The sequence below is a fragment of the Amia ocellicauda genome, chromosome 10, assembly GCF_036373705.1.
Source record: "Amia ocellicauda isolate fAmiCal2 chromosome 10, fAmiCal2.hap1, whole genome shotgun sequence".
Classification (NCBI taxonomy): Eukaryota; Metazoa; Chordata; class Actinopteri; order Amiiformes; family Amiidae; genus Amia; species Amia ocellicauda.
Window position 1 is genome coordinate 23,322,424 of NC_089859.1, and position 288,358 is coordinate 23,610,781.

Sequence of the window (288,358 nt, forward strand, 5' to 3'; positions counted from 1 at the left end):
AATTTACTGTTCATCACTTTGGTTCAGTTTTGTTAGATTTAACAACAGCTTTACATTTATATTTTGTTTCCCCGTGGGATTACGCATACGTCTTTAAGTTTTTCAGTCCTTGTCTAACCAATTTACGTCATTTTTATAGCTTTTACTGTGCACATACGTGACTAGTTGAACAAAACAACAACATACGAACAGGATTCATATGGTTTAGATCTAAATGCAGCAAAAAAACGTCCTCTCACTTTCAACTGCTTTTATTTTTCAGCAAACTTAACATGTGTAAATATTTGTATGAACATAAAAAGATTCAACAATTAAGACATAAACTGAACAAGTTTCACAGACATGTGACTAACAGAAATGGAATAATGTGTCCCTGAACAAAGAGGGGGTCAAAATCAAAAGTCACAGTCAGTATCTGGTGTGGCCACCAGCTGCATTAAGCACTGCAGTGCATCTCCTGCTCATGGACTGCACCAGATGTGCCAGTTCTTGCTGTGAGATGTTACCCCACTCTTCCACCAAGGCACTTGCAAGTTCCCGGACAATTCTGGGGGAATGGCCCTAGCCCTCACCCTCCAATCCAACAGGTCCCAGACGTGTTCAATGGGATTGAGATCCAGGCTCACTGACACTGTCTTGCAGGAAATCACGTCCAGCACAGGTGGGTTTGTGCCCATAGGCGACATTGTTGCCGGTGATGTCTGGTAAGGACCTGCCTTACAACAGGCCTACAAGCCCTCAGTCCAGCCTCTCTCAGCCTATTGCGGACAGTCTGAACACTGATGGTGGGATTGTGCGTTCCTGGTGTAACTCAGGCAGTTGTTGTTGCCATCCTGTACCCGTCTCGCAGGTGTGATATTCGGATGTACCGATCCTGTGCAGGTGTTGTTACACGTGGTCTGCCACTGCGAGGACGACCAGCTGTCCTTCCTGTCTCCCTGTAGCGCTGTCTTAGTCGTCTCACAGTACGGACATCTGCAGTCCTCATGCCTCCTTGCAGCATGCCTAAGGCATGTTCACACAGATGAGCAGGGATCCTGGGCATCTTTCTTTTGGTGTTTTCAGAGTCAGTAGAAAGGTCTCTTTAATATTTTAGTTTTTATAACTGTGACCTTAACAACTGTTCCACAGGTGCATGTTCATTAATTGTTTGTTTATAATTTATTGTTCTTTTTTACTGAGTATATATATTATACATCATTGGATTAAAATAAAGATAATTTTCTCATACAAACATTATTTTGCAGGTCTGATTCTGCACACTACCATAATTGTTACAAAATATCATAAAACTTTATTTTGTAATTATTGTGATTAGTATAATTCTCATTTACTGCTTTGATTGTTTTTTGATTGTTTAAAATGATGTCTATGTGATTCTCTGCTTAGATTTAAATCTGCTTCCTGGCCTTAAATTTGTTAAATTAATTGACATGCTCAGGTAGTGGTCATAGGTGGTCAGATATGTCTTGTATTACTAGGGATGTAGAAAGTGACTATATATTAATTAAAGACAATTCATGGAATGTAATCAAAATAGATTTATTGATCATGGATGAGTTCCATATTTCATGACAAGCACAACAGTACTGTAAAAAGCAGTGATTTTTAAATCATACAATATTAATTGGGATGTTGAAATAAACAAATTAAATATGACAAAGAAAATAGAAAGAATAAAACCTGTAACTATGCCAGAAAAAGTTACATTGTAATTGTTTCCTCAAGTACAGATTTCAAGTATAGTGAATCTTTAATGTTACATTTGGATGTTTTCTGTAACACACATCTGCGGGGAAACACCAGTATCAATGATATAGGTAGGAGTGTTCAGAAAGCATCGTTTGAAAAGTAAAACAAGTCACATTTCTAAAGACATTTCCAAGGAGAAACACAGTTCACACTTTGATTAAAAAAAAATAAAAAATGAAACTGATAAGTCTTAATTGTCTGCATACACACTGAGTGGACATTAAGAAACAATGATGGCAGGGACATGTTTTTCCGATCATCAAAACAAAACGTGTGTAACCCAGTGTACCAGAATGCTTTGCAGCCTTTTCAGAGAGGTCTACAATACACACAAACCAAAAAACACTCATCTACATCCCAGCACTCTTAAAATGTACAATATAGAGATAAGACAAGTCAAATAACCTACGGCACATTTCATGTATGGTTTGAACCCATCCCCACTATTTTCATTAAAAAGCTTGCAACTTCCTAGAAGCTACACGAAGGGTGGATTGTGACATTTCCTATTACATTTTACTCAGTCATTGGTGTGAGGAGCAGTGATATTGATCTTCACACAAGCTAAACCTGTGTGAACAGACGTGTAAAAGCACCAGCAAGGACATGTGCGATGACCCTTTTGTGCACTTGGCTTCAAACTGGAGGGGATTACTTCCTGCCAAAAAAAACGACTCTTTAGAGTCCTACTGCTATTGCACATTTCTACATATAAATACAAAATAACAGGTGCAAAAAGTTAGTGGGATTTGCATATGTCATCCTAAAATATTTTATCCTTCAGTCTAGTTCTGACCAACCCAAGCTTAAGGTTGTATTGGGTCACTAACCAATGACACTTTAAAACAACAGGACCTTGTTATACTGCCAATTTACTCATTCATAAATCCTTCGATGGCATTTGTATTATTAAAAAAACAACAAGAAAATATAATGTTTTTAAGGCTTATTTGTTCAGAAGTCAGTGATAGCTCCTGTCTTAATAAAAGGCGATAGGTTTAAAATAATTTTCATGACGTTTCCTTTTAAAGTAATTTTAAAATCTAAAATCTTAAAAGCAATATTTTTTGTCCAAAGCATTTTACACAAGAGATGTATAATATGTAGGCTATATCATGCATGAGAGAGATCAAGGATTGATTTTCCAGCTTGATGAATCTTACATTCTAGTCGATTTTATATATATATATATATATATATATATATATCTCATTGGTTAATCTAAGACAAATACATTTATTTAGTCTTCACATACAGTGCAAATAACATTCTTTGGGTTTTTTCTTGTATAATTTACTGTACATTGTAAATGTCAAAAGCTAGATCATATACTGTTTTAGTAAAATGTAGAAAATGCTTAATGCTGAAAGAACAATTTCATGACCAGTCAAGTAAAGCACTCAAGTAAAACAGATATGTACACATACATATATATTGATTAGTATATATATAAAGTTCTTATAACTCCATCCAAACAAATATTACATCTGCTTTTCTTCAGTTTGGTCATTTAAAAAAAAAAAAAAAAAAAACTACAACATAACATTTTAAATATAATTAGCTATATACATTGTTTAGAATAAAAAACTGAATCAAATGGTGAAAATTCTCTATGAAATGTTGCCCGACAACGAAAAAACATGATTAAAATACCTTTGAGAAGCTGCTAATGAGCAACAAGCACAGGCAATTCTACGATGCAATGTTTTCAGAATCAGCATTTTAAGACCCTTCTGTCCCCCACCTCCACGCGCTCTGCAAACTTGCTATCTCCCGTTTTCTGGTTTTTCTGGATGCTTGTTGGAGATGGCAGGTGGTGGGATGCCCCCGACACTGTTTGTGGCATTTGTCATGGAGCCATTCACTACAATATCCACTTTGCTCTCCAACTTCACCAGGCGCTGCAGAATGTCGTCCAGTAGGACTGCAATGGTCCGCTTGAGATCAGCTAGGAAATAACCAGAGAAACGCACAGTATTAGAGTAAATATTCTGCACTTCAGAATTAATGTAATCATTTTCCAAAAAGCACATTATCTTTTAAGAATCTACCGAGTAATTTGCCACTTTTGACATCTCGTTTAATTTTAGGCTTGTTAAAACAAATTCAAGGTGTCGGCAATTCTCAAACATTTGACCAGAAGTACCCGATTCATTCTGGCTAAACCTTTGCTGGAATAACAAATTGATTCATACCGTATCCAGCCATGGATGTGCCGTGTAACCCATCTGAGTTCTGATTCTCCTCGGTCAGCACCTTGACGTATTTCTTGCTAAGGTCAAGGATTTGCTCCCGCAGTTGAGCACTGCTTTGGTGTCTGGGCTGCTGAAAAGTGTATCGCATGAGCATCAAGCCCCAGATAAAGCCAAAGATCAGCAACAGTATACTTAGTTTCTGGGACATGTTTTTTCGAAGCAGAGGTCCAAGCATGATGTTCTACAAGTACAACCAAAGAACCCGTTTATTTCCTGGTATCCAACCATGAAGCCTGGTGTTCAAGTGCTTGTCAGAGGCGAGGATTGCGTTGCCATGCATAGGTCTCTGGTCAGTTGCCACAGGATGTTGCATTGGATTTCCACATTTCAAGAAATGTTACCCTGCAAAACAAAATGATGATTTTAATATTAATGCTCTCAGGTTTAAGTGAGAAAAGGTTACTTTCCTGGTTCCCGTGTCTCTGAATTTAAAAAGCAATTAGAGCTTTTCCTACATCAACTCCATGCATTTGAAAATGGTGGTAGTTTTAAATTTGTATGTACTTATGATCTGACATTTCACAGGATGTTTCTTGATGGATTTTAGAAAAACTATCTGTAAAACAGGAGAGTATGGGGGTCCAAAACTAGGCCTGTATTGTGATCTGATTGACAAAAAGTTTAACAAAAATGTTATGATCCCCTTTATACAAAACATAAGGTTCTTGGATGTAATTATTTATTTAAAGGGGGGGCACAGTGTGTCACATGATTATAAAGCACTACACATCTGGCTGCAGCAGCTGAATTTGTGAAAGCGAGCTGGTAGCTGGATATAGGATACCAATCCGGCTGCCCCCCGGGAGCCTCCACCTTCCTCAACCGGAGTAGCCAGGCTCATATCATGTCTCGCTCTCCATGCTTCACGTAGAGCCTGGCAGCACCAATCACATACAGCACAACCGGCTTTTTATAACCGTCTTCTGCCTGTTAAAAACACCACAGCACCTTCATTAACAAATATGTACCATTAATAAAGGAGTGAAAACTGCAAACTATTCCTTGTGAATTCACTCTGTAAGCTTTGCTTGCAGTTTTTATATCATTATCACTTTACCCCCAACTTCACTTACAGCTCAGATGCTGGAGATACAGATTGTGTATCTGAGTTTACTTGTCTAAATTGTACTGAAATACAGTGTAACTGATTAAATCAATCATGTCATTTTGCTGCTCAAAATTATACTGAGCTGAAAGCTGCTGATTAACAGTAAAGTAAGGATGTACAGCGATTACTGCAGGAGCTCCCGGCATCCACTAAATAGTTTACCTAGAAAATAAATGACATCTGATCTTGTGCCAAAATACCCTGGTGCAGCAGAACTTCAATATGCTTTGGCTCCAGCACTGCATGTCTGTCTGATATTTGCACGGCGAGCCTCACCCAGCAAATTCTCTCAGGAGATAAGAGTGATTATGCAGGTCACCTTGCCTTTACAGAACAAAGACATTTTGCATTCAATGTAAGCAAGTCAAATATTTATTCCCATGGTTTATTGTATCAAGCACCATTTCTGGCCAAACAAAAAACACTTCCAGAAGAGCAACACTGGAGAGTACAGTGAAAACATCATATATGACATGGTAAACAACTTGACAGAGAATGAAGGCAATTAACTATATGAATAATCAACTGCCTATTATGCAGTTTCAGATGCATTTATTTTGTGGCAGGCCTCGGTCATACTGTACTGGAAACAGTGGCCTGCATATATGAAGACCATCACTACCTCTGAATAGAATTCCCTACGCATATAAACACTGCTTTATTTTAGATAAAGCACATAAAACGTCTAAAAACTTATCAGGACCTTGATTTCCCCTCATTGTTCTGTGGCATTTGCAACATTTCCTGACACGATTTTACAATTATTGTGAAAATGTGTTGTACATTGCAGGCAGCTGGCATTCTGCACATTCTCCCAGCGAGGTCAACTGATATTAAACAGATGTCGGCACAAAGTGACAAGAGATAATGTATGGAACAGCATTAGGATCCACACTTGTAATCATGTATGTCAATAACTGCACGGTGCATTTTCCACACAGCAGCTACACTTCCACAATGGCTGCACACAGAATAATACAACAGTCCAAAACAGCCGTCTGGTTTATTTGGTCCCTCTGTACAAATACTTTTTTGTTTTACAGTCCCAAATGAATAGAAAGCCACTATATTTTATTACAAGTGTCTGGAATTTTAATTGACATAAAAGTAAGTACATACCACCCGGCAAGTGATCAAATACAGAATTGCTGGGGTTGGGCTCTTGTTGTGAATCACAATGTCTGGTTTTCCATTATAAGTGGCATATTCAACCTTTGAGTATTTCAATTTTCAATCCAGCACCACTAATCCCCCCCTCCACCCTACATTGTCACTTAATAATAAACAAAGTGGATCTGTATTGCCTGACCACAGCATGATTTTACTAAAACTATAGTAGAAAAACTGCTTCAGGATACTGACTAATACAAGGGAAAACTACTCAAAAAAACATCCCATCACTGATTCAAAATCATAATGAACTCCGCTCAGTGTCACTATTTCAATATGACATGCATCAAGCTGGATGCACATCTGTCGGTACCACACATGTGTTTGGTCTGTAATTAATTACTTTTTAGTAAAGTAACGGTTTGTCCTACAGCTGGCGTCTGCTCTCTGATCCGGATTAAAGGTCCCTCGACAGGTGGTCAGTTCCCTGAGCAGGTTGGGCTGCACATCGTTATTCAAATCCGCATCCGGACACGCAGCCCACAACGCGGCACACTTTGAAAGCATTTAAGCACACAACAGAGCTAAACTGATATCTAAACATGTGATCATGCATACCAGCATTTTTAAATACATGAACTAACAAAAATGTAAACAACGCGTGGAAAATAAGTACACACACATGCGCTATAAGACCCCTCCAGTGCCAACGCTTCAGTTCACTATTGAGCAAAAGAAAAGTTATATTGTAATTTGAGTTACTGCGCCTTTATTTATGCTATACATTTCCCCAATGTAGTAATAATAATAATAAAAACATGCGTGTCGTGAGCCAGGGCAATGCTGAATGCACTGGATACATTACAAGTCCACTTCATCCATACCTCTTCATGCACCGCATCTGGACTCACAGCCGCAGACGCGACGCCGGGGACGGGCATTCAGCGAGAGCCGCTCGCCTGCCCCTCCATGCCGCTTCACCGAGGACCGGGTGCCGTTTGCCTTCGCCTCTCGCTCCGATGACCGTGTTTCACCGTCTACACGTACGAGTCCGCGGATGTGTGCAGGGCTCGTCGATGCCTCCAGAGCTGCCGATATAACCCAGCCCTTTCCGTCCCGGCAGCCGCGCATCGACGCCGTAAACACAAACGCGGCGCAGAGGCTGACGGGAAACGTATTTTGGGTTGCTTTACGGTGTGAAAGCGTGGATCCTTTTTTAAAGTTATAATCAGGTTTTAGTGACACGTACTCACATAAACAGTGATGGCAATCTTTATAAATAAAACAGGCTAGTTTAGTTCATTACATTAAATAATAAACGATAATATGAGGATAAAGTTGGGCTGTTGAGATTTGCAGATTTCTATATAACGTAACTTGTATATATTCACCGTGCTGATCAGGTGATGTATTTGGTTTTTGGGTGAAGTGTTTGCACTTTTAAGTTCATCAAATAACCCTGCGGATGAAGAGCACGCCCTCCGTGTGATCCGGGTGCTGCGCGCACCTGACTCCCGACGCCCAGCGACAGTAACAGCGACGCTACACACGCACTACACACGCACTACACACACCCTGCGGTAACTGCACCACAGTTACACCTGGACACGGTAAACCGGCCTTCAGATACAGTCACATATACGAGAGCCAGTAGCTAGTGTGCAATGGAGAGGATACGCATCAATGCGGACGCGGCGGCGGCGGTTGAGAAGTACTTGGAGTACCGGAGGTTGGTGGCTTTATTGTTGAGCAAGCGCCCATGACTTGCGGTTACACAGAGCTGTGCAGACGGATCGCATCAAGCTGGGCAGCCTGGTGTCACAAAGGGAACAAGCCTTAGATACAGAATAGGAGGTGCCCCCCCGTTAATAATAATAATAATAATAATAATACACCTGCTGCATGGCGCTTGCAGAGAGAGATGGAAACATGCACGGAAGTCTGACTGTATACATACTCATATGTGTTATATCTGTATTATATTAGTTATATCTCACTTTAATAGCAACACGTTTCATTAGTGTGACCATGCACCCCAGGCATAAGTTAGTGAGTAGGATATGAAGATACATTATTCTAATTCCATAGCTGTTTGATTTAAACCTACTGTTTTAGCAGGTAAGCAAATAATGATTTGGATAGTATTTACATTCCACGTTTCTCTATATAAATGTGATAAAAATAATTTACCAAGGGATTTCTCAACACCTGGTGTTCGTTTACAAGATTAAAGCTCATGCTTTGGTAGACAAGACCATTTGTATTATATACAGGTCTGGAAAAAATTCAGAGACCTCTCCAAGTTCAGAAATTAGTGTTAAGTGGTCTCTTCTTTTTTCCAGAGCTGTATATGTAGTTTTTGTATTGTAAATAGAGACACCCCTGGATGATAGCATTAAAACCAATGATTGCATCCTAATGGAATTGCTTTTCAGTTTTGAACACATTCTGGAATGTAGTTTAATGACCAAAAAACACCACGACAAATCAATCAATGGGGTTTAACTTAACCTGACTGAACAGCAGTCTGCCCTCACACTGGAGTGTAAAGTGTTTGCCTCTGTTGCTTAGGATTGTGGGAGAAGACGACGGGGGGCAGCTCTTCACTCCAGAGGAATATGAGGAGTATAAGAACAAGGTGTTACCTCAGCGGATGCAGAACAGGTTGTACGTCAGCTGGGGTGTGCCTGGAGGTATTGACTGTAAACTCATCGGTCCTGAAACACCCTGCTTCTGTACGCACAGGTGAGGCTTCGCTAGCAGCCCCTCTGTGTGAATCTGTTTGTGTATAGGACATCTGAACGTTTCGTTGAATCAGGCAGTCATGGCAAAGCATTGCAGTGGTTGATAACGGCGCCGAAGTGAAATGAAACTATTGAGTGGATTTGATTTTCTTCTGGAAATTCCTCACTGTTTCTTAAAATTACAATATTTGCTGTTGAAGACCTGCCCAATCATTGAAAAAGTTGTACCTGTGCTCCAGAACGCACCAGAAGTATCCAAAAGCCCAGATACCTGCTGAGTTGAGTTTTAACTCCGAACTATGAGACAACAAAAGGGAGTGTAGACTTTATATAGGCACTGTACATACTGTTTACTTGTATTGTTTTTATTTTTAGTCAATGCAGTGTCTTTTCACTATAGGTACAAACAGCACAAAACTGACTTTAAGCAGATCCCAGAAGGACGGCCTCTTTTGCTGCCGTGTAAAGTGAAGGGGTGCAGGTGTGAGTCCTACCACTACGTCCCTCTGAACGGCTCCCAGCCCGTGCGTTGCAGGTGTAAGCACTTCCCAGACGAACACAGTGAAGCAGGGGGCTTCGTCTGCAAGAGGTGTAAGTTCTCCAGCTTTTTCCTACTGCACTTTCCAGGCATCATCTTCAGCAGAATCCATTGTTCGAAAACTTGGTAGTATTGTCTGTTTAAGGGTTATGCAGGGTCCTTCACCAGTCTTATATTGTGCGGGTTCTGCTTTCCCATGGTGTATAATTCCATAATGTGATTGCGTATCCACCGCTTTGTTTCCAGGTTCCACTTGCGTTGGATTTCATAGCCCTTACACTTGTGGTTGCCGGCAGCCTAGCTTCTCCCACGAGACGTTAGTGGAGACTAAGGAGGAGAGGCAGGCGCGGGGCAGGCCCGTGGGGAAGGATGTTCCCTACGCTGCGATGGGAGGCTTGACTGGGTTCAGCTCTCTGGCAGAGGGATATATGAGGCTGGATGACAGTGGGGTTGGTAAGTCACAGTGGGCATCAGTCAGCAATTCGATTTACAGAATATTGCAGGAATTCTTCTGTGAGTATTTGTTTTTTCTGCCTTAGTTTCCACAGCTATTTGACCTATGTTGTCTTTCATACAGTACACGCAGTTTCCTTTTCCTTCCTAAGTACAAAAATAGGAAGACTGATTTTCTTAAAATAGTTTTTTGCATGTTTCCATTGTTAGTTCCCTTTGCTGTTTGCCAGTAGTGGGAGCAGTTCTCACTGGAAAAGAAAGCCTTATGGGATTTTTTTCCCCTCACTTCATGTCTGGTTAAAAAACAACAAAACATAAACAGGGCCGCAAGTCACAGAGGTTGTTCATGATTATAGTCCCCCCCTTATATTGTTTCCTTGTGTTTTAAAGCCTTCATCAGGCCATATTGTCAACATTGAAGTATTTTATAAGTTTGAGAGCACATGCAGGGGTCGGCTTTTGCTCCCTGGGAAGAATAATCGTTTTTATTGTTTATTAACAGGTGCTCCACCTCGTGATGTGTTGGAATCCGCTGGGACAGCCATGGACCACACAGTCGTTAAAACATATGAAGGACGGCAGCTGCAGCCAGGTTTGAATCCCCTGCTCTTGCACACCTTCAATGAAGAACAGTCCTTTCTCTGAGATCTTAGTTTTTACCGGCTCCTGAATTAAGGGCAAGACCGAAATAATTTGCCACTTAGTGTTTTTATCATGTTTCCAAAAAATGAATGCTTTCCGTGTTAGACATGTTCTATCAGAGTATGCCATTGTGAACAACCCAGGGTCCGAATTCATTGAGTTAGCTTAGATTTAACGTTCTGGGCTCAAAATAAGTGTGGTAGGAAAAAATCCTAGATTGTTCTGTAATGAAAGGAAGACAGATGCTACTTGTTTTTAATTGTCTAGCTCTAAGCATTGTAGAGTGATATTTAATTGATGTTAAAATACCATGAAACCTGGCATCATGTAGCTTCCAACTGACTAATAGCTTCTGCCAGCAACAGCCGTCTTTGGGCATTAACAATGGATGTATAACTGTGGGCTTAATTTATTTACATAAAACAGGAACTTTAATGCACGCCCCCCCCCCCACACACACAAAACACACCTACAATTTGCATGGTACTTTACGCAAGTCGCAGTAATGTCTTATCTACCTTTATGGTGTCTACTGGGAAAACGCAACTAAAATCATTAAGAAAATGAATTAGCTTTATACTTTGATGTAAAAGCCTTTTTAATAAATACATAAGCTTTGAAGGGATAAATATAGAGTCTTTGATATTAGACATCCATCTTATTGTTTTCCATGGAGCCATTTAAGCCATTATTGCCTTAATTGCAATAAAAAACACAGAGGCTGGGAGGAACTTATTGAGCATTATCTGCCAGTTTCTTCCACCCCAGTTTTTTTTCCTCTATCTGCCAGTGGGCTGTTCTTTGCCAACATTAACAACAGAAAAAAAAAAAACTTTAATCACTAATGCCAAGCTGTCTGCACAACGACACTGTCATGATGAATACTTGCTCAGGCATTAATGTGCTATTGGGCCCGTGCTCCTGCCCTGTGGATTTACTTGACTTGAGTGTGTGCTGCTACTGATTACATGACAAAATGGATGTCAAGTCTTAAGGCTTGTTTGTTGGACAAGATGACAGTACACTGGGACTGTGCATTGTGGGAGTTTCAGTCAAGGAAGGTCTGTGCAGTTTTGTAAATGCTTTTATTTTCCAGTGTTGTCTCTGATCTGTGGCTGCTTGTGGTTATCCTAAATTGATATACAAATGACATTGGCAACACGTATTAAAGATGCAAATATTCATGCATATCTAGGAATTGTATAATCAAAGTTATTCATTTTTAACACATTCCTTTTTCTTTTAGGCTTCGATGTAAACTCTGTGGCAACGCAAATGTCACGTGTGAAAACCTCTGAAGAGGAGGACATGGCCTATTTTGAGAGGCGTTACCAGGAAAGAGTAAGTCTGAGTGGAGTGAGTCAATCCATTATTCTATTAAATGTAACACACCTGGCAAACACCCGCTCTCTGTCCTCACTGGTGCTCTAGGATAGCAGTGAGAAACAAAAAGATGGATAAAACACATTCAGATGACAATTGAAAACGGTACAATACCCTGAAGTTTTAGGGATTGCTGAATCATAAGAAACTGTATACAAGCAGGTATGTCGTGTTTTGTTATACTATTCATTGTGGTATTTGGAAGTGTATTCAGCAACTTGAATTTCTTACACAGTTGAAAAATGAGAAAATGGCAAAACATCAAAAGGGCGCCTCCTCATCCAGAGCCAAACCGCCCTCTGGGACGTCTCCCCAGACGCAGAAGTAACTTCATTCCCAAGACCTGTGGAGGAAGATCTTGCTTGGTTGGCTGTTGATGTGTGATTACATTAACCTAGTTTTCTTTATTCCCTGCCCTTGAAAAGGTGTAATTAATTCTTGATATTTTAGTATTATAGAATAAAACTTTAATGAATTGAATCTGTAAAATTGTTCTTTAATTAAAGGACTAGGCTGATATTGAATCGCTGCTCCTGTGATATAAATGCACAGAATTTATTACAGATTTCTTCATGTTACTTTAAAGGCACTGGACATTTGAAATGCTGTATTTATTAGTTCTGTTTGTAACATTTCTTCCAGCTGTTTACTATATTTATTTATTTTCTCAACAGAAGTCAAAATTAAGATTAATTCATTAAGGTACAAAGCACAAATTATACATATAACAAACTAATTCGCTGAGGGTTTGTTTTAGTATTTTTTTCCCCTCACAGATGTATGTATTAATTGTATTTAAATACAGAAAGTATTCTTTATATTCCTGAAGAGCATTATTGTTCATGATTTAATTTACAGTTGAATAAATGTATAAACAGCTGCACCTCATTTGATTTTATCTCTTGAAGTAAGCTACTTATATCTGTTTTTGTTTTTCATGTTTTCAAATTCAGACAAAAGCTTTTTTTAAACTCCATTGTCAATTTTTAGCCTGTTAATTTGATTTCATATTGTATGACGTGATAGCTGATCCAATCCAATCCATGAATTTACTGATTGGAAAAAAAATAGTACAAACAAAATAAATATGTATAAATATGTACATGGATAGTATATTTATAAAATGTGTCAATCTCAGTAGGCTGTAGAGGGCAGTGTTACACCATCCTTTATTAATGGGATGCTTTAACATGAGAACCTCACTCAGGGCAGGAAAGGATGAGAGGCTTCAATAATGAAATCTATATTCATGACTTACCTCAATTCGATTCTTTAAATCTCTCATTTATTTAAATTAATAAAGTTCCTGATCGAACAAAGACTGGTGTGTCATGAAACACTCAGACTAGTCTGTTTCCTTCCTCACCTTTTACCAGTGATTATGTTAAGAAAGTACAAATGAAATACTTACAATTGATACACTAATGAATAAATATCTATGCAATGTTTCCTTTAAAAATCACAGCTAAAACTGAGCTAGATTAAAGTACAGAGAGACAGCAAACTACACACACACAAATCAAATGCCAAAGGATATTCATGTAATTGTCCTTGTTGTGGATTTTGCAACTGTCGGCTGAAATTATATTGGCCACATCAATAAATGTAAATGTAGTCATAACAAACTTTTTTATTATCTTTGCAAATGCAAAGCAGTATATCCAAACTATTTCAGCCTCCAACTATTCTAAAGCATTAAGAACTGTTAATGTTTGTCTGTGTTTCTGTAATGTACTTTTTCATTTGTAACAGACCCCTGGCGCTTTTTGTTATTGCTACTCTTTATTGTTTTACATTGCATGAATAAAGAATACAAAACTGTCGGCTGAAATAGAAAGCGGAAGACCCTGCCATCATGGGAAGTAATCCACTGCTGTGGATGTGGAGTCAAATCGCAGGTGCCCGTCCAGCTCAATCCTGGCCATTAACCTCTGCGTCTTGTGTCCGGAGCCCGCCGCCACTTGTGTCTTTTCCAAGAAAGAAACTGAATAAGCCTATCTATAAACTATAATGTTTATTGAAAAATACTATACCTCTCAATACAGTATGTACTGTATTCCATGGTATAAGGGATGTACTATACATTACATAATATGGTGCCACGTTGAAGGCACACGCTTGGAATGTATCATAGATTACCACAGTATACTACAGTACAGTGTATATAACCGTGTAGCATGCTCTCCCCCCCAGTTTAACAGGCGTTTTAAAAACAAAACATTACAATAATAATACGTGATTTTAAAATGTTCGACATTGTATACAATAGTTTTCTCTGTCGTCTTTTTAAGATTTGAAATGTTTATTATTTGATTCATTCATTGAAGGGTCTAATTGAGCGCTCTGAGCTGACACTGCGCAAGTATAACTGTGTGTAAGTAACTATGTGTAAATGATGTAAAAATCAATTACTTAAAGTTTACTATAAGTAAACCTATATTATTATTATTTAATATCATCACTTTAAAATTAACAACCACTACGTTTATTTAATCGTGTATCTAAAATGGTTACAACTTTAACATTTAAATTAACAAGCATAACTTAAACACCACAGCATTTAAATGATTTATAAAATAATGTTGAGACAATGTCACTTGAGCACCACAATATCACAGTAAATGTCATTGTTTGCTTTTTTTTTTTACTGTAGTATAGAAAATATCAGTACCATACATTACTCACTAGTACAGCTACACGATGCATCATACTGTCAATACCATGGTGCACCACAGTACATGTACCATGGCAAACTTTCTCATGGGACTTCTGCAGGTCTGAATCAAATTATAAAAAGAAACGTGTGCGAACTCCGTGTAAAAGTAAAACAGGGACTGAAGTGGCGAAGGTCTAGACAATACCGGGATTTAACGCATTTTTTTTTAGATATTTAGATAATAATCTAAATTAACATAATAATAATAATAAATAATAATTAAACAGCACAGGTCGGAGTTATTGAATTAAAGTTATTTAGAGGCGGTATAGCCTACTACCGTGTCGGAAAAATACCAAAATCACGCTCAGCGCGCTTATTCAAAAAACACCGGGATCGTTTCTGGTCGTCCAGTGCGCTTGCGAAAGAGCCTCGCCGTACAAGAGGACTGCGGGTAAAGTCAGATTTAGATGTATATATGTCTCTGTAGGTATGTTAAGCGCAGATATGTAGTATGTTGTTCATGGTTTGCGAAACACACCGGTGACAAATGTTGTAAGTTGTTGTTTTTGTAGATTTAACAGGTAACATTGAAAATGCCCGCGTTTAGGGCCTAGGCTGTACACTTGCTCGTATAGCGTGGCTGCGCAACCTGTTGTTTTGTCTACATTCACATTGATTGGAAATGGCACTAACACAATGTACCGTGTCCATCCTCAACACTAACTGCAGAAACTAACACTAGACTGATATATAAGGTCATTAAAAGCATTTTTTGATTGTGCATGATGACATGATTGTAACGTGACCTGCCAATCAAGTTATTATCGCACGCTTTTATGTCTTCAGTGATTCGCACCATGGATGAATCGGAGACTGGGAAAAGTAAGACAGCTTTGTATTATATTTTGTATAACATCATTATCCGTTAATCAATTAACACATTCTTTGAGCCTGTACTAGTCTGCCTTGTGCTGCTTGCTGGTACTGTGTCTGGTAGTATTGTCATATTGATAAGTATGCAAACTAAAATCCTTTATCCCCCTGCAGTGGAACTGATTGGAGTTACTTATGTACTGGATGCTGTGACCTTCTGGGCTCAGGTAATGTTAAACTATACAAAATTGAGTTCTGGTAAATCGTATTCTGGGACTGAAATGAAGTAAAGCCAGTATAACTACACCCAGTAAATTGTCCATGGTTGTCTTTTCCCTGTTTCATGATCCTCACTGGCTTTCGCATTGATGACCAAGTTTTTCTTCCTTGCCCAGAATGTGAACGATGATAATGCTGTGAAGAAAATGTCAAGTCTTCTCTCTGAGACCTGCCCCACAGCCAGGAGAGTTTTGGGGAATCCTAGCCCACAAAAAGTACGTGTCTACGACCACATACATGACCACATAAGGCAATAGTTATATGATGGTTGGTATATTTAGTCACTTGTGTTTCCAGGTGATTTATAATCTTTTAGTAAGGGCAATAGTATTGGGAAGGCTCTTAAGGTAGGGATTATTTTTGTTTGGTGGTTACAGTAGTGCTTGCACTGAGAGAGTATTTCCATTGAGTGACAGTTGAGTGTGATGCTTCTGTTTACACTGCATTTGAAGTCCAGGCAATGCAATGCAGTGAATGTTTTTTCTCCAATACAGCTATACGGAGCTTTATTTTCAGAAGACAAGTGCTGGTATAGGTGCAAGGTACAGATGCATAAAGATGATCAGGTAAAACTCTGATTTGGTTGTTATTGGGGACTCCTTTATTTAAATGCAGAAACAGTCCTTTCTTCAGTTTGGGCTGTTTACTTTTGGTTGTTATGAATGTGTACATTAGTACCAGTTTTTACATTTTGTTTATATACATATTTATTTTCTCTTCTTTTTGCCAGTTCCATGTGACATACATTGACTATGGAAATTCTGAAGTGGTCAGTAGATCTGCTCTGGTTGAACTGCCTGAAGAGCTTCAGATGACAAGTTTTGCACAAAAATACAGATTTTGGGGTTTCCATGTAGTCAGCAATGAAGATTCACCTCACTTCCTGCAGGTAATTCATTCATATTTTTAATGGCATTAAAAAGATTCATATTTGTATAATGCAAAGTCTGCCTGACATTGCAGAGTATTTTAAGAAACAAAAACATTGTAAAAGACACAGAAACTAGCTAACTAGGTGCAATAAATACACTATGCTTAATAAGTACTTTAAAGGGGTTTGTGTTCTTAACTGTTTTGTAAACCATATTTCAGTTGTATTTATGTATGTATTTTTAAATTGTTTTTTCTAGGGCAAGACCTTTCTGAATAACTTAATTTTTGGGAAAAAGTTAAGAATCCAGAAGATGTCTGTGTGCAGGGACGGCACCGTGCTCGTGCAGGCCTTTCAGGGGAATCTCGACATCGGTGAGGAACTGGCCAAGATGAAGTTCATCACAGTCGACCTCCCAGGCGCCGATGACTGCCAGAAGGCGGGCCGGATTCTGCGGGAGGCCTGTACCCTGTGGACGAGCCGGGTCCCTGAGAGAGGCCAGCGTGGCGATGAGCTGCAGGGGTACATGCCGAAGTTACGCCCAGCTTTCCTTGATCAGAAACCTCAGCCTGTCAGGTGACCCCCACAAGCTAACGGAGTCCTATTTCTGCTGGGGCGGGACTTTGCCGTTGGGAATTTTCAGTCCTTTTCCAGTATTATTGTAGGTCTGTTAAATAGTATTAAATAGTGTTAAATATTAAATCATTCTGAAATTATAATAATGACTGATCTGCAATACATTTGGGAATAACGGACCGAAACGTTTTATTTTTGTTGGTAAATAAGCATAACAGATTCTTGACTGCATTGAAAATTCTAAAAGAATACAATTTGATTAATATTCATCAGGTAAACCTAGATCTTTGTCTCAGAATCATACCTCTGTTGTTCTTTAGGGAAAAAAGCACCATAACCACACTGCAGCCTGCCAATTCCCTGAAAAAGAAAATGGATAAGGAATTATTGGAAGAGAATGAAAAACTGAGAGCAGAGAAAAGTGCTCTGGAGCAGAATTTGGTGCTCACCGAAGCCCAGCTCCAAAACATGAAGACTGAGCTGCAGGTATGACTTGGATCAAGCTGCTGCTTTCATATATGTACATATTTAACCGTAAGAAGAAAGATGTGCCATGCCCTCTTGTGTTTTTGTTCTCCAATGGTCTTGCTTTTCTTCTCAGCAGAAGGTGAAGGAAAGATCCCAGAAGGACATTGAAGTCACTGAAAAGCTCTTGAAGACAGCAGTGGGGGACAAACTGAGAAGGGTGGCCCAGAAAGCGGAGGCTGTCCGCAGAGTCCGGTACGAGGGCATGTTCCTCCTTCGGTCCTTGGGGTTGAAGGCTCCCGTCAGGGGCTGTGCAGAACGTTTACTGGATTCACTTTATTTCACAGAGAGAACAGTAATACCAGCAGCCTGGGGGACAATCTTCTGGAAGCCATCAATGTGGTCACACTGGGCTGTATCTCGGCACCGGCCACCATGGATAAAGTGAATGCAGCGTGGCAGGAGTATCACCTGGCCCAAGAGAAGCTCAGAGCTTGTCGGGTGGAAGTCAGTCCTTAAATCTTTCAAACCACTGATTTGTGTCCACGTTATTTTTATTAGTTGGTTCAGTTGCGTTCCCTTGATGAGTGAATAGGAAAAAAGCTCACGTTGGCGCAGGTCAGCCGTGAAAACTGTCGATGCATGTTCCCTCAGAAAGACGAGCTGGAGGTCATGGTCGGCCGGCGCGATGAGGTGCGCAGTGCTCTCGCGGGGGCTGTGGAGGAGTATCTGGCCGAGGTGGACAAGCTGCCCATCGCAGAGCGCGGGGACAATCTGGAGGTCAGACCTTGTGCCAAATCAGATCTCTCTCCTAGTACAATAGTGGGCAGTAGTACCCTCTGTCTTCTGCAATCACCAAAACAAAATACTACTGTTGTGTTCTGCAGGCAATGCCAGTAAATTAGTTAGTGGAAGACACAAACTCTGTAAATCTTAAAAACATAGAAGTGCGTTCAGTTTTTCTTATGAATCGGGTCCATTAAACTGGATCTAATGATTATTTAAGGATGAAGCTTTCTCTCTCTCTACCACATGGGGGTGTAAGCAGTTCATAGTGGCTGCATCGACATTGCAGAGATTGCCTTTCTTGCCATTGAAAGCTTCTGTTTTTGTACAATTCTGAGAAGTTTTTATTTATGCCATATAATGCCTGAAACTCAGTGTCTCTTTGCAATGTAAATTAGGACAGAAGATATTACAGATCTAGGTTGAGTTCCTGTTTTATGGAAGAAGCTCAATTACTTCATGAGATGTACTGATGATTTCAATTTTGAGTTGCAGATTTACTTCGGTGTAACTGCCATATATGTTTGAAATGGATACAGATTAACAGTTGAAACCACTCGACTGTAGCATGTTAAAATGTGAAGGCTTGACCTATCTTAAAATGCTCTTGTGACAGTTGGTATTAATTTGCAAGGGCTCAGCCACTCAGTTTTGTTCTTGCCATGGGATTGGGTTTCTTCTAGGAACTGGGCTCTGCTCTCTCATCCGTTTTCGGATCCTTCTCGATGGAAGATGTCGGAGAGAATGCCTTTGATCAGTTTGCGGAGTGGAAGAGCAGGAAGCAGCAGGAGTTCAACAGTGTCAGGAATAAAACCGATGACGCCTTGAAGTCCCTGTGCCTCTGGTTTAGTGACATCAGCAAGGTAAGCTGCAGGCTCAGACTGGCGCAGAACACAGGGCGTTGTTTGGGAGATAAGGGGCTGTTTATTGCTGTATGCTGTTCCTGTGCTGTAAACGTTGTCAGCTCTATATTTTCCTCCAAGTTCAGTAAAATTGTGTTGACGAGTTCAGTTGTTTCGTTTTTTTTCCTGTTCTTGAACCTAAGGGATACATCAAAGCCCCTCGCAGAAATGTGCCTTTTTGTCGTGCGCAGATAAAATCAGTTTGAAATACAGTTTTATAAGACTGAGCTAAAACCATTCTTGGGTTTGTCAGTTTTATCAGAGATTGGTTTATTTTCACGAGGCAGGTGTCTATTTTATATTTCTGCCTCTCCTGTAGAAGAAATGGCAACAGTTTTAAGTGGTACATAATTGACTTTTTGTTGAAAATGCTTAATTTATTCTGTGGTTCAGTCCTCTCATTTTTCGATTGTATTCAAATCTCCAGTGGAAGTGTTGCTTCAGTTCAGTGTTTTTCTCTATTCAGTGAATGTTATTGTAATAACAGTTTGCATTAACACCATATCAGTGATAACTGTAGCTGAGTGGAGATAAAATGTGTTCAATTTGCCTTTCTTTCAGTTCTTTTATTTGAAGAGTGGCACATCTGTGACTCTGAGTGAAATAGCCGACAACATAGACCGCGTCTTGGAGAAAGTTGAATGTGACATTTGCAAAGAGCTGGAGGTTTCTCTCGCAGTGAGTGCAGATGCCCTTTCTGTTCACAGGGTTCATCTCATCCCCCCACCCCCATGTTTTTTGTGTATTTCAAGTGTCCTGACTCGTGTGTGTTTCTAATTTATTTACAGTCACAAAAGTCCAATTTCAGCTCTTTGTTATGAGTATTTACTCTCCTAAAGTGATGCATAAACCCTCCCAAAGCATAGTAGCTATACATTGCACATAACTCGTACAGTGGCCTTTGAATTGTGTGCTCCAAAGTTGTGCAGAAATCATATTTGTGGGAAGAATAGTGAGGATCATGACCTGCAACACAATGATCAACAATTTAAATATTTTTGCACCATTTATCCTCCGTTAAGTTACAGTTAAGCAAAGTTAGCAATAGTTAAGTAACTTATAAATATTAAAACATGTGCTGCATTGCTTTGAAACTGAGCTTTATTTAGGTGTTTGTTTTTTTATCTTTGTGACTTAGACGCGGAATGACCAAGACATCAAGGTCGTGACCAATGCTTATTACCGAGTGATGCAGAAGATACAGCAGGAGCAGAGTCTCCTCTTCACGGTCAGAGAAAAGTACATGACCAACACCGAGGTGAGCCAGGCACTGAGTAGGAGTGTAGCGCAGTGTGTAGTGTTTGGGGCGGTGCGGGGAGAGAGTGCTAGTGTTTGGTGTGTCCAAGGGGTCTTGAAAATAATGTGTTTGACAGAAAAGTAATTAAATGCCTATGAGTCAGATGCAAAATGCTAATGCGGCCCTTTTCTTCTGCTCCGCGCAGTTTAAAAAGGAGTTCCTTCAGTGGCAGGATGAGACTCCGAAGGCAGACGTGCTGTTCGCGATTAAGAAGGTGATAAAAGCCCTGAAATCGCAACTGCGTTGGAAACTGGCCGAGATGGGGAACCTGGAAGAAGTAAGATAATTACAACGGCCTTGTAATAAGAGAGGGTTTCTGAACAGGAGCTGAACTGCTACGAGCCTGTTTTTACTGAAATTGAAACAGTGGGGGTAAAGAAATAAAAGTAATAAAAATAACAAATCAAGAAAACCCAGCATTCCGCTTTTATTTGGTTTGTGGTGGCATCTCCATGCACACATCCCAGCAATGGCAGATATTCCCCACATTTTCATAATGAATAAACGAGTGAAATACATCTGTCTGTGATGATTGAAAACGTTTATTCACAGGCCGAGGAACCCGACGCGGGAGAGATTTTGAAGAAGAAAGAAGAAATAACCGAGATCAGAAACACGCTTTTCCAGGAGATTAACCGTGAGAGAGAGGAATATGTAAGCTTTTCTGCATCTTTATTTCTGCTACATTTTCTGTGCAGGCTCCGTGCATTACGGTTTATTGACGCGCTCCGGGTGAGTGTAATAAGACTGGTTATGTCTGGTTATGTTTAGGAATAACAATTGCTTAATTAAAAATAAAAACACATGACCTTTCCTATTTTTTTTTTTTCCTGTTACTATTCAGCGGAAACTCGCCCTCCTGACAAAAAAGCTCTTCCCTGAACTGCCTTTGCTGTATCCTTCACTGGACATACTCAGCTACATGGTAAGCCTTGGTGGCTGGCTAGTGATCAGTGCAGCAGTGTGCTTTAAAAATCATCTGAGTTTGTGCAAAGTAAATGTATTTTTGTTCATTAACTCTCTTAACACCTAAGCCTTTCTTTTGTCCGTGGTTTGCGTTGTGCTTTTCTTCCCCCCAGAACTCGAACGGCCTCGTTACGAAAAGCCTGGAACGTGATCTCTTCGACGCCGAGCCGATGAGGGAACTGAGTAGCAAACGGCCTCTTGTGTGCACCGAGTTCCAGGGGCAAAAGGTCATACTCAAGGTAATTTGTTTTGCTGTCTGCACACAGGGCTCTGCCACCGTCACTCGGCCGAGCTGTTCGAGTGGCAAAGGCCAGGAACGGTTTTGTTTTGCGTAGGAGTGTAATTTTTAACAATTGCGTAAGAACGAGCTTGAAACAAAGTGTGAATCCGAACCGGCATACTGTCTAAGACTAAAGACTTCCGTTTAAATTTGAGTTAAAGCGATTGCAGGGAGCGAAAGCAGTTTGTACACAGTAACAAACAAAAGCATAGTTCAGGAGATGTTTATCGCGGTGAGAACTGACATTTAGAGCTGCCAGCTGAAGGACACTGGAACTTTGCAATAAGCAGATGCATTTCCCGGACCCGTCTCCCTCCCTCCTCCGTCCCTTCCGTGCCGGTACATTCTTATCTTGACTAGAAACATCGGAGGCCCATTTGTTTTGCTTCAACAATACCAAGAAGGGTGCTAGTGAGAACGGGGGGTTGCTAGCAGATTTTTTTTAAATATTAAATTCAGACAAAGGTTTTCCATTTCTTAAAATACCCTTACAATTTTTTTCTTCAACAATTCAACTACTCTCAAAAGTAATCGAATACTAACATACTAATGTGTGTGTATATATATTTTTTTTACTCCACTGATGTTCCGCTTAGGGGTATTCTGTGGACGATGCGGCCGAAGCCAGAGTGTTGGAGCGGGCCGCCCAGTACCACCAAGCTTTCTGCAATGCCAGCAAGTATCCGGGGTTGCTGCCCCTGCTGTCCCTGTTCTTCGGCAAGGTATTTGTGATGCACGGTTTAGTACTCCTTAGTCTGTTGGAGTGTTTGTTTATTTCCATGCAGCTTGAGTTATTTAGACTATCTTGCAGGATTTGTGTGAAAAGTGATCTGTGCCTTTTTTATTTTCCAGTCTGATCCACTTGCTTACGTGATCATGCCGAACTACACGCGTGGGAGCTTACGGGTCATTCAGGGATCCAGTCCTCTGACCGGCTACGTGAGTTGACGTATTCATATTTGTTTCTCTCTTGCTCTGCTAAAGTACAGACACTAAGCATTTCTTGTTTTAACCAGGAAATCCCCAAAGTGATGAAAGGAGTGGCGGTCGGCCTGCAGACGCTGCACTGCTGCGGCATAACGCACGGCGCTCTGCACCCCAACAACGTGTTCGTCCTGAACCGCGAGTGCGGAGTCGTGGGAGATTTCGACTTCACCAAGACAGCCGTAAGTTTTCCCGCCCCCCCCCCCAGGCTTCTGCTCCCAACATTGATAAATTAAAGCCTTCGAAGGCCGTCAGCGCGTCCCTCCTGAGTCTTCTGCTTTTTGTTCCATCGCACATTGAACACTTGACCGAAGTTCAGTTGCCAGTTAAAAAGCTCCACTTAAGCAAGTGCAGGTTCAGCTGTAAACAAAGATCCGAGCAGTGGAGAGGGGGCTCCGGCAGGACTGGGGTCCGGGTCCACTGCTGTAGATGCATTCCTCATCTCTGTCCATCTCTGTCTGTCGGCTCATCTCAGGAGCAGCGCGCTCTCGTGAGCTGGATGGTCGCAGGTGACCTGAGCCTGGCTGCCCCCGAGGTGCGCACCGGCCGGCCCGCCTCCTCCGCCTGCGATATGTATGCGTTTGGGGGAGTCCTGCTCTGGGTAAGTGTGTTTCTACTACTGCACAACGGGCTTTCTGTAGCGGCTCAACCAGTACTCGTGCTACTGATCCGGGCATCAGAAAGACTGCAGACAAAGCACTTCTCGATATGGGCTGTACATTTTATACCGCTTCACCAGACTGAGAGAGATGGGGATAGAGAGCACGTGGTTCAGCTATGTCTCACACTTAATATTCCCATTGTAAACAGTGGATCAGGTATTTCCCTGTATTATTTTTAATGGGTGGACTTATTCGTTATTAAATTACATTTTGGCATCAATTTGAGGGTCAATTGGGTCAGTTTAATTGTAAAATGAATGCTATATTAAACGATTTTAAAAATAATAATAATTAAACCTCCTTTGATCATTCAGGTCTGTTGCTCTGACATTTTGGTACTTCGTGAAGTCCTCTTAAAAGGCCAGCTCTGTAGATGAATATTGACACGCGCTAATCCTACACACCACCATAGAGAATGTGTTGAGCTTTAATCTATTGCCATTAAAGGACTGATAAGAGGATCTGAATAGCTTGTTCTTCACTGATCGGGTCTTTTTTCCCCTTAAGATTTGACACATTTATGGTAAGGAGAGTTTTAGGCAGTAAATTTAAAGTCAAAGGATGGGATCTTACACAATGGAGCTCCTTGGCTGTGTATGAAGTCTAGTTAATACATGATTTAATTGCAGCTACACTTTCCAAACGGCACCTTTGTGACAAAGGCAGACGGCACGCCAGATACAAGAGGCCTGGATATGGTGAGTGACACTGAAGCCGGTTTCTGTGTGTGCCACCGGAATTAACCACATTCCTGCTTTCTAACCGTTTTGGAATACCTTCACATTATAACCCATCGTTCGTATCCGGACACGCACCCACATATCAGACCAACGTGCTTTATACATAATTGATTAATGTGATTAGATTTGTGTGTAAACTGTCAAAATAAAAGTAAACTGAGGTTTTATGCCCATTATAAAGCTGCATTTTTGTGGTTAAAGAACTTCAGCTTCAGAAAGCACCCCTATGTGGCTGTGGGTCATAAAAACATCTGTTTATGGTAAAAGAGCCTCACCTGACATATTACCTCATCTTTCATTTGACGGGGATCGACAACACCGGTACGTTTTATTTAAGTCCAGTTGTAGTGTCAAAAGGGGGACTTCGTAAAATTTGCATTAAAAACATAAAGGGGTTTGAAAACCTGGCTTATTCTACAGGACCCTAAGCTCCAGGCGCTGCTGGGCAAGCTGCTGACCTGCAGTGGGCGTCTCACAGCTCTGGAAGTCATGTCCGATGACTACTTCCTCGAGGCTGACGTTCCTGGACCCCAAAGACTGGAAGACATTACCCTGGAAGTAAAGCCCTAGAGGAACCCTAAAGATGCCTTCATTTCAGTGATGTTTCTTCGTTTAAGTTCATGTTAAAAATGAAGCCAAGAAAAATGTTTATTATAATTTTATTATAATTTTACAGTTAATTTATGACAAGTTATAACTGTTATTTTGGATGAGTACCTTTTTCTAGCTTGTATTGCTTAAGTTTGAGCTTTCGTTTGACAATTCAAGAATTAAAAAAAAGTGATGTATGTGTTTTATACATTCTGTATTATTGAGCTTCGTGTTGAATTTGTCTTAATAAACTGGTAGATTTTTTTTATTTTCTTCCCAAAATGGATTTACGAAAATGCATTTGAACAAGAGCTTGAGTTGGTAAGCATCGTTAAAACAGCTTTATATTGCATTGAAAAGCAGTTATGGGGCCTTGAAATGTAAGAGCAAACTGTTATAGCTAACTGTGTGCATTTGCAGATTTTATGTGGATAATATAGGGTTACATATTGAAAATCACCACTGTGGTTATTAATTCTCAAGCAGAGAAGTTTTGCTCTGGTTCTTTTGATGCTCTAATTGGATGGTTTTTGAGGGCCTGTGTTTTGATCCCCTACTGTCTCTCGCATCGTGATTCACAAAAATGGTCCATTTGACAAAGTGTAAATTGCAAGCTTCCGTTGCTTGTCACATCTGGTGAAATGCTGTCAAGAAAGATGTTGTTCAAAGTAAAATCATTACATAAGTGCTCTCTGAAGTTTGGGATTTGATTAAATGCCTGGTTATTTTCCTAGTGGAGTTTGTCATCGTCTGTAATTAAATATAATTGTCAGATTCTGTTAAAAATATTTTAAACATTTGGTTCCTTAACTTTTAAGCTATTTGTGTCTTTCATAAGGGTATATATCCCCTATGCTGCTCTGCCTTAGCATTAAGTGCTGACCCTTGAGATCTGTACCCTAGTGTTGCAATATTACTTGAATCTATCAAAGACAAATTAAGAGTGCAAACTTTGAAGGGTAAATTAGCTTAAATGCTTAAACAGTGGGAGTTGAAAAGCCTTTTTGAATTATCTGCATGTCTACAGGGATACATGTATTTTAATTCTGATCTATTAGGAAAAATCTTGCATCAAGCTACAAGTCAAATTTGATAAAACTATGAATATTTATATATGCGTTGTTACGGCAGACTAATTAGTGTCTCAGACTTGTTCAAGGCCTGGTTTCCGCTTTGGGCTCTAATGACAACGTTAAAGACAAAGCTCTCTAATAAGACTCGACGTGGCAGGATTACTGCACATTGGACCACTTGACTGTGGATTCACAATTGTTACTCATCTTCAAACTGAACAAATGGTTCTTTTAGGGACAGCGACCGATGTTCACATATAAGTTTTTTGCCTGAAATGTTCAGTTGGCCACCAGCATTATTTTAAAGTAGTGCTTAGTAAAGTATTACTGGAGGAATATTGTTATTTTGCAAAGGATCTGAGGGAAGGGTGGGAATGGATTGCTGTGTTTTTTTTTTTTGTAATTGAAAGTAGTTTTGTGGCATTGTGACAGTAAGGGTGAATCTCTGGGGGTTTATGTTGCAAAGAATCAGTTGTTCCCAATTAAATGCTTTTCTCAGAGTGGTTAACACAAATAAAAAGGCAATATTTGCAGAATATGATTTTCATTGTGTATGTGCTTTATTTTATTTTAAGTCTTGTAGGTTTCTAGCTCATTAAGAACATAACATAAAGCGTCCAAACGAGAGGAGGCCATTCACCCCATCGTGCTCGTTTGGTGTCCATTAATAACTAAGTGATCCAAGGATCTTATCCAGTCTGTTTTTAAATGTTCCCAAATTTTCAGCTTCAACCACATCGCTGGGGAGTTTGTTCAGATTGTGACAACTCTGTGTCTCCTGTTTTCTGTCTTGAATGCCTTGAAGCCCAATTTCCATTTGTGTCCCGGGTGCATGTGTCCCTGCTGATCTGGAAAAGCTCCTCTGGTTTGATGTGGTCGATGCCTTTCATGATTTTGAAGACTTGGATCAAGTCCCCACGTAGTCTCCTCTGTTCCAGGGTGAAAAGGTTCAGTTCCTCTGTCTCTTAGTAGGACATTCCCTTCAGACCTGGAATAAGTCTGGTTGCTCTTCTCTGAACTGCCTCTAGAGCAGCGATATCCTTCTTGAAGTGTGGAGCCCAGAACTGCACGAACGTAGAACGTAGACTCCTAGGTCTTTCTCATGCGTTACTTCATCTAGTTCTATTCCTCCCATAGTGTAATTATAGTGGACATTTTTGTTACCTGCATGTAATACCTTGCACTTGTCCACATTGAATTTCATCTGCCAGGTGTCAGCCCGCAACTGAATATTATCTCAAGTCCCTTTGAATTTGCTGAGCCACCTATTTTAGTATCATCTGCAAATTTGACAAGTTTGCTAACTATCCCAGAGTCCAGATCATTAATATAGATTAGAAAAAGCAAAGGCCCTAGTACTGATCCCTGTGGAACTCCACTAACATCCTCACTCCAGTTAGAAGCGACTCCTCTAATCGACACCCTCTGCTTCCAATACATCAACCAGTTCATAATCCATCTACTTACATTACCCTGAATGCCTACAGCTTCCAATTTGAGGATCAGTCTTTGGTGTGGATCCTTATCAAAAGCTTTTTGAAAATCTAAGCATATCATATCATATGCTTTCACCTGATCTACAGCTGCAGTTGCATGTTTAAAAAACGAATAGATTAGTAAGCCATGATCTGCCTCGTCTAAACCCATGTTGACTATCTCCAAGAATAATGGTTTTCATTAAGATGCTCCCCTATTTTCTGTCTTATCATTTTTTCCAACATTTTCCAAATGATGCAGGTGAGACTGATTGGTCTGTAATTTCCTGGCTCAGTTTTGTCCCCTTTCTTGTGGATTGGTATGACATTTGCTGTCTTCCAGTCATTTGGCACTTCCCCTGCTCTAAGTTTTGTTCATTATTATATTGCCTAAACTGTACCAATGTGGCAAAGTGTTTTGATCTCAAGATTATGTTGGTGTTTTTTGATTATTACTATCATGTAATTATTTCATCTCAGGATTTAATGCGTCTTGAGAAGCAGTTCACTGGAGTGAAGCGTTTATTCGTAGTTTGAAACTCCTCTGCATTTGTCAGTGTCCATGTTACAGATGCTTGGTGACAACCTGGATCAGACCTCTGTAAACGCTTTGTCACTGCTGTAGTGAAAGAAGAAAGGTGTGAATTACAAGTGCACGATAGGGTTTGAAATGACTACATATGACGTGAATGCACACGTTGATTCTAGAACTTTTACCATTCAGCGCACAGCACTTTCACAGCCTTCAGTGAGAACAGAGCTTGATTTTAAACTGCACGTTAACGAAGCATGTCCTCCAGTTGAAGCACGAAATCATAAAGTTCGGTGTAAATGTGTGTAATTCTATCTATTTAAGAATTAGTGAGATGTTTTTGACTTTTTTGTGCACGTGATGATTTAAACGGTAGAATAAGCAGGCAGAAGACTGTCATCTTTGATCAGTCATCAGTGATTCATCAAATCATCTGATTCAAAGAGGCTCCCTTGGCAGGTAATTATCATGTTCTGTAGTAGAGTCAGTTTTTCTATTAACTCTGTCAATTAAGTCAGTTGCCTTACACTTATTTCTGTTACTGTGATGCCTTGGCAGATATTCTGAAGAAAACGTAGGTCAAGATCCTTTTATATTTCTTATGTTATATAGTTTATAATATTACGTCAAGATATTAACAACCACATACATTCAGCCAGATTAATACACACCTAGCCCAAACCTGAGCATGACTCTCTGCTGCTTCCTCTTATCTTCTCTTTCAATGACAGCTCCATAAAACTTATATTAAAGCTACATTTTCTCCTGTTCCACATAACAAAACATCATAGATTTACTAAACGCAGGGCAATTATATTTTCTCATTGCAGCTTTGTTACAATTTGATCCGTCTTCTTAAAACATCTGCATGCCTTTCTTAAGTATTTCCATCGCACCGTTGGCATTAGTTAACTGAAGGTTATGAAAGAGAAACCTTATTTTAGATTTGCTAACGATATAAGGACTTTTGGTTTGTACACGTGTATCTAGTCTGGTATGATGTCGTTAGTTCAGGTTTCCTTTAACCATTTATCTGTTATTACAGCATTCAATTTGTGTGCTTCTCCAACAGTATCAGTAACTGGAACTTAAAGTATCTGAAGGTACTCTGGTGGCATGTGATAACTGGCGATAGAACTGGTCCAGGCATTAACAGTGGCCTGTGAGTCAATAATTTTGCATGATAATGGATACAAAAGCAACCCATTGTGTGTGAGGTAGATGCACTCTATATTTTCGTATGTCGAGTGCAAAAATTGGGGGGTAAATGATTGTCTGAATGGAATAATAATAATACAGATCCTTTCAGATCCTAATACAGATGTTTCAGACTGTTCAGCATCATTTCGGAATTGTAGATTTTTCAAGTTGTACTCGCTGTTACTTGGGAACCTCAGTATTGGTTCGTACTGTATCTAGTCATAGATTTCTTTAAAAGATCCAGCTTTTTAAGCTTTGTGTGTTTCCTCTTGCCTTAAACTGACACAGCAGAAATAATGGAAGTGTGCAGAAATTACAATTAAGTAAATCTAATTGCTTAGCCATGGCAACTGAGTCATTATGCCAAAGGTAGTTGCAGTGGACTAACATTTAGATTGTTTGCATCCAGGATGTTTTCTTTTATGCCCACATTGCCATAGAGTCCAGACTCTTAAAGTTGACATCTTTGGCTAATTTAAAAAAAGTTAATAACTTCGGAATTTAAATGTCCCATTACGTTAATCATACATTTACAACATGTTCATACTCACTTATTTATTATTCTTGGTAAAATAATAGGACAGTACTGTACACAATAGGAGCAAAAAAAACATAAGACTTTCTTTAATGCATTGATATAACATCTGGGACATTTATTTGAACTGTTAAAAATGTGTACAAATTGTACCAGTAGGAAAAACAATCATCAGTAATAAAGCACAATTCATGGTCAAGCAATGAGAGTGAACAATTGAGCACAGGCCTTTATACATATTAGACTTTTAACAACGTATATATTTTTTTATTCTGGTCTTTTAAGACCCAACCTTTTCTGGTTGTTTGATGACAGACACCGTGACGTGCCTTGACAGGTTCTGCTGGAAAAGTTGAAAAAGAAACGACACAAGGGTCCCCTGCCTGTGAGAAATGGAGAACCAGCTCTCGATGGGTCATAGCCATAATAAATTGAGATTGATTTTGCTCCTAGATCGATGCACAAGTCCAGATAAATCCCCCTTACATTTTCCATTCTGAAATGTAAAACATCTTAAGGCACTCCAGTTCAAATACACGTGTCAGCGCGATAAATTGCTGGATTAATTGCAATATAGATTTTAGTGTTTTTAAATTAATATTTAAGCTTATAAATTTAAGGAAAAAACTAGTTGGTGTGTCTAGGCCTCTGGCTCCATCATCGCCGCCCCCGTGGAGTTCGAACAGGTAAGCACTCGCTCTAGAGGCAGTTCAGAGGAGAGCAACCAGACTTATTCCAGGTCTGAAGGGAATGTCCTACTGAGAGACTGAGGAACTGAACCTTTTCACCCTGGAACAGAGGAGACTACGTGGGGACTTGATCCAAGTCTTCAAAATCATGAAAGGCATCGACCACATCAAACCAGAGGAGCTTTTCCAGATCAGCAGGGACACACGCATCCGGGGACACAAATGGAAATTGGGCTTCAAGGCATTCAAGACAGAAAACAGAAGACACTTCTTCACAGAGAGGCGTCACAATCTGGAACAAACTCCCCAGCGATGTGGTTGAAGAGACAATTTGGGAACATTTAAAAATAAATTGGATAGGATCCTTGGATCACTCAGTTATTAATGGACACCAAATGAGCATGATGGGTCAAATGGCCTCCTCTCGATTGTAAACTTTCTTTCTGTAAATGTTCTTATGTTCTTAATTGCATGCCATTAGCAAATACTTTCACTCCACTCCATGGGCAGCATTGTGGAAGTCAGGGCTCTGGACTTTCAATCCCAAGTGGATGACACTGCTGTTGTACCCTTGATCAAGGTACTTTACCTAGATTGCTCCAGTAAATGCCTGGATAAGCGTGTCTGCTGAGAAATTGAGTAATAATACAATTCCTCCACATTGCACGGTGGCATTTGTGCTTGTCAACATGGTCTCTCAATGGCTTACAGACATAAATGAAGTATATGTCTAGTAGTTTAATTTCCTTTTAATAAATTATTGGAATTACAAATTGCTTTTAAATAGTCTGAATGACAAACGGAGCACAAATGCTCCATCGGCATATTTAACAACAACATTTTGCATGCCTTACCTGAGGAATGTGTTGTGTTTTCTGGATAGAGGAGGTTGTGTTTGTTATAACTTCAGTTACATTCTTTCGAAATTTTGAAACCATTATGTCAGGAGTTGTGCCACTTGCCGATTCACCAGCAAGACTAAAGGTCAGCGCATATTAACTGCACTCAAGATATTAAACGGCTCAGTTGTGGAGAGGTTTTCCTGTTCTCTGCTGGCCTTCTGGTGATGTAAATGACGTACCTTCAAAAAACCTCACATTTTTGTTTGATAATAATAAATCTGCGTTGAAAGAAATGCGAGGAGACAAATCACTACAAAGCATAAATTCCGACAGTCTTGTTCAGTGTTTCACTTCAATGATGTTTAGTTGTTGTAATGGTATAATTGGCAACACTGAGATCTTCCTTACTCACCAGGGAAAATAATTAAGCGTAACCGGACAAGTGTGCTTTTATCTTGGACAGACAGACAGTTATTGACATCGTTATGCTGGAGAAAGTGGAAGGAAAGGGTAGAAGGTTCAATTTTTTTCTCTCCTTTGTATCCAGGGAAGTATTTCTCAGCTCCTGTTAAATCCAATGACAAAGGAAAATGAAACAGATGCTACCTTCTACAGCCGCTAATGAGCTGTACGTTTCCTGACCGCTCTGAGGTCCACACCCCCGCAGCGGCCGGGTAACAATGTCTCTGTGATGCAGCCATTGGCCCCCCAGACCCTGTCACCTCGCAGGGTTCGCAGCCCCCGTCTCTGTGGCCGTCCTGCTCACGTCACACCCCCACTCCCCACTCTGCTGTCCCTCCACCTCTGCAAGGAGAGCAGAAGAGTAGCAACACACAGCACGGAAATCGTGGGCTGCACCGCTCAAAGGTTTGGCCAGCCGAGTCAGTTAAATGGGCTCAAATAATTCCAACTTCCTGACCGTGGCTGTAATGTGAATCCTGCCACCATTTTTCCGACATGTTATCCCAAGCCCTGCTTTTCTGTAGGAGCAAACAATTGTATGCTCTTCATACTTCAAGAGGGATCTCTTAAACCAACAAAAACTGTCTTCTTTTGAGACTGAAATCCACCTTCACTCTTCATTCGCACACCATCCATCTACTCCAACCAAAATTCCAAGCTCCAATCAGCGGTTTGAACCTGTTGCCTGAAGTGTTTGGTGGGTCATGTTTGGATACATTGTCAGAAACCATTACCAACTTCACCTCCCAGCAATCTGTAGAGAGTGCCACGAGCTGGTCATGGAAACCACAAAGACAGGCCTGAAGATAAAGGCAGGGAACTGAAGCCTCCAGCAACAACACTACACTTTAGTTCTCTTCATACGAACATTGGCTTAGAATAGAAATATGCTTTCTATTAACTAAAATATATTTCTTATCTTGACCTTTAGCCAGTAGCTGAACATAAGTCAGACTATGATTTTGGAAAACTGCATGTAGGCCTCCAAATGACGTTGAAAAGCAGTTTCATTTCTCCACACAGCTCCTCCACCTTTTCAAAAATTCTTCAGTGGAGTCTCCCTGCCTGGTACTTAACCCACCTTAAAATTGTGATTCCTTCATCAAATGTCATGAAAGCAATATAACTGCCTGCTTTGCTCTAAATGTCATAACCAAGTAGCTTTTACATTTTTTATGAAGCTTATTATGTGCAATTTCGAGAAAGGTTTTTACCCTGGTGGGCTGGTGGCCTTTCAAGAAGAAATACTCAGTGTGTGGACCTGCACTACTGAGACACGCACTTCAAAATCTCTCTGCTCCAACTTGGCCTCTGGAAGGTCTTGCGTAGAGCACAATTGCATGGCTTAATTCAATATTGATTAAATACTCATTTAAATGCTTACAGATTGCTTTGATTTTCTCTCGCTCTCGCTCTCTTTGTTACCTAAAGTGGCTGTTAAATAATTGCTGCCTACTTTTAATTTGTTTAAGTAAGGATGTTGGATTTATTCCTGCAAATTAAACCCTTTTCGCCTATACGTTTTAAGACATAATTAAAGCTCGACTGTAAGTCTAATGCAATTGCAAAAGACTTGACACTAAATTTACGCACTTTACCTGTAATGCTGCATCCGGAATTGGACGGCACGCTCTTGTAGTTTCGGCACAAAGATTAAGGAGAGGAGAAACTATCATTTAAGAGGGCTTGCGTTTCCAAGAGAGGCAGATAACTGGGTGAGAAAAGCAAGAGGACAATATTCATATAGACAGGCTCATTACCGGACGGAAAAGGGGGGATTAAACCACTGTTGGTTCTCAGTTATCGCAGTGTGCATTGGCTGCTAAAATGTAAAGCTTTCTCCTCTTTGTGAATTCATGGATTCACATTAGCAGAAGCTTCACAGGGACCAAAATAATACAAAACAATTATTATAACAATTGTATAAATAGGACATGGCTTTATTCAGAAAATTAACATAGCAGGACACTTTATAGTCATTTCAAAAAGAGCAACAATTGCAATTAATTAATTGCTGTGTGACTGACATTTCATCACTATTCTCTACAATGGTTTCAAATGTGAGCACCTTAGGTTTCAGATTACAGCTTTTTCTAGACAAACATTTGGGGTTGTCTGTCATTTCTTAGTTTATTGCTGTAAATCTGTCGGCAGCAGGATCTCCAGCAGACCTGTATTGTTTGCATAGTGAAAGGTACAGATGGTCAGGTGGTGTGATGCTTTTCTGATGAAGACTCCAGCTGACTGGGGTCTGTAGACATGTCCTCAAAGGTTACTGTGCTGAGTTCATCTGTTGTGCTGCCCGAGTGCCCTGTCAATTTTATTTACACAATTTATGGACTTCACCGTGGAAGCTGCACGCATGTTTAGCTGCTAAATCATACATGGAATCGACACCTCATTGGAGAGGGACAGGCGGGAAATAATTATGAGATTTATGCCATAACAGCATGAAAAACATTCATTATGATTATGGTGTTGACTTCCTTCTCTGGAAAAAGCATCAAGCGAGATTAAGAGCAACAGGAAAAAGTCATTACTTTACTTCAAGACTCCCGGATTCACCGTTGAGAGTTTCTCAATTTGAGATCCTTAGATCCTTATTTTGATGTCGTTGTTTGGCACACATTCAACATGTAGGACTATTAGAGATAAGAAGCGAGAGATGATTATGAGACGCAGCTTGAATGCAACACCAGAACAGCACGGCAACCCACAGCTAACCTGAGTGACAAGACACGAGGCGTGGTGATGCAGGCCAAGTGTTGTCAAAGCTGAACAAACTCAAGTGCTACTATCACAGATGTAAATTATTTTTAACATTGTCAGCACATGTACCAATAACCTCCATATCCTAATCAATTGCTTTGCTCGTTTGTCCTCTGAGAAGCTGCAGTCTCGCTGACAGACACGTCTACAATGTGGTTTGCTTTCATGCTAATCTAATGAGTGCAGCTCGGTCAAACAATATTCAAAATGTCTTGAAAATGCAGGTGTTTTAGTTTAGTATACACTTTGTATAGATGGAGAGGTGTTGATAGTTATGATGACGACCTAACGACCTAACAGACAGGAAAAGTGAGTGTCTCTTTGATATATACAATTTTCATGAAAAATTTAGGTAATCTTGCTCTGATGTTACTTTATAGTAAGAATATATAGAGGTGCTTTAAAAGGACTTCCTCTGATAAAAAAAGGTTAATTTGGCCAGTGGCCTTCACTTTCAATCCTTAAACTTGAATTTGCTTTTAAAGTTGAAGCTATTATAGCTAATAACTGTCAGATCTGAAGCACTGGTTCTTCCAGACAGATGAACTTGGGTGTCCAATGAGGGAAAATTACTCAGTAATGGAACGGGCGGCCAGACAGACAGGTGCTCAATTTGCAGCGTTATGAAAGAACAAGGGAATGCTATTGAAGGATGAGTTGTAATTTCAAAATAGGCAAAAACACTTCCGAACCACATGGATCTTGTTTAAAAATAATCTGTAAAAATCAGAAGGAGATGACTAATGTTTAATGTGTCGAGTCATAACTATGAAAATGCTCAGAACGTACACATTAAAAGGTACATTCTTTTTTATATTACGAGAAATATATTATCACCAACATTTTTAATATACCTGCATTTCTACCACACTAAAAAGAGGAAAGCAAGAAAATACAACCTAAATGTGGTCAGAACATACACTTATTTTCTGTATCTGATTGTATAATCACCCTCTCTCTATCTACCTAAATATCTACCTCTCTCTCTCTCTCTCTCTCTCTCTCTCTCTCTCTCTCTCTATCTGTCTATATATATATAACTTGTCATGGGATGCTTGTGGACTCTTGTGGATTTTCCTTCATTTGTATGAAAAAAGACTCAGTTCCCAAGATGACACAAAACAGCTTTCAGGAAATACAGGGTCACAGGAGGCTCTGTCTTGTTGATATCATGTTAACCTCAGTGGAGTCCAACTATAAAGGTGTCACGGTTCATAAAATCTCTGGTGGTTTAAGTGCTTCACATCCAATGCCCTTACTTAAACAAAAACAAGAAACCCAAAGGCAGAAGCACAAACACACTTCATAGTGGCCGCCGTAATTCCTGGAATTTGTTTGACAACTATGTGAAGCAGCGGCACAATCTGCTCCTGTTAGCATCGGGACTGCGATGCGGGGGGCAGGAGCCAGGGCCAGGTGTCAGGATCAGTACCTGTCGACATCTGACTGATGGTCTCGGCAAAGGGCAACTGTCAGATCTGATCTTGATCTGCACTCTCTGTCGCCCTTGCCTGGAGACTGTATGGAGGAGCACGCTTCCAGACAGGGACTGAGATTAGAGTTGGGTCCGGAAAACATTCACTGTGTATGAACAGGGAATTGTGAACTGGATTACATGAACACAGTTGTTGTTAATAGCTGGACACTTTAATCTGTTTTGACAATGATATTGGTCTTCATAAAGTGTTTTGTTTAAAAGTATTTCTTTCAAAATGACACAGTGGAATAGACTTCCGATTTCATGAAATATAATACATTTCAAAATAATAAAATCACTCCAAAACTGATTCTGAAGCCAGATGCTTTATATGTGGGCTTATGTATGGCAAGCCAAGTTATCATTTAGAGATAGCTTCAAATGCACTTTAAAATAAGATATCTGCAATTCATTTAGAGATATTTTCAAATCATTTGGGGATCTGCAAATTCCTGTATGTAGCCCAGGATTATCACTTCCTGTTCACTTGTTCATTCATTTCTTTCTAACTGAATGAGTAAACAGGAAGTGATCATTTCTGTCAACACACAGGAAGTCACGTACAGATATCTTGAAATAGTTTGCAGATATCTCTAAATGAACAGGAAGTCATTTGCAGATATCCCCAGATGATTTATAGATATCTGTAAATGAACAGGAAGTCTTTTGCAGATATCTTGAATTAAATAATGATAAGCTTTAAATGTGTTATTATTATCCATTTGTATTTCATAATGCTCAGAAGTATGGCAGACCAAATTATATTTTTAGATATCTTCAATTGCATTTCAAGATATCTTTAAATTAATTTCAGATATCTGTAAATGGAGTTAAATGAGATGTCTCCAAGTCATTTAGAGATATCTGCAAAAGATTTAAAGATATCTTGAAATGCAATTGAAGATATCTAAAAATATAATTTGGTCTGCCATACTTCTGAGCATTATGAAATACAAATGGATAATATTTCACAGCACCACTGTAAAGCATTTTGCAAGATAGCAGAAGCTGACCAATGTGTCGATTTCATTGGCAAGAAACCCTGTAGATAACGGGCACCACACCTCTGTACTTCTCCTTCACAGTTAACGATTTACTCTTTGAACTGGTTTTCACAGTATGGTCACTCACTTCATGCTGCATTTTGTTGGCCAGGTTCCCTTAGATGTAACTGATGTGAATAGTGATACAGGATGAGTCAATGGTGCTGTAGCTCTAAGAGTTTATAGGAGCTCGATGCCAGAGCGTCGTGTCATATCTTTTCCATTGCACAATGTCTAAAGGAATCCTTACATGTGGCCGTCTTGGAAGTTGAAAAGCGGACTGATGAAAAAAGGTTAGTCCTGCAGTTTTCAACACAGATCACAGTGTGGATTTCTTTCTTCTAACCTCCCTGCAGCATTTTTCCACCAGTCCAAATGTCAGCCAAACGTGCTGATCATAGAAGTTTACAGTGCTGATCTAAAAAGAAAACAATTTAGATATTTGGGTGAACTTTTTCCAGTAGTTGTCTTTCGGATATTCTGGTTTATCTTCATTTGTATGGGTGTCCCAGCAATATTCAGTAACCTAAAGCTGATTGATTATGCTTCCTGAGCGTGATCAATACAAAACTGTTTTCCTGGGGAATAAGAATTATGTATTTTGATTTTGTTTTATTATTTGAGGATTTGGGGTTTCAGAGTTTCTGTTACAGCAGTTAATAGAGGGATAACAATTGACAGCTTAGCCAAGTGATGTTCAGAATCTTGATTCCATGTTGTGGAAATGTAATGACCATTAGGCTTTTCAGTAGATAATTGGACAGTTGTCAACTTTAATTTCTGTTCAGAAAAAAACTAACCCTTCTTTTTAATTTCTTTAGAGACAATTTAATCATGCTTTTTTAACAAAAGTATAATTTAACATCAGTTCTTTTGACACTGAAATTACAAGTCTTTATTTTTGTACAACATGTTCTGTTTTTACCTAAATTTAAACATCATTTTCACAGGTAATAAAAAAAGTATATTTCACTTTGACAGGTTATTTATTTGAATGTAGCACCCGGGACAGAGAAGCAATGAGGGGAGTGGCGTTGTGGGAGAGAACAACCAGATGGATGACATTTAAATTGGTTTATCATTGTCATTGTCAAAAGCAATTGAAATACAAATCATTAAAATTGGTAAAGTAGTGGTTCTCAACCCTGGTCCTGAAGGAGCCCCTACCCTGCTGGTTTTTATTTCAACTGAGCTCTCAGTTATTTAATTTAACCGTTTAACTGTATTTAGCTACATCCATTTTTCCTTCTACCCTGACAAGCTTCCCAGTCCCGGCTGATGCAAAGCATCCCCATATCATGATGCTTCACCACTGTGCTTCACAGTAGGAATAGTGTTACATGGGAGATGTGCTGTGTTGGGTTTGCACCAGACACAACACTTGGCATATTCTTGGACTACAGATGTTTTTGCAAATTCCAAATGGGAATTTATATGGGTGTTTTTCAGAAATGGCTTCACTTTTGCCACTTTTGCATACAGGCCAGATTTGTGGAGAACCTGAGCTTTCATTGACACATGGACAGTTTTAACTTAGCCATGTAATGCTGTAGGTCTTTCTGAATTGTCATTGGCCTCTTGATGGCTTCTCTGAGCAATGCCCTTATTACCCGGCTGCTCAGTTTGGGGGGACGTGCTGCTCAAAGCAGATTCTGGGTGGTGCTGTATACCTTACACTTAATGATCAACTTGACTGTACTCTAAGGGATATGCAATACCTTTGAAAGCTTTTTATACCCCTCCCCTGATCTGTGCCTTTCCACAACTTTATCTCAGAGTTGTATTGAAAGATCCTTGGTCTTCATGGTAGTGTTTTTGCTTTGAACACACTGCCCAACTGTGGGACCTTCCAGAGACAGGTGTATTTAATCTGAAATCATGTGAACCACTTTAATTGCACACAGATGGACTTCATTCAGTTTATTGCATGAATTCCGAAGGCAATTGTTGCTCTTGAACTCATTTTTCAGGTTTTTATTTATAAGTTATTCCCCCCCATTTCTTCCAAATAAAAGGGAAGATATTATATTCCAATACATCACAATTTCAGGTTGTAACAACAAAATGTGAAAAAGTCCAACAAGGATGAATACTTCCTATAGCCACTATATATACAGTGAGGGAAAAAAGTATTTGATCCCCTATCAATCAGCAAGATTTCTGGCTCCCAGGTGTCTTTTATACAGGTAACGAGCTGAGATTAGGAGCACTCTCTTAAAGGGAGTGCTCCTAATCTCAGCTCGTTACCTGTATAAAAGACATCTATCCACAGAAGCAATCAATCAATCAGATTCCAAACTCTCCACCATGGCCAAGACCAAAGAGCTGTCCAAGGATGTCAGGGACAAGACTGTAGACCTACACAAGGCTGGAATGGGCTACAAGACCATCGCCAAGCAGCTTGGTGAGAAGGTGACAACAGTTGGTGCGATTATTCGCAAATGGAAGAAACACAAAATAACTGTCAGTCTCTCTCGGTCTGGGGCTCCATGCAAGATCTCACCTCGTGGAGTTTCAATGATCATGAGAACGGTGAGGAATCTACACGGGAGGATCTTGTTAATGATCTCAAGGCAGCTGGGACCATAGTCACCAAGAAAACAATTGGTAACACACTACGCCGTGAAGGACTGAAATCCTGCAGCACCCGCAAGGTCCCCCTGCTCAAGAAAGCACATGTACAGGCCCGTCTGAAGTTTGCCAATGAACATCTGAATGATTCAGAGGAGAACTGGGTGAAAGTGTTGTGGTCAGATGAGACCAAAATCGAGCTCTTTGGCATCAACTCAACTCGCCGTGTTTGGAGGAGGAGGAATGACCCCAAGAACACCATCCCCACCGTCAAACATGGAGGTGGAAACATTATGCTTTGGGGGTGTTTTTCTGCTAAGGGGACAGGACAACTGCACCGCATCAAAGGGACGATGGACAGGGCTATGTACCGTCAAATCTTGGGTGAGAACCTCCTTCCCTCAGCCAGGGCATTGAAAATGGGTCGTGGATGGGTATTCCAGCATGACAATGACCCAAAACACACAGCCAAGGCAACAAAGGAGTGGCTCAAGAAGAAGCACATTAAGGTCCTGGAGTGGCCTAGCCAGTCTCCAGACCTTAATCCCATAGAAAATCTGTGGAGGGAGCTGAAGGTTTGAGTTGCCAAACGTCAGCCTCGAAACCTTAATGACTTGGAGAGGATCTGCAAAGAGGAGTGGGACAAAATCCCTCCTGAGATGTGTGCAAACCTGGTGGTTTTGCCACCAAGTACTAAGTCAAAGGGGTCAAATATTTATTTCACTCATTAACATGCAAATCAATTTATAACTTTTGAAATGCGTTTTTCTGGATTTTTTTGTTGTTATTCTGTCTCTCACTGTTAAAATACACCTACCATTAAAATTATAGACTGATCATTTCTTTGTCAGTGGGCAAACGTACAAAATCAGCAGGGGATCACATTTTTTCCCTCACTGTAAATATAAGTAAGGTATATGTATATGTATACACCGATCAGCCATAACATTATGACCACTGACAGGTGAAGTGAATAACGATGATAATCTCGTTATCATGGCACCTGTCAGTGGGTGGGATATATTAGGCAGCAAATTAACATTTTGTCCTCAAACTTGATGTGTTAGAAGCAGGAAAAATGGGCAAGCATAAGGATCTGAGCGACTTTGACAAGGGCCAAATTGTGATGGCTAGACAACTGGGTCAGGGAATCTCCAAAACTGCAGCTCTTGTGGGGTGTTCCTGGTCTGCAGTGGTCAGTACCTATCAAAAGTGGTCCAAGGAAGGAAAAGTGTTGAACTGGCGACAGGGTCATTGGTGGCCAAGGCTCACTGATGCACGTGGGGAGCGAAGGCTGGCCCGTGTGGTCCAATCCAACAGACGAGCTACTGTAGCTCAAATTGCTGAAAATGTTAATGCTGGTTCTCATAGAAAGGTGTCAGAACACGCAGTGCATCGCAGTTTGTTGCGTATGGGGCTGCGTAGCCGCAGACCAGTCAGGGTGCCCATGCTGACCCCTGTCCACTGCCGAAAGCGCCTATAATGGGCACGTGAGCATCAGAACTGGACCACGGAACAATGGAAGAAGGTGGCCTGGTCTGATGAATCACGAGTTCAAGGTGTTGACTTGGCCTCCAAATTCCCCAGATCTCAATCCAATCGAGCATCTGTGGGATGTGCTGGACAAACAAGTCCGATCCATGGAGGCCCCACCTCGCAACTTACAGGACTTAAAGGATCTGCTGCTAACGTCTTGGTGCCAGATACCACAGCACACCTTCAGAGGTCTAGTGGAGTCCATGCCTTGACGGGTCAGGGCTGTTTTGTTGGCAAAAGGGGGACCTACACAATATTAGGCAGGTGGTCATAATGTTATGGCTGATCGGTGTATATATAGGTGTTAAAAAATGCTGTAAAGTAAGAATGCTTTCAAAAATATACATGTTAATAGATTATATTTATCAATTAACAAAATGCAAAGTGGGTGAACAGAAGAAAAATCTAAATCAAATCCATATTTGGTGTGACTACCCTTTGCCTTCAAAACAGCATCAATTCTTCTAGGTACAGATTCAGGGATTTTGTAGGCATATAGTCAGGTGTATGACTAAACAATTATACCAAACAGGTGCTAATGATCATCAATTCAATATGTAGGTTGAAATACAGTCATTAACTGACACAGAAACTGCTGTGTAGGAGGAATAAAACTGGGTGAGGAACAGGCAAACTCAGCTAACAAGGTGAGGCTGCTGAAGACAGTTTACTGTCAAAAGTCATACATCATGGCAAGACTGAGCACAGCAACAAGACACAAGGTAGTTATACTGCATCAGCAAGTTCTCTCCCAGGTAGACATTTCAAGGCAGACAGGGGTTTCCAGATGTGCTGTCCAAGCTCTTTTGAGGGAGCATAAAGAAACAGGCAACGTTGAGGACCGTAGACGCAGTGGTCGGCCAAGGAAACTTACTGCAGCAGATGAGACACATCAGGGATTTGGTCAGAATTAATAGTCTCCTCAATGCTGAGAAGTACAGGCAGATACTTATCTATCATGCAATACCATCAGGGAGGCATCTGATTGGCCCCAAATGTATTCTGCAGCATGACAACAACCCCAAACATACAGCGACAGTCATTAAGAACTATTTTCAGTGTAAAGAAGAACAAGGAGACCTGGAAGTGATGGTTTGGCCCCCACAGAGCCCTGATCTCAACATCATCGAGTCTGTCTGGGATTCCATGAAGAGAGAGAAGCAACTGAGGCTCCTAAATCCACAGAAGAACTGTGGTTAGTTCTCCAAGATGTTTGGGCCAACCTACCTGCCGAGTTCCTTCAAAAACTGTGTGCAAGTGAACCTAGAAGAATTGATGCTGTTTTGAAGGCAAACGGTGGTCACACCAATTATGGATTTGATATAGATTTTCCGGTTCACTCACTTTGCATTTAGTTAATTGATAAATCTTATATATTAACATGTCTATTTTTGAAAGCATTCTTACTTTACAGTATTTTCCACACCTGCCTAAAATGTGCGTGTGTGTGTGTGCGCATCTTAAAATATAACCTGAATTAACACCAGACCAAATCACACTTATAATTAAATTTGGATAAGAATGAGCCAAGAAAAGAAACTTGCAGCCATTGCCAATTTAGAAGAGAGAAGAATAGGAATCCTGTATCTAGTCTCTGGTTTTGCTGCTGAATTTACAATCTTCTGCTATTTCAAGACTGCAGATCTACGGACTAATAAGCAGAGAAATATAGAGGTCAGTACAAGGATTCATAAAACCATGATGCTATCTTCTCATCAAGCGCAGCTCATTATGATTCTGCTCCTAATAGTTTTACAGGCAGCTGTGGTTCAAGTTTCATTTCCGGATCCAAGAGATCCCCATAGGTTTCTGATAACTATCTTCAAAGACTATATTACAATGTTGGTAAATATGTGGCATGGCATTAGAGCTACTTTCCTAACTCGTTTAAGGTGGTAATGGGTGGTTACAGTTGTAAATTGTTTTGATTGACATTTTCATACAAATGTATCCAAAATCAACGCAACAAAACCAGGCATGAAACAGAAAATCAGCACAACAAAGCAAAGTAGGAATGTTTAAATCAATACAGTGCTAACCAAACTGCTCTTGAAATATAATTTAGAAATACCATCTAAAAAAAGATCATGACACAATGTTCACTCTCCTGACCTTTGACCTGCATGTAAACAGACCTAAAGATAAATCAGACATGGAAATGGAAATGTAACAGAGTTTGATCAAAGAAGATGCTGCCCAACAATACAGTGGTCTGCATTATTTAATGAATGAATACCAATGCAGTTGAGGGAAGTGTTTATACTGAAGGGTTTGATAGGAGGGTGCGATTCTGTGGGAGAACCAAGCTGATTTTCTTTGTGTTTCGAAGTATCTGTCAGTTGTGTAGTGGCTTATCATTGTCCATTAGTGAAGCCTGGTGCAGAGAGACTTTCTGTATTCTGTACTAATTTACTAGGAACCAGAAAGGTGACGTTACCAAGGTTTCCTGCAAAGACTGCCAGTTTTGTCATTATATAAACTGCGCTGACCCTGCTCTAAAGCATTCCGCTACTGGACTTCATGTTGTCCCTGAAGAGAACAGCCTCCGTTCAACACCAGCAGAGAACCAGCTCAGTAATGGGCAATTTATCCAACAGATCATTAAAACACACACTTGCACACATGGACGTATACATAATGGCTTTGTCGAGGCTATTTAAAGAAGCATTGCCATATACACCTTCCCTTCTCTAGTAGTTCCCATTAAATGGATTTCATTTGAACACTGAAGGACTTCGGAAATTATTAACCTTCTTTTCAGTTTCTCTATCGACATGGGTTTAAATCGTGAAAAGGCTGAGAACTGTTTTAACTCTCTCATGTGGGGTTTTGCTTTTACACCAGTGTGAATCATTTAAACAAAGTCTAAACCTTTAATTGATGTAATATTAATATAAGAAAGTAAGAATATAAATATACATCAAAGGAGAAACATAATGGTGTGAGAAAAAGTAAATGGAGTATTTTGTGTGTCGGGCTGTTTGGGGAATTGTAGATCAATATCGGTTTGTTCAGTTCAGACTCTCGACACGTATCACTCTCACAGAACTTCAAGAGATCCAAGTGGAAAGCAATTAATTCCAGCCCATTTTCCTCTGTGGGAAATTATTATTTCTCTGCCCTTCAGCCTCTCAATTCCCCCAACTGATTGTCAATGTCTCTTTATGTTTAGATGATTATTTTTTTGATCACATATTAAATAAGAGCTTCTGAATAGGACACGTCACCCGACAATTCACTCGCTGAGATGCAATTTGTTTAATAAAGAAATCACAGTCCCTCCTCTGATGCCGCCGTCTTCTCTGGAGATGTTTTGATCCAGCAGTTTTTACTTCACTCGTAACCACAGATAACAAGATCATTACATTCATAATGTCTTATAAACTGCACCTGTCATTTGAGTCATTCTAATGCAAAATAAAATACCTCTGGTTAGAAAGGTAATTGGAAAGACTACTCAACTAATCAATGTGCCAAATTCTGTAATAAACAACCCCCTGCCCAAACTAAAACCCCAACAAAACAGTAGACAGGGAGGAACGCCATTTTGTTTGTGAAGCCCAATGCCCCATCAATGAGAAAAGTTTCTCCCAGCATATTAAGAACATAAGAACATAAGAACATAAGAGAGTGTCCAATCGAGAGGAGGCCATTCGCCCCATCATGCTCGTTTGGTGTCCATTAATAACTAAGTGATCCAAGGATCCTATCCAGTCTATTTTTAAATTGTCTCTTCAACCACATTGCTGGGGAGTGACTACTCTCTGTGTGAAGAAGTGTCTCCTGTTTTCTGTCTTGAATGCCTTGAAGCCCAATTTCCATTTGTGTCCCAGGTGCGTGTGTCCCTGCTGATCTGGAAAAGCTCCTCTGGTTTGATGTGGTCGATGCCTTTCATGATTTTGAAGACTTGGATCAAGTCCCCACGTAGTCTCCTCTGTTCCAGGGTGAAAAGGTTCAGTTCCTCAGTCTCTCAGTAGGACATTCCCTTCAGACCTGGAATAAGTCTGGTTGCTCTCCTCTGAACTGCCTCTAGAGCAGCGATATCTTTCTTGAAGTGTGGAGCCCAGAACTGTACACAGTATTCCACAAATATTCAAAGAGAGTGGTCAGAGTGGGCCAGCTCTAGGGTGGAAGACCATTCCCATCACTGTCAAATCCTCTTGGCATAATCACCACCATTCTCCTCTGAACCAATAAGGCCTGTCCTTCCACCGGCCACATTCACAGAGTTCACTGATAAGAACTTGCTGCCCTCCAACTGTGTATGACTCTATAAATGTGCTTCCTTTCCCCATAAAATGCTAGATGAGATCGGAAGTGGGGCCGAGCTTCGTTAAAGAACAGCAACCGAAGCTAAAGCTGTTGGACTGCGGTTGAAATTATCATTTTTCCCCCTGTTCTTCTTCTGCTTTATCTTTTTAATCCGCTTGCCAATTTACTCAAACCTTGAAGAACAAAAAAGGATTACATTTTAAAGGATTATAAACCCAGAAAGGGACTGTATATCATTTCTATAGCTAGACTGTTTCCCTTGGAAATGCGGTTTATTGAAATCACACATATATTCAGAAAACAGTTGTGGGACTGGTTGTGTGTGGACCAATGCATTATTGAATACAGTATTCTTTTAATCACTGCAAATACAAATCTTCTAAGAAAGTGAACACAGAGGGCAGGCATCATAGATAGTGAATGTCTTGTAATCCTCTGTCTCTTCTGGATTTTGTTCCAACCAAGCAGTAAATAATCCAATCTAGATAAACCAGAATCACTAAAAACTTTTCAAAGGACCACAGTGATTTATTTGTATGTTCTCAAGCTATGTGGGTGCTTACAAAAAAAATACACATTAATCTGATTAGGGGTTGTCAATTACTTGGGAGATTTTACCATAACAAGCACCAAGTCTTAATTAATTATAGTATGAGTCCCACAGGAATAACAAATCTCTCATGTATAAACCCCAAGCCTAGTCTTTAACCCTCTCCCGACCCGGCCCTCACCTATTTATACCTGTGATTAACAGCAGAACTCAGATGTAGTGCGCAAGGTATTCATGTGTTATTCCTCTGGGATTCATACATCAATCCATTAAGAATTGGTGCCTATTATTGGAAAGCGTGACCAATTACTTTATAACAGTACATGGAAGAGTGTATGCGTTGTCTAAATTAACAAGGGAGTGTTTATGTTGTGTGGGAACCGATCAGCTAGATTATCTGTCAAGAATGTCATTGCAATCAGAAATTCTTGTTGTGTACAGAACAGTATAATGTGCCTCTTGGACACATTTTTACTTTGTAAGAGAGAGAGAGAGAGGGAAAGGGAGGGAAAGAGAGGTAAGGAGGGAGGGAGGGAGAGAGAGAGAGAGAGAGAGAGAAGCTCTTTTTCCTTACTTCCGACTGAAAGCAATCACTTTTATCTAAAGTGTTGTTTTAATGGGCGATGACGGCTCACTCTCTGACGTGTATGCTCCTCTTGCAGAGGGGCGATAAGACAAGTGTGCTCAACGGAGCGTGGTTGGGGTAAGGTCACCTCCTCCTATTGCGAACGAAGAGCAGTGTATAAAACCCAAAGCATGGCAGCCTGTGATCAGAGAGCACATCACAGTGAGCCGGACTACTGTCACCTGCGCTGAGATCAACTCCTCCTACAGGTCTGAATGTGAGTACATTGACTTTCACTGCACTTTGAAGTTGTGTTGCTGTTACAAGTCACAATTTGCCAAATTGTACTTTGAAACTGCTTTTAAAAATTGCTCTGTGCTTTTTTCATTTGAATTGCACTTTCTGAAACATACAAATCTACTTGACATGATTTGTAACCCTTTAAGGGACAGTTTTGATCTTCATACGAGGGCTATATATTGTCTGAAAAAATAGGAAAAGCTTATAAATGTTTTCCAAATTCAGTAACTTGCAATGGTGACTGATTTCCTTGAGGTTTGGTTTGCTCTTGCTTTACAGAATACTGAGGCAACCAAGTAACTAAAACGAAGTAATCGAGAATAATATGAAAAAGGACACAAGTGACAATAATCAGGGAACTCACAATTGAGTTAATAATTAAATTACCTGTGTTTTTTTCTTCATCTGAAAGAGAATAAGAATGTAATCCTCAGAGTTTTCTATTTGTTTATCCTGTAGCCCAGTGGTTTTCAAACGGGTCCTGGAGTACCCCCTGCCCTGCTGGTTTTTGTTCCAACTGAGGTCTTAATTGCTTAATTGGATCCTTAATTGCTCTAACAAAGCAATGTACCATTCAATTAAGTAATTAAGACCTCAGTTGGAACAAAATCCAGTAGGCAGGGGGTACTCCAGGACCCGTTTGAAAACCCCTGCTATAGCCTTTTTGTTCCTATAGTTCAGTAGTTCTCAATCCTGGTCCTGGAGGTCCTCTATCCTGATGGTTTTTGTTCCTACCGAGCTCTCAATTACTTAATTGAACACTTAATTGAACTAATAATTTCTTAAATCAGAGCCTTTTAATTGTTGTAAATAGAAGAGGTTGTAATACTTGTATAAGGAGCTTATTAAGGAAACAAGTTTTTATCAGTTACACGATTTAAAACGTCAAATGTTAGCAAATGGTAACTTCAATTAAGGGTTCAATTAAGTAATTGAGCTGTCTATGTGCGGCAGATGCGTGCCGCTCTGGGGATGTGGATGGGGGTCCTGGCTCTGGCCGTCTGTAGTCTGATCTGCATCGGGACGCCGGCGGACGCGTATCCATCCAAACCCGACAACCCCGGGGAGGACGCGCCGGCCGAGGACCTGGCCAAGTACTACTCCGCGCTCAGGCACTACATCAACCTCATCACACGGCAGAGGTATGACTGCGCCAGGGCCACGGCCGGGGAAAGGGCCACAGGGCGCGTTTGTACAGCGCACATTTCCACAGCTCTGTGCGGGTCTGCATGGATTCTGCAAATCTGCGCAGAACTGCGGACATCTGCGCTACACGAACGCGACCATTTGAAAGTAGAGCATACTTGTACCATACAATACAATGCAACATATTTAACAACTTAAATAACATTGAAAATAACTATTTGCATGTATTTAAATTATAGGTTATTGTGTTTAACGGCATAATAATAATAATAATAATAATAATAATAAGAAGAAGAAGAAGAAGAAGAAGAAGAATACATGTATTCTTTTGTGCATATGTGTTGTCAAAAAGCGAAATAAAATACGAATGGCAGTTTATTATTATTATTATTATTATGGTGATGCTGATAATTATTGATATTGTATGTGTTAATAGCTCTTGCTTGGACAACTTGTAGTTTTACAATACTTATAATGACAGTTATCCAGGTAGCAAATTCAAGGTAATCATCATTTCTAATTTGATTTCGTGATTTTAACAATTAAACACGAATAATGTACCTTATTGAAACGATCCTTCATTTATTTGCGTTGAACTCTAAAAAGAAACAAAACCAAATCGAAAGCATAAATAAGTTCAGGTTTCTGATCATATTATGCAAGCGCGATTCATTATTAAATGCCATTAAAAGGACAAATGTTAACTAAAGTCAACGAAAATTAAAACAGAAAAACATACTCACATGTGTTTTATTCTTACAAGTTGTCATTTTCATTCACATCCAGAGCTGTCAGTGGGTTTGTATCACCATGCTTTGTATTATTGGTCTTTAGCAATTTGATCTAATCAACACACATGTTTTTATGAACACATTTTGTTGTGTTGTTGTTAATGTAACCTCGGACATGTTTTCTTGCTGTTGAAAAGCCAGCAAGTGTAATTATTTCTAGTGCACAGTTGAGTTATAAACTCTGTATTTATTACATTTTACAAACATGAATGTGAAATCAAAGGCAGTAACACCTTTTTAAACTTAATTTGTTTAGTGAACACAAACATTTAAACAGAGCTTTTGAATGCCTTTATTAAAAAGAGTGGGGTTCATTGAACACAATATAATAATTCAAGTGTGCATTAAAATAAGTCACATCAAATAATAATTACAAAACCTATTTTAACATTCTTTCAGCATTGAATTGGGGAATTTCTGATTTTTTTTGTGTGTGTCTGTGCTCTTAAAACACTTAAATACATGCTCCACAGTGCAGTAAATGATTTCAGTGCGTTCTAGCATGAAATTATGTTCAGTGCACTATTCTGTGGATTATTCTCTGGCATGATTACTTAACCCACAGGAACCGAGTTTGACATATATGTCACTTACAGAGGCCTGCTGAATTAGGATATAATATTTCTGTCAAACCTGTTCAATGGTTGAGCCATAAATGTCACATTGTGAGCCTAAGGGTTTGACAATCTTTGCACTGAACACGTTGCATATGTGAGATCAGACTCTTGCTTTTAACTGTCTAGAGTGTTGTTGAAAAGTAAGGGACTGCAAACTGAAACCTGAAATGGATGACATTCAAATTCAATTATACAGAACAGAACGCAAAGATAATTCAATATGCGGTAGCTGCATTATTGTCCTGGAAGCACTGTCACATTACCACAGCTCAAGCGCATGAGAAGGTGTCAAGAGATTTGTGTTTTTGTTGTCTATGTACAGGTATGGAAAGAGATCCAGTCCTGACACTTTGTTCTCAGATCTGCTATTGAGAGAAAGCACAGAGAGCATCCCCAGATCCAGGTATGACAGGATATGAACACTTAATCGATTAGTTGACCTTGGGTAACACTTCTTTTTCCAATTCATTTCTTATACCTCTTATTACAAACAAAATGATGGACAATTACCTTGCTATTTGCTATTTAAACATCCACATATTTGAGACAAAGAAAGATAAATCTCAGTACGGTGTTAATACTTTCTGTTGTTCACTTGACTTTATTTGTAAGCTGACCAAAGCGTGTTGTTTGTGGCCGTACAGATACAATTGTAACATGAAGAGCATTCCTCACCCGGACTGGCACCCTATGAGAACCATCAAGTTGTGTTAGTGTACATATGATGGCATACCCATGTCTCAGAGGAACACAAGGAGAAGCCAACATTTTTGGAGTTGCCTTTATAAACTGAACACTGACATCTGCCTGCGTCACCCTGATAAATGTAATTCACTGTTCCTATAGCATGTGGGAATCCCCTCGAAGGGGGTGGCTAGCAACGTTTTTACCCCCTGCCCACCACCCCGAACATCTGCACCTCCTGATAATGTTCCAGGCATCCTGTGGGGATTCAATCACAGGCCTTGCAGTTTCCCAGTTCACTTGCAGTTAGAACTGGTGATGCATGCGATATATTTCAGACAGGCAAAGGGATTGAGGGCTCAGAGGCATTCCCTACATTTTCTCTCGGAAGCATCTTAAATGACTACACTTGTATAAGCAGCTTGTTGAATGTCTTTGTAGAGCAGTTGTCAAATATGTTTATATGTTGTTGTTTTTGTTTATTAACGTATTTTTTTTATTTTTAAAGACCGTATTAAGTATTAAGCTGCTTTAAATCCAATTCTTTAACCCCGGCTTAGACACTGATCCGTTTTTCACTCACGTCTCTAAACAAGTTCAAACAGAGCTCCTCAGCGATTTGTTAAATCAGCCCTGAGCTTTTTAGGGAGAAAGGATTTCTGATGCTGGGAAACTAGTTGAGTTGCTTTAACCTGACATGCAGTTCAGTATGTTTGTCAGGATGCAAAAGGGACTGAATTAGAAGACGAGTGAACATTTTCCTGTGTGAGTCTGGATGTGATTATATACCATCCTTTGTATCCTGTGCATGTCAGCTGTTTCCATCCCGTGAAGATGCACAGAGCGCGTGAGGATCCAGTCTCAAACCCCAGTGGCCTCTCATGAGAACATGTTGTTTGTAGGCGTTCAGGAGAAGGAGCACTCGTCCACGGGGATATAATCCAACTCTACAATATAAATGTGCTGTATGTTTGAGTAACCATGACCGGAGCCTCGTAGTCACTTGCTTTCTCTTTGTATTCCCTGTAGATATGAAGACCCCTCTCTGTGGTGAGGGGACAGTGTCCTTCAGTGTCTGTCCTCTCACTTCACGTGCCATCGCCGCCACGCTGCCAACAAACTGATTCTACCAGATTTCCAAAGACAAATGCTTGTGTATTTGTGTAGAAAACAACTCTGACATCATCTTGTATATACATGTATGTAAGTAATTTATTTGTGTATTGCAATTATAAGTGACGAGAAGAATATTATTTGTATAGTAACAATTGTGCTATTAAAAACTCATTCTAAAAAGGGTGGTTTGTGACACATTTCAAGATTTTATTTTGCGTATTTTTATTTGATTTTGAATAAAGATAAGAAGAAACATGAGGATGTTTGCAATCGAGGAGGCCATTCGACCCATCATGCTGGTTTGGTGTCCATCAATAACTGAGTGATCCAAGGATCTTATACAGTCTGATTTTAAATGTTCCCAATTTTTTTGTTTTAAATGCTTTTATTTTGTGGAGAATCTTGAGATGATCACTTTCTGCAGATGGAAAGATTTAAAGAGAGTTTGGTGTAGGGAGCCTGTCTCTTGCTCGCAATATAATCAGCTTTTCAAGCAACAAACAATCTCATCTCAGCAGACAACCCCGTAAGACAAAGATTAGTGGAAAAACAATAGCCTTCATTCTTTCAGACAGGATACATTCTGCACAAAATATACTATACACTTTCTATTCATGACTCTAAAAAATAACTATTAAGACATATGCATAAATCCCATTGCTGAATTAGTGTAGGAACCAGTCATTCATGGATAAAGGCATGAGGTTATTTATTTAACTTTTCACTTTATTTGACCATTTTGGGAAGATATTTCACCTAACAAAGATTACTGTGGATCACAGGTTTCTTGTGCATCTCAGATCTGTTCCACCTTCATCAGGGCAAAACAACACTTGTGTATATATATGTTTAAGTACATTTTATAACCAATGCAAATAATTCCCGTCTACATACATAAAGCAAATAGTTCCTTGGAAATGAGTATGCATGCTGGTATGTGGTAATAATTAAACATACAAATACAGTTTGAAGGATATTATGGGGATCACAAGTAATTTAGTGTTAAAATTCAGACGTTTTATATTTCTGTCAATGACAATTTGTTCTGCAATGCATTGGGAATTTATTGTAAACTTTGTCTACAACATGTTCACTGAATTTGGCTTTGAAGCATAATTAACATTAACATCCCATTGTTTGCAATATGCAGAAGTATTATATATAAATTCTAGCAATCTCAAATGATGAGGCATGACGTTTTGGGAGACAAATATGATTCTGATTCGACATAACTTACCAGAGCTGGCACTAGCCTTCTAAAAAACGGATTATTTAAAATACATCATAACAAGGAAATGCTCTTAAAATTTTGTTTTATTTGATTGTGTTCTTGGTTATTGTACATTTCAGTTTAAATAAATGTCCTTTCCCCTGATCGAAGTCAGCTGCATTTTCTTCTTGCTGGCTGTGCTCTGCTCTGAGCTCAGAAGACCTTTAGTTATTACTTTAAATTTGTCTCATAATTTCTCAAACACACTCTTTAGTAATCAAGATCTCTCAGAAGACCCCAAACATTTTACTGAGTTACAATAATACACATTCCTTGTCTTCCTGGGGGAAATTAAAGTTGGTATAACTTAAAATAATCTTTACATATCAATGCATTCAAGCAACATTCAATTAAAATCTTTCAGAAATAGAAAGTCAAGTCCCTTCTCCTTCAGATTCACATGTTCACCTTTCATTGGCCCTTGATTTTATGGTTAGGATGGGCTGTAAATCCACCAGCTGATTCAGTTATCATGGCCGCAGTGGACAGTCATCAACGGTGAAGAAGAACTTCTTTCGCTGTACAACTTGCATTAAACTCCTGTGCAGAAAGGATCAGTGTAACTGAATTGAAAAAACACTTGTCCTGCTGTGTCGGGGAGTTGATGTTGAGAGTTTGGATCGTGGCAAGTCAAACATCTGCTGTGAAGACCCCTGACTGGAGAAGGATATAAGCCTGGGGGTCTTACTACACCACAGGGACCCGCTCAGACTGGTCCAGCACTCCTGAGACACAGGGTGAGGCTGAACAACAGTTTCAGGAGCCATGGTCTGTTTCAAGATTTTCCTGGGGAATACGGCCAAAGAGCAGTAATTCTCCTTTTAACAAGCGCTGCAGAGAGGGCTGTAGGGAGCCAGAGAAATGTGAGGACACTTCTCCCCTTCTGTGAAAGCAAGTGAAGTAAATGGCCTTGACAGGAGAGCGAGAGCAGTGTACGTTTACTCACAATATGTAAGAAAACAGGGAAGGTGGGTTTTGTGGGAAGAAAAGTGATTTGAACACGTGCAATGTACGCACCTCTGTAAGAGAGAATAATACAATATGTTTTGTGGAGAAACCAGGGAAGCACTTACTGGGCTGTGATGTATATTATATTGTTATAAACGTTTTGCATGGTCAGTCAGTCCATATCTTCTGTATTTCCACTACAAACTAGCGTTCACAGTGTTTCTGAAGTTCTCATTAGTATGCCAGGGTTGAATTGCTTGTGCACAGCGTCTCTGTTCGAAGTGATCATTTTGCTTATCTCTGAGACTCCCTGTGATGGGAAGTGGTTGCAATACACAGAGGCCTTGAATGATTTGCTGTATTATTACGCTCGGTTTGATTAGCTTCTATTATTAAGGCAGTATTACCTCCCTGTATCTCTATCAGTAAGAGTATTTAAACCACCTGACTATTAATACACTGTACTTTTCATGCAAGCAATTTGAATATATTGTGGTTTGTATGCTTGGGTCGCTTCTGTTAAGTAGTGCTTATCTGAAGCAGGTTTAACCGATGACAGAGACTTCAAAGGAGCTCATGAAACAATCTCCCGAAAAGGTGTGACTGTCCACACACGCCTGACCCCCACAAATTGAAAATCCTTGGGTCCTGGGGGCAACACTAATGGGAAACACTGGTCATTTAGACATTTATGTTGAAATGCAAATTAAATTCAGTTATAAGACGGTTGGACTAAAACAGTAATACTTTATATTTAATACTAAAATAAACAGTGAATATCAGTGAGGATACAGAAGTTATCCATCAGTATTGGCAACAGAAAAGATTACATTTGAAACATGTTTTGTTAGATTTTTCACATTTCTTTTGGTTACAAAATGTGAAATACTATGAACTGGGCACACACCAAACTTTACTTTAATAAACAAAATCAGAATAAATAGCATTATATAATTTTATTTATGTATTGTGTGTAGGTAACAACAGCCTTTGCGTTGCTATTTTCCATTCATGAACTACTGCAGAAGCTAATTTCTAATAAATAATTAGTAATAAAACTACAAACTACTTTTGACACTCAAGAAAAAACTCACTTTATTAATTTCAACTTCAATATTAATTTCAACTTATATAATAATACACTCACCTAAAGGATTATTAGGAACACCATACTAATACTGTGTTTGACCCCCTTTCGCCTTCAGAACTGCCTTAATTCTACGTGGCATTGATTCAACAAGGTGCTGAAAGCATTCTTTAGAAATGTTGGCCCATATTGATAGGATAGCATCTTGCAGTTGATGGAGATTCATGGGATGCACATCCAGGGCACGAAGCTCCCGTTCCACCACATCCCAAAGATGCTCTATTGGGTTGAGATCTGGTGACTGTGGGGGCCAGTTTAGTACAGTGAACTCATTGTCATGTTCAAGAAACCAGTTTGAAATGATTCGACCTTTGTGACATGGTGCATTATCCTGCTGGAAGTAGCCATCAGAGGATGGGTACATGGTGGTCATAAAGGGATGGACATGGTCATAAACAATGCTCAGGTAGGCCGTGGCATTTAAACGATGCCCAATTGGCACTAAGGGGCCTAAAGTGTGCCAAGAAAACATCCCCCACACCATTACACCACCACCACCAGCCTGCACAGTGGTAACAAGCCATGATGGATCCATGTTCTCATTCTGTTTACGCCAAATTCTGACTCTACCATCTGAATGTCTCAACAGAAATCGAGACTCATCAGACCAGGCAACATTTTTCCAGTCTTCAACTGTCCAATTTTGGTGAGCTTGTGCAAATTGTAGCCTCTTTTTCCTATTTGTAGTGGAGATGAGTGGTACCCGGTGGGGTCTTCTGCTGTTGTAGCCCATCCGCCTCAAGGTTGTACGTGTTGTGGCTTCACAAATGCTTTGCTGCATACCTCGGTTGTAACGAGTGGTTATTTCAGTCAAAGTTGCTCTTCTATCAGCTTGAATCAGTCGGCCCATTCTCCTCTGACCTCTAGCATCAACAAGGCATTTTCGCCCACAGGACTGCCGCATACTGGATGTTTTTCCCTTTTCACACCATTCTTTGTAAACCCTAGAAATGGTTGTGCGTGAAAATCCCAGTAACTGAGCAGATTGTGAAATACTCAGACCGGCCCGTCTGGCACCAACAACCATGCCACGCTCAAAATTGCTTAAATCACCTTTCTTTCCCATTCAGACATTCAGTTTGGAGTTCAGGAGATTGTCTTGACCAGGACCACACCCCTAAATGCATTGAAGCAACTGCCATGTGATTGGTTGGTTAGATAATTGCATTAATGAGAAATTGAACAGGTGTTCCTAATAATCCTTTAGGTGAGTGTATATTGCTTTACTGTCAGGAGATATATATTCACCAGTTTCCTAATTTCTCCATGTGTTTGGAGCCAGTAGAATTGCAAATTAAATATAAATATTATAAATGTAATATTCACATAGAAATCCCTATAGCTGTAAGCTAACACAATTTCAAATATTCTTTTATTATGGATAGTTTTAATTTTGTTTCTAGTTACAGACAAGAATAGAGAATCCTGTTCACAATATATGGTCTCTGGAAGGTTAGACTTTTTTGATATTTTATCAAAGCAAGTCATTTATTCTTCCCAGACGGGAAGTTCATAAGACATTAATAACTCATAAATCACTCTTCAAAACATTCACCCTCCTTTAACCTGTCTTCACATGAGCCAGTATAAGAACAGCAATAGCAGTATTTTACTTTTCTAATAGTAACACATTTTACATAAACATATTCAGTTTGCTAAATATGCTGATCTCAAATATTCTGCACATATAAAAATATAAATGCAGCGATACGGTTACATAAATCTCACTTTTAAAATGACTTCCCCATCAGCAAAGATCAATTCTGAAAAACTGCTGAAGAGGTATTGTTTCAACTTCTTGTTTTCTTCATTTTGCAGAGAGTTTTAATGAGCTCTATTTTTATTTTATTTATTTATTTGTTTACAGTTTGGGAAATCAATTATTCCTGCTCAACAGCAATCACCTCAAACACACTGAACATTTCACTGTATTTTGAAATGTTAATCTTTGACAACCTTCTGTGGAAACAACACCTAAAGGCTTTCTGTCAACACTCCCTACTTCATTAGTTACAGAGCTTCAGAGAGAAGGTTAAGGCAATTGATCTCTATTGCCCTTTGCTGAGTTCTCCCATTAATCTTAGACTTGCCCTCTAAGCATCCTCATTCAGCATTAATCTACTAAACATTTATTCACCATGAGATGATGGTTAACCTATTGGGCAAATGTAGCTGTATTAGTCCGTCACACATCTCTGGACCTCTGATCTGATTTGAACACACAGAGGACACTCATTTAGACCAACATTTATCAACGAAAGACATGTTAATTAAAGTGGTGGGAAATGTAGTTCTAATTAGTATCCCTGGTTGTGATTTTAGTCCATAGACAGAGGCAGAAACCCGAGTGGTCAAAAACTAGAATTAATAATGCAATATTATAATTATTGTACAAGAACGTGTTATGAATTTGGAACGTATCCTTCAATGGTGGCTACATGCTGCCACCTACTGGTGACACTGATAACTACTGTCCCACCAGCGGACACGCAAGATTCAGCCTCTGCACCTTAATGTTTTCCATTTATTTTCTTGTACTTTGTCTATCTGCATTGTATCTTAAACTATAGCATTTATTACTATTGTATTGTGTAAATTATGTATGTAAATGTGATGTAAATAATGTCATGCATTTCTTATTTATAAATAATTGAGACTACACTCACACACAAACAATGCTTTTTAATGTTTTATATCTAACGTCGTCACCATTTTATAAATCATACAGTTGTAATAATGTGAGTGCAAAACCTGAGTCTCATATCCTGCGTGAAAAGTGTATTGTAGATAAAGAAACATTGCTTGTAGGGAAACCATTGTGAAATTAGCTGGAAATATACTGCATTAAAAATAAATACGCAGTAACAGTGTGGTGCCACTAGGCGGGGAGACAGGCTGAACAATGTTGAAGACAAAGAGGTTTTTTTTTCTTACAGGGTCAGAACCAGGCAGCCCAGGACTGAGAGGGTCCACTCCTTGCCCGCACCGCTGACAGCTGAACAAGCATGACACCAACAGCACACACACTAAGTGCAAATGCAATCATCTAACACAACAGCCTGCCCACAACGCTGCTCCCACAATCTCTTGCTGCCAAGGCCATGGAAAAGGTCACATTTGGGGTTCACTTTTATGCTCCCAGCTTCTGTCAATCTAGGGCAGCTAGACATGTGACCCAGACAGAGATGTTGTGACAGGGTTATTTATTTCAATGTGCAGCTGATAGGCCTACATACAAAACACCCCTAACAACCCATACAAGAAAACCAAGTAAAATAAATTAATAATAAAAAACCTTTTGATGTCTTTACTGTGGTATGAATGATCTGTTGCTCAATTTCATATGACATCAAAGAGGAGTCTTCATATGAGGCGAAACAGCCTGGCAGTTTGAATCTTTAAAGGGCCTTGCCTGGGGGTTCATTAGCAACCAGAAGAGGTTAAAAACAACAAAACATTTCAGTGAAAGAGGGACTTAAGGTCATGCTTTACTTGAACACATGAATCCGCACTGCTGAGTCATTTTGTCAAGGAGACTCCTGCTTTGTTTGTGCTCTTTTATAACAAGTTAGTCACCAATAACAAGCTGTTTACCTCGGCTGAAGTGTCTGTTTTTTCCTGATGAATTCTCTCATATTTTCCTATTCCTAGAGCCATTAAGTTGGCATGTATTAATAAGAAAAAGGAACGGTTGTGTAAGTGTGTTATTATAACCAATCCTCCGTAGCTGAGCGTTGTTTTGCCTCCATCAAGCTGCTGTCTTCTTGGTCAGGTGATGGTGGGGGGAAAGAATGCGTTTTTCATTTCTGAGAGGTCTCTTGTGAATGCAGTGATGTGAATGAAGGGCATGTGAATGAAGGGCACGTGAGCAGGAATTTGAATAAGAGAGGAAAAACAAAACCATGGCTAATTAGAGATTCCCAGCTCATTTTCATGAAATGTAACACAGTGTCTGAGTGAGTCTTCAAGGATCCCAGTGGTGTGACTTGGCTCAGTGCTAAAACATTAAAGTATTTTCTGGGTTTTGTGTCTGCTTGCCAAATATCCAGATCTGCGTACATTGGACACCAAGTATGAAGTAAGTAAGTAAGTAAGTAAGTACAGGAATGATCATTTAACCAATTTAATACTTATTCCCTAGTATGTATGGGCTGGGGATTGATTAATTAATGAATAAATTAACCTCCCATCAGACATCTTGTATGAAAGCCCTGAAAGTGCATACTTCCCTGCTCTGGACCTTTATTTCAGTTATCTCTGTATAAGAAAAAGAACAGCCCACATGTGACATAATTCACTTGTATAAAACAACATAACAGTACGAGTGGCAATGTGTTGCAGAATTATACACTGAACTATAGAAATAACTATTTGTTTATATTTGCAAACTGTAGAATCAATATAAAAGATGAGTAATTCAGCTCCAATTATAGCTGTATTCACTGCAATTGTGGGTCATGAAAATGCATCATTCTTGATCAACCTTAACAGATTTTAATACACAGGCAGTAAAATAACTCACATGTTCCACTATAGGATATATACTAATACTACTATTAATAATACATGTGTATATGATAATAGAAGAAGAAGCAGAAGAAGAATGAAGTCCATTTACTGTCTTCTATAGCACTCAACAACGAGCACGCAATATATAGTGAATAATTTAAAACGCAATCAAGCACTGGGCACATTAGGATGAAGGGGGCGGGGCTTCGGGGGCGTGTGGAAGACAATTCGTCCTCATCCGCTCACGTCACTGGAGGGGGTGTGGCCACAAGGCTTGATTGACGCTGCGTGCACGGAGAGCCGGCCGCTCTGTGGGGGTTTGAATCCGCGACCGGGACGCCCTGATCCCGCAGCAGCGCCTGGGGTAAGAGAGCACCCTGCGCCCCGCACCGCCCCGCACCGCCCCGCCGTGTGTGTGTGTGTGTGTGTGTGTGGGGGGACGGGACGCTGTCAGGTCGCATCCGCAGGAGAAGCGCTACTTTTATCCGTACGGACTGCGATAAGTGCCGGCGCTGCCCCGGCGTGGATGCGGGCAGAGGCGCTCGTCCGGCGCGGCGGTGGCCTGGCGCGTCGCTCCCGGGCCGGGGGGGTCTCGGTGTCCCGGGAGGCTGTGTGGGACAGGGGGGGAGCCGTGCCATGTGTCCCTGCGCTGGCATGAATGGGGAACAAAAATGGCCGCACTTGTAGTAAAATCCTGATAACACGCACATCCCAGCGCGGACGGACTGGGGACAATGAGACTCCTGACTCCCCAGCCTGCCGTCGCTCATTACGGGCCTAATCGCGCCGCCGTGCCGGAGGGACCTGCGTGCGGAGTGCGGTGCGGATGGAGGGGGTTAATGACCGTCCATGTGCCGGCCCGTATACCTGCGGCGCCGCAGGACTCACAGCCGGTCTGGGTCAGGGGTGTCCGCACACGCACTCGTGTATTGATCGTGTGCACCGACCAGCCCTGGTCCTCGACATGCGGGCGACCGGGGGCAGAGGATGACAGTCCAGTCAGCGCAGCGAAACTGACGCCTGGAGGCGGCGGTGTTGGCTAACTGGACGTGTGTCCCACGGCGTGTGCTTGTCTTTGGCTGTAGATGTTAAAAACGTGGCGCCCGTTGGGACCGGCGCGGCTGGACCGGTCCGCTGTGGAAAGTTGGACGGGCTGTAAACAGGTCCACATGTGCCCGGGAGTTAAAGGCCCACTTATTCAAATAGTGCCGACAGAGGCTTGGGCTGGCCAGGGAAGTGCCTGTGCGGCGTTTCCGCCCCGGCTGCTCCTGTCACCGCGGCTCCGCAGTGCAACACGAACTACTGCACAGTTAAACACTGATGGGGGAACAGACAGACTGCGAACTGTTAGTTTGTGTGCTGGGTAGTGATATTATTTAGAGGGCATTAATATAGGCTATATCTTTTTTGCATGCATAATGATAATATAATCATGTGTGGCTTTGATGATATAGTGTTTAACCCACGCCAAAACAATATTGCATGGACGTGCAATCATAAAAGATGTAATTCACAGTGGAAAGCTATGTATACAAGAAGATGAATGCATTGACAGGTTCCAATGATGCCAGAAAGGCTAAGCTCCTTTGTGGCCGTGCATTTGCCAGTCACCTCCTGCAGAGCAGTTGCAATGCACCTGGTGTTGAAAAAGCCACATGATATTTTAATATTTCTATTATCCTGTGCCACACTCAATGCTCCCATCTGACCTAGTTTTAACACTTACTGTGCAAGGCCTGTGTGAAACTGGACTCCGCTGGGTGTTTGTTACTGACGCTTTTGTTTGTCGAGAACCTGATAGGACGCTCTTGAAAGGTTGTGAATCCCCAAAATAGTGACTGTGGCTGTCTTTGCTGGAGAACCTGGGATGGTTGTGCAATTCCTGCAGGGTTTCAGAAACAAATAAGCGGTCTCTTTCGCTTTGTCAGGGAACACTGAGCTGTGAATCCCGGTCGTGTCGAGGATATTAAGAAGCCTTGGTATAGGCCGACACTTTTCTTGCTGTGCTTGTTTTTTTGTTCCTGGATTGGGAGCTGCACGCACATTGCTAATATGACTCGATGAATTCCCAGCAGTGGCTAGTGGAGCTGTGCCAGGCTGCCGTTGTCCAGACCTGCTGCAGAGGCGATATCCACCGACCGTTCATTGTTCTCTGGTGTGTCAGAAAGTGAGCTCTTCGGTGAGCCAGGGAGTGTGATCTTGGGGTGTTTTGCTGTGCTGGGCTAAATGTGGGGGTATTCTGTGTTTGACACCTGCGCTTGTGTTACTGCAAAGGGCAGGAAGGCGCTCTCTCAATCTGCTGAGTCTCGAGGTTCTGCAGGGCCGTAGGGTTGCCAGCTTTGGAAGACTGTGGTCCTGCTTTATGATGACATAATGTCTTTTTTTTTTTAAGCAACCACCCATTAGTAATATGAAACTCTTTCACAGGGATAATGTCAGCAAGTCAATAAGAGACGCATGTTCAAAGTGGATTAATTATAAATGACCAAAGAATGGCTAATAGATTATTTTTTTATGAACAAAGGCCAAAGCTGTTACTGGTATAGAAATGACTTGTAGGATTGTGTCATTTTAGAACGCAGAATTTTCCATATTCTTGCATCTATAAGAACGCTTACCAGTAGTTAATTTGTTAGGGTATATAACATCTATATTACGTTTTCTTTGAAGCATGCACTTCAGTAGGCTATATGACTTGTTTTTAACACAACAGCCCGAAGACCAACAAAATGTTTACTCGATTTTTCCATGATTCCAAATTTTCATTGATCTTGGTTTTAATGAGCTCTTCTGATGTGCTTTGGTTTGTGCTCCATTTAGTAAAAATAATTTCTTGTATCTTAAGGGAAAAATTTGAATTTGTCAATTCGACTTCTAATCTAAGTTTTAAACTACTTTGAAAACTTCCTCCCTTCAACAATGACTTTACAGATCCTTGGAATATAGTAGCTGTAGGACTTAAATCCGCACACAAATCCTTTTTTAATTTATTTAAATTCCACATTTACCGATATAGACAAATCAAAGCACATTCCTCGACTCGTGGAGCCACGTGGATTGAATAAAGCAACTGTGCAGAGCTGCAAGTGAATCATTCCCTGCAGACAAACCCACATCTCTGATGTTCAGAAATTTCAAAACCAAGTATTAGATCTTTCTTATGTTTTTGAAAATCATGTTTTTTTCAGTAGTGGAGGCATCATTCAAAATAGTGCAGTAGGACACACTTACTGGTTGGTCTACATGGTTTGCTTATATAGTGACTCCTATACAGCAGTGTATAGCTCAGGACAGGCCTTTATTGACATTCAGCAGCCGTCTGTCAGGTGGTTTGAATTCCAGTACAGCAGCTTTGATAATGCCTGATTTCTCTGCTGTAGTAACATCTGCAAAACTACATTACTACACTCCTCCAGTCAGGCAAGTCAAGGGCTAACTCAAGGAGTATTGCGATCTTTTTTGGCAGTGGTGATTGGACTTGAGATTTGTTCAGCAAGAGCGTTTTATTGAAACAAAATGAGCAAACACTCCATATGTAAATGTCTGTGTGTTTGTATATATTTACCATTTTTTTTTATTCTTGGCAAAAATTATCTGTGTATATGTGCCAAACCGCAGTAATGTAGCTACACTTGTGTACAATATGTTAATGTGTGCCTAATAGAAACCCAAAGTGTTGTCGATTGCCATCTGTTTTCAGGCAAAACAACGTCCACAAAAACATGTTCTATGACTTTTTTTCAATGTAAAATCCATGACTCAGATTTAATGTTTCTACTTTTAAATGACAAAAGCACATTAACTTACAAGAACTACAGGGTTAATCATTTAAATGAGAGGGCAGGATGCTTTTTATTGTTTCCAGGTTAACGTACTGCTAGCGTGCACAAATTTTATTTCTGGTTAGTCATTACCAAAGTACATGACGGTTAATATTTGAGTGGAGAGATTATGACCGGAAGACACACAGTAAAATATCTGTTCCCTGACACAGCCAGGCCAAGCTGGACTGAACCTCTGATAAAACTGTTGGCTTTGCAGTGATCAAAGCGCTCTGATATCTTACTGTTATGCTCAAAGAATGTTTCTGTGTGTTTGTGGCTGAAATCAAGATGTAAGTAATGCATTAATCTTTTTCTGCACTACTTCTACTACTTAGAAGCAATACAACTCTATTTTTATGATATTGAAGACAAAGTAGCTGTGCCATCTCACCTCGCACACACTCCAGGAGTAGTGGAGTCTAGTGGTGCAGGAAATGGGACACTCTTTGACGCAAAGTGGTGTGGATCTGTGGAGCACTACAAAATCAGGGTAAGGGCTCTGAGAATTTGCTGTTGGCATACAGAAAAGGTCTTGTAGTGGTTATTGAATCGCCCACACGTGAGACTGGAGACGCATTTGACATGGTTTCATAGCCCGGCAAAAATATAGATCGGCAGACCTGCGGTTGTTGCAATGCTGGAACCCTTATCTGCCTCTGGAATATGCAACCCAATCTAAAGAATGCCTCTTGGGTTTCTCCAGATAAGTCATTTGTAGACTTTCTTAGTTTTTTCCTTTTAAAATGAAATGTCAAAAGGCTTCTTTTAAATTGTCGACATAAAGCTTGTGAATCGCTTTTGTGTGGCTTAAATTTCTGCCTGCACAGTTAATTGGTGAAGTGTCTTTGAAACACTGGCTGCTCATGATAAAATGGTTGATGGTTCTGAAAGGTCCCGCCACGTGGATGGAAAAATACAGCAGGGAAATGGTTGTCATGGGGGGGAAATACATACCACATATACAAGAACAAATATAATCATCGAGGGGTTAAAACTGATGAGAAATTAATGTCTTTTATTTTTTGTATGATCTAAAAATGCAGTGCACATATTGTATCCTTATCCTGACATAAACGGCCTAATCCGCTTATAATGAATCGCTTGAGCCATACGCTATGACCTACATACAGTGGGGGGGGAAGAAGCAAAATAAACTCTTTACACTGGCGAATTCAGTGCTCAAATAAAATAATAATACAACAATATGATGTGTGTGAATGAAAGGAAAAGCTGCAAAACACACTAATTGAAAGGAATTGAATCTTAACCTCCTCTGCACTGGTGTGCTCCCCAGTCATATTGGCTTTTGGCAATGCTGAAGATCTCCTTTGATGTTGTGATTCAATTTGCTGGGAACGCTGTCAGGGTTGCCTCCTTGACTGAGCTCTCCGTCGGGGGAGCGGAAACGGGCACAGATCCTGCTGTTCCACACAAAGCTGGGCTGAAGCAGTAAGCCTCTGGATTTCAGAAACCTGTACTCTCCTTACCTGTCGTATTGTACAAGTTGTTTGTGTCGTTCATTTATGTGGAGGGGCAAATATCTTGATCGCTCTTATGGTCAGCTATTATAAATTCACCTAAAAAGTGTGCATTTGTATTTATTGAACATTATATTTACCTATCGGGAAATAAATAACTTAAGTACAATAAATGTTATGTAAATATGGTCATATAGCAATCCACACACCGGCCATGTGTGTGATTTTCTTATGCTGGGCACATAAACATCCTCGCTGGCACGTCTCACTGCTTCAGAGAGAGGAAAATGTAAGTTAGGTAGCTATTATCGTTTATTACTACTGAGAAATAAGTATAGCATTAGGGAAATGGTTGATTAAACCACCCCAAATACCGAATTACATTGTCTGAAATCAAGGGTTTGGATATGTTCACATCTTTTGAGCTCTCTTCGTAGTTGCAGGCACAGCCAGCCTCATAGGTATTTTAATTTGCCTTTCAAATGTTGGTGGTAGTTGTTGACAGCTGAGCAAATTTTTGTTTAATGGTTTTACTTACCACCAGTACTCCCTCGCTGGTAACCAGAAATTATGAAAGTCCATTTGGGTATTGACAAGCTGCTGTTCAGCGTACAAATCAATCTGACGAGCCTTGCTAATACATTGAACAAGCCCTCTACCTCATATTGCTCATTCAGGAAAAAGCTACATGCACAATTTACATGCTTTATTGATTAAATGCTGAACCTATGAAAAAAGGCAGATTAATTAAAATGGGTTTTGCATCTCTGTGTATTCTGATACATGACAGGCAAGAATCTGGGTAATGAAATAAATAAGTAAAAGCATAATTAGATACTTTTCAAGCTGTCATGAATTATGGGCAAGATGCTGTCATTCCTTTAATTAATATTTAACCTTGTTTTGTAATGCGCACCAAAGGCCCAGATCAAAATGAAATATCAGGGAATATTAATTTTACATCATAATGCTCTTCTGATCACAGAAGCAAAATTCAGCACAGTGTTTCAGCTCGAGGGTGCATGAATGTGTAACCCTTACACAAGATTAATTGCCGGTTGCTGAGCTGAATTGTGATTGAGATTTGGGCGTCTTAACTCTCCTCGCTTCAATGCAACTGAAGCTCAGTCAAATCTGCCAGAACTGGTGGTTGCGGGAGTCGTACACACCTGTTAGTTTCCCTTTGCCAATTTTTCATCTAACTAGCCTACTATGATAGTGTGTTTATCTTAATAAGTTTGTGTTGCCGGTTTAAACTCCCCATATACAGTTGCCAAAAATGCACAATCCAGATGTGCAAACCTGGTAGAGACTTACCCCAAAAGACTCACAGCTGTAATTGCTGTCAAAGGTGGTTCTACAAAGTATTGTCTCATGGGGGTGAATACTTCTCTAACCAAGACATTTCAGGTTTTTTATTTTTCATTAACTGTTGTTTCACAATAAAAATCCTTGCCTCTTCAAAGTGTTGAGTAGGTTGTTTAAAATGTTCAAAAATGTAAACTGAAAATCCTGAAATGAACGAGACCTGGCTTTTTGCACTTTTTGGCCTTGCAGTATATTAGCAGTTTGGATAATGATGTGCTTATTATAAATGTGTAGGTGGCTTGTGTGGCTTAAACATTGGTGCTTACTGTAACATGGAAACAGGGTTTGTCCTCATGATTGGCAGGGCAAAGTTCAGCTGGGCAATGTGACCTTGGAAGTCAATCTAAAAACTGAGTCTCATCTTTTGTTTACATTTCAGCATTCGTAAGTTAACAATCTTTCCCATTTTAGTTGATAATTAATAGGTTAAAACTGCTGTCTTATTAATTGTCTGCCGTACAGGAAGTACAAATCTATATACAGTACTATGTAAAAGTTTTAGGCAGGTGTGAAAAAATGCTGTAAAGTAAGAATGTTTTCAAAAATAGACAGGTTAATAGATTATATTTATCAATGAACTAAATGCAAAGTGAGTGAACAGAAGAAAAATCTACATCAAATCAATATTTGGTGTGACTACCCTTTGCCTTCAAAACAGCATAAATGCTTCTAGGTACACTTGTACACAGTCAGGGATTTTGTAGGCATATAGTCAGGTGTATGACTAAACAATTATACTAAATGGGTGCAATTGATCATCAATTCAATATGTAGTTTGAAACACAATCATTAAGCTGTGTAGGTAGTTGACTTTTTGTCCCAGTCCCCCCAGCATTTGAAATACCTGCCTGATAGGAAATGCCCAAAATATCAACGTTTTTGTCCCCATTTGGTGTGTTTTGACACTGTGGCCCAGAAGCAGCATGTTTTGGTACACAAAGAAACCAGTAGGAAATGAGACCTATTATTTACAGATATGAACAGGTACCAAATCAAACCATTGACAGTCAGTTTCAAATTAGGTGCATGACGGTAGATTTTTCTTTGAGGAATAGTTTCCATCTTAGATACATCACTAAAGACTTGTTTTGGTATGGTTCTAGCTATGTCTTTAGGTAATGCCTAGTTCTTTCCCTCCCTACTTGTATCTGTCAGTTCTGCCTATCATGATTTCGTCTACGTTGCAAAAAAAGTGTAGTGTATTGGCAGTAGCTTCTCATCGTTCAGTTGGGGAATGTGCTGAATGATCAATAATGGAAGTAAATGGTTGCGGATCTTTTGAACTATGTTGTTCAAATGGGAACACTTAATTCTTTCATCCTCTTTAATCTGCTTTGTTTCTTCTGGCTGCGTAGCAACTGCTCTCAGGATGGGCAGTGAACTGGAAAACCCATAGGCCCTGCCATCGCCAGAGCCAGCCAATGGCAGCATCATGGCACAAAATGATTTCCATTATTTCCTGATGACTCCCTCCTCTCCCACTCCCCACCAATAGGGAAAATTAGTCAAGAATAGCAGCTGGAATGTTTTTTTTTTTACAGGGATGAACATGTAGGAGATGTATGGAGAGATGGACGGACACTCACTCACAAACACACTTTCCCTTTCTGTCCTAGTATTTGCAGCCTAATAAAATATTGAAAAAGAGGAGAATTGTAGCACACTGAGCAAAGCACAAGTGGTTTACAAGATGTAAAAGAATAAACACAAGAGATTTCCTGGTTATAAAGTGCTTAAATCTTAAATGAGAAGCTCATTTTGAAATTCCTCAGGTCCCCGTATTTGAGATGTCTCGTACGGGTAGTTTGTTCCCTGTGGCGTATCTCTTTCTGGTAGTGAAATTCAACTGTTTTGTACATGTATTTTAAATCATACACCCAGGAAATCCAAAACCCCAGAGGTAGAGATCATGAAACACTTAGACAAGTCTTATAGAAGGGGCTAATTCTGGACACAAGAGACGAATATGGCACGAGGGACAGTTACTACCAGAGCATAGGTAAGCCAGTTATTTTGAAAGTGTACGCAACAAATCCTTAGCTCTGCCAGCCTGCGAAGTTGTCCGCTGCATAAATGAGTTTGTTCTATGGATTTCAGTCTTACTGTGTCCTTTACTATGGTATCTAATGAACTCTGGAAGCTACAGACCTCCTGTTGAACCATTGCAAGCCAGCTGGCAGCATCAACCCTCTAAACACAAACTTTGAGCCCTAATTTGAATACTTTTCCCCCCCAAAGACTTTCGTTGCAATCTGCACTTTCAGACTATGCTATGTTCCATTTCTTTCTGCTGCATCCTTCCTTTCCTTCCAGCCTTATTACAGCCCAAATTTGTTGTCCTGTCCTGTTTTAGTCGGCTTGAATGTCAACTGTGAAATCCTGTGTTTTTCTGATGTAAAACCCCATGGGCAGAGTCTTGTTAAAGTCCGAGACGTCGCTTTGTTAGGGCCTCCAGATTGATCGTGGACTGACCCACCAGCTACGTTACTGCAGGCGATTTCTCCACTTTTGCTGTTCCAAGACAACAATCCTTTTTTCCTGTCCAGCACCACCTTAAATGCCAGCCTGATTTATTGTGGACGAGGGCAGTCTTGACAGGCTGTGCATGCAAAGGACAGTCTTGATTAAGCTTCTGCAAGATGCTTCCCCTTATTGTCGGGACCTTTGTTTATCATTTGCTGCAGTACTCTCCAGGCTCGTGTGAGAGACCCAGCATCCTTTTAGTTCAGGGATTCAGCACATTAATCTCCAGAACTGAAGATTTGGTTTAGTTTAAAAGTCTATTTTTTGAATGTCGAATTTTGAGACCACTAACCAGCGAACACAATTTTGTTTTAACAAGCATCGCAGTGTAGAGGATCTCGCAGACTTTGGGGGATTAAGTGCTGTAGTGCATGCAATTTGCTCCGGAATTCCACTAATAGCTCTATAGCCATTATTTTTTTCCCCTTCTTTTTCCTCCTGGGGTGTAAGGATTTTTATATAACACATTCTTTCCCATATCTTTCAGTTCCAATAATAGTTTAGTGTGTGATTGTAATTACATAATGGCGTGGCTATGATGCACAACTACTGTAATGTACCAATTACTGCACTTACTAAAACCTGGTGAAAAATAAGGAAATCAAGAACTATTACAGGAAGATTTGCATCCTTGTTGAAACAACAATTTGACCCCATATCAGGGAAAGGTTGAACACAAATCACACATGTCCTGATCAGCTAATTTCTGGCTAGTGTGGATTTTATTACATTTGAAGTATTCAAATGTATTGTTGCCATTGAAAAGCTTAAAGCACAGATTTGTTACACTTGCAGAAATTTTATCTTATTTCTCCAGAAGGAATTTTTTGATTTCATGCCTTTACTCTCAATTGCATGGAAAAGGACCTCAATCACATCTCTCTTATAGGCAGTCTTACAGCGAGGGTTACTACTACTTCTATGGATCTTGGGGAAAATGAAATCTGAGTTGTGGAACATGCAGTATTTTTGCAGCTGAAAGCTATGATTGAGTTAAATGTATTTCAGTACGCTGTAGTTTGCTCTGACTTCCTCAAATTACTTTTGCATTTTAACATACGTAGGCTATAAAATAGCATTTGATTTTTCAGTAGGTAAATTGTGTCAGTAGGTTTTCCATCGTCTTGCATCTGTAGATGTCAAATGTCAGGAATATTGTTATTGTACAGGGTATGCGAGTTGTGACTAACACATTTTTTTGACTCCCATTCTGATGTACGTATTGCTTACAAGGTTATGCTGAAGAAAATTGAAAAGCCCTTGTGCTGCAGTGAAACAAATGAAAGCAAATGTAGCTTTTAAATTGAACTTATCAGTGAAGCTGCTGCAGTACATCCTTTTTTATTCTTCTATGGGTTTGTGTACATTGAGTTTTTATTTGTTCCTTGAAACATGAATGCACAGTTTATTTTACCCTGCCAGTCATTTGTAATAGGAAGCATATTTTATTGACAAAAGAAATCAAATAAAGGCCACTGTTTATGTAAGGGAATGCATGTTAACAACAATGCGTTTAATGACTGAAAGGAAAGTCATGTTCTCATCGTGTCTGCATACAATCTGAACGGCCGTGCTGACTGAACTGTGACTCACTGCGGATTAGTGCCGCGGCTCTGTGGACAGCGGCTGACGCACTACACCCCTGTAACATACCTCTGGTCAAGCCGTCCACCTGTGTGTAGCTGGATCTTGAACCCGGGGTGAGTGTTGTACAGTTGTGCCTTGTGCCTAGTGCTTTCATGTCTTGGGAAGCTTCGCACCCTTGCCATGACTGTTAGGTAGGTGTTATTGATTTAACACCATGTCTCACCAAGTCTTTCCTAGAGATAAGTAGACAAATGTGTGTAATGACATCTTTACAGTAGGAGTTCAAAAGAAAATGACTAATTGTGTTGGCTTTAATTGGGGGGAGGCTCAAGGTCTTTTTGATTATGGGCTTATCCTTTCCTGGCACCAGCATTGGACATTGCCTGGTTTTCAGCATTTCTTCTTCCTCTGTCTGCCTTTTAAAGCACAGAGGCCTGGATGGTGTAAATCTCCTGTTTGAACTTTTAGGTTTAGGTTTTTAAGTTTAGGTTGATTAAAAGAGCTTGTTTCAGTATCTGAGATAGAGCCTCGATGTGAGGCACCGCTGCTGGCATGGAATAAATATCTGCTAGGGAAATGTTAATGTCGACCCTAATTGAGCACGAGTTAATTACAGAGGTTGTAATTACCAGTGATTGAGTAATTATTGCACGTCCCGTGGAAGCAGAGAAAGGCGTGTGCTCCGTATCCCCGCCCCCCCAACAGCGCAGCACGAGTCTGCTCTTCACAGTCGCCTGCGTTCACAGTGTGTAACCTTCTCTGTAATCCAGCTGGCAGCTCTCTGTCTTGGAAGAAGACGCCAATAAACTCTAGACAGGAGAGCCAGAGGTGCCACGAGCCCCAGAGAAGCTCCTCACCTTGTCTGCGGCATGTGTTTAATAATTAAGACTTCTTTAATTAGATGGGAAACCCCCGTTTTCTCTAGGGGCTTCACCAAGGCGCAGTATATCAGCACGCCTCCTTACTTAAACTGCTCCTCATCCCTCATCGACACTCTGCTGCACACCAGGTTGCCAACAGATATATTATCTTTTTTTTTTTTTTGGTGTGTGGCTGTTTTTCGCTAGGCTCTCTCTCCCAGCTGGGCTTCCATGCAATTCCCAGTCTTACAGGGGATAAATGCTGTCCTGTAGCCCGCACTGGGATACAGTCTGTTTTTATTTTGGTAGGGCACACTTCACTGTCTCTCGAGTCTGGGGTAAGAACTCTTCAGCATACCTGCTTGAGCAGCCTGTGGGTCTCTGGTGCTTTCAAAGCCAGCCGCCGACGTGGAGATGATTAATAGGAGACGAACTGTTTACACTCCTGTTTCTGCTCTATTATTCTCTGTGTGCTGTCGAACCCGATGGTATTTCAATTCACAGTAGGTTTTAGATCTGATTTTCCCCACCCCCTTGACTTGGAGAGGGAGCTGTAATGCAGTGCTGGTGAGAGTAGCTTCAGATGCTGCCTGGAGAAGAGCAGATGGATATGGAGAGAGACACGGTCCCTGTGTCTCTCTGGGGGTCCCCGCACCGCTAGAGGCAGCTTCAAATCTACTGGAATATGAATACGCTGAGCACACGCAGTCGGGCATTCATGGGGTGGTTTCACTTGGTGTCTCAGTTTCTATTATTCACTTAATCTGGGTTGACAGACGGATACCCTGCCCTTGACTTTGCATTACTAATAGGCAGGACTAATGACTACAAATATGTGCTCTCCTAGATTATTATTATTATTATTATTATTATTATTATTATTATTATTATTATAATAATAATAATAATAATAATAATAATAATATATTTTATACAGGACTGATCTGAGTTTACAATCTTCAAACATGGAGCCCACATTATTCAGACTTGTAGAGACCTTTTTTCTTCATTGGTTGCTCAGGTTTCCTCTTGTGTAGACCAGCTATGTTAAGGCCAACATTAAGGCAGTAATCCTCAAAACACAGCTGACACAGATTTGCATTGCACACAATATAACCCAGGTAACCCGTGTTTAGTTTTGGAAGTGCATTGTGGTCATAACACATTGGTGAGGCAAGCCTGCTGTGACCGGGCCTGAATTGTGCTGAACACTAATGACTATCAGTAACTGGTTCCACCTTTGTTTTGTTTAAACTATTGTTAAAAATCCCACAGAAATGTGCATATTTTGGTTACAAAATAGTAAAAATAATACACTATAACAATACATGAAGTTTTGTGGTCCGAAACTTGTCCCACAGACGTCCAGAGCACTAAGGCTGCAGTAGTTCTTCCCCCCCGTCATGTAGGCAGTAAAAACAAATCTTTGTATGCAGTGGTCTGTTTTATTGAAGATGATTTGATACATATTTTATTCCTTTAATCTCGGTGTTGCCTTGACTTGACTATTCCTGATGCGCTATTGTAGGTGATGTAAATGTCTTGAAATTCACAAGAAACTTCATGCTTTCCCAGCCTGTAGTCTTAAACTGTATAAACATTATGAACTGTACATATTCTTCCCCTCAAAAGCTTAGTGTGTCCTAATACAGCTGGGATGGGCTGCCAAGGTTTGCATGGGAAAACTGTTCGAAGTGTTTCAAACTGCAGAAAAACAGGAGTGTGGGTCAGTGTGTGAGGGTTGAAGACAATGCTGCTTACAGGCAGCAATATATTATTATTATAAGCAATACATCTTGACAAGCTGTGTCTTAAGGGTCTGTTTTATTGAAGACAAAACCTGTATTATGGGAACCCTGTTGTATTTTACGATACCTTATGTTTAGTAAACAACTTAATTGTGACCACACTAGGTATTGTTATGCCAGAGGCTTGTGCTAATGTTTTTCATGGTTGGTACACGGTCATCCATGATTTAGGCTAGAGGTCAGGGACATGTATGTCGAGCGCATCCAAGGGGAAACGTGAGGGAATTGTGGGTATGGCAGGACGGGAGAATAATTGGGGCTGTTCCACCGCAGCAAGCTGACGGAAGACCCTGTTTCTCCTGACGGACTGCACATGCATATCCTATGGCAAGTTCAATTCTGTTGAAAGCGAATAATTGGAATTCATAAATACTGCCTCGTGGAATAATGCTGAAACTGGCTCTTGAGCGTGCAGAGAGGGGTCGGGGGATGATGCCCCTGTCAGCTGCTCGTGTGTGCAGTTGGAGCGTTGGACCACGTCAGTCCATTACTCATCCGTGGGTAAACTGACCATCCAACACATGCCATAACCCGAGACTCTCTGTGGTCTGTGACCTTGGCTGATACTGGGTGTTTGATTTTACATTTCCTGTCTCTGCCTGGTTACACACTGTCAGCTCAAGGTAATGTACCTGTATGTTGTTTATAGTGACCCTTTGACCTCTCCATCATCCTTCAGTCTGCTGTTAGGTTAAACCACTGAATGTTTATCCAAATTCTTACATTTAGCAGCACTGTTTGTAACTGGCTATACAGCAAAATAGTGAGTTTATAACCATTTGTATTCTTGGCTTACACACTCCACTTTGTAGTTTTGCAAGTCTGATATCGTACAGTAGTTCTATTTTATTAGTTTCTTGAAAACTATAAAGTCAAACATCAGCATGAATGTGTAAGACATCTTTGTGCCACGCTACAATCCTCTGCCCCCGACACTGCTGCTCTCAGTGGTGCCTCGTGGGCAGATTTATTGGGGGAATTTCCTGGAGGAATCTGAGTTTGTCCATTGTGTATGACGCTCTCCTGCAAACACTGGGACTTATCTGTTTACAAACGTTCCTGGTACAGGAAGTGCATGACGTCGCTCGGATTAACGGAAGCCTTCTCTGAAGCACAACATGAATGGATGTGAATGGGCAATATTGTCTGATTGTCATTTCATTCTAGCTAGGTACACCTTTTGTGTTCAACCTATAACTGGATTACTGTTGTGTGAATCATTCCTTTATAGGTCTTTATTCCTTAAAATGAGCTTCTGATAGAATCCACTGTCATTGGTTATATATGTTTTATTCATGTGCTGTTCTGTGGCTTGCGTGGTGTTCAAACCATTTCTATTCAAAGGCATCTGTGAACAATTCCATGGCAACTCCTGTTACATTCAGCTGCTCAAGGTGAACCAGTTTCAGGCATTCCTTCCAATTAATTGTCTTCTTTATGAAGATGTTCTATTCACAATAAGTTTTGAAAGCCTTATGCCATTTATTATAAGTCCTCTTGTAGTGCAGGATACACACAACTTGAAAGAGAAATGCTTCATTCTGGTTCATAAACTCTTGGAAAGGACCTGACCCCAAAGTTAAGACCTCTGTGGGTTCTGATCGTTCGGTATTGTACATGCCAGGATGAAACGCATTCTGCAGCAATCGATGCCCTTTACATGGCCAGATACAAAGGATTTAAGTAGATTCAATCACAGGTCAGAACATTGTTTGCAGTCGGGTCTCTTGGGTTTTTTGAAATCCATACAGGGAATGTGAACTGGGCCAAAGTGGAATTAAATTCAACACAGCCCTGCAGGGAGCCCAGTTCTCATCTGTGAAGGTAAAACGGTGAAGTGAGCTCAGTTTCTGAAAGCCTCAGTTGAGAAGAAAACACAATTTCTTCTAATGTATATTTTTTGTATTGTACAAATTAGAAGAGAGGCAGGGAAACTGTGTGTTGTGAATGTAATCTATAGATCTATGAAGTTGGGTTTCCTTTTGTCCAAATCACCTGATTCTTGTCAGCTGCATCAATAGACCCCCCATGGTGCAAAACACCAGGAAATATTGACATTGAATTCTCTCCACAGAAATGTCACTTATACCACCTCTTCTGGAGTAATAACTTTTTAAAATAAATAAATAAATAAATAACATTCTCTACAAGGAAGATAAAGGAAGATAGTGCTGTATGTCTCCTGTTATTCTTGTACAGCTCATTTTGACTTTTGTAGACCATAGTGACAAAAATAGTATGAGGGTTAGCTTCTACTTCCGGTCTGTTGAACAACATGTTTTTTATCGTTATAGAAAGGATCTAATTATTCCTGTTTTTCAACTCGGCAGTAATGCGGAATGGAAATAGCTTTTCTTCAGCTTGGATCTTTGTTTTATTTTTCAGCCCTCCACATAAAAGAATTAAGCAGTGTGCTACTTTGTGTGTCTTCTCCTGACACTGGCACAATCTGGCAGTAAAAAGGACACTGAACAAAGTCAAATTGTACTAAATTGTACAGACTGCATAAAGAGCATGAGAGATCAGTTTAGATATTAATGTAATATTTTTTACTTGATCCCTTCTGATTACTCCTGAAGTGATGGCATTTAAAGCTTCATCCATTTAAGGTTTAAAGTTTTTGCACATGTGAAAAAAAAGATTGACACCTTTTTAATGACATTTCTGCAACTAGTATAATCTCTTGTATACAAATATTCCACAACAGATGTGCCCTTCTCTACGGCATAAAGACTGTTTGATCAGGAGAGCTGAGACTGCTGATTTAAAATGAAAGCCTCAGTCAGAGAGAAGTGTATCATCACACCAGACTTGGGGGCCGTGCTTGACTGTGCAGCTATCTCTTTCATGAGCGGGGAGCCAGGCACGGATAGCTGTGAAGGGGGAGAGAATGCACCTGCTAAAGTAACCACAGTTGTGATTTCTAGTTCCGTTTAATCGCATTTCAGTTTTGTTTTTCTTTGCGTTGTTATTTATTAACCGACCTGCTTGTCGTCCGACAGGTTCCCCTGTGTTCCTCTGCTGTGACCGATGAGAAGTGTGCAGTAGGTGTCTGTTGGAAGACCACGGCTGCCGTTCTGACGGGCGACACTGCCTGGCACAGCTCTGTGGGTGAGTGTTCAATCTATACCATTATCTATCTTCATCTCTCTGGGTAGGAACAATATCGGTTTGGTCTCTTTCCAATATTACTTGATTTCAGTGCCAGATTTCTTTCGTTTTTGGATCGTTACCGAGTCCGCAAATACTCTATGGTAAATAATTTATTTGGTCGTCACCAAGCAAGGGGAACTTTAATGATAACAACATTGGTAAAGTGAAGATTGTTAGGAAACATCACAATAATTAAATAAAACATTGTGTTATTCTACAAGCTTTGTTTTCTTAAGCATTGCTTATATCCCAGTGAGCCCGTATCTAGTTATACACACTGTACCATTAGCAAGATTAAACTGTGGTTTTGTGCAATGTTTAAATTATGAAAACCACTGCAAGTTGCCCTTTCTTGTGTGCAGACCAGAGCATAATGAAAATGTATATTGTTTGGGAATGACTCTCCCTTTACAACATGTTTTGGATTTTCTCAAACCACACCCTGTTCCCTGAGTTTTCTGAGGAAGCTTCAATAAAACGGGACCATATTTTTCTTATAACTAGTCTCTTACAAACATGTATGATTTAATTTTTTTACGGAACCTCAATTCCATGAAACAATATCCCTGAGAATTGTTCTTCCAATAACACCAGTGACATGCAGAAACCACAGAATGTGACCAGCTTTATACCCAAATATATGTTTACCTGAATTGTTTGCCTGTGTGCTCTGTGAAACTGGGCAGTATATTTAGTCCCGAACTCTTTTTGGCGGCTCTTCAAAGCTCTAAGGCCTGTGTCAGGATCTCTCCCAGCTCCCAGAACCTCCTCTCTCCCGGTTCTGTGCTCTCTGGCTGCTTCTGAGGCTACAACACCAGGGTGACTGGTCCAGGGGTAGTCTGTCCACCTGCCTGCAGGGGTAAGACCCTCACAAGTGCTGGTCTCGAAGGCATCCTGAAGGAGCAACTCCTAGGGGTGCGAAGAGGCCATTTCTATGCTGCCTTTAATCCAAAATGTTTATCTTCCCATCGGGAATCGCTGTGTTGTCTCTCGTGGGTTTGGACCCGTTCTCCTGAACCCGGGCGGAGCAGACTAATAGAAATGTGTGTGGCGTGCACTCAGATGGGCTTTCTCTGGCCCGGGGATTGGCCACCCGCTAATGACTATTGACAGTTATTCTCCTTTCTGGCTCGGGAATGTAGGGTAGCTCAAGTGACCGAGATTCGCCTCAGCGGGAGCGTCGGCCATTAGCCGATTGGTTTGTCAGATTTCAGGATGTCATTTTTTATTCTCTGGGCCCATGCCATGCTCTTTATTTTAAGCTGGTCACATTCTGTGATTTGGGGAGAGCAAATCTGTTGGTATTGACAGCTGATCACAGTTGGTGTTGTGAAATGCAGTTATTAATAAATGGTGGCGCGAGTGAGTTTGTTGTACATTTCCTGGGTCTTCATGGGGAGGGGATGTGGGGGGAGAAAAGGCTATTTGCTATTTGACATTTGCAGTCCCTGGTCTTCATTCAGATTGAGTGTCATATTGTGTTCACAGCACAGCCCCGCCTGCGCCACAGCCATGGTTACAGGTACAGAACAAGAGATTTATTATCATAGCGCTCTGACAACATCATAACCGTCTAACCCAATATCACGATCGCCGGCTTCTCATTTGATTTAGATAATAGGTTCCCCCCCCCCCCTACATTTTTGGCACTAATTCTAACTGGAAGGGCAACCCTCTATACTGTTGACTTCAGCTTCAGTTTAATTTCCGTTTTAAATTTTTAAGGTGTTATTGTTTTCTAATTATTAAGTACAATTATTTATTCATAGTTGTCAAATTTATAGAACACACCTCCCTAAGTAGCCAGCATGCAATAGGTCTTGGAGAATATATAAACAGTCCAGAATTATATAATACTACTGCCCTCCAGGTCAGATTGGGAAAATAATAAACCTGAAATAATAATGATTCCACACAAGAACACCTGCGACAGCTGTGGGGAAAGTTACGACTAACAATCTTAAGAGAAGAGACCTTTAACAAGCAGTTAAATACAGTATGTATACCAGTCAACCATCATTCTTCATGGCAATCCAATTATCGTGATGGATGTGTGTGCTCCGTGCACGGCCGTCTTATCTTCAGAGAGTAACAGGACAGCTTGCAAATGCGGGCGATTTAAAAAGTACCGAAATATAGAAATATTTCATGGTTGTCTTTGGTTATTCATTGACTATTCATCACTTTAATTTTAAACCTTAATAACAACTCGCAACATCCGAGGGGACAGCACATTTGTTTTGTTTTTGTGTTTGGATTCTAATTACTTTCTTTTTCTGGTCACACTTCACAATAAGGGGCGCCAACAGTTAATGAATTGATTAATGAACACTACGGGGAATAACACATGAATACTGTAGGCACTTCATCTGAGTTCTGCTGTTAATCACATTTAACAAGGTTAGGGTCAGGGATAGGATAGTGCTATAGAGGTTTGGGGTTGGGCTTATGCATGTGATCAGTATCAGAACTCAGTGGAAGTGCATGAGGCATTCCTGTGCGATTCATACTATAATTCATTAAGACTTGGTGCCCGCTATTGTAAATGTTAAATTTTTAAAAAATTGTACAGGCATTCCAAATTCTGGAACTGTATGTACTGCTCAAGCAAGAGATAATGGGACATTTCATACAGTCTTACTCTGTTTAAAATGCATTCTCTTTGTGTTGACGAGTTTGGCTGTTAAAAGCAAGCTGGTCATTTGCACTGTGGTGTCATATAGTGCTGCTTTACATGTTAAATATCTCTTCCCTTCTAAAATCCACAGAAGTCTGAGCTAAATTGTTAATGGAAATAGTGCAATCTAATACCCAGGCTTGTCTACTTGACTTGCATAGCCATGGGCAGAAAATGGACTTCAGAATCATCCATATTATTATCTCAGACACAACTACTGGCTTCAAAGACTTTGCCATCATATAATCGTACCCATTTAATTAGGCTCATACGCAAACATAAAAACCTCAAAACACGTTGTTGTTGTTGTCTGTTTCTCCAATACATCCCTCTAGAAGCATAGTTCCAGTGCAAGTGTTACAGTCCTCTCTTGGCACAATACTACCAATAGTTTAGAAAATGTATTCCTAGATTAACATTTATTTGGCTGGGAACTGAGCTGCTGTGTGAGAGTTGAGGGAGTCTGATGTTTGGATCCTGTGAGTCTCTGCTTATACTGGGCTGCTGTACTAGACTCCTTTGATCTTTCTCATTGGAGACCTTGGGAGCATTAACACAATGTATGTTGTAAAAGTGCTGCATCTGATCACAAAACACACGTGTATCTGTTTTGGTCCACAGCGCTGGGAACACTGTCTGGCAGGAAGGTTTGTTATTAGGAGGAAAAAAGTGCCAGTGGCTAAGGCTTCAAATTGTACTTGGTTGTATGAAAAACCAACTGGAGCATGGAGCATGTCTTTCAGACATTCTTGATTTCCCTGTGGTATGAGAGGTATTAAGTAACATTCACTTCATTATTTCCGAAGATTTTACTACAGGAAGCATTTGTCTGCTTTTAACTGAACAGTAACCAAAGGTAAAAGAAAGAAAACGAAGTTGGGAAATTATCTAAAGTGTTTCTAATGCTGCCATTTCCTAATTGGAGCTTGAATGTGTAATTTTCCACGCCGTCATGCCCTCGTTGAGCCGGACCCTTCGGACTCGGCGCTGACACGAGCGTTCAGCCGATTCGACAATAACTACACAACTGTGTGTTGTCGGCCAAGCGGTGCGTTATAACAAATGGCTATCAGAGCTATCAGAAATGTGTCAGCCAGGGTCTTCAAGATACAAGTACCCCCAACAAAGAAGTGATATAATTTATGTGTGTATATTTATTTTATTAGTATTTAGTATTTTATAAGAGGCATGCTTACCAGGTGTGACTGCCCTGTTATAATGAGCAAGGGCCAATATCACTACTAAACATGTATTACAATAATTGTAGTGGCATTAATCTTATTTGTTCTTCACAACCATAACACCTCTAAAGCAAACTTGTATTCACTCGTAATAAACTCATTTGTTCATTGGCTTTTTCTGTTGGTTTTAATAATTGCCAGTAAAGCCTGTGTGCAGAGAGCATGTTATTGATAATTTTAGCTGCCCGCATTAAAAAAACAAATCCCTGCATTTCAATGGGCACAGCAGAATCTGAAATCTGTTTAAAAGGCAGGAGCTTTTCAATTACAGCTGTTATTCAATATTTCTTCCACTTCGGCTGTGCACTGTAATGTAAACAAGTCCACGGGGAATAAATCCTGCTTTGCACTGCTGCCTGTGGTCACTATTAAACTACACTACCTAATGAGGAGCCAGAGAAGGAATAGTTGCCCTGGATTACCCTGGTGTATGGATCGTGCGAGCATCAATTCAGCTTGTATGCTTTTGAACATGACTACAAAAGAGTGGAAATGCATGCATCCCTGCAGCAATAAACTACTGCATTTCCTTTCACCTCCTTTATGTCCAAGTTGGTCAGCAAACAAATAGTCTCTTCAGAGGGGAAGAGCAAATGAATCCCACACAACAGATTTCATAATCCTGTTTTTGCCCGTGGATTAAATGTGAAATCACATGTGATCAGATTGACTGCGGTCCAGCCGGCAGGGATTAGGCAGGAATCGCTGAGATGATATCCTCTTAGAATGCAGATACACAGGAACGCGAGAGACACTTGCATCTCTTCGTATTCGCTTTTATCTGATGCAATGTGGTTCCCTTAAATAAACTGAGATCGTGTTCGCCCCTTATGTTGTGTGTTCTGTTTGCTGAATTGACTCGTCAGATTTGCATGTGTTGGTCCTTTAAAAATGCAAGGAATGCCTTACAATTACAGTATTTTGTGGATTGCAGCTAATGTGACATAGGTTTGAAGTGCATGGGAATAGTATTTTCCTGTGGACTTTGGGTTTTGTGTAATGGCAAGGATTTCTTTTCAATCAAGAACTAGTTTTATTCAGGCTTCTCAAAGTACGGTTAACATACAATAGACTAATTGCAAACCTCTGCCTTTTCTAGCTCTGCGGGTCTTCTGTACTGAGGCTGCAAAGTGCGAACAAAACAAACAAACCCTGCCCTGGTATTGTGAGCCTTTCACACCCCATTCACACTGGGAAAATGACTGTGGCCAATTCAGGTAAGCTCTGCATGGGCCGACTGATCTGTGCTGAGATCAAGCAGCATCTATGCAGGAGTTAATTGGCAGCATTCCTTTAAAACGAGCAGAGCAAGGGCTTCGGGGATGATTGAAAATGAGGGAGTCGTTCCCTTTGCTCGAGCAAGCCGTGCAAGGTGCCAGCTCGAATCGCACTGCGGTGTAGTGTGCGCCTGGCCGGCTCACGTGGGGTTATCGATTGCTATGTTCACCAGCGTGCTGCCGGGACAGAGAAGTGGAACAGCTGCTACCTGGCAGCCCGCCGACCATGTAGAGGAAGTGCATGGGCCCTGTGCGCCGACTGTTTTCACTGTGAGCCGGCGAAAACTTTTTTCGGGAAGATGGATGGGGCAGAGAGGTCCTGAGCTGTAATGTGCTCTGGTGCACCTGCCGTTCTGCGTCTGTGTAAGGCGGTGCTGCCAACATCCAGATTTCTCTCGGTGGGAAGTTGCTTAATTAGCCGGAGCACCTGGCTGTTAATAATTGCTTCACACTGCTCCCCCCCCCCCCTTCTGACACAAGGCGACTTTGCTCGTTAGTGTTGTATGACATTGTGTTTGTAACATAGCTGTACTTTCATAAAGCAAGTGTTGGTAACTTGGCAAAGCTGACTGGATGATGCATTTTATTTATTTATTTTCTTAGTAGGATTGTGGAGGAATTGGAAAAGGAATCTTTTGTGCCTCGGTGATGATTACAAAAATAAAGGTTGCCTTCTTCTTCTTTTCATTTAAATCCTTTGATTCCAGTTGTATTAGAGAGCACTGTGCACGGCCCAAGAAACATTTACTGTTCCTCCCAATTAAAGATGAAAGGAATCATTTTGCAGTTTTGGACTTAGAAATAGAGCCCACATGTTTTAACGCCAGGATAAAGCTCTGGTGTCCTGTATTTGTATAAAGAACCATTCAGTCTGTCAGAAGTAATATTTGTCTGTTTGAACTACATTTGTTTGACTGGTTTTGATTTTGTGTGGAGAAGGAGGCTGCTCTATTGGAATGATTGTATTTTTTATTTATTAGTCTTGTCTTTGTTTGCACTAACCTTGCTTCGTTTGAAAGAAAAACAGATGACTGACTTTTTACAGGGTGGCTGTACGATAGCACATTGTTCATTTTCCTCTGTTCTCGTGTGTCCTCACCTGAAAACCTGCTAGTACTGTAAGCGTTGCAGAGCACAGTGTCCCTTACTGGGGATGAATTCAGACTGTCATAGTGGAAAAGTACTGTAAACACAGACACTTCTCAGCTCTACAGATCTATGGGCTCAAGTACAACAGCTTGAGCTTGTTTTCCTCTCCTGCAGTTTTGAGTCTTTTGTCTTCATGCTGGGCGTAATGAGCCGACTGTCATGTTTCAAATGGATGGGAACAGTGTTGTCCTGTAAAACATAGTGTTGACAGACATGAAAAATAAACATGGCTCCTCTCCTACCCGGTCTTAGGAGTCTCCTTGTTGGTTTGATTATGAACCCGTGCAGTGTTTTGAATGCCTTCCTGTTTCCCTATAGCCATGCTAGTCTCTTTGTTCTGTATTGTACCTATCTGGGCTAAAGACAGGAGGCAAGCATATGCCAGGACTAAGGTACTGTAAATCCTAATAGTTATGAACTATGCATTTGATTCCCTGGTTGGGCTGTCCCGTAGTGTTTGTTTGGTTTGTTGTAAAGAGGTCAGTGACAGCTTGTCATTTATTTACTTTCTCCAGCAACCTGCAGCTACCATGAGTTCAGGAGAGTTTCTGTGCACATGTAAATGACACCTGGACAGAATCTGTGTAAAGCATTGTGAATTGAACCTGTTGTATTTTTGTATGCTTAAGTTGCTCTGAATTTCTGTAGCTCTGTTAACAATGGCTGAGTGATTATGCAGTAGCTGTCAGTAGGAAACAACCCCAGGGAATTGGTAATGTGCAGGAGAGACACTGCCTCCTGGACGTCCAATATGCATGTAAAGTGTTTTCGTAGATTCACTTTTCATCTCCCCTTCAGCAGCGAACGGTGACGATTTGTGACCTGAGACAGTAATGGAAAGTTGCATTTGTAATCCGTGTTGTGAATGTACTTGAACATACGAGAAGGCTGTTGAATCTGATCCAGCTGTATCCGTTCCCTTCTGCAGGTTTAACGGGAGCATTGCTCAGGGCACTTTGGCACTGCGTTTGCAATTAGTGCATTTCATTAAAGTAATTCAAAGATTAAAAAAAGAATCAAATCATCTTTCATATTCATTTTGTAATTATTATTATTATTATTATTATTATTATTATTATTATTATTATAAACATCCTAAAATTGATATCCGATTACTTTTTTTGTTTCCTGCTGCAGTATCTGAACATGTGTATGGCAGCCATTAGGCAATGTGCCTTTCTTGGTGGATAGAATTTTAAATGCTTCCTATTGTTTTTCTTTTATGTTTTAGAATAAAAAATGAGGTCTGGAGAGGAATGGCATTGTATTCACAAACAGCCCCAGCAGCACTTATATAAGATTATTGCTTCTGCAGCTGGGGGGGTTGTGGAGAACCCTTGAAAACAAGGGATTGTGGGATTATAGCTTCTAGTTGTTATTAAAGGGCACTGCTCGCCAATCTGACTGCCACAGAATAGTGTTGTCGGTGCTTGTGTTAGGGGGGAGCCTGGATTGAGCTTTCACACAACGCTGGGCACACTGCTGCTGTCATCACTCACCCAAGCTGGCTCTCCTCTCTGGGCAGTCGAACCGGAGGACTCCCACGAGCAATTAGTCAGATCGATCTGTGGACAAGGAGCCGTCCAGAGAAAAGAGCGCACATCTATTCTGTTCCTAGCGATGGTTTTCTTAGTCGAAGATGGATATCCAAATGGTTTAGATTCATCTCCTGAAGGAGACAGTACTTCGTCAGAGGAAGGAGCCAATACTTCAGTAGGTGAGTTAGATCTATACCTTTTAATTTTAGAATTGCACCGGTACTTTTCCTTTAGAATTTATAGACATAGTTATGATATGATCTATATTTGTCAGTTTTATTTTGCCTTTTGTAGATGAAGGACCTTTATTTTATATGATTAATATGCACTGGATTATATTATTGTAATTATTATCAGTAATAGTATTAGTAATGTTCAGTCATAAGAGGACTTGGCATTTGTTGTCAGGGTTGCACATGTTAGTAGTTAGAATATTTCTGTCCTGTGAAGCACATTCCAGAAGCATTACATTTATAGTGAGCTGTTCATTGTACCATTCAAGGCTGAAAAGAGAATAAGAATTATATTGTGAGACTGTTGAAACATTTGTTAAGTGCAATTCAAGGACTACTGGGAATGCCTAGTACATGTGCCTTCTCTGAAATTGTCTAAATGTTTTTCTGTCCAAATTATACCTAACTTGTGTTAAAAATGATGCCATTAGTCGGTTTGTATACTTTGCAGTGTAAAGAAAAACGGTTACAGTATCTGGATTAAAATAACTCTGTGGTGTCAACAATTTACAAGTCGTAAAGAACCTCCTACACCAAGTTACACTAAAGTTCTTTTTGCATATTTTTCAAGAAATGTTTACTGTCCATGTGAATATTTCAGTATTCTTAATAGATTTAAGATGGTGTCCTTTTGTACTGTTTCACGTAATAGTCTTTTATGGAAACATCCATAAACCTTTCAAACAGACGCACAGATTTTGAATGTGAATGTCCATATTGCTGCAGATATTTCTCGCCCTATGCAGTTTGTTGGTCTCATTCGTACAGGTTTGGTTATTTGAGGAGAATGGAGAATGCCTAATTTTATAGATCTGGAAGTCCAAAGTGTATTTATCTCCTGGCTTCCTTCGACATGCTTATCCAACATACTTAGCATTTTAAAAATGTGGTGCTGGGAATTAATGTGGCAGTAAACGTGCATTGTTAGTCCAGCACTGAAAAGTTTGTCTTGTTTTATTTTTCTTCTTTGGTGATTGGACGGTTCTGCTTCCCTGCAGTTAATTTCATACTGAAGTTACTTAAGAAAGCCAGAGGGGGAATGTCAGTACTCCTCCTTTGCTTTTCAGACAATTGTTCTGGCTTATTTAAGCAGTTATGTAGAGCACAGATTTTAACAATTAATTTAGGAAAATAATGGTATTTTTTTCTTTTTAATATTTGCTTTGGGTAAACAAAACAGAAAAAGAAAAACATACACATTTGTTTAATCCCAGCTAACAGTTTATTGTGTGGTATGAAATTGATTTTCTAGAGTTGGCAGTGACAACTGTGTGAGCGATTTGCCCTGAGCTCGGCTTACTGTTCCCCCCCACAAGCATGAAAGATTACTTTGACGTGAGAGATTACTAATGTGAGAAATAAAACCAAATAGTCTGCAGGCGCCGAGGACTACAAAACCCCCCACGTGGCTGCCGCCCAGTACGGCCGATTGACCTCCGCCTCCCATGCTGGCCCTCCCTGGGGGGGGGGGGGGGGGGGGCGGCAATATAACGCTGGTGCTGCTGAAGCTGCTGGGAAATAAATAATGCCTGGATGACAGGAAACTCTTTCACCACTGTAACACCCATTGGCTGTGGACAGTAATACTAGTGGGGGAGACATAAAGGCCATATTGCGTGGTTAATAGGCTCTGAAACGTGCATTGTCATTTTACACTAAAGCAGAAGCTAAAGAAAATGAAAGTTGCAGTAAATGAAACATCAGGGTTGTCTGCCACAGGAAGCAGCATTGTGCTGTTGTATTATATTTTTATATGTGGTGAACAGTTTTCTTGTTCATGCTGCACCGTTTCTTGAAAAGTGCCTAATTGTCTTGTTTTCAAAGTATAAATATTGATCTACATTGAATTTTGAGAAGAGTGAAGAAGGCAGAACTGAGCGTTTATCTTCCTGTTGAGAATGGGGAATTGAAAAAAACAAAACAACCCAGTGATTACAATATAATAATGTGTCCCTTGAAAAAGGTTTTCAGTATGGACTTGATTTCGTGTGGAATGTCAGGCATGCCAGTGGAACGTTTTGCATTGTCTTAGGAAATGTAGCAAAATGTGGATCAGTTCTCACATCCTACAGCAGTCACTGGGAGAAGAAACAAGGATTTTTTTAATACATCGAACCATTTTAGTCACTCATAATATGAAAACAATCTGTTCACACCTCCTGATTTTTATTTAGGAGACGTTACCGGTATGTATGGGAGTTTCAGTCCTCTTCTCTGATCCATCGTGGCAAAGAATTCCCTGGGACAGCTTGCAAAGATACCATAGAGCCCGAATACATGTCCCTGGTCTATCGCCTCAAACCATCAATTGTGTGAGGACTGGTGTTGGACACCGTGGACCTGAAGTCTGCTACAACGTTTGTTTCTGAGCAAGCGGGAAGGGAAGGAAAAGATAAGACACTGAAATGGCTCCATGAATAAGAAATCACTCTGTATGCTGTTTGGTTATAAGCGGCCTTTCGTGAACCTTGTATGAGAAGTGAGAGGATGTGACGCCTGAATGTCCTTCAGCAGTGAATTGTGGGCTGCGTGTCACGGAGGTACTGCAAGCGAGATCAGATCGAGAGCCTCTTGAGTCTGTGCCTGTATGCCCCCACCCCCTGCCCACCGTCAGACCCACAGAGGATGAACACCCGAAGCCCTCTCACACCGGAGTGCTCTCCAGCTCTGGAGTATTAGCCCGTGCTGCTGCTTCAGGTTCATTTAGTCTGTCTGGGTTTTACAGGAAGTGTAGGAGTGGATTTGCCTTGTCACTTTACCCCAAACATTGGCTGGGCATCTTTTTCAGTTATCATTTTGTTGTTTTAGAAGATTCCCTCTGCTAGGGTTATTTAAAGGTGTTGATATCTGATCTAAGAGCAAAACCATGTGGTCCACATGCATCTTGATTGTGAATGCTGAGGTTTGACTCCATCTGGCTCGTGCCGTATAAGTCCTCCATTTCCTGGTGTCTGGTGGATTGGTGGCAAATGCCATGAGAGGCTATAGAGTCTACGGGTTCTTGTTCGGTGCCAAAAGGCACGTTTTTGCTGGAAGGTGAAAAACGGGCAACTAATGCAGTTTTACTGTTAATATTCATCAATGTTTGTTTGCTTTTCTGTTCACTTTAGTCGTCTAATAAAAAGCATCACCTCTCTCTCCTCTCCTCTCTCTCTCTCTGCACCGGCTCTTGTTGTGAGTGTTGCGGGTTCCCTGCAGTCAATATTAAGATGTGCATAAATACGGCTCATCAATTCACAGCCCACACTACCATGTCATGTGGATCTGAATTCGATGCAACTTTATAAAGATGCATATTACCAGCCTAGGCCCGAGATTCTCGTTATGCCATTGCATGATTGATTCGATCGTTTAATCTACACTGAGAATTCTGTGTCTGCATTTTCAAAAACCTTTGCACGCAGGTGGGTGTGCATTTATCAGCTTTCAGCTTTGCCTCCCACGTGCTTGAATTGTGTTGAAAGTGCAGAATCTCTGGTGGGTTTCTTTCCCTCAATGTTTAAAGTAATTCATCACCACAACTTGTCCCTCGTGCTCCGTGGGTAATTTAAAAAAGGAGACCCCAGAGACTTTCCAAATGAATGAAGGTTCTGGTTTACAAGGTAACTCTTCATTTCGTTAAGTCCCCATTCTCCGAGGGTCACGTCTTGTAGGAGGAGTGTAGTGTGAATAAAAAGCCAATCTTTCCCCAGTCTCACTGTGAATGGAGCAGATAATAGCTAAAAGCGTCCAAGTGAATGAAGTGCTTAGGGGTCTTTAAAGTAAAATATTCCAGCTCAGGAGCAGACACACCGCAGTCACGTTCTCTAAGTCCACTGAAATGTAGACCTGTTCTGTTCCAGCGAATGCTTTGTAAATGCCATCTTAACGAGGCCCAAATGAAACTTGAGCGCTAATGGCTTAGCCTGCTTATTGAAAGGAGCTTGCGGATGATCGTTACAGAGGCAGGGATCCACAGAGGATGTGTGTCGGATAATTTTAACAGGGTGGTTAACTGTATTTAACTATGGCTGTAAACGATTAATACTCTCTCCATTCTTTTCCCACAGCAATGCAACAGGTTCTCGATAACCTCAATGAGCTGCCCACCACCACCGGGGCCAAGAACATAGACCTCATCTTCCTCCGGGGCATCATGGAGAGCCCCATCGTCAGGTCCCTGGCAAAGGTATCATGCTCTTCAGTTATTGTAAGCAGGTATTTTTTTAGTTGACAAGATCAGAGCCTTTATAGCCTTGCAAGAGAAATAGTGAATCTTGATCTGACATCATACAAGTCCGACACTTACCATTAAACTCTGTTCCTCTCTGGCCCCACCCTGTCTGTGTCATCCTCTGGTCAATATTTAGGACGTTTGTTTGCTTGTTACGGCAGATGACCGCGGTGATGTGTTTAGTAGTAAAACGTGCTTCTTCGCTCCAAAGAGAATCCACTTGCTAAGCGTGTAATTCCTGTGTCCTTAAAGGCCCGAGATGGTGGGCATCGCACGGCACCAAAAATAGCCACCTCCCTAAACAACGTACGGCGCCAGATGTTGTTTACACGGCAGAGCCGACGGATAGAAAGCATTCCTGTGATGGCCCCACCAGAAGCACAGAGTCGTTGCTGGAAGAGGGCTAAGACCTGAGTTTCACATTATATGACTGATGAATAGGCAGTTTTTGACTTTTCACCCGGCTTGGGTTTGATAATATTAATCTGCATTAATTGGCACGTTTTATTTTTGTGCCAGTTGGCATCTTGGCATCCCGGTGTGCTGCATTCGAGACCGATCAGGCTGTTATTAGTCAGAGTACATGTCTGATTGTTTCTCTGAAATCGATTTCCTGGATCAGAGTGCAGTTTGTTTACTACAATATGCACTGGAATAAAAATGCACATGGTCTACATCCAGTCAATGCAGTCAGGGGAGCTGATGTGTTTCTGTGTTGCCTTTTGAAGTGACTTCCTCATATACAAGGAATTTAAATTAAAGTGTGGCGTTAAATTACTCAGATGGAGTGAATAGAGGTTTCGACTTCTTTTGACTGTGTTTAAAATGCTTAGCGTTGTACTGTGATCATTCCAAAGGGATGCTGCTCCTTCTCTTTAGATTAACTTCTCAATGGAGTTGGCTTGAATGTTAAAAGCATACGTGAGTGCCATGGACAGAGATATAAAAGAAGTCTACTTGTCAGAGGAGCTCAATGAAGCATTGGTCCATTAGCCGACTGCTCTGTAAGTGCACCACTCCCCCGTAGATTCAGTGGATTCTCGGAAGTCGGTGCAGATGAAGATTGGGAAATTCTGGATTTTGATTATTTTTATTGACCTGGTCACAAAATTATCTCCCCAGTCTCCTCCCCTTAGTGGACTCTCTCTGTACCTGTTGCACAGTCAGACAAGTCTGAGTCGGATAAGATAAGGGAGTGGATGTAAATTGAGAATTTCTCACAAACCTGCCACAAACGTTTCCGTTTGATGGAATTCTTCACCTGGATTCTTCACCAATAAATCAGTCGGTTCACCTTTCCAGCGCTCGGATTGTTTGTCAGCCTCCTGTAGAGCCCATGGCCCATCCCCGCTCAGTTAGTTGTCAGCGAGAGAGAGTATCGTCACCTCGTCAGCTGTCAGCATATCTGAGCTCTGGCGACAATCTCCAGACTTCATCCTGCCGTCCTGCACACCTCCCTGGCTTCTGCTCTGTGCCCCTCAGTTCAGCGCCAGAAAGGCAATTGTTTAATAATAGCACAGGAGTCTAACCCACCAAAAATTTCATTCTGAGCTCGTCTATCACAGTCACTCTGGGAATGGGTGTCAAGCCAACTCAAAACCATGTTAGAGGAATTTCATGGGAAAATCTTCTGTAAAAATGGACGGTTTCATTCATGAGGTTTTATAATACAGCCTGGGCCAGATGTGTCATTGGTGATCGCAGCAGAGTCGAGTGGTTTATTTGGCTGTTCTGGAATTAAATAACTGGGCTCTTGCGTTCAGAAACAAAGTGTTCCCAAAGCACACTGTAAAAACCCACGAACGGTACTTGGCACTAGATTTAAACTGTCATGAAAACACAATTAACACCGACATAAAAACAGCTATGAAGAGAACCCAGAGCTGCTGTAACTATTAACACACAGGCAATTAAGAAAAGTCTGATCCAGAAAGGCACACTCTTGATTAGACAAAAGACAAGACATTACAGTGTATAGCATTAATCCCATTTAAAGGAAACTAAAATCAGTACCAAAGTACCAATAGATTATATTATAAAGCATAAGCCGTACTGAAAGAGCACTACAGTCAGTCCCGGGCAGTACCACAGTGGAGCGGGGTGGTGCTGAAGTGCCTGTAGGATGGTCTGGCCTTGGCCCAGGGCAGTGAGGGGCTCCATGGTCTGGCACCACCTGTCACAGCTGGCCCTGGCGTTCCCCCCCAGCCCGGGAGAACAGCGCTGTGTTGTGTTCGGCTGCAGACGAGGCCGTCCTGGCCAGCTGACAGTTGCTGCTAATGGCTGCGCTGGCCAGAGTAATTTACTGAAAGTCACATTGTAGACAGTTCGAGATGCCCACAGCCAGAAGAATCCTCTCACTTGAAGCTCTTGTGCACCAGATAAAACATCATAAGTGCAGTTAATGGTTTGAAATATGATTTTGTATTTGTTCCACGTTTTTATTGCTCAGCGTTTTCCCAAGAACATTCAGTGTAATTTTAAGGAGTTGTCAAATACTGATGAGATTAGTTGCCAGCAGTTTTTTTTCTTTTGTCTAATCAAGAGTGTGTTTTTCTGGATCAAACTAGCTGTATTGAAGTCCATCTTAAAGACTTGTATTCATATCTCAACTGACTCTGAACTGTTATTTATTTTTATATTTGTTATTTATGAAGTCCAGCACAGGGGGTTGTACTACTAGATTAAACGTTTGACAGAAGATGATTTGTTTTGTTTTCTTCATACCAGTTAATGGACCAGTTCATGGGATGTGCGTTGCCCTTGGGCCACTGATGCACAGGAAAGGTCGTCAAAATGGGATCTGAATAATTCAATTTCCCAGCGAATATACTTCTCACACTGTCAGTAAACCTTTCATCGCACTGCATTGAACCTGGCGATGCGTGTCGAGGTCTGTAGAGTAAAGCTTGTGTCCCACACACCTGGTACACATGGTAAAAAGAAGGTGGCTGATAGTGCCATCAAGAGATCTATTACATGTTACATGGGAGATTAGTGATAAGGCTTAGGCGAGTGATAAGTTGAAGACCTCAGCTTTATCTATTCAAGGTACCTGCTGTAACATAATTATCTGAAATGGTGTTTCTACATCTCCGATATGCTACAGAATGAAGCAGAGTCAGGGACAAATGATCCTTGGACACAAGCATGGCACGAAAACAGCCCCAGTGCAGAATGAAATGAGGCTCAACATTGTAGTTTGTTTTGGTATTCACAGACATGATATATTGGCACTGTTCTTCTACGGAATCGGTTACCGACTTGTCATTTCCGGTTGACTGCTTCCTTTTGTCTTCATAGTATGTGTAGTGCTTTTTGTATGTTAAGGTAATGAAGTAAACCAATATGAGAAGACACGAGGTCAATGGAAATGTATGTAAAAGCACACCTCAGCGTTGTCGTTGATAGAAGGACGTCTCTGAACGAGTAAACTGGAGACCCTGAATCCCAGTGTTTTCATTTTATTGAAGGTTAACCGTCATCCACAGCAGCTGGCGGGGTGACGGGGGTCAATGTGTGCTCATCCTCTTCGATGGAGAGGGTGTTACACTTGGGATGTAGTGGCAATACTTCAGATGTGTGTTTCTGTATTGTCTCTGGGTCATAATCTAAATCATCTTTAGCTGGGGAAGCTCCGGTCTGTCAGATCGGCCCTGCAGGGAGCTGGACGTGTGACATCCCACGTATCCTGATGCCTGGGATGATTTACAGGGGATTATTCGGTTTTGCACAGCATTATTGTGTAACACTAAACCGGCTGTATGGTGGAAGCTAAGGTCTCTATCGAATATATAAATGTCTGGATTGGAGCTTCAAAGCTTTGTTTGTTAAAGAAATTAAGCATCTTCTAGTGGGGATAAAAAGATATGCACATTTTCAATACCTCGTTCATTGGCATCCTGCTGTGCATTAAACACACTCTGTTACAGCTCTCGCATTGTTTTAAATCTCCGTTCATTGGTTCATGTTTTGCTCTAGCTGTGGTCTAGTCACAGAGACTGATAAAAGGCATTTCTCCCCCAGGTTTATACACCGGCTCTGATGCACCCCAGTGTTTAATGTTCTTTTGCTGTTCAGTGTTGCTGTTGTTGTTATCATTAGATGTGTTTTATTGTGGCTAGGTACGCATTTTCACAATCTTTCTGCTTTTCTTTCTTTTTTTTTTTTTTGCTTTTATAGAAGATAAGCCTTTTTCACAGTGCTTTGTAGTAGCTTTCGTAAAGACTCCTTATATAGCAATGCATATGTGCGCATATACACTCACCTAAAGGATTATTAGGAACACCTGTTCAATTTCTCATTAATGCAATTATCTAACCAACCAATCACATGGCAGTTGCTTCAATGCATTTAGGGGTGTGGTCCTGGTCAAGACAATCTCCTGAACTCCAAACTGAATGTCTGAATGGGAAAGAAAGGTGATTTAAGCAAATTTGAGCGTGGCATGGTTGTTGGTGCCAGACGGGCTGGTCTGAGTATTTCACAATCTGCTCAGTTACTGGGATTTTCACGCACAACCATTTCTAGGGTTTACAAAGAATGGTGTGAAAAGGGAAAAACATCCAGTATGCGGCAGTCCTGTGGGCGAAAATGCCTTGTTGATGCTAGAGGTCAGAGGAGAATGGGCCGACTGATTCAAGCTGACAGAAGAGCAACTTTGACTGAAATAACCACTCGTTACAACCGAGGTATGCAGCAAAGCATTTGTGAAGCCACAACACGTACAACCTTGAGGCAGATGGGCTACAACAGCAGAAGACCCCACCGGGTACCACTCATCTCCACTACAAATAGGAAGAAGAGGCTACAATTTGCACAAGCTCACCAAAACTGGACAGTTGAAGACTGGAAAAATGTTGCCTGGTCTGATGAGTCTCGATTTCTGTTGAGACATTCAGATGGTAGAGTCAGAATTTGGCGTAAACAGAATGAGAACATGGATCCATCATGCCTTGTTACTACTGTGCAGGCTGGTGGTGGTGGTGTAATGGTGTGGGGGATGTTTTCTTGGCACACTTTAGGCCCCTTAGTGCCAATTGGGCATCGTTTAAATGCCACGGCCTACCTGAGCATTGTTTCTGACCATGTCCATCCCTTTATGACCACCATGTACCCATCCTCTGATGGCTACTTCCAGCAGGATAATGCACCATGTCACAAAGGTCGAATCATTTCAAATTGGTTTCTTGAACATGACAATGAGTTCACTGTACTAAACTGGCCCCCACAGTCACCAGATCTCAACCCAATAGAGCATCTTTGGGATGTGGTGGAACGGGAGCTTCGTGCCCTGGATGTGCATCCCACAAATCTCCATCAACTGCAAGATGCTATCCTATCAATATGGGCCAACATTTCTAAAGAATGCTTTCAGCACCTTGTTGAATCAATGCCACGTAGAATTAAGGCAGTTCTGAAGGCGAAAGGGGTCAAACACAGTATTAGTATGGTGTTCCTAATAATCCTTTAGGTGAGTGTACATATGTAAGGCTGTTAAATTAATTCTGTATGCTGTTTAATCTGTTTCCAGTGTAGTATTGCCCAGCACTGGCTCACTGTAACGCTTGCTCTCCAGTGGACGGGCCGTGACTCTCCTGACCTGTGACGGTTACTTTCTTCAGGCTCACGAGCGGCTGGAGGATGTGAAACTGGAAGCGGTGAGCGACAACAACATGGAGCTGGTCAGCGAGATCCTCGATGACATCAGCCCTCTGACCAGTAAGGACGACAGCGCTGCGGAGCTGTCCCGCATCCTCAAAGAGCCGCACTTCCAGGTAATGGCAGGAAAACTTGGCTTGTGTGCTTTGGAAACAAACAACCAAATAGTGTGAGTGCCCCTGTTGCCGTGCTTCAAGTAAGGAGCCGTTTGTGTTTGTGTGCTTTGGAAACAGACAGAAAAGTGTTAGTGCCGATGACTGCCGTTGCCGTGCTTCAGATCAGGAGCGGTTTGTGTGCTAAAGTGCTGTGTTGGATCGACACACAGTTGACAAAAAAATGTTGTCGACTTTCACAGAAGGTGTCATGTTCTCTTATGATACCGGGTGTACTTTACTATACGCTTTGCAGGAAAGTTGCAGTTTCACTGTGGGCCAGGTGATACTATTCCTGGTTTCATTGTATTTTCCTTAGCTGTATTTATCAGCACGGTTTATTAAAATGGCACCGTATGATCACAGAATGGAGTACTGATTTTTAAATTAGACTTACTGGTTTTTGCATGGCATTTAGAGGGTAAAGGAATTAGCATAAGTAATGAAATCCATATTAAATAATGAGTTTCCTCACTCTAAAAATAACCTCCCACCCCTTTACTCACATAATTTACATGCGAGAAATGACCAACCGATAAACTGTTACACAAGACCAGTCGCCTTGTTGTGTTTCACATCCTGTGCTGCCATTTTTGTTTCCTTCGCAGTCGCTGCTCGAAGCTCACGATATGGTGGCATCGAAATGCTATGAACCCCCTCAGTCCAGCTCTGAAGTCAATAACGACACCGTGGCCCCCAACCAGCTGCTCCAGGCAGATGCCGTGCGAATGATCGGCATACGCAAGAGGGCCGGAGAGCCCCTGGCAAGTGGCATGCTTGAGTGGATTTGTTATTATGACCTTAAACATGTCATTGTATGTCTGTCTTATTCTCCTACGAAGAATATCCGTTTGCATATTTTGATGACAGGACTGAAGCAACTCTTTTTATAGCCAATAAACGCATGATTTATAAAAAGCAAATTGGAGAAAATGAAAGTATATTGTCTGTTTTACTGCTGAACGTTTTACGAGGTGTGTCCAGAATCCCGTGCAGTTAGACTAGAAAAGAGAAAGCAGGGGAAGGAAGGATGAAACGGATTTGGGGGCGTTGGGCTTCCTCGATTGGTGACTGTGTTCCCGTTCCGTTCAGGGGGTGACGTTCCGGGTGGAGAGCAATGACCTGGTGATCGCACGCATCCTCCATGGGGGCATGATCGACCGGCAGGGCCTGTTGCACGTGGGCGACGTCATCAAGGAGGTCAACGGCCGTGACGTGGGCAACAATCCCAAGGAGCTGCAGGAGATGCTGAAGAACTGCAGCGGCGGCATCACGCTGAAAATCCTCCCCAGCTACAAGGACGCCCCGCCACCGCAGCAGGTGATGTTGACCTCGAGTGCTCGGAAAGTAGATAACGTTGGTATAAAACTGTCTGGACACCGTGCGCTCGGGTTTTGCTCTGCGACGGGTGCTTTATTGTCAAGATTGAGAGAATGTACTGTGGGCTGTGACTGACTGGAGCAAATACCAGTTAAGAGTGCTGAAAATGACACTCAGCCACCCCCCCGTCCCGGCACCTCCTCTTCCCTACGATATCTTGTGACACGTAGCTTTTAAAGAGCAGTCCTCCGGGTCCACGCTCCCACGTTCCCTGCAGGCGTCTGTCAAATGATTTATTTCTCCACCTGAAACCCACCGGCCCGGCTCGGTTATGTAATGTCTAGCAGTTGTGAGCAAGGGCGCCCTGTCAGTTAAAGGGTTAAGTGAACTATACCCTGACGAAGTCCAGATTTAGATCCCTAATCCATCATGGCAGTAACTCTATACAGAGCAGACCTATTAATACCACCGAGGGTCCTCTTCAGGGCTTGTCGCTGCGATGGCCGCTTTGTCTAAATGCGCTTTCTCCCTCTGAAGGCTGTCCATCTGCGAAACGTGCGCCGCCTTATAGGGAGTCCCTGACGGGCCGACACACGGGCCCAGATTAGTCGGCCCGGAGGAACCCGCAAACTGCTGTCGATGGGGGAAAATATTGAAATTAGGAGCGGAGGCTGAAGTTGACAGGATTTTTAACCAAATCCAATTAAGCAATCAGAACTGGGCAGGGCTTGGTAGCATCGAGTGAGAAGATTATAGCGGGTTTGTGTGTTTATCTTGTAATCGTTCACCAAGCTCTGCATCGGTGTGCATACTTTAATAAAGACATTTGGACAGTTTCTGAAGCCAGGGATTGGACATTTAAAGGCTGAATGGACATTTGAGGCCTGTTCAGTAGTCAGTAGAACGCAAAAAGGCTTTCGTCTGTAGGAGAGGCAAATGTTCACGTGTTCATAGTTTAATTTTGTCGGGGGTTATTTATGTGCATTATTTATTTTTCCGGAAAGTGTGCCACTAAATTCTAAGGTCTTTCTGCTACAACTTAATTAATTTCAATGAGTTTTTAAAGCCTTTGAGCCCTGCCAATGAAAGATGCCCATTAGCAGTGTAACTTTCCTCGCCCAGATCTGTCACTATGCAGGGGGAATGCTGCGTAGCGCTCGGATGGGCTGCCGTGTGTACCGCATGTCAGACCAGCCTCCTAAGAATAGTGTTGCACTGCATAAGGGTAACTAAACCACAGAAACGCCGACCATGTTAACAGCTGGGTCTGGTTGCAAAAGAGTATCTGTTACAGTAGCAAGCTATAAAAAAAATAAAAGTGAAATGAGGAACACCTTGAAACTGTCATAAACCTGTCCAGTCTTAAAATGTAAAACTGATATAAATGTTACCGGCGTCGTTTCCCCGTTTCCTCAGTGGAGTCGTCTGTTAGATCCCTCGACTGACTAATTGGTCAACTTTTTTGTTTCGGTTTTTCTTACTGTAGCAAGGACTCTATTATGATTCACTAAGAAATTAATTGCTTTCGCCTGTTACTCTTTATTTTGGCCTTTGAGGGAATCTTTCCTTTTAAAATGAAAATTGCTCCTCAAGAAAGTAAAACAATTAATAATAATAGAGATATTTATTATAATAGTCATATTTTTATGTCTTCCAGGTCTATGTAAAACCTCATTTTGATTATAATCCAGGCCACGACAATCTAATCCCTTGCAAAGAGGCCGGCCTGGCCTTTTCCCGGGGGGACATCTTGCAGATCGTCAACAGAGAAGACTCCAACTGGTGGCAGGTTTGTGCGACTCGACCATTCGACAACAGGGATTTCAGGCAAAACAAAAGCTGGTTACAGTTTACTACTGCAGAATGCCGTCCATCTCTCTGTGTCTCTCTCTCTCACACTTGGACACACACACACACACTGCAATGTGAGATGGACATGAATAGTGAATAATAACTGAGCTGCGGTGCTGTTACACTGTCCGTGTCTGACTCCGTGTTCCTCTCTGCTCCTCCAGGCCTGCCATGTGGTGGGAGGGTCGACCGGACTCATCCCCAGCCAGTTCCTGGAGGAGAAGAGAAAAGCTTTTGTGCGACGAGATTGGGAAGGCTCGGGTATACATGACATCATCATCATTGTTTTATTGTCATTCAGTAAAGTAGTTGAAGAACTGCAGAGATTGTGAAATATTGTAATGGGAGTGGAATGGATAAAGTGTCCTCAGAGCTCCCTCTAGTGGCGACTGTGGGAGTGACTGTTATTTGTGCTGTTCTCAGGAGTCCTGTGTGGAACGATGACCGGGAAGAAGAAGAAAAAGATGATGTATCTCACGGCCAGAAATGCAGGTACGCCGAGTGAAAACTGAATGTGAACGACTCTAGACTTTTAATCGAGCATATGCTGTGCGGGCCAAATGATTGACCTGCCTTCCCAACGGCCCCCCATGTGCAGAGTTTGACCGCCACGAGCTGCAGATCTACGAGGAGGTCGCCCGGATGCCCCCCTTCCAGAGGAAGACCCTGGTGCTGATTGGGGCGCAGGGGGTCGGCCGCCGGAGCCTGAAGAACCGGCTGATCGTGCTGAACCCCACAAGGTTCGGAACAACGGTGCCCTGTGAGTGCGATTTGATCTATTTATTAGTGATTCATATCTGTAACTGCTTCTTGACACTATGCGACATCATCGGGAATCGATTTGCACAGCAGCCAATCAGCAGTGGGGGGGACAGATCAGTCAGGTCAGTTGACAGCGATGGGAACTGACCTCGGACGTCTTGGTGTCCGTCTTCACCACAGTCACCTCGAGGAGGCCGCGGGAGGACGAGAAGGACGGGCAGTCGTACCGGTTTGTGACGAGGGTGGAGATGGAGGCGGACATCAAAGCCAGCCGGTACCTGGAGCACGGAGAGTACGAGGGCAACCTGTACGGCACCAAGATCGACTCAATCCATGAAGTGGTGGAGACCGGGAGGACGTGCATCCTGGACGTGAACCCTCAGGTACCGGCTCGACCGCGGTGGTGTGCCGACACGGACGCTTTTTGTTCTGCGGTGTCTTTTTTTTGTAGTCCCTGTGTGTGAGCGTCGAGAGGATTGTGGGTAAAGAGCTGAGTGCGTCTGCCCTGTTGTCCGCAGGCTCTGAAAGTCTTGAAGACTTCGGAGTTCATGCCGTACGTGGTGTTCATCGCCGCCCCGGAGCTGGACACGCTGCGGGCGATGCACAAAGCCGTGGTTGATGCCGGCATAACTACCAAGCTTTTGACAGTAAGGACCATTCTTCTGATTATTTATTTTACACACACATTCTGCGGGACTGAAGTGGAAGAGCCCTGACCTCTACCCCACACTGCTTTGCTCCACTGCAACACAACTTTAGTTAACGGGGCACGATCTATAAATCATTTGTGAAGGAACAAACCTCTGTAATCGCAGCCACAGGGCAGTCGCTAAAACGCTGCCACTGTTCATGGTCCCAAAGCATGGAAGCAGCGCCGCTCCCATTAGTGCGATTTTGTCGATTTGTGCTTCTGGAGACCTGTCCTTTTTCTAGTTCATATTCAGCATGGCCAGTATCTTAGGAAAGCGGTGGATTGTTTTCTTTCTGAGTTTTGTTAAACAGTCCAAATCGCCAAATTAATTGTGGGATTGTTTGTGTTGTAGGAGAACTGAATAGCTTTATTTTAGATGCAATATCACAGTGGTGTCATTTGCAAGGACAGGAAAAGATCCCATGATGCCGTCTCCAGATGAAATGGTGTTGAAATCCTGTATTATATGTTTACTTGCACAAGCCTGGTAATTTATTATAGCATAAAAAAATGTTGAAAGCAGAATGCAGTTCTAGTTATTTATTAATAATAATAATAATAATATTAGTTATGTGGCTTTGTGAGAGACACGGGAGAAAATGTCTACCCACCCTCCGTCCGTTTGCTCAAGCCGAGAGGAGTCGGACGCTGTACCTCCTTACCGGTTTGTCCGCTGAAATGGAGTAATAGAGAAGGAAAGCTCAAAGAACCAGGAAAAATAATAATCTAATTTCCCTGACAGGACACAGACTTGAAAAAGACGGTGGACGAGAGCGCTCGGATTCAGAGGGCCTACAGCCACTACTTTGACCTGGCCATCGTAAATGACAATCTAGACAAAGCCTTTGAGAAACTGCAGGCTGCGGTGGACAAACTGCGCTCGGAGCCCCAGTGGGTCCCCGTCAACTGGGTCTACTGAGGGCCGGCCGCGGGGGTCCGCAGGGCGGGGTGCGGAGGACGGACCCCCGGAGGATGTGCGGACCTCCCACCCCCCGACTCCCTGGTACACTGCGATGACTTTTTCTACACAAATTGAAGGGAAAGTGTACTTATTTATTTTAATTTTTATAACTTTTTACAGAATCTTTCTATTCATATCGACTAAGTAAAATCACGACCACGACGACAAAGACGACAAAACCGGAGCCATGTTTTTTTTTTTTTTTGTTCGTTTGTTTGTTTTTGTACCACAATTGGGCCCAACTGAACCTGAAATTGTGATCCGACAAAAGGACGAGACTGCTTGAGAGATTTTAATGTATTTATTCAGAAGTCCGAGATGCTCAGAAGCAATTGCTCATCCTGAGGTGAGACACTACTCTTCATTGACATAAATGAATCGTATCATTAATAACAATAATAACAACGAGTTTCTCAACAGAGAAGTGTTTACATGCTAGCAATACCACAGTAATTGCAACGCCACTTTTTGTTAATGCTCTGTGTGAAATGTGACCGTAGGTTTTCTTTTCTGTTCGCCATCGTGTTTTTCTCATTTCCTCCTTAGGATATCTCTAAATAAACCCCCAGTGTAATCCCATTTGACACCCAGCTGCTTTGAAACCGCTGTAGTTACTTTTAAATTGATATCCATTAATAGTGGAATCGTAGTTTTTAGCTTCATTTTCTGAGAGGCGAGAGCTATATCTGTACCCCTCGAGAATATTAAAACCCCGTCTCTGTCTGTCTCTGTATTTTCTGTTGGTGATTTTAGTTGATAGGTTTTAGGAAGAAAATAAGTTTGTGTTATTTCGATTTTTAAAGTAGAATTTTTGTTTTGCTTCTACTGTTCTAAAAAAGAATGTTCCTTGAAGAACAAAGTGCATCCGGAATGTTTCTGCTTCTGATGCGACATATTGTGATTGTGTTTGTTTTTCTTCCCGTATTCTGGAAGTTTGGCGTGTGTGCTTGACGGCTGACTGAAAAGACACTGAAGGATCCTGGGATGTTTAAAAAAAAAAAAAAATGGTGTCCATTGACACTTGGGAGCAGCTGTGAACCCAGTTTGTTTTTGGGGCGTCTTATACTCTGAAAAATACCAGTAAGAGTTCTCCATGTAGAGCTCTTACTGGTATTTTTCGATATTAACTTCTGCTGTATAAATTCTGAAGTTCCCTTGCATTTATCCCGAAAATGAACTTCAATAAGTAGGCAATCGAAGGATACCCAACATCCCTTTTTTTACTTTTACATTCCATCACTAGTCATTTAGTTGTTGACCAACCCCTGGGGAAAGAAAAAGTACTCGTTTAGTGGTGTATGGCTGAGTTGTGTAGCATTGTGTTTTTTTTTTCAGCAGCACAAGCATGGTACAAAAATAAATATTCTGTCAAGACCCCCCAGGCAGTTTGCCTGTGTCAACAAAAGCGATTAAATGCGGAAGTGGCCCCTACTGTCTCATCGCAAACCTCCATGTGTCCCCTAACCATTATGATGTGTTTCGAGTAGTATTCCCTCCCCCCCACCCTACACTTAAAACAAGGAATGGTGCTGCTTTTCCCGACATTACTTTATAGGAAACAAAAACACTTTGGTGTAAGGGGGGGGGAAAGGACTGTGCCATATCTTATTGTACATCGTGAATCGGCCATGGGTCTGTTTGGTCCACGATCTCTAACACTGCCATCACAAATAAAGTTCAGTATATAAATATCTATATTAATATTGGCTGGGTTTCCCCGTCTGCCTTTTTTATTACATATTTGTGTGGCATACTTTCTGCAGTAATGGACAGAAGTCCTTGTCGGTGGGACAAGTGTAAAATGGGATGAAAATCAAACTGGATAAAAAGAATTAAAGACAAAGACAACTTTTGTTCTTAAAATATATATTCAATATTTCAAATTAAACATTGCATGCACAGATGCATATAGAAAACATATATATTATAGATACACAAGTTGTTTTAGAAGACAAATAGAGATTCAGCACTTCTAATAACAGCTTTAAGTGCAATGGAGCTTTGGAAATGTAAATATCAGATTCATATGACATTAATTCCAGCATACACACATGGTTTATTATTTAACATTGGGGTAAACCAATAAGCACAACAATGTGGTAAAATGGTGTGTATTTATTATAATTAAATTATTACTCTACTTACATACAAGCTGCAGTATATTTAGTTAAAAAAAATAACTTTACCAACCACAGATTCCTTTGTTCTTAATACAAATGACTTTTCAAAGCCCCCCTTGACTAAAAACGTAAAAGGTTTCAATAATAAATAGTCATATCTAAAAAAAACATAACAGGTGTAGTTTATACAATTTTAAAATAAAAATACAAAATATATTAATTTTAAAAGGCAAGTGATTAAATAAAACCAACACCAGTATAATACACACTCACCTAAAGGATTATTAGGCACACCATACTAATACTGTGTTTGACCCCCTTTCGCCTTCAGAACTGTCTTGCAGTTGATGGAGATTCGTGGGATGCACATCCAGGGCACGAAGCTCCCGTTCCACCACATCCCAAATATGCTCTATTGGGTTGAGATCTGGTGACTGTGGGGGCCAGTTTAGTACAGTGAACTCATTGTCATGTTCAAGAAACCAATTTGAAATGATTGGACCTTTGTGACATGGTGCATTATCCTGCTGGAAGTAGCCATCAGAGGATGGGTACATGGTGGTCATAAAGGGATGGACATGGTCAGAAACAATGCTCAGGTAGGCCGTGGCATTTAAACGATGCCCAATTGGCACTAAGGGGCCTAAAGTGTGCCAAGAAAACATCCCCCACACCATTACACCACCACCACCAGCCTGCACAGTGGTAACAAGGCATGATGGATCCATGTTCTCATTCTGTTTACGCCAAATTCTGACTCTACCATCTGAATGTCTCAACAGAAACCGAGACTCATCAGACCAGGCAACATTTTTCCAGTCTTCAACTGTCCAATTTTGGTGAGCTTGTGCAAATTGTAGCCTCTTCTTCCTATTTGTAGTGGAGATGAGTGGTACCCGGTGGGGTCTTCTGCTGTTGTAGCCCATCCGCCTCAAGGTTGTACGTGTTGTGGCTTCACAAATGCTTTGCTGCATACCTCGGTTGTAACGAGTGGTTATTTCAGTCACAGTTGCTCTTCTATCAGCTTGAATCAGTCGGCCCATTCTCCTCTGACCTCTAGCATCAACAAGGCATTTTCGCCCACAGGACTGCCGCATACTGGATGTTTTTCCCTTTTCACACCATTCTTTGTAAACCCTAGAAATGGTTGTGCGTGAAAATCCCAGTAACTGAGCAGATTGTGAAATACTCAGACCGGCCCGTCTGGCACCAACAACCATGCCACGCTCAAAATTGCTTAAATCACCTTTCTTTCCCATTCAGACATTCAGTTTGGAGTTCAGGAGATTGTCTTGACCAGGACCACACCCCTAAATGCATTGAAGCAACTGCCATGTGATTGGTTGGTTAGATAATTGCATTAATGAGAAATTGAACAGGTGTTCCTAATAATCCTTTAGGCGAGTGTATAAAAGTGTTGTAGCATCAATATAAAGGCCCAGCAGAGCGTTCTCCTGGAACCCTAACTAGCTTTAGAAAGAAGTCTGTCTTTGTGCTTCAGAAAAGATGCCGCTCCAACTACCGAGCCTCTCAAGAGCAGGACGTGCTGAACTCGCTCACGATCCCCGTGCCCCACTTCGCTCTGGGACCAGGGTCCAGGCCCTGTGCCTAGGGGCCCGTGCGGAGGGCCGCCAGCCCGTTCACGCTGATGCACAGGAGCAGGGGCAGGAACCCAGGCTGCTGCCCCGTCGTGGCTCTCAGCTCCGCTTGCTCCTCCTGGACCACAACGCTGGATGAGGAGAATAGCCGCTGGACAGTCTGGAGGAATTCCTTGTGTCTCAGTGGTGCTGCGGCTGCGCTGCTCAGCGGACACGTCCTGGCAACGGTGAAGCTACGGATCTGGAAGAAACCGACGAAGCAAAACAATCAGCTCAGAGAGAAGATACTGGAAATTGTCATTATAGACACTAGAGGCAATGAACAACAGTTTCAGCTGGGCGTTTTACTGGAGCAATCTAAGTGAAGTATCTTGCTCAAGGGTACAACAGCACTGCCCCACCCAAGATTTGAACCCACAACCTTCCAGTTACGAGTCCAGAGCCCTAACCATCACCCCCCAGTATCTACCGATCTTTTCCAATTGCACTGTTATCTGAACCAACACTGTGAAGCGACTCACTCAAACATGTATCAAACAGACAGTTGGCCTCTCACACATTACAAACATTTATGTGTACATTTTTGCCCTGAGAGTCTCACTACATTCTGATTTATTTTACACCACTGCAAACCCCTTGTATCAAACTATACTGGAAGACTCCGTGTCCATTTCTAATCATTCACTGAACCAGTTTTGGAAAAATATTGATAAGCACAAATCTGGATTCGATATGATCTCATCGTGATAACAGGACCACTGTATTACCACTCAGTCACAGAAATCTACTACACCGAAGAAGAGACTTCCAAGATGCTCCGACTACAGCTGCCAGCAGAGCTCACCGTCAAGTAAACATTTCAAGCATTTCATAAAGCCTCGACTCAAATGGTTCAATTGTCTCCGGGTTTTGGAAAGCCTCATTCTGCCCATCACTACTATCTATCGCTCAAATCAACACAACCAGTAAGAGTTATAATCGTGGGGCTCAGGAGAATAACGATCAACTTTTTCACACTGTACAGGCATACCATGTACGTTTGTGTATCAAGTAAGGGAAGGACACATAGCCTATCGGCATTTAGCCAAATGTTTCATTATATTAGTATTTACATGTTATAAAGGAAAGCAAAAAACACATGACACTCACAAATCTGTTGCCATCACAGTCTATTGAAAGATTATTCTATTCCATTCACACTGAAGTTCACCACGCTGTTTAACCATTACTTAAATATTAATTAAATCATATTTCAGTTTTTGAGTGTGTTTTGTTAATGGAGAGGTTATGATGGAAAAATCTGAAAATCAGGAAAAAATACATCGGAAATTTCGAAATAATAAAAGGCATTTCATGTGGGCCTCCTGTACGAGTAGGAAATGAGTTCAGATTGCAGGGACGGGCTATAGAGCAGCTTTCTCACAGTGAGTAAGAGTGACAGTAGGTCAGGCCGTATCATGTGATCAAACCACATCCTGCCCCAAATCACACCAAGAGAAACTGACAAATATATCACAGACACTCATTCACAGGCAGGTGAGATTTCTGAGGTTGAGGTTATAGTCATTGCAGAAGCTGTAGGCAGGCACATTTTACCAAGGAGAAAAACAAAACCAGTGTTGAAGACTTACCAGATGCTGCAGGGCTTGGAGCATTTGAGGATGAAAGCAGCCGCTCAGGACGACGAGAGCAGCATCGGACATTCCTGAGAGCCGTTAAGAGAAGCACTTAAGTCATGTACACAATCATACTTGCTCTTTAAGGGTACAAGAGGCATTACACGAACTACACGAACTACACAAACTACTTCTAAAAATGTCTGGGTCTGAAACTATGAAAAACGATCTGGAAATCCACCAGACATTGTTAATAATGACAAAGACTATTGAATATTTTAGTATTAATTTGGTTTAAAATGCAACCTATAGTCTCGAAAAATACTTGATTGGCTACAGACTGAGATCCCAGGGCCACACTCTGCAGAGCGAGGGGCCTTCTTACCCTCCAGGGCACAGACCAGCAGGTGTGTGGCTGCGAGGAGCGCAGAGGATCCCCGGGTCCCGTCCGTCTCCTCCGGGCCGGACCCCATGGCCTCCAGCAGGGCAGTGGCGCTGCGCTTCTGAGAGGGGCACAGGTTGTCCAGATTGGCCGGCGCCTGGCCATCACCGCTGCACAGCTGATCCAGCTAAAACAACACGGGGGGCGATCAGGGGATATTCAGACAACTCGATCCACTCGTCATTAACAATAATAATAATTATAATAATAAACATGATGGTCTTGGAAAACACGGCCACTAGGAATACTTCAATGAATACTGATGTCTTTGAGCTTCCATGTTTACAGCTGTCTGGTCAGTTTCTACAGCAGCTCCATCTGCGTGTTTCCATTTAGTTTCTCTCAGTTCCCCCCGATGCTGTCGTTTGTGTCGGGTTTGTTAGTGATGCTCACCACATCCACCACTCCGCTGATCAGCAATCTATCGGACACGACTTTGCTCAGGACCTCGAACAACTCGGACTGCTTCGCCTCTGGCAGCTCCGCAAATGGCTGGAAAATGGGCTGAAATCCTTCCAGATCTGTAGATGAAAACACTGGTTTAATATATGGGATGGTGTTGTTTGTCACTCTGAAAGTAGAATGCACCACAACACACACAGTCCTGCTTTAACATGCATGCACTGTACTGCACACGAGACCAATACACATCTGTGTGGGTTAGAAAGTCACTACTGTACTGCACTTACACAAACACCAGAAGGACGGTGCTCTGCTCAAGGTGCAGTATATTCACGTTTTCCACCTTTTAACACTCCTGCACATTTCCACGAGGGAGTGGGACTGTTCTCTATGTACCACAGGTCATGATATGTACATTATGATGCTTCATTGAATTTAAATAGCCGAGAAAAGTTCAGCCGCTTCTGCTCGAGTGAGCGAAGCCGATAATGCGTTCATTTCCCCCCACAATACCAACACCTCGGTCCTAAATGGGTGCAATTGCTCCACTCACCCCTGCCTGCTGCACCCCAGCCAGGGGCAATTATGTTGTTAGGCCGAACAAGTCGTTACAAAGCGGTTGTAGCCGCATGCCAGAGACGCACACAGGTGGAGTTCGAACTCGGAAGCAAACCTCTCTCTAAAGCACAGCCTCGCACGCAGGACTCGACCACACGCAGCTGCGCTGAATGCCAGGGTGCGCAAGTCATTGTTTTATTATTCTTATTAATTAAACGAGGGGTAAATGATCTGTGCACGAAGACGGCCTGAACAAAACAGCCCCTCCCTCCTTTATTCCCCGATGTCAATGACCTTCTCTCAGCACGGTGAGTGGCGCTTTGCTGGGGACCGTCCGCCGCGCCAGGGCGTCTCTCCTGGGACCGTCCACCTGGGAAAGCAGCAGCCCCGCCGGCGGCCCCCCGCTGCTCTCTGCCTCAAAGCCCCCATGAGTGTCCGGCAGCAGGCACAACCCTGCGGGATCCACAAAACACAAGACATCCAATTAGCTTAATGGTCCCGATACCTCCTTCCAGGTTATTTTACAGTAACAGGCGTCTGCCTCTTTTGTCTCGAGGATGAGATGCCTCATTAGCCGCCACCGAGTGGATCACACGTTAAAAACGCATCCACATCCACACCTGCCTCTGTGTGAAACGATACAGCACCTGTGCACACTGAAGCGAAGCAGCAGCCATGGGGTGGAGAAGAAAGACGCCAGAGAAGTTAAAGGATATTTGGGGAAACCGCATAAACGCTGCAGGGGCTACAGCACGATTTGAGTATCATTCTCCAATTTTGTGTTTTTATTGAAGCCCAAGCGCAAAATTTAAAGTTAAAGCAAATCTTACCGTACTCTCCACTGGGTTTCACATTCAGCTCAATGACGCTGTAAGCTAGGACAGTCTGTGGTGGGATCTCAAGGACAACGTTGCTGTCTAATTGGTAGTTGCCGTTCTCGTTTACCGAAATCTGACGGAAGAAAAAACACAAACCGCTTCAAAATGGAGGCAGACTCGCAAAGGGTCAGAGGCCTCTGGACACTGTGAATCGGTATCTAATGCTCAAGACTGTATTTTCGATTTACTTCTAACAGCGGGGCTAGAGACTCGGGAAATACAACCTCTACGTTATCACCAGGAGATCAATATCTAGAACAGATCGCCATAAATTGATCCTCCCACACTTTAATAACCGAAACAGACGCAAAGGAGCGGTTGTCTCGAGAGATCTTAACCCAGCCTTGGATCTGTGAGTAACCCAGGACAGGTTTTATGTTAAGAAGTCAGTACTTGTATAAAATTAAAACCAATGCATTGCAAACATAGTCAATTCCTTTTTTGTTCTTAAAATCGGGCCACTGAGCATTAAAACAGGACTTTCCTCACCGTAATGTTGCTGGATTTGAAGCCCAGAATCCCAGCGCATTGCTCCTGCTCCTGGACCTGTTCAATGATGGAGCACTGCTGAGTCGTGAAGATGCTCTCTTTCACCAAAGCGAACACCTCGTTCTTCTTCTCTCGGGTCTGCTGGACAAGACTGTGTTCCATATTGAGGAACCTTTTGTGTTGCGAGGAAAAAAAACAAAAAACAAAATCAGACTGACTCAGTATCAACTACTGAAACAGATTGGTCATGGCAGACGGATTGAAAACAATTATTTAATTGAATCGTCAGTTCATAAACAAGCAGGAAGCGAGCGGTGAAGAACTCGCCTGCCCTTTGAGGTGAGCAGCAGCTGTTGGAGGTCCACTTCCCGCTTCTTTAAGTTCCCGAAGGAGGACTGCAGCTTGGAAGACCCTTTCCCCTCAACGTTGAGATTCAACTGCCCAAGTTCAGTCCCCAGTTTCCCTGACAGATTGTCTCCAAACGTGCCTTCGTATTTCAGGAAATCGGACTCCACGACCTCTGGGAGAGACGGCACACAAGGTCAGGTCACAATACGCCCTCAAACCCATAGAATCGACATTAAAATTGATAGCAATTACTGATCCGACCCTGAAAAGGCATATTTACTACTGTGTACGGTAGGAGCAAAAGAGAGGTTACACCACAGGCACAGAACTACCCCCGATCTGACCCGCAATTGCGAGGGACAGCTGTTCAGTGGGTTAAAAGACAAGCCAAAGTTACCGGGTTTAATAGGCTCGTCTCCAGAAAGCACGTCACTCAGGGTGAAGTCTGACGAGATGTACTTCGGCTTCTGCCAGAACCAGAACCTTGTGCGCTTCACCACCAGGGCCAGGGGCTGCATCCCGTACGAGTCATTCAGGCGGGACATGGGAATCAGGCACCCGTCCGGGTCGATCTGTTTCACAAAGTTGCTGGTGGCTTTGCCGAACATCTTTGGGTAGATAAAGAACCTGACGGGAAGACAGTCACGGTTAGCAAGTGCTTTTAGATATTGCTAACAATCAGGCTGTGCAGAGCCAGATGTAGCAGACGTAGCTTTTCTCTCTGGAGTTGGGCTGCTACATGACATATGTTCTATAAAGCATATAAAGTATCGTATGTTTGTGGTTTTCCCCAAACCTCCCACAGAGTCAACACTCATAGCAGCAGTTTGGGTTTTCCCCATGTGCATCGATACAAGAGCTTGAGAGACAATTTGCTAACATTTTCTTAGCTGAGAATGTCCTTTCCTCAATGTATGGTCATTTTTCAGACACGTCACCCATAAACACTGCAGTAAAAACATACACACTGTATCGCTGTGCTCACTTGTTCCCTGCAACAGTACTGCATGTATAACCCTAACACACAGACTCATTATAACACCATGAATCTATACTGAAACTGAGGATAACTCACCACTAATATACCATTATCCCCTGTTTTTTTTTTTCCAAGGCATTTCCCCCTTTTTCCTTTAAAGGCAAGACTAGTGTTATTCTTCAGACTGTAATCAAAATAGAAACAATATAGGTGTGGTCCAATACAGTTATATTACTAATTCATTAAAAAGCCATGAAATCTGCAGTATAGAGACCCAGGGACCCTAGCCATGCAGTGGATTTCAATTTCCTTATGGAATACAGTGCCCAACATAAATATTTAAACCGTACCCAGGAAGCACATCTCAAGTTCAACCCTCTTAAATGTACTTAGATGTGCATCCCAGCAAAATAAACCCAAACCTTCCTCCAGATAGAATGTGGCCTATGTCATACATTCTAAGAAACAAAAAGTAACTATCCACTAGATCTGATAGTTTTTATAGATCCACTAACATCACCAGTTTTTATTGGACCCTTGGAGGCTGAGAAAGGGTTTGATGGCACAGCACTGAACAGCTTTCTAATGTCACGCGTAGAGACCACAGAAATTGGCACGCGTGTTTTAATTGATAAATAATAAGTCAGTTAGGCTCACCTTACAGTATATTGTACTTAAGGTAATGAATTAGCCGCGATGCCGTGATGGTGGGCACTTCTGTGATGAAGCAGGTGTTGGCTTTAGTTGCGGTGGTTCAATTATGGATGACGACGCCTCTCACTCTCAGCTTAATTACCGACCAGGTTCTCAGATCAAACACGCCGGCCCGTGACGTCACCCCGCGTCAGAAGGACAGTACACGCTGGCCGCAAAGATGGAAATAAACAATAATATGACTTAACATTAATACTGGAAATGACGCCGTGTGTACTTTGTCATCAGCACGCGTGTAGGCTCACGTTTGTTAAAATATGTTTTTAATTGTAGTAAAGCCTCCCATCTTCATACGCGCTCATAGGACGAGTTTGTTATTCCTCACATTCATGACAGCAGCTTCTCCCCACGATGCGTCTCATTGTTAAATATGGCCTACTATCATTATTGAAATGAACATGCAGCGAAGCCATAGTATTTATTTCAAGTATAAAACCCCATATATGATAGTTTAATAGACGTGTTTTCTGTCTTACCTCTTTGTTTCGCTACCTCTGTCTGTGGAAGTTATAGCGCCAATAAAGTGGCCTCTCCTCCCGTCGTTTTTAAAAGCACGCCAATGGCCCGCCCACCCCAGAGCCTGATTGGTGAGCTCGCCGACACAGACACCACGAAGACCCGCCCATCGATAGCCTGACGGGTCGAGGAGATTGTCAATCAAATAACTGTACAGGGCTCCACCCGAATCGGACCCGCCCACTTCTGGCGTTGTAGAAGTGGGTCAGGGCTTTCAGTTTAAATAATAATTAAAACCATGTGCTGCAACAAGAACAGACTTGTTGGCCCTTCACGTTTTAAGCAGAAGCAAATATTTAAAATGTGGATCTGCTACAGGGGAAAATGTAATCAAATAATTATAATAAATGACATGTAGTAATGAAAACAAATTCCACATTTTTCAATTGTCTTCTATTTGTTTCTTTAATCTTAAGAATGTAAAGTTTATAAAGGAAAGGAAACCCAGATGCTAACAACTCTGAGTACTCGGAGTACAGAAAGGCCCCTTACCTTCAGTCCTGAATGCAATATACTTAATTTCCACTTGTGATCCCAGGTCCTCCTTGCATCAGTGAGCTGGGAGTTGTTTTTGGGGTTGCCTTCATCTACCCCTCTGAGGGTAACGTGGTGACAAAAACAAGAACTGGAGTTTTGAAAATTACAGGTCGTTCAGTTACCCAACGCTTTTCCGATTGGCTGATGTAAGCTGCAGGAGTGAGATGTCATGTCAAGGTTTAAGCAGGAGGGAAATACTTACAAAAGCACTTACAAACACCCCTGTAAGTGCTCAGTTCTCAGACGCTCAGATCTATTGTATATATGCAGGAGTGCAATTATAACTGTAATGATACAGACTGGTTTTGTTTAAAAACTATACCCACCCTGCTCTTCAGCCTTCACGGAGCTGAGCAGTTCCAGGTTTTCAAGGCCAGGGACATATTTTCCCATCATCAAACTATCCAGCATTGCCAAGAGACAATCTCCTGCAATTTCTTTACAAAAACTCCACAGTTCTCTTTTTTTCCCCATTCGTAAGTGTCAGGAGAAGGAACTAATGGGTTCTGCTTTCAGAACAGGAATGAGTTTGTGGCAACTTACTCGACTGAAAACATTACACTTCAGATGGCAAAGCAGCGCTATTGCTAAACCCTGCAGATAGTACATCGTGAAAATGAAACTGCAGACGTGCACAGCCAATGGAACGGGAATGCACAGCAGCAGTGGGCAAGTCTTTATATTACTCCCCGTAATGTACAAATGCGTCACTAATGACTGAATAAAGCAAATGAAAGGGACCGCAATTAATGCAACAATGCAACAGGCTTTCCCCCTCTCATACATTTTTCTGTTCACCATCACATTATATGCTGTCATGGTTCACACATTTGACTTAATTGGGTTCTCCAATGTTCTGGGAATGTGTGTGCGGCTGTAGCCCACCTGTGCTTTGTACATCTCTCTGTGGGTCATCAGATCATCCATGTCTTCTAAGGTTGTCGGCCACAACTCTCTGGGTGAGGGCCCGGACAAGGAATTGAAAAAGTCTGTAATATCGCAAAACTATCTAGAAAGTGATGCGCTTCAGAACTAATAAGGGGGTTGTCCATTATCGTACCAGGTGCAGCAGTGTGTGTCCGAGAAAGTCTGTTAATCAAGCAAGTTGGATTACTATGAAAAAGCTACAAGGACAAACTTGTATAAGAAGCGATGAAGTAATGCTATACCTATAGAAATAGGGAATCAAGTGTGTAATGAAGTGTGATGTGCAGATGCTGATGTATCACTTCATTAGGAAATACTGAGTTTGTGTAACCTGATTGGTGAATCTGGGAATATACACACCTATCTTTTGCTTCTAAAACTGCTTGTAATCCTTTGTTCGGACAGACTGCCTGGGCAGGTCCTCTACCACCCCGGAGTGAATAAAGACTCCTAAACAACGCAGCGACTTCTCCATCTTCAGAATAAATATTTAAAAATTAACCAACTGTGCTGTAACATCTTGATTATATAGTAAACTGTGGAATAGCCCAGGTGCAAACTGCCATTTGTGCAATAACCAGTTTTTCTTACTGCTGTGATTATCTGGAACAGTTATCTTCACACTCGACTCTGGTTGATATCCCATTAAATTAAAAACAGCATTTTATGCAGCTCAATTACATCATGTACCTTTTATATTTGGGCATATGCATCCCTACACTATGACATTGTATGTGGAGAGAACATACTGTAATCCAATACACCGGTCCAGCATTCCTCCCACACCAAATTTTACAGGGGCTCCAGTTTGGCTAATGCCTACTTGCTTCAGTGCAAGACCACTGTGTCCCTAAATGGGTTTTATTTCCCCTTTTTGGCAGTTTGGCTGGGCAACAGTATTGTGAAAGACTTAGGACACTGTCATGCAGCTGTGGTAGAGATCAAGAGTGGGTTTTAGCTGAGCTCATGAAATCTCTGCTATGGTGGAGGAAGTGTGTCCGGCACTGTCAGTGGCTGGAGGCTGGGAGCCCTGCCACGCTTTGAACTCCCTGAAACAGCTCCAGAATGATTGCATCTTACAGTAAATTGCATCATACCGAGTTGCGACTGGATAAAAAAAAAAAAAAAAAAAAACACTAGAAAAGGCATTTTACTGACGTGAAAGTCCCTTAAAGCTTGGACTTCTAAGACCCCAGAAAACAATCGCAACCATTTTAAAGCAACCGTGTCTCAAATGTTTTGCAGAGACTAAGACCCTGGTGTTGTGTTACGTGTACAAGAAACTCCTAGTACAATTTACAATTTTATGACAAACGACTATTCCTAAGTCCAACAATAGCAGTCAACTTTTTATGATGTGGATTTAGTTGGCGAGGTCAAAAAAAAAAAAAAAAAAACACGACATGACTCTGACAATGCAGGTTTCAAGTGAATACAGGACTTCTTACCGAGTCGTTTAAAAAAAAAAAAAAAAAAAATGCTGAGAAGGGGTAGCCTGTTCCTCGAGAGAGAAAACATCGTAGAAAAAAGCCAAGAGAGCTTATCAGTCTGAACAGTTAGGACTAAGGACTGAGCTTATCAACTTAGACCAACTTGGAGCCTGCATGTGCATATCTTAGTGCACACAGTGTCATAAATGGTAATGATCACTCATGGCATCAAACCTGCTTTGAAACTGACAAATATTTCTGCAAAACGAGCGAACCTAGATTTTCTTTAAACATACAATTTACCATATATTCTAAGCCTACCTGTTCATGAAGATATAAGCAGCTTTACAAATATAGTGTCCTATACGGGTGTATAAGCAGGGGTTGTGCAGTTTCTTTCCCTAGTTAATATCTGACAATGTGTTAGTCTGCACTGTTAGCCAAACACAGCAAGCACAGGGCACCAGACACACACGCACACGCACACACGGGGAACAGGCCAACTCCACACAGGAACTCAAGGCCAGAATGGCCCCAGGTCCCAGGAGCCGTGAGGCAGCAGTGTTGACCTCTATCCACCACACCACCCGGAAGAGGAAAAACTAAAAAAAGATTAGTTTCTTCAGTTATTTGTTTATGGAAATCCTGAAGTCACTTACCTGCAAGCAGAAGCTTTTACCACTAGGAGTACCCAAGACAAACCAGTGAGATGACAAACGTTTGAGTTGAAGATGTGTTTATTAAAGACCTACAGAAAAAAACTCTTGAAATTCAAGAGTTATTTAAATACTCACACCCTGAAAAAATCCACCCCGTGAAACACAAATATATCAGATCTTAGGTCAGTGCCGCTACAGTTCCCTGTAAGAGGCATTTTTGTATTCAGTTTGTATCATACACAGATTAATACAAAGTGTACTGCATGTGCCAATTTTTATATATAATGTACACACACACACACACACACACACACACACACACACACACCTCTACCCGGATATAATGCAAATTCGGTTTTGAGAGTCGAAACAGAAAGCACAGCTAATTTACAGCATTTTAAAACTTTCACTACGATCTTCATTGCATAAAAACAAAAAAAAGGAACACCAAAAAAAAATATCTAAAACAACAAAACGATTTCATAGTTAACAGTTCAAATAACTTAATCTACGTGTAAAAGTTGGTGGCTAAGTGAGAAAGTGGCCCATGCTCCAATTTGCTAAAATACCCAGATCCTTTTTTACAACTATTTGTAAGGATGTGTAATTAAAAGTTTTCTGCTATTTCATGTGAAGTTTGCATTTTCCTCAGCATTACACACAGACCAAACGATTGATGCGTGATGAAACCGAGCCCGCACAGTTGCATTGAGCAGTGTTTAGCACTGTACCCGTGTTGTTAAGACACTATTATAACGTGCTCTGAATAAGGACTCCGACGTGTCTTCTCAAAGCGAGCAGGGCTTCATTTACAGCAGGCAGAGGGGAACAGCGACAGGACGGCTCCACTCTCTGTAAACATCGTAGAGCAGATTTATTTCCTGTATACACCATGTCAGTTCTAACAAAAATTATTTGCCGACTATTAATACCAGAAATGCTTCATGACAAAGCAAGTTTGATATAACGTGGCTTCACCTGTAATGCGGTAAGAGTTTTTGGCCCCAGAGGACCGTGTGATATCGGGGTAGAGGTGTATATACACACACATGTATATATAAGCACACACATATCACCATCAGCCTTTATATCGATCCACTGCTGGAAGAAGGCATCCCCAATATGTTTCCACTTGCATATATATATATATATATATATATACACACACACACACACACACACACCTATATATACACATCCGTCAATGTAGATTAAAGTTTACAAGGGTAGTATAAAACGCGATATTTAACACGTAAGGCAACTGGAACCTGGGAAGGTACTGTATCTTTACAATGCAGTTTGCCATTTAGCTTAGGAGGTAGAACATGTTAAAGAATTAAGACAATATCTGACAGTATACAGCAGCACTGTACTAACCTATCGAGCTAGCATATAACAACGGGGAATAATGGATTGAGAAAGTCATCATGGTTTTCATGCCATCGATACCGGTGGTCAGACAGGCCTAGGTGGGACACATGTGGACACATCCTGCCAACCTTGGGAGCAGTAGTCGGTCTCCGCACTACAGAGGCAGAGCCACAGGGACAGCCATCAAACAAAGACGTTTGCATATTTTGTCTACATTCAGAACTTTTGTTTGCATAAAAGTCTACACATCTTTCTTGTTAAGCACTCTATATTAAGGCATTTAGCTGTACAAACTGCAGCAAGAAAACAAACAAATGACGTAGAGTAAATGGGCAACATCCGAGGAAGAGAGACGCATCTTCGTCAGGACAGTGGGACACAGCCTGCCACACTACCGATGTTGGTGGTATTCGGAGATCTATTGTTGGGATCCCGTTGACGAGTCACGGGTATTTCATCACCAGCGACAATTCATCACCCACAATGCATCACTGTAAAACCCCAACTGGGTGGGTGGTCACTAGCTAGTACAAGTTAGTACATTATATATGAAAATGTGAAGCTATGAGGTGAACGCACAGATGCTGTGCCGAATGACTGAAGTACCTGTTCTTTGGTCTCGTATGTAAACGAAGATGATCCTTGCTGTCACCTTGATTACATACAATATCAGCTGTGCATTCTCCTACATAATGTACAATTGTGGGAGATTAATTGTCGTAGTCCCTCTGTTGTTGATGTGCCTGGATCACCACAACACTGGACAGTCCATATTGGCAAAGCCCGGATCCCTCCGCAGCTCCCAGTACGTCCCATTGGTGACCCACGTCTCGTCACTAGATTTTCTGTGAAAACACATTAGAAGATATTTCTAGTCAAAGAGAGCTCTGAATTGAATATCTTGATGTTGCTTTATCGTTTTCATATATCAGTACAATAACTAGACAGAAAACTAGCCATTTCTGTAAGAACATCACTACATTCTGTAACTGTAGGACATTGATTCTTCTCTTATTCAGTTACCTAAAGAAGCGCGGTTGGTGTGGCAATTTGTTCTCCTCCAGGACTCTCCGCCGGTCTCTCTGGAGCTGCTCGATGCGGTGCTTCTGTTCCTCTGCAGCCTCAATGTTTCCTTCCTCCAAGAACCTTCAAGTGATTATAAAATGAGAAAGAACATCCATGACAGTTTGAGGAACGGCGCCATACTGTAATGTCAGTCACGTGACAGGCGCATGTGTCAGGGATTTCATCCTCCTTCAGAACCGGAGGGCGAACCCGATTCGAATTGGACCCTCTGGGCTCTGCGTAATGGGAAGCATTTGCGTTGGAAGCTGATGGAGATTTTTGTGTGCCGCAACAAGAAGGCGATGTTTACACTGCATCTCTGTAACGATTGTTTCTGAAAGGAATTTTTGTCTCTGGGGTTTCATAAACTATTTCCCCGATCTCCAGCCAGCTCATATTGATCACATTTAAGATGGAATGTCTGCCATGTCCTGAAAGGATCTTTTCCACCTCAAACAAATGAATTGTTAACGGAGAAGTTCAATCTCGAAGAAAGATCACAAGCTGCCCTGTGGATGAGCAACATGTCTGAGTTGATAAGGAGCATAGTTTGAAAATTGCTCATTACTGCCCGACTGCTGTACTCAAAGCTGATTTAGTTGCAAAGGAATGTCAAAATACACTGAAGAGGTCTTGGCAGTAACTATATGTATTGTACAAAAAGAAAGACTTGCAACATACTAAGCAATGTGAATACCTCTCCCCACAAAGCAACTACAACCCTTTTTAGGTATATGGGGTTTCAATTTTCACAAGACCCCATTTCACACTTGTGCTACATGGTATTACTCAGCCCAGAAGAATGAAATCCTAGATAAGTGAATACAGGCCACAGCGCTGCATCGATCGCCCGCCAGGACAGTTTAAATGAACTGACTGTGCGTCCCATTAAAACATTCCTGTGAGCAGCGACAGCAGGCTGTTCCCTCTAGCGGGGGTTGCCTGTACAGATGTGTTCAGCGCTGTGCTGTGAAACGTGAAATTAAAAGGCGAAGCAGGACCAGCCGATAAGGACAGACCTAGCAATTTGATCAAGCTGTAGTTCGGGAGTAAAGTTTTAATACAGGCTTTAATTCCATTATATACTTTTTAAATATCCTTTTATTACAAAATAAGGTTATCAAATCTTGGTCGCAGGTGCTTTTCTTCTTTTGCTTGTCAGGAACAATGTCAACTATATCAGGGGTCAGGAACCTTTTTACTTAGATGAGACAAAACAATTGAGAAGGGAAAAAAATCTAAAGAGCCACAGCAATGTTTATACTCATGTATAAGAAATATTACACAGAAATGCACGAATAATAACAGCAGTATTACACTGATGGTAGTACTGGTAGTTATACAACACCAGTAGGTGACCATTCAAGATAGCCATTGCCTACTAAACACAATACTAGGCTACATAAAAAGCACTATTTTGTTCACCGATATAGAACTGGTTTCAAGACACCACAAAAGTTGAGAAAGGCACATCTTAAAGTGATCAACAATAAGTGTATTGCCATGGGTTTCCGACCGCTGAACTATATCAATCTAAAATGGAAGGTGTTAGTGACATCTAGTGGCGACAGAAAGAATTGGTGATCTGCTTTAGCATGGTTTCAATAAACCATTTTCTAGGACTGGGAGATCAATATCGAGATGTTCTTGTAATGTTTGAAAAATCCAAACCCAACCATCGCAAAGTGAAATGGCCATCATCATCAACACTGGGAACAGATGCTGAAAACAATCGAGGCGATCCAGTTCCTCATGGTCTTTGAGAAAAGACGTATCGATACACAAGGGCTTGGCTCTGTATTTTAACAGAGATGCGGGATTTCTGTATTCCCTGGTTAAACTGTTTCAGGTTCAGGGACATTCTTCAGTGGGGTCATCCAGCAGAGTGTAAGAAGTGCCGAGTGTCCGGCCCCAGTCAGGGCCACTCACTCACCTCTGGTCGATTCTGAACCTCGTGTCCGTCTGAGGCAGCAGGGGCTTTGTTGCAGCGTCCAGTTCATTCAGCTCCATCGCAAACTTAGTGAACCCATAGTACTGCTCACTGTCCTTGGGTTGTGGATCTAAAAAAAAAAAAGTCAATTAATCCATGAAGTAAACAAAAAAAATAAAAAATAAATCACAATCAATAAAAACATATTTCCCAAAATTAAGGCCCACATAAAAGCTGCCAGAATTAATAAAAGAAAGGGGGGTTGACATTTAAAAAAGTAATGGAGTAAAATAGTTCAGAATTGACGGTCAGACTCACTTGCTCTCCAGATGCACTTGGCCCCTGGAGGATCCCCACAATATAATCCCTCGTTCCACTTGCCGAACAGTTTATGGACAACGTTGCCCTTCTTGTCCGTTATCGTTGCATTGACTTCATTGGCAACGGGATGAAAGTACCCTGGCTGCAACCAACACACACACAGGAATAAAAGGTCAGGCATTTTAAAATTGACAAAATGTAAGAGCCCTTATAGAGGAACAAACTGTCATCACATGACTACACATCATAATACAAAAGTGTTTGCATTTACATTACCGGGGTCACTTAGAAATGTCCTTGTTTTCGAAAGAAAAGCAAATGTTTTGTCCATTAAAATACAGAAATACACTGTAGACATTGTTAATGCTGTAAATGACTATTATAGCTGGAAACGGCTGATTTGTAATGGAATATCTACATAGGCGTACAGAGGCCCATTATCAGCAACCATCAGTCCTGTGTTCATCTGGCACGTTGTGTTTGCTAATCCAGGTTTATCATTTTAAAAGGCTAATTGATCATTAGAAAACCCTTTTGCAATTTTGTTAGCACAGCTGAAAACTACTGTGCTGATTAAGAAGCAATAAAACTGGCCTTCTTTAGATTAGTTGTATCTGGAGCATCAGCAATTGTGGGTTCGATTACAGGCTCAAAATGGCCAGAAACAAAGAACTTTCTTCTGAAACTCGTCAGTCTATTCTTGTTCTGAGAAATGAAGGCTATTCCATGCGAGAAATTGCCAAGAAACTGAAGATCTTATACAGCGCTGTGTACTACTCCCTTCACAGAACAGCGCAAACTGGCTCTAACCAGAATAGAAAGAGGAGTGGGAGGCCCTGGTGCACAACTGAGCAAGAGGACAAATACATTAGAGTGTCTAGTGTGAGAAACAGACGCCTCACAGGTCCTCAACTGGCAGCTTCATTAAATAGTACACACAAAACACCAGTCTCAACGTCAACAGTGAGCTGTTGTGGGAGCAGCTTGACCGTATGGTATGTAAGAAGTGCCCATCAAGCCAATCCAACTTGTGGGAGGTGCTTCAGGAAGCATGGGGTCAAATCTCTTCAGATTACCTCAAAATATTGACAACTAGAATGCCAAAGGTCTGCAAGGCTGTAATTGCTACAAATGGAGGATGCTTTGATGAAAGCAAAGTTTGAAGGATACAATTATTATTTCAATTGAAAATTATTATTTTCACTTATTATTTTCATTTGCACTTATGTTGTAAGTCGCCCTGGATAAGGGCGTCTTCCAAGAAATAAAAATAATAATTATTATTATTATTTCTAACCTTGTCAATGACTATTTCCTATTCATTTTGCTATATTTCCTATTCAAACTCATTTCATGTATGTTTTCATGGAAAGTGACCCCAAACTTCTGAAGGGTAGTGTACATTTTCATAATCTCCAGAGCCTAAAGTTCCTAAAACAGACAGCTGGTTATATAGCACTCCTCAAACTCAATTAAAGGTACCAGTCGGTTCGGTTTCTGCTCCTGTTTACCAATATTCCAGACAAGAAATATGGCTCTCAAAAGGCATTTTTCTGTATACTCCAGCAGGTGGCGCTGCAGAGTAAGTAGTCGAAAGTCTAACTAGGTGAGTGAGGTGTTTTTCTCTAATCTCTGTGGGAATAATGACAAACACTCAAAAGAAAATATACAACTGAACAAAACGTTCCATTGAACACAACCTACATCTGCGAAATAAAGAGCATTCATGGAGAGATGACCCTCTTTTAGAGAAAGATGCCAACTATGCTGCATTGCGCACAAAAACCTTGACTGTACCTTGAGGAAGGACACTTTGCATTGAACATTGTCATTGTTGGTGTTTCTGATGGCGATCTCCCCGTAGTGCTCAATCCACCTCTGTCCAGTGAGGATGTTGTGGACGCAGGACGTCACTTTATTCCACTCGTAATGATCTTCAAACCTATGGAGGAAGAGTCGGGCGTGTTCGTTGGAAGCACAGTGTTTTAACGGTACACAGAATATAGCAGTTCGGCTGTGGGACTCTCCTACAAACATCCCTGTATGAATGAATACAGAGAAACAAATCTACGGTATACCTGCTAAAGTGGAACCATATAGGACCATGAATTATGCAATTTTTCCATTTCATGAATTATACATTTTCAGCCGGAGTCTTGTTGGGAAGCCCCCCCGGACTGATCTGTATGACTCTGCCAAAAAGTCACGCTGAGGCTCACAAAGAGACTGATCAATAGTGAAAGAGACTGCGATTATTAAACAGATCCTTGAAAATAAATACACATCCTTGTGTGGTAGGGTAGGAAGGGGAAGTTGTACATTATAAATACCGACTCACTGTCGCTTATCTATAATTTATCTGGAGCTGCACAAGGAAAGACAGGGAAGCAGGATTAGTAGCATCAAAAGATGCTTCCCTGGATAATGAATAATTAACTGAAGTGTCACAACCGCAGTTGGTAAATCAATCTGTTGTTTTCAGACGAGGAATGAGATGTTTGCAAAACATGCTTCGAGGTCCTCGATTAAACATGCTTCGAGGTCCACTTGATAGACATCCCAGAAAGGAAGTCACGCAGAGGCAGAACGGTCAGCAATTCCATAACAAACTCCAAGAAAACTAATTTGCCTTAAGATATCATTTTGGATTAACATGGTAATTGTAACAGTAAATTAGTGAAGGCAGGCATGATGTGGTCTTTGCCATCACTTAAGATGGAGTCAGTACTAAATGTCCCTGGTTTGAGATCTTTGCTGGAGAGAATACTGCTTGTGAGTTTGCAGATACCATGACTAGAAACAATATGGAGCAAATAAACTCTTAGTAGACCAAATGAGGCGCCATATTAAACACCATCTCACTTACCCTGGCAGGGACACGTGCGCTGTGCCAACGGGAATGATCTCCATGGACTTTCCCCAAAATTTGTTTTTCCACCTCATATCTGAAATAATGATACACACAGAAAAACAGTCTACATAACCTCAGCTATTTATATCCATCCTCCAGATGGTTGAATCAGGTCCACATGGTCACTTTCAAATACAATATAGTCTCTTCACAACTGACTGGTAACTCACCTTGCCAGAAGGAGAAGTTTTTAGATTCTCCATGACACGCTGAAATAGGTGGATGATGGCTGACCTAAATAAAATAAAAATACTTATTACTAAAGCAAGTGGTTGTGATGAATAAAGTGAATAGGTGTTTTGTATTTTGTCATTTTGTATTAGTATCTGATGTCGTGTTGACTCGAGTCTTTTCCATCATTACTTGAGACTTGCAATAACTTGACTCATGTCTGTTTTCAGAATCTCAGAATTTCCATTTTAGAACCGACAAAAGTATTTAAAAATGTAAAAGCGATGGGTGGCCAGTTGGCGGTGATTACTATCTTAAGGAACCTGCGCTGTGATGATCTGAAGTTAAAACTAACAGACAGTGGATCTCTTTGCTCTTGAATGAGACGGATACAAGCAAGTGGTGCATTATGCATAGCTGCTACAGTCTCAGTTTCCCACTTCTACGGTGGATGTATTCCAGAAGCATTCAGACACAGATATGACACATTAGAGTCAATCCATTAGCTAGATTCCAATTGGCAGTAATAAATAAGGTCACTCTTATTTCAATAGTTCTCCCCTGCCCTAGCAGCATTTCAGCTGCATCTGTGATGGTCTTGTTGTGACTGGCATCCTTGATGTTTACCACAAAAGGTCACCCCTGAATGAAACTGTCCCTCGAGTCACAACACGATGAATGTCATGTGAAGAATCCCCACGAGAGACGGGCTTGCATGGAACAAAATATGCTTCGGTAGACATTCCCAGTTTGAAACAGTGTCACGAAGAATGGCACAGTTGCCCTGGTTTGCAATGTTTAGATGCTGTAAAAAACGGTACCTGTTCTGCTATGAAGCGAAAGCCTTTGTCCTCTCTGTCGCACTCATAGGTCTCTCCCAGCACAGGGTTGAACGGCTTGCTTCCGGCTCGATAGTGACTAGCTGCGTACCCTGATATGGTGAAGGCTGCAATATACACCTGGAAACAGAAGACAATTATCATTGCCAAATCACTGATCCGTTACTTTCCCCTTCAACAAAGACTAATAAAATCAAGAATACATAAAATATCAACAGGACCGATCTATTCCTTTCAAAGTATCTGGATGATAAACCTGTTTTAGTTTTCTTGACACAGACAATCAAAAGCACTTGAGGGAGATTTGACCTCAGAGAGACAGCAAACTCGAATGGAACAGGACACCCACTTATACAGGGTTTGAAAGTCCAAGAGTCGATACCAAATGACATTATGTCATTCTATAGCTTTCCGTTCCTCGTGAAACAATAGGTGGTGGCGTGTGTTACACAGCCGAGTGATTGGATTTGGAGGAGAAAACAAGATTACACATTACCTTCATGACAATTTACAAGAACGCTACCATGAGCCAATTGGATTTTTTTAGAAAGCAGTAGAAAACATTGCCGACTGTACTGGCTTCAGTCCTGCATTCAGTCCAGACAGCAGGATCCTGTGTATTTCACTCGCTGCCAGTGCCCAGTCTGTGAGGGCCGGCAGCTGCTGTGCAGAGAAAGCTGGTACCGCTACGGGAAATATTTACATGTTTCCGTCAGCAGCCCCTCTCCATTTAGAAACGAAAAATTTCACTGCCTCTCTTCCTGAACAGAAGGGAGCCACGCAACTCGACCAGTATATGTTCAGGTCACAGGTATGGCGCCCAGACATCGCTGAAATAAATGCAGCCGATTCCAATTGTCATTTAATTGGTATTTAACGACAGAAAACAAGGACACAAGTCGTTTACCTTTTAAACAGCTACAATTTAACCGTTTCTGCAATGATACTAAAAGTCCTCTTCACACAGAGAACTATGTGATGTGCATTCTGGTTCTGCCCGGGTAGAGCTTGATATTCTAGTACCTTTAAAATCTCTGGTGGTACGGAAGTTTCTCTCCTATTTTAATATTTCTCAAAGATTTGGAGAGAGAACAAATGATTAGGCCGACGGGCATTTTATTTCTATTTTAAACAGTTTGTGAAACGTTATGACACCTCACACAACAAACCCATCGTCCCTGAGCGATCAGCAATACATGATAATTTAGTGCTGTCTCTGTGAAGTTGTCAGAGCGCTGCCTGCAGTGTTGACGGTGCCAGCGCCAGGGCCAGGTTTAGTGGCAGATGCTATTGTGAGTTTAATGGGAGCTGTGCGGGGAGGAAAGGACTCTGAATGATTGAATGTTAAATCTACTCCACCTGTGTCTCCCTCCAAGAAAAAAAATAACTCTCATAGGAAGTCGAGCTGCATGAAATCAACATGTAATTGAAGAGAAAGCCAGAGGAAAATGTCGATGTTAATTTGCTGGCTTACACTGAGCACAGACTTAAAACCCTGATATTTACAGGTTACTGAAACTCATTACTGTCCATCTCCGTGGCCTGAGTACAGGCTAAACCAAGCACAGGCTAAAACGAGCACAGTAATTGGGGGGGTGGAATACACAGAGACCGACACTGCTTTCTCACTGCAGAGCAAACTATTCCCCCTCCACGGAGTTACAAATGGCCCCTGAGAGGCCCATCACAGTACTGACTCAACAGGCAATTTCCCACAGTTTCCACAAGTACCGCAGGAGAGAATCAGAGTTTGGTAAAAGGTCCGTTAGATGAGCTTCACACATTTTCTATAATTGGACATTCACTTGTTAAAAGCAACAACAACAGAACTCTTTAAAAACCAATTTCTCCATCACCGCACATCACTGTGTCGAGTACTTCCTGCAGAGTGATAGAAATGACTCCCCGCTTGGTGTGTGATGTAGGCTTCAGTCTTTAACGGGCTGCATTTCAATAGTGTCTGCCTCTGTAGGTAAGCTTACACAGACTGAACGGTCACCACTTATCACCCGTTTACAGCTGTACTATGCAGAAAAAGCTGTGCAGTCGGGGCGGGGGCACCTGCACGGAGATGTCAGTAGAAGGGGGTTAATTGTGATCAACGGCGCTATCCTGAGCTTATAAATAACCATGCGCAGCTCAAATCATTACCGCTCCTCTGTCCTTGGCAGCAAAGACATCCTAGAACCCAGAGGCAAACACTGGACAGCGGGACTTGCGGACAGCGGACACGATATGTGAATGTTGCATTGACATAATTGCTATAATAATGACTCTAATAAACGAACTGGAACAGGAGTCCTTTCAGTTGGAAAGGAATTGAGAATCCGTGACAGCTGCTTCCTCTAGCCCACATGTAGAGTTTTAAACTAGAGACTGGTCATGCAGATCTCAAAAGGTCTGTGAGGTGCTGGTGTAGAAACCAGAGTCCCAGTAGGGTCAAATAAGTTCCCAGCTCTCGGCTCACCATGCGCTGGAAGGGGTCCTGCATCTGGGCGGCTTGGTCTAGCAGCTCGCTGTACTCCAGCTCCTCACACAGACGCTGCAGCGTGTTCAGCGGCTCGTTGAGCTGCACGGGCATGGCCACCCTGGACAGGTCCTTCCCGATGTTGTTCTTCAGGATGCTCCACATGCCGCCCAGGCTCGTGTCACAGCGCGGAGCGGGCAGGCAGGTCCGTCGGGTGAAGGGCAGCGCGCCGTTGGGAATGAGGCCTGAAGAACAGACACAAAAATATCTGGAAATCAGAATTCTTCACTTGATCAAATGTTAAACACCAATATGCAGCATTAAGTCCCGATTATACTGTAATTTCATAAGGCTGTGCGTCTGACAGCAATACAAACAATCGCAGCATTAATACTCGGTTCATTTCGATCCGGTTCCAAAGCTTATTATTCCCTGACTCAGTCCCACTCTTGTTCCCTCCACTCCTCTATTACGGATCACACGGCTGAAGGGAATTAAAGTCTCTTACTTATGCTCTGCCGTTCACTTTCAGCGTAATTGCTTAAGGTGTCCACTGACAAGTTGTCACTTATGTCACTGACGTATGAGCCATCATCAGAGGGCTGGAAGAGGGAAGGGAAAGATTTATTATTAGTAATTATTAGTAATATCAGGCTGTCAATAAGCAGCTTGCATCCTTTACAAGACAGATAAAATATACCTTTCAGCGAGAACCCCCTTTGAACAATCTGTCAGACTGCAGAGGGTCTGTGGGGGCAGCAGGCACTGAAATGTGCTGTTAAAGCTGCTGGAACATACCCCCAGTTTACACATTATGTCCTTGGTTAATTTCTTAAGGTGCCAGTTTTGACAAGACAAATAATTCACTCCATTTTCACGTTGCTTTCGGGTCAGGGGCCCCTAAACTGGTTTGAACAGGCAAGCACACAATATGGCACGTTCAGAGGAACACTGAAGCACCACCAACACCCGATGAAGAGATAAGTCTGTCTGCATTCAAAATTGGTGGTTGAATGTACTTTACATACTTCTATGAAAGAAAGCAATGGTGGGTTTCCATCTTGCAGGAAGCAACAGATCTCTTCTGTCATTTTAATATCGCAGAGTGAGAAAGTTATAAATGGACTGGGCTGAAAGGAACCAACAAACTTCAGAATTAACCTGGGGGGTCTTTCATTTATCTTGCTTATTTTCCATCTCACAAATTTCCTCAGCTTCATTCACTACATTATCCTTTCTTAAATCAACATTGTTGTTGAACAGACTAAAGACACTAACTTATGAAATAATTGATAAATAATAATCATGCCGGCAGATTTGATGAAGCGTCCCTCACCTCATTTTCAGAGGAACTGGCTGACAGTAAAACTTCCTGCGCATCGAAGAACTCGGAGAGGGAGTCTGTGATGGACGTCCTGCTCTCATTGGAGGTCTGGTGGACCAATGACCTCCCACAGTCGGTGGAGTCCTGCTTGTGGGGGAAAACAAAGCCCTCATGTTGTACACACTGACAATAACATCTCGTTTCATGAACAAAACAGAATATGAAGATTAGGAGATGATGATGACACTTGCTGGCACACAACAGTGACATCATGTATTTGTAAAGTATGATTATAACACAGAAACAAGGGGGCCTGGTTTTGGTCTTAAGTCTTTCTTCCTACATACAGATATGAGTTACAAGCTATTCCTATTCTTTAAAATGCAGAGGACACCTGACTTTTAAAGTCATTATATCAACTAAAGTATATATGTTTTGGTCTTTTTGGCATTTTTCATATGGATGGTTTCCATGCAAACAGACTGTGATATTGCTTTTCATTAATTGTAAATGTTACAATGCAATTCACAGGAACAAAATATATACACTTTCATTCTAAGAACCAGCAAAATGTCCTTACTCTTTTTCAACACAGATCACTTTTGAGATGTCCTGGCACAGGGCTTCTGTTACATTTAGAACCAATTTCTCAATTCAACTAACTACTGTTTGATGTTTTGACCCTAACATTTACAGAGATTGCGGACTACTTGTTCTCTAAATAACTCGTAATTATATTTCTTAGCATGCTCCCTTATCCAGGATGACTTACAGTTGTAACAATATTTCACATTATTTTGACATGCAATTAATCATTTATACAGCTGGGTTTTAACTGGGGCAATCTAGGTAAAGTGCCTTGCTGAAGGGCACAGCAGCAGCATCCCCAACCTGGGACTGGACCCATGACCCTCCGCTCAGGAGCCCAGAGCCCTGCCCACTACTCCACGTGGCTGCCTGGGTGTTTCCAGGAGTTGCCTAGTTGCAATCCAACCCAATCCAATTAAAAACCACACCGTGCTGATCTTATTTTGGAGCTGAACTGATTTCCCAAAGATATACTTAAGTGTGAATAATACAGGAATGCAACATGATGTTTTTGAAAGCATAAATGTTGAAAACAGTGCAGACCATGAAGACTTGGAAACCACGGATGTGCCAAACAATGCAAATGATGAGGAAGCAAAAACATTTTGGTATTTCAGTGCTGTATTGCAGGGATTCATACTTTCCATTTCAGTGAACATGCAGGGCTACTGAAGTCTCAAGAATAGAAATCTGGGGAAATCACTTATCGAAGAAACCTATCAGTATCGTGCAGCTTTTTCAACAGCTATCGGTCTTATTTTATTCAATTTCTGCCAATGGTTGAATACAGCATCACAGTGTCTTTATACTCTCACTCGCCTGTCATTTAAACAAAGGCTTTATTTGATAACATCAGCAAAACCTGCCATTTCTTTACAATCCATGCAGGCCGGATTTGTTCACAGATAAAAGAAGCGCGTGCATCACTTGGGCTTGGGGGACTGTATCTCAGCTCTGCTCATCCTGCTATTTCACTCAGTCACTGTTCTCAAAAACCAGATGGATCAAAGCACTGCATCGTCAAGGCAGAGCAGGTAAGAAACACCGAGCATCAAGCCCATCAGCTCGTCTTCAGAGGCGAGAGAAAAGCAGGGAACTACGCCGTGGAGAGCGGATGTGGAAATTCAAAGCTGAACATGACAGAAGTGGGATGTTTGCTTTTTCAAAAGGCTCTGCTGGGAAGATCAATGATGAACCCACGTATCACACTACATTTAGAGAATAAAATACGTGAAGCTTAGAAACACTTCGGCTTGCTTTCAGACAAGGGGATCTTTTTTTGCTGGTATCTTTCAAGCACAAAAACGCTAAAATCTTAAATGAATTCATATCCAAGACCTCCAAAATAGAATAGGAAAAGCAACTGCATTAAAACAAAAGAAATAAACCTGGAATGAAAATTGGTGCAGATTGTACTAATTGTCATTCTAGCAATGATGGACGTATGAATTCATGAACAAAAAGTCCCGCATATCCTGTATTTTTCTCAATTAAACTGGTAGAGAAGGTTATTTAGGTGTATACTTATGTAACAGTTATTCTATTCACAAAGCTGTAGTGTGTAAAACATGAATAAGGACACAGTAAAAGAGAATTTGTAATTACAATAATAATACAGGCTTCATCCTGGGGAAAAACAGCCCAAACAGGACATGAAGCAGCCAGTGTTATTGTTCTACAGAAGCTTTAATTAGAAAGGGTCTCGGTCCTAAATAGACGGAAGTTTCCCATCCATGGCTAAAGTCCGTGTCCTGACGCTCCAGTGATTCGAGTGTGTGACTCAGGTGAGTGAGGGTCATGTGGAGGTGCCCGCTCACATCACTACAGCAAGCACATGATCTCTCACCTCAGTTTCACTGCTCACTTTACCAACTTTGCATTTAGTTTCTCTGCCAAAGTGATTTTGAACGTTTGAAGGTTACTGCTCAAAAAGAAATACAGATTAAAAACTAGTCAAATTAAATAAAATCATGCAATAAAATAAACTGAAACAAAAACAAACTAACGCAGTGGTACAACCAGCTGGATGTTTAGGGGAAGCTTTAATAGCCTTTTAATAGTCTTACTACAGACGACAGCTTTTGCAGGATGTTTACAGTGAATGCACTCTTGCTGTAGTCTGGAGATGATCTTAGTAGAGGGATCACTGTTTCTCTCAGTGTTTCACACAGAATTAATCATCCCACAGAGGAACATGATGTTGAAATTTGCTCTTATAGCCGTCGGAGTGACTCGAGTCTGCAAGCGCTGACTCTCTGCCTTACCCCCGATGACACACCATGAAGGCAACGGGCAGTAAACAGACAATCTGAATATGACAAGAGTTAACAGTGCTACACTTTATCCCCCCCCACACCAACCTGCAGTGCTGCAGAGCTGGCATTAACACTGACAGTAGGCTCTGCTATCGAGGACTCTGCGTGAATCTTGCTCAGCCTCTGCCTCATCTCTGTGTTTTGAGCTACTGCCTGAAAAAAGTAATAATGGTTCAGGAAAATGTTATTCAGCAGCACTGTCACACTGACTGCTCGAGGATGGCTGGATTTCTCCCTCTACCCTGTGGGAAACTTCTTGGGAAACTGCTGAATGAACCACAACAAGCCTGGTACATCAAAAGGTTTATACATTGCTCTATTGCCAACCACTCTGTGTAATTGTGATGCATATGCACACACAGGTCACGTTTTAAATCCCAAACCTTCTTTGAAAATCCACTGGGGAAAGTGGACAAGATCCCAGTCGTGATCCCCACTGCGGTTTAAGGACCGTGAACACAAAGCAAAGCTCCGGCACTTCTGGAAAGTGTATCTAAGAAAAACGATCTGACTACAATACTCTCTGCACAGCCATTACATTAATGGCTTTATGGATCTTCGGTCTGGGCAGAAATCATCAGCGATTGGATTTCGTCCACATTCCCCTGTTGCTTTGAGTGCCAGGATATGAGAATTCAAATATTGAAACAATCATAATGATGGTAGACAGGCTGTTCGTTTTGCCGATACTCATTATCAAATCGATCTTGGGAAAGCATTTACTAAAATGCCAATATCTTCATAAACCCCCCCCCCCACCCAGCTTTGCTTTAAAATGAAAGATTCTGCTTTAGTGTGTAAAGCACTAACTGATCATTGATAAAGCGGTGGAACAAGGTCTTTTTAACCCTGACGAGAAACACTTGATGGGATAAATATGCATATAATTAAGGATTAAAAAAAATCACCTTGTAAAATGTTGCATATGATGTAGATGGGCTAGGTCAGGGATGGCGAACCTTTTTTGCCTGGAGTGACCAAAGTCTGGTTTGTATACTTTGCCAAGTGCCAAAGGGTGCCAATAATAAATTTGGGATATAAAAGTTTATACAGGGGCTAAATGGCATTTTTTTTTAACCAATATAAAATCGTATTTTGTTGTTGTAATTAAGTTATTAAGCAAACATGCTAACAAAACAAACCACAATACAGAAAAATCTAAAAACTATGGACAGAGAGGACAATCTCACCCACCCGTATGGGCTCAAATTAGCACCGTAAGTAGCGAATTAAAAAATAAAAAAAATATTGTAAACAAACAAAAAAAAGGAGAGAAAAAATTGATGTTGAGCTCAAAAATAAAACAAATCGAAAGCAAAATGTATAGAATTGTAAACAAACAAAAATTATATCGAAAGTATATAATGTTAAATCGAGAGCTAACCTCTGCCACCCTGCCTGCAGGCCCTGTCTGCGCAGCTGCGAGCCTCGCTTTCGCCGCCGGTTTCTTAGCTTTCGATAAAAAAAAATTCGTTACGAGTTTTGGCTGTATCGTCACTCAAAGCTGCGGGACCAATGGAGACCCAGGATCCGCGCCTCCCTGTAAATCCCGCCCTCACGCCAAAACGGCGCCAAAACTCGTAAACGAAAAAAATAAACGAAAGCAAAGAAACTGGCGCGAAAGCGAGGCTCGCAGCTGCGCAGACGGCATGCAGGCCAGCGAGGCAGTTTTTGCTCTGGATTTAACGTTATCTGCTTTCAAGTTGTTGTTTTTTTGCTTTCAATATATATTTTTTTGTTTACAATTCTATACATTTTGCTTTCGATTGTTTTATTATTGATCTCAACATCAATTTTTTCTCAACTTTTTTTTTTTGTTTACAATATTTTTTATTTTGAATTCGTTATTTATGGCGCTAATTTGAGCCCAAACACCCGCCACCTGCATCCACCCTCATCCCTCTGTAGTGCAGCTCCAGTCTGCTAATGGGAGTCTGCTGCACAGTATGAAGCTGAATGAAGCGAGGCACATATTCTTCCCAAAAAAGATTATAAAATATGCAGGTTACATTTTTAACAGATTATTGTCAATTTACAAATATAAAAAGCAATAGTAATAGCACTTCACTAGCTCGATCATTTTGGGAATATGTCCCTTTTTATTTCAGACAATGAGAATCTTTAATCCTCATTCAAATTATCTCAATCTTAACTGTATATAGTGGAACACCATGCCAAAGCATGTCACAACATTAAATAATAAAAAATAAGTGCATCATACAATTAACATCATTTAAATGTTGCTGTATTGCTACAGTGCAGTAAAATGCATGAATCACATTTCATCACGCATTAAGTTTGAGGATTATAATGCTAAAGTACATTTAAAAACCCCATTAAAATTACAATCCACCCCCAAAACAAAGTCCCTTAGCTTCTCCCATTGCCCTGCCGTTACATACAAGTAGAAGTTTGTTCATTTGGCTGCATTAGTAACCCTTCATATTGTTGTTTTGTTTGCACTTGTACTCAGTCATTACCAATGCAAATTTTTTCAACGTATATTTACTTCATATCTAATGCTTTTACATTTTGTAAAATAACAAAAACTGGTACATTAATATACATTGTGTATGCGGTGCACAAATGTACAAATCAAAGTCAAAAACAAAAAAAACAAAAAACGCAGAGTCGCTCGCTTGGCGTGCCCACCTGCACGGCTCTGCGTGCCACGGTTTCGCCATCCCTGGGCAGGTCATTTGTATTCACAGGCTTTCTGTCACATATACAATACTGTATGAAAGGGTGCATGTACATTAGTCTTACAATGGAAAGTAGTAATAATGGAACTGCAAGCCTTATACTTTAAATGTATTTGTTTTTACACTGTAAAAGCTAAAACCCACAGTACAGATTATGCACCAGAATACATACAGTAATGCACACACTGCACAGGTTCCACATCTGAAATTCTGTTTAAATCAACAAGAACAGCTCCTACTGTAAAAAAAAACACCCGTTAGCCTTAATAACAATAATAAATGACAATAAATGATTTGGAATAGTATCCCTTGATGTTTAACTAGATTGTAATGAATGGCACAGTCTAATGAATCAATGGATAAATAACAATAATACAATACTACTACAACTAATATATAATACCTCTGTGTACTTGGTGGTCATTTAAATAAGGAATCTCTGGATGGTTCATTAAAGCGATTTAGGTAGTTGAATATGTGAGAATATTTGCCTCTCCAAGGTATTTAAGGTGCAATAAGACCTATAGCTGGAGAGTGGCAGTCTGACTGAGAATCCTTTAACTATTTGCTTATCAATAAGGAGCTCTTCTAAATTACATAGTTAGACAGCACGTCAGAGATCACATATATGATTTCCGAACATATGGCAAACCCAAACGGAAGCTGCATTCTTCTCAATGCTCTAGTAACCCAATGACATTGAAGAGAAAGCATCGCCTAGGACAGCAATGAGAAGTTAATACAGCTGCAAAGGGATTACAATTGTCTTTTAGTCTTGAGTGATGCACACTAATCAATATCACGTTGGTGTGAAAATCAGTAGGATCACCTCAGAAAACATCAATACGAAAATATTTTCCAATGGAACGAGCACTCAATACAACTGGCATAGCATCTGTGATGGGTGAGTTGTGAGTTTTACTCGTGACAAACACTAATCTCTGGAGTTAGTCAGCAGATTGGAAACTGGAAAGACTCGAACAACTCCCAGGTAAGTGGAAAGACAAGAAAAGTTCCCTGCATGACCAGCTCTTGAAATTAACTTCAAATGTCAAAACCCCGTCACTGGGACATATGTGCATCGAGCTGTGAAGAGTAATTGTGCTCAGGGATGTAGTCTGATTGTGTGTTGTGGATTTCAGTAACACATTCAGTTTCCCATTGTGCAGTGTCCTTGATACTTAAAGTACTAAAGGTACTGCAGTGCGCAAAGCGTTTTACTACACTGCTCATCTGTGAAACATGCAGAGCTGTCAGAAACGAGAAACTGTGGCAGCAGTGGAGAACCAGGGACACAATCCAACCAAAGGACCTTTTCAATTAGAGACGGGCTGTGACCCAGTTTGTACTACTGCAGCAAAACGTACCTGGGAAATTGTTTCAAAGTATTATTTTAACTTTGTCTTCTTGGGTATGTTTTTAAAGTCAAGTTTTTACTTTGCCAGCTAAAAGCTCTACATTACAGATAAAAGTTAATTATTTATCAGTGGTTCTTTGTTGGTAAATCATACTAAAGCAATATACATTTACAATTTCTAATTGGTGTGTATTTATACTCTGCTTAAGGATCATTTAAAAATATTTTGAAGCAGAAATAAAATCAAAACAAGTAGTTGTAAAGGAAAACTATTAATGGTAATATGAAATAGAAAATTAACATATTAACAATAACAAATTATCAATAAACTAACAGGATGACAGCAGATTGAAGTCATCAGCTTTGAAGTACTAATTCAGATAAAATCTTGTTTTCCGATGTCTCTTTGAAGAGGAACCAGACCTTGTGTGGTCTTCAGACGATGGTCAGTTCACCTACACGTCACTGGTCACTCATGCAGGGAAAGGCTTGGAAAATGACTGCAGGCAGTAACTAACAGGACCCAAAATGTCTTCACTGTCTTCGCTACGTCAAGGCCTGGGAAACTTGGCAGTGTTGGGGGAATCTCAATTTGAAAGAGCAGTTCTTTACATTATGAATGAAGCCGCAGCTCGTAGGCTCATAGAGGATGTGTGGCACTGAGAGAAAATTTCTGTTTCCCGTTGACTCACACTGACAGTGCTAGGTTCAGCGTTATGAATTTCACTGTGACAAGGTTGCTACAGTGAATAAAATACAATTATCCCCAAGGGTTTCAGTGGAAACCTTTTAGAGCAGGAAACAACTTCAAGCTCTCAGAAATCATTGCTACATGGCTGCTACTTGACTCCACCGCCCCCACTTTAACATTAATCCCGGGGGCGGCTGCCAACTCTTAAAAATGAGCTCCTCAGAAATATCTGGGGGATAGGAAATGGCAGATGCTAGGCAGTCTAGATATCGAACGCTTAAGTTATACTTCACAATTACTTCTGAAAGCCTCTGTTCAAGATCCGGACTAATCCTAGACAATAGAAAATCTCACAACACAATTCGCCACGGTTGTCTTTCGATCGTGGCAGAGACTTATTGCACCCACTTGCGATCGCATCTTAAAATATTCATAAGCAAGACTTCTGCGCACAATACAGAAGCGTCCGTGTCCTGAAGGCTTAAACTTATGGAAAGGACCAACTAAACCTAGAATGTAAAAAAGTATTTTTATGAATAACACACTCATTATTGCAGACCACATGGAAAAACTCATATAAGCATATATTATATATGTATCATATTCTAAATACAATACAAATATATTAAAAACTATAATATGTTTAAATGTATATATGAGTTTTCCAATGGGAATATCTATTTTTTCCCTCAATACATATCTTGAGGTACTATAAAAATGCATACAGATTGACGTGGTTGTCCCCCTATAGCTTGATCAGTCTGGGATTAATCTTTACCAAACAAGCTAGGACTGCCTCGCTGGGCTCTTTACTGCAGTAAAACACAGACAGCCCAGTGTAGAGTTCCCATCCCCGAGGCACTGACACCAGCACAACCTCCTACCGGCTTCAACCAGCAACCAACACTGAGCCTTCCACATCACAGTGCCTCGACAATTGATGTCTGCGAGAAGGATCGGTACGCAGGGAAATCACAATGTAACACACTGGGCACTGTGGACATGACGAGAGAGCACGCTAGCTGAGGAGCAAACAAGGCACATCCTTCAAGGGAAATTAAGTGTCTGACAGACTGCGAAAGATTAATAATGACTTAGTTTCTCTGAAAAGGAAAACATCCCAGTGGTGCCAGGATTCTTGTGTGGGCACAAACTGTGCATCATCGAAAGACAGTTCAAACTCTGTATTCCCCAAACACACAATTTGTTCTATTAACACTCTGTGTGGTGTAGAAATCTACATTACTGGAGAAGACATGCTCAGATGTACTTATTAACCTGGGTATGCCTGCTCTTGCCATTTTCAAAAGGGTGAGGGTCGACTTACCGATGCAAGAGCAGTCTTTAATCCATGCAGCTGCTCAGGTGGTGGTTGAGCAGCTTCATGGTCCAACATCTGCTTGAACTTCTCCCTTTCTGCAGCTAATGTGGTGAAGGCCGTTTGCAAAGATGAAAGCACTGCAGAGGGGAATAAAAAGCATAGGAATAAGTTTCCACAGGACCATATCAGAGTACAAGTACAAAACTGGATAGAATACAAGACAGACATTGTAGTTCAGCTTCTCTTTATATCTGTAGACATTACAAACATCAGCAAATTGTATATTGTAATGGATCTTGCCAATTCTTTTGTCGCCTCAGAGTGCCAACAGATTTGTTAACATTTCTGTCACATATCATGGAGATTAAGATCAAATACAAGCACAGAAATAACTCAATCGGGTTAACGAACAGCAGATTTTCTTTCTCAGACCACCGAGTGGCTGTGCATCTCCCAGTGCGAGGAAACATCACTTTTTTTAATTGATATATATATATACATTTTTAAAAGATAACTCCATGGGGGATAAGAAGCTTACTGAAAATTACATAATTGATATAAAGCAGCTACAAAAGAAGTCCAGTTCCGACAGTATATTTGAGAGAATTGGGGTTAACGAGTCCTCATCTGAACTGAAGCTTAGTAGGTAGGAAACAGTACAATTGCGTCTCGACAGGAGGTCAATTATGGAGCAACAGGGCCCTTAAAGCCCACATCAAACACTAACAGCAGCACAGAGCGAGTGCAAGACAGGTTTACAGACATTGTAATGCTAAAATTCTCCAAAAATGTGTACCATTGGAGAGTAAAAGCAGTAGTTTTGGTAACTGGAAACGACATTTACCATTTTAATATTAGCTACAGCCATAGACAAGTGTTTAACCAACAGAGGGGGGGAAAAAACAAACGTAATAATTTGCTTTGAGAAGCACAGAAACACAAAATATTGATGAGCCTTACCCAAGTTAGAATAGCAATATTGCTGACTAATGAACTGTATGGAAGACCTGTTTGTACAAAGCACTTTTCCATGAATATTGTTGACTGTACACTATGCAACAGCTGTGTCACCGTCTCTGTTATAAGGAGTTACACAGTTGAATAGAGTCCAACATTAACATCTTCAATAATGCACTCTATTAGTCTCTGGTGTTTTGCCCACAATACATTTTCATCATAAAAACATACTGCTTGGCACTTCCAAGGGGAAATGCAGGATATCTTTAGAAAACATGTCTTTAATTTATACAGAGGGAAATAATACAATATCCTCAAGAGAAATTACACTTTTACTGATATAAAGCAGCTCTTATTTGACATGCAAATAAGCCAAGCAAAATATGGATTAACGTGGTGCAGTCATGTGAATAAATATTCCTTAATATTTGATGCCATATAATTCTTGTGAATTCTCAGTTAAGAAAAAAAAAAAAAAATTAAGGAAAACAAATTGTATTTATTCAGTAGAAATTACGCTAATCAACAAGATTTTTCCTCTGTCGAAGGCCTTCCTACATACTAATACATTTCTATTGCTTACCTCTGCTTCTTGACATGGATAAGCATTTTCTTCAAATGAAAGTATTTTTTTTTACCATCAAATATAATTGCATGGCAGTTATTGTAATGCATGATCTCACTGAGTGGCATCATAAGACAGTTATCTGTACAAGAACACAAATATGTTAAACTATGGTTTCAGTGAGGAAAATAAACAAACATTCTATACCCCACCACTGGTACTTATTTATGCTACATTATAGTATTGTGACAACAGATACTGACAACATAGTGTGTAAGGTAAAGCTACCCAGTGACTAATGCAAAACCTGTTGATAGCTGTAGATTTAGCTAGAGAACGTTTTGCCTTGATATGTACTTCAAGTTAATCACAGAGGTGCTCTATGGGATTGTTAGAACTCTGAGCAAGGCTGTGAAATGTGCTCAATGTGCTCTCCTTAAATCACTGTGTTACACTCCCAGCTAATCGAATGAGCTCTGGCTTTGGTCGTTGTAGTGCTCTACACCAGTGGTTCTCAATGTTTTTTAGGGAAGGCACACCCAGAATTATCCTGAGGCACACCACATTTTATAATCTTAAAACTGCAGTTTAATCACAGATTGTATTGCTTTTATATTGCTAATTGTACATAGGTAATCATTGCACCATGCATTCCCAACAGGCAAATACAAAAAATGCAAAAAAACTTATCAGTCCAATTGTAATGGCCAGTCTGAAACAAACTGAGGTTTAGAGCGGATTTTTAGAACAGATTGTCTATTGCAATTGCACCATTTTGTTTCAAGATAAACAATGTATCCATGTTTTTGACTAAAGACTTGACTAAAATGTAACAAGTGACAATCTTAAACATTGCAATGAGCACTCCTATAAAACACCATAAAACAACTGAATTAAGCTAATATTGCATTGTATTCATTGTAAACAAATTAATCAAAGTATTAATTCAAATAAAAAGCTAGTTTAACCGTTTTATGCTAACTAGGCAATATAAAAGCCAAAAAAAATAATGTCAGAATACTGGAATCTGAAACCAGTCTTTAACACGGTAAACATTATATATCTATATATCTATATCTATATATATACACTCACCTAAAGGATTATTAGGAACACCAAACTAATACTGTGTTTGACCCCCTTTCGCCTTCAGAACTGCCTTAATTCTACGTGGCATTGATTCAACAAGGTGCTGAAAGCATTCTTTAGAAATGTTGGCCCATATTGATAGGATAGCATCTTGCAGTTGATGAAGATTTGTGGGATGTACATCCAGGGCACGAAGCTCCCGTTCCACCACATCCCAAAGATGCTCTATTGGGTTGAGATCTGGTGACTGTGGGGGCCAGTTTAGTACAGTGAACTCATTGTCATGTTCAAGAAACCAATTTGAAATGATTCGACCTTTGTGACATGGTGCATTATCCTGCTGGAAGTAGCCATCAGAGGATGGGTACATGATGGTCATAAAGGGATGGACATGGTCAGAAACAATGCTCAGGTAGGCCGTGGCATTTAAACGATGCCCAATTGGCACTAAGGGGCCTAAAGTGTGCCAAGAAAACATCCCCCACACCATTACACCACCACCACCAGCCTGCACAGTGGTAACAAGGCATGATGGATCCATGTTCTCATTCTGTTTACGCCAAATTCTGACTCTACCATCTGAATGTCTCAACAGAAATCGAGACTCATCAGACCAGGCAACATTTTTCCAGTCTTCAACTGTCCAATTTTGGTGAGCTTGTGCAAATTGTAGCCTCTTTTTCCTATTTGTAGTGGAGATGAGTGGTACCCGGTGGGGTCTTCCGCTGTTGTAGCCCATCCGCCTCAAGGTTGTACGTGTTGTGGCTTCACAAATGCTTTGCTGCATACCTCGGTTGTAACGAGTGGTTATTTCAGTCAAAGTTGCTCTTCTATCAGCTTGAATCAGTCGGCCCATTCTCCTCTGACCTCTAGCATCAACAAGGCATTTTCGCCCACAGGACTGCCGCATACTGGATGTTTTTCCCTTTTCACACCATTCTTTGTAAACCCTAGAAATGGTTGTGCGTGAAAATCCCAGTAACTGAGCAGATTGTGAAATACTCAGACCGGCCCGTCTGGCACCAACAACCATGCCACGCTCAAAATTGCTTAAATCACCTTTCTTTCCCATTCAGACATTCAGTTTGGAGTTCAGGAGATTGTCTTGACCAGGACCACACCCCTAAATGCATTGAAGCAACTGCCATGTGATTGGTTGGTTAGATAATTGCATTAATGAGAAATTGAACAGGTGTTCCTAATAATCCTTTAGGTGAGTGTATATATATATATATATATATATATACACACACACACACGCATACATACATACACACACATTAAAATAACGTATTTAAATGGAATAACATTTAACAACGTACTCAAAGATCGAAGTGAAATAAATTAAAAACAACTGGTTAACAAATACTGTGCGTGCTGTTGTGAAAAGTAAATAAAAAAAATCAGTGCAATACCTGTGCTTGTTTTGTGGCACAGAGGTGTTTACTCCTTGGGGGAATTGTTGAAAGTGACACTGAGTTCTTGTTCCACAGATTGTAGCCTCTCTGTGTTTGTTCTTGATGTTTTGAGAGCTTATTTGCTCACCTGTAACAGTCTGGTTGTTTTCAAAAGTGATGTGCTGTTGTGGAGCTTTGCTGCATATACAGCTGCAAGCCAGTTCCTTTTTAGAGGCTGGTTGACATTTTCCTTTCAGACCTTCTATACAAAATTAATGCCAACCTAAAGTATGAAGAATTATACATTTCTAAAAAGTGATGTCTCTTACGATTATAATAAAATCAATGTGTTTATCAATGTGGGGGGAAAACTTATTTTGAATGCAAATGACATTGTAAGTCACTTACATATAAAAGTATAGCCTATATTTAAATATATATTTAAAATGCCCTCAAAAGTGTAATTTATTTACTATGTAAGTTAAAAGTATTGCAATACAAATCATAGCCAAAACACTTACGATAATAATTTCATAAATATTGGGTATAGTTTCAGTTTTATTCAACATTGTCTGAGTGGTCCGTTTTCTTATCGTTTTCTTCAGATTTTTCACTGTGATCTCCAGTCAACTTTTGTGTAGTAAACGTCATCAGCAAACATTTACCGTAATTTCTTTATTTTGTGGATTTTGAAAAGCAATTAAAATTTTCTTTTTAGTAAAAATGCACTTCTATGTTAAGGTATATGGTAATCTGCATAATGAGAATGAACACTAACATACTCAAATGCAGCGTCAAATGCAGTGTCAAAAATACTTTCTATTGGTTTAAATGGTTTTAGTAAAACATATTGTATTGGTTTATAAGCCCTATGCTTGTCAATGGTATGAGTTATGAGCGACATTGTATTAGCTAACTTTAGTTTACCATTTCAACGTGAATGGGGGTTTAATTTAAATGTAACGTTAGCAGTAACAGTAATATTTTCTCTTTTTCATGGAACACCTGCACCCATCCTATGGAACGCCGGTTGAGAAACACTGCTGTACACCAAACATGACCAGTACAATCCAGTACTGGCAGACTGAGGTGTCTCCCATTACATCTGCTAATATGGTGTGTGTGTATATAAGTTATGGTATTCAAAGCAACACTAAATAATTAATTATGAAGTGTGAAGAAGAATGCTATTCAAATACACCTAGTTAGCATTGGAGAAAGGAGCTCAGTGAGCAGCAGTAATAATGGTTAGTTAAGTGCTGGGCTGGGCTGGCATTTCCAACTGAATTCTATTGACTTCACCCAGCGCAGAAACAGAACAGAAATTGTTTGGTTTTATAACGGTGGTTACCAGGGCCTTGTCTAACCCCGAGGTCATAAAACGAGCAACGAAAGGTTGGCCGAGAGTTCACGGTTAAATTCCAGGAGTGAGTGAACGATGCTGTGGTTTTGTAAAAATATGGTTTGTGGACTAACAACATGCACAAAACTGTTTCTTCTGAATGTCGTCATCACTTGCCAGTGTAAAGGAATTAAAAAAATCGGGACGTGCGCCCATAAACCTTAGAGTTACTCACTGTTAGTCGCCACGGAACAGAATTCCTCCTGCAGTTTAGAAGCATCGGTGGGCGAGTCTGGGATCGCCGAATAGCTTTTGCTGTCCCCACAGTCCACAGAAGACAGGTTAGGATTGGAGGCGTGAAGCCGCATGGATCCAGATGATATGCAGCTGGGAACCTATCAGAAAGAGGATTAGAACAAGACGTTTGCAGTTTCAAAACAAACGTATACATATTGTTACAGATCTATCTATACAGAGAGACGGAAAAATAACTAAATCGCTTTGTTTTCTCTTGCTGATTTTTGTTGTTTGTTTTTTTTCTTTTTGTTTTTTTTACTTGTTTGTGTACCTGCAATGTTGTTTTAGCATCTTTGCCATAATTCTTGCCTCTCCACTTTTTCTGATTTCTCTTTTCCTTTTGGGGGCTTTCAAATGTAGTAGCCTGGAGAAAATAGTAGGGTTCAGCTTTAAATGGGCAGACAGCAAAAATGTGAAGAATGAATAGAGCATAGTCATGTTTCGAATACATTTTGTATTATGTATGAACATTTATGAAATATTGAGATGGAACAATAAATCTAATTAGCAAAAAACACACTGAAATTTGAAATTACAAAAAAAGAATAAAATAATGATTCCAGATGACATCTTTATTACCCATAAATATCTCAATGAGCATTTTCAACTACCACGAGTATAGAAAGTAGGCATTTAGTGTGCTTTACTGAAAATAAGTACATAAAAAACAATCCCTTCCTAATGGAATGAGAAGCAAGTAACTATCCTTTTCACGTACATTGCAACAGACAAATGTGGTGTAGTTTCTGTAAAATACACTCCATTTGGGGGCTAAAACGAACAGGCAGTAATGGATTGCATCCTCGCAAAGCAAAAAAGAATTCTCTCCCACAGTAGGAAATTGAGAATTTGGGATGATCTGGTGGCTAGACAGCTACAATACGGTCTATATGAGATTTCTCCAGTTTTAGCCATCAAGAACAAGGGAGTGTAGTCCTTCAACAGCTGACCTGGGAACTGCACCACAGCCCATTGATAAGATGGTACCAGGGTATCTGAGCCAGGTGTTTAGTCTCTGTGCGGTCCTCGGAGACAACACGGCACAGCGCCACACAGAGACTGAACACCTGGCTCAGACGCCTTGGTACCATCTTTTCACTGGCTTTTATATTGACAAAAACTGTATAACGTGGCTAATCTCACTGGTCTAAGCTCTATATTCCTTCTAGACGCCACTTAAAACTGAACCATAAAAGCTTCAGATTCACGATCAATTGAAATGTTGACACAGCTGTGTTGAGAATTAGCATTCAGTTGTCTGCCCTTAGTCTGAACTTCAAATTTGTGCATCGATATGGAAAACATATTTAAAAGCACAAGCACGAGTATTTTCCTCAGAACTGTATGAATGCAGAGAGCCACTTTGTCATGAGGCATTAATAATAATAAAACATCTGGTGATATTCCACAGTTTAAATCACAGTTAGTGGTTTTCTTTTAATCACAATCCAGTGAATTAATCCAGTTAATTTCCAGTACAAACATGGTCTCTGGCTTCAGAGCTACAAACCCGAGGTGAGTTTAACCTAATTAAAATGTTTCACTTTTCCGGCAAGCGATTATAATCGTCATACTTGCAATTCAAGTTCAAGTTGAGACAGAGGGGTATGACCTCTCACTGCGATTAAATGCCCAGTGGTATTTGCCAACTAGAAACCCGTGCCTCACAGCTCCCAACACAAGACCGCTTCAGTCAACCAACTCGATGGTCTATCATGAAACGTTTTTAAAAAGCAAGGGATGTATGTGTGTTGTTCATACCTGGAGGGCATTGATCGCTGGAGCGGAGAAGGTGCGGTGGAGGGCCTCCATGCTTTTCAAAAGGTGATTAAGTTCCAACAGATAAGACTGGCTCAAGGAAAGTTCTGTGAACAATTGATGAATCGCAGATTAGACATTGCAACTTCAGGTGGAAATAAACTACGATCTGTAAGTGTTACATATTCCCAAACAAATGAATACAAATCTTGCTCGCTCTCTTTTTGCATGGCTTAACTCCTCAAGCATTTTCTCAGGAGATTCAGCGAGATCTACCTCCTGGAGACTTGACCCATATCAGTTTGTATTGTCCGGCCAATTGTACCTTTGGAGCACTTTTCCATGTCATCAGAGTCCTGCAACCAAGCCGCCACTTTGGCCTGGCTGTTGATGGTCACAGGGAAGCTGCCGGTGGGGTGAACTGAAGATTGCTTCTTTAGAGTTGTCCTCTGTGGGACCAAAAAGAAGAAACTGAACAACCCAGGAACATGCATTGATGGAAGTCTTTGAATTCAAGACAAGACAGTAAGGTGCATCAATGATCGTAGAAGAAAATAATGTTAATCCAAGGAGAAGGTCCACCACACCATTTTCTTTTAAATTATAAATTATACATTTCTCACTACATCACAGGTGTAACCTTAATTCCACCCAGCCCTGAAGAAATTAATTAAATTTAGCAGATGTCTCGTAGGTCTCCTTATCCATGGGTGCTGTAGCTATAATTTCTTAACTTTGTCGGATATCGAATCTCATTACTTTAGAATGCAAAACAAACAAACATATAGAGCTACTGTCAGCGATCTATAATGTAAGTTTATCACGCGGATATTTTCCATGTGTTTTTGCTTGTGCAGATGTGCGTGTCTGAGCTGATTCACACATCAAAGGCAGCGCTGTCCTATGCAAAAAGGGAAGCTTGCTATAAATGAGCGCTGTAGACACGGTCATCCCAGCGTTGGGAAGTGAGGGGGGGTAGCAATGCCTGCAAATGAAAGAATAACTGTGCAGCACAGAGAACCTTTCATGACTCAGTTCTCCATGTATAGACATACAAGAGAATTGGGGGGTTGTAAAAATAAATATATTTAAAACCTTCATTGTATTTGGTAACACCAAGGACATTTTGAGACTGTGACTATAACATCACACTCCGCAGAAAAAAACATTGTTAGCTAGTGTTCTGGCATAGCAGGGTATATTTAAAGTATTCCCTCTTCTCTCTAACTCCTGAAGGACTGGCTGAAAAAGGACAGACCGTTTCCTTTCAAATGTCCCTCTTATTGCTTTCTAACAGAAGCACACTACCCTGAAGGTACAGCAGACCTGGCTCACCTTTCTCAGCGAAGCACTTTTAGAGAGGTTAGGGGAAACGGCAGGGGGAAAGGGTGAGCAGTAGAGAGATGAATTCTCGTGGGGGTACATGGCGATTTCATTCTGCCGGTACAGTCTGTGATGGCGAAGTTTGGAGACCCATTCATCAAAGAGCTCTTGGGAATTGATCTAAATATAACACACAAAAGCCAACTGTGAGCCATTCATCAATGCAAAAAGAGCTATTATTTTGATCTCAACACAAAAATACAAGTAGCTTATTCATTCAGATACACAAGACAGACACAGGCACACATATAGGGACACAGTTATGTACACTGACACATGTACTTAATATGCTATAGCAGAAACAGCAGAATGAAAGCACAGTGCATACAAAGGAATACGGATATAAAACTTTGCATCTATACTGTCTGCAGAACATTGTAAGTGAATTAAAATCAATTAAAATAATCAGTTACACTTGTAAACTTGTGCAACTCTTAATTTGGAGAGACACATACACTATTCCAGAATAGCTAAGCTTAGTAAACAACTTTCAAGCACATTATGCAACAGATGTTAAAAGCATTTGTGGAGTGCATTACCTTAAGGTGGTATATGTTTTCTTCTGCATCCAGATCTATGCATTTTGCCTTTTTCTTTATTGCCATGACAGACAGCCCGACATCAATGCAGCCATGTAGTTTTCCTTTCTTAATCTATGAAGAGAAAACAGATCATTTAAAACTGTGGGGAAAATAATTTTGCAGGACAGAACTACAGCCCTAACCTTAGAAAAAAAAAAAGTGCTCCAAGCCCTCCGCTATCGTTTAAAATCAAACCAGAACAAACTGAAAATATATTAAATGGCAAAGAGATTATTGTGTTGATCATAATTTTATTAGAACTATTCAATTTAAAAATGCAGATATAAAAAATTAAGGCAGTGCATCTTATGTTGTAATAAACACTTTTTTTCTTAAAGTACCACCTTAAAATGTTAAAGGTAATCAAAATACCAAATTAATGACTAATGATAGGAGTCCTTCCTTAACTAGGAACCAAAGGCTTACTGTGACACCTTTATATTGACGGATAAGATTACAGACCTTGACTGCTAGTAACATTTTAGTTTTAAAAGAAACAAACTGACCATAGACAAAGTCTGGGTCACAAACTGGAAACTAAACTTGATGAATGCAAAACCCACTGCCATCACTGTGTACATAACAACGCAGTGAGATTATATGACAAACAGAAACGCATTTAAATGGTGGGGGTTCAAATTATCTAATTTCACACTTCTTTGTGTGAAGAGCCTGTCTGTCTCAAAAGGTGCTTTTACTCATGTCATGGCTAAAATGCCACTTAAACTAGTAAATACATTTGGAAAAACATTTCTTGAAGGATGTAAATAGTTGATGTTGTACGATACTGCAGGGGATGTACTTACGTCTGCAGCACATTTGGCATACTTCAGAATCCCTTTGTCCAAATAGAAGAATCTCTGTAGAAAGACATATGCAAAATTAAAATAAAAAAAAACAACATTCAATGGAAGCAAGTGTTGATTTAATTAGTACAAAACAGATATAGGGTTTTTGGGTGCGAGACCAATATAGACATTTTTTGTTAGCATAAAAACAGATATTTTTTAGCATGGATCGTTCAAATTTGGCTCTCAGAGAGAAATTGTGACAAATATGTACTGAAGGCAGGAGTTATACATTTGAACCATAAACTAAGTTAACATTCATTTTCATTTCCAGAGAGTTGGATGTGGAGGTGGAAGATTGCTTCTGAATGGTTAGTATACATAAATGTACACAGTGTTCTCTCCGTGTCAGGCGTTATTCCAAGAAACATTTTAAGGAGTCGTGAATAATGTCGACTGTCCATTAGTACGTCAAACTCACAGTTACATAGAGAACAACTGGGCAGTGTAACACTTTTACCATTACTGATCAGGACAAAATAAAGCGAAAAAAACTGAAAATGCCAGTTTTATTGGGATGTATGGTAACCGTAAGAGAGATGCGTCTTCTATTGCCGGCACAGTACCTGCTCCTTAGGAAACCCATGGAGAAATACCAATGGCTCAGCTGTGTTGGAGCAACCATGTATTATACACCTATTTACCATGGATCTCTCCCCTGGGTACGTTACACATTTATGGTAACGGGTCGTTAGCGCTAATGCAGAATAACAGCTTGAGAGAAAGTGAGCTTGTCCCGTTTGTGATGTCACGCATAAATCAGCCGCCCTCAAAAGTGTAACTTATTTACTGCGTATGTTAAAAGTAATGCAACATGAATCACAGCCAAAACAAAATGAAGGTTTTGAAATAGTTTTATAAATACTGTGTATATTTGTAGTTTAATCCAACATTGTCCGAGAGATGTATTTTATCACAAAATTTTTCTTTAGATTTTAATGTGATCTGAGCTTGCTTGTCATTTGGAGACCGTTTTTGTTGATATCCAGTCAACATCTTCAGAAAACATTTACTGTGATTTCTTTATTTTAAGTACTTTAATTTTGAAAAGTGATTTAATTTTCAGTAAAAATGATATGGCATAGTATACGGTAAGAATACACACTCACCAAAACCATGGATACTCAAATGCGGCAAAATACTTTCTATTGGTTTAGAGGGTTTTCGTACAACACACATGTATTGGTTTATAAGCGCTATGTTTCTCAATGGGTTGGTTGCGTTTCATCGGCACTCAGTAGTGTGCGCTCGCCGCTGTGCACGAAAATCACTGTGGACTCGGAGTTTGGTAAGAACAAGTAAACGTGTTGATTTGTCTGAAGTTTGACTAGGGACTTTATGGTTAATTAAAAAAAAGATTTAGCCAGTAGTTTGAGAATTTAAAATCGGTGCATTATTGGAGGAATATTCCGATACCGATATTTTGGTAAAAGGCCAGTATCGGCCAATAATATCGGTGCTCCAATATATCTGTTGGACCCCAGATTTAAATTATATAAAGATTCATTTTTAAGGTTTAAAAATTGCTTTAAAAATAGAAACAATTCTTCTGGGGAATTTGTTATTCACACTTTTCTCCTGGTTCAGTGCTGCATGCCCCAACTCAAATCTGTTCCCAGCTTTCTGTCCCCCATGCTCTGGTAAAATAAATGACCTACAAGTAAAGCAGAAATCTGAACGCTATTGCAGTCTAATGTATTGGTTAGAAGCACCTATATACTATTTATAAATCAAAATGTGATATGGTACATCTTTGGGATTTGCAACTCACTGGTAGGTCAAAGTTTTGATTTGCCTCAGAAAGTGAATTGACCCCTGCTTTGACATAAGAGTGGGCTTTTAAGAACACAAATGAGCCAGGGAGGAATCATACTTTGGCTTGGTTTCTGTCTGTGCTGCTAAAAGTATTTAAAATAAACTTGTTGGCCACACTATAGATATGTAATTAAAGCAAAAACAGAGAAAATGAATAACTTCAGACAGGTGGCTCTTTATACATACTTCTTCAATAGGAATTCAGTCATATATCCACACCCATGATCTTGGCATACAGATGTTTAAATATGAAAGCTAAACAAAGCAATCAATTCAATCCATTCAAATAAAAACAAAAACTCCCATAAGCTATTTTTAGTTACAGGTTAAATTCACTTCGCACTTCTTGTAAAATGTAGCCATTTCAGTTAAACCTTGCACGTTTTAAAGACCGTGGTTAAACGGGGTCTTCAGTGTCAACACTGGCTCAGTTCAGTCCTGAGGAAGCCTTAGACCAACTTTATCAGTAGTGCCAAGTTTTAAAATTCAGAAAAGTATTCAAACAGTATTGATCTAATAACACTTTAATCACCTGGAAGCACATGGAAGCTCTTAAAGACTTTGGCATTGTCAAATCCAACAATTAATGGACTTAAATCGGGGGGATACTCCTCATGAGTCAAGAAGCTGAACCCATTACAACACTTTTGACAATATGATGTGCGGCTCGTACCTTGTGCCAGCCTTTCAGGGGCCATTTCCGTCTCTTCAGCATGAAGCCTTCCTGCTTCTGGGGCTCCTGGATGCTACTCATACTTCCCCGCAGACCCTCCACGATCTCCCAGCTGTCCTGTTAACATCAAAGAGCACACAGCTTTAAACTTCCTCCGTCTGCCGCTGCCGTACGTACAGGTGCAAATTAGAGACCCGGTAGCATCGCGTTCAGCGAGTCTCGATCTGCTTTAATGAAAATGCACCTGAATGCAGAAAACCAAAAGCACTTTCTTAGGATCAGCAGGTTCTATTTCTGCCAAAGTACAGCTTTGTAGTATAGAACTTGTGTCAAAACTTGTTCGGTTTTAATTACATATCAAATATGTCAGAAGAAAAACACATTTCATACAAAATCAGCTCAAATGATATATATACATTTTTATAAATAATTCTGCAACACTTAGCAAACAGATATTTGCTAATAAAGAAACTATACCACTTTGTGTAAAATAAGAAAAAGAGCATTGGCTTAAATAATATTCAGCGAGATGCTTCCTAAACCAGAATATTAACAACTCCTCTGAGGGAATACAGGAGTTCTGCAAAGAAATCTAATACAACTGTACAAAATAAATTGTGAATCCTATTAGGGCATATGAAGGAGAATGAGTCACTCTATTCCTTTGTGTCTTGCATTTAAACAGAGCTCAACTAAACCAAAAACAAACGGGGGGGGGGGGTTAATATATGCAAATAAATACAACACAAATATGGGTGACACAAACACCAAAACAGGCATGCATAGGAGTTTTCCTGTCCACCGCTTCTTGCCAGGCCATGAGATGCACAAAGCCTGATATGAATAATACTAAATCATAATGAAATGTGTGAACAGGTCAATAGTGCTCAAAGTTAACTATGATTTTCAAAAGCATACAAGTCCAAGCTACAGCAGGACCAAGCAATTTGAAGACCACATTGACACTAGGAGTCTGGCCATCAAGTTCTGCCAATTAGGAATAATCTGATTTGTTGTATTAGTTCTCACTTCCATCACCCTTCCCCTGAAAGAGCTGTGCAAGGCTTACATTGATAAAGTAATCCTACTCTTCACCACAGATGGTCTACTTGAAACACATACAGAGCAGTATAGCAGGTCTAACCTTAAGATCCGCAATTTGCAAATCCCATTCCGCGCAGTCATGGTGTCGCTCACTTCTCACTCATAAATAATCAATTAAGGGTCGAGTGTTTCTGATGGCTGTCCCACAGCGCTTTCCACGCCTGATCAATTGCCAAAAACACCATCAAAGTTGGAATTGAAAGTCACAAGCTTCATAATGAAGTAGTGTAGTGAGTGATGGTATGTCATTTATCTAATACTAGTAACCAAAGAATTGAAGAGCTGCATCCTTACCAAGTCAACAAATAGTTTCCCTGGAAACATTAGTTTCCTTCACAATTAGTCATGGAAGGTTCATCAAGTTTCCTTCTCTTGTTAACAGAAAATGAAATACAAACTGAATACTAAACCATACTTCAGATATCCCACTATCTAAATTTAAACATTTGATTTGTATACTGCCCATTACTTCAATAAAAGTTGTTGGATATAACAAAGTTCAAAATCATCATAAAAAGCCCCTTAATCATTACTGTCGTGTCAGCAGGCATTGGCCATTACGTTAAATGATGGGGGTACATTTAAACTAGGCAGTAAATGCTTGCTGTACAAGTGTGCAAGATGTTGTAAGAAACATGACATGGTATGACACGTACAAAATGTACATTTACACTGATGATTTACACTGATGCTTTAATTCATGTTTTCTCCTGAAAAACAGCCCTACCCCATCTGCCAGCATACAGTGATATTTTTCTGTTTCCACCGTTTTATAGCAATGTGCAATATATGGAAACAGTAGCTCATTAATATATTGTTCCAAAACAATAAGGCCAATTTGTAGCTTTCATTAAATAAGGTCTCCCTCAGAAATCTTGCTGCTTGTACATCCTCTTTTTAAAATCTACATCCTAGCATGGAAACCTGACACACAATGCAATGCTCTCATTTTTCATGTGGTCCTCGGTAGAATTGGGGCAGAGAATATGCGACTGCTAGGGAGAAGCTTAAAATAGTTAATTCAACCTACAAGGGATGTTAAAGGGTAATATATGGGTCTCTCTCTAAAAATATAATCTTGTAGGCAGGATGATTTCTAAAGCTCTGCCCACAGACGTAAAATATTCTATTATACAAGGACAGTGTTTCTAAATTCTCTGAAGGACAAATTCCAATCATGATAAAGTAATTCTGGGGCACAAAGCAAATCTAGCTATTTAACTGATCCCAGTTACCTTACTTGTCTAATTCATAAACCTCACTGTAAAAGGTATTAGTGTGTCATCAGGCTTTGGATTTTAACCCACTGGACTCGGCAAACAAAAACAGCTGACATTAAATGCCCACAGAGTTTGTCTCCTTGTGTTTCCCTATTGCTACGCCAAAAGACATTATGCAAATCTATTGGTTCAGGTCTGATGTTCTTTTCTATCAGAGGCCCCTGATATCAGTTACGTCATGTATTAAATACACCAAAACAGTCGAGGATGGGGAATGCTTTCCATTTTAATGCATAATCAGCTTTAAATCTGCTGATTAGATTAAAGAATTAAGGTCTGATAACCAGGTCACTATGCATGACTAAGGGAAGGTCACTGAATTTCTTCGTGCCTCGATCACACCTTGGGTTTATACACAGTGGATGGCACATTAATGGGCTCCCACTAGGGACTGTTCACACTGCAGATTCACTCATTTCAAATGCAGCCATCACCTAGAAAAACACTGCAATTTAGAGAAACAATGTAGTCTCTGCACTAGAAACTGAACTGCTCTTGCCTCATGTGCTCATTTGTCTTCTTCTAAAAGGACTGGGAAGAATTTTGAACTTAAATACACCCTTCCTAATAAAAAGGATCCTCCTCAGAGTCCTACAGTAATCATTTATCCATGGAAAGACACGGCTCCAATGACATTGTGTGAATATGGAATTTATAACCGATATACATTGTCATACACATATACACAGGCGTAATCTAATATACCTTTCAGCCAAGCTTACATGTTCTATAAGAATAAATGATCATCTCTTAATTTTATTACACTATTATATCAAAAGTATCCCTCTGCCTCAGGGCACTAAATATGAACGAGCACCCAAACCGTCTTTGCAATGGATAATTTAGTTTATGTTAAACCATTGAACACCACCTTCATGTTGTTAATGTTATGCATTGTTTTTGAAATAGTGGAAATGCAAAATAACATCTACATCTAATTAAGTGCTTAGGAAACTTAAATGGTATTTTCTAGAATAAAAAAAAAATAACTGCTAAACTTCTTCAGATCATCTTGCCCTATTTCAAGTTCAAGATTCCAGTTTTAGAAAAAAAGAAAGCTGTTTATAATAGAGTGTGTTATTAATAATTCTTGCTAATTCGGGCAGTAAATAAATGATGATACAGTTTGTTATTTCCCTCTTCAGTGCAGTAACACCCTGGGGGGTGCTCTCTACTACCAGGGCCAGATAAATTGGGGGTTCGCTTCTCCATGGCACCCTCTCAGCGACTCGGCACAGAACTTCATTCCTACAACTGGACAAACGCAGCTTGCAACACATTCAAGACCATCCATATTAAGAACATGCATGATAATAAGCCATTTGAAATGCAATTGGTGGACATGGAAGAGGCCAAGCCCACAAAGGGTTTGCATTTTGGGTTTTGCTCCCAAACTACAACAATGTGCAGTGTTAATCCACAAACAATGCCTATTTTGTCTTTGCTCGAACTCTGATGCATCTGAAAACACTAGCACATGTTTTTAGATATTGGTTGTAAGTGGCAAATAAAACATCAACTGTTCAAATTCTAGATTCTAGATTCTAACAGTTGGTTAATGCCATGATTCATCAGACATAGGAGAGCTCTGTAAGGCATCCTCTACCTGCAAGATCATGCCACAGAACCTCATGAAGTCATACAGCTGTTGCCACAGAGTTAAAAAGGCTACATTACATATAGCCTGGAAGCCAATAATGCTTTCCCTTTCTCTGGAAATCAAAACTTATCAAAAGTTATTAGGTTGGCGTCTCGGTACTGAATAATCAAACATGATTGATTGACACTTCACCTGGCGACTGTCGTGCTTCGAGGAGCCACTGCTGTTGCTCTGAGACGGCGAAGACATTTTCTGAGACATTGGTGCGTTCTTCTCCTCACTGCTCATAGTTATTGGCGAAAGGAAATTGAGGGCATCCCCTTGAAAACCACTGGAGAAATTAGTTCAGCAGCATTTCAATCCACATGGCACATCCCTTCAGCTGTAATGCAAAAGCATCTATTTGTGTCAGTCAGTTTTTCATTCCTGCAATGAAGAAGAAGGAAAAAAAAATGGAGCATGCATTTTAACGTCCATGCCAGAAGTGCCTTGTGTGAGCTATATTTAGCTCAGCTGCATGCTTTCTCTTCATATTAAAGGCATAAAGGAAGTCTCTAACACATGGTGCTGTGAGTGTTGAACGCGAGCTGCTTTCATACTGTCTGTCAGCTGCCCCAGATAACCTAAGCATCTGATAGTGCTAGAAACCAACTTTGGTTCTAATAATGTTACATATCACACATGCACTGCATATTTCCCATGTCCTGGAATTCAGCCCTTACAGATGACGTAGTACTTCAGTTGAACTGCTACAGACACCAATTTTTTTATTAAATAATAAAAAAAGAAAGTGAAAGAAATGGAGCAGTGTGCTCTCAGTGTGTGGCAAAATGTCTAAAATCAGCAGCAGCGAGCTTTTGAAGTTCCCATAGAGTCAGAAACGTTTGATGCTGGCGTCCGTTTCTGCACGCGGCGCTGCAAATAGACACTGCGATCAGCAAAAACGACAGACCCATCTCTCGCTTTACTGGAACAGAACACTAGCTTGGCAGCATGATCAACTTTATGGCAATAAGACAACCCAAAAATATGCATTCATCAAAAAGGGAATTTTAATTTCTAAGAAAAATCACTATTAAAATAATAGTAGCAATGGACCATTCAAGTCCTAGCACTTTGGTCACCCACCAGACTTCACAGAGGAACTGATTTGATAGACCGTGCTCATGCTGATGAGAAAATGTTGTGCAAAAGCGAAAGATAAAATGGCAATATATCATTTTTAGGCCTTGCTGAGATAGAACTGCATTACAACAGAGCCAGATATCGAGCGTTTCATTTTGTATCGTACAAAGCATTGACTGGAAAACAAAAACGTAGATCGATTAGAAAAGCACAAGCAGAGTTCGACATTAAATTCTGCCTTCTGAAATAGATAAAAATATGTTGAAATACACTATTCAAGGCATACCCACTAACAGCTTAGCAGGGTGCCTTCCTCTCTCAGTATATGCCAGATGCTGTACCAAATCAAATTACCCATTTTCTCTACACTGCAAAGACACTGTAATGGGAAAAGTGGGTTTAGCCACACTCGAGGTGAAGTACAGCAGATGCAAACTTTCATTTGACTTCAGGATTTGTTCATTTACTTAGGTGCTCACTAAGGAAATGCCAGTCAGATTCAACTGCAAATAACACATGTACATCTGAGGAAAAACAACAGCAGGTAGTGGCCTTGACAAAGCCGTGAGGAAGTATTCATAACACAGATTGATTTGAGGGATTAATAGATGCCTCTTGCACCCAAGGGCTCTCCACATGGTAGGCCTTTACCTTGGTAGCGACAGAAAGCGTTGAATATATTGCAAACAGATAACAGCATTACCAGAGCATAGCCAGGTCCACAGATCGGTTTCTGCCTCAGAAGGGCACATCACAAGACAAATCACTAGCAATACTTTAGGGACTGTCACTACTGCAACGATGTACAGAGGAGTTTTTTAAATGGTGTTTGCTATAACCTGACAAAAGCGGACCTCAGAGATCAGTTTGTGCCAATCATTCTCTAGATGCAACTTTACCAAACATATTTCATTGCAAAAGTTTGATTTTCTTGTCTGAATGCAGTAACAGGCCATGATAAATATAAATTAATATCAAAAAGGTGGAGCAGAGCAGGCATGTTGTGGACAGGTACGTGTTGAGCTGTTACAAGGTTAAAAACATATTCAAGTTAGGCTTTGCTCCCCCCTAGAGAACACAGTCTTCACTATTAACCAATTTCATTGTGTGGGTGTCAGAATATTTTCCATTAAGCTGCATAAGTCAGCATTACCCTTGAAGGCAGGACACAATAAGATGTCAAGCCTTTTGTTTTTGTTTATTTTCTGTTCGGCAGGCCGCTGTAATCAAAAGCATCAAAGGCATAGGAATACAAGAGAATTTCCATTCAGATTGACAACACACATTTTATTGCTATTTTTAATTGTGTTCTCAGGAAGTGTGGAGGTCAGAGGAACTGTCTACAGCACCGTGTCTGTCGAAGCCTAGATCTCCCCCTGAGGAGAACGCAGCCCGAACTCCCCTAACGTGTTTATGAAATCCCAGACTAATTAACAACATTCTTCTAAATCAGCACAGCCTGTGTTACACTGTTTCTGCAATACAATATTATACAAACCCCACAAAGAAACATAAGACTTCCTCCACAAAATCAAAAAAAAGGAAAACTATGGTAATTATGAAGATCCGAGGCTTTTATTACAAACTGCAGTGATATCACATACCAAGGAAGGAATTACACACGTGCCCTACTTTAAACCTAAGGTGAACCTGGGGTGTTACACATCACGAGAAAGATGAGACAGAGAAACAGTAGTTTTTTTCACTGGTATTTTTCCAGTGTATTAAATTTCCCAGGCACTTTGTTTATACACTTTTTTTTTTTTTATGCACGATTGCTGTGCCTTCCGTTTATTAAATGGTGTAGCACAGAATTATTTTATTTTTCCCATGTGTGACTCAAGAAAAGTTCAATCTTTGAGGATAAGACCAAGTACTTAAACTACATAAGTTCCTGACAACAATAAAACAAACAATGAAACCTAAACTACACATCATGTTATAAATCACAATCTGGCCCTAATTAAAACATTCTGTTGTGCAATTTTCTATTTCTCTACTTAACGTAAAAACCCATGTGAGCAAAATGAAACATGGAATAAATCAATCCAACCAGAATAGCGTGAAGTCTTGAGTCGGATTAAAACGTTGAAACGCTATACTGAATATGACTGGATAGGGCAATGACATGAACAGTGTAACCTTTAAAGAGCAAGCACTTACAAGCTGTGTCCATAGTCCCATTTACCCACTGAATCGGATAGGAGCTTATTTCTAGGATCAAGGGTTTGTACACTAGCCAGCAAACTGCAAAGCTGAAATCAACACTAGTGGTCCAATTTCTCTACAGCAAATTTATATAAAAGCTAATCAGAACCATCTGGCTGCCTGTGCTTTGTGAAGGATTTATTTTTCTGCAGCGATGATGCTAAAGCCCAATATTATTCGAAATATATTCCCCCAATCAAGGTGATCCCGCTGAGCTACTGCTCCAGGCCGATTGGTACTACAGGCATCATTAAACATGAAGACCTTGGATCGTTTATACAGCATTGCATCACTCCATGATACAAGGAGGAAAGAGGAGAGGCTCACAGGTGTGCCACATGCCAAGGAAGTGGTTTTAAAGAAGTGTATGCCCTATGGCTTCATCATTGACTTTAATATTTCATGTCAGACAAATTGCCATTACATCCTAAGCAACAATGATACTTTAACTGAGCTTTAGTCAGCATCAAGGCGCCTTTAGCACAATATCTCACATGCAGCACAAGCAAGATTTCCACTGTGTAGAAACAATAAATGTGTACAAACCACACTCAGCTTCCTGTTCCAGTTGAAAGACTAGTTTAAAAGTGATTTGCTCTCACTGTTTTCCTGTTGTTCGTGTCCAACTCAATCAGTCGCAGCAGACAGAAATGGCAGTTCCTACACAGACACATGGGTCCCGGCTAAAGCAAACGCTGTTGTGCGCCTGCCTCCACACAGGAAGGTATCAAATGTCATTACTTGTGACTCACGATGTTGGTTAAACTGAAGGTGAAAAGTACGGTTCATTTAATCCAAAAGCCCGTTCACTGAAGAAAAGGACCGAGTATCATGTGCATTAAATCCCCAACTCAGACACTTACTATGGCTATAGATGTTACACCATTCTCCCCCAAAAATTTTGAAAAAATTGAAGTTTCTTTTCATCGGAATGGCCCGGACTAAAAACGATCAAATAAGCAGCATCTAAATTTAACCCTAGATACTCGGGTAGTTTCATATGCTGCAGGTATCACAGCCGTAGAGAAGCAAGCACTGATGTCGCTCCCACAAATATATCTACATTCAGTGGCAGTAATTTGACAGTTTATACACCACACAAGTACCTAGAATGTGTTCTGAATTAATTATAAAGATATAGCAGCCATGATATGAAAGATTAAAATTACAGGTTGTCCCTGTTAAGGTATATTGAGTATTAAATTTGATGGGCATAATGAATTGAGAAAGTCCTTTTGCCTTGACCCAGTTACAGACTCTTACGATAGCCACACTAGGTTATTCAATGGCCTTGTTAAACAGTTACCTATTTATGTTACATGGTTCCCACTTTCAACATTTGGTTTTATTTAAGATACAAGTTACTCAAACATGAATAAAACAAAACACACTTCACTATATTGATCGCATTCATCTCCACAGCCAACATAGGACTTACTTTGAGCACTGCAACTTATCATTTGAATTTTTTAATTCCTGCTTAGGTTAATGGACGCGACTCCGTGTACATTATCTCAGCATTATCTGGAGCACAATCGATAGGTGTTTAATGCAGCTGGTAATGGACAACAGGTCACAGAGTCATCTTACAACCCATTTTCATAAAACACTACAAAAGGAATCTGATGGCTTGGGTTTCAAGCAAAATTATATTTCTGCCAAATGTGATTTTCATTTATTTCTGAGTGCAAAACGACAAATACAAAAGACGGCATTACCGGAATTCGGTTTTGGGAGAGACCAAGAAAAAGCTTACTGTTCTGACAGGCTGGCAACATAAAACATTTATAGCCGCTCCAGGCAGAGTTTGCCCAGGCCTGCATATCTCTGCGCTCCACTTTGATACAAAATTACAACATAAATATGATGAGATTGATAGACGTGCTTGGAACATCTTACTCAAAAGGTACGTTATTATTAACAACAACGAGTGTATTACTTGTTTGTAGGAAGCTGTAATACCTAATCTACACACACATACGTTACATAACACGACAACTACTAAAATAAATAATTCTCATAGCCCCTTGAGAGGTCACCATCCTAGCAGATGAATGTTATTCTTATAGAGAAATCAAGCACTCAAGTCAAAACTTCAGTAACACAGCAATGTCAAGGTTTGAAGAACTTTCCTCGGTGAAAGGCAGCAATAATTGATGACATCAACGTGTAAAGGACACATAAATAAAGCAAAAGTAAGCTCATGTTGACTTTCCCTATCCTTGAACGTTCATTGTGTTGCCTTTGATTTTAATATCTTAGATACTTCCTCCTACTGAGGCATTTTGGGAAAAAAATGCTTCAATCAAGGACATAAAAATAAAAAATAATCCAAATTAAAAAGAGGCTCATTAATGTAATTATTAAATCGCTTCTCTCCATCACAGCTGAACGTTGGGCGCGGCGTTTTCCCAAACCAGGAGGGGTGACCGGAGTCACAGCTCTGCCGTACAGCGGGTGGCACAACCACATCCGAGGTGCCGCTCACCAGTCAGCCTGGATTAAGGCTGTGATGTGAAGAGGCAGCGAGTCGGTCTCACCCGTCCGAGGTCATCCCTCTCTGTCATGCTGGTACGAGCGATACCCCGAGAGAAGCCAGGCTGCTCCCTTCAGCTGTCATATGGAGCGCTTGAGGACTGTAGGCTTGACAACAGCATGCGAGGGGGCGCTGGGGGCTGTATCAGTCTTTTGAACACCAGTGGAATCCACAGTGAGGTAAAAAACAAAAAAGAAAGGCTGATGTACAATGAAAATTCCCTTTGTACCTCCTGCTTTAGAAAGCAAAAGAAAAATCCCTCTTTGACAAAGAAGTACAGGTTTGTATTTCAACCTGGGCGGTGAATAACACACTGGGTTGGCTGATGCATCGTGATCACTGAGGGACACACGCTGCAATGCTTAAAGCCACACTGCTGCTCTTCATACAGAAACAGAGCTTTGATTAGAATTATCTCGTTTCTTCATCTAAACGGATGTGGTTAAACTCTGCTTTCGGGAGAGTTGAATTCAACTTCAAAAAATAAAGACAATACACCAACACGTTGTAACTACAGGAGATATTTTATAAAAGCTCTAGGCATTCCACTTAAATTATTCATAAATTGATTCAAATCGTTACTAGAGGAAACACTAATAATATGTTACAGGGTGTATACAGTAGTCCATGCCACTGAGTTACTGGAGAGGAGTATCTGGCCGGGTGTTGTTGGGAAGGAAGATTTGGTGGCCAGTGAAAATTTGGTTGGCCTTGAAAACATGTGTATCAGGGAATGTCCGTTTCTCTCTTCAATCCCGGAGCAGTACTGAAGGTGGACAGTGCACAGAGTTCAGTCACTGGCGACTCCAATGGGTGTAAAATAATTGGAGGTTTGAAGGTTTGAAATTTTACAACCAAGACCTATCTACCTGAAGAGTCACCAGAGATCCCTAAAGAGCAGACCCATACATGTTCCTCAATTACTTTCACAGTCATTTAAGTATTAATCAGAGCTCAGGATCGCTCAATGAGCCGACAAACAAATTAAAGCATTCTACAATACTGTACACATCCAGAAAACAAGGGTGTTTTAATGGACTGACACAGCAAACAAAACTAAGTCATGGAAATAATTCATCTGAAGGGAAGGAATGGAGTCCTTTGCTCTTCCTTATTAAACTACATCTCAGGAGTGAAACCCTGCAGTACAGATAGCAATGTGTTTTGAAATTCATTACTGTTTCCAAAAATCACAGAATGTGTGACTTTAATTGCTGCCTGATTTGAATGGCAGTCAATTTTAATCAAAGGTTGCACCTGAAATGATGTGAGCAAGTTTTGTGCACGCACTCAATTAATCCAGTACTATACAGGAAAGAACAGCAGCCTGGGAATGTCTATTTATACCATCACTCCTCAAGAAAGAATCAAAACTCTGGTGCCGGTACCTCGAAATATGTCAGCCGCATCAGAAGGACAAGCAGATTCCCTTTTGCAGATTCTGTAAGGTTCACTACAACCCTGGTCTGCCGATTAATAAGCTCTCATGGGCATTGCAATGAAAGGAGCAAAGGCCTACGAACAAGTCAATATATCCTGTTCCCCCATTGCAAAGCAACAGTATTTCATCATCATCTTGTAATGTCCCTCAAAGTTGAAGGAAATATTTCTATCAATGTACCCAGCATGCAACCATCCCAGGGGTTGGCCTGATAGTTATAACAGTGTAGAGCAATTACAGGACAGCAGTCATTAAAGTGAGTTACACATTGAAAGATGTCTCACCTCAGGTAAAGTCATGTAAATCACACTCACAATGGGTGTACCAGGGCGGAGACCATGGCAACACGAGATACTGATTCAACAGGAAAAACATGCAATATTAAAGAAACATGACTCCTATCTCAGAACGTCATGTCCTCGCAGAATTCTGTTGCAGAGATGGCATCTACTCTCCCAGTAAGTTAAGGTAAACAAAGCTTATTTATACTGCTGTAAAATCTGGTCACTCCATCGTTGTTTAATACAGTTTGATACACAGGTAAACATCACTGGAAACTGCATGAAGGAAAGCGGTCACTGATTTATGCCTGGACTGCTTCTTCCGAGGGCCACCTACGACACCACTGACCACAATATCCTTCATCAGCACTTGGGAGTCGTGCCAGGTAATACTTCTGCCTGCTTGGAGCCAAGACTTTGCAGGGCTCCATTTATATTAATTGTTGGTGTTTTGTCTTCTGACACAGTAACTGCTTTAACTAATATCCACAGGATCCCACCTTGGGTCTTATTGCATGTATTATTGAAATGCTACCTTTGGGTTTAATCATGTTGGATGACTACACAGATATGGTGCTAATATTTAAGTAAAAGTAGGAGAAGAAAATCCTTCAAAGTGAAATCCCTCTAAAATATGATATGTGAATTAGGCTGTATCGGCCAGGAGGACAAGAGGAAGCTTCCCTTAATTTGTGACACCACCAAAGAGCAGAAACTCTTAAAATAAAGCATTTGTATTAAATCACCACCACTTAAGTTTGTGTTGAGGCAGCACTTGGATTCACAGCGGTCAGCTCACATTTCCATTTACAGATTTTAGGGTTACATTAGAATATATATCAACCGTGCATTTAGCTATAGTCTAGTATTGTGCCAACCTCTCCATTTCAGACCTCACTGCCGACCTCAGAGATGAAAACAAGTCTGCCACCGCCCGAGCTTAACACAGCAACTGTCATTGCTTGTGCCGCTTTGACTTAAATGACGAGCGCTTGGAGTGGACTAATGAGCCATTAAACCTGCATCACTTATAGACGTTTCCATCAATGGCCTACAGAAGTCAGGGGGGTGCAGAGGGCATGGAAAGTTATATCTGTGTAGAAAAAGTGCGCTACTACACCCCACTGTGGTTTGCTCTGCTCCCTCCGCAATGAACTCCCTAGCAGTGGAGTAAGCCATCAGCATGACTGTTGCTTAGCCAACACTGCCTGGAAACCCCTCTCTCTCTGCCTTCAGACCAGACCAGACAACCCAGACTGCATCCCTCATACTGTCATCAACAGGACATTAAGGACCCAGCAGCTCCATTCACTGGCTTCTTTGCAGTGTTCCTCAGGACACACCTGGGAGTCGTCACTGTGGGAATTTCCAATCATGAAGCAGAAGATCTATTCCCCAAGTGTTTGAAGCCCATCCTTTGAAACATGAAGCTCCGGCCATGATGAATTGCTTTTCGATGCGAATACACATACCACAACACTATCTCCTAACAACACTATCTCCAGTTGTGCTTTCCATGCACACTTACAAACTCACAAGTCTTATTTTTCTTTAAGGGAAGAAAGTCACATCACGAGCCCCCAAAACTATTTGCTTTATAATTTCCAATATAAACTTTACCGTTAACGGTTTCCTACTAAAGTAAACTAACATTAAACTAAATACACGTTTGTCTGTTTATTAACTTAAGAACGGACTGCGACTACTGAACATCATTCGTTATGTTCGTGATTACCTGAGTATACATCTCCAATGAAAGCATTTTAAGCAATGTTTTCATGAAAGAAATTTCCCTTTGTGAGTAAAATCCACATTATTGTCTGTGAAAATAGTACTGTAATCATATTTTCAAATTTAATTAATGTTCATGTTAAAAAGAAAACAAAATCATGAAGCGTTCATACCCGACTTCTGAGCTGTGCTTTAGTGCTCTCATGACTTAAGCATCCAGAGATGGTTTAATCAGGAAATCTTTTTAAGCTTCTTAAACAAGATTATAGCTTAAATGTCGTTTAAAAAGTTCCACAGTCACAAATAATAGTTCAATAAATGTTAGAGTATATTTGTATTTAATTAACCCAAGTTTTATTGCTCATTTATTTATTTTTGGCGATGCTTTGATCCAAGGCATCTTGCATTCGACTACATTTATATTATGAGCTTATATGGAACTGTGGAATGTTCTATCAAAAGTTATGTAGCATAGTGTGGTTTAATACAAGAATAGAATAATTCAATAAGTTAAAATGTGAAGCAAAATGAGAGGAAGACGCACAGAAGCATATCTGGCAGAACTATATACACACTCACACACACACTGATGGTTTGATTTCAGGTGGACAACTGCAGCAAATGCAACAGGTTTCTGTGATTTAAGGGAGCTTCTGTGGATGACATTTGTGTTGATTGTAGAAGCAGGTCCACCCCATAAAATCCCACTTCCCTCGGACTCTTCGTCCCGAGGCAGCACTGAAGGTGTTGGCATTAACTATGGGGAATTCCCGGCTCCAACCCGTTTCCATTATAGCGGCACAAGTGGCCCATTAAGAAAGCATTTTTAGACTCAAACAGAGTGGCACTGAACAAAGCACTTCCAGGAATTAATCAATATCTCTCATTGCTCTGGGGGTGAATTCCCCGCCTAAGGCTGAAATTACTATATTTGCTGCCCACCTCACAAAAGCTCAATCCTTTCTGCCATGAATGGCTTTTGAGCACCCATACATTTCTGGTCCTTTCCTATCACAGCTACAATACTTGAAAAAAGTCATTCAAGAATGACATCAATTACGTCAAGATCGCACGTTGTGAAGAGCCTTGCTGGTAAATGAAAGGTGGTCACTCACTCCAGTCACTTCACACTTGTAAAAGACGCTCTCGACTCAGTGAAGTAAGCGCGGTGGGGTGGAACCACATTGTGTCACACCGGCAGAGAGATGAGCAGTTTGCGGGGGTGGGGTCTTTGTATTCCTTGTCACCATGAAGACAAGACTAAACAAAGGACAACCGACAGAAATCTGTGACTGTTTTTCTGATTTTATTTTTCAACAGCCACCCATCAACCTGTACCATAAAGCTCCAGGTTTCATGACAGTGTTCAAAGCCCTCATTTCAGAAGATGAATTATACAAGATCCTGGTTTTCTACAATCCAGAAAGAATTAAGTTTAAAAACAAATAATGTTCATGTAAGTGTGGAAAATGTGTTATCTGGGAAGTGCAAACCACAATGTGCAGAAAACAAACAAAACATTTAATGACATGTCATGGAGAAGACCTGTGAAAGAGGAAATCCTTTGCAGAGAGGGGGACACATTGAGTTATAGGTGCAAAGAACCAATGTCTGATTTGTTAGTCTCTCAAGGGCAGAATAATCTTCCATTCCTCAACATATTGCAACAGCTCGAGGAGTCCATCTGTCTCTTAAAATATGATCTTTAAAGTGTGTGGGAAGGAGTTCGTTTCCAGGCCTTTACTATGAAGATGCATTTCTGACATTTCCTCTGAACTACTATATTTAATCATGGTGTAGGTAATCACCCTACTGTTCATCCATCTAAACTAAATCCTGATCATTAACCAAAAAGGGAGAAAGCATTATAAAGTGCTGCTCTGAAACGTCTTTGCTAAACAGCTAAACCACAAAATCCAGATATAAAGAAAAAGAAAATACATATTTATGCAATTGTAATCCAGTGGGCAGTCTTTTATGTGTGCTCAGAAAGTGTTACAGTCATATATTTGAACTTTTGGTTCTGACCGCGTGAACAACTCAGAACAATAGCCTATGCTCATTTTAAGGTTTTCTGTGTGGTATTAGATGGCTGTTCATTATGTACTAATCAGCATTAATCTCACTGCCTTTCCGCAGTACATTTAATTGAAACAGACAATAACACAACTGTTAGGTAAGTCAGGCAAGTAACTGAGAAACCAACGAAGCGAAAACATTTCACTGCATCCCAGAGAATATATACACCAGGTTACAGCACTGAAACAAAAGACAAGGACGGAACAAAGGAAACATGAAAATAAATGCTCAACTGTTATGACTGGCATTTAAAAATACAGCATTGATGCAAAGAAAGAGCTAATTTCTTTTGGGGGGGGAGGGTGCGGTTATTTTTAAATCACAAAATATCCATTAAAAACAGTGGAGAGGAACAGCCAACAGCTAGTGCAATGGATTCATATTTCAAGGTGGACTCATTTTAAATCAACTTCAAGAGCAGCACTTTTATAGAAGAGCTGCTTCCCGTCGACGTGTGGTTGTGTAAGCATGCGTCTCTGGGTATTTTTAAGTATTATTAAAGCTGCCCAAAATAGAAAGGTGTGAGTTTTCCTGGAAACATAGATATTCAAAATATGGTTATTTAAACTTTTGTAATGCCACACCGGACACTACGGCATCGATTCCATAATACAATAGTTTCTAATAACTATCAAATGTATCCATAAAGAACCCCACATGTTCAATATAACCGACACACAGCTGTTCAACAGTCACAGATGTTTGTATTTCTCTAATTTCTCAGATAAAAGAAGTGAAACAAAGAAGTGTAAAACTGATAGCATCAGATTTAGTAACAAACTTTAAATGGCATAAGATTATTCACACAATTATTAACCTGAAGACTCGAGTACTGCTGGACACTTGTCTTTAGGAGTTGTGTATTTGGCACTTCCACTTGACTGTGGAAAGCCAATAACTGATTGTGGGAGAATGAGCCGCACTAGTTGTATTCTCAAACGAACACATTATATCGCATTAACAGGCCAGATTATATTCAGCAAACCACTCAATGACTGAAAAACTTTTAAAGCATACCAAGACGGATAGGCAGATCAAGCTGTTGCCATGATGATGGATAAACAAAGTGACAAGGCCAAAACAATCTCTGTGTGGAAGTAAAAGAAAAATACTGCACGGGGTTATTCATCTGCATTCCTGTGCATTGCAAAAGCTCATGAATGTCATCTAGTGATAGGAGAAAACTAATTACATTCTTGGCAGTAGCCTAAAATACATTTAGCGCAATTAGTTTATGAAAATGCAAGTCTACAAAGATAAAGAGAGGCTGGTGTATCAGATCTGATGTGAAGAGAGAGCAATGAAGTGAAGGAAGGAGATCTGAAAAAGTATAACTGGATTCAATAACATGAGAGGAATTGTAGCACAAGGTTATTAAACTGGCATTTTCAAAAGGATTTGATGTCTTGTCATCAACAATCTTAGAACAATTTAATTTGACAAAGGGATTTTTTAATTATTATTTTTTAAAAGCCTGGGGTTTTCCCACATGGCCCAACCAGCTGATCCCTCTAATTTCCAAAGATGTGATTCACAAAAAACCTAATTAAAATAGTTGATGAATCCGAGTCCACAAAAAAAAAACTATTCTTTGACTTTCTACAGCAGTTAAATGTTTGCAAATGCTTTTGATGGTTATAAAGCTTTGGTTTTGCTGCATCAATTGCTGTGTTTTCTACAACAACTCCTCTGAGCAGTCCTTCCGGTCTATAGGTGTTTGGAGATGCAACAAAAGATATTTATCAAATACAAGTCTCTTCCAGACACCATAAGTTTAAAAGGCCAAGGGGACATATGTTTAGACACATTTATTTTGCTTTTGGTTGATTATCTGTTTCCATGGAACATGAACACCTAAACAAGTAAATCTCTCCAGATGTCATAGAGTTTCACTTCTAGTGAGACAACCAAAAACATGAGAAGTATGTAAACCCACTGTGTCCAAGTCTGAATAATTTGTTATATAACAGAAATATGACATAATTCAACATAAATGGTAAAGTTGAAGTGAATATTAAAACAAATCAGTTTGGTGCCATTCTTTTCCAGGAAACTCAAAATATGGTTAGTGCACAGATCTTATTTCTGTGAATATCTGATGCCTGCTACTTCCTCATTCTGACCCAACAGCATCTCTGGGAATACTGAAATTGGTCACAGTGAGCCTTCCTTGATCTAAGTTTTAAATAACCTGAAAGCATCCTTTATGCAGACCAACCCCATCCAGCACAAATATATAAACGTCCAAAGTAGGTCGCCTGCGCATTGTAAGCAAACGATCTTGAGTGCAAGTACTGCAAGGTTTGATTGAATGTATTGTAGAGCAGCTACCGATTATACCTTTATTCAAAAAAGCGTCTTTGAATGCAGAGTGTAATTAGGACATTAAATATTAACTTACTGAATTGTAGAAGGAGGCTTGTGTGTACATATTGTCATGACCTTAAAACAACAGCCAGAGGCAAGCTAAATCACCAACATGAGAAAGGAAAATAATAGGGTTTGAAAGTCCCATGACCTCATCCCCCGCAATGTTATGAAATGAGCTTGGAAAAACAAAAGTACCATCTCCAGAATCAGGATAAACAAACTGACATCTTGCTTTCATCAGGTCCATCAGTTTACTGTACAGGAACAGTTCCCTAGCCTGACTGTGGGCCCTGTGTGAATGGCATCAGAGGTCAACAGAGATGGAAACTGTCCTCACATTTTGTCAGAGGTCAGGGCAGTGTTTTCCCTCTACTCCTAGGAGAGAATGACACAACAAACCAAGACAAAAAAAAAAAAACTAAACTGCACCAAGAAAATGCATGTTACTCAGAGCTAATATATCAGAGCTCTAATTAATTAAGGCCTGGTGTTATCCATTCTTCCCATCCTCTTTGAATATACAATTAAAAAACAGGAGAGGACTGCCTTGTTGTCTGCGGTACACAAACGAGAAGAGCTTTTTCCTAAAGACGGGATTATGAAAGTTGAAACGGTTGGGGAATACTTTACAGATTAGACATTTGATCTTGCCGCACACAAAGATGGGAGAAAGACTTTAATCCCACAGCATGCCAGCTCAAATATAATTAAGAGTTTCCTTGCATATAATGAGAGACTTTTAATACCATGTTGCCATTAACGGCTTTCATTCCGGCTAGGTGAGAAGATTCGCCGCAAAGCTCCTGTACTGCCTGCTCATGGCAACACCGGCGCTAGTGAAACCTTTTCACACAATCCTCCTGTACCTGGGCTGAACCTGCCCCAGTTAGGACACGCGTCACATGGGTTGGGTAGTCGCTTTCACACTCCAATTTCAATATCCGGGTTGGATCTCCGGTCACTGAAGGTAGTAGTGCCCCTTGTGTCACTCTACCTGGGTCAGTGCTGGAGAGCTGACCCACTTCCAGAGACAGGCTGCTCTTCACCCGGGTGGACCCAGTTACTACGCCTGTACAGGCTTTCACACGCGTGACAATCAGAACCCAGGATGGTGTGAGAGGGGCTTAAGTTACTCACACTCTGCAAGATTCACAGTCACGCAACTGGAACAGAAGGCGTACAATAAAGACACCTTACTCAAGCTTTTACACGTGCCTTTTTGATCCAGAACATCCCTTAATGCAAAATAGATGAACAGGTGAAGCACACATTAAAAATTCATTACCTTACAGCACATACACTTGAGCACATTTGTTTCCACCAACAATGACCTAAAAGAACTAAAAATACATTGACAAGTTAAAAAAAAAAGTGTAAATTCCATATTTATCTTTGTAACTATTTTGAGACTGTAAGACCGCCATTCATCTCACCTAGTAAACATCTACTCCATGGACACCGGTTTATCAAAGAACAAAGAGCACCAGGATTCCGCTTGCATAAATTCTATGTCCCTAATGTCACAGACACAACACACTTACATCTGTGAGGTTATTATCCAGCACAGGATTCCCATAATAAAGAGGAATCCCATTACTGATACACAACTTGCCCTAGCGACAGGCTTTTACCAAAGCCAGCGAGACCTTCGACAGGAGATGTACGTTCAGTGTACTCTCAACAAGACCCAACTGCTCAAATCTCAGAACAAGCTCTGAAGTAGTCTGGATTCATTTATCCTTCGTGCATCCTAAAGACCAACCAATCTGAATAGAATTTGCAAGACAATTTGCAAAGGGGCGAGAACTTTAAATATGCAATATACCAGAACAGGTTCAGGAGGGCACAGTCTGTTCAGGTGTTGTGTATACTGCAATACGGAGAACACTAAGCTCCATGCAAACTAGGAAACGTCTACTTTCAATTAATGGGAGCTAGGAAAAAGATAAGACACCACACCCTGCACCTACAGCTTTTTATTTTTGTGATATACAAGAAAGCATTCACTCACTCTATAATGGCTGCTTTCAGCTACAATTTGTTTTATTTTTTACATAGCTTTTTACTATTTATTTTGTACGTTTGTGGTACATATCTTATCTGAGAGAGGAGAGAAGTGTCCACTGCCACAGGATCTGTTTAGGTTCCTCATTTGACTTTATCCGCAGTGTCCTTCTCCATACGACTCGGTACTCTCCTCTAGATCGCAAACCCACAGATCTCCTCCAAACCCTTTTCCCTCCTTTTCATCCCTCCTCTTCTCAGACAACTCACTGCTTCTTTGCCGACTACAACCAAGCACCTGCAATCACTGTCCTCTGGAACGATCCGCCATTCCCAGCCCATGATGTAACGGTATATTACAGTACTAGCAGATGCATATCACAGGCTACATTGCACCAACGTCCACTGTGAAAGCATTGGGACTGCGAGGAAGATATATACCGCTTGAACAGAACTGCACAATTGAAACTCCTTGCCTTGAGTGTTCAACTCAGGTGAAAACCGATCCCGCTGTAATCTGAAGGCTAGTTACTACAATTCCCTTCTATCTTCATGACAATTGTAGTCCTGTGACCTCAACTTTCCTTCTGTCCCTGAAATTAGTGTGGGCATTGTAAGGCAGTTCCATAGTCAGCATAGTTCACCGCAGCGCATGTGGTTCGAGTCCTGGCACACCGCAGCTTACTTGGACTATAGTGAAGTGTGCAAACAGCGATGAAGGTCAGCCGTGAAAAATTGATGAACTGCGACGTGTGCCTTACTAGCGACGAAGGAAGCAGACACTTGGGAAGCACATGTTACAGATCTCATTGTAGTCATAGTTCTGGGGTTCTGGACAAAACCAAAAATGCATGCAAATGACTCGAAAATGTTTATTTAGATGTCCGTCGTGTTATTCAAATGAAATAACTGCCATAAAATTTCAAGTCCCCCCCAAAAAGCCTCATGCTTTAAATGTGGTGTTTAGTGTCCAGCCTGGACTTACACTGGTGTATCACTGGGAGTCTCAAAATATTCCTCGATTAAATGGTGTTCTTATAACAGGGTTCCACCTCTTGAAAGTTTCAAAATGGCCGAGGATGGGAAGACATCTGGCCTCTATCACTGACCTCTAAGTGGCCACCTCATTCAATCTGCATTTTCCATTAAAAAAATCTTAATCTCAGACAGTTCGAGCCAACGTACATTATCAGTAGCTCTTTGCCATTGTAAATCCATTAGGCAGCCCAGCGCTGTCAGCAGTGATAATGATGTGACACTTGCAAATGAATTCTGTCCAGCACCACAAAACCCTGACCTAATATGGAGCAGCTGAGCACAGTCTCTCTCCAGAAATTCACACCTACACAAAAAAAAAAGTGTGAAAGAAGATAGCAGCCGGTCTGAAGGCCCTAATTACCATAAAAAAAAAGACTGGCAATTTAACTTTAACTTAATTTAAAGATGTATTAATACTTTATTTATTGCGGTGTCCAGGCTTTAATATATTGCCAATACTCACACAGACGGTCAAATTCTGGAAGTTTATTGAAAAGAAACTAATAAATCTACTCCATAATCAGTTGCCATGGAGATAGCAGAGGGTGCGAGTGAAAATAGCTCCTGAATCATAAAAGCTGTGTTTGGACTTCAAATCAATCCTGAAGGAGATCACACTAAATCATAAGAATGGTATATATATATATATATATATATATATATATATATATATATATAGGAAACAAGTCAATGGGTGTTCATATGTCTTAATACATAGTAAACCACAGGTGATACAAGTCAAACATCTTCATTTTATAACTACAAGCCAGAATAAATCGGTGTTGGCATTTTCAGGATTTTCAAAAAATTGTTCTCCTCTTTATATTGAATCTCGATTTAGGCTTTGGGTATTTTTAGATCTTCTCTTCGGTCTGAAACAATAAAATGACATGTCACAGCAACAACCCCCTCCATCTGTTAGGGCTACAGTTCAGTAAATCAGACCTGATCTCGAAGTTAACTCCTGCTAATCCAGCTGGGTCTTTTGATGACCTTGTTAAGGGGGTCGCATCCTGCTGCCCCTCAAAGCTGTGAATGGAGAACTCTGACTAGGGCAGAAGGTCTCATTATCACACCTCCGTGCATCGGTTAAGCCCAGTCCACTGCACACACACGCAACCTGCAATGCGCTGGGTTTTATGGTCTCCACACAACAGGCATTCAAAGAGCAGCATCGGAAAGTTACTACATATTTCCTTCCGCAGCTACTTGACACCTCGGCCAGGATCAGCTGCGGGCGAAAGCCGACAGAAACATGCATCTGCTGCTGCACAGACACCGAGTTTTGCCCAGAATTGATGACACGTTTAGGAAATATGCCGCTCGATCGGGCACGTCAGCTGCAGACGGAAATGTTACATTCACAAGAAGTTCAGTCGAAATTGAGTTCAGTATCAGCCTATATATTCAATTAATAACCATCTGATAACTCGGCAGCAGATCAGAGTTTTTCCTTTAAACATGCCCAGCTGGAAACGCGTGTGCGGGTCGCGATTGGGCTCCTGAAGGGTCCGATAGACGCCGCTGCGTTCATAAACACATGATACATAAATAAATAAATGCATGCACAAGATGAAAACCGTCGCTACTGGAAATAAAACATGGGGTTCAAAGCTAGAAGGGACATGCAAACACTAGGCAAATACTTTCGACAAGATCTCCTTTACCTGCGACGAAGCCTGGATCACCTGGTTGTGTGCTGCCACGAAACAAGGAGAAGAAGAAGAAAAAACTTCGGCTGCTTTCACAATCAAAGACGGAAAACAGGAAGGAGGCAAGTATGAGCATCAGCTAAAGCACAGCGATGGAAACCACAGGATGCATTTAGGGTTTCGGAAGTTATCGGTGGCCTGACATGACCTAAAACTACAAACAACTCTCTACTTTGGCTACAAAATAATCCCGTGTCCCAGCAGCGGCGCTCTGAAGGTGGATACAATAGTGACGGGCTGCCTGGCGGAGCCGAGGGCTTGACGAGGAGGACGGGGCCAAACGTGGGATTGACAGGACGTTTGGCCAACCACCGCGCACAGCCGCTGTGTACGTACAATTTCTGAGAAAAGAGCGAAGATACAGCCTTTCCGTGACGTCCAGCCGGCTGGGTCATTAGAACACAGGTGGGATCAGCTGGACACCGGAGAGAATGCGATTCATCTTCACTTCACAGATAAAGATACTCATTTAGTGAGCATTTTGGTTAAAATTTGCAAACCAAAGCTAATAAACTGGTCTTCTGGACACAGATTCAGTAAGGTAGTTTTGTAACTACGGTATAGCTCACATTTAAGTATATCATTTTATTTTGATTTGATTGGCCATTAACGCTCAAGTTTAAGCAATTGACATGATCACATTTCAAGTACTCCAATCAAACATAAAGTGACCTATATTTTCTCAGCTATACTGTAAAGGGTATTGCACAAGGCAACATAATAATACTACTAAATAATAATAATACAAATACTGCATTTTAAACGGGATGGAAGTCATAATGGTTAACTGAGTTCTGTCACCTAGTATTTGCAAAAAAGAAAATATTAAGAAAATATTAAATAACTTTATTTCAAATTAATTGGGTGAAAACATTGAATATAATAATTGGAGAGAGAGCTTCAAACTAAGGTAAGAAATAATTATTGTGACTGACATCTCTGAGTAACATTGGACAGTAATAAGACTGTGGGAGGGACTGTCATGTTGAGTTTGACAGGCAGTACTTTTAAAGTAGGTGTATAATTAGGCACAGCAGGGCATATGCACAAGTATATTTTGCAGTTAGACAATGGAGTGAGGTTGTTTTCTCCCCCAGTAAAAATTAGATGGGCGCAATAACCTTAAAAAAGGAAAATTAATTATTGTCAATTATCCAGATCCAAAGAGCTTGAACAACACTTTGCCTTTGATAGCAATGTGAAATTATTTAAATTAAGTTCTCTTGCAAATGTTCTACTCTTTTAAAATGATTCAAAGCTGGGGAGCTGTGTGATATGGCACAGTGTGAATTGTACGGCTTATTACAGTACTTCGGTAGTTCAGTAGTACAGGCTAACGTAATTGAGTCAAATATGATTAACTCAGCTGCCATATATACATATATGTATATCCAGTTCGGTGCCTATAGAAAGTCTACAATCCTTTGAACTTGTTCACATTTTGTTCAAACAGGATGTTTTCCTACTGATCTACATATCATACATCACACTATTGAGGAGAAAATAAGTATATATTAAAATTGCAAAACTGAAATGTGATCAATTTCACTTTTGGCAGCTATTTCAGCTGTGAGTCTGTTGGGGTGGGTCTCTACCAACTTTGAACACCTAGATTTGGCAATATTTGACCTTTCATCTATACAAAACTGCAATCTCCAAGTCATGCCACACATTGTTGATGGGATATAGGTCAGGGCCTAAAATTTTATAGCCACAGTAAACATATAGTATATTGTAGAACCAAAGTAAATATCCTTCACATTTTGGTGCACTCTGTGTGCGTGTGGATGGGTGTAGGAGGTATTTGGAAATTGATGAAACAGTTTCTCTATGTTAGAAACTGCCAAATTCCACACAGCCAGTAAACTATCTTTGACTGTTTAGTACTTCTTCTATAGTTGCTTTTCTGTTTCTGTAAGATTCCTTAAGGAAACGTCTATATGATCGTCATATAAAGAATGTATCTGAACAGAAAACAGGAGACACTTCTTCACACAGAGTCGTCACAATCTGGAACAAACTCCCCAGCGATGTGGTTGAAGAGACAATTTGGGAACATTTAAAAACAGACCGGATAGGATCCTTGGATCATTCAGTTATTAATGGACACAAAACAAGCACAATGGGTCAAATGGCCTCCTCTCATTTGGACACTTTCTTATGATCATGTAAGATACTGCCTATATAAGCGGACTGATTCTGCCTGTGTGCAGAGAAACTTCTCTGACTGTCAGAGGAAACTGTCAGGCTGTTGATTCTCACCCTACTTTGACTGATTCTGCAAACCAACCAAGTGAAGACTTGTTTTCTTCTACAATATAAACACACATATATACAAAAACACACCCTCTGTTTCAGTCCACAGGCAGGGTTGGTTTTGGGGCACATGCTTGGTACAGAAATATTCCATTGTCCTCCACATATACACACCTTCCCACACCCAGAGTAGAACAACGCACTGTACACCATCCTTCTACTATAACCTTATAAGTATAATTTCCAGTCTCCTTCCTTGGCCTTCAAGAAACATGTGCAGTAAAGAGGTTTTAAAAAGACAAAACCAAATATGACTGGAATCTGTTTTACTGCAGAATCCTTCATGCCGGCTGTGGCCCTGTACTAGATGAAGGGTTTTTGAAGATGGATGGATGGATTATTACGCACACCCACGTTTTTGATGACTGCAGGTCAACCGTGAACAGTTTGTGTTTAATGTACTCACACTCCGGAAGGTACCAGGTGCAGTAATCTGTAACATAATGTAGGTACACACGTACTTGATATAAGAACATTTTAAAGGTCAGGAAAAGGAGAAATGGACCTTTCAAGCTACTGCAGCAGTCAGCATATAATGAGCACCTTTCCCACCTTTAGATTATCACCTTTCTGCAGCTCTGAGAAAATACAGATAAGTCAGCTGCTCCTGACCTTTCCATGTTTCCGTCCAGAGCGACAGAAACCTTTTCCTTTTTTACAATATGAAATTGAAGCTGCGCTGGGGTACGTTTCTCCCTCTGCAATGGCCTGAGTCATAAGGATTGGTTTCTTACCAAATGAGAGGCATCATTAGAAACTGAATAATTCGGACAGCCGCGTACAAACCGTCCAATGCACCGGTTAGTTGTTCAATATGGAAACAAAATAAAATACATTTGTCTGCAGCTGTCAATAAGTAGACTAGGATGCATTTGTCCAATATGAACTACTTGGGTGTCCACCAGGTCAGGATGAAGACCACTCTTGGGGATTGTTTTAACTACCTGCTGGATTGCTTAGGCAGGGCCTTTTGATTTCATAATGGGCTCTTACTTCAGATGATAAGGTAGGTATGAAGTCTACAGCACACATTCTGTTTACATTATAGAATAAGGCCAAAAGAGTCTAACCCAATTATTGACAATGGGATTTGAAGGAGCACCAGAAGGGAACTGAAGGTAATGTTCTTTATTGAAGAGATTGTGGCTCCCTGGAAAGTTGGCAAGTGGTGACACAACTGGATTAAAATCAGTTATGTTGTGTTCTACAGTGTCACGAGCTTCTTTTAACTCATAAGTGTCACACGAACTAAAAAGCTGTCTCTGAATATGCATGGGTAAAATGCAAAGCACACTCAACCCCAGCCCTGATCTGGAATGTGAATAAGGTGGTGCAACAAGAACGCAGCCTCCCAGAGCCATTGTTTATTATATGAATGGAGTATTCCCCTGACTCCCTTATCTCTGACGTCAGCATGTGGTCTGCCTAAACTGGAGTTCTCCCCTGTAGGAGCAGGTAGCAGGCAAGAGCTGTTTTCCTTATGTTGCCATAGCAAAAGTAAAAGAAAGAATATGCTGGTTTATGAAGAACGCTTCCCGCGTTGCTGCCAGTTCACCGCATCAATCTGTAGCAATGCTGTAACATGCTGTTTTTGCATTTGCTAATGTATTCGAATTCATGTTATTTTTCCAAAAATGAAAACTAAAGGCTAAGTATCGTTATTCACTCATAAAACCTTAGAGAATCTTCTCACAAAAGTATTTATTTTATGGAGAAGGTAGTCAGGCTGGTATTCAAGAAATCCCCGGTATACAGAACATGAGATTGCTGTCCTAACCGTTCAACCAGTTACTTTAAAGTAAGAAAGATCTAAATGTTTTCCCCAGCATTACAGGTTCTGATGTGTCTGAGAGCTTAGCACAGTCTGATTGTACAATTATCCCAGGAACATCACATTCCTGTTAGGTTAGTCACCCTGTGCAAAGAGTCTGCATAAACACAGCACACGTGCTTCGACACTGCAAGCTGCATGACTCTGCCGAACAAAGGGGAAAGCTGAATAATTTATTCCACGTCTGTTGTTTGCGGTGTTGTATACTTTTTAAGACGATAAAATGAATCACCACTATCTATGCAGGCTATGGTCCCTATTATCTGCCACATGTCTGTTGGAAGAGCTGAGATGTGTTTCTGTACAGCAACTGTACATTGTTTTGACAATGGCCAACTCTTCATCTGACATTAACCCTAACCACCCATGAATGAGATTGTTTAATTTTGAACTCAAAACCAAACATTTCAATTACACCATGCTGTCAGTATGCTATCTAACCCCAAGTAATTTTAAAGCTTAACAGTTATTTCTTATTATTTATTTGTTTGTTTATTCATTTATTTATTGTTCTAATCAGTCAATTTAAAAATGTGACTACAGTACAGCTGGTTTCAAAACGAAGCTTTCTTTAATTGTTCAAAGTTGTTCAGCAAAAACTGAATTTGATAAGAAATGCTGACATCTACTGGTGGACAACACACATTTCCTGTCATTCAAACATCCAGGTCTGTCATCCCATTCTGTGGGGCATGCAATTCCGGAAAAAAACAAAAATGCAAACAAAATAATAAACAACGAAAACCAAGGATTTTTTTCAAGGATTGAAACAATTATCTCGTCACCCCACGTGACACGTGCCAATGAAGACTGTTGAATGGGTTTCCTTTCACAACAGGCTGTGTCCCACTGTCCTGACGAAGATGCGTCTCTCTTCCTCGGATGTTGCCCATTTACTCTACGTCACTTGTTTGTTTTCTTGCTGCAGTTTGTACAGCTAAATGCCTTAATATAGAGTGCTTAACAAGACAGATGTGTAGACGTTATGCAAACAAAAGTTCTGAATGTAGACAAAATATGCAAACATGTCTTTGTTTGATGGCTGTCCCTGTGGCTCTGCCTCTGTAGTGCGGAGACCGACTACTGCTCCCAAGGTTGGCAGGACGTGTCCACACGTGTCCCACCTAGGCCTGTCTGACCACCGGTATCGATGGCATGAAAACCATGATGACTTTCTCAATCTGTTATTCCCTGTTATTACATGCTAGCTCGATAGGTTAGTACAGTGCTGCTGTATACTGTCAGATATTGTCTTAATTCTTTAACATGTGTGTATGTAGACAGCATATATAAAATTCAGTCCTTAGGAGACACGTGTGTACCAAAATAATTGTTTAATTATATGATTATGAACAGATTATGCTTTGATAAAAGCAACAGAACATATTTATAAGGTGTCAAGATTGAACCAGTGTGTCCCCCTATTGTTGTGCCCCTGTTTTTCTTACCCCAAAACCTTTAATGGGTGGACACACTCTACAATGTTTGTGTAGCAAGTAATGCCTTTTAAATCCTAAAAATAAGCTATTATTTGGCTGGTTATGTCTAAAATGTGATTATGAAAGTACATGAAAACTGATCCCATAATCCACTGCACAATGTCTCCCTAATGTACTAAAACGCCTACATGTTTGGCAGAAATTTATGTAAAATAAATTATGAATGCATTACATTAATACAATGTTATACTTTTAAACCTTGTACTCTCAATCTGGATATATGTAATATATATATATGTTTTTATTATGATAAATAGCAATGTCTTCCCAATGTACTTTGAAAAACATTCAAGCTATCGTTGCAGATCGAAGCTATTTATTTTAAAAATATGCTTTGAAGCAAATAATATAGACATGGATCTTCAACTTACAACCTTATTTCAAGCATTTAATAGTATTATGCAATGGCAATGGCTTCTTGAATTATTAGGGAGGCACTTTTTTTCCTACCTAATTCAAATGTTTTTGTTATGACTTGTCCTTAAGGTAGTTTACAGGAATATATATTCAATATAACTATTCAAAGCTACAGTTTTGACAAAGCAAGTGGTCCTTTGCATTTTATGTTAAACACATCATTTTTACTTAAAATGCATCACTTTGCCTAATTAGTTGAAAACAATGGAAATACATCTAAAACACTTGAACAGTATGTTGCAGAAACTCTAAGTTATGCTTCATTAGAATTAACAGGAGGGTAGGCTTGTTAATCCGGGCACAAAATGGAGTAATACAGAGGCGATGAAGATGTTGCCTCTATCAGGTATGCAAATCATCCCAGAGAAGAGTAGAAGGCTTTCCTTATTACTAGTTTCATTGTAATATTTTGCCTTAAAAGTATATTAAAATATCAGTTGAACCTAATCACTGCTGATACACCTTTATTTACAGCAATGCCATATTCAAATAATCAAAAATTATTTGCACAAAAATCATACATGTGCAGGTCGCTAAGGTATCTAGTTTCAGGGAACAGGATTAAAACTACACATCTTTGGGATTGTTATTGCTGTTAATCATACAGTATATATATATATATATATATATATATATATATATATATATATATATATATATATATATATGTGTGTGTGTAAGTCAGTGTGATATTATTATTTTTGCAAGTTTGAAAATAAAGCAAAGGTTTATCTTCCTTTATGTCCCCAACTGTCTTACAATGAGTCATTATCAGAGCAAGGTAAAGTGATGAGAGAAGGTATTCAATAAAGATAAAGATCTGTAAAAATGGTCAGAGATTAGTTCTAGGGTCTAGGATCAAATTGCCCAAAACAAAAATTGTAAGTAAGTGGATTATCTGGGGTTTAGCTGAGAATATGTGAAATCAGATTCAAAAACTTGGAGTTCCTCACAAACACAATCTTCAGAGGACAATCTATCAGACCAGGAGCCGTGTCAGTTGTGGAAATAATAAGAGTTGAAGCCGAAGAACTTGTGTCTCCTCCCAGAATGCGCGTTGTCCCGGAGGTCTGCCGCGTTCCCAGTGAGCGACTCGTGGAGCCTCTTGTGTGCGTCGGACCTGGAGTAGGAGTCCTGCAGCTCCAGGAGTGCAGACCCAGGCCGGGGCTTTCCCACATGCTGCCCCTCAAGAGCGTTGCCTCTCAGTGGTACGTGGGGGTGCGCGGTCCTCAATCTGTACTCGGGGAAGAGACGGGGTCCACTCTGAGGTGGACAGGTGTCGTGTGGGGTGTCTGTGATCTTGAAAGTTAATCCCTTTTCTGGTTGAGCCTCAGGACAGTCATTGGGGAATTCCTGTCCCTGAGGAATATCTGTCCTCCTATAACCCTCACTGCAGCCACGGGCTTCACAGGGCTCTGACCAGAGGCAATTCACACGACTGGGATCCGTCCGCTGCGAGAACAGGTCTTGATCTAGGTTTGTGTCGTCTGTTTCCCGCTTGAAGACGCTCTTGTTGTGTAACTTGCCAGGCTCCTCATGGCCGGCAGGGTGGGTGGGGCCTCGGTCACGGTCTGACCAAGAGACAGCACGCCGACCCGGCTGGACCCTGGAGTGGCAGCCCTCTAGAGGGCGAGGGGGCGAGAACACAGGGTGGGACTGTTCCCTCTAAGGCAGGGGAAAAAACAATGAATCACATCCATCCAGATGTTTGGGAAAGAATGACTCATTCTGTGAGCAAAAGTGTACATATATATTATTCAGACACACATTCATAATCCCAGTCTAAGTTTATTACAATTATTTGATATGTTCTGTTCACTCTATCACCCTCTCACTCTCTCTGTTGGACTCACCAGTTGGGCTGCAAACAGATTCGATTCCCCAGAAATAGTTTTGATCATCTTGTCTTGGTAATCATCTAGCTGTACCGGGTTCATGGGCCCATTTCCTAAATAGAGACTAGATATGATATATCATTGGGTATTTCTGGAAGCCGGTAAACTAATTACATTTTAATACTTATTTTCCAACTACGTTTGTGTGTTTAAAAATATGTTTAAAATATCCGTAGATAATTTCTTGCAAGGTTTGAAAGTTCAAATCTTGCAAGAAATTATCTAAGTACTATGACAGTATTTTAATCAAATTCCACCTCTGAAAATACATTGAACTAGAGTCACAGACACTGCTGTTCACAAAGGATGTCTCTCAGACGTCTCAATCTCAATTCAAAGAGATCTCTATCTTATGAAGAAAGTCTGGTGGCCAGGAACATTGCACTACCTGTGTAACTCAGCTGATAGGAGGTCAGCCAGTGGGACTTCTCCAGGTTCCTCACCGTGTTTGCCGTCTTTTCGGACAGTGTCTTGTCCCAGGGTCTCAGGACCGTATTAGGAACTGTAGTCTTCGGTGGACTGGGATAAAAGACCTGACCGAACCCCTCACTCGACTTAGGGAACTGTACAAAAAAAATAGCAACACAAAAGAAAACACACTTTTAAGCACCAATTCCCAAAAGTCAAGGAAATTACTTACCTGATAATAGCCATATTGTCCAGGCCAGTTCAGAGCCTTCTTCGTCGAGAGGTCAACTCGTTCATGCCGGTAAGGACCACCTAGAGTTGTTATTACAGAGAACGAGGGCAGTAGGGATTATTTTATGATGTCGATAAGAACACTTTTTATTTTATGCATCTTTTCTTGTCGGTCTTAGATTGTTTTGAGTTCCTGGACTTATTGAAACAGGCCAAACAGATCGGAAACCGAAACACTGATGAACATCCTTCCCCAGCCCATAGTTACACAAAGTTACACAAACACCAACACAGGTGCTGCCCAGATACGTAGCTAAGAGTAGCCCTGGTTCAGACAGTAACTCTGGATCATACAGCTGGACTTGCTCTTGGTCAGAATCCCCGAATTCACTTGACACTTGAAAGGTTAGTGGGTCTGGCCAAGAGGCTTGGCTCTGTACCCTTTGTCTTGCTGAGCACAGTGATGTCATAGCCACCAGCCGGGGCGAGGGGGTTGAGGGGCAGGCGGGCGGCAGCGCGGACCCCGCAGGTCAAGTCGTCAGGAGACCCCAGGCTCGGAAACAAAGCAAAACGAGAGATGTGCGACTGGTAGGGATGCTCTGCGGGAAATGGGAGCTGGATCTGCTTTTCACTGAGGGCCACAGAAATGACAAACAGGATATTGAGTGCTTGGAGTAAAAGTGTTTTTTCAAATTCCATTTTCTTAAATGTATTTGCTATGGAAAGGGGTGGCACAGAGGGAGGTTTAGTATGTTACTTATGAAGCAGGGAAACTACAGTGTGTATGACAGTTTATATATGAAAAATACACTTTACTGGTATTAAGGCTAAATCTATTCTTTTCACAAATGGACACAAAACATGTTCTTCTTGTTTACTCACCCAATTTTAATCTCTGTTGGTTTTGGGATCCTATAAATCAGCGAAAATTAAATAAAAATGAAAGCTGATGTTGCACACTTCTGAACAAACACTTCATATTCCTCTTCACCTCAAAACAATCCATTAAATCAATCAATTTATATTTGGTATAACAACGGTCACAAGGCAGTCACAGAGCACTGCTAATATTAACCTAAAAATACGTATTTTACAGGAATACAAAGCATAATTCTGGCAGATGTCTTTATGCAATTTTATATATGTACAAAATAAAATAGCACCATCAAACAGCGCCATCTAGTGACATACAGTAGTATAACCGTCCTCAGTTATTGATTTAAAACTGTTCTGACCTCTACTGGAAGAATGAGATATTGCACAAGTAATAACTGAAATGAAATAAATACACTCAAGGTGCGATTTCCTTGTGCAATTATATATTAGTATCGTTCTAATATATAATTTAAATAAATGCATACATATATACATAAACCTAACAAAATAAATAAAGAAATATACAGTGAATTTTGGAATCGACACTGTATGTGGTTACAGGGCAAAACACTTACAGCTCATCATTCATGCGGACGAGGCTTTTCTTCAAAGATGTTAGATCATAATACTGCTGTATGGCAACACTCCTGCAAATACAGAGAGTCTTTAAACATCTGTAACAAAATGGAAAAACAATCAGAAAATCCCTTGATATCTTGCCGTTGGCTCTTTGCATATCAGTACAAGCAGAGAAAACTCCCTAAAATATTTGTTTTCCTGCCAAGCTCTGTACATATGAATCAGATCACTTGAGATAAATGTCTTACTCGGACTTTGGTCCATAGCTGGAGTGCCGCTGTCCCCTCTCCACTACAGGAGGGTACTGCTCTCTGAATGGGTGGTCCTCTGGGGAAGATGCGACTCTCATACCTGTTGGCTTCTGTGGGAGCTGGGAGACAGTTTCCCAGAGGCTGATGGGGAAATGATTTGAGAGAAAGAAAGTATCCTCCCTTTGGATAACCGAAGATATTGGCAGTCTAACAGCTTATGACAAATTAACAAGCTTGATTCCCCAAGACAGCTGCCTACAGTCACTGAAAGGTTACTACTGCGTCTTTACCCTAACCTCTTCACATATGCAGCCTGCAGGTCAACCCTGAGTAAACCAGGCCAAGGTAAACAGGAATTAATCATTGATAAAGGTTCCTGTCGACACGTTACTAAGTTGCAGAAGAGCTTCGCTACAGTGAAAAGGTTGTGTGACACACATTCCTCTGCTGTGATAAAGCAAAGCACTCGGTCAAACACTTCCATTGGTGGCGAATTAAAGAGATTATAATGTACATGTCAGGACAGGCACTGATTGGGCACGACTTGTTATCTGGATCAGTGCACACAAATAAAGCAAATAAGCTGACCATTCATCAGATCATACAAATGTCAAAGAAGCAATTCCCTCTGCACGGAAATACTGCTGCACATGGCTCAGACTTTCATGGTCAGAATTCAAAGCATTTTTCTATCGTATATACACCTCATCTGGATAGCTTTCAAAGAGAATCTGAATACATCTAAAGGAATCATTTCTGATGTTTGTGGAGTGCTGTGTATTTTTTCTGCAATTCTTTACATTTGATAAATATCCATCTGAACACCAACACTCTTCATATGAATGTTGACTCCTTATACTTTTCCTGCTTTATTTGAAGGTTCCTGTTTTATCTACCCCCCTGCCCTGCTGGTTTTTGTTCCAACCTAGGTCTTAATTACTTAATTGAATGGTATATTGCTATATTTGGTCAATTAAGGGTTCAAATAAGCAATTAAGACCTCAGTTGGAACAAAAACCAGCAGGGCAGGGGGTACTCCAGGACCCATTTGAAAACCACTGATCTACACAGTCTAAACAAGTGGCTGGTATACAGAATATCCTTTAAGCAGATTCTATGCATTGTCAGTTACCCTCATAAGCCTGAGGCAGATATTAAAAGCTCTACAAATCTGAGTGTAACATATATCATATTCAATGTATGATTTAAAAATCCTAATTTAGTTTGGTGCCTTAGCAGAGTTTTGCAGCCTTACCTTTCCTTAGCTGTGCAAGAAATGTACCTCCCTGGAAAGCGAGTTTTCGGGCGGAAATGTCTGTGTGCTCCTGGAGCCGGTGCTGATAAGACAAGTCCTATAGACCAGTAGAGCTGCTAATACAGCTGTAATGAAAAAGAACAAGAAACCTCTCTCCAGTACACAGTATGAGCTGCGATTATAGACTAGACTGAGGCTGGAGTCACATTTCCAGGTGGAGACACCTTATACACTGACTGAGCTGAGCTGTACGAACAAAACTGCCCCTCTTTAGTGTGCCTGGGCTTTAAAACAGTGACAGAAGGAGAGAGATCGTTGTAACTGTTTGGAAACACTGGTTGATTGATATCCTTTAGCTACAGTTACACTTGGTATCCAGTCCTCTCAGCTTATTTGAATATAAACATAAACATAGATATATTTCCTATGTTTTCTCATATACGATCTGCGAAAGAGAAAGAACTGAGTCAAAACACACGTTAACTGCAAAAACCGCAGCTAAATCTAGAACACCAGGAAAACAATCTCGGCTGACAATCCTTCCCTTTGAGAGACGTATCAGAATAAATTACTGCAGTGGTTGGCTGGAATTGCTCAAAGGAGATGGTGGTGCATTACATGAGTGCAACACAAATGTGAGGCCTGTGTGATGACAAATCTTGAGGCGTAGACAATGACCCACAGCTATCCCCAGATCAGATTTCAGCCATTGTGTTCACTGGACACGTAATAGCTGATGTGCAATTGAGAATCCTTCTCCTTGTTTATATTATAATAAGTTCTGATCATAGTTGCCAGGAACAGATCACATTACGTGCTTCAAAGTGTGTGATTATAGAGCACTGCCCTCAATCTCCCTTCTACTGTCTTATAATGACATATGAAATTAAATATTAACAATTATAATAGTATATATATCACAATAAAGCACAAAGTTTCTTCTTCCCTCACTTATATAGGCACCATTTTCTACAATTCACTTTTGGATGGACAGACTCCCAGCTCTCCCACATTCTCTAATCTTCTTCTCGCCAGATCAACACATTACGGTTGACGACCATAATTATGGAAACAGATAATGAGCAACCAACTAAAAATATGTGTAATAAAAACTACACAGGCGGCATTTCTGTGAAGATAAAGTGTTACTTCTGACAACATGAATTATGTGCAATAGATTACTGACATCGGTGACATCACAGAGTGAAATCAGTTGGGGACATCATTAAAAATATAAAGGTTGAGATTGTTAGGGACGGGGGTGGTATTGTGTTTAATATAATAAACTACTAATATTTTTGATTGCGTGATCAAGGTATGTGTGATTATATAGAGTAGCTTAGGTTTAGTATCTAAGGTGTATTGGGAGGTAAGCTGTATCCAATATCTCTGGTAGGCTGGTCAAGGGTTTTTCCATTTTGTGTGGTTTATTTAATTCATAATATTAAACATTTTTTTACTGTTCATTGTTAATGGTGTTGCATATTTTAGTAGATGTGAGTAACGTGTGTGATGAATTATCAATTGGTGTTTTTCTGCCGTATGTTTGGTTAGTGAGAGCTAGTGACTCCTGATTACCTTGGATGATATATGTGTGCGTGCCTGGAGTTTTTAACTTATTGTAATATAAATGTATTTTAATAATATCTCTCTCCATTGGTTTGGTTTATTTCACCAGACCTCACTGGTTTATCAAAGGTTGTGGCAGCTCTCTCACTACACACCTCTAAATATAGTATAGAAGTGATACTTGGGGTTATCAGACCTGTGGTTTACTACACTGTTAACAACAAAGGGGTGGGTGTTTACAACACACTAATGCTGTAGTCTCATAAGAACATAAGAACATCAGAACAAGTACAATCAAGAGGAGGCCATTCGCCCCATCGTGCTTGTTTGGTGTCCATTAATAACTGAATGATCCAAGGATCCTATCCAGTCTGTTTCTAAATGTTCCCAAATTGTCTCTTCAACCACATCGCTGCGGAGTTTGTTCCAGATTGTGACGCCTCTCTGTGTGAAGAAGCGTCTCCTGTTTTCCCCATGTAGTCTCCTCTGTTCCAGGGTGAAAAGGTGCATTGTCTTAAAATGACATCCCTTTTGACACTTTTGACAATATACCCTGACATCCTGTTTGCCTTTTTTATTGCTTCCCCACATTGTTTGGATGGAGAAAGTGAGGAGTCCACATAGACTCCTAGGTCTTTCTCATGCGTTACTTCATCTAGTTCTATTCCTCCCATAGTGTAATTATAGTGGACATTTTTATTACCTGCATGTAATACCTTGCACTTGTCCACATTGAATTTCATCTGCCAGGTGTCGGCCCACAACTGAATATTATCCAAGTCCCTTTGAATAGCCTGTGCTGCCGAGATTGTATCTGCTGAGCCACCTATTTTAGTATCATCTGCAAATTTGACAAGTTAGCAAACTATCCCAGAGTCCAGATCATTAATATAGATTAGAAAAAGCACAGCCCCTAATACCGATCACCCTTTATGACGTATACATATATTTACTTACTATCATGGGTACTAACATACCTACTTTTAACGTGTTACAAACTATTTGCTGTCACACACTATCACTACTCCTAACCTAAACTGCTTAAACTAACCTACACACTACCATTTATTCTAACCTGCATATTACCATTCAAAATCATGCACATTCAATAATCTATTATGCAAAATGTATTGTCAAGTGCAAAGTAGCTTTAGATACTTTAAATTCTAGTTATTATAATAACAATAATGACTGTGATGATACCAAGAAAGCTCACTTAGCAATGAGAGCCCCCTGTTGAACTGATAAAACAAGTGCCCTGGTCAATCTGTCAGTTATATTGGGACACTGAGCAGGTGCTGACATAAATACTTAAGATATATATTATACAAGCAAATAAAACAGCACAGCCATTGTACCTGCTCCTGTGTTGTTTAGTCTCAGTCGTGTATACTGCTTAGCTGAAGAGTGGCTGACAAAGACTAAATATAGTCAAACTGATTTAAATTATAATATTTTAAAAGAGAGAAGATAGAAGATGGAACTTTGACAATTTAAATAGAATCTGCAATAAAAGCAGTAAAATACAATGTCTTCAGGAGCTGTCTGAGGTGCTAAAGTTTAACTATGGACTTTAATTTAAACTATGGATCTTATGATTTGATCACCAAGCCAACCACACTTTCATTATTTCATTTCAGACATATCAGTTTACATTCTCTCTCTCCTTCTCTTTCTCTCTCTCTCTATATATGTATATACTGTATATATATATATATATATATATATATATATATATATATATAATTAACAATATCATTTAGACATTTAAATACACAGTTAAGGTACATATTTATTTGTGTTTACATTCTGATTTGTTACATTAATAAAGTGATAGATTACATCTGTCAAAACCAAAACACTTGTCAGAACAAACATGTAATACAACCGTGGAATACAATTCAAAATGGGATAATTCGACAGACATTAATTATCAGAAAGTTAATCTGATTCTCATTAAGCGTTTGAAATTCTGGTTAAAGATTTTCCTTCTTCTCTGAGATCTTCAGTCAATGCGTACAAATAACTCGGATCCTGTGCTCTGAAAGACAGGAAGAACAACACCGAAAAATCAGGTAACTGAAAGGAAGAAGTGCCCATGGAATTAGACACCACAATGAGAACAACAGCTTGCGTGTGACTAACAATCGTTTTCAGTGACAGCTGTGCATGAACACAGATTTATTTTGGCAACACATTAGTGTCCAGAATGTGTGTGTGTGTGTTTAACCAATAAGCCTTTCCGCCTGGTAACAGTGATTTTGTGTCTTTTTAAACAAACAAACAAACAAACAAACAAACACAAACATCTATACAAACATAAGAAATCCACTACATTATATAACCGGCTATTCGTACCGGCTGTCCAGCAGTGCTGATCCAAACATAAGGGCCAGAGCTGCTGTCAGGTGGAGCGGATCCTGGTAGTGAGAAGCTCTGCCAAACCTCTGGGGCAGAGTCGCTGACGGAGAAGATGCCCTGACTGACCTCAGAGGCCCATCGTATTGGGGTGAGAGCAACGTACCGAGAGAGAAGGACCTGCCGATGTGTGGGGGCAGACTCAGGGCAGCCTTGGGCATCCTCACTACCCCCTCGGGCATGGCTCTACCAAACCTCAGGGGCAGGTTGGCAACAGGCTGAGGGGCTCTGCCAAACCTGAGCGGTAAATTGGTGACAGAGTGGGAGAGTTTCTGGATGAAGGGAAGGCGTATTTTGTTGGCAATGGTCGGCACGATATCTTTAATGTTTTCCATATCAATGCTTCGGAGTTCTTCCTGCATATTTTCAAGTCTGGGCTAGAAAAACAAAGACAACATCAGAAGGACACCTAAGCATATCATATACATTTAATATATTTCTATATAATCCCAATAGTCTGGGGTCAAAACTCTAATCTCTGTACTGATTTTGTTTATATTGAAAAGTCTGATTTAATTATTTAGGATGTTCCTGTGATTTTTTAAAACATTGCTAATAAATCCAAAGCTCCTATACAGTACAGAACTGTATCACAATGGGAACCACCTTGAGCAGTACAATTAAAGCCTTCTATAACATTATTTCCAAGTAAGTATGAAGACACACAAGAAATTCTGTGCTTACCTCTGGGAATGGTTGCTCCTCATTAGTCTGTGGATTCCCGGCAGCGGAGAGCATGTATTCTTCGACGCTCTGAGACACAGAACTCCTCAGAGACAAGAAACCAACAACCAGGAGCGTCAGCAGGCAAGTGTCCGAGCGTGTCATTGTGTGAGCCGTTGGTCTCGGAGGAGTTGAGATAAAACCGACTTAGCCGAGATGAGTTTCACAAGGCAAAGGGCAGGAACCGGTCCTTACTTAAAGGGTGAGGAGGCAAAGACAGACTTCTTCCCTCGATGACCATTCATGTCCGGGAAATGCAGCCTTTATAGACGCCTAATTAAAGCTTAGAACAAAACCTGTTTATGGGAAAAGCAAGGAATGTCTTATTGGCATTTGTCTCTTCTGTGTTGAAACAATGTAGCGTCAGAATTAGCCCGACTAATTACAGCTCTGGGGTTCATTAGGTGGCTCTAGAGTCCATGGTGACTGGACGGCCACGAGATACAATGTTCTGTCCGGCAGAGAAGAGATAATGGTGTCCTTTGCCTCTCCATTCGTGTCATAACTAGAATGATTAATAGAATGCATCACAAATACACCACAAGGGGTATAAATAACTTTGACAAATTAATGATCTTAGCTTGATGCAATTAAAGTAAAATCCTTAAACCTGCGTGCCATTTTCCACGTCATCATCTGATTCCTGTGTGTTGATCATTCATAGCAGTGATGTTTCAAGAGTAACTATTCATATTTCAGGAGGTCTGAAGGACATTAGACAGGTAGGACAGATATTGTAATGTGTTATTGACAAACAGAATAATATATACAGATATGTAAATAGTTAGATTTTAAATATAGATGGAATGATTTCAAAATTCACAGCACCCTTCCGTACACAGTGAACTCGGTTTGAACCGGAATCAAGGTGAAGTTTCACCTGGGACATCATTAGCATGAGCGATGACACACACTGAACATGCCACTGACATTCCAGGAAAAAGTTTATATAGGAAAGCACACCAGGGAAGGATGGACAGTAATTAATGTACGGCCAGGGTCTTATAATCACATCGGAATTGCGAATACAGATATGAGCTTTGCATGAAAAGTCCAAAATTAGTCCTATATATTAGTCCTATATATATACAGTGCCTATATAAAGTCTACACCATCTTTAGCTTTTTCGCATTGTGTCAGTGCCTCAGAGTTTCATGCATTTGAATGAAGATGCACTTTTCTACTCACCATACTGTCCACTGTTAAGGGGAAAAAATGTATTATTGTGAAATTAACTATATGGATATGTTGATAAATAGGCTATAATATAACAAATGCAGATGCCTCCAAACAGGTGTACTCCATGATACAATTAAGCAATTAACATCATGCTCTGTGGCATGTATACAAATGCTGAGCAGGCCCAGTTGACCTCGATTTTGGATCAAGATGGCAAGAGGAAAGGATCTTAGTGATTTATTGGGGCAGGAATGCCAGGAGCTTCAGTCACAAAGACGCTCAACTGGCTAGTGTTTCAATTTGAACAGTGACTACAGTTACATCTGCATTTAAATCTATGGGAAATACATCAGTAAATAGGATTGGAAATTGTGGTTGAAAGCACACATTTGATGACCGTGATGCTCGTGCATCACTGCGATATGTAAGGACAAACAGAAGAGCAACTCTTTCCCAGGTGACTGAGAGTGTCAATGCAGGACGTGATCAGACTGTCAGCAAGAATAGTGCATTGAGAACGACACAGAGAGGATATTATAGTAGGGCTGCAGTGCAGAAACCCCTCATTACAAAGACAAATGCATTTGAGAGTTCAGTGGTGCAAGAACCATAGGCACTGGTCTACAGAGATGTGGAACAAAGTGATATGGTCTTATGAGTCACCCTTCACCATATTCTCGACAAGTAGGCCAGTACATGTGTGGGACACCAAGAGAACGATACAGGCTTGACTGCTGGACCCCTACAGTGAGGGGGTCCGGAGGCTCTGTTATGCTGCGGGGGGCATTTTCCTGGCATGGGTTGGGTCCACTTGTCCCCTTAGAGGGAAGGGTCACTGCAAATCATTACAAAGTTCTTCTGAGTGATCACCTTTATCCTATGGTGACACATTTCTATCCTGATGGGAGTGGTCTCTTCCAGGATGACAATGCCCCATCCACAGGGCACGAGGGTCACTGAATGGTGTGATGAGTATGAAAATGATGTGAATCATATGCTATGGCCTTCACAGTCACCAGATCTCAGCCCAATTGAACACCTATGGGAGATTGTGGACCGACGTGTTAGACAGCGCTCTCCACCACCATCATCAAAACCCCAAATGAGGGAAGATCTTTTGGAAGAATGGTGTTCATCCCTCCAGTAGAGTCCAGAGACTCGTAGAATCTGTGCCAAGAGCATTGAAGCTGTTCTGGCGGCTCGTGGTGCCCAACACCTTACTGAGACACTTTATGTGGGTTTTTCCTTTAATTTGTCACCCGTCTCTCTCTCTCTCTCTCTCTCTCTCTCTCTCTCTCTATATATATATATATATATATATATATATATATATATATATATATAAGCTCCTTATTGAATTTATATGCCTGTCTTTACAATGAGAAACACTCGTAAAATTATTTGGCATTTAAAAAGCAACATCCAAAGTCTAATAATGTGTATTTGGTTCCCTCTAGTGGAAAATGATGACAACTACACCAATTTCTATTTTCTCAAACAGAGTGAAACTAGTTTTGGGTCAATGTAGTTGGAACTAAAACAGTCCAAAGTCTTGAAGATGAAAAGTAAATATTATATTAAACATTCATGTTCATTGAATATTCTGTTTTGAGATATATGGTGTTAGTTGAGGTGTTCTGCAGATGGTATTTAAGAAAACACCTGAATTTTCTTTTTTAATTAAATGATCTCTAAAATAATTCTAACATTGGTGCCTTAAATTAATTAATCCTCAAACAGAGTTGCCTACAGTCATTGCAGGCAAACGATTGGTCTGTTTGAAAGATTGTTTAGTTGATGTGCTTTATTCACTTTCCTTAAATGTTTTTGTCATTATCAAGACAGGGGTAAACACAAAGATATTGAAACCAAGATAATCACTACCAATCAGAATAAATAAGCACTTAATAAATTACACTTATTAAGGCAATACTTATTAATGAAGCTCGACTGCATTCTCTGTTATATTGATGTTAACAAAGGAGCCAGATAATCCAGTATATATATAAATTGAAAGAACAATTCTGTTTCAAATTGTACTTGGCATTTCCTCTATAAGTCTGACAATAAAAGCTGATTGATGATCAATAACAGGCAGTGAGGACGACATCTTTCTCAGCGACTGGTCTTCGTTTTTCAAAGAGCTTCACTGTAGTGTGTTTGGTTTAAAATCACTTCCATTATTTAGACTTCAGCACATGGTGATAGCAGGAGCTCTCTTGGCCCGGACAACCTGCACACACGCCAGGAGTCATCCAGGAGCTGACACACTTAAAGAGATTCACTCCGGGAAATGGAGGAGGGCTGAGGAGCAGCTGACTGGGGTCTCAGCGAAGCAGCAGGTGCCTAAAACACAGAGAGAGGGAGAGAAGACTCATAGGACATCTGAGTAGCATATTGTGCTGAATAACAGATGTATCTGTGTCACCAAGGACTACATAAGCAATGAAAAATGATTGAACAATTCTGTTAATTAAATTAAATCGGAGTAACAATGGGAATGCTAATTATACTTTCTAAGTCTTATATGGCATTTGATGTTACTATAACCGTGCTGATGTGTTTATCAGTAATAGTAACAGCATCACTCTTATAGGTGACATACTGAACTACATTCAACCGTAACAAAAATGTTGGAGAGGGGAATAATATTTAGACATTCTGCCCAAGTCAGAGATTATGTATAGAGATGGTTTTTTGATCAGCATATGAAACATGTTATAATACAGCTTCAAACACCTGTGATGCACGTTGTCCTTAATTGTGGGTAAAGGTTAGATTTGAATTACATCACAGTCTTTGCTATCTTTAATAAACCAAGTAAAACCAAGACTTTTGTTTGAAATATCCTGCATTTATTGTTATTTGTGAGGTGAATATTAGCTAAAGACCTATTTTGAGGTGCAGCTATAGGGATTAAATGCATACCTCACACCTTTTATTTTGATAGAAATAAGCAAGGTGATTTAATACCCAGAATGAGGAATTGCAGAATGACTGAATAAAGCATTGTGGAATATGACATTAAAATAGTATTTTTTACCCCCTGATCTAGCAGTGGATTACAAACTTGGAGATAAAATTGTTTATTTTGTAAAGGTTTCTGGAAGAAGACAATGCAGATGAAGAACTGCCAAAGCAAATATTCTTTATACTGCAAAGCTAAAATTTTGAAGACTTGGAAGAGGCACCAAATTTGAATGCTTTTCACAGTTATATAAAACATGAATGTGATTTCATTTACATCCAATACATTATGGATATCTCTTAATATCTATATATCTAAGTATCTATATCTAAGGGAATAATACGTCTATGCAACTCGCATCTCTGTGAATAAACTACTGAAGGTTATTCATCGTTTCATTGCTTGTGTCGCATTCAAATTCTGAAGGCAAACAGGGTCTACCCGGGGTCCTGCATGGGGAGCGTCTGTGCACAGTCCTCCCCATCTCCCAGCTGACAGCAATGCCTTATAAATTGCTTGCTGTTTCAGTGGTTCGTTAATTTAGTGCCGAATCCACACAACTGCGCTTTATTTTTGATTTCTTTTTTCTGGTCAGTTCAGCAGGACTCTCCTCAGTCGGAAATACAGCATGTGTCTATAATGGATAAAGTCCAGATGAGTAGCACTGAAGAAAGAGTCAGCCAGCCTCTGAAGATGCATTCCTGCAGTTAAGAGCTGATTGACAAGACTGAAAAACACCAGCATCACAGCTGATTGTTATTATTTTTATTGCAATTAATCTTACCACCACTTTTTCCATTCCTTCTGATCTACAATCATCATGACTGCGTATGACTTCTCGGATGTGGAAGCCTTTCTGGACTGCCATCCGGATCTTTTTGAAGAGTACCTGCTCCGAAAAGGCAAATGCGATGCGGTGAGCAGGTGGTTGAAAGAGCACCAGCCGGCCAAGGTGTCCATGGAGGACAAACCCACCCCGGGCAGGGAGCCGCTCTGCTCTGCCCAGGCGGACGGCTTGCAGAGGCGGTCTTCTCACCTGGAGCTGAGGAGGAACTTCGCCCGGTCCAGGGCCATGACCGCCCACCGGACCTACGACGAGCACGTCCAGTCCAGCGTGCGGCGGAGAGCGCTCCTCCGCAAAGCCAGCTCCCTGCCCCCGACCACGGCGCACATCCTGAGCGCCCTGCTGGAGTCCAGGGTCAACGTCCCCCAGTACGCGTCCAGTGCCATAGACTACAAATACCGGCTGAAGGAGTCCAACGAGAGGGAGTTTTTCCTGGAGTTGGTGAAGGACATCTCCAACGACCTGGACATGACCAGTCTGTGTTACAAGATCCTCATCAACGTGTGCATCATGGTGGAAGCGGACAGGTGCTCTCTGTTTCTGGTCGAGGGTCCTGCCCATAAGAGGACGCTGGTGTCCAAGTTTTTTGACGTCCACTCCGGGACCACCGTCCTGCCCTCCTCCAGTGTGGAGAATTGCAATGAGGTGCAGGTGCCCTGGGGCAAGGGCATCATTGGGTACGTGGCTGAGCACGGCGAGACAGTTAATATCCCTAACGCCTACCAGGTAAGTGTATGAGACTTGAAAGTAGTCCATCACTGCACTCAGATGTTAAGTTAATTATCATCATCATCTTTTTTCATTATAAATCCCTTTTTTTTATCCAAACCTTTTCCCTCAGTCTGTCCCACCACATAGTGAAATATGTATAGATGTACACAGTGAAGTTCTGGCACACTACAGACAGGATTGTGCCAGGATGTGATCAAAATCTACTACTGCCTAAGACTTTCTCTGACATGATGGATTCAACAGGACTGACATTTGTGGCTTAAAAAGTATATCATATAAGATGTGTATTGAACTACAAACAGCAGAACAATTCCCACACCACCACCACAGATTTACTACAGTGGTTGGGTGGATAAAGACACTGAATATCAACGTGACTTGAACTGAAGGGAAGTCACACCAATTATTCCAATTACACTCCGGTTCTGTAGTTTATTATGAAAACCTGTGCGTTCTCATTCACTCAGACCTACATCTTCATGAGCAGCCCGGCTGACAGACCATGACATGTCACTCCACCAAACACACCAGCAGCAGTACTAGACAGCAGTGCAGATTTATAACTTGTTAGTTGTACTTGTTATATGTAGCTAGGTTCACATGTATCAGATTGTAGATTTGGTGCAATGAGACCAGAAAGATTCCCAGAGCAAACTAGCAAATACCCTCGAATCTAAGACACTGTTTACAGCACCAGAGATCAATTCAATTCATTTTTGTAAGTGTTTAGTAGCAAAAATAGATAGTGTACCATACTGCATAAATCAACCAACTCTCTCCCCTATACAGTTCCTTTCATGGATTATTTTCTGACAGGGATTATTAATGCATTCAAGTAATTTTCAGGGAAACTAACTTTCTGAATTGAATACAAGATCCTGACAAATGAGAGTTTGGCATTGCATTGTTTCACACACAGCCGACAGCCTAGGTGTGATTTAGCAAGGTCTGCTGCTCTTGAAAGAAAGAAACAAAGCTACTGATTGGGGAACAGTCTTAGAGGATGACTATTCATTTGCACTGAGCTAATGCCAACACTGTACAATAAAGACTGCAAATTGTTTATGAAATAACATGAATACTATAGAAACACCATCTGGATATTTCAGACAACTCATCTGAGCTCTGATGCTGTGTAACCCCAATCCTAGTGTGTAACCCTGTCCCTCACCCTGACTCTAGTTATACATGTGAGAGAGAGTGCATGACATTTTATTCCTGTCTATTCAAACATGAATAAATTAGGACTTATCTGCTGTAATTGTATAATGTGACCAATGCTATATAAAACTGTTGTTTTTGAGCATTTATAGAAATAAACAAATAAACAAACAAATACAAATGACTCCATGCTGAGAATTCTCTTTCCTTTTAATTTTCATTCGCAGAGAGTCATTGTTAGATTTCAGTCGTCAGTTTTGCGATGGTTTGCCATGGATCACTTTTGTTTCGGTAGTTATCGGTTTTTTGATGTATCTTCTGTAGCTGGAGACAAACAAATCATCATAGTTATCAGACAGCACTTTGTTTATTTGACAGAATTTAATAGCCAATCACATTACAAAGCCTTTATTTGTTGTTGTTTGATTGGTTATTGTGCATATTGATCAACAAAGAATCAAACTATAACAGCCATATCAATATATATATATATATATATATATATATACACACACTTTTATGGATTTCACAGAATGATCAATCTAGTGCTGATGGAATTGTGAATGTTTTGAAGTAAAACAATATGAGTTGTTGATACTTAACCAACAAACTTCCTTAATGAACTATTGACCAGCTATGCTAGAAAAAAAGTTTAATTGCATCTATATTCTCGTCTATAAAAGCACGAAGGAAACCTCAAACAGGAATATTTGGATTCTGAACACAGTGCTTGTTTATGCTTTGGTTCCACAAGTTGTATATTGCTTTCTCAAAACACTTAAATAAACGGATAAGTATGTGGTGGAGTGACAATTGATTTAAGATGCCCTTTTCATGAGACACTCTCAGAGGGTGAGCCTTTAAATCCCCTAAATCCCTTCTGATACCCCATTCTGAGCATCCAAACGATGTGATAAGCAGTGGGGCCTCTTTGCTCTCTAGCTGGGTACCAGCAGCCTTTAAGAATCGTGTGCTTAATGCTTATTGAACAACTTAAAGATGTTTGACGTTTTCTGAACTTTGAATTGGTTTAGATACCCATAATAAAAGAAGCTAAAATGAAGGCATATAAGAATGTGGATTAGTTACATTTTGGTAGGAATGATGACATTATAAAGGTGGAAAAAATACAAATATATATATTAGTTATTTATGTTGACAGGCCAAACGTAATAAACTTCAGGTAACATTTTCAAATATGTGGGATCACCAGTAAAACATTGTTTGTTTATTTTTTAATTGTGTGGGAATAACTATTTATTAAAAGAAAACAATACATTGGGATTGAAAGTTTATTTAAACCACTTTGCAATCCTTTAAATGAGATTAAGATTCTACATCAATCTGGAACTGGGATAGAAAGGTCTCCACATATACAAGCATTTCGGTTCAGCCCTTTCCCTAGGTTTTCACCCATTACAATATTAATAAAAAAAACACCACCAGTAATACCTTATACCATCTATTCAAATCTTGAATATATATATATATATATATATAGTCATATGTAATATGACAAACGATCCAGTAGAATCCCAAGGTGATTTTCAAGGCTTTCTGTTTTATTTTTATTTTTGAACTCCTGTTAACATTGCAAATGTAGCCAGGGATATAATATTCATGCACAGGTTGAACTCGTATGATTCAGTCAATTTAATTTTGGAAACGTGCCTTATTTCTGATACCTCAAATACATTTCGCACAGGACTAAAACGCTTTAAACTTGTCTTGTCAATTTGTATACATTGCAAAATGAGAGCGTCTTCCCTTCCCCTAGTAGAAGCCCATTATCAGGCCCAGCAGGCTCTGAGCCCCAGGGGCCCCGTTCCCCAGGTATTGGATTGGCTGCCTGCTGTGACTCAGTGTTGTCTGCGCTCTGAATTTTTCAGGACCATCGCTTCAGTGACGAGATCGATAAACTGACGGGGTACAAAACCAAGTCCATTCTCTGCATGGCCATCTGTAACAGTGACGGGGAAGTGATCGGTGTTGTGCAGGCGATCAACAGGAACCCCAGCGGAGCTCCTTTTACTGAAGACGATGAAAAAGTAAGAATTGGTGTTTTTTTTCCTCTCCCTTGATGAGTCACCCCCGCAGTTGGAAACTCGAACCGTGAAAAAACAAAACACTAAATGGCAATCACAGCTCCATCATCAAACCTGCTGGGCTCAGATGAGAAGGTGTAGGACTGTTTAGATAAACATGTCAATCAGAGTCCGCAAAATCTAGTTAGCTATATGTTGGTGAAGCTTTTTGTGCATGCATGCAGGATTGTGAGTTAAATAAAATAAACAAATCATTGTTTTGTTTCCTAAGTTACCTGACCACTGCTTAAGAAAGGAGAAAAGCTGTATCCCTCTGAACTGTCAGTGTCAAATGTAAACTTAGCCTGGAGTAAATGTAATCTGAATGTAAAAGCCACAAACATCATCTTTTTAAAATCACCAGCAACATCTTTCCTCCCCACATGGTAGAAAGCCATATTTTTTATGAGTTTCATTGCCACTGAAGCCACACGAGAACATTGCCACTGAACAAGACACAAAAACATAACACATCTACACACGAACAACCAGAGTATATTTCTGAAGGACACATACCAGTCATCTGCAATGTGTGGTTCTTGCCTCACTGCTTGACATAATTGTTTAACTGCATAATGTAAAATGATTGAAGGCTTTTAGGTTTTATGTTGTGTGGCCAGATTGTACTGTTTCTGCTATCACATGCCATCTCTTAATTTGTGACTTTTATTTGGGGGATTGGATTGGCATTGCCATACAGGGTTGTTTGCAGATTTCTTATACTTGAAAACTATTTAAATAAGTTTTCACAGCAGATTTAGTTTTATGCCATTCTGCCGTCGGAGTACTGGAGGAGGTGGTGTGTTTATGTAGTCTTTTCTGGAAAGTTCATCCAGACTAAAAATGAATGCTCTGCCGTGTTTATCTCTGCATAATCTAAATTAATTACATTCTGTCGATCGCAGTGATACTCGCTTCTATTTGATGTACATGAGTGCGTTCGCGCTCTGCATGTAAAATATCACACTGAAGTTTCTCTTATGCTGAAGGGCTTAACTAGTACAAGAGAGAACAGACACTAAAACACCACATAACGGGAAAACAAATATAATAATTCCTGTGCAGTGGATAGATCTAGGGAATAAATGATGACTCAAAGCAGCTAATTACTTTGGAATCTGCTGCTGATTAAACACCTTTACTTTATGGACATTTTTAGGAGGCTTGTGTCAGTCCCAAAGGTAAACACCAGGTGGCAGAAACAGTGCAGGAAAGATGGATACACAGTAACTGGCTTGTGAGAAATTGGGTGAATAGTTCCAGCCGGTCTTTCTCTGCCGCCTTCTATCAGTAAAACTGAGAATCGCACAATACACATTTGAATCTGTGTTCTGTTCAAGGTAAGTCAATTAGTGTAAACACACACTCTTTTCCGTTTGCTTTAAGAGGTAATATCTTATTTAAACTCGAGTCCATCATTCAAAACTCCTTTACTTTATTTGAAAGCTGCACAAATAGAAAGGAGAATGTACGAATGCTGGGAATTTTGGTCAAGACTGTTTAAAAAAAAATTGAATTTCATTCAGACCGAGTGCCTAAACGACATCCGCCTTGAACAGAATGTAACTGTAAATAATAAACGCTCTTAGCAGCTCTGACCGCTCTTTTCGCCCATGCAACCTTTCCAGCTGGCAGAGGTATGTTATAGCAGCTGTTCATGTACCTTCCAGCTGTGAATGTGAACCTTTTTTTGTAAATACACATAAAAGTGATTTATTATGATTGTTGTAGAGTGACTTTCCAACAGGATGATAAAATTACTTGCACCATAAAAAAATTGCAATTCGAAAGTGGATATCATACATTAATATAAAAAGTATTACTGGGCTCAGCCAAGGGGCTGCTAATGGCATGGCTATCACAGCATCCAAAAAGTCAAATCAGCACAGCAATAAAAACACAACCGTCTCAACACAGCTAACAGCTATGAAACGGTATTGGCACCACATTTGTGATTAATAGCGCTCTATGAGAGTATATTCCACTCTGAGCTCTGTAGCATGTGGCAAGGCTGTGGTTTTCTGGATACAATCATGAAACTGCTGAAGCTAATAATATACAGCACAAGGCCTGGATGTTACAGCAGCCGAAGTCCCTGAATTTCCCAGCCGGTAATGCCCTCTGCAGGCCTGGCCTGGACTCACGGGTGGAGACGGCAGTGGATTTCCCCCATATTATATCCGGCTGATCCATGGCTCGCAGGCCATGTGATGTGATCGTGTTAACAGCTGTTTTACCTGCGCTCACTCAGGGACTGCTGAGACCCATTGGCCAGCAGGGGTCATAATATTTTGGTCACACTATACACACATGGTGCTGAGTACATGAGAGAAAATGGAGATAACCATAGTGTTATCATCCAGAAGGAAATTCTGCCAATTGGATGAAGTTGACATCTTCCAGTACGGAGGGGCTGGTGATTGTGGCTGCTATGTTTGACAAGCTGTCTCTCTGTGTTTGTGTATTAGTGTATTCATAATAATAATACTCTCTTTACTAGAATATTGAAAGGTGGAAGTGTTTGTGGACATTTTGTTTATAATATACATAATTCATGGTAATACCCAAATGTTTGCTCATTTAATTAGCTCAAATGATCAGTGCGATGAGCTCAGGCATAGGGAAAAGCCAAAACACAAAGGTTTAAATTGTAATTTATTCATAAATAATCAACGTCAGTCAAACTAAAGAACAAAGCACCATATCAAATTACTCAAATCAAAGATTTGAACATGTCCTCTGTCATTGCTACGCATCTGAGGTTTACAGTGCCTAGAGAAAGTCTACACGCCCTTGAACTGTTTTCACATTTTGCTGTCGGACTTTAATGCATTTAAATAAGCATTTGTATATTTTTTCTAAACCCCATACTCCACACTGAGTAATATATATTAAAAATACAAAACAGAATTATCATCATTGCAAGCTGTTTGTCTTTGGCTGTGTGCTTTGGGTCATTGACATGCTGAAAGGTGAACTGGGTTTGTGGCAAACATAATGCTTTTCATTTTAGTTTCAGACCACAAAACTTTTTGCCGCTTGGCTACAGAATCTTCTGAGGGCTTTCTTGAGTACCATGCAGGCCAGATTTGTGTTTTTTGTACATTTTAATTCCATATTATTAAGCAACAAAATGTTAAAAGGGGTGTAGACTTTCTGTAGGCACTGCACATATATAAATGTATAGGTATATCAATTTATAAACACTAGCCCTTCTTTGCACCAGGAAATGAAAGCCATGAAATCATAAGAACAATCCAACGTTTTAAATGTAATGTTTAACAAGTCTACCACAAGAACAAGCTACAGTTTGACACTTGTTGGCCACCACAGCATTGCCAGTTTATGGCCAGTTTATTCCATGCTTTAATAAAAATGTTTTCTGGTTTGGGTGCAGAATTGACATTCAAGCAAATTTCTGTTGGGGTCCTTAACAATATCTTAGGAACTTAGTAACTTTGGAACTTCCTAACTCCCTTCAACATTTTTCAAACTTCAACTTCATTCTCCTCCATGCTGTGGGTAACCAAGACTGAAAAGATAAAGTTCCTCTAATCTTCCACAAGTTTTATGGTCCTGAACCCTGCAATGACTTGGTCACTGGTGTCTGGGTCTCTTTAAGGCTTCTGGATAGCTCTGAGGATATTGGAACCAGACCTGGATGCAGAATTCCAGATACGATCTGTCTAGTTGACTTATGCATTCTTTGGTTGTATTGCACTGACTGTCCACAGTGACAAATCCACAAATAACATCTGAAGATTCGATACTTAATTCATAACGTAAAGCATACGTTTATGCCAATTTATTTTAAAACAACAAAGGGAAAAGGAAAAAAATACATTGATCGCTTTCAATTCTGAATATTAACTCCCTTCCCAATATGTGGAATATATTAACTCTGCTTATTCATTTTTATTGTTTAATTTTAATTTAAGAGGTCTAAAATGACAAGGGGGTCCCGGAAGAAACACACAGTCAGATTCAGATAAAATGTGATCAGTGACAGACACCAACAATCTTGATCTAAACTCTTGATCACCACCTACAACCAGCATATTAAAAGGATGGAAAGGGATGCAACACTACAGTTTTACAATACGATGACACTTAAACATGAAAGGTCACAATGCACAGTAATTACAATGTTATAACACTGATAGATACAATATCCAGAATGTGCTAGAAATGTACGTTATTGTGCATTGCAAATTCTGCATAGCCAAAAGTGATGCACCTTGCGTAAAGGCTTTATTCACTTATTTATGAGTTTAGGTGTACTGTAAGACCAAGGGAGAGAGTAAATTTATAAAACATTACTTGAATCATACCATGGGTCTTTAAACTTTAATTTTAATATAACTGGCCTATCCTTCACAGGACACATTTCGAATTACATTTTACATTTATTTTTTAACTGTCTGCTTCTTGCTGTAGTCTGGTTGGATAAGGAAATAAAGAATGTGAAACAAGTCCATATTGTACAATTAATCATCACATTACTAATTTTTAATATCTGCCACTAAGTAACAACTATGTGAACTAAAATGGCAATACATAAATGTAAATCTCCTAGACAGTTAGCCAGGTTTAAGTTGTAATAGAACTCGGGTCCCGGGAAGTAAAAAGAACATCACAGAGAACCTGAGGGAGCATTAAATATGAAATAGATGGAGGGTATTTATATGGGTTATAAAGAATAAGCTTTACATTAAATTGCAGGGCAACACGAATATCAGATATAAAAACTGAGCCCGGGAAACTTTACTCTAAACAATCCGTCGCCCAGTGGCCTCTTGTTAATGAATATTACGTACAGTCTGCGGCTTTCATTCATTCATTATTGAAAAAGACGGGATTAAAGGTTGAAGGACTCCTTTATGTCGACTTAAGCCTGCTAAATTTTTTATTTAACAGCAGCTGAGCAAGATTCGGGTGATGAAAGCAGCGGAAGCTCCCAGCAGACTGTATTGCTTTGTTCCATGTAGAAATATAATCATTTAAAATGCACTGAAGATACAGGCTGAAAATCCAGGCTCCCTTTTTATTCTTAGCTGCACAAACTTGTGGAATTTACTTTAGAGGACTGATCTGATCTTTTTGCTTAACTCCAAAGCCTTTGATCCAGGCTCCAAGATCCCATATCTCTCAGTTAATTGGTGTCAGACGTCAAGTGGGATGCCTTTGACGGACTCTGACATGGCTCTCTGCTGCGTCTCACCCTGTTTACTTCTGTCTGGAGAGACTATCAGCTTAACAATGCCAGCTCCTTCATCTGTGCTCTCCCCCAGGGTTCAGTGTACTGTTACTACCTGCTTTCTGCCAGGATTACCATTATTATTTTCCATTTTGTGTTCCACGACTTTCTCGAAATCACTGGATTGTGCTCGTATTTCCAGCACCATGCATAACCATTATTGAGAAAGTGTTTTAAAAAACACATTTTATAAGCAGAGAGATTAACACATCTGAAGAGACGCAGAGGCAAGATTTTCGGGAAGGAACTTAATTGGCAGCTGGTTTCCTTTTTGAAGACTTGGAAGGTGTCTGCTGTCCACTGTCCAGCACAACAGAGGCATTTTTACCTCTCTAGTGTATAATTAATTCACAGAAAACTGGTCCATGCAGCCTCTGTAGACTAACATGGCTTATATGTATTTATGAAGACTATTTAGTTTATAAAGAGAAGCCAGTAGAAACATATTGGGGAGCAGTGGATCGATATAGGCTGATGGTGATGGTGATAGATATATTATTATTTATTTTACCACAGATCAAGGCTTATAGTGTGCATTGGCATTGAGTAACTGCAGCCTTCATCTTGCAGGCTTTCCTTGAAACATTCCTCTGATATCTTATCCTTTTTCTTTATTTCGTTGGTTCCCAGGTACTGCAGATGTATCTCCCCTTTTGCGGAATATCGATTTCCAATGCAAAGCTGTTTTCCGCGTCTCGCAAAGAATACGAAAGGAGCCGGGTAAGAAGTATAACACACACAAACAGCCTGCCTGTTGCAAGTCACACGAAGAACCCCTGCAAAGCCGTCAGATGAGCACACGGCTTCTATTCTCTCCATCCATCTGTCTGTCTGTGGGTGTATCTGTCTCCCTTTACTGTTAGAGTCACTGTTGGAGATCAAAGTTAAAGTAGCCAATAATAATATTCATCTTCAGCCTGAGGGATGAGTGTGCTGGACTGCAGTGTCCATGTTTTATAGATGAAAGTATTACTTATGGGAAAGACCTTAAATAAAAGAACTGAAGTTAGTCAGACAGAGTGCAACAGTATTTATTTATTTCTCATGGTTTTGTGAGCCCTCCAAGAGACAAACGTGTCCCTGCGGATAACGACTGAAATTAAACCATTTTAAATGATGGCAGACACACACTATGTGTTCACCTGGGGACAGAGGGGCTGGTGTTGAAGCAATATTGGCTTTGCCTGTAACATCATAACTATTGATTCTGAAGTACCACGGAGAATGAATTGATATTATTAATTATACATATTCGATCCTCTCTTTTGGATATGCCCACCCCTCCCTTAACAACACTTATCTTGTTCTCCGATCTCACAGGTTCAACTCATACTTGGGAAAAAACAACCACAATTTTCATCAAATAGATTAGATTTGGTATTTGTGTTACAGCGCAGCTCCTCTCAATAAAAAGGGAAATGGAGAAGAGTTTAAAGTTGCATGAGTTTAGAGATTTTATTAAAAAAAGGAGGAAAAAAGAAAACTGTAAATGAAAAGGAATGAAAGTTGTATGAAGAAGGGCTTCAGTCTCTCGGGTGTAAAGTGCCTTGTTTGACAGGCGCTGCTGGAAGTGGTGAATGATTTATTCGAGGAGCAGACAGACTTGGAGAAGATCGTGAGGAAGATCATGCAGCGTGCGCTCACCCTGCTGCAGTGCGAGAGGTGCTCCGTGCTGCTGCTGGAGGACATCGACTCCCCGGTACGGCAGCTTCACACACCGCCCGTTATTACTGCCAGAGAGGACAGTGGAGCGGCATGGAAAAGCCTTGTTCACACTGGCATTTATGACTCATAACCCAATTTACGTTGTGAAGTCTGAACAGGCATAAGGCACATGGAGTCGGATATTTCAAGCCACATTGCAAACCACCTTCGGAAGTGGTTTAAATCCGATTAAAATCTGATTCCTGGGCGTATGACTTGAGTCTGAACACTCAAATCTGATTTATGTACCCTGAAGTCACTCTGAAGTGCTTTTTCCGTCACACAGTATGGGACACAGTGATGACATCTTCACTGTGTCACACAAACGACACCCAAGCATGGGGGAACATACGATTACATTGACGCCATTTGTACATTGAAGTTCAGTGAATGACAACTAGCATAGCCATGGCAGTTTTAAGAGTACTGTCTGAGTGCTCAGAAATCCAACTTAGGCATTTGTAAATGCTGTTTCAACAGTCAGAAAGTAAATTGGGTTTGAGTCAGATATGAGTCATAAACCTGATTTGAGTCACTTTAAACTGCCAGTGTGAACAAGGCTTAATTAGCCCCACGGGCTCTTAGGTGTCCTGCAGTTTTCCTAGTTTAAAGCCTTCATGCTCCATCAGTGAATACTGCTAATCTAAGGAGGGGGATAGTTTCACCACAGGTTTATAGATTTGAGATTGTGAAACTGTGGCAAAATGAGCTTCCATTATCATTTGGGCAAACCAGTAGCTGTATCAATGAGACACATGCAATTATTATATTTACTTCAGTTGAGTTTTGAAACCCACAGAAACGCACAGGAATGACTTTTGCTCTGTCTCCATCCCTGGCGTAGGTCGTCAAATTTTCAAAGACATTTGAACTGATGTCTCCTCTGATCTGTAATGACCATGAAATCAGGTGAGATCTTCAGCACTGTCTCCGTCTTCATTTCAAAAAAGCCCAAACCTCCCAAAACCCATTCACATCGCCATTGTAACGAATGTCGCCGACTGTGCATGTGCGCACATTGGATGAGTTCTTCGTATCTAACGGTTGTTTGGATTCCTCCCTGACAAAGCCAGCATGGAGAAACTATCTTGCTCTGATTGGCTGATAAATAACAGCATCGCCGAGCTGGTGGCCTCCACCGGCCTGCCCGTGAACATCAGCGACGTCTGTCAGGACCCACGCTTCGACTCAGAGGTACGGCACGAAGACCGTGCGCTGGGTTTCATGCCGAGACGACACAGAAAAAACAAGTCTTCCTTGTTGGGGTATCGTGACAAAACTAAGTATAAAAATGAAGGTCACTGAACCTCATCTGGGTCATGGTCATGCTTGTGGATGAGTAGCAGTTCTACATGGGACCGTTATGGCGATGTCACTCTGTGGAAAACTCGGTGATGACTTTGTAGAAAATTCCTGGTCTGACTCCTCACCCCTCACATGGTTTGCAGTAGTTTGAAATGTCTGAGAAAAAGCTATGAATATTCTAATGGAGACAGTATGCCTACATTCCCTCAGGAACATTTAAACACCTGCAAACCAGGAGTCATGTTCAGGAAACACTCTGAACTAAGGGTTTAATATACTGTCCATTATATGTCAATAAAAGACAAATCTCCTCTCACAATTGGTAACCTTGCAGTGTGTCTTCCAGGCAGATCAAGCCTCTGGGTTTCACATCCGCTCCGTGCTGTGCGTCCCGATCTGGAACAGGACCCATCAGATTATTGGTACGTGCGCTCCGGTTTGGCTGCTCCTCCCGTGGGTCCAATACGGCAGCACTCAGGATTAACATCTTGTGTTTTTCACCTGCAGGGGTGGCTCAGATTCTGAATCGATTGGACAGGAAGACCTTTGATGATGCCGATCAAAGGCTTTTTGAGGTACAGTTCTCCCTTTTGTTGGGAGCAATGGAAAGACTCGGTTTTGACTGTTGCTGGTCACGTTTTGTGGCATTCTTTACTTGACTGTCCCTCTGACTGTTTAGTGACCCCTAGTGGCAAGTTTAAAGTATTTAGATTAATTTCCATGAAAATGTTCTTGCTTCAACAAGCCTTATCTACTTTATCTTCATTCAAAGCAAGGTCTGTATGATGTATGATTTTCTGTTGTCTTGCTAGTGCCTTGTTTTAAGCATTTATTTTTAGTGCATGTTTAAAACATTGCAATATGTAATTTAGTTTAATTTAATGGTGTTAAAGAAATAATGTTTTACTCTCTTATCTCAGAGTTTCAGAGTATCTCAAAGTATTCCCACTGTTCCTCTCTTCCCTGGCTGGATCAAAGAGAAATGTATACATTTTTGATCAGCATGCACATACACTCCCTGCACACCTCTCCTCAAACCAAATCGACCATCTTCCTCTGTTTTTATTTTCGCATCGCGATCAATATGAAGAACCACTCTGCATACAGCCATGGCTTCACCACTCTCCGTGTTTATAATTAATGAGTCAGGCTCCCTGAAGCCCAAAGATACATAAAAAAAAATCACAGACACATAACAGAAGAGAAATCTTCGAGGATGTACCAGGCCAACACATTTAGGGGGCGTGCTGCAGGAGAAAAGTAATAGAGGAAGCCAGTGTTTGAGGTCAATCTATGAATACTGCATGCTGATATACCCCTGAGGTTCAGGGCATAAAACACATGCTCTAAGAGTCTTTCACATGCAACACAGTCACACGTTTGTAATGAAGTGTAGACACACTCACGCAAAATCAAATATGCATAAATATGTTTCGCTTAGGGAGGGACAACCGTTGTCCTTGACTTACATCTCTCTGAACATGAAATACATCCAAAGAACTGCACTCGGTAGTCTGTGCATGTTGTAACTTTTCTACAGTTGGCGGTACATACATGCAAGTGTGTTTTGGAACTTAATTCACACCGGATCAAGTGTCGGACGGATACAGAAATAACAAAATGTCCTTCATTTGAGGGAATGTTCCAGAAATTTAGAGCACAGCTGAGCGAATGTCATGTCATGCTGTCTCCAGGATGAACGGCTGCAATAAGCAGAGAGTAAAAGACTCTTCTGGGCCATTCTGGCACCAGCACTGTCCTTCCTGCTGTGATAATGGTTCTGCTGCCACAATGGTTCTGATTACTGCACTTGAGCCTACATTTATTTTCCCATTTCCTCCCAGGCATTCGTCATATTCTGTGGGCTTGGAATTAATAACACCATGATGTACAACCAGGTGAAGAAGACATGGGCCAAGCAGTCTGTTGCACTTGATGTATGTATGCTGTGTAATTTATATATATATATATATATATATATATATATATATATATATATATAGGTGCTGTTAGGCTTGACAACATTATTCCATTTAATCTACTTTTTCAATACAATCAGTGCCGGCTGCATATATTTTTTTAGATTGAACATCATAATGCCTTTCTAACATAAATATTTAAACCACAATTCAATTATTCATGCTGACTGTAACTACAGCTCTGTTCAACTAATAACCAGACCTATTCTGAGATCACATACACTGCTGTGTTACTTTAGAGCAAAAGTGCTCTGCGACGGGAAGGGGGGAAAAATGTTTCTACAAGACTAATTAGGTCTCACTGCAAAGACGAGATATTTTCGAATACTTTCTAGCTGGGAGCTATCGTAAGCTTTAATGTTAATTAGATTCAAGATTGTAACATTAGATTCATTCGCTGTATCCATTTATTTTGCCATTTGCATTGAGAAAACGCCTGATCTATAAGAGGCAGGAACAGAGTGTGTGAGTCGAGCTCTTCTCTTCTCAACAGTAAATACAAGTCTGAGTGACACTGTGTTCTGTGGACACATGAATACGATAAAACACACACCTGCCAGATAAATATTAAAGATTGTCTGCTTGCAACTACATAGTTCCGATCATTGATGTCAGGTGTGCGATCATTTCTATGCAGCTACATGAGCTTGTGCTATCGAGCTTGGGTTACATCCTGAAATACATCAAAATAATTATATATTTTATTCATAAGCTATCGATGTTCACCAAACAAGATTCAAACTGGTTAAATGCAAACAGGCGGAACAAATCCTCTAATCAGATTGGTTTTGTAAATGGAAGAGAACTGTAAATTGCACTTTTCTTAACGTACAGTTTATTTAGAAAAGAAATAAATAGCCCTGTCTCAGCTTTCAAGTATGAAACAAGTCAAGCTTAAAAGTATGCTTTTAATAATAACGAAACAAACTAATAAATAAACTTCCTGTGAAGATTTAATCGTATTTTCATGCTTCTAAATCAAAAGCATGTGTGATTTTTTTGTATTTTCAAGGAATTATATCTTCAGGGGCAGATTTTATTAGTTTTTAATTTTCTTTCCAATGCAAACTTCTAAAAAAAAAGTTAAAACTTGTAGAGTTAGAAAATCTCTCTCTCAACACAAGTGCCAAACTGAGTGACAAATCACTTCACAAACAGGAAGCAACACATGTTCTTTTTATTTTCACAGATGCTCTCTTACCATGCCACTTGTTCAAAGGTGGAAGTGGACAGATTAAAGGTACTTCATATGTCATTCTGCATTACATACAATACTGAAGCCAGTCACAACTCAGAAGTGTCATTTACATTTATTTGCTGTGAACAATCAGGTACAATTTGCGTAAGAACAGACAAATGTTGATGAAATTAATGGAGAAAACAGAACAATTATTTTTTAATCCAAGCTTTGAAGTATACATTACAATCATTTACAATTGGCTGATACTGGTTAAAATGGGAGTTAAAGGCAATGAAAGGAGCATCCAACTAAATAAACTGTATTTTTCTGGGTGTTTGTTATTTTGATAATGGGAACAGAAACATTGCTACTGATTAATATGACGGTAAAGGTGTTTCACGGCAGGTTCCTTGGTGCGTGCACACGCATTACTACAATCATAAATTGGTAAGTGTGTTTGGGCTATAAATCTCTGTGAAGGTTATTAGAGAAACTGGGGTTTCTATCTAACTTCCGCTGCTGTATAAATAATACAGGACAGCATCGTGGCCAACTCAGAATACGTAATGAACCAATAAAACTTTCATGTGCTGAGAGGAAATTGAATATGTTAATATCTGAGCTCTCCTGTTGCTTCTAAAATGTTTTTGATATAGTCACTGGTCTATGTAGTCTTTAACACAAACTAAGGGCAGGGCTTTCTGAGCAATTCTTTACACAGCGCCTGCGAGTGAGTTGCAGTGTTTTCTCATCCTGGTTTAGTTTATGTTTGAATTGAGAACTCAGGGAGTTGCTGCATAACCATTTACAAGCCATTCTAGCTGAGTATAAAATGTATGTATGTGAAGCCAGGAACTTTCATTGTGCTATGTATAATTTAATTTATTCATATAAAAATGTTATTCTGTGAAACTGAAAGAAACAAATTGAAGGTAGGCTTCAGTGTTCAGTGGTTATTCTTTACTAAATTTTTTCTAAGGATATGGTACAGTATCTGGTGGTTAAACAAATAGTCTTGCCTTTAAGAGATATTTTCAAAGCAGTAGCAAAGAGTTACTGTTAAGACTACTATGGCAAAAGGGAAAGACTTCATACTCGTATAACAAACTCTATACCACTCGATCAAGAGAACCCATCAGCTCACACAACAGTCATTGATGTGATATCTTGTAGTTGTTCATACTGTCGCAACACTTGCTTTTCTATAGTTTAATGAGTTATAGTTAGTCTGATTTTGATGTTAGTTTTCATGGAAGAACTCACCTGGGCTGCAGTAATTTACAGAGTCTTTTCCCACACCAGATATCCAACCAGGGCCTTGTCCCCGTAATAGCAAACTAACTCAAAATACAAATCAGACCAAGCCCTGTCGTTCAGAAGGATAACTCTTACATCTGTGCACTCTTTGAACTGTGAGCAGAGTAGCTGGCAGTGCGTCACACTACTGAGCTAAATGGCAACAGTAAACATGTTTATCTCGTCTCTGGCAGTGGCTCTGAAATCCGACAGGAAAACGTAACATTTGCTGTCATATAAACTGAGATTATCTGCTGATGTGTCATCCTACCAGACACAAGACAAAACGCAGTGCCTTGTCTCTGCCTCTGGTAGTACAGACACTTGGTTAATCCCACCGAACATGACTATGATGGTTGTGTCATTATGGGAGAGACATCTAAGACATCTGTAGACTTACTTCTTACACAGGGTTCTGGTTCAATTATATCAACAGTGGCTATTTCAGCGTCTGAGTGAAATTAATTCAAGATTAGTGGAAAAGTTCCTACAAATTAACACTAGTAATACTGGGGTGCTTTACTGGCTTCCTGTTCCACGTACAATTTATTTTAAATTGAATTTGACTGCTTTGGGGTAATTTATTGTCTTGGCACCCTACATTTACGGACACTGTTGACTCCCTGTACGCCTCTGAGCACCCTGAAGCCTGACCTCTTGGTTGTTTCTTAGAGTCGCTAGAAGACAAGAGGAGCCAGGGTCTTTAGTTGCCTTGCTCAATGTCTTGGTAAGAAAGTTGTGCAGTAAATGTTCACAACAGTGTTAAACAGCAACTGCAAAACAGAATTATTTGTTTTTCTTTCAGGCGGCTAAAATCCCCCTCATGAGTGAGCTGGGCATTGACAGATTTTACTTCAATGACTTTTCTCTCGATAGCGATGCAATGATAACGGCTTCCCTGCGAATGTTCTTGGAATTGGGTATTGTTCAGAAGTTCAAAATCGACTATGAGGTAAGCTAATATGAGCAGAGAAGCAAAGTCATGTTTTGTATGGTCCATGTGTAAAGAACTCATTGGGAGGTGAGTGATAAGCCAGGGGAGCTTACTGAGCCATACTTACTATATCCTGGTTGTTGGTGCATTTGCTCTCCTGGTTACAGAGACAGCATACCTACCTTTTTTATTAGAAGAGGCAGATTCAATCCCTATTACTATTGCCCCTCAGTGGTGTAGTTGAGGGCATAAGAACATAGAACATAAGAAAGTTGACAATCGAGAGGAGGCCTTTCGCCCCATCGTGCTCGTTTGGTGTCCATTAATAACTAATGATCCAAGGATCCTATCCAGTCTATTTTTGAATGTTCCCAATTTGTCACTTCAACCACATCACTGGGGAGTTTGTTCAGATTGTGACATAAGAACATAAGAACATAAGAAAGTTGACAATCGAGAGGAGGCCATTCGACCCATCGTGCTCGTTTGGTGTCCATTAATAACTAAGTGATCCAAGGATCCTATCCAGTCTATTTTTAAATGTTCCCAAACTTTCAGCTTCTACCACATCGTTGGGTAGTTTATTCCAGATTGTGACAACTCTCTGTGTAGTTTTCTGTCTTGAATGCCTTGAAGCCCAATTTCCATTTGTGTCCCCGGGTGCGTGTGTCCCTGCTGATCTGGAAAAGCTCCTCTGGTTTCATGTAGACGATGCCTTTCATGATTTTGAAGACTTGAATCAAGTCCCCATATGTCTTATGCCCACATCTTAAGCATAAACCTTATTCCCACTTAATTTGAAGGGAATTTTGCGTATGCCCACAAGTTTGGAAGATTTTGTGTATACCCTTCTATTATTCCTATAACGAATTCTGTCGTTTGTCCGCCATTCCCAGGACGATAAACTGCCAGTACCCCTGCCCTCCTGTTCGACGAATCGCCAGCAAGCCCTGCCCCCTCATTTGATTAATTGCCAGCCAATATAGAGTAAACCCACTACTTTTCTACTACAGCACTGCTGCCCCTGACATAAAGCAAAGTCCTGCCTTCCCACTGACCTCTTACTTGGGTCACCGACTCTGGTAGGACATGGTCCAGGAGATTGTATCTTATGACATTAAAGACATTACTAATGTTATTAAACTCTTATAATAAGGATCTTTAAATTGCTTTTCTTTACTCCATTATGTTCGTCAGCAATCTTCTGATTTTCCTTATACTAGTATAATACTAACCCATGCCATGTACATCTGTTTCAGGTACTGTGTCGCTGGTTACTCACTGTGAGAAAGAACTATCGCACCGTCGCGTACCACAACTGGAGACACGTTTTCAATGTCTCTCAGTGCATGTTTGTGATGATAACAGTAAGTGGCTTTGTATTGCCTTGAATGTTTGGTTATAAAGTTATAAACTCACACACTGCTGAGAGAAGCTAATTAATTCCTCACTGCGACTTTTTGCTCACCAATTACAGTAAGAAAAAGTGCTTTAAAGACAAAACCGCATTTAAGTAATCAGTGATGCAAATGTCATCAGACACACCAGACAAAAAACAAAACAAAATGCAATTAATGACCTGGGTTTCAGCTCCCTGGCTAATACAGCAAAAGCTTGAGATAAGATGAAATGAGAAAACCTTATACATTAACACTAAATAACCGGGAATATATAAATGTCTTAATGTCACTTGCATCTGTTTCAGTAATAGTAGAACAAATCCTGAAAGTACTTATTCATCACCACATTCAAAAATCACTAATGATGCGGTCTGTGGTGGATCGCTTTTCAGACGGCGGGTTTCCAGGACGTCCTCTCCGACTCGGAGATCTTAGCTCTAATGGTGGGTTGTCTCTGTCATGACCTGGACCACCGAGGGACCAACAATGCCTTTCAGGCAAAGTGGGTGAACATCTGTGTTTCTTATCGAATTGATAAGACTTGAGTAAATCTTTTTTTTTCTTTCTAGCATAAAATCGTTATATATGTTTCTAAACTTTAATACAATTTTTACTAACACATTTAAAACGAAACCGTCTCTTACTGCTGTGCCGCTGTTGTTCTCAAAGACTCTTTAATGACCTTGGGATCGCTGTAGGATGGACATCAGTGCCACTCACTTTTTTTGTCTGAGTCTCTATGTTCTATCTCTGAAGGACGGAGTCTGCGCTGGCTCAGCTCTATGGCACCTCTGCCACCCTGGAGCACCACCACTTCAATCATGCTGTGATGATACTGCAGAGTGAGGTAACGCTTCAGTAGAAATACTGCAGAGTGAGGAGGAGGGCACTGATGCTGCATAGACTCTCATACTCTGTCTTGTTAATCAAACACTGAAGTCACTGGTTGCGTCAGTTTAGTAACTTGAAGTTTCTATATCTATATATCCAATGAAACAGACACGATTACATTTTCATTTCCACAAAAAGGGTTAAACTTGGTTCGAACTTGTGGGAATAGAGTCTGTCCTGCTTAAGTTAAAGGAATTTAACCACAGAAAATGCTTTCTCCACTCTAGCTTGCCTGATTTTCCTTACACTGAAGAAAGCGGGCCGGTGCATTCTGTGTTTATATTGTGAATTTTAGTTAATGCATTGACATTCAGCGCCCAGAGGAAAATCTTCAGCTAGCCTACTCTGACAGCTTCAGTTAACTAAGGGTTTCCACAATTACTGCTTCAGAGGATACTGTTTCCACTGGCAATACTCACAGACACGCACGTTTATTTCTTTAGTGGCCACAATGACAACACACTTGATTTTGCAGCAGAGAGATGAATAGAGAGGTGGAATCTGTGTCTGTGTTACCAGGAAAATATTGGAAATTTTCTGGTTTCTCAATTATACGAGTCTTCTTGCTGACCATTGGAAATAACTTGTTTTACATTCATATCACGGCATCGTTTTCTGTACCTTCCGACTTACGTCCTACACTTCCTGCTATTATTTGGCCTCATTTTAACTCTCCATTTCATGCAATACTGTAGAAAGTGGTAACAAAGCTATGTATAAAAACTATTCCCGAAACACCTTTTCCTTGACTCAGCTAGCAATATCTGAATGACTTACAGTGTCAAAGTATACACAAAATTGTACACAAATCAGTCCAGTGCTGTAGCAAACCAGACCGAACTATAATCTCCTATTTAATATGCTCTATCAGACGGGCTTGTCACAGAGAATTAGAGAGGCATAGTGCTCCAACTGATTCATATTGATCTTGCAGTAATGGAATGAGACAGAGTGCTTTAGCAGCCCAAATTAATATTGATAATGAGATGTGTAGAATTATTAGATATTGATTCTTAACTGATGCAGTGTACTGATAGAGCCCTTGATTTTTTTGCATTTAAATTCATGTTAAATTATTGAATTAATTTTAATAAAAGGTAATTAGAGATCTTGGTCTAATCTCCCAGGAATTATTTATACATTATATATGTCCATATGTATATGACTTTGAAACCTGGTACCTAAATACAACAATGGTACAGAAACTTGAATATTTACTGAGGAATGGGCATCTTGTAAAAATTCTGCACACATAGAGAATGAAAACTGTATTTATGTTGTATATAAACCATACACTGCTGACTGTCGACTGTATTCAAACTTGCATTCCTGGTTTCCATCTACAGTTTTATAAATTCTTCTTTTATTATTGTTTTACAGGGTCATAATATTTTTGCTAATCTATATTCCAAAGAATATAGCAACATGATGCAGTTACTGAAACAAGCCATTTTGTCAACGGACCTCACCTTATATTTTCAGTAAGTATCCTGTGCTTCCAATGTCATTGATCGTCTATCACAGATCCTTAACCACGGTTATTCTAATCGATCAGCTCTAATATCCGGTCTAGTTCTGATGATGACACACTCACAGGTTATAAAGGCATGTAATACAGTTCTTCATTATTAATATTAAATGTACCCAATTTCACGTGACTCAGTTTTGAGAAGGAATCATCTCCCATCAGACAAAATCCCTTCATGCAAAATAATCATGCGTTACAGCAACACACAAGGGTGGTACTTCAGGCGAACCCAGGGCTGGAGCTATAAAAGTGATATAGGCAGACATCCTTGTGTGTGAGACTGTCTGCTGGGACTATATCTGCCTATTTCTCAGAAAACCTGGGAAGGACTGGGAAGAAAGAAAGCTGAGCAAACTCTACTGTATACCGTGCTTCCAGCAGTCACCACTGGAGGGCCAACTTCACATCTGACACTAAACAAAATCTCTTCATTCGTCATACACTAGTTTTTAGTTTACATTATAAGGCAGCAGAGACTACTTAGTAGAGGCACATCAGTAAATTAAACCGCAATCCTGTTTGTGTCAAACCAAACTGTGGGACACTGTGCCTGCCATTTCATAATCTCTGTGTGTCCAATCATTTTAATAATGTAATTATACTGGAGCAAATAGTGACAGTACTATTTGAAATAGAGCAACAAGGTGAATGTATTTAGAATTATTTGTATGTCTTCCAAGCAATTATCTTATATTATCAATAATCTGCCTACATTTTGATGCAGGAAGAGAACCACATTCTTTGAGTGTGTGCTGTCGGGGGAGTACAGCTGGACCAAAAAAGAGCACAGGGAAGTCCTACGGTACACATTCAAAACATTTACAATCAGTTTTCCATGTAATAGATTGTTTTACTTTCTTGCAAATGAACAGGTTAATAATGATGTTGGCTTTTTACCTGTTTTACTAATGTGACTTCTGATCCCTGTCAGATCTATGCTGATGACAGCGTGTGATTTAGGAGCAGTAACACGTCCGTGGGAAATCTCCAAGCAGGTGGGCTTCCTCTTGGGCTTGAACTCGATTTTATGGAGAAGGATATTGTTTTATTCATGCTGCTAATAATACTGTATGGAGGATAGAGGGCTTTTTGGATTTCCATGATATTTTTTTTTGTTATAAACACTAGAGGGTAAAGACAAAAGCCAGTGGCTGATCCTTGTTGACAGTGAAACATCTTCTCTGACTGTTACATCATACTAGGACCTGAAATGCAAACAGATAACGGCCCATTCTTGAAATATAACAAAATAACAGATATTTAATGAGTAGAGGCTTTTAAAATACATGACACAGCAGACGCTTTGCAAGTGGATGTATCTAACTTTAACATGCCCTTGTTTCAGGTCGCCGAATTGGTTACTAGCGAGTTTTTTGAACAAGGTGACAGGGAAAGATCCGAACTGAAGTTAACTCCCTCTGTGAGTACCTGTGCAGCTGTTGCATCTGAAAATGTCTGAAATCTCTACAAACAAATGTGGTTATTTAAAAGTATGTATCACACTTGAAATCCTTTATTACCTTCTGAAATTCAATCTACTTGTATATGTTGTGGAACATCACTTTCTTGGACAATGGTGTGAATCTGAGCCCTCTGGTAGTTCTTGACTAAGAACCTGTGAATAAAATAAAACAGTGAGGGGATAATCTCTCATTTATTCTAAAACAATAACAGTTGATTTTGTGGTGGGATCCTACTAAATCTGCCACCAGTTTGATCCATGTATCATGAGGTTTCAAACAAAGAAGCATTACCTATTTCAGATCCCACTTAATTCATCACAGTACAAACAATGTGACATACAAACCGAGGTCGTCTCTTCACTGGGCTTTAACTCCCAGCCTGTCAATCACAGCCCAAAGCTGGCAAGAGATAAATCAGCTTCATCCCAGAGTTTGTTAGACATTAGGCAGGAAATAAATTGCTTATGGTTATGGCCCATAAACTGGGGCAGTGTCATATTTCACTGGCCTGATAAACAAAGACAACCACCCCATCTACTTCTCGTTAATTGAGACTGAGCCACAGGAAATTTCTGGCACAAGTCCCTGCAGTCCCTTCGGGTTTCGGTCAGAACACGTACCAGAACTAATAACGCACGCGGAGATAAGGATTTCTGTCATGTCTTTAATCTCGACTGATGTGATCACTCGTAAAACATGCATGTCCTTGGAGAGTTCAGTCCTGCTCAACATGCATACCCACACTAGTTAGACATAATCAGCTCCATATGCCACTTACACATATCATGCTATTAGGTGACCCTGTACCGCTACTAATCGTGTTTCCTTTTTTTTGGTCATGCCCTGAATCCAGTAACCTAACCTCGTAGAAGTTCACCGAGTGATGACGTTCTCACAGTTCTGCAGGAGTCTGAAGTGGCACATGTGGGGGCAGCATGCATTGTCTAACCCAGGCATTCCATTCAACTGTCTGCACATATATCCCCAACTTTTACAAAGACTAAACAAGAGTGTCCTTTTCCCACTCTCACCCGTGTTGTTCTCGTTTTTGAGCTCTGTTGGATCCATCTCAAAAAGCCATCACATGCTCCCTGTTTCCAAAAGGGTGAGCTCGGGATTTATGCTCTTTGTGGCCGCATAGCATGTTTTCCCTCAGATGTATCGCTGAGCTGATAAGCCTGGCGCCTTAAAAGTTATGGCTAATACGGACTGACCCATGGCTTTAAATCATTGTCACTGCTTTCCAATTAAAACAGCGTTCTCACCCCCTTTATTTTCTTTGCAACCCGGGAGACATCTGAAAACTTCACTTGGATGAGGCCAAAGTGACCTAATGACTGTCTCACATTTTACAGCTAATTTATGAATGTGAAATCGGTCCAATAGGGGAGCTCTTCTGCGTTTTACTTTTTAATCAAGATGTAATTCATACCGCTCTTCTGTATGCCATCCAAGATTTGAGGAAAATGGCACATGTGTTGGTAATATTCTGTCCCTGAGCATTTCTTTCTGAAGAAAACACTCAATCGACGGCAGCAGACGTGCATTTTGAAGCCAGGCGTTAACAGTCATCTTGTCAGCATGGATTCCAGGAGCTGAAATCCACTTTTGGAGTTGTAAAGCCATATTTGTCAGCATATGCTGTAGCTGTGTGTGTTTTCAAGCTATACATTAGTACAGTTTAATTCACAATTTTTAATGACAGAGGCTCTGATTGTTCCCACCTCCTCCAGGCAATCTTTGACCGGAACAGGAAGGACGAGCTCCCCTCCCTGCAACTGGAGTGGATCGACGGCATCTGTAAGCCCCTTTATGAGGTACAGTGAACGTGGGGTACAACGCTAAGGCAATTACACACAGACGAGTTCTCACTTTCATGGGAAACAACTATCATCGCTATTGTATATATTTGTTTAGCTCTTGTACATCCGAACTATGCCAGCCGTTACAGACATCAAATGAAAGCAATCAGTCTATGGCCTGTGGGATCCTGTGGAAAAAGATTGAACAAAAAATAAACTGAGACTTAAATAGGGTTCAGACAAGTCCACTTCTGATCATTCTGCACAATTTACTATTTAATTTGGGGAAGTGCCAAAGCTGTGTAACAGTTGTACTCCACTGATGTGTAAGAGGTATCTCAGGTAAGTGACATTTGCCAGCTGGAGCAATATCTTCGAGTCTCCTTCCCTTATTAAAAGGGATGTATAGACACAGTACAGGTACAGTCATTTGCCTGTTGTTCCTAACAGAGCTCCTACTGACATCTTACTGGTGATTGGCGTAGCTTGCAATGGTAACCTGCCAACCAGCATGCCGGATGCTAACATTGCCATTTCTGATCCGTCTCCTAGGTGCTGGTGAAACTGAACGGGAAGCTTCTGCCAATGCTGGAGGGGATCAACGCCAACCGAGTGAAATGGGAAGAGCTTCGCTTGTCCAACCAGCAGAGCCATGAGGCACCTACACCCAGCAAGCAGGCTCTGAAATAGACATCGGGTCTGGGCTTTATTGAAGCACCTTGTTTCGTTCTAACCCACAATACCATATCTGCTGTGTACGTTCTCCAGTGTATTTTAGACCAACCTTATAGTGCTCAAGATAATTAATCAAAAACAGTCTGCTTTCAGTGTTGTTCATCATGCCGATGTATTCTGGACAGATCAGGTCTTGTTTACTCTGGAAACGAGCAAGTACAAAACTAAAGAAGCAGATTTTTACACAATATCAGGCACAAGGGTCAGTTTTCAGGGCAAAGAAACTCAAAAGTAATGAGAATGTGAAATCACTAAGAACAGTACATTCTGTACAGGTTTACTAACATTGCATATGAACATCGAGACAGTAATGGAACATTGGTAATAAAAAACATACTGCACAACACTGTGATTATTTATTAATCTATCTATTTATTTACAAATTAAACAAAATATTTTACTGTGAAATCTTTTCATTCGCAGGGTTTTACTTGGTAACAGCCACTCGTTAGCTGGGTGGTCTTCCAGTTTCCATTAATGTAATGATTCAATTAGTACAATTAATTGAATGGATATATAATGGATATATAAAAATAAAGACAATCGCACTAACAGTGAGACAAAATATCCAAAGTAACTTTCAAATGACACTTTCTGACCTTTATCTAGCAGTTTTGAAGTGTGTATATATATATACATATATATATATATATATATATATATATATATATACACTCACCTAAAAGATTATTAGGAACACCATACTAATACTGTGTTTGACCCCCTTTCGCCTTCAGAACTGTCTTAATTCTACGTGGCATTGATTCAACAAGGTGCTGAAAGCATTCTTTAGAAATGTTGGCCCATATTGATAGGATAGCATCTTGCAGTTGATGGAGATGCACATCCAGGGCACGAAGCTCCCGTTCCACCACATCCCAAAGATGCTCTATTGGGTTGAGATCTGGTGACTGTGGGGGCCAGTTTAGTACAGTGAACTCATTGTCATGTTCAAGAAACCAATTTGAAATGATTCGACCTTTGTGACATGGTGCATTATCCTGCTGGAAGTAGCCATCAGAGGATGGGTACATGGTGGTCATAAAGGGATGGACATGGTCAGAAACAATGCTCAGGTAGACCGTGGCATTTAAACGATGCCCAATTGGCACTAAGGGGCCTAAAGTGTGCCAAGAAAACATCCCCCACACCATTACACCACCACCACCAGCCTGCACAGTGGTAACAAGGCATGATGGATCCATGTTCTCATTCTGTTTACGCCAAATTCTGACTCTACCATCTGAATGTCTCAACAGAAACCGAGACTCATCAGACCAGGCAACATTTTTCCAGTCTTCAACTGTCCAATTTTGGTGAGCTTGTGCAAATTGTAGCCTCTTTTTCCTATTTGTAGTGGAGATGAGTGGTACCCGGTGGGGTCTTCTGCTGTTGTAGCCCATCCGCCTCAAGGTTGTACGTGTTGTGGCTTCACAAATGCTTTGCTGCATACCTCGGTTGTAACGAGTGGTTATTTCAGTCAAAGTTGCTCTTCTATCAGCTTGAATCAGTCGGCCCATTCTCCTCTGACCTCTAGCATCAACAAGGCATTTTCGCCCACAGGACTGCCGCATACTGGATGTTTTTCCCTTTTCACACCATTCTTTGTAAACCCTAGAAATGGTTGTGCGTGAAAATCCCAGTAACTGAGCAGATTGTGAAATACTCAGACCGGCCCGTCTGGCACCAACAACCATGCCACTCTCAAAATTGCTTAAATCACCTTTCTTTCCCATTCAGACATTCAGTTTGGAGTTCAGGAGATTGTCTTGACCAGGACCACACCCCTAAATGCATTGAAGCAACTGCCATGTGATTGGTTGGTTAGATAATTGCATTAATGAGAAATTGAACAGGTGTTCCTAATAATCCTTTAGGTGAGTGTATGTATATATATATATATATATATATATATATATATATATATATATATATATATATATATATATACATATTTTGAACTATCAAATATTCAAGAACATTGAACATTAAATATTTCTCATAGAACAACTTATTGTGGCTCTTAATGCTTTTTTTTTTACCATTCAAGTTCTAGGAAGTTCACAGTTCACAGTTCACAGTTGACAGGAAGTTCTGATTGTAATGTTTTTTTTATTTTGTATGCTAAGATAACTGTAAGTCAAATAGATGAAAATATGATCAACTGATTAAAGTTACTGACTATTCCCAATTATCCATGGCTCTGAGCAAATGATAAAATGTTCAGCTCCGTTGCACAGATTTATACAGTCCATTTTAGGTACATGAAGTAGCTATGGTGTGGTCAATATTTTAATTGGTAAAATACATTATATGCCTAATAAATCTCAGGTTAGGCGTAGAAGTGGAGAGGACATATCTGGTTAAACTGCATATATGTATTTTTCTTCCCAAAACAAGGAATTGTTCTTATATAATTCTGTTCAGTTACAAACAGTTTTTGCTTGTTTGCAGTCCATGCACATTAACTTCTTCTTAACCAAGAGCCCCAAATGCACTAAAGTATTTTCCTTCCTGAATAACAGTAACAGACTGGTTTCCCAGGTAGTAAAATGCTCCTTAATTATCTTATCGCTTGGAAATGCTCTGAGAGACTGTTATATTTCTGAAGGAAGTCTGCCCTGCTATGTCCCGCTATGTTTCTAAGCCAAATTCTTTTCCGAATTCAATGTGTGTTCCCTGGGATATGGAAAATATTTCTGTGGGGCTTGTATTTGTGAATGTTAAGCAAAGTAGGGATGTTAGCAAGTGTGCAGCAAGCAGCTAATGGGAAACCCAGTTCTGGATGCCTTCCCTATTACCTACAGGCATACCTTAGTTGTTTGCAAAGAATGTGCCCTATACAATGGCCAGTTGTTTTATTTATTTGCAAAGCATGTATAGTTGATGTCAGGGAGCAGCATTGCCTGTATAAATAAAGATTTCACTCTGTACCCGATGTTATCTGTCTTCCTTTGGGATTGCGATAGATTTCCAGATAGTGAAGGATGTTTTTCTTGGCAGGATGTACCTTGCATCCAGTTGCCGAGTCCTGGCAATAAATGATGTGGAAACCAGCAGTAGGGCTTATCCAACATCAGTACCTTAGCCCTGCTATGTTCTTCACCACAGACACATTGGCCTCGTTGCCACAGAGGCATTTGCCCGATTCCTTATGGTATGACCATGACAAGCAGTTCGGTGTGCTGGGGAATACGTCTCACACTTCCCTCGTCACATCACACAAATTCAATTCTCTTAACCCTCACCCTTGGCCCGCAACAAAATCCTAACCCAGAGCTGTGCCTTAAACTTAATCTAGCCAAGGTTAGCTGAGGTTAGGGTCAGTTTACAGAGAAATCTTAGACTTTGATTAGTGTTAGGGCTTCCACTTCCCCAACTGCCAACACGAGCACCACATCTGCTTATATAGGGCTATTTAATCACACTTTAAAAGGAATACAACACTTGGCACCATTTTGCAACAGTCATAGTCCACAAAAAAAGTATTTTACAAATCTTACTTTCTTAAAAAAATCATCTTTTTTGTAGCAGACCTTGGAGTGTTAACAAAATATACATACAATACTGCCAAACAAACAAAAGATAAAATACATATACACTCCGCAGATTTATATCAACAAAAATCATAACATAAATGAGCTTATGACGTTATATCCTGTTTATCTCCAGAGGAAAACTATCGGCACAGCAACTTTTCCCGTTTCTAAAGTGTGCTTTCCTTAAAACCAACAAACAAACAAAAAAACAACAACAATCTTTACTTTAATCAATAATTCACTACCACTGGGGCTTATCTCTAGTAGTTACTGAGAAAGTATCTCTGAATGTGAAAACACACACACCAGGCCCTCCTGTGTTTCACTGTATAAAAATGTCAGGCTTATCCTTCTGCTTTCATTCCTGTAACCACAACTGAAGAAAACCTCAGGATTGCATTTCCAGTTCTCAAGCCAAGAGTCAGAATCCAGGAATCATAATAAATTATTTAAACGGTGAACTGTTCTGAGAATCCCCTTATTGTGTGTTATGGGAAGTGAAAAGATAAGGTCCACAGATGTGCTGCAAACTATTCCATGATTTCTATAGTCTGTGTTCAGCCTGTTGATATTTCCATTTACTTGTTTAAGACAACCCTTTCAATACAGCGCTTCTAATCAACCAAATTAAACTTTACTTTACTGTGGCTTGATTTGGAAAGTGGTGATAATGCATCAAATCTCTGTCTGATTTATCTTGGTCTGGGTAATAACAAACAAGTCAGTTTTAAACAAGACTAGAAAGAACGGGCAACACTATGTGAATTATTATTCAATTAAATCCTAAGCCAAACACAAAGCAAAGTATTTATTTTCAAGTCATTTTCATGTTGCGCTTAATTGGTAAACTCACTTTGTTCTGACTGTTTGCACATACACCAGGAGATATGATGAAGTTGTTGTTTAATGCCCAGAGGACTGAAAAGACAAATTGAATATCTGTGCAGTTCCCCCGCCAAGTAATGAATGCTATTTGAATGCAAAAGGCAGACTATTGTTTTACCATAGAAAATAACCCCGTCTAAAATAAATAAACGTGTTACAGACACACATTCATATCAGGGGATTAATACTAGTAATCATAACAAGCAATAAGGTGGGTTACAATATGTGGATGAAAAATGCATGAAGTAGTAGTGATACATTCCCCAGTAGATTACAAGCGAGAGAAATAGAGCCACCAGTTAATGTAGAACAGAGAAAGGGAAATCTGAAAACTAGGCTATTTTCAATCCATCATAATGAACATGCATTTACGTGAAGAGAAATTATATGGTCAAGGAATTAGAGTAATAATAATGTTTGTGTTATGATATTATGATTTTTTCTGGAAGCACCAAAAAGATCAAAGCGAAATCAAACTCTTTTTGGACTTTAATGACTAAGAAAACATGCAGTGCCCAAAGGAGGGAATCTTAATCAATGAATACAAAACATATCTTTAATTCTAGCTGATAATCCATACTTAATTATATATTTAAGTGTTCATATATTAACCCCACGATTGTCCAGTGTCGGCCACACAAGTCAAATCCAAACAGGTCTCTGTATATTTCTTGTGACGGCCCACCTTTTAACGAAAGCTGTCCATTGTCTTTTCAATTCCAGTTCACTCCCCACTGATTCCCTCTCATGCTATCTCTCAGTCACAGTGAGTCCCACATCGCCTCTCCTTTATATCTTTAACCCAAATAGGCCCAATCAAATGCCTATGTGTAGGATCTCAGAGCACGTGAGCTTTAAGCTGTGATCCCTTCTGAGACCCATTTTTTCCCGGGATACACGGCGCTTCCTCGACACTTTGTATCTTTTCACTAATGCACTAGATGTGAATGAGAGGAGACGTAATTCTCCAATCCAGTTCTTTTCAAAACACTAAATAAATTAATCAGTGCAGACGGGATCCTTCAGATCTGCACCTTCAGACCAGGCAAGGCCGAGCAGTGTCGACTCAATAAGATGAGAGATGATGAGAATTAGCAGCTGCCCAGACCACCCAACCTCGGCCCTTTTTGATGACACTATGACACTTTCCTGATGTATCAAGTTCCCAACTTGTTGCCGCTGACAGAAGGAACTCCCGCTTTACCTTTCAGCCTGGGACGCCAATCGGGGGGAAGGCCAGGGAGGAAGGCCTGTGTTTTTTTGTGAGTGATGTGAATGTGCTGCTGGACAGGGGAACTCCCAGGAACTGACAGTGCTGACAGCTCCATTATTCAGGTCAAATAAAAGAGCTGACACAAAATATTTGCCCGGGATCACCCCCAACAAAACCTTTTCACACCGAGACAACTGCACAATACCAGGAGTTGAAAGGTTTGTGCCTCACTAAATGAAATAATATCACCCACGGCATACTGTCAGAGAGATGTTCTTCATGATCAGTTATACATTGTGGAAAAAGTGCAGAACATTTGTAGGAATATTGTTCTAATTCTTTTTTACCCCCTAGTTTTAATTTTATTTTATGACTGACAGTCTTCTGTAAAGTTAAATACCTCCTTTCTTGGAACTGTGAGGGACATCAGTCTCCAAAACATACCCCTAAACAAGTACAAGCTGACACCTTTAAACTAATTGCTGGTACTGTGGATGGTTATTCTGTCCTTCAATATGCTTTAACCATGGAAAACTCCCATTAGAAGACATACTAATTAATGGGCTGCACCCTTTCCAAACTCTTAATAATGATATAATTGATTACACAGTGTATCAAAGAAAGCTGCTTCAGTTCTTATCTTCCAATATTTGGAAACCTGCCACAGACACGCACATCTTTACATGAATGGTATTCCTGCCTGCCAGTGTTGGGCTCTCGGCTTTGAAGAGGAATGCCACAAAATCGGCCATCATTAAAGAGAATGACAGGTCATTTGTCAAAAAAAAAAAACAGCAGGAGCCCCAGCTGTCGTCCTTCTCTGGGCTGTGGGACGGGAGGTGGGTGCTTGATTATAGCCCCGGGTCTTTCATGTAACCCTGGGGTGAAGCAGTCGTCCCAGGCCAGGCAGAGCTTTGCAGCAGTCAGCACTGGCTGTATCTGGGGGGGGTTGCGTTCGAAGGAAGTGGAGAATCACTTCTAATTGGAACACACCAGGACAAAAAGAGGGACACTGCCTAACGTGTACAATTGACCTCCTGTACCACAGCGACCTTTGGATATCTCTTCTGTTTGGCACTTCAGATCGTCTTTGTCAGCCGTCTGGTGAATGGGCCATTGAGGCTGCGCTGCGACCCACCGTGCAGGAGAGGAACCGGCCTGATTTACAGCTAAACTTTAACCAGTGGTCCAAAATAAGCCGAGCATAGCTGTGGCGGTGCAGTTCAGAGCCAACGAGCGAGACAAGAAAAGGGTTAATCGTTTCTGGCAGCCAAATCACATACAACAGAGTAAAAAAATGCATAGCGGAGTCTTTTCTTTAAATATGGGATACGGTTGTTTTAGGTTAATGGATATCATACCTATGAGGTATGCAGTAGAATTCTGATCACATGGCTGTATTGTAAACGTCTTCACATTAGGCATTTTGAGCTTTTTACCATACAACCTTTCATCTCTCTCCTCATACGTGCCAGGGACATGAAGGAATTCAGTTTGTGGAGGCAATTCTCATTTTTAAGTTGACAGAAATTAACCAACTGAGGTGGGGCGGTGTGTGTGTGTGTGTGTGTGTGTGTGTGTGTGTGTGTGTGTGCGTGTGTGTGTGTGTGTGTGTGATGGACATCCTGCATGCTTAGTGGCAGCCGGGGAGTAGACTCTGTGGAGTTAGAGAAATAGACAACCAGGACGCGTGGTCGACCCAGGAAAAGTAAAGAATATTTTGAATTAGCCTATTGTTGAAATGTGTGTTCGCCCTGCTTAGCAACGAAAACTAAACAAATCCTCTTTTATTAATATTCAAAATATGTCTTATTTTATTACACAAACAAAAGGAACTGATGGAAGTTTTGTTCACTACTCTCAAATAATTGAACCCTGGAAAGCGACGTTCACACTTAGAGGAATCAGTGGGTGCCTCGTGGTCCCGTATCCCCAGACCTTTTCTCAGAAATAAACCAACCAGTGGACGACTGCTTATGAAGGAGGGTCTTGGCTGAATCTGTTCTGCTCCGCTGGGCTTTTATGAGATCTTACGCCGAGCCCACATCGCTGCAGACCTCTCTTCGTATCGTCAGCTGGGTCTGAAGTGAAGTCCCCACGCAGCCACGGAGAGGAGCGATTTCCCGACTACTGGTACTCATCACCCAGAGAAACACAGGATCTGTGATGTTATACCATCGGTGGACACGTGATTTCCATTATTCATTTTGGGTGCTTGGACATCCCCAGGAAAAACGTATCCCCCACTGTGCTTTATATTCCTGAATATACTTATAGTCCATCCGCTCCTGACAGTGATGCATGGACATCATAAAAATCTGTTTGCGTATAGAAATCACATCAAATAGTTAGCCCTCATTTTTTCCCCTCTGTTTCTTGTCCCCTAGCTGGCTTGATTGTGAATGCAAAGTCACATCACTCTCACTGTTTAAAATGGGACAAATTACCGGGGTCAGTACAGGGGTCAGAGGCATTCTGTATAGCCAAGGGCTGCCATAAAACACTCTGACACAACCTTTTACACAGAGAAAGAAAAGTCACTAACCGGCCCTAGGAAGCAATATAATATACAGAGCAGCATTGCATTTAAAAATTCTTCTGGCATTTCGTATTTCAGTAATTGCCCAGGTTGTGATATTTTTGATTACAAAGACATCAGAGAAAAGTCTGTTTTCCCCTTTATAAACCAGATGCAGGCGTTCCTGAGATCTGTCATCTTTGTGTGATTCCTCAAGAGGATGCAGCCGAAAAAATATACTTTTCATTTTTCTTTTTTTAATAACACATTTACTGTATACGAGTCAGGTTGACTAAGATTAAAGTTTTTGATGTTTAATGAAGAAAATATATTTCCTTTGGAACCAGGAAGTAAACTTTTAGCAAATTAATTCCAAAGTACGAGTCCAAATACTGTTTGTGCCGCACATTTGCCGCACAGACACACAATGCTGTGCTTTTGATTTGAAGATTTATAATACAATTCCCTCTGTGTAGAAAGTTAAATGCACTATACAATTATACAAGTGTGGATCACAGTTCTAGTATAAATAGACTGATAGATTAAACATTACAATACACAACAGACAATGGTCTTTATAGGAGAAGCACGTATTATTAATAACCAGGGGCCAACTGCTCCCGAATAAGTACCTTGATGCAATCTTCCTCGTAGATAAGACTCGTAGACTGAATCAATAGGACAGTTTTATGGTGCATCTGGAACCATCTGACCACATTAATTCCCGAGCAGCCAGACAGTTCAAATCTGAGGACCCGGTATTGATTCGTGTAATGTACATCCCTGGCAGGTTAGCCGGTGACCCAGGTTTGGATTCTCTTATTTGGAATAATAAATAAAACAGCCTCTGTATAACATTGTGATGAGGACGATCATCATGAAACCCACATGCTTTTACACTGAAGTCTAGTTATTATTCTGCAGCATTATTATTAATAATGTATACGCAGAATAGGCATTATGTATCATTATAAACTCCAACACCACAACAAATAATGTCACAAATGCCTTCTCTAGAGGGGGGAGAGGAAACTTAAACGTCAGTGACAGTGAGGACATCCCCATTGAAAGACAACAGCGTGTGTCTGTTTGTGTCGCTTTCCTTGCCTTACTCTTTTCATAAGCGTGTCGATTTACCTCAGCCCTGGAGACACAATCTGCACTACAATCCCACACGAGAGCTCTTACAAAACGCAACAAAGCAATGTTTTGAAAGTAAATAAGTGAAATTACAGCAATGAAACGAATACAGAATTATATTAATTTGTGTTAATCTTGCCATCTTGTTAGACGCTGTTCTATTTTAGGATCACCGACAAGGTATTTGGCAGGTAGATGGGGTATTATATGAGGTCCACAATTTTTTTTTTTACTTTCTTTTTTAATCAAGCAGCGCTGTGTAATCCTCAAGAAATAAAAATCAATTCCTTCTAAGGTAATTTTATTTAAACTAGAGAGATAAAGCAGTAGTGCAGCAGATCGTGGTAAATATCAGTCATCAGGGAAGGATAAATACTTGGCAGTACTTGGCTGAAAAGCACATGTGGACAAACAGTCCTGGGCCTGACAAGTTATCTTTAAGATAAAAAACAGTTATAATTACTAAGGCCACAACACATTTTCCCTGTGTAAGGTTATAAAAATCTATCAGCACTGAATTAAACATCAGGGTTTGAGTTCTACTAAGAATCGGAGCTGGAGAAACTTCATAGAAAATGTTTAATTAATCCTTTTCACTCGACTGCTCCTTTAACTCATCTAAATTCAAGTATTGAATTCCTATGGACACCAAAGAAGCCAATATCCCAGCAACTTGGAACAGATTAACAGTTCTGTCCTTCAAGACTATTCTCATCAAGTTCAAAATTGCTGGATACAAAAGGTTAGTAATTATATGTATATGAATATAATTATAATACATTTGTCAAAGAGTGAATAATGCCTTTCTGGCCATAGACACTAATACAAATAAGCAAGTGAGAATTAAGAAAGTGAGATAAAATATGAGAATAAAATCTGAAACAGCATTAATAGCAAACGAAACCCTTCTAAATTATTAATTGGTCACATGATTCAATTTGTCATTTCTGCAATGTGTTCTCTCTCAAGTACATTACATGAATTAAGTGTTACTTTTTTTTCCAATTCTGAGAAGTGGTGACCTGCTGGGGGGAAACAGTTTAGTGACGACTGGGGCTTCTGGGAAATGCTACACGTGACCTGTACTGACCCTGACAGGAAAAGTGTGCTTTGTGGAGACACATTGATGGACAGACTGGCTTGGAAAGACTGATGGGCTGACACAAGCAATACACTGCAACTACATTTAGGCCTGCCTCTTTAAGGACCCTACTAGGAGGGACACGTCCGACTGTGATTGTATCCGAGACCTTTATTGTAACTTAATTTGTAACGAGTATAACTACGTTCTTTTGCAATTGCCTAGATGCCTAATGGCTTCCACTCCCATGTCGAGAATAATATCCCCGTCTCGGCTCGCCGATCTCTTTACTGCTGTGCTCCCGTCTACAGCTAGACACTGATTGTATATCCCTGCGCACACTTCCTGTCCCTCTGTTGTGTTTTCCACCCTTGTCCCCTCATTTTGAAACCAAAAAGACATTCATATTATATTTACCGACAACAGCAGACTTTTGTGCAAAATGGAAATAAATTGTTTCCAGATTGATATTCATGTTGAAGAATACTAAAATGTGTTGCCATCTCTTCATTAATCATCGCACACAACTATTTTTTTTCCTGTGCTTTGAAAGAGAAGCAAGCATGTATCTCTCGAGAACATTTCATCCAGACATTCAAACAGAAACTCTTCGTCAGGAGTTATAAGGATTCCTGGCAGCCACATCCTCCATGACAGTAAATGATACCTCTGTGCACTTCGTTTGCTATTTGATCCTTTTTGTGCTGAATATTGAATCGGAGATGTTGTTCTTTTCTGACTTTCAAATCCCATTCCAACGGATTCAGCGTTCAATCTGTGCACTGTTTCCTTTCAGCACTCTGCCAATGGGATTATTAAATGCCACTTTTCAGCTATCTCCATTTCAAACAGCGTGACACTCATGGGTGTAATGCTTTCAAGGCTTTTGTCTGAATGAGGAAAAAAAATGTTTGATGATATCCTAACGAAAGCTAAGATAATCTTGTTTAACAGGGACCACTTTAGGATTGGTTTTGTTAACCCCTTCTTCTTGTTTTGCCCATAAAGTCCTGCATCACAAGACTTGTTCCACAGAGATGTACTAACACAAAAGTAAGTCTGTTGCTCTTTCAGTCAGACATACAACATAAGAACATAAGAAAGTTTACGATTGAGATGAGGCCATTCGACCCATCGTGCTCGTTTGCTGTCCATTAATAACTAAGTGATCCAAGGATCCTATCCAGTCTATTTATAAATGTTCCCAAATTGTCTAATCAGACACATCGCTGGGGAGTTTGTTCAGATTGTGACGCCTCTCTGTGTGAAGAAGTGTCTCCCGTTTCCTGTCTTGAATGCCAACATAACTTCGAGGTTGGTTGATCCTGCTGTAGTCTTTACTTCCTGCCTTGAATAAAAGGCAAACTACGTACCAGTGTTGCTGTGGAGGCGAATTTCAGCATCCAAAACCAGTCAAAAGGCTAACATGGAGTTAGACAGACAGAAAAGTATTTCCACTTCTGTTTTGGTACACTAGTAGCAAGCTGGCAAAGCTGATGCCTAGTTTTCTCACCAACTCAGCATTTATGTTATTTTGAGTCAGTCATGCATAAATGAATTCTACAGACCTGAAGGGTTTCTCTGTATTTTACTGTTAATTAGGGTAAACATTAAAATAACAGCGAGCTTTAGCAGACTCTGGCATGGACGCCTGTGCAGAAAATCAGAGGGCACAGTGCCCGGCTTCTGTCTGTGTTTTATAAATATCTCCTCCACAACAACAAAAATTAAATGGGTTTATTTTCCTCTCAACAGGATCCATAATTATATTCCATGTTTTTTCCCTTCTTGATATTGAATTCCCTGCTGAGGCCAGGTTTGCAGTATAAATACAACATTATCTGTGCCAATGAATATCGACCGCATTTGCACAAAGATGTCTGGGGTGAAAGTATTTTATTTAGTCCACAAGATCGAACTCGACTTTCAATTGTGTAATTTCCCATGTCCCTCTCTGAGCTGGTATTGAATTCTTTGAGTGCTTTTCAGATACGTTCCCAACTCTCCAATAGGTGGCTTCCATAATAATGTGTAACCCATGATTACATTTTAGGAATCTCTGTGTTAAACAAATAATGTATAACCTTGGAGACATTCTTACCTCCTCTGAAAGTCTGTGTGGAGACAGATCACAGTGTGGTAGTATGTTTTTGTAATCTGTTTGTGTGAAGTAAGGAATTCAAGTCTGTGTGTGTCCTTAGTGTGCTTTTTAAATTTACCTTTTATTGATTTATTTATTTACATCTGCTGTTTGTACAACCCTAGCCAACTCCAAAATCTCAAGCTAGGCCCATACAAATCAGTAGAAATACAAGCCTAACCTTAATAAAAAGTTTACTACTGAGGATTGTAATCCTAACAATACCCTGGACAGAAATGAAACTTTAATTTGGTCAATAATTGTCAGTGCATAATTTAGCTGAACAAACTCTCAAAGTGATACTCTTACAACAAACTAACTGTAAGCAGTAGACCATTGCTGCCTCATATCTACACTATTTGGAATTTTCAGATTGTATTCTCAAACATCCAAATCTTAATTCCTATCAGAATTATATAACTGTATTTCAAGATAATCCTTCTAAATGAGAGGGCAATATAGACTCAATTAAAAAAGCAATCATAGTTTAATAAGCAATAATGAGGTAAGATGCCAGAAAGACATACCAAGGGCTCTATTTTCTTCTCAAATTGAAATTACACTTTTTAAGTATAATTTAAGTATTTAACTTTATCTTTCTTAGATCCTTCTTCTTAGGATTTCAATTAGAGATCTTGAAAAAAATCCACAAAACTTAAATGTGTATATTTAAATGCTCTAAAGTTGTGCGTGCGAAAGCTTTGTGTCATTCAACAAACAAAACTAGATTGCAAAAATGTAATTATATATGTATATGCAAAAGCAGCATGTTCCCTGGTTTCTTATATTGAAAGAGCTAAAAGTGTACATTCCAAAGTTTCTTTAATTTACACATGAAAGCGATTAGAGGTGCTTATCTGAGCCAAAAAGCCTCAGGCCGGAAACGCTTTCATCATTAAATCTATTAAATCTGCTCCACAGAGACAGGGAACTAATAGGAAAAAAATGCTTGTGATTTAAGAAGCAGTCTTATATGGATCATAGGCATCAGATACAGGTAAAGGATTTACAGGCTGTTGGAATACAAATAAATAAATAAATAAATAAATAAATAAATAAATAAATAAAGCACTAAAGATGTTATCTAACCTTCGGTTCACTTACAAGAGGGAGCATTCAAACTCAAATCAAAATGAAAGTTTAGTTGAAAAACATGGGGACTGGGCTTCACTTGCTTTGCCTTTGATAATGCAGACAATTATTTCAGTATAAAATTAAGCCAAGGAATGTTTTATTTAGTTATTTATTTATTCAAATGTGGTTGATTTGTACTGTAAATAATGAAGGAAAAGGCCAAATCCACAAATCTATGAATATTAAGTGCATAATAATTATTGTGTGATTATGTTGATGATATTGCATAGGAGAAAAATTATGCAATTATTTATTTATACTATATATATATATATATAATACACCCACATAAATATCAGATAATTACAGCTGACAAAACCCTTTCATTATACAAAATCCATACCAGAGTGATGAAATCCATTTGTGGATTCCTCTTAAAATGATTCAAAATTATTTTAAGCTAGTTTCTTTGGACTATTTGGAGCAAGTTTATTTACTACACAAAATGTAAATAACAACCATTGTAACTGTCACCAGATGTGTTCACTTCCAGAATCACTCATATGAGTTACGCTTCAGGAAAATGCTGAACTGAATGCTGAAGCAAATTACTTTTGCATCTTATTTAGAAGCTTTCTGCTTTGTGCTATTTATCCTTGATACATAAAATGTTGATAATTATTGTTAACCAGCTCTAAAATAGTATAAAACTGAGTCTACTGGGTAAGGATTAAAATATTAACGTTTCCTTTTAAACACAAATCCATTATTTATTTACTGCAATAGGTCAGATTGTTTCGACAGTAATTTTAATTTCTAGCCTGATAAAAACTTCAATAGCGCAGACCACAGGTCAAGATGGTTTTACTGTTTTATGAAGTGTACTGAAACTGGAGCCACAAGAAATATTTTCTCCAATTTATGCTTTGACACAACTGATCATTTTAAATTGCTGCTGAGTAGACAAGTGAGAAGTCGATTTCTAATTGGACAAGTAATTTATATCGATTGATCAACTCCCATTAGTTTGCATATTAAAGGCGCTTCCTTTGCAGATGCTACCAGGTGAATCTGACTTTCATTGACTGAAAAATAAACATCATGGCTCCATGTGAAAATTGTATTATATAGCCAACATCTTTGTTTAAAAAGTAGTGGGATATTTGCTTTTTAAAGGTTAACTGTCTGACAGAGGGACACTGTTTTTGTATTTCACAGTCTAAAACTACTAGTTCTTTAGAATATTAATACCTGACACATTAAATGTCATTAATAATAAAGTCCCTAATAAGGAACAAATAAAATTGAAATGCATATGGATTGTTAAAAACATATTACAGAGGCTCTGCAGCTATCGTCATGAGTCACAAGAAGACTGACAAAAAAGAAAATTATTTTTGCAGTTGTAGTCAAAAATGAAAATGCCTATAAATATATTTAAAACGCATTGGATTTTGATATTTTTCAATATATTACATATCAATCAGAAAAGATTAACAGTTCTGGGTGTAATAAATAATTGATCTAAAAGTCATAATACATTACAAAGGATGATGAAAAAACATACAGGAAAGGTTACAGGAAAATGTGAATTTGGAAAATGACTGATCTTTGGATGCTCACTTTCAAGACCATGGCTTTTGTTTATGTAAGCAAAATGCAGTACCCTAAACCGCCTGATAGAGTGATGTCTTGGTGAAAGTTATTTCGATATTTATCCATTGTTCAGTCTCTTTATCAAAGTTATACTTGTTCCTACTTACACAACTTTATTGACCCGTTAAATCCCATGCATTACCAAATACGCCGTAGTCCGTAGTCTCCAAAATTATGACTATTAATTTATATCATTATACATTGAAGGACGTGTTTATTTTAACTAATTTATTCATTTCATGGGAGCTCTACTGACAGAGCAAGCGACTGGACTTTTACATGTTCAATAGTATGAAATAGTTTAGTACTGCTCACTTCTACAGCCACGCCTTTACTCCACATCTGCACAGTACAATCATCAGTATAGTAGAATAGTGCTCTTACATTAGGGGCTGTAGTAAAAGTATAGTACAGATCTGTTACATTAGGGGATTGATACAACAAGGGGCTCTAGTAACAACAGTGGCAGTGTGTATTTAACTTGAAATACCTGTTTTACTTTTAATCCATCCATCCATCTATTTTCAACAACCACTTCATCCAGTAAAGTGACCAATCACCTTATGCTACATGTTTCGGGATGTGGGAGGAGTCAGGAGCACTCATAGAGAGAAAAAAAAAACACAGGAACACAGGCAGAAACTTGACTTTTAAGTTTTGTATCTAGTATTGTTTTCTTTCTATGGGTTACTTGAATAACACTGAGACCACTTTCTGGGTTTTAATTTTATTTTCACCCCACAGAATAAAAAAGATGAACAGTAAGATCAAAGAAAAATAAACTGCCCTTCTCACAATGTCTCACACGTTTTCTCAGCATACAACAGGTCAAACAATTACTCATGCATGGCTAATGAAGCTCTGAAGAACAGGCCTCGACAGCATCTTTGAGATGTTTTGAGAAGCCCTCTAGAGGAAACCATTTCAGAGGTACGACTCATTGATAAGCTAAGGAAGGGATCAATATTACAGGCAGCATTGGAAAACATGGAAGAAAAAAAAAGATATCTGTGAGTCCACATAAACATTCTAGTATTTAGTGTTTTGTTATCATGCATAGGATAAAAACAACTTATAATAATATTCAGGTTGACATGAAGATGCTGTAAATCTGTCCATGACTTCAACTTGCCCATCTTTTAGGGTTTAGTTTCCCTACAGACCTCATTACTGAGCTTTTGGGTCTGAGATAGGATGCCACTTGCCTTTTTCCCACAGAGCCCCAGTGCTTAGCAGGGGACAAACAAACTATACTGCCCCGAGCCCCTCAGATGGGCTCCAGCTGAAGACCTCCCATGGGATAGTCAGTACTACTATTAGGCATTCAATATAAAGTGCAATTATAAAAGGTGTCTGTAATGGGGATTTTATTTGGGCTTCTTGTAGACTACGTTCACTTCTCATCACTTTGTACCAGATGCCATTGGGACAGATCTAGAGTATTGAACCTGCCAAGAATATAAACATACAGAATCTAAATTACACAGAGAGAGAGAGAGAGAGGGAGAGAGAGATGCATAGGTAGGCAGATAAAAAAAACGGAATGGATTAGAAATGTTGCAGCTTGGAAGAAATCTCATTAAACACAAAATCCTTACATGAAGATATTACAGATCAACAATGTCAGCAAAACTTCAATTTGCATGAAATGGGTTATAAATAGAAATGTCCCAAATCATAGTACATTTATACAAGTCATTATTTATCTCACAGGGTGAATCGGCAGTCATTTCCTGTTCCCATTGAACCCCCACTCCCTGACACAGCCCGGGGAAGATGAACTTTTAACACTTTTATGCCTAACTCTGAAATAAGGATCAGATTCCCTATGTGCGCTCATTTAGTGAACATGCAGGATCTATGATACTGACAGCTTTCCCATCAGGATGTAACTAAGGGAATAATGAAAGAGAAAAAAGAAAACAAATTACTAAAATACACCCTCACACCTGCTGCACATTTTCATACCAGTCCGCGCAGTGTTGACATTGAAGGCGGAGAGCTGTGTAATTTGGCTCTGGCCGCGCTCTCTTCCCAAGGTCTCTTCTGCTTTGGCAATAGAAAACCCTGCTATGGACACAGTGTGTTGAGCGCCATTCCCCTATAGGAGCTGACTCTTTGCTGAACACTTTCCATCTCAAACTTCAGCCGTGGAAATGAAAAGAGGGAGGTATTGTTCGGGTATTTTGTCAACACGAGTGATAATTTTCGGGATCTCAGGGTGTCCATGTGTGGAGGGTTCAACTTAGAACTGTTATTGCTTTTTCAGTTCCCTCAAGTGGACTTACACAACCCAGGTCCAACTCAACTACAACTCAAAGTTCAGACTTTCTTTGGACCTAGTATAAAATATACATTCATATAGTCAAATATATAGGTGTGTGTTTGTTGGTATTAGCTAGTTGCCCCTGTGCAATACTATCAATTATCTTGTCCCGAGATCCCCTTTTTCCCACAATAAAAAAATAATGAAATGCCCTTTCAAGTTTTACAGCCTCATGATACAGTTATTCTTTCAGACGATTAAAAAATGTCTTCTGAAAATGTGTTTGCCGCAAGTCATCCAGGCAGCAGAAGAGCCGTCACTCATGTCATACTTTGAATCATGTGCTGCAGAATCAGACGAACAGATCACTGCTTTGATGAAGTGTCTCCATATATTACAAACACTTTGATAGTGTGTGGTATTGTACATCACTTTCAGCTAACAATCACAACTATTTACAAAACTATCAAACACAAATGTGCTTACAACTTCACAGTTGGATGTCTAGCAGTACAATTGTTGTAAAATTGAAGATTTTACATTTATTAGAGATTAATTTAATTGCTTGCAGATTGGAAATATATGATCTACATTTCATTTTGGAAAAATGTATATTTTTAAAGATGTGAAGGAACAATCATTACTGCATGATTCTTAGAAGCATAATTAAATGAACATAACAGGACATTGCCATTCCTTTAATTGAAATGTATCATGTGTAATCAGTTGCGTCTCCCGTTTTAACAGCACTTATTTCTGGTCCTATAAAGGCCTATTGAGGTCAAATGGGTTTTAACCAACACAGTATGAAGAATCTTGGATCAACAACAACAAAAAAGTACAGGATTTACATACATCTTTTCTACCTCGTTTCAGCCAAGAAAGAATTGGCAAAAAACACCTTATGCTAGCCTGCATTTAATGACTGAATTCATCACCGTGCTGCCATATAAATGTAGCACACCAGATCAGAAGTAATCATCTTTTTTTGCTTGCCTTTTCATAAATGTGAAACCCACATGGAGGATTTTGCTTAAAACATATGAATATAGGTCTATAAATCCATCTGACCCCGGAGCTGCTGTAACATATTCCATCTCCGTCAACTGGGAGGAACCTACAGCTACCATCCAGCATGTTGTGTAAATGGGAGACAAAAACGTAAACGCCAACAAAGAAATCTCTGATTAAAAACCTGCCGATTACGAGTTCCATAAGCGAGGACACACTTATTTGGTTAATATATCAATCAGCTGTGGCGGAGGCTGGTAGAGACGCGCTGTCATCCAGGGAACACACCCCGAAAGGTGCCCGAGCCTCATCCTTCTTGCCCGACACAAAGGTAAGTGACAGGCCCAAGCCAAGGCCCATAAATCAAATCACGGGGCTCAATTTTCATGCTGTTTCTAAACAAGAACAACAAAGCCTCGTCCCCCGGTCTAGACAGATGGCTTTACACACTTTTCTCCTAATTTTTCGATTTTGTTGCTTAGCTAATTTTTAATAGCTTCTGTTTGGTACAGCTGTTTAAAAGACCCGTTACACTGACCGCCACCCCCACCCCCCCCCACCACAAAAACCCCCAGCTCCCATCTCCCTCTGTCCACACAGACCCAACAATACATATTCTCTTAGTCGGTGCTAGTATGGTTTAGATTTGTTTGTTTTTAAACCTTAAAGGATATCATTAAAATATAATGATATTAGATTAGAGGAACCAATTTCACAGTAATGTATGCGTACCACTTTTTTCTGGTTCTAAAATGATAAGAGTTTACTACAGTGGAGATCTACATTTGTGCTCTGCCATTCTGTAGCTGTCATAATGCAAGACTTAAACAAGTCATATTAATCCAGAAATGGCATTCAGCTTTCAAAGGTCTGGTTTGGTGCGGCCCTGCTACTTAAAATAAGTTAAATGTGGCAAAAGTAAACACAATAAAGGGATAACTGAAGTTAGTAAAGGCTTTAATCTTTCAACTGCCAAGTAAGGTCTGCAGGGAGAGGGTGCATGGCATGATCATAGGCCATTGTTTAATTGGTTGTCTGAAAGAAAGTGTAGGATTCTGTGAAGGGGATTTACTTTTCCAGTTTCACTGAAGAAGTTTTTCAAAAAATTATAAGACCTTATAATCGAAAACTCTTCTAATATGCACGATTCAAAATGTTTCAAAAGGATATCCAATGCCATCAAAGGAAAAGATACAGAGAATATAATTATAATAGTATAAAATAACTTAATTTACATTAACAGTTTGAATGGGAAACCACATTTTTCCAATGGCCATCTAAGAAGGTAAATAACATAAAGGCAAGAATTAGTTATGTCCATACATTTAAAAAATGTAAATAAAACACTGGTTGTTGCAACTGAAAATCAGAATCAGCACGTCTTCTCCTCATGTTATTAAGGTCTTTCCATTAAATGTAGTAGTACAATAATTTTGGGGGAGCGGGAAGATATATTTGAAGTTAGGACATGTACATTTAATGGCTGATGGTTCATGACGTTAACCAGCAGATCGATTTATTTCTATATACATTTAAATGAGGCAATTCTCTGTTAGGTCCACAAAAGTCAAAGCTTTCTCTCTCCTTTCAAACCAACAATACTATAATCATGTCAATGGCGTGTTCCTTCTGAACTCTGCAGGCTATTGCGCAAAAATCATAAATAACATGGGTCGTGTCAACGTGTTCTGGAAAGGGACTGGAGGAAGTCAAGTCTAATTCTGATTTACGGCACAGAAACATCTGGCAGAAAATATATTTCTTTGTACATAAATGAATCACACAGATCCATATGGCTCGGATAGTGACTCGCTGCGTACCAAAGAATGTGCGTTTCTCTTCCCAAGGATTTGAGGTCTGAAATACTAATCTCCACACCAAAAAAAAAGAAAATAAATAAATGCGTAACAAAATAAAATAATTGTTGGTTACAAAGCAGTTTTGTCCACGTTGTTTGAAATAATAGATAATTTCATTGCCTCTATTTCTCCATTTGGTTAATTGAATTTATATACTGGCAAACACAAATAAATTTGGTCTCAAATGTTCTTAACACAAATCAAATGCGTGTAAGCTGAGCAAACGTCTGCACTTAACGAAGAAATGCATGACTTGTCTTCTGTATGAGTGTCGTATCACTGCGCGTCACATCACTCAGCCGCTGGGATGATGTATACGAGTCCTGCCACACTTTGACGAAGCTGTATTAAATCAAACACTTATGGCTTCAGCCTGGCCTGTCCTCACACTTTTGATTTACAATTTCACGTGATTTACCGACTGAATTACTGACTGATTTACTATTTTAATTCGGTTGGACGACACCCTCTCGGATGTAACTCCATAGAGTTTACCAAAATCTACAGCCCTGTGCTTATCTGATGCCACCAACAACGCCGAAAAATGTGTATAATGTGAGTCTTCCCGTGGCAGAATATTGTAGCACTGACACTACAATACGCACAGTACTTCCTGTGGTTGTCAATACTACACACCCTGGTGCCACGGACTTGTAATGCAATTTTTAAGAAAAATCATTTATAACTAGTACAATTTGGATTTAAAAACCATCAAAGCAAAAATACATGTCTTTTGTATCTTTACTGTACATCTCAGGAATCATTTTTTGCCAAACCTTAACCTAAGACAGTTATGTACCACTTATTTTGCACATACACCGTAGTAAAACTTTCTGAATAGCAAACACAAAAAACAAGTCACACAGAACGATTTTTACAGTGTAGCTTATGTTCTTCCAGAACATTTTGCTTACATTTTGTTGCCCATTCTTTAAAGTATGTGGGTATTACATTTTCATCTTATACAACACAACTAATGTGTTTTATTGCAATTCCTGTTTTGGCTGTCACAGGAAACCGCCGTCTGAAGTGCTTTCAGCAGAGAGAACGCCTCTAAAGAAACTTTCCAGAGGCCAGAGGTCACGGAAGAGGGGCTGATGACATGGCAGACTTGAAAGCGAAGCCTGCCGTTCTGCTCATCTGGTTTTCAACGGCGCCTCAGGTAAAACCAGGCTGTCGTGTCCAAGAGCCGCTCTACCTTTTCTGCTGGAGGTTAAAGGTCACCCCAGCAGCCACTCTCTCCTTTAATGTAGCTTCCTCCCACCATCTGCTCACGGACAGTTGTGGCTCCGGTCTTCCCTTTTAAGCTGTGAACCCCTTCATTTGAACATGGACTCGTTCAGTTCTCTGCTTTCTTGTTGAGAGGGTGTCTTCCAACCGAATTAAAACGTTCTTGTCTATAATCGGGCATTTGTAATGCCTTCTGTGACTTTGTATTTGAATTATGACCCGAGAGCAATCAGATCAGAGAATTTATGTCTCCTGACTCTCCGCCCCCATGTGCAGGCATGTGTCAGCAGATCACACGCATCGCTGTGAGGAAGCGAGTCTTTGCCAAACGATAGTGAGGACCACAAATGATCCGAGTGTTACGAAAACAGGGAAATACTGTTTCGGTTTAAAAATCGAAGCAACAAATCGTGCCACTGACTCTACGTCTTTTTAAAATAATAAGGTAGCAGTAACTGATGAAAAGGTAGGCCAGTTTGAGCAGCAAACCGACGAGAGGATGGAGCAGTCGGCTGGGAGAGGAAGGCAAGTGAGCTGTTGGGGGGATTTTGGATGGATAAACCACATAAAACACTGTATGTCTTAAACAGCTGAAGCACATTAATCAACATGTGCAGGGAGAGGCATAGTTGTTTAGATTTTTCCATTAGGGTCTCTGTTTAGTTTTTTTTAATCCTAAAAAGTAATGGGGGATTTTAATCAAAACAAGAACTATATTATTGTAGTAAACGGCCAAAATCCATCACAACCTGCATTGGTCTTGCTTGTTCGCTAAATCCATAATCCAAACAGAATTGTCCTAAACTTTCAGAATCGAGATCCTGGAGAGTCTGGGTGCTTTCACTTCAATAATAAACACTGTGTCCTGAACTCAGATTAAATAGATTGTGTCGTAGTGAGACACAGACATATTGAGATCTGTCTCTTTCCTCCGATTTCCAAAAACAAAGGAGTTATCCTGAGTCAGACTCCAGCGAGGGCCAATTTGATTCACTAATTTCATGGTAATATGAGTGAGTATAGGTTCTGAATTGCTACTGTGTGTCAAAGCACCGTGATATACTAAGCAAATATTTACATCGAATCCCTGCTGCTTAGAAAGACAGAAAAAAGGCAAGTGATTGAAAACCTGCAGGGTTCTCATCAAAGGCACTAGGTCGGACATCAACTCCTCCCCAGCACGCAAAGACACTCACTATTCTCCTTAATTTTGACTGAAAACTTTCTCAAGAATTCTTGAAGCATCAGAAAACATCAGAACTGGAAATCTAATTTATTTTTCCAGTCACAGCCTTCCTCCTGGTTTTTGAGCCCACAGTTAATGTCGGTTTTCTGATTTCTCTGTATGATTTACACAATATTAATCTTCAAAGTCTGAAAGCATTTCGTTCAAGAGGATGAGATTCAAAGTGTGGATTCTTTGCTCGGATGTTCAATTACATTTTGTTGGGATGTCAAACGAAAGAACGAAGATGAACATTCGCTCGCAGTGATGTCTGCGCTGTTGGTTTTGTAAGACTCAGTTAATTAAAACCTCATAAATCTAAAACAAACACATAATATTTAACACATGCTTGTTGGGTTTGCTTTCCCCCCCCCCTACCCACACATTTTCTTCTTATCTGTCATTCTGTTAAAACCCTTGATTAAACTGAAACAATCAGTATTTCACTTTGTAAAGAAACCCATCTTTTTAAAGACAGATTACTTATTTAAAACTATATGTTGTGCACTGATGACAGATCCATGAAGACCTTAAACAAATATGAATCGTTTGTGTCACTTTAATTTGCTGGTAACTGAATTGCCTGTAATTTGCTCTTGAGTGCAGAAACATTCAACCAAACCGCAATGTTACGTGTTATATTTTTATAATACAATATTTATGCGGGTCAATCCGTGGTGATATAACAGGGGTTTCCAATGACAACAAACATCTATTCCCAGTCAGTGAAGAATGAAGCTTGTTTTAATTATATATTTGGAACGGTTTGGTGCAATATATGGGATAAATTTATTGTTACATATAATTCAAAGTTTTTTATTTTATTTTAAATCCTGCTTAAAAGGATTCAGTAATTCACTTCAAAATAGAGTTATTGGTTGTGCTGTGTCATTGTAGAGTCTTGGCCATCGCTGACAAAGTTACAGGTGGCGGAAACATACATTTTCCTGTCAATACAGTTTTTATTATGCGTAGGACACAGACTTGCACAAAACCCCGTGCATTGCTTTACAGCTATAAATACATAATCTACACAAAACCTGTAAATGTAATGTACTTTGTATCCTTTGTTTGGGAACATTACTTTTTCCCAGTTTCCCCCAAGTGAAAACAGCTGTCAGAGTCCACAGAAATTCAGATTAACATCTCAGAGCCAACCAGCAGATCGTAGGTGCTGGACATAAGGTAAGAGTTACGTGAATAGTTTTACCTTCATGTCAAGTTAAAATGTTGGAGAGCAGCAACAAGGAATAAGACCGGATTACGAGCAAATACCGGACTTATTCTCAGAACAAGAACAGATCTCGAAATGTAGCAAAGATGGTACAATATCATATGACAGAATCAGAAATAAAAAGCTAAAACCGAAATACAAAGTGGAAATTGTGTGTGTCATTGCATACGAAGCAAAAACAACATGTTTCTACCAGTTATTTAAACCTCTGACAGTTGTCCAAAACTCTACAACAATTTGGGCAGGAAATCCGAACTAATGAATCCAATTAGGAGGTGCTGACTGCAAGATAAATGCGTATTAATCACAACGAAAGCAGGCAGAGCATGGGATATTAATCTCAAAAGTAAATCTGAAACATATTAAGATTAAAATGATCTGGAGGTAGCTAAAAAAAAAATATATATATATATATATATATATATATATATATATATAAGAAAGCACAAAAAAAACAAAAAACTAAATGTAATTTCATCCTGTGATGAGCGCTCGGCCTCCACATCTTTAGACAGCTTGATTAATGGACACTTTTGAGGGGACGGCACTTTACTGCGCTGCCCTTGATATCTTCAAACCGAGGTCACCATTAGCGCCACGGGATCATGCTGCTCACTAAAACAATAACTCCCTATCTCCTGAAGAGATCAGCGCATGTTATTCTTTCCCTCTTCGCTGTTCTCTGAAACTGGCAACTGGTAACGGGCACAGATCTTAGAAAGGGGGATTTCCACTCAGACCACACGTTGAAACACAAAGGCAGGAGACTGAGGGACTGGTTAGATCCTCCCGTAACAGCAAACAGTGTCATTCATGTAAATACTGAACAATATACACCAGAGTGTCATATACTGCAGTTATATTATAAGCATGGGGTAATAAAATACCAGCATATCCTACAATGCACAATCGCCAAAAATGCAGGCCTGGGATTTGTTCAGTTGTGCAGCAGGCACATATTATTACAGTCCAGACACATGGAGTACAGTACAGTACACTACATCAAGCGCTGGGTAATGTCATTCATAATTATAAAGCAGCAGCATCAGCATGTACGCACTTTAAACACACACACACTATAACAACACAACATTTTTATGACATATATCAAAGCCTGCCTGCAGATACATATGCACATCAATCACTCGGTGCTTCACTTTGCTAATACAACATCAGATTTATGTTTATTTACATTTATTACTTCTACATTCACTTTCCAAAGACCGACACCAGGGTGCAACAACTTCCTAAACCTTGGACACGCAACGCACTCGATGGGTGGCGGCAATCATTCTCCACATGGAAAATGGATGTGTTTATTTTAGTTTGGTTTTATAAGGGTGCCTGCCTCTGAATTGAGATATTTGAAGACTGTCTTTATTTCCACACACGAGAAGAACCTCCATACAAGGCTGACAGCACAGTATGTCGGCCCCTTTATTTTGAGAGGTGCGCAAATTCAGGTTTAGTTGGGATTCAGTCACCTATTCATCCTCTGAAGTAGCAATAAAAGCAAGATTATAAATGATAAGGGCAGCAGGCCAAGTACATACACTTGTGGGAGTTCATTAGCTTTAATCTGCCCCCCCCTCCAACATTAATCTCCATAACCACTGGTTTCTTTAAGTCAAACACATATTTACAAACACCAATAAAACTGCTGCTCTGTCTGTCTTTCTCTCTCCTCTTTCACAGCCATTAACCATATCGCTTTCAAGATTGCAAAAAATAAAACCAGCAAATTAATTTCACGATCTGTTTACATAACCCTCAGATATTTATATTTTGCACAGACTGCTTTTTGTTTTGTTTTTAAGCAAGTCCACTGGCTACCTCCTGACATCGCACTCCGAATGAAGCCGAAACCGAAGCCGAAATCTTATTTATCTCTCTGCGATTTAAAACAATGCTAAATTTGTGATGGGTGCGATTTGGCATACACATGTTTAAAAGGTGCCTAGGGGCTGACAAAAGGCAGACTTTTGACGCCATATTGGTGCCAGGTTGCTGAAAAGGTACCAGCATCTTTGGAGGCCTGTACTGTCATAATAAATGACAACTGATTAAAGTGCTTTGTCCCGCCACCCTTTGGTGTAATGCAGTATTAAATGACACCTTGCATCTGATTGCTACACAAAGCAAGTTTAAACGTTTTCACCAGCTTAGGTCATCACCAGCAAGTAAAACAAATTAAAAACAAAACTAATAAAACACATTGTATTCTTCAGTACTTAATATGAGAGCTGATATATACAGCTGTGGAAAAAATTAAGAGACCACTACAAAAGTACTATTTATAGGTATGTGTTGGGTAAAATTAACATTTTTGTTTTATTCTATAAACTACTGACAACATTTATCCCAAATTCCAAATAAAAATATGAATGGAATGGAAGGGCTGCCATACATGTAGAGATGCTGATTTAAGACAGATTTGCAGTGGTCTCTTAATGTTTTCTAGAGCTGTAAATTCCCAGTAGACTTAATTCTCTTAAAAAACAAATACATATAGATAGATAGATAGATAGATAGATACTAATATAAACGTATAACATGTAATTAAAGATGACTTTGCCTGTCAAACGTTGGTTTAAGCTTCATCAACAGACATTGTTCTAAACATTGGATATTTAATTCCTTCATCAGTAAAACTAAAACAAGTATTTTCCTGTGCTGAAAAGTGTTTGTTTAGTCCTATACAATTTGGCTAACAAATGCTTCTTAGGTATTTCCAGTCGTGGCTTTTGGTGACTTTCTGTTTGTTGAAAAAATACAAACAATTGTTGAAGGGTGTTGAAATGGCCCTTGTTGATGCTCACACATTTAGCACCGCTGTGATCTTGAAAGGAACGTTGTTGCTACATTGAGAAGTTAAGGTTGCAGACGGGGGAAAAGGGCCCAATTAAAAAGCACAAGGTAAAACCCAAGTGATGACTGACAGACGACAGGGAAAGCTTTTGAGGCATCTGCAGGAACAACATGTCTTCCCGTCAGGCCGTCTGCCTGGAATGTCTTCGTCACTGCAGGTGTCCACTTTGTGTGTAAAATAATACATTATTAATGATTTATCTACTGAACATGTCATAATAAAAAGAAAACTGCCTATGTTTTTTGTCTTTCCTGAGTTTGTGCTTACTTTTATTTATACCGTAATTAATCTTAAGAAGCTCTTGTAGAGTCGACCATGTTCCTACACAACATTGGTTGCAACATTTTAACTCCTGTGTGTTATAGACAAACATACAGATATAGATATCATATTCTTACTATAAGACTCAGGTATTTGGATGAAATAACAGTGAGATTTCTACATGTTTGTATGAGCAAAATGTACAACTTTTTGATGGTAAAAGCTCAATTGTGCTGACAACAAAACATGTATGCAGTAAAGGACCTATTGATGAATGTATTGTACATCAACAAAATGTGGAAAAATACTTTTGACTTTACCTGTGAAAAAGTGAAGCAAGTTTGACAAAGGAGGGGAGAAAAGTTGTCTGGCAACTTTCATAAATTGTGTTTTTCAAAATATGTAGCGGTCTTTGATATCTTTCCTGTTATTCACTAGAAACCTGCATGGATTTCTTATATCAGGAACTGGTTTGTGTTCTTATTGATTGTGTTTATTGAACTGTGAATAGTAACCCTAAGTGATGGATCACTGCACTGTGATTTTTCTGCACATCCTCAGAAGGTATTATCAAAGAATTACAGACATTTACATCAGAGAATCTCCTGCTGCAGGAATGGGTTTATCTCATGGGATAAACCTGTTCAGTACATATTGTTCACTATTTAAATTTGACCGCAAAATTGTTAGGCAGTGGTCAGTATTCAACAGAGGATGGACATATACCACAATACCACAGGCTTTTATGTTTGTTGTTTTAATAACCAGTTCAGGTTTAATATAAACATTTAGGCAATAATGTAAGAAAACTTGCTAACGCTTTCTCAGAAGTGTTGTATTTGTGCTCCCTGGTGGTCAAATCATGCACAGGTTTTGTTAATTTTCTTTATGTGGAGAGCACCCTCTTGTGACTGAAAACCCACACGACAGTCCAAAAACAAGGCCCTCCACAACCTAACCCGACTCCGAGGCTCAGAAAAGAGAAACAGATAAAACAGAAAAATGAATGTGTATCGACAACACTAAATAACAGTTTGTAGCTTTACAATGAAAAATTAAAAAGCACAAGGTGTTTCATACCCAAATTAGTGCAGCTGAGATTTTCCAATAAGGGAAGCCAGAAATAACATATTCCACGCTTCATCCTTAGAAATATGTTTTAAATAAGTTATTTATTTTTGGTAAGATATGAAAACATTAGTGCTCATAAAAAAAATTATATATTAACTAATGGGAAGTATTTTTATACTGATGTATGTTTAATGTATAAAAAAATAACATTTTTTAAACGTTTTAAAGCACTGAAAGTTGTTTGACTGAGGATTCTTCCTTCATCAAGAACTGTTTTAATTGTCCATAGGACCCATTTAAAAAACAATATTTCTTTAGGAAATTGTGCATGAAACTGAACCAATGTACTAAATTAAGTGAAATACACTGTAATAGACTAAAAACACTAGAGTTTGAGTTTGAGTCAAAAGATTTATATAAAAAAGTAGCTAATCTTTAGTTCACTGAACAAAACTAAAGTTCTGTCATTGCATATCAGTCACAATATCGCTAAATGGGAAATAGAAACTTGTATTTTGGGGAGAGAAACAAATATATATTTGGTGTAATGGCATTCCAGCCCCAGGGTGAAAACAATGCCGTGCGGATCCTCCTCGGCCTAAATGAAAGAAACGCCTCCAGCTCTGATGAGGGGCTGAGTCTAGATTCCTTAACAACAAGAGAAAAAAAGCCTTTGATTGCTTGACAGGGCTCTTCTGGTTTTGGAGAATTCCCGTCAGGTTTGTCAGGCTGATTGACGTGTGAGTATTGTAGCCCATATATTTACAAGCAGCCCGAAGCAAAGGAGTGATTCCTCGCTTTCTTGAAATCAACCATTCACTCTCTCCCCTATCCTGGAAAAAAAAAAAAAAAAAAAAATTGCCAAGCTTATAGTAGAACAGAATATCTGTACTTGTTAAATTCATCTGGCACTGTTCAAGACAAGATAAACACAAGATTTTAGATGTTTGTGCCCTGTTTCACCCACTAGGCATTAGAAGTTCTTTCCCTATAGAGAACATATTGGTCAATTTAATTTTCGTTGAAAAGAAATACATATTACATAAATACATATTTATTAGAATATATCATTTTATTTGATGATTGGGGAGATTCTTGACATTCTGTCTGCAGTGCTTTCAGTGCGAAACATTATTCAGAAAAAAAAAGTATCCTCCTAGTATCTCTACCTGTTAAGGCCTGTGTTGCTCTAGTTATTTGCAGTAAAGCTGATTTGTACGCAGTGCTGAGGAGCTCTGACAGGGCGCAGCTCTCACACACAATATTATCACAGCAGAGAAGTCAGAATCAATGTTCCTCCACATATAAGCATTGCTTAAAGCAGCTTTACCTGGGGGCCGGTGCAGCGCTTTTTGGGTGGAAGTGGATGTGGGCTTTCAAATGCTGACAAAACCAGGTTCTTGTTTTGTTTTATTGTGAAATCTGTTACACAACTGTCATTCAGGTTGGCAGGGAAGCGTTAAGAGTGGGGTCGACAAATTGGTGTCACGTACATTTAGGATTTTAAGTATTTAAAATGCACGACGGGAAAATAAAGATGTTGGTTTTCAAGTTAAGGACAACAGAGTTGCATCCATTACATAATAAGCGGAAATTGAAATATATTGTTATTTTGTTAAGCAGAATCATTTTGTTACTAACACTGTCTTTTTGTCTTAAGGGGTCTGTTCTTGCTATGATTTTCACATCGTCGTCGAACACATCTTCGGCGTCTCTCACTTCAGAGAGCTAATAGTACTTAACTGTGGGGTGTTCATTTCAGACACGGTCAATTTCAAGAGTAATCTTTGCTTTAATTGCACCCCGACTTGAAAACGAGTCAATTATCATGAAACCACCAAGCCAAAACATTACCTGCTTGGTTATTTATTTCATAACCTTCTTTCTTAATTAACCTCTCTCTCTTCGATTTCTCCATGAGAAAGGAAACACGGGGCTTTGTTTGTGCTCGAACTCTGGTGGGAGAGCTGGAAAAATGTATATGTTTACACCGTCTCGACCAACAACACTTATCAATATCTTTTGGTCTAGATTACATCCACCACGGCACTCAATAGGATAATGTTCAGAGAGCTTGTTAGGAGGGAGAGGGGACGGCACTAGTGAGGCTATTGTATTGCACATTGAGAGACAGCTGAGCAGCTCTGTTGATTATCTGGAGCCGTGTTGTTTTAGTACTCTCTCGGCTGGCACGGCTTCCTGCTCAGGGAGAGGCTGTGCATGTCATCAAATCAATACAAGACTAAACAAAACATTTAATGACTGCCTACCAACTGTTGTAAAAGCTTTATGCAGAACAAATTGTGTTTAGATGTCATTTGAAGAGCATTTGGCACAGGTTTGGAGAGACAGAGACGTATAAAAAGATTAATGAAGAAAGGTTTCTATGTGGTCTTATTCTTCTGTGTCTTTTTTCATCTGTTGGGGTCCATTCGATAGCTTCTTTTGTCCGTCTTTAGACTGTTCTGCTTGCAGTGTGTCCGGGCCAATGCCATTTCAACATTTTCACGGATGTCACAGACTTTTGTTCTGTTGTATATATTTTAGTGTTGCTCCAATCTTAATTTCCAAAGTAAGAGCTTTTTCTCCTCTTGCTTTGGAATATACACTTATAAAGCGGTTGGTGACCGGCGGAAAGACCCTTCCTTTAAAATCATGACATTATCCCCACATGGGTGAGAGCGGATAAAAGACAGGAATACAGGTCCGTCGCTGAAACGCTGGTCTGAGACGGCAGCTCATTTCAACACCCATCTCTGACCAGTTCCTTCTCAGCCCCATCTTTAGAAACACAAGACAAAAACATTTAACTGAATGCTCTGAAGTAAAGACTTGAGCAAACATTAGCAGGTTGACTGTTGGTTTACTGGTAACTGGACAGTTCATCCCTGTCAGCCCTGGGTAAACTGCCATCGCCTCACATTGTGACAGCAACTGCACTCTTCTCTGAATGTAAAGATGTTTTTGTAAAAAAATAATAGAGTAATACTCTAATATGAAGGAAATGGGATATTGCATTGCATGTTACCCGAGAGTCTCGTTCATATCATATCTCTCATGTTTCACATCTTTATGTCTAAACCTTTACAAAAAATTGTTATACGGAATAAAATAAAACACAAACATGTCTTGTTCAGTTTCTAAAGCTAAAGAGTATATAATTATTTTGTATCTGAATTAAACCATTATTCAAACCGCAAACTATTAACTGTTAAAAATTAAGTTACTAGATGGCATATTTAGTTAATTGAATTCATGCAAACACTTGATCTCAAAAATATAAAGCTTTCATAGTCTATTAAAATTGATATCTAGACACCCTGGGCTCTGTTTAAATGTAATACACAAGATTCCCACCTATCAGCCCAAAAGTTGTGTTTCGAATGTTATTATTCCAACTCTAAAACAGCCAAGTTATTTATTTTAATGGTAAATCATTAAATGGGTTAATAATTAACAGTAAAAAAAGTATTTGATATCTTGAGGTATAACTGAATTAAATTCATAGATGTCTTGAAGGCAATAGAGATTTATTACATTGTTTAAGCTTCTTCTGAACATATTTTATAGGTTTTATAACAAAGGGGTAAATCTGATATTTCATGCTAAAATAATGGAGCCAAGTTCAGTGAAGCCTCCACCGCAAACATGTTAGAAGCACTTAAAAATACTTATATTTGGTTGTTACTTTTAAATGACTACATTTCCATTAAAAAAAGTAATAGAAGAAAACTAGCTACTTTTTTTTGCCTTCTTCCTTGTGCCAGCCCCACTGAGGAACCTTCCCAGCACATAACAAGTCAAGAGCTCATATGGACATTATATTTTGTTCTGTTCAAAAATAATCATAAATAACCCAATTATATATATTTTTTCTATTTAAAATAAATTGCACATCCTGCATTTTGCATGTACTTTGGTCTGTGTTTGTTAAGCATACTGTTGTGTTTTTCTCTGTACTCTTGCGGTGATTACAATGTTATGTTTAAAACACTTGCTCCTGCAGTTATGAAACACACAAACACACTCATACCCCAACATAAACACACACACAGACAAACACATGCAAACTCACACACATTCACACGCACATACACGCACACACACACACACACAAACATACTTATACCCCAACACATAAACACAAGCAAACTCACCCACATACACACAGGCATACATACACACACACACACACGCACACAACCACCCACATACCCCAACACAGTAACACACACACAAACACACGCAAACTCACACACACACAAACAGCCACCTCAGAACGCAGTATAGGTGAACATTATACAGAGGAAATATACTCATGTTCTCTCTTGTCAAGTCTGATTCTATACATCCCCTGCTAACGTTTAAACTATATCATGCGATAAATTGTATGTGGCAGACAGATGTTTTTTTGGGAAAAGAGGGGTGCACATAATCCCAGCTCCCAAGCGCCCGGGCACAGGAAAGCACAACACTGCTGACCTACTAGCACCGAACCCAGCCAGGTGACCGGTGAGCTGAGCCAGGCTCTGACAGGCAGCGCGGTGTGAGAGCTCGAACCACCCCAACGTCGTCTCTCATCGCCTCGTCGCCGGCAGCGCGCAGGCGGGGGCCCGATACCGTCAGACCCACACTGGGGGCTTTGTCCTCCGCAGGACAGGTCACTCCTGGAGCCGGAAGGACACAGGAGAGGGTAGCAGGTTCCCCCTGGGTCACCCCGGCCTTGTGCCACTTACGATTTCAAAACCGACTAGCAACAAAAACCAAACACAAAATGGCAGAAACTCAAACATAAACACACACATTTCCCAACATTAATATTTTTCTTTGTGGGTTTTTTCGCTTTTGGAATGTGTTTGCGTTTACGACTCTGACTTATCACTTTGCAATTTGCAGAACACTCTTTCTTCCTCTAAATAAGCTTTCTAAAACCCCCAAAAGAAAGAAAATCAAAGCAGATTATGTAATGCAAGTGAATTTATTAAAAGCAAACACAGCTCTTAAAAAGAATAAAGCTTAATTTTGACAGATTTCATAGTCTCTAAAACATTATGTTTTTATTTATTTAAATGTAATCCACAGGATTCCTACCAATCGGTCCAAAAGTTGTGTTTTGAAAGTTATTATTTACAACTTTAAAACCGCAAAGTTATACATTTTAATGGTAAATCATAAACTTGGTTAATAATTAACACTAAATGAAAATGTTTTGCTTTCTTGAAGTATAACTGAATTAACTTTATAGATGCCTTTAAGGCAATAGTGATTGAAGATATTTTTTAGGTTTCTTGTGAACATATTTATGGGTTTTATTTAGGAGGGAAATGTAATACTAACCAAAGGCACTGGAGCCGAACTTAAAAACAGGAAAGTTTTACATAAAGCACAAAAGAAAGAAATCAGTGCTATTTAAAATACAGTATTTTGTATCTTATTTTAAGTTACTTAAATATTTCCAGAAAATGTACTGCAATGTGTAAAAAAAATACAAAAATTGAAGAATACTGTAGTATACAACTGTAGTATATATGAGTACATATATTCAAGAAACACACTGCAAAATATGAATTATCACCATAACATCTTTCAAAGATCACCACAGTATACAACATCACAAATAGTAAACAACTTATCATTGTTCCTACAATAAACATCTCTTGTCAGTTCCTCCTCCCTGATCATAAAAACAAGTTGTATATCTCCGCTAGGGTTGCTGCCACAATGTTAAGACACCAAGGTCAAATGTATCAAGAAAGAAAAGAGAAAAATCCAACCCGGCAACAACAGAAAAGTTTTCTCACTGTCTGAACATATAATAACCTAATCATAGCCTGTAACGGTTTAAAAAAAAATAAAAAAGGTGTCTGCATTAATACAGAATGACTCACCACTCTAATATTTTTATAACCCATGGCAACAATGGGCTTTTGTGTTAAAATTAAAACCATATTACTTTTATACCACTGACAGCAACTTTTGAGGCCTTGGGGGCAGTAAAACATGTCATTATCTGTTAAAAGTAAAATCCTTTCTGCTTGAACCTGACTTTGTTCCTAATGTACATGTCAGAAGTCTTTAGTGCCAGCTACCCCTATACTTCCTCAATCTTGAATCAGAACGGTGAAAAAAAAAAAAAAAAAACACGCAAATGTTGGCAGCGCTCGGCAGGCAGAAAACAGTTCCAGGAAAATGTAAATTAAGTTGATAAAAATCATGCATTACCAGATCGATATCTCGTTAGAAACATGAACCCGTGGCCAAATCTCACTTGCAACACTATCTAATTGTCCCGGGCTTGAGTGAGCAGAAAACCCTGAAATGCATTCAGATACTGCTGCGCCCTGACGCAAGTAGACAATGAGACGACGTATCAGGAAGCTAATGGAATTATGTTCTGCCATCCACGGAGTATTACTTTCAGGTCATATTAAAAATGCAACAAGGTCAGAGAGCTGGGGAATCATAAAACGGCACACAGAACGGTCTCTCTGTGGCGAGGTTGGGAAGCTGTGTCTTTGCGGTTCTAGATTAAAAACCGAACCGCTTCTGAAAGCTTGTTAAAGGTGAGGCATTAAATTTGCAGGCAGGGCTTCCACCATTTTCCTTTTGGTATTTTTCTCTTCTTTTTTAGAACCTTTAATTACAATTTATAGCTAAATGTTTTGGTTCCATAAATGACACGACATGCCACTTACAGCTTTGCAATTTCTTTTTTCCTTCTATTAGGGGGAAATTATACCTTAACAGGTGTGCAAATTGGTGGGCCGGCCCCTTTTAAAAAATGCAGCGAGGTCTAACACTCGTGCTTCAAAGCTGACCTTAATCTTTAATAAACATATTGATTTATTGTGTCTATATTCACCCCCAGGCTGGAGACCAGCCTACTGCTGGGCCCCTGTTCTTCAGCTGCACCATTTGTAACATATTAGAAATGATGTAATTACGCAGTCTTACACTGAGCCAGCTCCAGATGGAAATAATCACATAATACCTGTAGCCTCACTGAGAAATGACTAACTAGGTCTTCTGGCACATCACGTTGAATTAGCACCACGATGAGCCCCTGCTTTCCCGAGAAGTCAAAGCCGAGGTCCGCAAAGGAAGAGGTTTTGCAAGTTGGTTTCTTTCTCCACACGTTGTTGTTTTGAGAAGTACCGCACGTTCAGATGGCACTTTGATTGCGGATGATCTACCAGAAGTGGCTTAGCATCACTAAAATTAAACAATTAATAGATACTATATTTATGTCGTGGGCTCTCAGTTGAAATTATGTTTACTTACCTATACTTATCATATTTCTTAGAGCATACAACAAAATAAAACAGACATTAGAGGAAGACAAAGCATAAAAACAAGAGTTGAGTCTCAAATCTGAAACCTTAAGATCTACTTTCATGGTTTCCCTTATTCTTCCTTGTCCAACTTATCAGTTTACAACGGCACAGGAAACTGAAACTATTGATTTAGGCTCAAATTAAACCAAATCATCATCTTCAGGCCTAAGTTACAAATCCAGTCATTCTTTTGTTTTCCAGAGATTTCTTCCGTTTACCAGAGAAAGAAAGAAAGCCATTTCATTAAATTTCTCAGGTTTCTAACTGTTCGGATCCTCAATAAATGGCATTTTCATACTGTCTCATTCATTGAATTATTTATTGAATTGAGTTTGAACTGCAGACAATTATAGGACTGTCACCTTTGCCATTGATTTCTAACAAATCGACCTGTTGTATCAACTAATCAAACAGATTAACAGCAAGAACAGCCTGTTTTCAATGCGCTAAATCAAACATAGCTTTGATTGCTGGATTGATCTCTATCACAGATACAATAAAATAAATTAAATAAACACAAAGGGTTAATAAATCCCCCCAACCGTCTCTCTGAAACTTCAATATTTTTGTTGATTTCATAGATTAATAACAACTGCGTCTCCAGACAGAATAATTCTTCTATTAAATGTTTTGTGTAACGAGAATAAAATAACCAATAATGAATGCGGGGAGAAAAATATATTTCAAGTTGTTTCATCACCAGAAATCCCTTATTAAATTAAGAAGGATACGTGCTTTAGAAGGGCCAATTAGAACTGTAAAAGGAGGAGCAGCCAGAATTAAACACGGAGAGCTGGCAGCCCTGAAAAAGATGTCTAACAAAAAATTATTAAGTCTTGGACAACAACGGATAATGCTCACCATTCAAAACAAGTTTTGCCAAAACGTTACAAAAACATTTTGTTGATGTCAATTCCTGTGAGTTTGCACACGATCAGTACACTATTTGTATGTCAGCCACCAGACACAGAGATGCCCTGACAACACCTGAGCAGCCGTGACGCAATACATGTCACTTTGAAAGCTGGGGCAGTTCTTGGACAAGGACATTGGGAGTCCATTAAAGATCATCCACCATAACTATTATGTTCTCCAGACACCATCGCTACCCACTCCAGATTTTCTCTCTCTGGCCTGTAAAGAGGGCTACCAATCCAATCTCGGATGATCCACCCCATTTGATACCTGATTGGATCCTTAATTAATCTCAAACATGTCTGGGTATATCAAAGTATAAGAGTTACTTCATTTCCAAGCACAACATCTTCTCTGTTCACACGTGCATTGCTTATCTGATGTCCAACCGTGAACTGTTTTATGGTATACCTGCTTTACAAAATAAATAAAAACATTTTCCAAAATACCACAGGCACAAATGATTCACCAATAAATATGTATGCATTCAGAAGATGGCTTTATTCAAGACAACAGAATCCAGTACAGGTAAGAGAACTGTGTACATAAATTAAACCAGGATCTGAAAACAAAACCAGACATAAAATTTATACATTTTTTGTGAGGGGGTGGATCATAAGATCTTCCTACATAACAAAGTTTTTAACGAAGCACTCCTGTGTGTGTTGGATTCTGTAAGTACATCGCTCCGCTTACAAAATGTGAAATGTGGGGTCACTCTTTGTAGCACAAGCTCAAAATGGGTTGCGGAAAACATGTGCGCTGTTTGGTAACAGATGGGAAGAAACTTGCGAGGGTCTGTATCAATCACAGGAGACGAGGGAATTTAGTTGAACCAGTACTGGTTTTAATTTGACTTTTTAAAAAATCACACCAACACGTCAACTAACGGACGACTCGCAGGACCTACAGGAAGTTCCTGTAAAGACACCCTGATGTGAGTGACAATTACAAATGACAGAATCGCCCCACTATTGTAGAAGAATACGTTTTTCTTTTCTAATTGCATTGCATTTCATTTGGGGAACAGAAACAAGGCAAGGCTATTTCCCATCCCTTTATGGTCAAATAAATAACGTAAGTACACATCTGAAAATGTCCACAATTCATTCCAAAACATCCCCATGTCTCAGTGCCAAAGACTGCATATCTGGGGCCCCCTCGGAGCATTATCAGACATTATCAGATCTGTGTGAGGGGAAGACTCTGTCTCCCAATCTCCAAGATTGTGCGGAGGTCCCAGATATATGTTTTTATGTCGGACTCTCTCACCGGTGGAATTTCATAAGAGCTCAGATGCCAAACAAAGAATATATGTGCAGACGCCCTTTGGTGGCGTGCAATTCAGATTGAGTGCCCTGGCAAAGGCAAGAGGCAGTGAAAGCTGGAGAACAAGGGGCCCCCTGAAACATCAAAGATTGCCTGATGGAAAAGAAAAAAAATACATTTTTAAAAAAATGTTTTTTTGTTGGTTTTTTTAACACAAAGCTCAAAGAAACAGTTAATATTGTGTGCAGATCCCTGCTTCTCCACTATCTGGAATTTATAATCAGCACACATATTATCTTTTCTGTGGCCTTAAATTTGATCCAGGGTCTGGGAGTTGAAACGTCCCATTTTGTGTAATCAGGTTCTGGTTAAACATGATTGCTGAATTATTCTAAATTGAAGACACATGTCTCAGGGTTGGGTTTTGTATATTATTGCAGAATGGTGTCCATTAGGAGATCCACAGGGGCTGTCCGAGGCGAGCGCTGCACAAAAATGCCCTCTTTATGTGGAGCTGCGGCGCTGGGTGCATCGCAGAACGGTGGAAGCCGCTCAAGAAATGTGGTACCAGTTAAATGTTGATTTTCCTTCCTCTGTAAAAAGAAGGAATTATCGAACAACGCTTATTGAAAATACTCTCTGCGTCTCCTGCTGTGTAAGATGCAGGTGTTTGAAACTTTACCTTTGCAGAATGGGAGATCTAATCAGAGCTGGGGAGAACTGGGGAGGGATCGGCATTCACTGCCTTCACTCGAGGGACCCGGGGCTAAATTAAATCACCAGGCAACAACCCGTGCAGTTTTAAGGCCAGTCCGAGAGAAAGCTTACAGCAGTAAACTTGTAACACGCCTTGCAGAAATGGAAACTTTACCAATCAGAACAAACATGTATTTTTAGTTTGTCTGGTAGAAATGTGTGATCCTTATAGTTTTCATGGTTCAAATTGCCCCCTTTTTGGTATACATAACATATATGAGATATATTTTAAATATATATTAGTCTGTAATGCATATATTTATTTAGATGTGTTGCAAATATATTGTAGATATGAACCTAACAAAATACTTTCAAAATATCCAAGAAAAATAGGGATTACAGATTAAAATATATTAAATATACAAAAAAAGAGGGCGATATTTGCCCACATTTTAGCATCACACATTAAAAGTATACATTTGGTCCATATGGGTGGATGACTGCCCAAGATTAAGCTCTATTTCTTCAACATACTCAATATGTCAGAACAATAATACTAGCTTGTTTTACTGAGAGCCGTCACAACAGAGGAAATATTCAGATACAAGTAGAGCATAAAATGTATCTATAATTATCCCCCTCCGCTGCTGATCTTAAATCTTGCAACCGAATAAAACTCGACACAGTCCTACAGAAGAATGGCTGTAAATAATACACGGCATAAAGAGGCCAAGGCGATGCTTAACATTATGAATCAGTATTCCTTCCCAAAGGCCAAAGTCTAAAACAAATGCCATATGCCAAAAATCCATATTCACCAAACTGTTGCAGTACAGTAGATGTGCAAGCTTCACAAATAACACATCAAAGTCATGGAAAAGCTAATTTTCTTCAGAAGAAGAGACTCGCAGACAACTTCAACTGAAAATAGAGGTTTTTCTAGTTCCCTTGTATATTTGTATAAGCATAAAACAAAATAACTGTTAATAAAGAGCCTACGACGCCTGCATTAGCGTAACCGATGACTGACAGGTAATTAATGTAGGTCTGACATCAAAAGTTACATTCTTTGGTGGGCTGCTACAATTAAAGACAGTATTATGTTTGACAAGATAAGTGCCATTCCCTTTTAGTGGAGACTGCATTTAGCGAAAGTATTTATCTTAGGCAGGAATTTATTTAAATGTATTTAAATCGAACAATAAACAGAATAACCTGGCGTCAAATGAACTAATTCAGCCATTCACCCTTTCACAGTTGAAATTAACCTTTAAATGGGTTACATAAGCGCGGAGTATCACTGCGTTCTGGAAAACAGATTTCTCCGCATACAGACCGTTTTGCTTAAGCATTACATGTGCTATCAATAAACACTTTAAACACAGTAAAAACTTTATTACAGTTTCATATTTTCAGAAAGCAGATTTGATTTCTAAAGTTGATACCATGATCCTGTGGGGAACATTGGTCTACCTATTGTCACACCAGATTTCACAGGAGCAATTTTCTAAAATGCAATAAAGGTGGTTAAATTGCCTTAATCAAAGCAACGAGCAGTTTGACATGTTGGCTCAAATGTTATTGAGTACCAAGAACTGAAATACTCTTCTAGAAACATAAAACAAATAAAAGGGTAACAATCTTAACAGGTTAGTTATAGAACAATCTTACTAAATCAGCAGATATTTTTTTAAAGATTACAAGATTTATATAGATGTCAAATAAAATTGTATATTTTCTATGTTTTGTATGGTTAATTTACTTCTTGTTGTGAGAAACCAAAGCCTTTTAGACAAACATTTTGGCCAGTTAGAAATCTCTCCAAACACCTCTTATAAAACATCACAACCACACCTTTAGTCAAGAATATCTGGTTGAATTCTTCCCCCTCATTTTACATGAATAAAGCTAGTTAAAGTGATTATATAAATAAATAGTATATGTATAATTTGTTTAGGATTATTCACTATCAGTAATGTAGTTTTCAATGTTATTAATGCACTATATAACTGTAATTATTTTAAAATAATATATATGACAAATAATATGAAAAAGTAACAGTTTTACTTTTACAAGCAAAAGTATTGAAACTTAGGATGGCACCAAATCAAAACTTTGACCTACACATACAAATTGTAAATTACAGACTTGTACCTGATTGTGTTTTGATTCATAAGTAGTGGAAATTCACTTCTGACAACAGATTAAAACACAATAGTCTACAGGTTTGTACTGTGCTATCTGCAGGGAGGTCAAAGTTTTTATTTATATATTTATTTATTTAACTTTTTTAAATTAATGCAGTCTTCGAGTATTCTTTTAAAATATAAAGATATCAAATGTAATTAAAAATAGGAGGAAAAAAAAACATATTAAATTACAAAACCAATAATTTTCAAATTACATTTTCAATGTTTATATTTACAATATAACAACAAGCCTAAAGTCCAAACAGCTTCTAATAAAATAAGTAGATCTCTTTAAATGTACAGTCAGCAGTTCTCAGTATTTAAATGTTTGTATTAATTTGGCTCCAAGCATGAAAAAAATGTAATGTAAACCAAGAGAAATAAATAACTAGGAGTCTATGTTTCAAACAAGCATTTTACTATATTAATCTTTTGAAATAGTTTAATTATCTTGAAATCTCTGAAGAGCAGCAGCACAGTTATTCTGACCTACTAGATATCTGGCATTATTCTGTCTGATTTTTCTGCACAAATCATGTAAGTCATAATTTTTCTATTTCTACCCAGTTTAATCAGTCAAATAAAACATGTTTTGGGGAAAATAAGTATACTTTAAAATGAGTTTAAATTGTATTAGTATTTAAAAAAAAAGTTATATTAAATTATTAGTTTGAAGATATCCATTACATTTCTTTCTTTTATATACATATTGAATATTTGTGTTATTACAAAAGCTAGCATGTAGTATGTTCTTCAGGCAAATAATTATACTATTTATTATTAATAATAATAACAAAAATAAAAAGATACACTGTAAGAGTACTTTATACAGTTCTAACATGATTAGAATGGAGTTTTTGCAAATTAACATAAAAAAAAAACAATTGTATTGATTTTCCTACTTTAATCTAAAAAGTGGGGTTTAATATATTTAAAAATGTAGAATATATACAAATAAAACAAACATGTACAATATATGTGAAAAAGTTAAATGTTATACCAAATATGTTTTCTTTCAGAACCATTTTTTAAACTAAATATAAAACATTAGAAGGAAGAAAATTGAAAAAAATAAGAAGAAACTATGAGAAAAAAATATTATTACATTCCCACTATACCAGCATTTAATCTGTTCAAATGTATTTTATACAAAGATGTATTTGTTACATTAAGTATTAAGAATTTAAAGCCCCCCCCCGATGCCATTGTTTCCTCTGCATTCACATGCTGGGGAGATTCAAATTGCACATATTTGTATATTTGAGAAAGGACAGTCTAACATTATAACATTAAACAAACACTGCATGGAGTTCTGGATGCTCTTTTCTACACAAATCAGCTCTGTTGAGTGATCTAATCTTGGGGTTTATTATTTTATTTACACCACGCTGGCCAGAACAAGCAGGGCCCCCCATACTTGAAATCAGAACGGTTCCTGTCCCGCGCAGAGCAGAAGTTCTATAAAGATAACACTTTGATCAATTCGCAGTGTTTAATTGAGAGTCTGTTGCAACTAATTTCCTTTTCTTGCACACAGCTGCTATTCTTTTGTCATCGGATTGTTGTTTCTGTGTAAATTTGGGCAACACTGAGGCCCTACTCAAACAGTAATCAGAGTCAGACCACGGGGTCCCCGAAGCCTCGTTAGAGCGTTCACATATGCAGCTAATTGGACGTTTGTTCCGTGGACCTGACATTTCTTTAAAAAAGAAAAAAACTGATTTCCATTGCTTTCAAAATGGAACCAGGGTGTACATTTAAAAAGAGAGGGAACTTTGACATGAGTAAATTCTCAAGTAATGTAAATACTTGAGACAAAAAAAGTCAGCTCTGTTCTTCCCATCCACCACACAAAAAACATGCATGTCAACATTAAATTATGGAAATCGGAGAGTTTTTTCCCATCCAGAAAGATTAATCTGCATATCGAGTGGGAACATTTTCTAATAACTTAACTCATTAGAGCAGCATTTGCTTGACAAGAATTCTGTATGCTTAATTTTCATTCACATTCATTTGTTAGAATATAAATATATTTGAATTGCAGACTAAAGAACCCAAACCCGGACTCTTATTCAGTCCAAGGTTCTGTAATCCACAAACTGCCCGAAAATGAGTCTGGGACTGAAATTATATCAAGGAATCAATATCAAATGATGTAAAAAGACCCTTTTTATTTCTGCAATAATGCACTGTGATCCTTAGCACATACAAAAACAACTTGTGACACTAAATTCTGTTTGTTGATTTGACAAGTAGCAGCCATTCCTTGCAAACAACCACTTGAAACCTCACCTTCCTGTCAGGCAGCTGTTTGGCAAATTAATGGGGTTTTCCATTTTAGAAATATCCAGACAGTGAATTATAGTAGCGAACAATGTCTTAGAGACATTAAACAGCACTTCTCAAACCAGAGTCAGTATGTAGTTTTTCACTGACAACAGGACTTGCCATCTTGGCAAAATCGTGGCAAAAACTACCTTTCAGTTTATATAATTGAAGCGGAACTGGTCACTGCACAGGCTGAAAGGAATGCAAGAACACAGCTATGAAGTCTACAAAATAAAAGGTAAATGTCTATTCTCCTTAATTTAAGGTTTCCTTCTTTATCAAGAGACCAATGTTGTGATTATAAGGCAAGAAATGTCGGCAATGTTACTGTGCTGTTTATGTTTTGATTTATTTTAACACATTGTGCTTCATTCACATATTTTATATAGATTTATTTTAGCCAGTACGCTGTGCGTCATGTGTGTGATCATCACTAAGGTGAGTGACTGTTGGTAATGAACACTCAATGTGAAATGTTCACCACATCCTGCGGCACAAAGCCATCCCAAAAATCTTCTTCCAGTCTTTATGAGTTGTCAGCAGGTGTGAGATTGCAGTCTGCCCTCTTTCCTCGCCCGTGATTCGCAGAGATTGGGAAAACATGGTGGAGAAAAATGAAATAAAGTGGAAAATCTGTCCCGTGCCAGACATACTTCTCTGACATCATCAAAGTTATTTTGCTGTTGTTGGACGAGATGCTTTAGTTGAAAATGTATAACCTTTTGTTGGCTGTTTATTCTGCTGCCATACAAGCCTTCAAACCTTGCTTAATGGTACCAACACACAATCATTCAGACAGACTACTAAAATGTATGTCTCTCGGAGGAATAATAATTATGGTTCAAGGAAATCTCAATGATATATACAGATAAAGGTTGTAGTAGTCGGACTGGAAAGAATCACAGAATTGCTTTGCGCAACCCCCCATTAAAGGAGTGTAACACACTTTTATTTATCTTAACTTGCTTTTCATTCATATTTTGCATATATCATTAAGTTGCCACAGTTACAGTCAATATTCGAACTCATCTGCGAAATATGTGAATGTTTTGTGCGCAAATGTGTCGACGCCACCGATTCCTGTGGGTTCCAGCGGGTTCCAGCGGCGTGCCATTTGCTCCCGCAATCCTGAAGGAGTAACGCACCCCAGCCACCCCCTGACCAACTGCGAGAGACTGTTCCCTGCTGTAACATGATTCAAACCCAGCAAGACTGACATAATGTCTGGATGGGTGGCGCAGTTTCCTAACACTATTCATTTGTGTTGTCGCACACCTCGGCCTGGTCCAGCATGCACAGAGACGCAGCGCGTGACCCCGCTGTCCCAAGCCTTCCCCGTTAATCTCTTTCCCATCTAGTTGGCTAACAGCTGCGGCTTCAATAGGAATTTGCAACCCTAGATGATAAAAGCAACACACTTCGGAGGCTTAATGCTGAAATCCACGCACAGGAATAAAAACGGACAAGGAATTTCACATCGGGTGTTGGGTTTTCTTGAGGTGACTTAGGCAGAGACAGGATGCATTATGATATATTCTGGTATCTTCTCTCCACACTGATTGGAAAGTTTGAATGCCCAAATACACAATGTGGCCCTTCCCAAAAAACACAAGCGAAACAAAGTCCAATTTCCTTGGCTGATTGAACTGTTAGCATGTAAGCTTTCTTCTTAAAATATTTGTTAAATGGTGATGAAATAATACAAGTTCAGATGTTTGCATGTCTGTGGTGATTTTTGTATCATCGTCATCATCATTTCTACAAAAAGTTGGGGGAGAGATTATTGTATTTACAAAAGATGATCGATAATGTCTGACCTTAGAAACAAAATCATATGGAGGCAATTGTCCAAGTTGTACGTATCCTGTCAGATCTACATAATTGCACCAGGCAGAGAAAGAACAAAGTAACAAACATATATACTGTATATATTGTTTAATTGAAATCAAAAAGGAGAACACGGCAATGTCATCTAAAGAACTGAAATTTGTATACATTATGCTACACATCCACAAAAAGGTCAGTGATTTTTGGCCATTCAAAAACTAAAAACGTTGAAGTCTGGAAACTGATTTTTGACACAGTCCAGAAGCTTTCAGAAGATGTTTAAATATCCACATGCACGGAACGAATGGTATATTCATAAAAAAAAATAAACGGAGAAGTGGCAACTTTAGCTGTGGCAGGATCCAGAGCAAACTATTGGTAAATAATAATTGGCTGGCATTGTTAATCACGTAACCCCTGTTGTAACATAGCAATCAGCCTGCCCAAGCACTTCACTTTATTTAAAGCTGTTGCAGTTTTGTTTATCATGAGGAAAATACTGACAAAAGCAGGAGTCCCATAGTCTCCACTTTAACAAGGACCAGCTGAAAACGAAGGAGAACACAAACCATCTTATGTCTGCCAATTCATTTCCTGGCCCGAGAAAACCTTGTTTCCTCTTGTGCAGGCCAAACATGGCAGTACACCAAGGGAATTCAGAATGGAATCAATTGCACTTGTTACTTACTGAGTTTTCCTTTATTCTTGTGTTACCGAGGCCTAGATTCTCAGCTGCAAGCAATTATGATGAAGACTTACTGAGTAATGGCTTCCAGATTGTTTCTTGATGGGGTCCTAATTGAAAGAGACAATTTTGAGCTTGGACAATGTAAATCCATTTCTGATTCTGTCAAGTCAAGGCATTTTTGTTGAAGGGGGATAGTAGTGGTGGTTTGCAGCGTTCACTGCCAATAAAAGCTTAATTTAAAAACAAATTCTTCTCTCTCGTATTGTATCTGAGCGAAAGTGAACAGTCTACCCTGCCCAGCACCCAATCCCTATTTTAATCGAGTATTTAAAAGAGCAAGTCTCAATTTCAAGAGTACATGTTTCAGCTGAAATGTAATCTGGAGAAGCAGAATTCATCAAGGTCATTTAACAGGGGTTTGGAGAAATTAGGCGAGATGGAAAACATTGCTTGAACATATACAATATATACAGTGCATCCGGAAAGTATTCACAGCGCTTCACTTTTTCCACATTTTGTTATGTTACAGCCTTATTCCAAAATGGATTAAATTCATTATTTTCCTCAAAATGCTACAAACAATACCCCATAATGACAACGTGAAAGAAAAATACATAAGTATTCACAGCCTTTGTCATGACACTCAAAATTGAGCTCAGGTGCATCCTGTTTCCACTGATCATCCTTGAGATGTTTCTACAACTTGATTGGAGTCCACCTGTGGTAAATTCAGTTGATTGGACATGATTTGGAAAGGCACACACCTCTCTATATAAGGTCCCACAGTTAACAGTGCATGTCAGAGCACAAACCAAGCCATGAAGTCCAAGGAATTGTCTGTAGACCTCCGAGACAGGATTGTATCGAGGCACAGATCTGGGGAAGGGTACAGAAACATTTCTACAGCATTGAAGGTCCCAATGAGCACAGTGGCCTCCATCATCCGTAAATGGAAGAAGTTTGGAACCACCAGGACTCTTCCTAGAGCTGGCCGCCCGGCCAAATTGAGCGATCAGGGGAGAAGGGCCTTAGTCAGGGAGGTGACCAAGAACCCGATGGTCACTCTGACAGAGCTCCAGCATGTCTCTGTGGAGAGAGGAGAACCTTCCAGAAAAACAACCATCTCTGCAGCACTCCACCAATCAGGCCTGTATGGTAGAGTGGCCAGACGGAAGCCACTCCTCAGTAAAAGGCACATGACAGCCCACCTGGAGTTTGCCAAAAAGCACCTGAAGGACTCTCAGACTATGAGAAACAAAATCCTCTGGTCTGATGAAACAAAGATTGAACTCTTTGGCCTGAATGGCAAGCGTCATGTCAGGAGGAAACCAGGCACCGCTCATCACCTGGCCAATACCATCTCTACAGTGAAGCATGGTGGTGGCAGCAGCATGCTGTGGGGATGTTTTTCAGCGGCAGGAACTGGGAGACTAGTCAGGATCGAGGGAAAGATGAATGCAGCAATGTACAGAGACATCCTTGATGAAAACCTGCTCCAGAGCGCTCTGGACCTCAGACTGGGTCAAAGGTTCATCTTCCAAAAGGTCAACGACACTAAGCACACAGCCAAGATAACAAAGGAGTGGCTACAGGACAACTCTGTGAATGTCCTTGAGTCTCCCAGCCGGAGCCCAGACATGAACCCGATTGAACATCTCTAGAAAGATCTGAAAATGGCTGTGCACCGACGCTCCCCATCCAACCTGATGGAGCTTGAGAGGTCCTGCAAAGAAGAATGGGAGAAACTGCCCAAAAATAGGTGTGCCAAGCTTGTAGCATCCGCCTCAAAAAGACTTGAGGCTGTAATTGGTGCCAAAGGTGCTTCAACAAAGTATTGAGCAAAGGCTGTGAATACTTACACCAATCAGCCATAACATTATGACCACCTGCCTAATATTGTGTAGGTCCCCCTTTTGTCGCCAAAACAGCCCTGACCCGTCAAGGCATGGACTCCACTAGACCTCTGAAGGTGTGCTGTGGTATTTGGCACCAAGACGTTAGCAGCAGATCCTTTACGTCCTGTAAGTTGCGAGGTGGGGCCTCCATGTATCAGACTTGTTTGTCCAGCACATCCCACAGATGCTCGATTGGATTGAGATCTGGAGAATTTGGAGGCCAAGTCAACACCTTGAACTCGTGATTCATCAGACCAGGCCACCTTCTTCCATTGCTCCGTGGTCCAGTTCTGATGCTCACGTGCCCATTGTAGGTGCTTTCTGCAGTGGACAGGGGTCAGCATGGGCACCCTGACTGGTCTGCGGCTACGCAGCCCCATACGCAACAAACTGCGATGCACTGTGTGTTCTGACACCTTTCTATCAGAACCAGCATTCACTTTTTCAGCAGTTTGAGCTACAGTAACTCGTCTGTTGGATCGGACCACACAGCCAGCCTTTGCTCCCCACGTGCATCAGTGAGCCTTGGCTGCCCATGACCCTGGTGCCGGTTCACCCCTTTTCCTTCCTTGGACCACTTTTGATAGGTACTGACCACTGCAGACCGGGAACACCCCACAAGAGCTGCAGTTTTGGAGATGCTCTGACCCAGACGTCTAGCCATCACAATTTGGCCCTTGTCAAAGTCGCTCAGATCCTTACACTTGCCCATTTTTCCTGCTTCTAACACATCAACTTTGAGGACAAAATGTTCACTTGCTGCCTAATAACGAGATTATCAGTGTTATTCGCTTCACCTGTGAGTGGTCATAATGGCTGATCGGTTTATGTACATGTGCTTTTTTTGTTTTTTATTTTTAATACATTTGCAAAGATTTCAAACTTCTGTCACGTTGTCTTTATGGGGTATTGTTTGTAGAATTTTGAGGAAAATAATGAATTGAATCAATTTTAAGGCTGTAACATAACAAAATGTGGAAAAAGTGAAGCGCTGTGAATACTTTCCGGATGCACTGTATATATATTACAGTTTTTGTTTAACATCATTAGTCAGGGTTAAGAAAAGGGGACAGAATAAAACTTCAGACATGAAGCTATTTGACTGCACGTTAATTCACCCCAATTTTCAAAATGTGTGAAAGCTGCAAAATCGACAATGCATATGGAAATGGGCTTTCTGTTCCAGTTTCAATTTCCCTGAATGTACGAAGCTTCCAGCATGGTAAAATGATACACAGGGAGAGTCTAAAACAAAATCAGATTTTTTTTATAAAAAAGAGGTATACTTTCATAAAATAACACTTGGGTCGGCACGTGTTTAATTGGAAAATCGGTTCGCGTGGACCAAAGTGACTCCCGGTGGAAAAACAATGTGCATCAAATTATATTTCACGTCAGCTTTTTTTTCTCAGCATCTACACCTCTGTCATCAGAGTGTGCATGAGAGTCAGATAGCCTGTCTAATAAGAAATGCACCGTAAATATGAGAATCCTACAGCTGCTTAGAAAACAAAAAGAGAAAATGGGGATTTTGATTTCTGCCTTTCCACTGCAGATTCTCCAATCAGTATGAGTTACGGTGTGTGGTACAGTATTTCTACATGGTGTGATTAAGGAATTGAATACAAGACTTAACACTCCAGTTCTGTAGGGGATCTGCTTTTTCTGGGTTCCCTTTCTGCGCCGATGGCAGCTTTGGGATCTTGCAGCCAAACCTGCGCCTTTTCCTCTTGCCAATTCCTCTTCTAAGACTTAACGGTTTTCCAAAGATCATACAGACAGCCGGCCCCACAGCTCTCATTTTAGACTTCCACCTCAATGACAGAGTCCAGTCTCCACAGCAAATTGTGCTCACAGTCTTCCACCCTAAACACTTATACTGTACCAATAGAAACTGTGGAGAACGCAGGGGTGCGCACAATTAACGCATTCTGAAGCCATGAATTCACAGTTAAAAAAACAACAACTAAAGATGTTTGAGCAGTCAAAGTATATTTGGAACCCCTGAGAGGACACATATTGAGAATGGAAGTCAATGGTTTCAAAGAGGCTGCAGTTCAAATTAACAATTAATCCAACTAATTTGTGACAGCTAACATTTAGGTCACCAAGTCATTATAGCCTAAATTAAGGGGAAAACATTAAAACAAGAAACAGTCCTCGGCTCAGTGAATATACATATATATAAATAAATATATTGGTATTTGTTTAATTATATCATAGTCAAAACAGACTTGGAAAAGCAATATGTCATTAGTTTGTGTGACAGAAAACAGACCCTTAAATGTGACAATGAACAGGACCGCTACACTCAGCAGAACACAGGCACTTCGTGTTGTACACTGATGAGCAGTCGCACATTTAGGGAGAGACCATACACGTATAATTTGCACAAGGTGTTTATTGGAGTTTAATTAAATAAGAATCTGCCATCGAGCACAAATGTTATGTTGACTTAATGGTCTGCCGAGTGAAAAGCTAATGAAAAACTGGAATGGGAAATTCAGTGCCAATCATCCAAAAATCCTGTGCACATGTGTTTCAACTGACTGTATGATTTTGCACAGCTATTCGAGTTGCTTAAATGTAGACCAAATCCAGTTAAAAACTGGATACGTTTGGATTATCATATGTATCTGCATAAAACGACTCTGGTTAAAATTAACCTCAGACCTATTGGTTGAGGGAAGAGGATTATAAAAATTGTTTAAATCAATCAGAAAATAATTGAAATGGACAAAATACAACAGGGGGACCAGCCAGACAAAACAGAACACACCATTTTGAGCCCATTCAATTATTTATTTATTTTTCTCATTTGCTTGATGTGATGTTTACGTTGTGTTTACGTAAGTGTTGTGTGTTTTCTAATCTCTAATTAGATTGAATTACAACTGTTCCAATAGTCAAGAAAAAAACGTGTCTGTATATGTATGTACTAAATTGGAGTTATAAATAAAACCGCTATCCAAGACTTTAATTATTAGAGTAGCACACAGCGAAAGGATCTAATATTCCTATGAGCTAAAGGATGCATATCTAGTGATCTAAAATCTGTCAAGTGTGACAGAAGAGCTTATTCATTCATTTGCCAGAACATTTCTGTGGATTCCGTGTGATTATACATTCCCAGCGTACATTTGGCAAACTGAAACGTTACTTTAATTACACCTTAAATTTCCTTGCCATCTTTAATTAAAATATTGCGTATACTTCAAAACTTTTGATGCCTAATTAGAATCATAATAAAAAAATCAACCTGTGAGTTTCATGCAAGTCTTTCTTTCTCTCTTCTATAATAATGATAGAAAGAAATATCTAATCACAAGTCAGCCAGTAGGGTTTAATTCTTTGAATGTCTGGAAAAGCCTCAGACTCACAAGCTTGAATTGATCAAGGCAACGTGTTTCATGTGAAACAAACACTTTGTGAATACACTGCCGGGCCTTGTCTTTCTCAATTAGTGGCATGTCACCAAAGGATGTTGTTTTTTGTCTTAAACTCCAGCTGTGAGTTGTTACTTCTAAATTTACCCCGAGGAACAGCTCACCATATGGTTGATGGGCACTCAATACTAAAATATGTGTGGCAAAAAAGGCTCCTGTCAACACTAAGTGGGTATAGGTCATGGGATTTAAAACTGGCATGTAACCACTTAGTTTGTGTTAAAGCTACTTTGCCTTGAAGCCTAAAAATGACTGAGCAGGAATCCAGAGGAGTTGATAACGAACGTGGCGCAGCTGGGATTATTCAAATCTACTCTTGTAATTATTTATATATATTTATTATGATCTACATAAATCTGCAAGGCCTCCGCTTCGTTGCAGACGAGTCTCTTTCTTTAGGTTTTCAGGCTTTCCAAGTCCTTGGGTTTCGTGTCCAACCCACAGAGGTTATAAAACAGCGAGCTTCGAGCCTTGAGCCAACAAGATGGGAACAGGATCAAAGTGATAGGAAATAATGAACAATACAGATGGCACGCCAACCTAATATTGGAGAGTCAATCTTTTGTTCTATTTTCTATTATGGTCTTGCACTCATAACAAAATAGTGAACTGTGTCCTTTTGGCATTTTCTAAATCAGTTGTTGGATGTTACACGATTCAACAAAGAAAGGATGAAAAATAATTCACTGCAGTACCTAGAAAACTAATATACCTGTCCACTTAACCACAAACTGAAGTGCATAACGTACTGCGGACAGAATGGTGGTTCTGAAACTCAGTCCAGAAGTTCAGATTACTCCAGACCTTGTTTACTCACTGAGAACACCACAATATTCTATTATTTTATTACCCTGATTCGTGTTCCTTTCTTGTTGTAGGTTGGCCAAAATGGGTACCATCATTAGAGCCTTTATGCTACAAAAGAATTAACCTAAGGAAACTATAGAAAAGGTTTCTGTAAAGTCAGTGAGAGGAGAGTTAAATACTTGTCGTTTCAGGATATACCCTTCTCTGAATATTTGTGCATTGCTTAAAGGTGGAATAAACAAGTGAGCGCTTTACCAATCTCATGTGAAGCAGGAAGATCAGAGAAACACACTGTCAATGTATTCATGCATTGATAAGTGGACACGGATTCAATTGCCCATTAACAAACCCCGTCTATAGTGGTTAATGACCTCAAAGCAGGCGAGATTGACTGACTGACTGACTGACTGACTGCCGAGCTGTCACCAAGACGGCGGGGACAGCTCTCCTTCCTCGGGACGCTCCTCTCCGTGCCGTCTGGCGGGCATGGCCGATGGCAGCTGTAGGCCTGGCCCCCGAGGAAGATGGGGGACCGGTGACACGGCACTGTTGTCTGCTGCAATGACACAGTAAGAGCGCTGCCAAGATTGGCTGATATGGAGATGCAGCCCCCTTCGACCCCGCAGCCAGCAGTGACTCTCAGGCAGCAGTGTGATGGGCAGGGGACAGCTGCAAGATGACAAATGAGAACAGCATGGGTCAGGCACAGGGGCCACGAAGTGCCACTCTCCGCTGCCGACTGACAGGCCTCTTCCCCATCCCCTTACGTTACGTTCAGACGGTTAGGATGTGCACATGGCTGACTGTGATCTCCTTGGCAACATCACCGTCTCTGGTGCGGCAACAGAGTAATACTTGTTAACAGAGTCACGATTGTAACAGGAACCTTTTGGCTTTGGCAGTGGTGGGGGGGGTGTGGGGAGACGCTTAGTAATTTAGATTTTCATATAAATAATAATATGTTACACAATTCTGAAATGTGCCCGCAGAGGACGGGCGTGATAACGAATCTCTCTCAGGACGACACACATCACCGACTGTCACAGAAAACGGAAGAGCCACGTGACTCGCTCTGACGTCACGGGGACACGGCACCCCGCAGTCTCAGTTCATATATAGATCACAGTGGAAGAAACACCTGAAGGCACAAACCACATGGTCCTGCACACACCCAGGCCCTCACAAGGATACTATCCAATCTATTAAAAACAGACTGGATAGTATGCTTGGATCACTTAGTTATTAATGAACACCAAACAAGCACGATGGGTCAAATGGCCTCCTCTCATTTGTAAACTTTCTTATGTTCTTATGAGCCCCTGTTAAGCGAGTGGAAGGTCAACCAGTTGACGGTACCCAGAGAAGTGTCAGATCAACTCGGACACTGTCCCGACACCATCCCACGTCGTGGCGTTTCATTCTTCTCCTGTGTTCTTTAAGTGGACGACAAAAAGTTATCGTATCTTGTAGACAAGGCTCTTAACTATATCAGTTCAGCTCCTCTTTCAGTCGATACCCGGGCTTCTCACAAACCACTTCATAATAATGTCATACCTGGGCACAACAAAAATAAATATCTGGCCTACAAACCACAGATGCAGGAAAACGCAAGGAAAAGCCACAAACAGAACACATTCACTGCGGTCAGCTGCCACAGCTTTACTAGAACATCGCATAAATAGCCCGACTGTTTTTTTTTCTTCATGCACATTAAATAGAACAAATTGTGTGACCTCACTGTCACACCAGACACAGTGGATTCCTTTTTTCCTGTGTGTCCAAAGAATGCGTGCGTCTGAACGGAGGCAATCATATGACCGTTTTTTATAAACGCAACCAAGTAACACAAATACTATCAAGCTATCCATCAAGAAATAAAGCACCATACAGATTAATTTAACAGCCCCCCCAGTAATATAGTTTTGGATATATATTGTTTTAATGATGAAGCAGATAAGCCGACTTATCTTCGTTAATACAGGGACTGTGACATTACAATGAGTCTCACTGATTGGCTGATTGTACTAACTGAAAAACAAGGCGCACTATTCTCTTTCTCATAAAGATAGAAAATGACTTGGTCACCCGTTCATGTTTAAAGACGAAGGTACACAATGTTGTGGGAGGTAAGGTGCAAAGTGTGTTTAAGAAATGTAGAGAAACAAATAAATAAAACAAAAAATTGTGGCAGGACTGGTAATTATAATGGCCTCTCAAATGCTCCCCGCTAAATACTGCCTGGGAACTGTGAATTGATTTCCTCTGACCTAACTTGTAATAAAATGTTTGGAAATGTCATGAATCATATTAGGACCTACAGTACTTTGGGGTTTTATTTTAAATGGCTTGAGGAAAATCCACTTTTTACTAGGGCCAAAATACCAATATGATTAAGGAAAACTTACCCTGACTGGCACCCGACATGACAGCATCTTCGAGATGGATTTATTTGTGCTTAGCCATTTCCTGACTGACACAAGGCATCGTGGGAAATGCGTATCCCCCCCTGATGTCACCCTTGGCACCGTTGCCATTCCCTGTGTAACTCGCCGTCTTTCAGGGCTCATTTGGGCTACACATCAGTTCACATACTGCCAACCTCCCCTTGTTGTGCATTATGTCAGGTAGTAATCTGGTTTTCACTATGTAACCCAATCTTAACCTCTTAAAGCGCTTTTGAAAAATTATTCTCCACAATGTAATTATTTTTGATTTTGATACAGACCAGCACTCCGCACATTTGTTGACACAGAAAAGGGCACATGAAAAAAATAAAATCTTTGTTTCTTACAGCTCCTTTCCTGAGCGAACGCATTTGGACCTTGACAGAAACTTGGCAGCCATCATTCTCAAAGCGGTTTAACTGACAGGATGGCTGGCAGCACTCAGCACGGGCCGGAGGATCGACTAATATTTACAGGCATAAGGAGGTCTCCGGGCCTGTTGAAATAACACTACTTTGGAGTTTGACTGCTGTGCCATGTAGCAGAACCTTACAAACAGTCACCGCGGGGGGAGAGTGAAAGAAATGAGCTTTCATCGCATCACGAATGTTTAATTTTAAACAGAAAACTCGCAATTGGAGCAAACAGTTTTCTCCAGGCGGAGTATAAATAATGATATCACCCTTCAAGGAAACGGCCCAGTGCGGAAGAGAAGTTGAAAGGAAATATCGGACTAAGATGACTAATTTGACACAGATATACTGTGCATGCAGGCATGAAAAAGTGGTTTTGCACATTTAAAGTTAAACCCATAAAGACTGAAAACATTACTAATAGGATAAGCACTTAAAATAAGACTTTCCAATCTGTAGACAGGGTCATAATCTACTCTTAAAAAGACTCCTAGTATACATGTAGACTTACAATATGCAGAAGTTGCAGTATAACACAAAAAATACTTCAGAATGAAGCAAGTAGGTTTTGTTGTCATCCATAAATGTCATGCTGAGTTCCTGTTAGGCATTTGAAGATCTACAGTTTAACTAAACATAGATTATTTTTTTTTAGAACAACAGTAGGTCTTTGGGAAAAAGAAAAAATGTCGCCACACTCAACACTTGGTTACAATACACTGCTGTGTTTTGTCTTTTCCCTTTCAAATAAATGTGCTTCTGAAATTCTGCGAGCGAAACCACTATTTAAGTGGCCTTTTTCACTCAAACAAACAATCTCTCCCTTGTATGGCACTTCAGTCTGCGTCTCCCACTACAGGCAGACTCATATTCAGAGAGATGAACACATAAATATATGGAAATAAGGTTGTTCCCTGAAGCCAAAGGGCACAGTGGGCTGTTAAATAACAAGTCATAGATTATTTCTCGGAATCTCAAGCATTTATAAATAGAATTCCCTAAAAAAATAAAAAAAACTGACCTACCTACAAATTAATCGTCTCCCCCTTCCAGCACTCCTGACGGACGGATTTATCGTGTGAAATTGGGAAAAGAACCGAGTCTGCTGGCCCACCGTTTCTCAATACCAGTCCTGGATGGTGAGTGTCTACATGTTACCAGGGATCTATTACTCCAACATTTATGAGTGCTTTTATTACTGGAGTGTTAAGGGGCTAATGGAGGTACTTGTGATGGCAGTTCTGCGGCGCTAAAACAACACTCAATACTACCGGTCTGGAGTGTTTAGAGAGTGACTGTTTTCAACGAGAGGACAGCGTTTTCTTCTGAGAGCTGAACGGTGTACACAACAGAGTATGCAATAACCAAGTTCACTGAGAATAAGCCAAAGAGAAAAATGTGATCAGGGCCAGGAGTAATCGCAAGTGGGAAAAAAAAAAACATACGTACCATGAAGATTTCTCCCAGCAGAAAGATGTCTCAAATTAAATCTGTTAATGAACACCCAGAGCAAGTACCTACACGTCTCCCCCGCTGTGCTTCCCTGACAAACGGAAACTCAGTATCTTGGAAAAGCATTGATGTGTGGTGCAACTGTACGTCAAGAGGACAACAGGCGATGCTTCCAATGTGTAAAACGATGCAATTAGCAGGAGAATGACTATTTAAAGTATGGTTTAATGTGCAATGGAAACCAGTCTTGATTATTCTTTAAGCAGGTGGGAACATTTGACAAGTAACAAACTGCAGAAACAGAAAAGAGAGCTCTACTTGGAAGATGAAGAAAAAAAGCTGACACGTTTTACAGCCTGTATGAAAACACTTTGTCCAGATACTGTATTTAGACAAGGCTGCCATGCAAACTTGCATGCTTGTCTACACAGCGCCCAAGACTGAGGACTCGATTGCGCTCTGCAGACAAAAACAAGGACTCCCTCACCGCAAATAAATTGTCACTGAGAACCTTTAATCAATTAAAACATGGCCACTTAGGCTGTGTGCTGTACAAGACTTCACGCTGTGAAATGTGTAAATTGAATAACTGACAAACATGTGCTGAATGTCAGATGATCTGGACGGAAAGCTTGCGTTTGGCGGTTTTCAAAATCCGTCGCTGTCTTGTCTGTACAGTTGTGAGCAGTTGCTGAAGCTAATTGTCTAGGTTTAAACAACTCCAATTAGGTGACAATAATGTACAATTATGACAGATTCTTACCCACTCACTTCTGAAATGCCAGGTAGGTCCCAAGCTGTCTAACACGAAAATACAATAAATTATTATGGCAGTTTCTAGATAAAAACAAAAACAAAACATAGTCCCTCCCCTTTTGTGACACAGTTATCTGCTTATTGAAAGCTGTGCACTAAATCGAGACAGCATCGTTTACAATTAGAGCTAAAACATTATTACTATTAGTCCACCGTACTCGCCCCTCACCCACCCACTCTCTCTCTCTCTCTCTCTCTCTCTCTCTCTCTCCCACCCCCCCCTGCAGAAGTGGCGTCCCAGTGTTCCACAGCACCCCTGCTGGGGGGGTCAGGGCAGGAGCAGCAGCAGTTTGCCTTGGGACGACTGCCTGCCGCATGCTCCTCTTTATGCATGTGCCAGCTGTTTCCCCATTTTCTCCAGTCCCTTTCAAGTCAAGCTCTCGCCTTTGAGAGCAACAGACCCCCCCCCTGCGATTCAAACGGGCTTCCAGAGACCTGCCTCGGCAGCAGGAAGACATCAACTCCGAGAGCATACGCTAAAAAGCTCAAGCGTGATTGCTAGATAAATACAACAATAATAATTTTGGACGTGGCTCAAAACCTTCATTTTAATTCTCCAAGAAAATTGAGGGTTATTGCCTAACCAACCATGCCCCCCCCCCGCCAAAGAACCACCACTACCACCACCAAAGATGTACGGTGCTGATTTTTTTTGACTCAAACGACAGAGGAATACAGAGCTTATTTTTGTAAACATGTGCAAGTTGACAGACCTCATGCCATTGATAAAAAGACAGGAACCAAAAACCTCGTTTCCACATACTTCTGGAAAAGTTCAGGCTGGGACTTTGAAATAACAAGATGGCTTCCATGTGTCCAATGCAGCCTGGAAAACAGGATCCATTTCCCGACACGGATCAGCCATGATATATGCATCAGCATGTTATACCAGCCTCCCACTCTCAAGCCTACTCTTAAAGTCTGGTGCGGCCCAACAATTCTCCAATTCCGAGGGGTGCCGGTGGAGGAATGCAACTGGTGATCTCACGGAAGCAGAAAACGTATAGTAAAGAGATGTACAGAAGTTAAAAAAACACAACACACACACAAAGGACTTCAAATAAAATGTGATTTCAGTGTCTCAGGTTGTGAATTCCCTCTGGGGCTCCACAGCGATCTTCAATCATGTTTACAATCCCACTAGGAAAGTCTCTGAAAATATCATGAGCCTGCCATGAGATTCTTGATTTAAACAATCAGATTTTATTCTATCGACCTGCTGATTTATTTTATTGTTAATACATGGATTTAATTGATGGACAAGTAATGAAGATATTGCAGGTTAAGTTTATTTAGGGCTGTTTTAAGTGAAACCTTTACTTGCACCGACTTCTTATTAGGACTTGATATTTCATATTGTTTGGTACGTCTCCATGTACAAACAGACTTTTTAGTAATTCACAAAACATCTAAAGTCCTTCAGTCTACCTGACATCTGGGCCCAGTGTTTATTCATTCTGAGTTACAGGCATGACTTTTGGAATAAAAGGTAAAAGAAAAAAAAATCTGTAAAACCAATAAATAACAAGAGATATTTTCTTAAAAATACAAGCAATTAACAACAGAAGGCAAACAAAAATAAACGGCTTTAAAAATGTGGTAGATCAGTGCGTCAGTACCGCTTCTTACAATCTGAGAAAATGCTTAAATAGAGGTTCCTTAAGTGTCCAAGTCTAGATGATTGAAATAAATGACTCCACTAAATTGCGAGGCAGATTGACACATCTGCTGGCCCATGAATGTTCTGATTCTCCTAGGGTTTATTATTTCACATAATTGTTCCCATCTGCTGAAATGAACTCTCGCAAGGAACAGTAAGTCAAGAATTTTCTTCATCCTCTACAAGAAAACATTCCCCATGACTTTCCAAATTCACACAAGAAAAAATTGTCCTTTTTTTTTCTAGCTTATTAAATCCATTATACATGTAAGAAAACTTTCGCCATTTTTAGGTTTATTCAAATCTAATTTATTCTCATGGCATGTTCCTTTTAAGGAATTAATTAATAAATAAATACAATTCAGAATTGCAGGCTCCTTCTATTGTAGGTGGAATGAAATTAGTTGCTTCAACAAAAAATAAAAAAAACAGTCTTCAGTTTGTTTCTTTCTGAAGCCGCTGTACATCAATAGCACTGTGATCACAGAAGACCGACGGAGCACGACAACATCACACGAGCCAGACACAGGAGAGAGGCAAAAGCTGAGGTAAATACCCAAGAGACTGGCAGAATTAATTAATGTTAAATTATATATTTTATTTTATATACGGTATATTATATATACAATGCCTTGCAAAAGTATTCTTTCATATTACTGAATTACAATCGGTACATTGAAATTAAGTTCTGTTTGGTAATCTGTTTGGTTCAGTGGCTGGGAGTGAACTAATGGTGCACCAGTCAACCATACCAAGAGCTCTGCATAACACTGGCCTGTATGGGAGGGTGGCAAGAAAGAAGCCATTACTCAAAAAGTTCCAACTGAAAGCACGTCTGGAGTTTGCCAGAAAGCATGAGAGTAACCCAGCTGTGATGTGAGTAAAGGTTGTGTGGGCAGATGAGACCAAGATAGAGCTTTTTTAAACCTCAAAGCCCTATGTGTGGTGCAAACCTAACCCTGCCCATGCCTCAAGACACACCATCTCTACAGTGAAGTATGGTGGTGGCAGCATCATGCTGTGGGACTAGGCATCTTGTTCAAATTGAAGGAAGGATGGATGGAGCAAAATACAGGGAAATACTGCAAGAGAACTGGCTTTAGCCCACTAAAAAACTGAACCTTGGGAGGAAATGCACCTTTCAGCAGGACAATGATCCCAAGCCCAAGCCAAGGTGAATGTCTTGCAGTTGCCCAGTCAAAGTCCTGATCTCAATCCGTTTGAAAATCTGTGGCACTATTTGAAAACTGTGGTCCACAAGTGTCGTCCAACCAACCTGAACTACCTGGAGCAAATCTGCCAAGAAGAATGAGCCAAAATCACTCTGACACTGTGTGCAAAGCTGGTACATACCTACCCCAAAACACTTAAATATGTTATTGCAGTGAAAGGTGGCTCTTACAAATATTAATGTGTGGGGGTTGAATACTTATGCAAGCACCGTATTTCAGTTTTTTATTTTTCTTACAAATATTTCCGAACATAAAACCAATGTCACCTTACAAGAACTGATATTGAGTTTGTGTATTAAACTAAAATACCAAACAGAACGAAATGACATATATTTATTATTTTTAATTGTTTTAATAAGTTCATTTTAATTTATCCTAATTACATTGGACTAACTAGCTAACCTCTGTATTTGTACTTCTGATGAATCCTAAGAATCAGCTTTGTAAAGTTATACATTGATGTATACAATGGAATTTCCTTAAGTTTCTATATTTCAGGCTGTAGTCGTACACATAGAAAGGTTTATTTTAATAAACACGTCTCATTTCAAGTTAAATTGTTTTCATGTGATAAAAAAAGGATGTTTGGACACAGAGAAGATGACAGGCACTATAAACAGTTTGTAGCCTAGGGGAGGCTTCTGACGGCCCCTATTTATTGAACTTTGAACTTATCTGAGTTAGACATCAGGGCCCGGGTCTGCTGGGACCAGCCTCGGCTCTGTGAGGAACTCTCTGCGCTCTGTGATTGTACTGGGGTCGAAGGTCGGGCACTCAGACCGGCTTGCTGAAAGCTTCCCAGAGGCCTTTGGGACAGGGTCACATTTGACTCGGCTTACAATGTAACCCAATAAAAGTAAAAGGGAACAAAACGCCTTCTTATTACCAAAACAAGAGTTGTTTTCCAAAACGATTTTAACTAAAAGCCCTCTCTGATCCAATTTCAAAGTATAACATTTGGGAACAAAACACAGACCTGGTTTAGTCAAATGTGTGTCTCTTGAAATACTTCATATCACAAGACAATGAGCTACACAAGAAAAGAGAAAACTGGAGTCTCCTGTAGCCTCCGCAGCATCTCCTACCGAGAGCTTGGAATTACTTCAGCTAGGACACAAAATCGTGCATTTGTAAATACTATTTTTGTTTTCAATTTAGCAAACAGCACACTATACCGTAAATATACTTCCCCATGAAGAAATGCCCTGAATACTTCATCTTTAATAGAGACTTAGTGCACATTAACCTTCAAGGATACTAAATCCTACAAATGCTACAGCAACAGATTTCCTAACCTCCACACTCCACGGTGTTGTGTATTGTGAGCGCATTCTGCCAAACACACCCGCTCACCACTTTGACTTGCCAAACGTATACACTTGTTGAAAAATAACACTAAATCAGTTGTCAATTCCCTGCACTCTGGTCAAATATTTCAGATCATTGCTGCTATTACAGAGCTGTAATAATGTGCGGAGAACAGAGCAACTTCATTAATCAACTGTTCAATCCATCTGCGGTACTTGCAACTGACGACAGAGCTGAGTTTTGTACATAGCAATCAAGAGCAGCTTTTCCCAATCCATTTTTTTAATTAATTTGTATGCCCTCTGATTGATCGGTTTTTGGTGCCGAGGGCAGAGGTTTAAAGCAATGTGCAACATTTTTTTTTTAAATCCTGGTTGATACCATGTTATAAAAGAGCAACAAGGTTGTATTAGAAAACCCCCTGGCCACATAAAATCTTTGCAGCCTGGCCTTTCCAGGGAGACTATTTACTGTGACAAGTAAAAGGACTTGATTTAGGTCCTAAACCGGCCACTGAGCTGTACTGCTGACTGCCAGAGATGCCACTTAAATTAGAATTCAGTTTACTCATGTGGGCGCCACGCACAACATCGGCAATTACTCCACAAAAGTGCAGCCCGACAGGATATAATTTTTACAGACAAGTTTTATTTTATTAGTGCTTATTTTGGGCAAAGTTGTGTTATTCATACGAATCCCAGAAAAAAGGATTTTATCACGTTGGATAAACACACTGACAGCCCGGTGATGTGCTAATGATACTGTTGCTCAACCTGCACCAGCACAGTAGTCCATCTGTCAGATAAGCGCCTGTGTTTCCCGCACCGTGTCCGTCTGGACTTAACACCCTCCAGCAAAACGCTACACTGGGACAGCTTTATTCACACGTTCGCCAGGAATCTGCAAACTGCTTGGCTTTCAATCTCTCTTTGTGTCCTAAACCTCCATTTCTAGTGTTTAGTGCTTATTTCACCAACATCAGTATTAACAGGAGGAAAATAAATCTTTTAAATCTCTTAATAGGAGATGCATGGATCTGCATGGTATAACTTTGTCCTAATCATAATCTGACAGTGCTGCTGCATAGCTTTAAGTTATTACCACTGTAAATAAGTAAGCAATTATAGAGTGAGGCTTTCTCTTTCAAAATAAATCCCGTCTGTACTGTGAATTAATGTGAGCAAAGTTTTGGATTGCTGCTGCCTTTATATGGTTATCAAGCACAACGGTACACAACTTTCTTCATTGGATGAGCATATTTATATCTGAACATGGTTCGTGCTTTGACCATAGCAAGAAACTAAAAATACCCTTCCCATAATTGATTTCCGACAAAACCAGCGCCCAAACCCTGTGGTCTGAGCCATCGCAAAATGTACACCGCATGTCTTCAGATGACAGTGAGCAATCCTGCTGTGTAATAAGGTACCTCGTGCAGTCTTACATCCTGCCAATCAACGGGAAACCACATCAGCCATGTCTCTGCAAGCTTACAGAAAAAGAATGTTTCAAAGGAAATTTAAACATCAACAAACAGATTAAGAAAACCGTAAAGTACAGAGTTCCTGATTACTTCAGTTTAGATTGTGCCCGTTTTGGTTTATTTGTGTATGTCTTGGAGATAAACATCTCTGCCATTTGCAAAAGACAAATTAAATCACCAGGGGGTTCCTGCTTAAAGCTTCACCCCCCACACCCCCCCGCCCCTTCTCTGGTTTTCTCTGGGCGGCTGCTCTGCCACTCAGAAATAGGAGGGCCCGGGTCAGAGGCACCACGACTCCCATAGCAACCGGCGCTGACTGGCAGATTTTTAAAAGGAGCACTTGATCCTGATAGAGAGGCCGAAATGGGAAAAAAAATAAGAAAAAGAAAAAAGGAGGCAGTACAAAAACAAACCCACAGTTAAATAAACAATCACAGTGAAGAATGCAGTTTATTTGGAGTCTATGAAGTGCACTCTGCGAGAGAGAGAGAGAGAGAGAGAGAGAGAGAGAGAGAGAGAGAGAGAGAGAGCAGGCTCCACTGAATCAACAGTTGGAAGTGTCATGGGAGGCGAAACTCGTGTGTCACAGCGCCAGACATCTTTCTCTGAATTAGTTCTCGAACTGCCCCACTTTTTTTCAACTGCATAACAGTTTCAGAAGTAATGAGTGAAACCGTTTGTCAATGCTCATTTTTTATTTTTTTTTGTGCCCGAAGAGTTTATTTTCCATATAAACCCCAGGCTTTGCTCACAATCAAGAGTGAAAATAAAACACTTTAATGATGGTTGAGATGCCAACCAGTAGTTCAAATGACCTTAGAAGGTCAAAATACCTCATCATCGCTCTGAAGATACCTTTTTGTCTTCAGTTTAGTTTGTATCATTTTTGGTTTTACTTCAGTTGCCTTTGTATACAAACACACAGCCACTCATATGTGTGCTGTATAAAATGTTATCACTGTTTAATATAATTGTAGTGATATATATAAAAAGGAACAAAATCAAATCTATTTCAGAGCTTCGCGTTGTGTTGAAGCTTTATGGGAGTTGTTTGTAGTGGATAATAGTGTGACACTCCCAGGTCACAAAGACACACCTCTGCTTGACCCCTGATGTTTTCTAAATTAGTTCCTTGTAGCTCTTCTGTCCAGTTCGCTGTCCTTTTCAAAAGCCAGAACAGAAACAGACAGCAAAGCCAGGCCTTGGAGATCAGGCACTCGAGAAACACTCTTTCTGTGTTGAAAGACTTTCAGTGGGGCTCGGCTTTCTTCCGAGTGTCTGCGCAGCCACCACACAGTTGATTGCAACCCTCACCGCCTGGGGGGGTTTTCTGCTGCCCCATACCTTGAGAATGTTTCTTCCTGGCTGACTTTTTGGCACTGCCACCTGGATGTGTCAGGGCCTCTTAGCTGCTGCTGGGAATGTGCCCCAGCCAGGCCCAACTGCTCTCCCCTATCACCCCTCTGGCAGCTTAAAACACAACAGGGTCTGTGAGATGACTGACACATTCCTCCCCTGCCGGCCTCTGAATGGACTTCATTTAACACGCCTGAAGTTGAGCCTTTGACTGACAGATTGTGTAGAGAAGAGAGAGGGGAAAAAAAGAAAGTCATTCAGTTCCATGAAGCTCAATAACTCCGGCAGAACAAAACACCTAAAAAAGACAGAAGAAGGGGGTTGGAGAGATTGGGGGGCATGAGCATTGCAGGGAGAGAGAATGTAAGCCGAGAGAAGGAGAGAGAGAGTGAGTGAGAAAAGGGGGAAAAAATAAAAAAAAAGAAGGGATTCTTTTCAGGTTCAAAGACACTCTTTCTCCCTGCATTCTGTCGATCAATTAGGCCAGCATTCCCAGAGGGAGCCCAGATCGGTTCTCATTGGTGTCATTCAAATGCCAATCAGCCTGACACGAACACCAAAGGGCCTCATGTTGCGCTGCGGAAACTGTCTGTCAGGCGATCAGCAGCTGCTATGACATCATCCGCTGTGTTTTTTCTGGGAATACTTCGGCGAGAAACTGCCAAGTCCCAGACCTCTAGCGCAAATCAACAGTCATATTTTCCTCATATCCTGACCTTCATCCGTTTTCTTTTTTTAAATGTATAATTTGTGTGTGTGTGTGTGTGTGTGTGTGTGTGTGTGTGTGTGTGAGAGACTCCATACATTTAAGGAAAGTGTTTCAATGATTAATAATTGAAGCTGCCTGACAAAAGGGAAAAATATTTAATTGAGGGGGCGGGGGGGGGGGCTGCAACGGAGAGTCAATACAAGAAGAATGTTTGGTAGAATTATAGAAATGTCAAATTAAACTAGTTTAGACTCAAGGTCGGTTGTAAAGATCTAATAAGTCTAATATTGGGGGCAGACATTTGCAACAAACTTAATATGTATTCACATTCGGGTTGAAAGTTGCGGTTTCTGTGCTGAGGCTTAGACAGATTGTATAATGGTATAAAGCTGAAGAGAGAAACTGAATAATCGCTGTTTTTTTATTGAATGTTTATCACAGTCTGAGGAAATTAGCCTCCATCCTGTCGTTGGCTGTCCATCTTGGCTCTTACTTGTTATGGGCATAAGCTCCCCTGGCAGAAATCATCTCCTCGTGACAACTGAGTTCAGAGTCCAGAGTCCAGTTCGACACCACAGTATGAGGCGACACTTATGTATGTAGCCCAATAAAGACCTAATCTATTCATTTCAAGTGTGTAATAATCTACCATCTAAAGCTTCTCACATTTAAGGTTGCAGCGTGTCCAGGAGACAGATATCGTGCATTAGCGGAGACCGTTCCCCCACCATTAAAGTGCATGACTCTGTCTAAGGGGGTGTCCGGGTCCTCTCTGTAGTGTGAATCAGTACTGTGTGACTGTACATCGCAGAGAAGAGCAAAGTGTCATTGCTCTTTGATTCAAACTGTAACAACGGTAAAGATCTCTCTGTATCTCCTCCAATCCACAGATAATGACGGAAAACAGATCCACTGGAAATCAGATAAACATGTCCCTGATATTGCAGCAGATTCCTGCCTCTCTCAAGTTGAAACAGAGCTGTGATTGACAGCAGGGTGACATGCATGGTTTGGATCAGAGGTTCCCAAAGTGCGGCCTGGGGGCCAAATGCGGCCCCTGAGGATGTTTGGTGCGGCCCGCCAAAGCCAAACTTCAACAATCCCTTTTCTGAACCTTTACTATATTTTTACAGTTTCTGAACATTTTCTGTTATAAATTGCACATGTAATTTGGGGGGAAATAATGAAACAACAATTAAAGTTCATAAATGTTCCCTAACATAAATGTATAGGAAATAAATATATATGATCTGGGACATATTTCGCTTCCATCGGTGGTTAATTTTCTACTGCGGCCCCCCATCCCATGCAACCTCCGGAAATTGGCCCTCCATCACCAGACGTTGGGAACCCCTGGTTTAGATGATACGTAATGTACGTATTGATCAGCGGATTGCCACGTTCTCCCAGATTATCCAGAAATTGACCATCGCCAAGCATTTCTTCCGGACTCACCTGCGTAGGCTGCATTACACTCTGCACATTATTAACTCTTACACTATTCTACAATAGCACTATCCCATTGAACCGCACATATATATTGTTCAATATGTTTGCACTGCATTGCCTGTATTGCTGTATGTTTTCTCTACACAAAGTAAACTTCTCTGCTGCTCATGTCTTCGATAGATTTACTTTTTCCTTGTCAGTAATACATTAAGATTATAGTTATGATGATGGATTACAGGGACTACATTAGTTCCTGCTAAAAATGTTACATGTTATAGATTACTTTCATACTCAGTCTTTTCTTAATTTCTTCTCAACATCTTCAGCATATTGTTTCTAATCAATCATCAACACATAGAAATAGAAAGTATAAAAGTAAAATCAAATGGAGGGTCTCTGCAGGATGAGGATTTTATTTTGTCATATAACTTAGCTGGATTTGCAGGATAAGTGACGTTTCACTTTCTAATTTCACAGACACAACTTGCAGCATCATTGAACAGAGTTTAATGTTCCAGCTTTTGACTGTTTGAAGAGAGTCTCTCTCTCCATTGACACGAGCACAGGGAAAGAGTCCACATAAAGCATCACCCACACCACGGCCACAGCGACGGCAGTTTGCAGGATTTTCCAGGGCCATAAAACACATACATGTGTACATGAATGCTACAGTCGACATCCCCCCCAAAGAATAATATATCATTTCTGCGGAAGAAAAACATTGTATTTCATCCGTGTACTGGGCCAAAAAGTAATACTCAGTGTGGGTCTCCTGAAGTCTCTCTCAATTAGCCGTCACTGCACCAGCCCAGGCCCCCGCCTCACTCCGAGAGTGAAGGACCGCCGTGGTGACTAGGTCTCCGGCTGTCTGGTAAGCTGATCTGTTCTGTCTGAGGGTGTGTGTCTGGTTTTCCTTAAAAGTGTTCCTTTTTTTATGGTTTGGCAATTTTTTCTGAACTGCATAGTTAATTCTGGTCATGACCTGTCACACAACCCTCGTTTCAATACTCGGCTCCACTCGTTTTTTCCCAACAATCACGGACACGGCTTCCCTAGGAATCGTGACCGTTTGTGTAATTATGGAGCTTTAAAACATTCCTGTTTTCTTTAAATGCTTAGTTTCCAAAGGGGGGGAAATGTTTTAAATATGCAATGCCACTTTAAAGGGAATGTTTTTTTTTGTCCTGTATTTAAATAAGATTTTAGCTTTAGGCTCTAATTAATTATTGGTCAGACAAGCAACCACAATTTGATCCAATGTGTAAGCATTAGAATAAGATTAGAGTGAACTAATCTAGCATTAGAATAACACGTCAATCCAATGCATTAGAATAGTAATTATTTCCTAGTGTGGTTTGGTCGCTCTTTGGACTCCACTCTCCACAACAGTGTTTGTGCTTTGCATCACACACAACACTTAATTTCAGCCCCTTACATGATCAACTCTCTCCCACCCAAGACATTTCCAGGCTTTCTTTCCTGAGACACAGTATTGAGTGCAGTCTGGAGGATTACACACATTAAAGACAGTTCAGCAGTGAACGAGAGAGCAGCCGACACTGTGAAAATATTTAGTCAGCTTTAGTGGATCTGATCCTTTTCTTACTATTTTACGTGGGCTAGCAAGACAATCCTTTGTCACAGAAGCTGAAAGTGGCAGGAAAAACAATGTGCATCAGCTGCAGCCGCTGAGCGCCATGCCGACACTCCCACTGTGTTCAAAGGCCAGAGGCGTTTCTATTCAAGTCAATGGAAACGCCTACAGTTTGCAAAGGAGTGCTATAAAAGGTTGCTTTGGCTTCAGATCAGCTCCACGAGCTGCCTTTTGTTGATGCCATTTGAAATGCTAGACAAGATTCCCCATGTGCGCGTTGGAGCTGCAGCTTTATGATAATGATAGTGCTGCTCTGTTTCTTATTGAAAAAAAACTAAAATATAACATTGCACAGCACTGCATAAGCAAGTAGCCAAAGATACTATGGGTGTTACTTAAGGACAAGAGCCAATGTAGCCAAGAGGGATTTAGCACTAGCTTTCTAAAACATTAACTCCTCAAAGATTGTTTCTTCCACAGACACGTGATTGCCACATGGATGAGTGTTTAATGCAACATTAGTTTGTTTCTTAAAAGTAATACTTTTTCTGACAGATTGATAAAATCATTGATGCTACGAGACATTCATTAAAAGACCAATGTGAAATTATTAATGTTTGCTGTTGGGTCACAGGATATGAAATAGAATATGTATCTGCTAAGAAACATAATATGAGTTATTACAATACAAATAATAAAAAGTCCCTTACTTGCTGCTTGCACTAGGATGTTGTTTCATTGGCCTTTAACCACAAAGGGTGACAAGAGTGCTCAAATTTATCTGCAAAGACTGTGACCTGCAGTATTATATAAAACTGACGAAGCAAATCAGTCTCTTCTTAGTCTTAGTTAGACTTCCATCAAAGAGCAAAAGGTGGGAAGTTTATAATGGACGATGGATCTATGCAACTGGGATTAAATAAGCACAAAGCTCATCTGGCTAGTGCCTTAAAAATAAAGACTATATTTGATTTCTCAGGATGTGCTGTTAGCATCTCTCGGCAGTCTTCCCATACCAACACTAAGAGTTCCTCTGTTGACACGGCTTCAAGCTAATTCGGGATATCAGTTGAGTGCCCGGCAGGATCCAGTGATCAGTTCTCATCACCCTCTCCTAACTGTCCTCAAGAGAGAAGAAATGGAAATCATTGATCCATGTCTGCCAGCCACAGAGATGACTAATGGTCTGGTCAAAAAAAAAAAGCTAAAAAAAGCGTTCATTCTGGCTCCATGGGCATCTTGGACCTCAGCTATATTTCATGGGGTAAAATTGTGTAGCTTACAATTTACTCTTGGAAAGAATCACAGAAAGCCATGTACTTCAGGATTTGTTAAAACATAATTGTGTGTTTACCAAGCAGTACATCTGAGAGACATGGATCTACAGGCAGCTGGGACAGTAGCCTAATTCCCTTGTATGAAACCTCAAGAGGTTTGAGACCTGATCTGATCCAATTCAGGTCACAAGTGAAATGTATCTTGTAACCTTAATACCATATTATAGGGCTTAAGAAGCAAAAATAAAAGTCACATAACTCTGATATGAAGCAAATCTGACCAAATTGTGTTTAAAATGTACAGCATAACAGTACCAACAGTAATACATATAGCTCTTTATGTTTATAGATCTGAACTACTAATAATTTTCAAGAGGTGTATATGATGCAACAGGATATGCTTTATCCAGGGTAAGTAACTGACTTAATTAATTAACAGCCAAATGGAGTGGTATTTCAGGTCTTATAGCTCAAAGCACATTATACTCTTATATGGAGGAATATGATTTATGGAGTTTATTACTTTCAGCAATGGCCAAATGATCTCAACAATCAAGAATTGTGTGATGTATCGAACAGGATGTTTTTTATTTTCTGTTAGGCAGCACACACAAGAGATATAAATGCTTATAAAAGTTGGCCAAAGGTGCTTCAAATCTGAACTGCAAGGAAAAGACAAATGGAAGCCGAGCTCAGGATCTCGCATCCGCACTATAATGTACCCGTCCGTTAATTCTGCGATGCTAATGAAAGGGTAATATCGGTTTGACTGTTTTATTATCAGATTGGTTCGATCAGACACAGAGTCTGGGCGGTCTGTGTGATGCAAGAGCTCTGGGCCCGGACTCGGGAGACGTTCGCGTCACAGGCGTCCATTATTAAGCTGGAAAGGAGCACTGTGTGGTGGAGCAGCTCATGGCGAGACACCCCTGGACAAAGAGGTGTTGCAAGCCCAGAGGGAAAAAGCAAAAACCAGTGGCATTCACTAGCCCAAACTCTGTCTTCCATACAATCACTTATCTTAGCACACGTGAAAAAGATGATCAAGTCCTATATAAATAAGATCTCTGCAACGCCTCAGCTGTGGAAAATAATTAGCAGCATAACTGTATGTTGTGAGGCCATGAGACACTACTGTGTCTGACAGAACGAGAAGGGAAATAATCGCCATCCGTTTATGTGCTGAAATGGGTATTTGGAGGCTTCTGAAGAGCCCTGAAAATACCAATATCCTGCCATTCCAAAAGTAATTATGCCCTTCCCAATCCTCAGAGGCCATTCCTTAAAAACAGCCCTCCCCATGTGTGCAATATTGATTTGAGCGGCTCATTCCCCTTTTAGTTTTATGGTGAATTTTCCCCCTGCGAGCTCGGATTTAAAGACATTCACTTCAAAGACGCTCCGTTACAAGACATTCGCCAGCCATTGGCTCTGTCACTGTTCTGTGTAATGGGCATGTGTTCCACCTCATCAAGAATGCATCACTATGTTCAGACTACGATGGCAAATAGTTTTATAATCTGTACACTCCTTCAGAAAGTAAGACAGAGGAACAGTTAATATTGGACAGGAAGTTATAAATACATTTAGAAATTGGATACGTTTCACAACAAATTGTGTAGATCAAACCAAGGGTCCGAACTTATAAAAAGAGGTTTTTGTATTCTGTGAAAAAGCACCACCTTTTTGCAGGCTTACTGTGTTATTGCAACAGAGAATCTATCTATTGGGGAAGGCCGCAACACACCGGACAGGTTTAGCCCCGATACTAGTTTATTATCATGTTTACATTAGCCAAAGATCATAAACAGTCATAAAAAATGTCAAAAATCCTCACCCAACGCGCAAGTCTTCACTGTTCAGGGTCTTAACAGGCTAACACAAGTGCAGCTATCTGCTCTATATCTGCATGGGCACAGTATTACATTTCACGTCATGGAGAAATTTCTTTGATGGGTGCTTAAAGGGCTTCGAGGACAGGAAGCAGATATCAGCAAGGAAACCAAGGTGGTCCCTTTGCCTCTCACGGCGGCTTAAGCATTTGTTTTTGCCACTAAGACCAAACAATGGAAATCGCGCCCCTCTTAAAATGTTTAAATGTTCTTTATCTTGACAAATGTTCTTACCATCGGGTGTTCGGAGGGCTGACTTCTCATGCTGCGATCACAGGAACGTTTGCTGTAAATCTATCAGTGCCCTCGGTGTTCTCCTGACTTCTAATGGGCACGGAAAAGAAAAGGCAAAAAAACGATTAGAAAAGCCAGACATCTGTGTTACTTGAGGCAATTCAAACGCTTTCTTAGGCATTACTTCCCGTATTAAAGTGAAATCGTGTAACAAAAGCACTAATTGGTCTAAAAGGTAACAAACGTTTGTCACACTAGTGAAGTTACTGCTATTATTTGTATTATTATAGCTCAGAATAAATCTCCCGATACGGACATCCTAATTATGCAGTTACTGTAGTTTTTTTACGCTTAGTTTTTTTACTGCATAAAATTAATCACTTAGGTGAATATCTTAAAACCTAATTACACAACTTTTAAGTTTAAGAAAAGAGTCCCATTTCCTTATTGGATGTATAAATCATGAATAAATAAATAAATAAATACATGAATAAATAAAAT

At 40.2% G+C, this 288,358-nt stretch overlaps 11 protein-coding genes and 1 long non-coding RNA gene across 27 annotated transcripts; 5 read left to right on the forward strand and 7 right to left on the reverse strand.

Annotated features, from left to right (window-relative positions):
• Positions 1 to 1,526: 1,526 nt before the first annotated feature.
• ccdc126 (coiled-coil domain containing 126) lies at positions 1,527 to 7,398 on the reverse strand. The gene is made up of 3 exons (XM_066715599.1): positions 7,110 to 7,398; positions 3,948 to 4,349; positions 1,527 to 3,700 (listed from the first exon to the last, which is right to left on the reverse strand). Exons 2-3 carry the CDS (start codon positions 4,180 to 4,182, stop codon positions 3,519 to 3,521), a joined length of 417 nt encoding a protein of 138 aa, XP_066571696.1. The 5' UTR covers positions 4,183 to 4,349; positions 7,110 to 7,398; the 3' UTR covers positions 1,527 to 3,518.
• A 105-nt stretch (positions 7,399 to 7,503) lies between these two features.
• Positions 7,504 to 13,811, forward strand: fam221a (family with sequence similarity 221 member A). 2 transcript variants are annotated; one of them, XM_066715597.1, is made up of 7 exons: positions 7,504 to 7,954; positions 8,797 to 8,970; positions 9,370 to 9,560; positions 9,754 to 9,960; positions 10,463 to 10,552; positions 11,849 to 11,958; positions 12,221 to 13,811. In XM_066715597.1, exons 1-7 carry the CDS (start codon positions 7,890 to 7,892, stop codon positions 12,311 to 12,313), a joined length of 930 nt encoding a protein of 309 aa, XP_066571694.1. In that variant the 5' UTR covers positions 7,504 to 7,889; the 3' UTR covers positions 12,314 to 13,811. The 2 variants fall into 2 exon arrangements, with proteins under 2 accessions (XP_066571694.1, XP_066571695.1); XM_066715598.1 differs by having other exon boundaries at positions 7,719 to 7,954; positions 11,849 to 11,943; positions 12,221 to 13,801.
• Positions 13,812 to 14,988: 1,177 nt separating this feature from the next.
• stk31 (serine/threonine kinase 31) lies at positions 14,989 to 26,530 on the forward strand. 4 transcript variants are annotated; one of them, XM_066715603.1, is made up of 24 exons: positions 14,989 to 15,095; positions 15,491 to 15,526; positions 15,692 to 15,744; positions 15,913 to 16,011; positions 16,291 to 16,362; positions 16,527 to 16,685; positions 16,927 to 17,243; positions 17,564 to 17,729; positions 17,845 to 17,963; positions 18,056 to 18,215; positions 18,363 to 18,488; positions 19,178 to 19,357; positions 19,958 to 20,074; positions 20,535 to 20,654; positions 20,839 to 20,970; positions 21,246 to 21,347; positions 21,538 to 21,618; positions 21,773 to 21,898; positions 22,536 to 22,661; positions 22,792 to 22,878; positions 22,956 to 23,105; positions 23,399 to 23,524; positions 24,215 to 24,283; positions 24,746 to 26,530. In XM_066715603.1, the coding sequence occupies exons 2-24, from the start codon at positions 15,502 to 15,504 to the stop codon at positions 24,893 to 24,895; spliced, it is 2,862 nt and encodes a 953-aa protein (XP_066571700.1). In that variant the 5' UTR covers positions 14,989 to 15,095; positions 15,491 to 15,501; the 3' UTR covers positions 24,896 to 26,530. The 4 variants fall into 4 exon arrangements, with proteins under 4 accessions (XP_066571700.1, XP_066571697.1, XP_066571698.1 ...); XM_066715600.1 differs by having other exon boundaries at positions 15,078 to 15,196; XM_066715601.1 differs by having other exon boundaries at positions 15,078 to 15,196; positions 17,848 to 17,963.
• A 20,193-nt stretch (positions 26,531 to 46,723) lies between these two features.
• Positions 46,724 to 51,341, forward strand: npy (neuropeptide Y). Its single transcript, XM_066714604.1, has 4 exons — positions 46,724 to 46,784; positions 47,762 to 47,949; positions 49,684 to 49,764; positions 51,075 to 51,341. The coding sequence occupies exons 2-4, from the start codon at positions 47,762 to 47,764 to the stop codon at positions 51,097 to 51,099; spliced, it is 294 nt and encodes a 97-aa protein (XP_066570701.1). The 5' UTR covers positions 46,724 to 46,784; the 3' UTR covers positions 51,100 to 51,341.
• Positions 51,342 to 59,374: 8,033 nt separating this feature from the next.
• On the forward strand, positions 59,375 to 101,065 carry LOC136760280 (protein PALS2). Of its 6 annotated transcripts, none has more exons than XM_066715607.1 (13): positions 59,375 to 59,399; positions 75,486 to 75,594; positions 87,801 to 87,940; positions 93,586 to 93,738; positions 94,383 to 94,538; positions 94,867 to 95,094; positions 96,752 to 96,883; positions 97,110 to 97,206; positions 97,369 to 97,437; positions 97,544 to 97,705; positions 97,888 to 98,090; positions 98,226 to 98,354; positions 99,141 to 101,065. In XM_066715607.1, exons 3-13 carry the CDS (start codon positions 87,803 to 87,805, stop codon positions 99,315 to 99,317), a joined length of 1,644 nt encoding a protein of 547 aa, XP_066571704.1. In that variant the 5' UTR covers positions 59,375 to 59,399; positions 75,486 to 75,594; positions 87,801 to 87,802; the 3' UTR covers positions 99,318 to 101,065. The 6 variants fall into 6 exon arrangements, with proteins under 6 accessions (XP_066571704.1, XP_066571705.1, XP_066571702.1 ...); XM_066715608.1 differs by having other exon boundaries at positions 59,383 to 59,399; positions 87,801 to 87,919; XM_066715605.1 differs by lacking the exons at positions 59,375 to 59,399; positions 75,486 to 75,594 and adding an exon at positions 80,669 to 80,771.
• A 143-nt stretch (positions 101,066 to 101,208) lies between these two features.
• On the reverse strand, positions 101,209 to 110,094 carry LOC136760281 (gasdermin-E). Of its 2 annotated transcripts, XM_066715610.1 has the most exons (11): positions 109,980 to 110,093; positions 109,447 to 109,651; positions 108,208 to 108,437; positions 107,790 to 107,982; positions 107,463 to 107,634; positions 106,926 to 107,046; positions 106,390 to 106,548; positions 105,529 to 105,656; positions 105,079 to 105,262; positions 104,709 to 104,782; positions 101,209 to 103,318 (listed from the first exon to the last, which is right to left on the reverse strand). In XM_066715610.1, the coding sequence occupies exons 3-11, from the start codon at positions 108,416 to 108,418 to the stop codon at positions 103,088 to 103,090; spliced, it is 1,473 nt and encodes a 490-aa protein (XP_066571707.1). In that variant the 5' UTR covers positions 108,419 to 108,437; positions 109,447 to 109,651; positions 109,980 to 110,093; the 3' UTR covers positions 101,209 to 103,087. The 2 variants fall into 2 exon arrangements, with proteins under 2 accessions (XP_066571707.1, XP_066571709.1); XM_066715612.1 differs by lacking the exon at positions 109,447 to 109,651 and having other exon boundaries at positions 109,980 to 110,094.
• A 3,538-nt stretch (positions 110,095 to 113,632) lies between these two features.
• Positions 113,633 to 170,399, reverse strand: osbpl3b (oxysterol binding protein-like 3b). Of its 5 annotated transcripts, none has more exons than XM_066715614.1 (22): positions 170,115 to 170,399; positions 151,827 to 152,016; positions 147,651 to 147,767; positions 145,121 to 145,174; positions 144,273 to 144,386; positions 143,686 to 143,853; positions 142,676 to 142,799; positions 142,354 to 142,457; positions 140,864 to 140,956; positions 140,531 to 140,690; positions 134,952 to 135,082; positions 125,984 to 126,118; positions 125,156 to 125,249; positions 124,648 to 124,892; positions 122,163 to 122,300; positions 121,341 to 121,404; positions 121,126 to 121,204; positions 120,057 to 120,201; positions 118,257 to 118,401; positions 117,942 to 118,068; positions 115,967 to 116,089; positions 113,633 to 115,788 (listed from the first exon to the last, which is right to left on the reverse strand). In XM_066715614.1, the coding sequence occupies exons 2-22, from the start codon at positions 151,920 to 151,922 to the stop codon at positions 115,692 to 115,694; spliced, it is 2,553 nt and encodes an 850-aa protein (XP_066571711.1). In that variant the 5' UTR covers positions 151,923 to 152,016; positions 170,115 to 170,399; the 3' UTR covers positions 113,633 to 115,691. The 5 variants fall into 5 exon arrangements, with proteins under 5 accessions (XP_066571711.1, XP_066571710.1, XP_066571712.1 ...); XM_066715613.1 differs by having other exon boundaries at positions 151,827 to 152,060; XM_066715615.1 differs by having other exon boundaries at positions 125,984 to 126,115; positions 151,827 to 152,060; positions 170,115 to 170,398.
• A 6,488-nt stretch (positions 170,400 to 176,887) lies between these two features.
• LOC136760285 (sperm-associated microtubule inner protein 4-like) lies at positions 176,888 to 178,184 on the reverse strand. The gene is made up of 2 exons (XM_066715618.1): positions 178,076 to 178,184; positions 176,888 to 177,887 (listed from the first exon to the last, which is right to left on the reverse strand). Exons 1-2 carry the CDS (start codon positions 178,157 to 178,159, stop codon positions 177,219 to 177,221), a joined length of 753 nt encoding a protein of 250 aa, XP_066571715.1. The 5' UTR covers positions 178,160 to 178,184; the 3' UTR covers positions 176,888 to 177,218.
• A 321-nt stretch (positions 178,185 to 178,505) lies between these two features.
• spmip4 (sperm microtubule inner protein 4) lies at positions 178,506 to 180,749 on the reverse strand. 2 transcript variants are annotated; one of them, XM_066715619.1, is made up of 5 exons: positions 180,460 to 180,749; positions 180,208 to 180,279; positions 179,639 to 179,668; positions 179,197 to 179,387; positions 178,506 to 178,837 (listed from the first exon to the last, which is right to left on the reverse strand). In XM_066715619.1, exons 1-5 carry the CDS (start codon positions 180,558 to 180,560, stop codon positions 178,602 to 178,604), a joined length of 630 nt encoding a protein of 209 aa, XP_066571716.1. In that variant the 5' UTR covers positions 180,561 to 180,749; the 3' UTR covers positions 178,506 to 178,601. The 2 variants fall into 2 exon arrangements, with proteins under 2 accessions (XP_066571716.1, XP_066571717.1); XM_066715620.1 differs by having other exon boundaries at positions 178,506 to 179,387.
• A 4,311-nt stretch (positions 180,750 to 185,060) lies between these two features.
• npvf (neuropeptide VF precursor) lies at positions 185,061 to 187,298 on the reverse strand. The gene is made up of 3 exons (XM_066714605.1): positions 186,389 to 187,298; positions 185,645 to 186,081; positions 185,061 to 185,327 (listed from the first exon to the last, which is right to left on the reverse strand). Exons 1-3 carry the CDS (start codon positions 186,530 to 186,532, stop codon positions 185,243 to 185,245), a joined length of 666 nt encoding a protein of 221 aa, XP_066570702.1. The 5' UTR covers positions 186,533 to 187,298; the 3' UTR covers positions 185,061 to 185,242.
• A 2,094-nt stretch (positions 187,299 to 189,392) lies between these two features.
• LOC136760289 (uncharacterized) lies at positions 189,393 to 191,493 on the reverse strand. Its single transcript, XR_010820186.1, has 2 exons — positions 191,359 to 191,493; positions 189,393 to 189,952 (listed from the first exon to the last, which is right to left on the reverse strand). It is a non-coding gene; the product is annotated as an uncharacterized LOC136760289 (long non-coding RNA).
• On the forward strand, positions 191,136 to 217,519 carry pde11al (phosphodiesterase 11a, like). Its single transcript, XM_066715621.1, has 20 exons — positions 191,136 to 192,144; positions 195,201 to 195,359; positions 201,283 to 201,372; positions 202,211 to 202,351; positions 203,201 to 203,265; positions 203,430 to 203,550; positions 204,008 to 204,083; positions 204,169 to 204,236; positions 205,506 to 205,598; positions 206,830 to 206,880; positions 208,922 to 209,068; positions 210,310 to 210,417; positions 210,843 to 210,952; positions 211,207 to 211,297; positions 212,722 to 212,822; positions 213,594 to 213,671; positions 213,801 to 213,864; positions 214,215 to 214,289; positions 216,066 to 216,149; positions 216,687 to 217,519. Exons 1-20 carry the CDS (start codon positions 191,395 to 191,397, stop codon positions 216,822 to 216,824), a joined length of 2,610 nt encoding a protein of 869 aa, XP_066571718.1. The 5' UTR covers positions 191,136 to 191,394; the 3' UTR covers positions 216,825 to 217,519.
• The last annotated feature ends 70,839 nt before the right edge of the window (positions 217,520 to 288,358 follow it).

Bases quoted from the DNA above. Each gene is read 5' to 3' on its own strand.
- ccdc126 (XM_066715599.1), bottom strand. From the start codon at position 4,182: ATGCTTGGACCTCTGCTTCGAAAAAACATGTCCCAGAAACTAAGTATA. The intron at 3,701-3,947 runs GTATGAATCAAT...GTTATTTCCTAG, and splicing joins CACATCCATGGCTGGATACG to CTGATCTCAAGCGGACCATT.
- fam221a (XM_066715597.1), top strand. From the start codon at position 7,890: ATGGAGAGGATACGCATCAATGCGGACGCGGCGGCGGCGGTTGAGAAG. The intron at 9,961-10,462 runs GTAAGTCACAGT...GTTTATTAACAG, and splicing joins GCTGGATGACAGTGGGGTTG to GTGCTCCACCTCGTGATGTG. The intron at 11,959-12,220 runs GTGAGTCAATCC...TTTCTTACACAG, and splicing joins AAAGAGTAAGTCTGAGTGGA to TTGAAAAATGAGAAAATGGC.
- stk31 (XM_066715600.1), top strand. From the start codon at position 15,112: ATGTATATATGTCTCTGTAGGTATGTTAAGCGCAGATATGTAGTATGT. The intron at 15,527-15,691 runs GTAAGACAGCTT...ATCCCCCTGCAG, and splicing joins TGAATCGGAGACTGGGAAAA to TGGAACTGATTGGAGTTACT. The intron at 16,363-16,526 runs GTAAAACTCTGA...TCTTTTTGCCAG, and splicing joins AGATGCATAAAGATGATCAG to TTCCATGTGACATACATTGA.
- npy (XM_066714604.1), top strand. From the start codon at position 47,762: ATGCGTGCCGCTCTGGGGATGTGGATGGGGGTCCTGGCTCTGGCCGTC. The intron at 47,950-49,683 runs GTATGACTGCGC...GTCTATGTACAG, and splicing joins AACCTCATCACACGGCAGAG to GTATGGAAAGAGATCCAGTC. The intron at 49,765-51,074 runs GTATGACAGGAT...TATTCCCTGTAG, and splicing joins GAGAGCATCCCCAGATCCAG to ATATGAAGACCCCTCTCTGT.
- LOC136760280 (XM_066715609.1), top strand. From the start codon at position 83,601: ATGGTTTTCTTAGTCGAAGATGGATATCCAAATGGTTTAGATTCATCT. The intron at 95,095-96,751 runs GTGATGTTGACC...TATGTCTTCCAG, and splicing joins ACGCCCCGCCACCGCAGCAG to GTCTATGTAAAACCTCATTT. The intron at 98,355-99,140 runs GTAAGGACCATT...TTTCCCTGACAG, and splicing joins TAACTACCAAGCTTTTGACA to GACACAGACTTGAAAAAGAC.
- LOC136760281 (XM_066715612.1), bottom strand. From the start codon at position 108,418: ATGTTCGGCAAAGCCACCAGCAACTTTGTGAAACAGATCGACCCGGAC. The intron at 107,983-108,207 runs GTAACTTTGGCT...CGTCTCTCCCAG, and splicing joins AGACGAGCCTATTAAACCCG to AGGTCGTGGAGTCCGATTTC. The intron at 107,635-107,789 runs GCGAGTTCTTCA...GCAACACAAAAG, and splicing joins CTGCTCACCTCAAAGGGCAG to GTTCCTCAATATGGAACACA.
- osbpl3b (XM_066715614.1), bottom strand. From the start codon at position 151,922: ATGAGCAGTGAGGAGAAGAACGCACCAATGTCTCAGAAAATGTCTTCG. The intron at 135,083-140,530 runs GTGAGTAACTCT...TCCCCTCTGCAG, and splicing joins CTGTTCCGTGGCGACTAACA to TGCTTTCATCTTTGCAAACG. The intron at 125,250-125,983 runs GTGAGGGACGCT...TCCCTCTTCCAG, and splicing joins CCAGTTCCTCTGAAAATGAG to CCCTCTGATGATGGCTCATA.
- LOC136760285 (XM_066715618.1), bottom strand. From the start codon at position 178,159: ATGAACCCGGTACAGCTAGATGATTACCAAGACAAGATGATCAAAACT. The intron at 177,888-178,075 runs GTGAGTCCAACA...CCCCTGCCTTAG, and splicing joins ATCTGTTTGCAGCCCAACTG to AGGGAACAGTCCCACCCTGT.
- spmip4 (XM_066715619.1), bottom strand. From the start codon at position 180,560: ATGAGAGTCGCATCTTCCCCAGAGGACCACCCATTCAGAGAGCAGTAC. The intron at 180,280-180,459 runs GTAAGACATTTA...CTGTATTTGCAG, and splicing joins AGCTATGGACCAAAGTCCGA to GAGTGTTGCCATACAGCAGT. The intron at 178,838-179,196 runs GTACAGAGCCAA...TAACAACTCTAG, and splicing joins TGTGCTCAGCAAGACAAAGG to GTGGTCCTTACCGGCATGAA.
- npvf (XM_066714605.1), bottom strand. From the start codon at position 186,532: ATGACACGCTCGGACACTTGCCTGCTGACGCTCCTGGTTGTTGGTTTC. The intron at 186,082-186,388 runs GTAAGCACAGAA...TTGTTTTTCTAG, and splicing joins AGGAGCAACCATTCCCAGAG to CCCAGACTTGAAAATATGCA. The intron at 185,328-185,644 runs GTACGAATAGCC...CCTGTCTTTCAG, and splicing joins TCAGCACTGCTGGACAGCCG to AGCACAGGATCCGAGTTATT.
- pde11al (XM_066715621.1), top strand. From the start codon at position 191,395: ATGACTGCGTATGACTTCTCGGATGTGGAAGCCTTTCTGGACTGCCAT. The intron at 195,360-201,282 runs GTAAGAATTGGT...GTTGGTTCCCAG, and splicing joins TTACTGAAGACGATGAAAAA to GTACTGCAGATGTATCTCCC. The intron at 202,352-203,200 runs GTACGGCAGCTT...TCCCTGGCGTAG, and splicing joins TGGAGGACATCGACTCCCCG to GTCGTCAAATTTTCAAAGAC.